The 229,038-nt window shown below is 38.6% G+C and overlaps 11 protein-coding genes across 23 annotated transcripts; 6 read left to right on the forward strand and 5 right to left on the reverse strand.

Moving 5' to 3' along the window:
- Positions 1 to 9,319: 9,319 nt before the first annotated feature.
- On the reverse strand, positions 9,320 to 22,154 carry LOC143730997 (transmembrane protein ZNF593OS). Of its 4 annotated transcripts, none has more exons than XR_013200684.1 (4): positions 21,897 to 22,154; positions 15,230 to 15,351; positions 10,205 to 12,134; positions 9,320 to 10,080 (listed from the first exon to the last, which is right to left on the reverse strand). XR_013200684.1 is itself a non-coding variant. In XM_077221626.1 (4 exons), the coding sequence occupies exons 1-3, from the start codon at positions 17,134 to 17,136 to the stop codon at positions 11,988 to 11,990; spliced, it is 297 nt and encodes a 98-aa protein (XP_077077741.1). In that variant the 5' UTR covers positions 17,137 to 17,153; the 3' UTR covers positions 9,320 to 10,080; positions 10,205 to 11,987. The 4 variants fall into 4 exon arrangements, 1 of the variants encoding a protein (XP_077077741.1); XR_013200683.1 differs by lacking the exon at positions 21,897 to 22,154 and adding an exon at positions 15,965 to 16,202; XR_013200685.1 differs by lacking the exon at positions 21,897 to 22,154 and adding an exon at positions 15,497 to 16,202.
- Positions 22,155 to 24,430: 2,276 nt separating this feature from the next.
- hmgn2 (high mobility group nucleosomal binding domain 2) lies at positions 24,431 to 27,777 on the reverse strand. The gene is made up of 6 exons (XM_077221633.1): positions 27,473 to 27,777; positions 26,312 to 26,347; positions 25,972 to 26,001; positions 25,836 to 25,889; positions 25,331 to 25,393; positions 24,431 to 25,112 (listed from the first exon to the last, which is right to left on the reverse strand). The coding sequence occupies exons 1-6, from the start codon at positions 27,485 to 27,487 to the stop codon at positions 25,077 to 25,079; spliced, it is 234 nt and encodes a 77-aa protein (XP_077077748.1). The 5' UTR covers positions 27,488 to 27,777; the 3' UTR covers positions 24,431 to 25,076.
- A 1,026-nt stretch (positions 27,778 to 28,803) lies between these two features.
- On the reverse strand, positions 28,804 to 39,903 carry dhdds (dehydrodolichyl diphosphate synthase). 3 transcript variants are annotated; one of them, XM_077221632.1, is made up of 9 exons: positions 39,848 to 39,903; positions 39,076 to 39,149; positions 37,941 to 38,057; positions 35,237 to 35,379; positions 35,042 to 35,158; positions 33,280 to 33,381; positions 33,050 to 33,164; positions 31,678 to 31,785; positions 28,804 to 29,185 (listed from the first exon to the last, which is right to left on the reverse strand). In XM_077221632.1, the coding sequence occupies exons 2-9, from the start codon at positions 39,136 to 39,138 to the stop codon at positions 28,943 to 28,945; spliced, it is 1,008 nt and encodes a 335-aa protein (XP_077077747.1). In that variant the 5' UTR covers positions 39,139 to 39,149; positions 39,848 to 39,903; the 3' UTR covers positions 28,804 to 28,942. The 3 variants fall into 3 exon arrangements, with proteins under 3 accessions (XP_077077747.1, XP_077077746.1, XP_077077745.1); XM_077221631.1 differs by having other exon boundaries at positions 39,851 to 39,884; XM_077221630.1 differs by lacking the exon at positions 39,848 to 39,903 and adding an exon at positions 39,596 to 39,659 and having other exon boundaries at positions 39,076 to 39,171.
- Positions 39,904 to 41,568: 1,665 nt separating this feature from the next.
- ago1 (argonaute RISC component 1) lies at positions 41,569 to 72,933 on the forward strand. Of its 2 annotated transcripts, none has more exons than XM_077221587.1 (19): positions 41,569 to 42,250; positions 48,403 to 48,589; positions 50,019 to 50,139; positions 51,310 to 51,491; positions 53,852 to 53,988; positions 54,084 to 54,218; positions 57,657 to 57,768; positions 58,649 to 58,796; positions 58,873 to 58,992; positions 61,940 to 62,062; positions 63,076 to 63,209; positions 63,290 to 63,474; positions 63,551 to 63,710; positions 65,045 to 65,135; positions 68,131 to 68,325; positions 68,810 to 68,944; positions 70,126 to 70,227; positions 70,308 to 70,507; positions 71,664 to 72,933. In XM_077221587.1, exons 1-19 carry the CDS (start codon positions 42,226 to 42,228, stop codon positions 71,770 to 71,772), a joined length of 2,601 nt encoding a protein of 866 aa, XP_077077702.1. In that variant the 5' UTR covers positions 41,569 to 42,225; the 3' UTR covers positions 71,773 to 72,933. The 2 variants fall into 2 exon arrangements, with proteins under 2 accessions (XP_077077702.1, XP_077077703.1); XM_077221588.1 differs by having other exon boundaries at positions 57,681 to 57,768.
- Positions 72,934 to 77,039: 4,106 nt separating this feature from the next.
- On the forward strand, positions 77,040 to 118,332 carry ago3a (argonaute RISC catalytic component 3a). Of its 2 annotated transcripts, none has more exons than XM_077221530.1 (19): positions 77,040 to 77,834; positions 96,505 to 96,676; positions 96,757 to 96,877; positions 97,872 to 98,080; positions 99,016 to 99,152; positions 100,322 to 100,456; positions 101,697 to 101,784; positions 103,044 to 103,191; positions 103,268 to 103,387; positions 105,547 to 105,669; positions 107,043 to 107,176; positions 107,842 to 108,026; positions 108,103 to 108,262; positions 109,104 to 109,194; positions 109,289 to 109,483; positions 109,569 to 109,703; positions 111,808 to 111,909; positions 112,224 to 112,423; positions 113,530 to 118,332. In XM_077221530.1, the coding sequence occupies exons 1-19, from the start codon at positions 77,816 to 77,818 to the stop codon at positions 113,636 to 113,638; spliced, it is 2,583 nt and encodes an 860-aa protein (XP_077077645.1). In that variant the 5' UTR covers positions 77,040 to 77,815; the 3' UTR covers positions 113,639 to 118,332. The 2 variants fall into 2 exon arrangements, with proteins under 2 accessions (XP_077077645.1, XP_077077644.1); XM_077221529.1 differs by having other exon boundaries at positions 77,098 to 77,834; positions 105,547 to 105,690.
- LOC143730944 (uncharacterized) lies at positions 93,303 to 129,309 on the reverse strand. 2 transcript variants are annotated; one of them, XM_077221532.1, is made up of 7 exons: positions 129,123 to 129,163; positions 128,975 to 129,034; positions 127,387 to 127,728; positions 126,372 to 126,608; positions 125,640 to 125,739; positions 123,405 to 123,487; positions 93,303 to 93,313 (listed from the first exon to the last, which is right to left on the reverse strand). In XM_077221532.1, exons 1-6 carry the CDS (start codon positions 129,127 to 129,129, stop codon positions 123,424 to 123,426), a joined length of 810 nt encoding a protein of 269 aa, XP_077077647.1. In that variant the 5' UTR covers positions 129,130 to 129,163; the 3' UTR covers positions 93,303 to 93,313; positions 123,405 to 123,423. The 2 variants fall into 2 exon arrangements, with proteins under 2 accessions (XP_077077647.1, XP_077077648.1); XM_077221533.1 differs by lacking the exon at positions 93,303 to 93,313 and having other exon boundaries at positions 123,169 to 123,487; positions 129,123 to 129,309.
- On the reverse strand, positions 129,308 to 137,266 carry LOC143730945 (uncharacterized). Its single transcript, XM_077221534.1, has 6 exons — positions 137,124 to 137,266; positions 136,963 to 137,019; positions 136,112 to 136,435; positions 135,708 to 135,935; positions 131,257 to 131,326; positions 129,308 to 129,929 (listed from the first exon to the last, which is right to left on the reverse strand). Exons 2-6 carry the CDS (start codon positions 137,009 to 137,011, stop codon positions 129,899 to 129,901), a joined length of 702 nt encoding a protein of 233 aa, XP_077077649.1. The 5' UTR covers positions 137,012 to 137,019; positions 137,124 to 137,266; the 3' UTR covers positions 129,308 to 129,898.
- Positions 137,267 to 137,557: 291 nt separating this feature from the next.
- LOC143730940 (uncharacterized) lies at positions 137,558 to 152,850 on the forward strand. Of its 2 annotated transcripts, none has more exons than XM_077221527.1 (9): positions 137,558 to 137,673; positions 137,904 to 137,961; positions 138,830 to 139,177; positions 140,567 to 140,833; positions 146,563 to 146,847; positions 147,849 to 147,953; positions 148,038 to 148,099; positions 149,310 to 150,851; positions 152,085 to 152,850. In XM_077221527.1, exons 2-9 carry the CDS (start codon positions 137,919 to 137,921, stop codon positions 152,109 to 152,111), a joined length of 2,679 nt encoding a protein of 892 aa, XP_077077642.1. In that variant the 5' UTR covers positions 137,558 to 137,673; positions 137,904 to 137,918; the 3' UTR covers positions 152,112 to 152,850. The 2 variants fall into 2 exon arrangements, with proteins under 2 accessions (XP_077077642.1, XP_077077643.1); XM_077221528.1 differs by having other exon boundaries at positions 137,572 to 137,798.
- A 304-nt stretch (positions 152,851 to 153,154) lies between these two features.
- Positions 153,155 to 160,079, forward strand: LOC143730943 (free fatty acid receptor 3-like). Its single transcript, XM_077221531.1, has 2 exons — positions 153,155 to 153,250; positions 158,702 to 160,079. Exon 2 carries the CDS (start codon positions 158,730 to 158,732, stop codon positions 159,711 to 159,713), a length of 984 nt encoding a protein of 327 aa, XP_077077646.1. The 5' UTR covers positions 153,155 to 153,250; positions 158,702 to 158,729; the 3' UTR covers positions 159,714 to 160,079.
- A 33,421-nt stretch (positions 160,080 to 193,500) lies between these two features.
- On the forward strand, positions 193,501 to 218,829 carry LOC143730927 (free fatty acid receptor 2-like). Of its 3 annotated transcripts, XM_077221504.1 has the most exons (3): positions 193,501 to 193,551; positions 193,642 to 193,672; positions 216,631 to 218,829. In XM_077221504.1, the coding sequence occupies exons 1-3, from the start codon at positions 193,536 to 193,538 to the stop codon at positions 217,640 to 217,642; spliced, it is 1,059 nt and encodes a 352-aa protein (XP_077077619.1). In that variant the 5' UTR covers positions 193,501 to 193,535; the 3' UTR covers positions 217,643 to 218,829. The 3 variants fall into 3 exon arrangements, with proteins under 3 accessions (XP_077077619.1, XP_077077618.1, XP_077077620.1); XM_077221503.1 differs by having other exon boundaries at positions 193,521 to 193,672; XM_077221505.1 differs by lacking the exons at positions 193,501 to 193,551; positions 193,642 to 193,672 and adding an exon at positions 195,893 to 195,974.
- Positions 218,830 to 221,593: 2,764 nt separating this feature from the next.
- Positions 221,594 to 227,677, forward strand: LOC143731000 (free fatty acid receptor 3). 2 transcript variants are annotated; one of them, XM_077221628.1, is made up of 2 exons: positions 221,594 to 221,760; positions 226,040 to 227,677. In XM_077221628.1, exon 2 carries the CDS (start codon positions 226,105 to 226,107, stop codon positions 227,080 to 227,082), a length of 978 nt encoding a protein of 325 aa, XP_077077743.1. In that variant the 5' UTR covers positions 221,594 to 221,760; positions 226,040 to 226,104; the 3' UTR covers positions 227,083 to 227,677. The 2 variants fall into 2 exon arrangements, with proteins under 2 accessions (XP_077077743.1, XP_077077742.1); XM_077221627.1 differs by lacking the exon at positions 221,594 to 221,760 and adding an exon at positions 223,253 to 223,406.
- The last annotated feature ends 1,361 nt before the right edge of the window (positions 227,678 to 229,038 follow it).

Genomic DNA, 229,038 nt, shown 5'->3' on the forward strand with positions numbered 1-229,038 from the left:
ACTCCCGTGTCATCCTCTATTTCCAATATCAACTGTGTTTCTCAGAAATCACTTACTGAACCTTTAATACCAAGATAAACACACAACAAAATGACAATGATGAGAAAACAGCAGTTAAGAAAGCATCTGATCATAATGATGTGAATATGTTTGCACCAGCTCTGCAATTCAGCACAGTCGAGTCACGTCACATTCATTTACATACCACTTTATACAATGCATTGTTTTAAAGGGGTGATGAACTGAGAAATCAAATTTTCCTTGAGCTTTTGACATCTAAGAGGTCACCATATTATAAGAATATCCTGTAAGTTTCAGAACTGAAAACGTCCTTGTTAGTCCAATAAATGCTTTTATTGACACCAGTCTCAGCAAACGACTCGTTTTTCAAACTGGGGAACTATGACGTCAAAGAGGATAAAACACCACCCCCGCAGAAGAAGATCAACGCCTACTTCAACACGGCCGGTTTAGCCCCGCCCACCGATTCGCGCATTACACGCATAGCTAAATAACATAGGCCTACCTCGTGATGACAAACCGGATCGAGCTACCGAGCAGTAAACATGCCGTTTACTAAATATTGTGCACTGCCTGGTTGTGGAAGAAGACAGTCGCTGCATAAGCTTCCTCTGGATTCCAATAGGAATGCATGGTTAAAATTTATTTTTAATGAGGTTCCAGCTGATGTGGGTAAAACATTGTCCGTTTGTTCGCTTCATTTCGCCGAAGACTGTTTTGCAAACAAGACACAGGTCGAGACAGGATTTGCAGACCGGTTAAGATTGAAAAACGGTGCTGTGCCTTCTATATTGGATACGACAGGAATGGTGCAACACACGTATGTGAGTAAAATTTCTATAAAAACATTAAAGATAGCCTACATTAGAAGTAGCATAAACAATTAACAATAACTTACCACGCTGTCACAGGCTGAATTATCCGTTGTATTTGAGGTGTTGTTGGTTCATTGTCCTGCGATTCGGGATCGGACTCTGGGTCGAACATTTATGGGCGAATCATTCCGATTGCCATTTTACAACATTGGAAGTTTTCAAAACAATTTCCCCACGTGCACTGACGAGTGAGTTGAAACTCATTATTATGCAAAACTGTTATCCACTCACAGCAGTGGGCGTTTACTTCCAAGTCTTCAATGCGAGACGCCCATAAAAACCAAGCGTTTTTGAGCTAGGCTCAAAACTAGGGTAGAAAATAGCCTAATACTTATTCATTTTGATGTTTTTGAATGTAAAAACCAAGCGAACGTCATAAGTTGACCTCAGACAACAATATAATTTTTTTTAAAAGCCAGTTCATGACCCCTTTAACGCAGCAGCTTTACAGTATAAAAAATGAAAAACAGTGTCAGTGTCTCTTTCGTTTAGAAGTACAATTTCGTTTTCTACTATAAAGCGGCAATCCAGCGTGTTCGGGTTTGCACTCGTAGAAGTTTGAACGCGACAGACTGAACAGAAGAAATCAACTGGAGACGATTTCCACATCAAAGAAGGCGGAGCCTCTGAGCCACACCCACCTGTTACATCATCGCCATGGACCAATGGTAGTTCGAAGGTGAGAACTTTTCTGGAAAGTTTGGCAAGCTGTTTCAAACTCCCGAAACCAACTTAATTTTGGCTTGTTTCAACTTAATTTTGTTTGAAATTACATCACACTTGTTTGTTTTTCAACTTGGCTTGAAGTATATTGGGGCTTATGCTTTTGTACATGTATTCAAAAACAACTGGGCAAACTGGAACAGAACTCAGATTTTTAAAAATGTGTTTAAAGACCATTGATAATAGGGGTGACATCCACATTACCAAACCTGCTGTTTATTTGTCAGAGATTTCATAAATCAGAGGTCCTCTGTTACGCAAGCACCGTTTGACCTCTGCCCCTCCTGTAACGTATGGTTATCTGACTCAGTATGAGGCTCGCGGCGGTCACCAGAATACCCCCCCCCCAACCTATACATGAACATTGAGCCGTCTTTGTCCTGCATGTAAGGAATGCGGTGATCCTACAAAAAGCCCCAGCAATCGTCTCTATGTCCTCGAGGAATTTCACAGGACTTTAGGAAAATCTTTGCAACTAACTTAAAAATGCAACTAATAATATAAAATGTTAAATTTTACGTGCATTTTTATTTTAATCCTGAATGCACTGTTTTGGATTATTTTAAGTTGCTTTTAACATTCATGTTACTGCAGAAAAAAAAATATATATATATTTTGCTCACCAAGGCCACATTTGTTTGAATAACAATAACAGTAATACTGTGAACAATTAATAGAATTCAAAATAACTTTTTCAATGTGAATATATTGTAACAAGTAATTTATTCCTCTGATCAAAGCTGAATGTTCAGCATAATTACTCCAGTCTTCAGTGTCACATGATCCTTCAGAAATCATTCTAATATGATGTTTGCTGCTAAAGAAACATTTCTGATTATTATCAATGTTGGAACACGTTGTGCTGCTTCATATTTTGATGGAAAACATAATGCATTTTGTTCCAGTTTTCTTTGATGAATAGAAAGATTAAAAGAATCGGCATTTATTTGAAACAGAAATCTTTTGTAACTTTATAAATGTCACTTTTAATCAATTTCACGCATCTTTGTTGAATATAAGAGTTATTGTTTTATTTTTTATTGTTTTTTAGTTTGAGAGGCAGTGAACTTGACCTTAAAGGGATAGTTCACCCAAAAATGAAAATTCTGTCAGTAATTACTCTCCCTCATGTTGTTCAACCCCGTAAGACCTTCGTTCGAGAATTCTTTTTGTGGGCAAAAAAAACAAAAATAACGTCTTTATTTCAATTATTAATTTCCTTCTCTGTGGGCCTCGAGGGAGTTCACTAGTGTAATAGCGTAAGTGTTTCTATGTTGTACATCACACGCATCACACACATGACCAGCGTCGGCCAATAGTGAGCCTGCGTGTGACGTACAACACAGAAACACTACGCTATAACACTAGTGAACTGACTCGAGACCCACAGAGAAGGAAATGAAAAGTTGAAATATAGTTGTTATTTTTGTTTGTTTTTTGAGCACAAAAAGTATTCTCGTCGCTTGATAAACTTAAGATTGAGTCACTGTAGTCACTTGGACTATTTTAACGATGTCTTTAATAACTTTTCGGGGAACAAGTTTCAATCCCTTAGAAGCCTATAGAGGAGTGATCCAGCTCTCAGATTTAATCTAAAATATCTTAATTCGTGTCCCGAAGATGAATGAAGGTCTGACGGGGTTGAACAACATGAGGGAGAGTAAATACTGACAGTATTTACATTTTTGAGTGAACTATCCCTTTAATGTAATATTACATTTAACATTATTGGCATATGTGTTCATCCAAAGTGATTCACAATACATTCAGATATGCCTTTGACCTGTATATTTATTACCTGGCAATCAAAGCATGACCCTGTAGGGAAGCCAGTGGATCTCGACACATACTAACACTCTTCTCAGAACTGCTGCTAAAATGCCACAGGCTAAACCTTCCCAAAGACACATTTCTGAAACTCCAGTGTTGTGTTTCTCCGCCTGAGATCTGGTTCTGTTTGTATTGCCCCCACCCGTCTCTGCCGCTCATGCTAACTGGTTCAAACTGGTTGCAGTGCAGTTATTCAGCAGGTTTTCCTGCATGTTTGAACTCACTTCTTATTCAAAGGCCTCCAGTGAGATGAGCTGTCCTGCTACACACAAACACACAGATTCATTCTTACATATCTGCCATAAAATTATAGCTGTAACGTTGAAATGGGACCACGGGGCCACATGTGCACAGAGTAAGTGACCAAAATATAATGTGGCACTGAACTGCAGCAAAAATGGCCCCTAGAGGTTCATTGAGTTCTATAGGAAGAATGTCACAACAGTACACAACCCAACATGCTAAAAGTTTCCTTTCCTACACAGCAACAATGGCTGACAGAAAATAAGAACTAAGAATGAAGCATTTAGTGATTAAAACAAGTGCTTACAAATCTGCCAATGAAACAAAACAAAATGATGCAAAAGTGCTTCTTAACCCTGCAGTGTTTCAAAGATTATTGTATGTTTTACAAGAAAATATTTCAGTCTTTCTACTTCAAAATTTCATGTTTAATTCAAAGTGTTGCAGTTTCTTTGTAATTATTTTTTGTAACTTCTTTGTAATTATTAATAGCAATGTCTGAGTAAAAACTCTTTCTTGACCATTTTTTTTGTGTGTGTGTATATATATATATATATATATATATATATATATATATATATATATATATATATATATATATAAACCTAATATAAAAGAATAAATATTAAACAAAATCTAAGCAAAAGTTTGCATATGTTAAGTATCATCAGGCGGCTCATATCGTATGAGATAGTGAGAATATGCAGGAGGAAAAAACAGCTCAGTTTTTTTTTTCAGAAGCCCAAACTGAGCAAAAATATGCAATTTGGTGCAGATACTGATATTTATATGTACAAAAATATAAAAACTCGTAAAGCAATGAGATTTTTTTAACATTATAACAGACTACTCACATAAAATTCATATAAATATCAGCCGTCACTCTAAATCTGCCAATGATATTTCTTATTAAGATGATATTTAAATGCTTACTTTTATGATCAAAGCTCTGTAGTTTCAAAACATATAATGATGATTGAGAGATGAAAAAATAAACGTTCCTCAAAAGCCTGATGGATCATATTTGAACATGATTTTTCAACAACAAAAAAAAGAAAAGACAAAGATGTATGGATAATAAAGTAAACCATTGCTTCAGTTCAGTAAATGTTCATCTTGAAATATTACAAATAACATATAAGTTCTTATGCTTACCTTATAGAAAAGATTTCACAGCAAAAAGACACTGAAGCTGAAGGTGTGCATTTTTAATATAACTAATATAACTATCAATCAGACGACAGAAGGCCTGTAGTAGATTGTGTGCAACAGGTTTTTCAGCAAAGTTTTGCTGGTTGATTATACAGAGGCCAGAAATATGCGTTTCAAATGATATGATACAGTAGGCTTTATAAATTTTTACATACATTTTTACCAACAATTCGAACAATTTAAATGCATTGTAAGTAGTTTTGGATCAAATGAATCTGCCGAAGCAATCAATTTAAATGGGGGAGAAGTTTGTTTACATCAGAATGTAGGGCAGTTTCATGTACTTTTTATGTAACTCAGTCATGTGATGTGAGCCAGCCAATCACAGAGCACATGCCACATTCAGCTGTCGTCACTATGATGAATCTCACACAACATTTGTGACGGACACATCTGTTGACCAATAGGGCAAAATGGCAGCTGATGAGGGACTTTTTGGAAACCTCTCCTCCTGTCAAACACACTTTGTCTCTCCACATTCCAGGCCTATGTTTCCACCTGAACCACTCCGATGTCTCCCAGCACCTGTTCCCTGAAATTATCAAGCCCTCACGTCAGTGTTTAGATGAGGTGATCTACACACGTCTTTCAATAGTGCAGTGTGAGTGTTGCAATAACTATGAGACTGTCAGTGATCACCTTTGAGCAAAACTGCACTCAAGGTTCAATGAAGGTCCTTGAGTTTGAGCTCTCGCTCCAGCACCTGTGTTTCAATCTGAGCTGGAATTATTTTATCATGTGAGAAGAAAGATACATAGATCATGAATTCTCATGAATTCTCATGAGAATTCATGAATTCTCATAAATCACACTCTATGACCATTTTATTTGCATTTCATTTTCATTTTCTCATATAACACTCAGGTTCAAAATGCTTCTGTGCAAAATGAATTTGCAGTGTAATTTAATTAAGCGTTCAGTCTTTTACTAAAACATGCTTTGTGTGATTTAAATACATGCTGATCTCAAGATGCTTCAGGGAAAAGATGTTCTCGTTTACAAATGAAGCCAAGCTCTTCACACATAAATGAAAAGATATAAACTAACCTTCAATCGTTTTGTTTTTTGAAAGAAATTAAAACTTATATTCAGCATGGATGCATTAAATTGATCAAAAGTTACATTAAATACTTTTATAATGTTGCAAAATGCTGTTCATTGAACTTTCTATTCATCAAAGAATCCTGAAAAAAAAGTGTATCAAGGTTCCCACAAAAATATGAAGCAACTGTTTTCAGCATTGATAATCAATAAATCATCATATTAGAATGATTTCTGAAGGATCATGTGACTCTGAAGACTGGAGTAATGATGCTGAAAATTCAGCTTTGATCACATAAATTACATTTTAAATTCCTTATAGAAAACACATATTTTATATTGTAATAAAACGTAATTGCTTTTACCACAAAAATGTTGTGTATTTTATACTTCATACATACTATACAGTGAGTACTTAAGGTGTTATTTCGAAATAACAATGCAGTTTTATTGAAGTGATATATACTTTTAATTAAATATTCAATGGTTGAAAATATATAGAACACTAAAGTTTCCTTCTGACTGCATCAGGTTAAAATTTAAGCATATCACATTAATCTAAATATTAATCAGCATGTTTTCAGAGCACTAAAGAACGTGCTAACAGATGGGAGAGTGTACATATCTTCAGATTTCAATAAGCTGATGAAAAAATTATACGATTATGTTATGGTCCTCATTTCCTTGAGTCATCATTTTAACTTCTCTAATTTGCAACAGGGCTCAAATACTGTATATAATCTTTCCAAAGCTGCATTCCCCAAAATGGCCATGTCCATCTGGCTGATCATCAGACCGAACAGGTTTGCCTTTCAAGGGTATTTGACTAAAATACATGTGCTTTTATTATAGCAACCACTGCAATCACATGCAGAGGGACGGTTTTACTGTATGATTCTGCATCAAACACACCAACACTGATAAATACACATGATGCACAGTTATAACTGATTAAGAATGAACATGTTTACTTCTCAGAATTAAAACACGTTAGATATAATAGAGTTGGAATATGAATGCAGATGATCAGCATCATTTGATCTGGGAAGAATCTGATGAGAAGTGTGAGATCTGTGACAAATCTGATCAAATCTGCAGAGAAACATCTGAGCAGCAAGAGACCTCTGCAAAAGCTGTGTAGCATGAAACATTCAAATATGAAAAATGAAACTGTTAAATATATATTCGTGTTTGTTCGTATAGGGATCTTTTAATTCGCCAACAGCTAAAACTAAATCTGACAAAGTCGATGAGAAACACTCTTTGCAGCCTATTTTACCTCCACAATCTGATGTATTTTATCAATTACATGGTGAAAGTGGGTTTTACATGCCATAATGGAGTCTGATGCAAAAAAGGGAAAAGGTATTTGTGATTTTAGCTGAAAAACCCCCATAGATATTAAGATATATTTTGTATATCTTTTAATAAAAATATATTTTTTAAAACGATTGAACACAAATATATTACAAAAATATAAAAAAAAAAGTTTTAGAATTTAAATAACATGTAAGTGAATATTTAAGTAGTAAATAGTATATATTTTAATTTCATATTGGCTTTGCCTTTTGGCCAAATACAGTAGGGGGATATTATATTTTATATAAGAATAAACACTAAACTTGGTTAAGGTATTTGTCTAACAAAATTATTTGGCAAAAAAACAGCTACAGGTTTTATTTTACTATGCAAAAGAAAATGCATAGAAAACCAAAAAGCTCACAGAAAAAAGCATACATTGACTACAACATAATCAGTTATAAATATTTAGTTGGTTCTCTCTTGTTTTTGCGTGTGTTCACAATTTCTTTGTATGCCAAAAATTATGTCCGCACAATTTGTCATGTTTCATTGTGTTATCACAAATAAAACTGTTGGTTCCAAGCACAACCATGCAATATGCGCAAATATTTAATAATATTGAAATAAAGGGTGAAGATGTGAATTTTCCTAGACCAAACATCACTTTTGGCCACTACTGTATATCAAATCTAAACTACGGGAAATAACCACAAGTCAGGTTTATAGGCAGGATTATCCAGCATTGCTGCAGTGATGAACTGTATCCTACAAACCCTGATGAAAGAGAGAGAAGGACAAACACGCGGATGAGGACATGATGGTGTATTTTCACTGAGTGAAAAATGCCTCGACACACAGTGATCTTTGTCACGGTCCAGACAGAACATCAGACTCGTGGGCATCGGAGACGGACCGGCACGTCAACCAAGACATCATGTCATTCACCTGTCTATGTGTGTGTGTGTGCTTGTTGTGGGATAAAAACAGAGATTTGAGTGTCTGGATGTACTACATAAAGATTGAATGACATGATTTAAGTCCATGTTCAGTCACAACTGGTTTTCATAGACCCAGATTTTAAATTCACATTGTTGCCTGGATCTGTAGAAATACTGTAGATTATGATTAGATGACCTATGACCTTTGATAAGAAAATGCACTGCTGTTCAAAAGTTTGTGGTCGTTAAGCTTTTTTGAAAGTCCCTTATACATACCAAAGCTGCATTTATTTGATCAGAAATACAGCAAAAAAGAAATATTGTGAAATATTATTACAATTTAAAATAGTTTTCTATGTGAATATAATTTAAACTAATTTGTTCCTGACCAAAGCTGAATTTTCAGCATCATTACTCCAGACTTAAGTGTCACATGATCTTTCAGAAATCAGTATAATATGATGATTTGTTGATTATCAATGCTGAAAACAGTTGCTTCATATCTTTGTGGAAACAGTGATAAAAAAATTCAGGATTCTTTGATGAATAAAGTTCAATGAACAGCCTTAATTTTAAATATAAAAATAAAGAATTGACATTCTTTTGCAACATTATAAATGTATTTAATGTAACTTTTAAACAATTTAATGCATCCATAAAAGCTGAATAAAAGTTATTTCTTTCAAAAAACAAAACAATTGAAGGTTATCTTTTCATATAAGTTCAATTAAGTGGTTATTTGTGGAGAGCTTGACTTCATTTGTAAACGAGCAAATCTTTTCCCTGGTCAATGACGACATTTTTTTTTCACTGTACTGAAAATAAATACAGTTTTTAGTATTCGTTAATGAATAAAACATTAAGAACCGCATTTTGATCAATTTAATGCATCCTTGCTGAATTAAAGTATTTATTTATTTCCAAAAAAAATCTTACTTGCACCAAACTTTTGAATGGTAGTGTATGAGAAAATGCATTGTCCATTTATTTTGTTTTCCAAACCAAGTTGCATTTTATTATTTGTAACTTGCATGGTTTTTTTCCCTGCCGTCTGCAAAAAAAATACCTGCTTCGCACCAGTTGAAAGCACGGATTTAGGACAAATGTGTGAAGAAATGAAAACAACAACTGAAATTAGACGTATGATTGAAATGAATTTAATGAAACATAGCAACATGACATGAGCAACAAAACAAGTCGCTTAATGATCTATACGGACATACAGACAGCATCACATCTGTGGTTCAATTCACATTTCAGTGTCATTCATTAATACAAATCAATCAATCAATCATATAGAAAACATGATTCTCACCATATTTCAATCTCAAAGTGCTTCTTACACATACAAATCACCATTAAAACAAGAAACAGAAAAGGCCTCTGCTACCTCATATTAAAGGTATTTCTTTATCCATCCCTTTTAGAGCATTTTTATAAAGTAACCATGTGCATTACGCTGCCGCCATCGTGATCCCCATCCTTTTGTTTCACTGCAAAGACACTGATGATGCATCACCAGACAGCCAATGGGACGAGCGTGTCGAGGTTCATGTCCTAAGCTAGCATGTCAGAACATGTTTTTTTTTTTTTTGGGCAAATTTGCCCAGTGATCAGAGAGCCGAGCGGAAAGAGGAGGAGCTAAAGACGATTGGCGGAATAAAACGTGTCATGCAATGTGGTCTCAGCCTGTCACAAGACATCACATCTGCCCGGAGCATCCGAGCGAACGCTTAAAAACACATCCGCTCCCCCATCCACACTGCAATGGTGTGTTAACTGATTGGTAATAATGGAAAAATTATAGGGTCAAAGGAATATTTGGTGGTAGTTGGGTAAATTGGACGCAATTCACCATTGGTTTTTAACCAAAATCGGGAAGGGGTTCTATTATGCTATTTTCTTTCTTTTCTTTAGTGTGTGATGTTGGGGTCAAAGGAATATTTGGTGGTAGTTGGGTAAATTGGACGCAATTCACCATTGGTTTTTAACCAAAATCGGGAAGGGGTTCTATTATGCTATTTTCTTTCTTTTCTTTAGTGTGTGATGTTGCTGTTTGCGCACGAAAAAGCGCTGCAAATTTCCAAAGCACAAAATCCCTCCAGTGGGAGTTATTCTCTATATCAGTGTCACTGTTTCTGAAACGCCTCCATTGCAGTCTTGAGTTTTCTTCTGGGAACTTTGCATGTGTCCGTACTATGAAGTAGGGGAAAAACAGCCTGTGACAAATTACCTCCAAATTAACATTACTCAAAAGAAAAGACAAAAAGTGCCCGGACGACCAACTAATTCATACGCCTAATAAAGGGGCGGGGCCTGGTTGAGTTAGTAGTGTGTTAAACTGGTGGTTATGGTAAGGGGCGGGACATTTCCCAAACATGCTCGAAGCGCTCAACCAATCACAACGCACTGCTCCAGCCAACCAATCAGAGCGCAGTGTGCTTTACAGAAGGAGTGGCTTCAAAGAATCAGGAACTAAACACAGCGTTACTGACAGACTGGGAAGAGAGGAGCCGCAACAATGGAGAATAATGGGAAAATAATGTGTCTTGGTAGACGGATCTGTGTTCCTGTATGTGTATAAGTACGACTCAGGCCTAAACTGCTTAGCATTTGAGGGGAGTGATGGAGCAGATGCACCTTATGTTACAAGGGTGTGCAAAATGTTGGGTTTAACCGACATCTATTGAATGTGGTAAGTGAGCCAGACTTCAAGCCAGAAGCAACAGGCAGGATGGTAGACAAATATTGCGTGCAGATAGAGGAAGTTGTTGCCTGAGGCTTTGCCCACTTCCTGTTCAACAGCACGCTTCAGTCGACACAAAAACCCTTCATATGGTTTCGGTCTAGAACTCGACTCAGCAGGAATGGCAATTTCTGAGAATTATTTAATAACATTCTTCTAAACCTTCTTGAGTCATGACTTGCTTCCCATTACTTGATCGTGTTCAAATTATTCACAGCTTTATTTGTTCATTGTGTCTTAAAAATATAACATACAGTACATTTGTCAGCATCATAATCACATTATCATAAAAAGGTATTAGAAACAACATGTGGATTGGTTTCACTAAAAAAAAAAAAAAAAAAAACTGCTTTAAGCTCATGCAATTGCACATAGAAAGTCGGCTTTAACAATCTAAAGATTAAAGCCATGACAAACAAGATGATATGAAGATGTTTGTAATGATGAAAGAAAGAGAAGTAACTTAAACAAGGTCCTCAAACAGTCTCTGTAGTACTGCAATAATTTTCCTAAAGTGTCTAAAACAAGTGTAGTATTGTGGAACAGTACCTCCGCTAGAAGTCCTCAAGTCTCTGACGTTCTTCAATAGCATCTTTTGAGGGAAATCTGAAATAAATCCAGCATTTCACCCTTGTGCAGTGGCCGTGCTTTCAATAGTTGCTTGGTACATCTCAAATGCAGAAGTCCTTCCCTTTAAAAGACATTATGGCTCAGAGTTGAGCTCCATATCTAGACATGCGCTGATGGAGCTCGAGTTTTTTCCCAGTAAACCTACAGCAGAATTGACTGACTCTCTGATATGCATGTACCACGGCAGCTATCGAAACTCAGGCCACAACATTCAACCCCTTCCAGATCCCATTGAGAGCGAAACTAAAGCAAGAGAACCCCTAAGCCGAAGCCCCATGGTGTGTGTGATCCCTGGAAATCCAACAGTTATTGAAAGGAGTAGTGTGACAGAGTCTGAACATCTTCAACATCTAAATATCCAACTGCATCTTCCGTCTGGCTTCGTCTTCTCCGGATGCCGTCACTCCGAAGGACAGGAGCGCATCTTCACGGGGCGGGCTCATGCTGAACCTTCTCGGTCATCTGTTTGGCACTGTAGTAGGACATGCTAAGGCCCATGATGGCCAGCATCATGGCGATCTGGTTGACGGAGCGATCGTGAGCCGGGGCCTGAACCTCTCCTGCTACCTGCCTCTGCGAAAAAAAGAAAAAAAAAGGATCGTAAACAGGGCTCACAAAATTTCAAAGTCGCTGGTAGCCCTTCGGGCAGGCACTTTTCAGATTTTGGTACCCCGAAATGAATTTTACTAGCCCAAATAAAAAGAAAATTTTTAAATGTAGAAAATTGGTTAGGAGTCAAAACAATCAAAAACTTTTTCAAAACACAAATAATAAATCAACAAGTGCGCAGCTTCGTTGTTTTGAAGTCTGGCAATGCTAAAAGTGTTAATTTTCTGATGGAATAATTCACATATTGAAGTGTAGCAATAAATAATAATAATAATAATAACAACAACAACAGACTTTGAGGCAAGTAAATGGTGCTCTAATTATTTTATGCTGTTTATAGCAGAATATATGATGGCCAAGTCACCTTTATTTATGTAGCGCTTTTTACCATACGGATTTGTTTTATTCAAAGTAGCTTTACAGTGATGGTGTTTTAGCACATGAATTCAAACATTCTGACACGCAAAGTAAAGCATTTATGTCAAAGTGGAGCTTTCATTTTTATTGCGCATAGGCGTAATTTATGGGTGGAACATGTCCCCACCACTTTGTCTCAAGGTCGATATTGTCCCCCACCACTTTGTGAAACATTTCGAGGCACGGATGTGCCTAATACAAATAAACAAAACTAGCAGAGCATTCATTTAGTTCGTTATTAAATAAGAGACAAATGTGTTGTTTTTCAACTTAAGCAGAGTGCTCGTTGCCGCGGCGATCAGTTGAATGGATACGGTGTTCTCTTGTGGCTGCTTGATATATACTGTAACCACTGATGAACATATTTGGTTTGGATGAGAACCCTTCCCCCCCCAAAAAAAAATAAAATCTATACGTGTGCGGATTAGAACCTCTGACACGCTTGGCAAAGTTTTAACCAAAAGACCATTAAGGTACAGAAGCAATATCGCTGATCTATGGCTTTATTGACTGGAATACACAATAGCCCCGGGACGTCGGCCTAGCGATTTTGCGAGCCCTGGGCCATCATCTTGTAAATGCTTTAAAATTTTGTACAATCATCTTGCTTCCTCATAAAGACCACAATGTCCTGTTCATTTGTGTTGGATACATGGCATAATTAAATATTTATTGCCAATAAAGTAACAGCATGAGAGGAACATCATTCTGCCTGTTTGCGATCAAAAGCATTTGATGGCAAAAAAGGACTCAATAACAACTTGAATGAAAGCTACACCATGTAACTTTCTTTAGTGTGTAATGTTGCCGTTTGAGCATGAAAAAGCTCTGGAAAGTCCATCCAGCGGGAGTTATTCTCTATATCAGTTTCACCGTTTCTGAACTCCCCGAAACGTCTCCATTGTAGTCTTGAGTTTACTTCCGGGAACAAACGTCACAATATTCCTCATTTAAATAATTCCCGCCCAAGGCACACGCGAAAAAGTTTAGTTGCGTTAGTAGTGTTTTGAAACTTGTGGTTATGGTAAGGGGCGGGACATTTCCCAAAAACGTTTGAAGCGCTCGACTAATCACAACACACTGCTCCAGCCGACCAATCAGAGCACAGTGTGCTTTTCAGAAGGAGGAGCTTCAAAGAGACAGGAAGTAAACAGAGCGTTACTGACAGACTGGGAAGAGAGGAGCCGCAACAATGGAGAATATGAGGAAAATAATGTTTTTGAACATTCAATCATGAAAACCTCTAGAGCGCAAAAAACAAAATCGGCATAATAGGTCTTTAATAAGAGAGAGCAAAAAGTATCCACATTTATCCAACCACAGGTGCAAAGCCAAAGCCAAAGCCCAGCCAAACCAACGTTATGAATATGGATCATAACAGTATTTGTCATAAGTGGAGTCAATAAAAGCTCATTGAATGATGCCACACTCCAGTTTAACTACCGCAAACCTCAAGGTGACGACATTAAAATAGTTTAACAAATCTCAAGTAGGTTTAGAAGGGTCTAAAAAAAGTAAGATGATAATCTTTTCAAGATTAAAAAGATTAAGCATTTAATCATTAGGGCAGGGCTTGACAAAAAGGTTGCCTAATGGTATCATTTTAGGCCAGATTTGTATGCATTGCAAACTTAATGATTCAGATTTTAGTGATGTATGGAAAATTGTCGAATTAAAAACTTAGGACTGGTTATTAAACTGACTAACAGGAGGATTTGTTCAAACTGCAAGAACAATTTTTAAAAAGTTCTTAGGTTTTAATATCAGTATTTTAAGTAATAAGCTTGACATTTCAAAGTAGTTTGATTAGCTCGTCTGAATCTACATGCACAATACATTTACATACTTGTTGGAAAAAGCAGCTCAATACTGTAAAAATCTGAACTATTCTGACACGATGGAAAAAGTAGTGTTGTTATACCGCAATATTAGTCCAATAATTAAATTTGCTATTCAAGCTGGAGGATTGAAAATGTTTTGAATGTTAAAACTTTACAATGAATGCCTGTCAAAAATGAATCAAGATAGTTGCTTGTTTACTACCATTCCCCCCTGCGGCTTTCACGCTATTTTTATATTCCAAGTCGTGAGAATTACATCAAGCTCATGAGAGATGAATTTAAACTGGCATTTCCCATGTGTACACAGCCTTCATTCAGCCCTTCACGGCCATTGTTCATATAATTAGTTCAGTCGCTTTTAGCCATGAGGAATGCAGTGTAAAAGCCAGACCGGCACCAGTCTGATCTTTCCAATGGACATCTACACGTCCCAAACTAACCAATATTACTTGCTCCTAGCAAAAGCCATTATGTAAGTCTCACACATGCATGCATTTTAAAGGGGTCATACCATACTTAATCATTTTCTTTATTCTCTGATGCACTTTTTTTTTGGTGAATACCGAATAGGTTGACGTTTTAATGTGAGCAATCATATTAATGATGGGTCTCAGATTTAGGCTTAGTTTAAATAAATTAAAAGAATTGGAGTTCTGAAAGCTACAGTATGTTTTCACAGTACAATTAACAATAGATTTTGGAAAATCTGGTTCCTCGTGAGATGACCCATTTATACATGCAAGCCAAAAAGGTTCACTTTTCACAGATTTAACCAAGTTAAAGATTTTAACAAATACCCACTTGCAGAAGGCGGAAGTATCCAGGAGTCAGTCTGCCGAGTCTGATGATCATCACTGCAGTTTTTGTGCACCACACGACTGAAACGAACTTCCCGAACAGTTGTCCAATGCCGAGATGTGAACCTGTAGACCAGAGAGGACGAGTCAATAAAAAAAAAAAACAGAATGCACTCTAATGAGACCATTTAAATAATGAGTGTGCCAAAAAGGACCACTTAATCAGCCATTCTGACTGAAGAATCATTAGAAGAAAGAATGATATTAAAACCTTGAAATGGTCCTTGGAAAGTTCAAAATTAGGGTTAAAACAAACAAAAAAAAGTGTTTGTTTTGCCATAAACCAAATATGGCTGACGCAAGAGCAAGGGAACACTTCACGCCATAGGCAACAATCCCGAACAAATGCAGAGAATCACGTCTGGGTGACAGTAATCTGTTGTCTGAAAATACATACTGTGCTGGTTTGAACCAGACCTACTCTGACTTAAATACGAAACAGAAGAATAAACTCATCCAAAGCCTGCAAGGCACCATTACCCAGAACCGATCACAAAACAACGATTTGAATTCATCTGAGTTTAGAACGGCTAGACGTTTTAGACTAACGACTGCAAATTTGGTACTCAACATGTGATATACAAGTGGATAAAAGGAACTAGAACTACATTAACCACTTTACAATTGGCAAGTAGTGAGAAGGCAATGGTAGATACATGTCTTTGATGCATCTACCAACCTTGCTGAAATTGCACGCTTGTTCAGGGAAAGGAAAGATGAATCCGTCGTTGTTGCTCCAAGGCAAACTCCAAAAACAGCTGGAATGGAAAAACCAATGAGACCCTTAAAGGTAAGTCACAAAACTGCATTTATAGCAGCCGAAGCTGGACTTTAAATGCCAGAGACCTCTGCCAGTCAGTCTGCAAACAGCATGAGCGATCAGCAAATGAAGAAGCTGCTCCAAGAGGAAGTTTTCTCAGGAGCTCCACCCTTTTATACAACCTGATCTCTTGCCGTCAGATTGGCGGATTCTCTCTCTCTCTCTCTCTCTCTCTCTCTCTCTCTCTCTCTCTCTCTCTCTCTCTCTCTCTCTCTCTCTCTCTCTCTCTCTCTTCTCTCTCTCTCTCTCTCTCTCTCTCTCTCTCTCTCTCTCTCTCTCTCTCTCTCTCTCTTCTCTCTCTCTCTCTCTCTCTCTCTCTCTCTCTCTCTCTCTCTCTCTCTCTCTCTCTCTCTCTCTCTCTCTCTCTCTCTCTCTCTCTCTCTCTCTCTCTCTCTCTCTCTCTCTCTCTCTCTCTCTCTCTCTCTCTCTCTCTCTCTCTCTCTCTCTCTCTCTCTCTCTCTCTCTCTCTCTCTCCTCTCTCTCTCTCTCTCTCTCTCTCTCTCTCTCTCTCTCTCTCTCTCTCTCTCTCTCTCTCTCTCTCTCTCTCTCTCTCTCTCTCTCTTCTCTCTCTCTCTCTCTCTCTCTCTCTCTCTCTCTCTCTCTCTCTCTCTCTCTCTCTCTCTCTCTCTCTCTCTCTCTCTCTCTCTCTCTCTCTCTCTCTCTCTCTCTCTCTCTCTCTCTCTCTCTCTCTCTCTCTCTCTCTCTCTCTCTCTCTCTCTCTCTCTCTCTCTCTCTCTCTCTCTCTCTCTCTCTCTCTCTCTCTCTCTCTCTCTCTCTCTCTCTCTCTCTCTCTCCTCTCTCTCTCTCTCATGCACAGCTGTCAGAATGCATCATAAGCTTTCTGACTTGCACATGTACCCACCCATTGTGCCAACCACCACAATACTCCGAACTTGTCAAATACAATTCTCTCACTTACTAACTACAACAATCTGGAGAACCAAGAATGACTTAAATAGCCATGTGAACAAAAAGAGCATACTTTGCGTTTATGACATCGTACTCAACGTGTTGTCAAGATCATCCTCCATTATCCTGCCTCCAAGTGAGGACGGAGTAACCGCATTCACACAACATTATCCTTCTCCGCCACATTATCCTTCTATGCCACAGACCACATGGCCGTGCGAAGTGTTTTCGTTATGCAAGTCTATTCCACTTCACTAGTCTGATTTACAGAATGCATCACTGCAGATTTTCCAAAGAGTGATGTAACAAAAGATCATCTCAATGACCTAATTCGGTAGGGGGCTTTATAACATCCATTTGTGAATAACCTAACATTTAAGGCCAAGAAAACAGCTTTAAGGAAAGATTAAATAGACAATGTGTCTTGACAGTCATGTGAACCCTAGTTTCTCTCAATTAAAAAGAAGCTTGACACAAAAAAATAAGAATAGATTCCAGCAGAAGAGGAAATTCCACAGCCTTTGCATGTGGGCCTTCAAATATTGACAATGGAGGACCTTGCAGTTACAGAGACTGGAAAGCATTACTCCATTTCTGTTATTGTCTTTTTGGAGCATGGTGTGGTAAGGGGAATAGATTTATTCTCTTCAGTGAGAAAATCTGTTTCCAGTGTAAATGTATCGATCATGATGGGATTTAATTAAGCTCCATAAAAAGACAGACAATGAAAGTCTCATTTATTCAAGCACAAGTTATTTATAAAGACAAATGACCTGACATATCAAACTGTAAACCATAAAGACCATTAACAGACCTTTAGACTATCCTTTTCAAGTTCTAGAGCGAGTACCTGTTTACACCTGCTGTTTTAACCCGTCTCTTTTGTCCACTTTTAACCACTTCTGTCCTGATTTCTTCTAGAGGGTAAATATATATTTTTTCAGATCTTTCGATCAATTGAACAAAGTAACCTCACGCAACTTACATATGAACGTCGGAGATGACGGAAAAACATACGGAGCAAGAGCTTTCGTTTCTGCTCTGACAGTCCCAAGACCAGTCGAACACTATGGGTCTCATTCACGAAACACGAGCAGAACGAATTTGTGTAAATCGTGTGTAAAGTGGTTCTGGCGTAAATTTTCGGATTCATTAAAATGTTCGTATTTTCCAAATGTTAGTTGGTACGCAAGAAATCTACACCTGCTCCCAGCCACGCAAAAATAGTGTGCTTAACACCCGAACGTTTTGCTCATTAATAAGGCTGCATTTTAATTCGCCTTAATCGGGTACATATTTACACAGCATTTTGAAAAAATATTATATATAGTAGCTAATTACATATGTTTTTTCTTATTATGAGAGCCAGTAATAGCATCTGCGATGGTGGTCCTTCTCCAGTTTTAATACGATTTTTCCGAAGTGAACTAATTAGTTTTTTGCTCTCAAGCTTAATGTCGAACCATTTTCTTCTCACTTCTGGGAATGTTCGATTAACAGATGAAACTCCATTGACTGCATCTGTAATATGCTGCCAAGCATCCTTTTTTTTTAGGACCCGATACACCCCTATGTACGCTTGAAAATAAAATGTGGCGTTTTGATTGAACTTCTGATAATAAAACTTCAATTTCTGTATCTGAGAAATTTTTCTTTTTCATTCGCATTCATGTCATAATATGATGCTCATATATAGTTGTCAGTCGGATTTAATGGGCGGGATTTATGGTAATTGAGAATGAACGTGCATGCGCATCCCATTTACGATTGATTGGAATTCATTAACACACACACACATTTCACTATCACATCTGACGTTTATGAAGTATTTGTGAATCAGGAGAAGAGTTTTCGGGAAGGTCTCTTTACGCGCAAATCACTCGCATATTTACTCGTATATTTACGAATGTTTCATGAATGAGACCCTATGAGTGCGTGTTAGAAATCGGGGACGGTGAGAGAACATTGTGCCTAGTACGTTTTTCATCTTCAAAACAAACTTGGGTCTCTAGCCGACAAAGTTTAAAAACCCGCCTGGTTAAAGCACTTCCCATAATGTTTACGCATTTGGTCAGTATTTGGAGAGTAGACGGTCTTTTGTGGCTGTTTGAACACATTCGATCACATGAGCGTTTACACTACGAAAGCAATTCCATCTGATGCGTTTTCAACTATCTCTAGAAGTGGTCGAAAGTGGACAAGCGACGACTAGTGACCCGATCGACCAAAAAAAGGGCATTAGTCACCCTTCAACATTTTGGTTGTATTGCAAGTAATTTTAAATCTAATTCATAAGTGCGTACACATTTAAAATGATGTAAATCCCTGAGGCTGGTCTTGTTCACACTTGCCATAAAAATCCAGCCATACCTACAATAAAATAAAACCTATTAACCAAATAGTAGAACAATGCCCTTAAATCATTTTTACAACAAGATCTTTTAACTCTTGATCAGTTATGGTTTAGTTACTAAAAGTACATAAAACCTGTCAAGAACATTTCATCCCCAAAACCAAAGAGAAATGAGAACTTCGGCTATATTTGTATATATTTTGTGACATTGTCAAGAATTTTGTGCACTATAGGAGTATTAAAAGAGTTAAATTCTGTTAAATTATTTCAAACCTGTATGATTTTTTTTCCCTTCTGAACACAAAAGATTATCTGGGTAACTAAACAGTTGTGGGGCCCCATTACTTCCACAGTGTGGAGAATAAAAACACTACAGTCAATGGGGCCCGACAACGGTTTAGTTACCCATATAATCTTTTGTGTTCAGCAGAAGAAAGAAATTCAAACAGGTTTGGAACAACTTGATGGTGAGTAAATGACGATTAAAATTTTTGGGTGAACTATCCCATGGGAGAACAATATATTATGTATATAACCATAAAACTAAAACTTTTGGGTAGTAAATGTTTCTTAATTTAAAAACAAGAAATGCAAAAAGGGTTTTTTATGACCCCGAAAACAGGACTCATTATCATGGAGCAAAATATAACCGTTTTTGTTATTTTGGTTTGGAGGGTTTGAATGTGAAATCCTCATGCTTTGTTGTGCATCAAGCAATCTTAGTGCAACCCCTCCTTTCACTCTTTAACAAACCCTCCTCCTCCTCCTCATCCCACCACCCACGCGCCCTTCTCTAACTCCACCCTCACGTCTGAAATGAGTCTGGGGGCTTCCCTCCATTCTCATTCAATGAGACCAAAGCAGACGTTCACAGCATCCCTCGCTTTACATTTGCTTGAGTGTCAGTGATGCTGCACAGCATTACATCACGGCCCAATCGGAGTGATTTCCAGCCATAAGCATCATTCCCATTCCTACTAAAGCTTAAGCTCTGCCCTCATGCTAACCTCTCATGTTAGTGGCATGTGCACAGCATCATCTAGGTTTATGATGAGGGATCATGGTTCAAACAGGGAGCAAAACATCAATCATCCACTGCGCAAGAGTTACCATAACCAGTTACATGCAAATATAACGGCACAAGCGCACAAACATATAGGCTAGATGCACAAAACGTAAGAACATCTACAATATGCCTGATATGAACACAAGATGATGTGAAGCACATCCTCATTTTAGTTAATGTACAAACATGGCATCACAAAATTACTTCACATTTAATCGCACAAAATTGACTTTTTTGCCCTGTACCAACATGCCAATGTAGTAAGTTGTCTATGCAATAATGAAATCAGAAAGTCCGTACTGGACCCAAATTGTCAAAAGAGATGCATTTGATTTGAGACCATGTGTAAAGGTCAAGCGGTTTCTGCTATTTGTGATTGATTACTTGAAACAGATAGCAACTGTAAACAGCATCTGGATATTCAGCCCCTAGAGACATGAATATCAACAGTCTAAACCAAACGGCTACCATTCACACTTCTACATTAATGACAAGAAAATACAATTACATTTGATCTGCAAGCTGACACTCAATCAGCTGAAATACCCTCATCTGAGGACAAAAAGTCCCTTCCAAATGTCCCACCCACAGGTTTGGGTGAATTTAAAAAGTAATAATTGTTGTAGGAGTACATTTCAAATAAATCACAGTGTAGACACTGATCTGAAACAGCTACTTATCTTGTCTATAAACAAAGATCAAATCAAAAATGTGAATATTAACATAACGAACAAATGGAACATGCCATCAAAAGTTAACTTCCAACAATGTTATTGAGACACTTTACAATAGTAAACTATCATGAAATATTACAGAAACAACCTGGATTTTACACTTATTCAAATCTACATTCAATAGGTCTTCAAATTAATACATTCTCCCTTTTCATTATGAACAACTAAATTGCCAGTTGTGGTTAAGACGTCTTTTAAATGCCAAACCTGGGACCAAACAATATTGTATTCAGTAGATCCATAATGAGGTTTACAAAAAAGTAGTTTTGATAATCTTTCCATGTTGGCCAACATGAATTTAAAAAAACTTGCTCATATGAAACTATTAAAAAAATAAATAATTATGCTAAAGACTTAGGGGTGATTGGGACACGTTTTGCCATTGAGAGAACTTGGAAAAAGTGTCCCAATCAACCGCACATTTTCAATGCGTTTTCAAAATACTGCAATGTTTTAACAAACAAACGAAAAATTAACCGAAACACCCATAAATTCACTTATTCCATTTACGGAAGAATGTGTTGTTTTAGGGAACTACAGGAATATATCCTAGGCTACTGTTATTTACAACCAGTATCAGAATTTGGCAATCAGAAAAGTAATTTTACAACCGGGGTAGAATAAATACCACATTGCGTTGAAACATTTTTGCGGTTTTTGCGCAAACGTGACTGTCATCAAACGTGACTGTCATGAAACTCATTCATCTTGTGTTTATTTTGTGCTTACCTGATGATACGGACCGCCGTGAGTTGAGACTGAAGGCAAACGGTGTTCCTCCACATTATATATGAAGCGCGTCCGCCTATAGATTCAGGAGGAGGTGTGGCTGAACTACACATGGACGTGCAGACCCTCAGTGTTGATTAATGATTGTGTTCAGAAGAACACTACTTGCACGTTTCCCTCGTCACAACAGTCGTGTTTGAGTTTCTGAAGTTGGAACATCTGTGACATCATCTGATTGATTTCTTACCAATAATTGACAGCTACGTGTTGGAATATATTTGTTTTGTCAATAAACCGTGATTTAGGCTACTCATCTTGTTATATTCTGGCATTCACATGGCTTTAGCTTTCATTTATTTGTTAATGTTTGCTGTTATTAGCGAATTCCGCTCAGCAAACACCGGGAAAAGGTCTTGCTTCTTTAATGGAGTAAAATTCTGTCTCTTCACAGATCTAATATATAATTTAGACCATAAACGATTGAATTTCCATTTACCAACTCATGTAAGTTAGTCAAACAACAATTAATCCGTCCAAAATGTTGACTATCCATTTGTCATATCCGCGTTGTAACAAATTAGCAGGTCAACCAGTTAGCCTAAGTTACATGACAGACCAACAAATTATCAAGTTAACCAGTAGGCTACATGATCATCAAGAGACCAACAAATTATCAAGTTAACCAGTTACATGATCATCTAGAAACCTGCGACTATGTTCAACACAATTTAAGATAACTTTCCAGCAGTTTTTTTTATTCTCATTCATTCATAAACGATCACAAAATCTTTGGCTTTTACAAGGACAATGTAGTAGAATCGGTCTGATATTACTACAAGATCTTTGTTCTCTCCAGTCTTAACAAGAAATACAAGTCTTTAAATGGTTTTAGATTTTGTCAACATTTCTTTCGGGCGTGTAAAGTTAGGCCGCTTGTGATGAGTCAGGGGCGTTTTCCAGGGAACACAATCCAACTCCCACAGAAAATATTCTCACAAAAGAAAGTAAAACTGATTTTACACCACCCGTGTCACAAAATCAGATGTTGCTGAGATTGAAATGTTTATTTGATCCAATCCCGCTGAGGAAAGCGAGCGATATATTTTCGTTAACAAATAGAGCCGCCTGCTGGACAGTGAATGAATTACCGTTTGAATCATTTTCTCTCGTTTATTAAACGGCAGCGACATCTAGCGAGAAACGAATGTAACTACAACACCCTGTATGTTCCTGGATCAACATATTTTGTTGCTCCTAGAACGACATTCCTATACGATAACAGTCCGATCCCTAACAATAAGTTATCCCCAAAATCAGACCGAAATGAGAGGTGAATAACACCGACGTAGAAGCACCTAATACTGGGTTTAAGCCTAAACTTGACAGGACTGTACAATTAACTCAAATTTGAATGACGTTTACAGTTTCTGTTCCCCATATTCATACTATAGTATTACAATAGTTACTAACCCTGAACCAACCCCTAAACCTTTGTAGTTAGGCTACCCTATATTAGCCAGTAATTTATTAGGTAAGTACACTGATAAAGTGCAAGCCAAATCTGAAATCATATTCACTCTGCGTGCACTATTTGTTAGATTATTCATATAAGAAATATGCATTCTCAGTTACTTATTCTGGTAATCGCCCTTTAACTGCCATTTGCCTTTTAGAAAGCAAATTTATCCAAACACAATGTAATCTGCTATAGTGAGATGTTCATTTGATGATAATGCGAAGGATACTAATAAATTGTTTATATATCTGTTTATATGCAATGGTGGCCAAAATAATAATCAGAACAGTAAAGTTTTTTAATGTTTTAAAAGAATCTCACCAAGGCTTCATTTACTTGATCCAAAAAACAACAATTTAAAATAACTTTTCTATTTGAATATATTTTAAAATGCAATTTATTTCTGTGTTGTTAAAGCTGAATTTTCAGCATCATTACTTCAATGTCACATGATCCCTCAGAATTTATTTATTTATTATCAATGTTGAAAACATTGTGTACAATTTTATTCAGGATTATTTGATGAATAGAAAGTTAAAAAGAACAGCATTTATCTGTAATAGAATTGATCAAAAGTGACAGTATAGACATTGATTATGTTGCAAAACTATTCTATTACGGATAAATGCTGTTCTTTTAAACTTTCTATTCATCAAATAATCCTGAATAAAATTGTACACAACTGCTTTCAACATTGATAATGTTTCTTGAGCAGTAAATCATCATATTATACTGATTTCTGAAGGATCATGTGACTGAAGAATGGAGTAATGATGCTGAACATTCAGCTTTTATCACAGGAATAAATTAAACTCAATAGAAGTTATTTTAAATTGTACAAATATTTCACAATATTAGTGTTTGCTGTACTTTGGATCACATAAATGAAGCCTTGGTGAGCAGAAGAGGCATTTAAAACAGTAAAAAATATCGTACCGTTCTGGCCTCTACTGTATATACAATTGTATTTATTTTTAGCTCACCATCACATGCAAAATATGACAAAGATGATGTACAATTTCTGGACATTTTTTTTATTCAAAACCATTTAAAACAAAGCATTTTAAGAGTCACTGAATATCCTTCCACTGTTTCAGAACATAACTTAATAAAAATAAAAAAGAGACAAGTTCAGAACACAGCTCTAAAGAAATTGAAGGTTCACATTGTAAATTTATTTAACATTGTTGTCTTAATCATTTTTTTTCTTGTGACAATTTCATTGTAATCTCCCTAAAAAAAGAAAACACAGTATTTCTACGTTTAAATGCTAACAACATGGTGAAAACCCTCCTGAAAACATTTTAGAAACACTCTTAAGCTGCCTTTTGAGAATGTTTGGTGTTTAAAATCCAAAGATAAACCAAGAAAGAAAGAAAGAAAGAGACAGATAGAGAAGCAATAAACAAACTTTAGGACAATATTCTTGCGTTTCGCCAACAGATTTAGCAAGGGCAAACCGTTTTGGCAAGATATAGACGCTTGATTAAAAAATGGGATACAAATGGATATGAATGAAATATAGTAACTCCTGTCAAATCAATCAATACATCAAAAACAAGTCAACTATAAATGTTATTCTTAATATAAAACTTGGTAAAAAATAGTTATTTCAAACTGTACAGTCACCAAGTACATAGAAGGATCAGACACTCATTAGCTTCTCATTTGGCATCACCAGCAGCGTCGACCTTCTGTGCCTAGAGGAAAAGGATCAAAACGGTAAGAAAAAGTCAGTTAAACAGTGATTTGGCGGAGCAATTATCTTACATGCTCCAGTAATTAGTTGGTGTGTTATCTATGCTACTGAACGAAAAGCAGAGGCACCCGAGGGTCTCATTTATGCATCTCTCTTCTAAGTGTCATCTGTGTTGATGGCTCACAATAAAGATTTAAGCAAAGAAGTTTTCAGACAGACCTGGTCTGCCTTGGCGTCTCCGTTTTCAGCAGGGTTGCTGCCCTTCTTCCCCTTGGCTGCCTTCTGTGTGACCAATGACACAAAATATGATTGCAGAAATAATAATACACACCGAACCGCTGGGTTAGGATGTATTCACACTCTACGGTTTGAGGGTTAACAAGTAGGCAAGGCATTTTTTTCATCAATGGAACAAAAATCAATTGCTAAATGGTCATACATACATGCATTTATAAATATACATACACAGTAGTCAACATTTGAAGTGGATCAAAAAGTTAATCAAAGTTGTCCTAAGACAAGAACGGTATTGTTCAAAATTCATGTATAACTTTGGTGAAAGGTTTTGATCCACTTCAAATGTGTAGTCAATTTTCAGTAGTTCAGTACAGTAGTCAATACTGTATATATATATATATATATATATATATATATATATATATATATATATATATATATATATATATATAAATAATATATACACACACACACACAACATCCTTACCTTAGGGGCAGCGGCTTTTTTGGCCTTTGGTTCTGCTTTAGGAGGAGCTGGTTTCTGTAAATCAATTCAGAAATGAATTAGACGAGAAATCAGACAAAGATCCATTTATTGAATGGATCCTAAAGATGATACTTACAGCAGACAACCTCGCGGAGCGTCTTGTTGGCTGCAAAAATAAATAAATAATACAAAATCAATCATGTAACCAAATAATCAAGAGCGAGGGAGCTAATATAAAATGTAAATTATTATATTTACTGAAAAAATAAAAACTTATTATTTGGCAATTATAGTAAATTTATCTTATGGTTGATGTAACTAATATAGGCATACACTAATAATAAGGTCGTTATTCATCAAGCAAAAGCAGGACAAATTTATGCAAAAAACGTTCTTGTGTAATTTTAATGCAGTAATTTATTAAAATTAATTTTAAAAAATATATATACAAATACTATATATTTAAATGGACAAACCTCCTCCTTGCCTTTGGCGGCCTTCTCACCATCAATCTGTAAAATAACAAAACACAAAAACGTTATAGATATAAAATATAAATATATTATTATACATAAACGCATTCGTCGAAATACACAAAATAGAACGTTCTCTGTGACAGTTACAAGGCGTTACGTCACAGGCGATGAGGCGCAGTTATTTTCCATAACGGATGACTTTATTTCTGCTCTGTCTTCCCGCGCATATTCAAATTCAAATCCGGGCTGTCAGTGCGCGCGGGCAAGACGGCTTCCTTTTGTTTGGCCGCATCACTACGCGCCTTTTAAACGATTGAGGGGCGATTCTCAGTGTATAGTTCCTTTGTTTTCGCCACGAAAACACTGTAACTCGCACAAAAGCACATTGAATACTTTAGTGCAATTTTAAAAATTACATTAACAGTCAAAACGGGTATAACTAGTAAGGCACCGTCTTCTAAAGACACAGGTGCTGTAAAGATGGCAGCTTGACGTTTCGGGTAGGCGTTGTGCACATCAACATTGACAGGAGCAGTTTAAACGACACGAAAGAACAGTACAACACATTATTTTAAAAAGATTGACTTGAGGACCGAAAATACACGTTCGCAATCTGATATCAATGCAAAATATTAACTGAGAACAATTTTTTCATGTAAAATTCCAACACAAACACTTATCTGCAGTGTGAAAATGCTAATATCTTAGTTAATGTAAAACCTTATGTTAAGTAATACTAGTAACGTTAATAGTTGGCAGTGGGAGTTCGAGCAGCATCGATAAGACATATGCAAGTTCCCTCCATTTACATTCTCAAGTGATCAGGCGGATCTTACAGGATGTTACAGAATTTGTTTTGCTCGGATAATTAAAGATATAATAATGCACATATAGAGGCTACAGTATTTGTCGTTTTTAAAATGCCCTTCTGGTTTATTTTAAGTTAAACGTCGAGTTTTGTGGTCATGTTTTCGTCATTGCGCGGCAAGACTGACAGTCTGACAGTGAATATGTAAAATCGACTGTCCGCCATTATAAAACAACTACACGATCACAGACCATAACAGCAACAAGAAAATATAAAAATATAGGCACATATGTACAAAATAACAAAATTCGTGATTTTTTTCAGAAATAGAAAATATTGCTGTGCATCCTTACCTTTCTTTTGGGCATCTTGACTGCAGAAAAACCCCGAAAAAATGTCAAAAATCAGAATATTTGTCAAAATAATGTGCTCGCGAGCAACGGAACCGTGCACGCCTCACAGCGTCTCGTGTAAAATACAATAACGGCTGTATATGTTTTATTAAGTTTTTATATTGAAATTTAAGATAGAAACCGGTTTAAACCAGATTTAGCATATTCCGTTCAGCGATTGGCTGCTAGAACTATCACGTATCGTTGGGCGTCGCTTATCTCTTAAAGCAACAATGACAGAATTCCCCGCTCAAGTTTCAGAGCTCAGACTGATGATGATGATGCTTGTCTTGGTGTGAACGGCGCCTCTGCTGGACAGAGTGGAATTACACCGGAAATTTAAAAACCGAATAAAGAGGGAAAAACTGCTAGTCATAACTTCATACACACATACTCATCTCATTTAATTACATTCTTTATACATTTTTATACATTACATTTATATGTATATACTGCCGTACAAAGCAAAGTTTTTTATGTTTTTGAAAGAAGTCTCTTATGCACAACAAAGCTGCATTCATTTAGTTTTAAATAACTGTTTTCTATTTGATTGTATTGTAAAATGTTATTTATTCCTGTGATCAAAGCTGAACGTTCAGCATCATTACTCCAGTCTTCAGTGTCACATGATCCTTCAGAAATCATTATAATATGATGATTTGATGCTCAAGAAACATTTATTATTATTATCAATGTTGAAAACAGTTGTGTAATTTTTTTCAGGATTCTTAGATGAATAAAAAGCTTAAAAATATAGTTTTTTTCTTAAATAAAAATATTTTGTAACATTATACACTACCGTTCAAAAGTTTGGGGTCAGTACGAATTTTGTTGTTGTTGAAGAAATTAATGTTTATTCAGTAAGGACCAAAAGTGACATTAAGACATTTATAATGTAACAAAAGATTCTATTTCAAATAATGCTGTTCTCTTTCACTTTCTGTTCATCAAAGAATCCTGAAAAAAATTGTGCACAACTGTTCAAATGTTGCTAATTATCAGAAATATTTATTGAGCATTAAATCATCATATTAGAATGATTTCTGAAGGATCATGTGACACTGAAGACTGGAGTAATGATGCTGAACATTTAGCTTTGATCCCAGGAATAAATTAGTTTAAAATATATTCAAACAGAAAACAGTTTTTAAATTGTAATATTTCACAGTATTACATTTTTACTGTATTTTGGATCAAATAAATGCAGCCTTGGTGAGCAGAATTAAAAACCTTACCGGTCCCTAACTTTTGAACGACGGTGTATATTTCTAATCCATAAAAGAAGCCCTGTGGTCAATCAAAGTGAATTTATTTGAAGATTTAAGATCAGTTCTATTCACAAACATACATAGACACTGCCCCATAAAACGGGGTGAAACATCCTTCCAGATGTTAAGTATTTACAGATCAGTGAATAAAAGAAGTTCAGAGCTAAGCCACGACAGCCTGGCTGCTTAAATCGTTGAAGAAAGTGTCTCTCTTGTGCTGAAGGGCGTTCAGAAAGCAGCGCACCCTCTCCTCTCGGCTGGCGGTGTAGTTCAGCAGTGCAGTCTGTCGACTCTGGACATCCATGGGCTTTCCATTCCCACGATGCTGCAGGATCTCAGCCACACAGGTGCGATCCGCTTCCATCTGCTGGAGCGCCTGGCTTTCTCTGTGCAGCTGCTGCGCTTTCTACAACACACCAAATATGTGCAGCAAATGAGAATATGAACAACTGCACATGTGTAACATTCATCAAATGTATGCCTTTGCATCCTTACTCAACTTTTCTGTACTTCCTAGAATGATGTCATCAGGAAACCGTTTAGGGAAACATTCATAGTTATGGTTTACAAAAACATAAGCAACAACTGCACATGGTGTAATACAATATCCTGTGTCTTCATGCTGGTCAAAAGGTTCTTAATCATAGAAAGTTGTATTTTTTTTTTTAAATTTATTTACAATATACTAATCTACGAATATAAGTGAGCTAAATACATGAATGGTCCATTCAAAACAATGGGTGTCATTCAGTAATAATTGCGTTGATTATTTCTTATTTGTATGCACAGGAGAACTTCTCACAAAATAAAGTCTGCATAATTCACAACACATGCATACAAATTTGTTATTAACCTTGTTCAAATGTTAATACTTTGAGTATTTTAAATGAGCGACTGCCCGCCCAAACCGTGTCCATTTAAAGGAGAACTCCGGGCAATTTTTAAGTTAATCTTGATCGTTAGACCTTTGTGAGTACTGACTATAGAAAAAAAAACGAACCGGATTGGTGATTGCTACGCGGAGCTGCGACCGCGAATGCCCAGAGCTCCCACCCAGCTAAAACGGCAGCTATGGGGGCATGGACATAAAGAGCGTTTTTGAACCTCTTAACAGACACAAAATGCAATTAAAATGTCTGTCCAACATGAACAGGGACCCTACATGTGAACAATATGCGTTACAACTTAGCCATTGTTTCAACTCACCTAAATAGTCTTTTAGACGGCAAGCTGTAGTCTCGCGCTGCAGTCCCATGCTGTAGCCGGAAAAGGTCAACAATGTCCAGGTGGGAGGAGCGTTGATCATGTGCGACGAGTTATGATCAGAGTTGCTTACAAGTGAAGAAGAAATGGTTCGTGTTTGTGCCTTTCCGAATTGTGACAACAGAATGCGAAAATATAAGAGCTTATATTTTCATCGTCTTCCTTTCCATGACCTCGAGATTCTGCAGTTTGTGGCTAGTTGTATTTCAACTTGATGTGCAAACTCCCGTAGAAGTACTACGCGCTAAAGATTACCGCATTTGCAGTGAACACTTTGACAAGGATGACTACACACACTCAACACAGCGGGGCCGTTTGAAGAAAAATGCCATTCCATGTACGAAGACTCGTCGCACATGATCAACGCTCCTCCCACCTGGACATTGTTGACCTTTTCCGGCTACAGCATGGGACTGCAGCGCGAGACTACAGCTTGCCGTCTAAAAGACTATTTAGGTGAGTTGAAACAATGGCTAAGTTGCTAAACGCATCTTGTTCACATGTAGGGTCCCTGTTCATGTTGGACAGACATTTTAATTGCATTTTGTGTCTGTTAAGAGGCTCAAAAACGCTCTTTATGTCCATGCCCCCATAGCTGCCGTTTAGCTGGGTGGAGCTCTGGGCATTCGCGGTCGCAGCTCCGCGTAGCAAGCACCAATCCGGTTCGTTTTTTTTCTATAGTCAGTACTCACAAAGGTCTGACGATCAAGATTAACTTAAAAATTGCCCGGAGTTCTCCTTTAAGGGATTTCTGCAGAACGTTTCCTTTGCAGCCTGTCATCACTCTCAGCAAACATATAACGCTCTCTATAGACACGCAGCAAGATCTGAGCAATGCCAAATGAGTGATAAAATATCGATGTGGAAAATTAATCTTAACACAATTATAAGGCCACTCAGTGTATATGATTTTTGCATGCATGAAAATTAAAACTGACAGCAGTATTTATTATAAATGATTTATCAGTGCACATCATTATATGTTTTATTCATGTGCCTCACTATCTTGAATCAAGATAACTTCCCCTCTCTCTTGTAGCATCTCTTCGCTTCTCTGATGATGTGTTTACTGGCGTGAGATCCACCAATAGCAAACCACAACCATCCAATCAAACCCCCTATGGACAAAATCAAGCCCCGCACATTTCTTCTCGTCCGAAAAGTCATTTTTTATTCAGATATACGTCACAGTAGAGAAGAAAAGACTATCGCAATTCCTGTTTCATGCCTTAAATTTGAATAAATTCTAATGTGACAGTTATTGGTGAATCATGATTTGTTTGTGAAAACATTAGTACCCAGATTTCACTCACAAATTTGTGTGTATGCACACTTTGTGAATGAGACCCAATGTTTCAAGGAGATAACACAGCAGTTACCCAAGTCAGTGGTTCTCAAACCTGTCCTACGGATGCCTCACCACTGCACATTTTATATGTCTCCCTCATCAGACACACCTAATTCAAGACTTGCAGTCTGTACTAATGAGCTAATAAGTTGAATCAGGTGTGTTAGGTGAGGGAGACATGCAGAATGTGCAGTGGCGAGGGGTCCCTAGGACAGGTTTGAGGACCACTGACCTATGTAATCAATAAATCACCATAAAAACAGGACAACAAAAGAGATCTAGCATACCTGGAGAGATCGATGACTCAGCTGGTACTGCAAAACAGCCTCACACAGATTCCAGAAAGAATATTCTGGCCACAAGACAGACTGGAACACTAGACACGAATATGAGGTCTGTGGAGAATAAGATAATGAAGAAATATGAAAAACATTCATCACTTCAAAGTTGCAGGGGAAGGTGAATATTGAGAACAATATGAGCTTGATGCACAATGGACAAGGCAAATAGATATCCATGAGACCGGTGCCAGACTTTTAGCTGCCATTAGTGTGTTTTGATGGGAAATCTCCTCATTTGCAAAAGCAGTGATGGGAATACTCCGCTCTTTACAGCCTGACTTTATCATACTCGTAGGTAAAAAGAACCAGGGGCATCGCTAGTCACCAGTAAAATAATACTGATTCCTTATGTGTCATTTGAGAAACATGAGTATAATTTCCTCTGATAATATTTCAGCAATCATGTAATGTGTTTATAATCAGAATTAGAGAGGGAAACATCCTAATCTAACCTGTCAAACAGGTTTGCTTTCAGGTCTGAAATTGTTCACAATTCTGTTTGATTCAGTAGGACAGTTCACGCATGCGCTGAAACGTTTGCAGAGGTTTCTCACACTGAAATAGTACGGGATATTTATTCTAATAAAGAAAACAGCGCTGGATGAAGTGGATATTTAAGTATAATACAATGTAGGAAACAAAACTTGCAAACGTTTTCAGTAACACTTTACAATAAGGTTCATTAGATAACAGTTAACTACAGTACATTAGTTAACATGAACTAATAATGAACTTCACTTATACAGCATTTATTAATCTTTGTTAATGTTAATTTGAACATTTACTAATACTTTTTTAAAATCTGGTTAACATTAGTTAATGCACTTTGAACTAACATGAACAAACAATGAACAGCTGTATTTTTATTAACTAACATTAACAAAGATGAACAAATGCAGTAACACATGTATTACTCATGGTTAGTTCATGTTAGTAAAAACGTTAATTAATGTTAACTAATGAACCTTATTGTAAAGTGTTACCATGTATCATTTGTCATCGCCGAAGCAGCTCTTTATTGCGTGTGTAGTTTGTGAATGACTATACTGTGTATATAATGGTAAAGATAATTTGTGACAAAACAGTATTTAAAAAGAAAATTAAAATGTGGGCACACTTTTTCAATGGGGGACCTGTGCCCAGTACTGATGAACGACTAGAAACACCTCTGGAAAGAACCACTGTGATTGTATCTGAATCAAGATTGTTCCAATGTGAATCTATGAAACTATGAATAGCAGCTGAACTCAAATCTTGTATGTTGGTGCAAGTGGCGCATTTGTACGGCACGGCATTGACTAATGCGAATCTCTATTACCTGCCACAGTAGGAAGTCACTCAGGCGCACTTCTCCAGACGTACGGATGAGCAGATCGGGGTTTGGAGAATTACTGCTATACAGACACTCACTGAGAAGCACCTCAGACACATCACTGACAAATCACAGAGAGAAGAAAACAATTACTAACAGTGCTTTACAGGTAATAAAACATGTTTTTTGTTTCCTCACACTTATTTCAAGAAAACTAAGTGAAAAGCATAGTTTACCTGGATTTGATCAGGCCCTGCTCTACTCCCCATGCCATTTCCTTCACAGCATTTGCGATTTCATGTCTTGAGGTGTACGCAAAGCACACATTCAGAAAACACCTGTATAATCAAACAGAGCACCGTCAGCAACAGATGAGATGAATGCAAATGCGTCAGATTCATATCATGCTCTAAAAACACAATGGATGTCTTGTTAACTTTTACACTACCATGCAACAGAGTTTATCTATACTTGTTAGGGGTTGTACGACTTCAGATTTTTAAAAGTGACATTTATGTGATTAAAGTCGCTGTTGACGTCATTCACGATTAAATAAGCTTGAACCTCAAGCTGAGACTCGAACGCGTTTTGCCTTGTGCACGGCATGACACATGACACAAGGCTATTGCTCATACACATCAGCTTATTTTTATTAGTTCTTTAGTCTTTGGGTCTATCGCTATCTTTCTCACAGATTTCTGCTCGTTCTAAATCAGATACAGATAAAGTCGCACAGTAAAGATGACATTTATATGAATGCATTAGTGAGACAGTGATTGTGTGTGAATTAATTCTACCTATCAGCGTCTCTCTACTAATAGTGAAGCTGTGGGTTTTAGTTACTAAGAAGTAAATGCTAAAACTTTTCAGTTTCTAAGCTACTTTATTAATCAATCACAGAACAATGTTGACTACATTTCTGCGATGCTGAATGTTTGTGTGCTTGTGATCTGCATGTGATGCGGAAGCTACTGTCTGTATGTGTGTGTGTGTGTGTGTGTGTGTTACAATGCAGCAGCGCATAAGTTAACAGCGATTAACTTGTGTACACAATAAGCTGTTTAAAACGTGCATTCACCTGATCAATTTTGAGCATCCACATAACCAAACATATCTTGTGGAGCGCTCTCAGGTTATGCATTTATTTGTCATTTTAACTGTTGGAAATTCAGCGTTAAAGTGGACTTCAAAGATTTCTTATCCTGTTGTGCCCTCTATAGGCCATGATCACTAACTAGTTGACGTCAAGCTGAAAGCGTCACGGCAGAGCATTGAAGTCGACTAGTCTGTGCAACACCTAGTACTTGTTTATTGAGTACAGCCGGGGACAGCTAAAATGTATATATATTTTGATACTTGAAGATCTCAAGTTTCAAGTTCATTTTAATTATACAGTACATGTTAAAACAGCAAGCACAGCTGATCAAAGTGCTGAACAACATAAAAAATGAAGAAACACAGACCAAAACAGACATTTATGACAGAAGCTCACAGTGAATTGAAAGCCAAGGAAAAGTGTAATAAAGTGTAATAAAAGTGTAATAAATCTTTTAAGAGATGATTTAAAAATAGTTAAGGACTGTGCTGATCTGATACGCCGGAAGGCTGTTCCACAGCCTAGGGCCGGCAATAGCAAAGGCTCTATCTCCTCTATGCCTTAATCGCGATCTGGGGACAGAGAGAAGTCTCTTATCACCAGACCTCAGATTTCATGTGGTATTGTGTAGATAGAGTAGCTCAGACAAATAGCTCGGTGGCAGATTGTTTAAGGATTTAAAAACATAAAGAAGAATTTTAAACTCAATTGTAAAAAGCACAGGTAGCCAATGCAGACATTTTAAGATTGGAGTAACGTGATCAAATTTACGTTTCCCTTTGAGGAATTTGGAAGCAGCATTTTGCACTAATTGGAGACGAGCGATAGGAGATCTGTATCAAGGTCAAAAGTTATAAGGAAAGCTTCCCTGTCACAAAAAGGAAATAGTATGCAGTGCTTACTTGTTGTGTGCTCTAGTTGACACCACAGATTTGGCAATAACCTGCTGCAGATCTTCAGGAAGTAGAGTCAGGTCTCCCAGCACACGAATACACACACCATGCTTCTCAAGATTCTCCCTAGAAATTACATATGCATTGTACCGATTTTATTTATCCAACCGATAGAAGAATAGATCTTGTGCAGGAGTAACTTACTGCTCATCCAGCAAGCGGCTGAACTTCTGTCTGGCCAGCTCCATCAAGCCATCCACCTCTTGTTTGGCACGCTTGAAGTTCTCAATACTGAATGCATATACTGTCACCTCATGAATACCCAGGTTCAGGCACCAGCGGAGCGTCTATGAGTGGAAACAATGCATATTAAGAGAAAAAGAACACAAGAAATTTCAAAATGAGAGCGTCAAATAAAGGATCAAAGCACAGTTTGTTTTGTTTTTACATGATGTATATGGGATTCAGATATGGTGCATTTGGTGGGAGCTTGTTGCCAGTTTTGTGTCCAATATGCATGATGGTTAGTGTATTGATGGTCTAGAGATTGATTAAAGGTGCAGTAAGCGATTTCTGTGAAATGCTGTTGAAAGTGTATCGGACCGAGCACCAAAACACGCTTGTAGGCAATCAGCAGTAGGGGGTGTGTCCACTCATGATGGCGGAGGAAAGAGAGAGCCAATAAGCAATAGGGGGCATGTCTACCCATGATGGAGGAAAGAGAGCCAATCAGCAGTGGGGGGCGTGTCCACCATGGAGGAGGAAAGAGAGAGAGCCAATCAGCAGTAGGGGGCCTGTCCACTCATGATGGAGGAGGAAAGAGAGAGAGCCAATCAGCAGTAGGGGCGTGTCCACTCATGATGGAGGAAAGAGAGAGAGCCAATCAGCAGTAGGGGGCGTGTCCACCCATGATGGAGGAGGAAAGAGAGAGCCAATCAGCAGTAGGGGGCGTGTCCACCCATGATGGAGGAAAGAGAGAGAGCCAATCAGCAGTGGGGGGCGTGTCCACTCATGATGGAAGAGGAAAGAGAGAGAGCCAATCAGCAGTAGGGGCGTGTCCACTCATGATGGAGGAAAGAGAGAGCGCCAATCAGCAGTAGGGGGCGTGTCCACCCATGATGGAGGAGGAAAGTGAGAGAGCCAATCAGCAGTAGGGGGCGTGTCCACATGATGGAGGAGGAAAGAGAGAGCCAATCAGCAGTAGGGGGCGTGTCCACCCATGATGGAGGAGGAAAGAGAGAGAGACAATCAGCAGTAGGGGGCGTGTCCACCCATGATGGAGGAGGAAAGAGAGAGCCAATCAGCAGTAGGGGGCGTGTCCACCCATGGTGGAGGAGGAAAGAGAGAGAGCCAATCAGCAGTAGGGGGCGTGTCTACCCATGATGGAGGAGGAAAGAGAGAGCCAATCAGTAGTAGGGGGCGTGTCCACCCATGATGGAGGAGGAAAGAGAGAGAGCCAATCAGCAGTAGGGGGCGTGTCCACCCATGATGGAGGAAAGAGAGAGCCAATCAGCAGTAGGGGGCGTGTCCACCCATGATGGAGGAAAGAGCAAATCAGCAGTAGGGGGCGTGTCCACTCATGATGGGGAGGAGAGAGAGAGAGAGAGAGAGAGAGAGAGAGAGAGCAAGAGGGAGATCTGAAGAAAGACTGTAGAAAGAGAGAAGGCTGAGAGACTTTACAAAAGAGACAAGATTAGCGGAATATCTGGAAAAAGAAGGGTTATGATCAGGCAAGAGCTTCAGGACCCGCGTTGATATTAGAAAAGCTTTCCAGCACTGAAGAAACCTTAACGGGAAGGCCTGAAACCGGACGCAGATGTTGCGTTGTTTCTACTCCATACATGAGTAACATTTTGCTGAACCAAGATCTGCTGTTGTTGTAATGTTAGCTCTAGTAACAGGACAGTTTTGAGTGTCAGTGTTTGTCTGGAGCTGCTGGCGACTAACAACACACTCTTGCTTATATATACTCTTGTGTACTGTATGTTCATTTTTTGTTCTTCCTTGTTGTTCGTTTGTCATCTTCATTTTATTTTTCACAAAGCATTAGTTTGCTTTGCTTCAGCTATGATGAAGAGACATCCAATCTTGCATTGTGTGTTTGTGCATTTTGGGAGCGGAGCAATGAAGGGAGGGGTGTGTTTGTTTGGGTTGATTTAAAATATCAAGTGTTTATCAGAAATCGCTCACTTTTCTAACTTTAGTTAGTGTGTAATGTTGCTGTTTGCGCATAAACAACATCAGCAAAATTACAATGCTCAAAGTTCAAAGCAAAGGAAGATTTTTCTTTTTTCTTTTAAAGAAATCGTTTTTTAAGGACTACAACAAACGGCTGGTAGGGAATACACGACATTCCTCTTGGGTTAGTGACATCACCGTTTCTGACATTTTAGTGTTTGTGTGTGAGGTAATTGGAGCTGTTAACACACACACACACACACACACACACACACACACACACACACACACACGCTCTTGAAGCTCCGCCTTCTGTGCCGGGAGCAGAAGCTCATTTGCAATTAAAGGGGCACACACGAAACAACGCGTTTTTACTGACCCTCAAAAAGGGAAAGTTTTAACATGCTTTAAAAAATTATCTGTGGGGTATTTTGAGCTAAAAATTCACATACACATTCTGGGGATATCAGAGACTTATTTTACATCTTGTGAAAAGGGGCATTATACCACCCCTTTAATATGTATTTTATAATGCCTGATGTCAGCCGGTGTTTACAGATATATATAAAGTACAATTAAATGGCCAAAATTTCTGAATTCAAATAATAATAATGTAGATTGTGTAACTGACAGAAGGGGGAGGTAAGATGTCTGTTAATCGCTCAAGCAGTCAAAATGGCCAAATATTTCCTAATAAATCCATGTAGTTTGTCAGTATCTGCAAACTTACCTCCGCCAGTTTCTCAAAGCCCTGTGAGTGGCCCTCCTGCCGCTCCACATGCGTCTTCTGGGCGTAACGCCTATTACCGTCCATGATAAAGGCCACATGTTTGGGCATAGGCCCTGCCTAAGAAACAAAAAGAGTTTAGGGTCATTAGGGAATTAGATGACTATTTCAGAGCAATTCACTGTACAGGCCACAGGGTGATCCTCTGAAACAGGGGTTTTCGATCTTTCAGCGTGTTTACACATGTAGTCTGGTTCGCTTGTTTCGAACCAAAAAATAAAACATTTAGTCCTGGTCCACTTAGCGTTAACATTGGCATTTTAACACCAAACCTAAAGATATAGGGATGTGTTCACAACATGATTGGTCGGGTTTTATTACGTAGCCTATATTTTGTGACAGAACTTACCGAACATCCAAAACAATGCTGTGTTCTGGACTAAAGTTGCTCGTTGTATGTGCGTAGCTAGATATGATGGTATTTTGACCAGCTGAGAACTCGTGAAGAGCTTATAAAGTGTTTAAAGGAGTCAAAACAGCGTCAGGAATCCCTCCGTCACACACACACACACACACACGAAGATCTGCAGTGAGGAGACGTGGTTCTGACGCCTCTACTGAACTGTGATGGGCAACATCACGACTATGATGAGAAAAAACAGGTATGATTGAGTATTCTGTCCTGTTTAGGGCCGCATCTTCTGACATCATGTCCTGTTTTTTGTTCTTTTACATGTTTTTGCTCCGTGTTGCGTTCATATTTCAATCGAACCACACCACAATTCATTTGGAAGCGGACCGAGACTCATCTTTTCAGCGTCTCGTCCGCTTGTTTGGTGTACCAGGGGTCGCTTTAATCCAATCAAACATGACAAGTGTGAACACACCCTAAGATGCCACAGGACCGCAAATATGATCATCCTCATGTGAGGGACACCCATCTTAATATTTAAAAGACATCTATATTTAATAAACACCAAATATATACACTGAAAAAATTATATTAATCTAAAATTAGTTTCTATTAAGTTACATTATTATATATTTTTGTACTCACTATATATACACACACACATATAATTTTTTTTTACAGTTTTTCTCTAGACTTTTCCACGAACTTCCCTTCTCTGATACACACCCTCAGGATGTTGGCAGTGAGCCTTTCTATAAGGGATAATTCCCGCTCTCGAATCCACGACATTGCAGTTGTTTCTGTGAAGAAAAAAAGAAGAGAGTTACTGTCACAATATGTACAATAGTGTGGGAGACCAAACAAGATCAAAAGAAACGGTTAAAAACACATCTTGTGCATGAGTCATAAACAGGCATTTATTATAACCAAACTGACTTATGCACTGCAATTGTACCAATCTAGCTAAATCTTCAACCATTTATATGATTACATAAATGATGTTGATGTCTCAGAATCACGTGCTGGATAGCCAATGCAAACACATATATATTTTCAAAAAACTGAAATAAACAACTGTCTCTATTTCTGAAATGGTCCTCATAGGATAAATAATGTATTAAAATATAAAGTCTTTCATATTTGTCAGCATGAATAAGAAAATATATTGCACACAATACACAACCGTTTTCTCCAAGTAAACATTGCCAATCTGAAACCAATAACACCTTTAACTGTCAGTAAAAAGCGACTCATTTAAATCAACAGAATGAAACGTTAATGAAATCAATATTATTATGATGACTTAAAACTGGTTCCTGGATTTATAGAGACAACAGCGCGCTAACTACCCTAAATATCACGTCATTACAATGTTAAATTAGTACTGTCACTGTCAACACTTTCATTAAAAAAAGGCTTTCATTCAAAGAATGCAAAATCAGCTTGATTTCATGAGTTAATTCGGGGTTTCTAAAGAAATCGTAAAGCTCCAACTCACAACCTGTTTGTGATGACGTCCTCTTCCACTGACAGGAAGTGACGCCACAGAAACGCGACAAGCAAAGCAATCGCCAAAATAAAATTCGAAACGTCTCAGCACAATAAACAATTTTTTTTCGTCCCTTAAAACGTTGCAATTAATACATATAAAATACGTTCGACTTATCTTTGTTGTTGTATTATTTTTTTAAATACTTTTTATTAAATGTAAAAAAGTGCTAGGGGTATAGAAAACAAAACACAAAGGCACACAAATGGGGCAATGAGAAATGATCAAATAAATGTTATACATTTGTGTATGAAAATGCGTTACATTTATTTATTTATTTATTTATTTTAAAATAATTCCGTACTATTAGTGGGGACAATTAAACTAAAATATATTGTGGCAACAGAAAGTCATAAATAAAAACAATCATATATTAACATACCTGTACTTTATACAAGATATAACAAAATCATTGGTTTACAGAAATAAAGTGTGACTTGACCTATTTAGATGACTCTACAAAATAATTATCTAAATGTAGACCATTGTCTAATATTTTGCACATATATTGTAGTCTAAATTAGGAGCACTTTGCATTTTTTAAATTGTATAGAATTATACAGTTCTATTCATCTGAAGCATTAAACGTAGACCTATTTAAGTCACTTTACATTTCATACATTTGCAAACAATCACTTGGAAAATTTTTGGAAATTCATACTAAATTGAAGTGATGAGCTATTTTATTATTATTATTATTTTTTTTTTTACAAAATGTGTAACTAGTTTGCACGTTATTCAATGACTTTCAGTGCTTTGACATTTTACAAGGATTTTGTGTTAGTAATTTGGATAAATTACTTATGTTAAAAATAGTAAAACTATTGTTGAGTTCATCTTACAGAATTATGGTAGCCCATTTCTTAATGCCATAATTTTGACTCTTTATGTCATAATTATGACTTTTTAAGTCATAAGTTTGGCTTAGTGTCATCAATAAACATGAGTATTTCATAATAAAAATCTTATGTGGAGGAAATGGTGTTCCATACGCAACCCATATAATGCACTAATTAGGATTAGCAAGTAATTTCGTACACCGCTAGACTTAAAGGCCCACTGAAGTGCCTTGAAAGGTGCAGCATTATTCAATGTGTCGACATAATTTCCACTGAAACAGGAAGACAGGGCGGGACATACTGAACAGCTCCGCCCCTATTTAAAAATAGCCAATAGCGTTTTGTTTATATCAAGACTCGACCAGTGCCGTTGAGCTAATGCCGTTTCCTCCTAATCTCCTCCATATCGCTTTAAAATACAGCATTCTGTGCAGAATTCAAATGGGTCCGATACATTTTCTGGTTTTGCGAAAAGCGCAGACGATCCTCTCTGTACTGTCGTGTCTCTGGACCGAAGCTGCAGCGGTTCGGGTAACGTATAACCAGACTTCATTCTTCCCAATGGAAATAATCGTTCCCTATCCCCTTTATAGTGCACCATGCCATTCAATTTTACTATGTGCACATTCACAGAAAATAGTAAATGTGTGAACAAGTGACTGATTTCAGCTGCAGCTTCAGCATCTATTTATAATGTAGGGGGCGGAGCTTCTGATTCTAGAAAGCATTTGATTGGACAGAAAATCTGATAAGAAGCTGAGTGATGTTATCAAAATCACTGATCCTGAGCGCTTATATCTTCTTAATGCGAGTTCTGTCACTGTTTTGAAGCACATTAGCTTATAGATAACAGTAAGGCTAACATATTCATACTAAAAGCCAAAAAACTTCCATTTTGATTTCATGGGGACTTTAAATAAAAGAGGGTCAGTATGTAGTATAGTGCGTAGATGTACTGTAGTATGCAGTAAGTATGCCTGCATTCCTTTCTGTTCTAAATGAATTGATTGGGATTCATTTTTGGGATTGGGAAGCGTACACTAGAGGGCGAGCACAAAACAGACTAACAGACAGCCAAGAATCTCGGCAGTGGGAGGAGAAGGAGAAGGAGAAGAAGAAGAACGGGCTCTCGGGCTGTGGGGGGGTGACGGACGGACGGACGGGGCGAGCGTTTTTGTTCCGCTGGTGGATCCAGCTTGAACGGTGAACAGGAGGAACAACACCCCGAAGGAGAGCAGCCCGACCCGCACCAGCAGCCTCGGACGGACAGAGCCCGGAGGAGGAGAGGCTCATTCGGGATCCGAAATAAGGAGCTTTTGTTTCTCTTTCAACTCCTGCGGGTTTGGGGCTCCAGCAGCGGCGGAGGAGACGATCCCTCTCGCCCAGGGAAGAGGCTGGAAGTCGGGGACGCTTCCAGCCTGAAGGGCCGGGCGCCGTGGAGATTGAGCGTCGGGACTTTGGTGAACCCTTTGTGGCTCAGTGGATGGGATGGAGCCGGGACCATCTGGCGCTGGTGGGTTCGGATCTTTTAAGTTGTTTGTGAAGCTTTTAAAATGATACAATGTTTACCCGTGATATTATTGCTAAAAAGATTGTATCACTCTATAATGATGCATTCTAAGGTTCCACATTGTTTCCTTATGGAATGATACATTGCAACGTTCCATTTAGAATGTGCATTGCTAGATGATACCTGGAAATGGATGTATTTGTTGCAGTGTAGGATAACTGATCTGTGCATAAGTGGAAAATGATGAGAGATTGTCCCAGGTCAGGGGTCGTGGGAAGACATGAGGTTGAAGCCCGCCTTCAGCAGATGCAGAAGGGGAAAGTGACCCCAGGGGTCTTTATTGATCCTGCTAAAATGTGGCTCAGGCCAATGTTACCAATTTCACTTCCATTAACAGTATAAATGCACAAGACTGTACGGCATATGACCAGATAAATGATTTTTTATTAGGAGGGATAAAAGCTGCATGGCAGCTGCAGTGGGTTTTAGGAATATGATTTGATTATTATTTTTTCAGAAACATTCGGTTGATTAATTATTCCCAGTTTCGAAGAAAGGCATTTTGAAAGGCAGATGAAGGAAGTTGTCAATTTGACTCACAAGATGTTGCATTGGATGTGTGCAAACTGGTGTTTTATTTCCGAGTTTTTGGTGAATGTGGAAAATTGGGAAATGTTTCAGGTCATAGTTTTCATAGTTTCTTTTTACAGTTCTTTATGTTAAAGAGTTTACTTGGAGATCAAACTTTCTTAAATCTGCCTAGCAGCATGTACAAATCAACTTTTTTTCCTTTTTTTTATTAATTTGAAAAGATTTTTTTCAGGAATGGATTTAATAGCTAACTTGATAATCTTCTTCTTTTTTTCCTCTGCCAATTTTTGCAGTATTTAATACATTAAAGCTGAGTCTGTAATTGTTCTGTGTTGAAATACATACTTCTAGCCCAGTTTAATATACAGAGGCATTTGTATGTTGAAACAGTGTGACTTTGTGACACTTTTAGAACATTGTTTTTTCTTTTTCTTTTGATAATCATGGTCCATTCAAGTCCTCCTGGGAAGTTCGTATTTTAGACTTTAGAGTCACTTTCGTCAGAGCAAGCAAGGTTTTTAAACTCTACTTATAGAAAATCAAGAACAAAGAATGTCCATCAGGTGTGTTTTGCTTTAGGTTAATTTATGAAGCCAAAAAAGCTTCCAGAGCTTCCCACTCATATTTACGTCTTTGTGTTGGCGCTCATGAGCGTTCAAATCGTAAATACGATATTTCTGACATGACTTGACTGCACCACACAATACTGTTTAATTGACTCAACCAATAGTGTGGGACTATCTTTTGTCTGACCAATGGCAGGTGGGCAGGAGTAGGCTTGTTTGAAAACAAACATTATTTTTGCAATTTTATTTTAGTGATGCTAGTGAAACACATCAGTTTTATCCCTTACAATGAATGGACGTTTGTCATTGCAATATCTTTTCAGTAACTCATTTTAAAATGATAGCTTTGGTCTAATGGCATCAGCCATTGAAAAGCCCAGATTGCAAGATTTTGTAGTTTTTCTGACACGGAGAGTGGCCTGTATTAATGAGCGGCTGGGGAAGGGTCACATGGCCTGTGCACTGGCCAGGTGGCGTCTCTGTGGATCTTACACACTTCAGTGCATTATGATCTTGAGCCCTCAACAGCAGGACATCTGGAACTCCAGACCAGCGCTAACCCAGTCAGCACCATGCCAAAACATCGCTTCTGTTTCTCTGTCACGTTTCTGCTCACATCTGCTTGATTTGCTATGCTATTTTTTTATTTTTTTTTATTTTTTGCCTTTAGACAATATTCAATATATGGGGACACTTTTCAATAAAGTTCCAGTGGTTAACATGAACTTAGAATTTATTAATCTTAATGTAAACATTTAACTGATACATTATTATATTCAAAAGCTATATCTGTTTATATTATTTTGTAGACTTGAGACAACATGAACTAACAACAAAAATGAACAAATAGTGTAACAGATGTCTTGCTCATTGTTAGTTTAGTTAATGCATTAACTAACATTAACAAATGGGAACGTATTGTAAAGTGTTACCATCTTTATATTCATGTATTTGCTCTGAAATGGCTTTAAAAAGTTTATTTTTCAGTGAGAAGAACCATCATTTAGTTAAAAATCAATGTCTTCCACTGCTTCAACATTTTCAACATCAACATTTTGTAAAAAAAAATAGGTAAATAAAAAATGCCATGCAGAAACAAAATAAGTGGTCAATCAATAGTTTTGAATTTTGATTCATTGAAATGATCTGATGCACACACATGAATCAAAATTTCCAACTCCAAGTTTATATTGCATTAAAATAGTTGCAATATTCTTGTTAATGTTATATTCCCAGCAGAATAATTGTGAATAATATAGTAATTACATTGCTTTTATTAAATATAATGGGTAAATATAAATGCACATTATTCATAATGATGCTTAGATTTATATTAGCAGCAAGTATATCATCTATCTATATCTATATATATCCATCCCTAATAGAGAGCTGCCATTGTTTACTGTTTTCTTGAGATCTGGCTCCATTTCTAGCCATCTGCTGCTGCTTGCGTTTGCACTGGTGTAGGAACATGCTCAGCAACTTTGATCAAGACTTTAGCAGAGTATATACATCCTCAACAAGAAAAAAGCGTGTGAGAGTTTTCCGAAGCGCTCTTAAATCATAGGCGAGCTATAAAGTTGGCCGTGTAGGATAAGATTGATGACCTTGTCTCGGTGTAATGTTTAGGTGCTCGCTGACACTACGGTGAATAAGGCGAAGGTCCGGCTCTCCTCAAACCCCCACGTATCCGAGGGTCTCCTGATCTCCATGACAATGAGCGTTGCTCCTCTGTTGCTATGGTGAGGCTGGGAATGTTTTGGGGCCCCTGTGTTTGTGTGTGCTGATGTGGCTCCTCTCCTCTCCTTCCCCCCGGTGTGAAGAGGAGGGCAGCTGGGGTCTTTGTTATGATGGAGGGAGTGTTCGTCATGGACAGAGAGGTTAAAGGCCTCAACTCATTAGACTAGAGCTAGTTTTGTTTCGGGATGCAGATTTGGACTTTGGACATCAACATGCTAACAAAACTGTTTATCATACGCAAGTACACAAAGTGTTGGCGTGCGTAATTTCTGTGCCAATATAGCATCACCAAACTGAAGTGTTTTGAAGCAGGTTTCCCAAATATTCCCTTCACTGCCATTGGTTGGTTCAATGTTGTGTCGAGTGTGCTCAAACAGATCAAAGTTGTGAAAGCGACAAGCTATAGAGTGACTTATTATTGTCTGTCTCAACACAACTCTCAAAATGGGATAGATGATAGTATCTTAACATGAAGAAATACCCATGCCAATTTTAAAATCAAACATTGAAATGCTTGAAAAGTTGAAAAGTTACCATGCATGCAGTTTTTGTTATTACAAAGCTATTAAAAATTCTTCATGTTTATTGAAATATGAAATAAAATGTAAATATTAGATGGGAAACTTAGAAAACGTTACTTTGGCAATTAACTGAAATTAAATTCATTTAAGTAGAATTACTGAAACTAAAACTTAAAAAAAAATATTTAAATGAGAAGAAAGATAAATGAAAAGGATGAAAGCACATAGCAAGATTACTAAACAAAAAAATTACATTTAAACTGAAAATATAGAAATAAAAGCTAATTAAAAATATTAACAAATACTACAATAGTATTACTAAAATCACACCAGACCCAACAATATTCAAAATTATTAACATGACACAGACTCAACAATTTTGAAACGTCTATTTGATTTTGAATGTTTCATGCTCTCAGCAGCCAGTAATTTACCTTTGGAACAAACTGTGTTTATTCTCATTGTAAATGTATTATCTTTGATCTTGTGTAGATGTTTATAGTTTTTAAGGGTGAGGGCGGGTGACACAACCGTTGACATCTGTCCAATTGGACTTGCAAAGTGACAAATAAATTTCCAGCAAAACAAAGTAGAGTTTGATTGGACACAGACCTTTGACAACAGCAACAACAACAGATTTTCTTCTCCATTTTAAGCATTGATCAGTATTTTTGGTTATATGGTTAGTTGTATGCAGGGCTTGACATTAACTCTTTTGCTCACCAGCCACTGTGGTTAGTGGTCACTCAGCATTTTCACTGGTCACACTTTTGACATCAATACCACGGGAAAAACTGCCATATAGATATTTTAATATTATCTCATAATTTGGCAGCAGGTATATTAGGCTGCTGTCATTTAAAGACCTGAAACACAGATCCATTGTACTGTTACACATGTGTTTTCTTTCTCAACACGTTCACTTAAAACATACGTGAATACTCGCCAAGACCTGCATTTTGACATTATTTTGTGTGTATTTGACTGTTTAAGCACAATAAGCAGCACAAAAGAACTGAATTTAGTACTGAGAGGTGACTTTATGTGCGCTCACATTGGGTGTGAGCACGAAATATGCAGGAATGAGTCAAATTACGCGCAATACGCACAATACCACGGAAAAAATTCAAGCCCTGTAACACCAACAATATTGAGTGAGTGAGGAGAGGCGGGTTTGTGTGTATCTCGCTGTCGGAGAGAGATGAGAGAGCGAGTTTCACATATTTCAGATATTTATCGAAAAAGTGATATTTTTGACAACACTAGATTGCACTTAGTTTATTATTTCAGCCTTTTTAAAAGACTGCAATTGAAAAATGTATATATTATAAATACAATTCAACCCACCAATTGGCTAGTGACTGCGCAACACGCCACTGCTGAAATCCACTCGCGTTTGGTGGGTGTTAATGTCAAGCCCTGGTTGTATGTTATTATTTACTCTGAGTGTTGTTTATTACTCTGTCAACTCTTTCTCTATGTCCTAAAGCACACAACATCACTGCAGGAGTCGCTTCTAGTTTAACATTTCACAGACACGACTGATGAAACAGTGATAGATACACAACTGCGTTACAGGGAAGCAGGTTTGCTTTGGGCTGCGCTGTTTTCAAGCTTTAATAAACACCAAGCCACTCAATATTGGAACAGGCCTCTTATATTAGTGGGCGACTGATGTGGGTTCTTCATACAACTGGGTCCAAAAGTCTGTTAGTATTAATCTGATGTGCTTCTTTACAATCTCATACAATCAGAAGTTAAAGTCTAAACTGAACCATTTTAAAATAGTAGTTTGAAACACAATGTACTTATCAATGATCACATCTTTCGGTTACAAATCACATTCTTAGTGAAATATAAACCATTTTTTCCAGCAAAAATAAATATATTGTGATATACACTTCTAATGCGTTTGTGGTCATATATATATATATATATATATATAAGCCTTTAATTTACAGCACATTGTTTGTAGGACAAGGTGTGAAAGTCCTGGAAAACTTTCTATCATTATTTAATGAGTAATGATTGTCAAGATTGCTGTGGATTGCAGCACTAGTATTGAGTTCACTCTTAAGTTTACTTTTACCCCCATCCTCCCATCTTTCTTTTATTCGTTTTTTCCTCATATTGCCTTCCCACCCCCTTCCCGTTTTGGTCACCATCCTCTTTGTTCATTTTCTCTGCTTTTGTCCCGTTTCCATACACACGCCTGTCACCATATTTCTAGTCCCATAATCCCCCAAACTCCCCCTGAACTCCCTCCTTTCAACATATCCCGCTCTTATAACCTTCTATCTCTCTCTCTCTCTCTCTCTCTCTCTCTCTCTCTCTCTCTCTCTCTCTCTCTCTCTCTCTCTCTCTCTCTCTCTCTCTCTCTCTCTCGCTCATGACATGACACAGCATGACTGTAAATAATACAATATTGCCAAAGCTTGGAATACATAGAACAATAATAAAGACAAAAAATATTATGACATAACTTTAATTGAAATGAACAGTGGAACAAATTAGAACATGTGTGAACATTTGACACCACAATGTTTTAACACACACACACACACACACACACACACTCACACATATCTGGCAGCCAGTGCTGCGGTCTGTCCCTCTCCTAGAATGATCTTTATCTGTTCTATTTTAGTCATCGCTGTAAAGTTCTTTAGGCACTGTAGTCGAGGTCTCTGATTGAAATGTAAATGTCTCTCTCTCTCTCTCTCTCTCTCTCTCTCAGTGCCCGTCGGGCCGTACCCCCCGCCCCTGCAGCAGGTGTTCCAGGCGCCCCGCAGGCCGGGCATGGGCACCGTCGGCAAACCCATCAAACTGCTTGCCAACTACTTTGAGGTGGAGATCCCAAAAATGGATGTGTTCCACTATGAAGTGGATATCAAACCTGATAAGTGTCCTCGACGGGTCAACAGGTAAACGCCCCGTCACCTCAAACGTACACAGTCATTCCTGAGGAATTTTCACCAGCATTTTGACTTAATTTTAAATGTCATATAAGTATAATATAAAATAATTAGTGCTGTCAAATAGATTAATCGCGATTAATCGCATCTAACATAGAAGTTTGTAAATATATAATATATGTGTGTATACAGTGTATATAGTATTTACGGAATATTTATATATATATATATATATATATATATATATATAAACATACATACATATACTGTACACACACAGACAGGCACGCACACACACATTCACATATATAAAATATAATATATATATATATACACATATTATACGTACACATATATTTTATAAACACAAACTTAGTTTTACAATCAATCAATCGCGATTAATCAATTTGACAGCAGTAATAATATATATGTGTATATATACATAAAATGTATACAATATATTGTGTATATAAAAAATATATATATACAGACACATATATTATATATTCACAAACTGTTAGATGCGATTAATCACGAATAATCAATTTGACAGCGCTAAAAAGAATATAACATAATAGTTATTTTTCTAAATTGAATTTGGAATTAGGTAGAATGACATGAAGTAAATATAAATTAAAATAGAAATATTAAATAAAACTGACTAAAGAACCTAACAAAATGATTAAATATTAAACAAAATTTTAAATGGTAACTGAAAATGTGAAAAATAAAAGCTAGCTTTTTTCCTAGTCTTTCCTCAATATGAAGGTTCCCCTATTATAAGCTGTTTCTCTAAAAACATTTGGATCAGTAGAGTTAAACCCTGCAGATTTGCACGGTTCGGTGTGGCGAGGGCCAAAATTTAGTTACCGCACTTACGTGCAGTGTGACCTGAAACCTGTTCTCCCCTGAAAAGGTTTTAAGATAAAATGTTCTCATACACGTGCACAGACAACGGTTGAATTTTGTTCATCCCAAACTGTATTTCAGTTCAGCTAAGCCTTCTGCATGCTAAGTTAAGTACAACTTAAGCCTGGTTTATTCTTGACGCGTCTGCACAAGTGTGAGGATGAGTGTGAAAAGTGACGTCTTTGTGCCGTCACCACTGCATGAGCGTGAATGAGCCAAGATAGTGCACTTCTGCAATGAAATGCAATGCTTTTGGACCCACTTTTTGAGGCAGAAAGGATGCAAATAATCTGAAAGCATGTTTTCACTTACATTGCCTGTTACAGCTCATCAGTTGTTTTTGATTAAAGGATTTATACTAAGTATTGATTTATATATTAAGTATTTGTCCACTACTTAAGGCATTTTTCTTAACCAGTATTTGAATGCAATTTAATATTGTTTAACAATTTAACACAAAAAAAAAAAAAATGTTTTGATCAGGTTTTCTGAAAGACGAGTAATCACAGTTAAATGTGACTCTTCACAGGGAGGTTGTGGAATACATGGTCCAACATTTCAAACCGCAGCTCTTTGGTGACCGAAAGCCAGTGTACGATGGGAAGAAGAATATCTACACTGTTTTAGCATTACCTATAGGCAGCGAAAAGGTATGTAAAGGATTTAATTGATGAGATGTTGACAATGCGATTGAGATTGCGAAATATATTCATGATGATTGCTGGTGAAATTTAATTTATTTATTTTTATTTGGCTATTAAAGGTACACTATGTAACTTATTTTGTTAAAAATTGACAATTTAAAGCTGCATTCCGTAACTTTTTTGGGTTAAAAATTATCTAAAATAAATATTTGAGCAAGTACATAACCAGCCGGTGTGCAAAACTACCTTCTTGCTTTAGCTCGATTCAAAACTGTAAGCGTGTAATAATGTTTTTAATTCCAGTGGTACTGGTGGATTTCCGCGGGAAATTCGAGCATGTGTTTGCGCGATTACGTCACATCTGTACACATAAAGGAGGAGTCTCGGCTAGTAGGCAATGAGTGTGAGGATGTTGGAGGTGGAGATTTATAGCCTTTTCTCACAGCTCTTGATATAATTAAACTTATCAATTTAATGGCGGATCCAGAAAGGTTCAAACGACAATCGCCAGTGACAACTGGACATTCAACCGCTGTAAAATGCAAAAGACTTCGGAGTGGCTACTGACAGCCGCACAAACATTGGATTCATCCGCGCTGTGCCGTGCCGAGGCACAACCCACGTAAAGTTGATAATTCTGCGAGCAGTTTTCGAACAGAGATGGCGACAAAGAGGAAAAACTACAGACTGCAGCTTTAAATAATGAGTCAATATACATCACTCGTGTTTTTGTCTAAACCTGATTCACTATGGTAAGCCTATTAAGTGTTTTTATTTTAGACCTGACGGGATGGTTTTCGTGGACAGTTGCGTACATGCGTCAATCGCCCATGCTTGAGACTTTTCCATCTAAACTGGTTATATCTCTTAAGCCTAGTAGGGAATGTTTTATGCACAGTAGGATAAGCATATTCATCACGCAGTGCCCAAGCACAACCAAAACAATGTTCTTCTGCAAAATACATGCAGTTTTGTTTTTTAAACACTAGAGGGCGTAGTGTACCTTTTAAATTTCCAATACATTCCTTTCATTAAACTAGTTTCAAACAGCCTGTTTCAATGAATCAGTTAAAACTCCTTGATCAGTTTCAAAGCAACATGACATGAATATCGCCAAGTCTTCTCTAGCCTTAATTTCCTACTATTCTGATCCTGGGCCTTAATTTCATGTCGTAGGTTGACTTCGAGGTGACCATCCCTGGAGAGGGGAAAGATCGCATCTTTAAAGTGTCCATTCGTTGGCTGGCGAAGGTGTCGTGGAGGCTGTTGCAGGAGACGCTGGTCAGTGGACGTCTGCAGGTCCCGCTGGAATCTGTCCAAGCCCTCGACGTGGCCATGAGACACCTGGCCTCCATGAGGTACGCTGGCCATGTGCTTACAAGCCACAGGCAACCTGGCCCTATGATTTAAGCGATTCAGAAAAAAGCCGACATAATCACAGAATCCAGTCGTAAAAAATGGAATTTACATGGAATACAGTAATAGAATGCAGTAATGGAATGTCACGAAATTTGACAAAATTAAAAAAATTCATTAAACGTAGCGCTGTATAATTAATCGAATCACAAAATGTACTGGTGTCCGGGAATTTTGAAGTGCAAAATTATTATTATTAATATTAATAATTATAATATATTTTTTTAACTTTTTGTTCCAAGGAATAGCAAAAAAAAAATTCTACAATGTTTTAGTGTTACCAGTAAGCATTTCAGTTACATTTTAAAATATTAATTAAATAGTTTTAAAAAATTGTCTTGATTGCTGTTTTAATGATACATTTGTATTAAAGTATTAAATCATAAATTCAAACAAATTAAAACAGAAAAAATTTATTCTGGAAAAATAAAATCTTTCATAGGGCCCTATTATTATTATTTTTTTAAATGCAAATATTCTCTTATTTTAAAGGTTCCTTATTTTTTTTGAGTGTCCTACAATAAGTTTACATGCATCCAAGGGCACTTTAAAACACTTACATTTTCTGCAGCATCAGCTCTTTTTTCACAGTGTCTGAAACGGTTCGATAAAGGATTCGGCCTCTCTAAACTCCTCCGTTCAACAAGCTGCTCTGCTCTGATTGGTCAGACGGCCCAATCTGTTGTGATACAGTGCTTACAGTGCATGTCGGAAACAAAATTCTATTACCATTTCTAAAGTCAAGCTGCGGAGGCTTCCTAAGTAGTAGTACTTGATACACAGTGTTATAAACCGTAATGACGGCGTCGGTTTTACCATATCAATTCGAGCCAGAGTTTCATTCTTTGGAAAGTGCATCAAAATGGATTTGCAGAGCAGACAACAGCGTCTTCTCGACTTTTTCCTGTCTCAGCTACAACTAGTGTTTGAGGGTCAAAGTAGAGGTTGTTCGCAGGCAGCCAATGAAGACCATAGTCTGGCATTATGCAAACCTACGTAGGTTCTTAGAGGAATTGGTGACGACTCGTTTTTTTAGGCAATTCAGGGTCCCACTTTATATTAAGTGGCTTTAACTACTATGTACTAACATTGACATTAATAATTTGATACAATTTACTTATTGTGTACAGACATGTTTTTACATTGTACTTCTATTTTGAAAATACCTGCATGTAATTACAGCTGTAATTAATGTATGTAATTCCCTTCCCTTACACCTTAACCAACCCTTAAACCGACCCATACCACCACACCTGACCCTAACCTTACCCGTATCACACACACCTGACCCTAACCTTGCCCGTATCACACACACCTGACCCTAACCTTGCCCGTATCACACACACCTGACCCTAATCTTACCAGTATCACACACACCTGACCCTAACCTTGCCCGTATCACACACACCTGACCCTAACCTTGCCCGTATCACACACACCTGACCCTAACCTTGCCCGTATCACACACACCTGACCCTAACCTTGCCCGTATCACACACACCTGACCCTAATCTTACCAGTATCCCATCTCAATAGCAGCTAAAGTGTTTTACAATACAACATGAAGACAATAAATTCATTGTACTTATTTTTCGATGCAAGTACATAGTACTTAAAGCCACTTAATATAAAGTGGGACCCAATTCAGAATCGCTTCTTTCTTTTGGGAGACAATGACTCTATTTGTCATGCATTTTGATCTTTAAAACTTAGTTTTTTACAGTCACAAACAGCCATATTACACACTACAGTAAAGCCCCTTTCACACAGCGCGTTGATCTCGGGAAACTGCTGGGAAATTGCCAGAACACCTTCTGTGTGAATGCAAACACGACCCGGGATTGATGCCGGGATCGATGCCGGGTTGGGGATCTAGCAACATTGCCGTGTTCAGTCCCGGAACGCGCGCTGTGTGAACAAAAGCCGCATTCAATGCCGTGTCGTAATGATGGCGCTGAAGCCGGGATCGTTCGCAGCTTGAAACGGTACGTAATGCACTAGTTTATGATCGAATCAGAGAAAGAAATGCACAAGCGTGGTTTCTCGAGAGAGAAATTGCAGCTCATAAGCAAACTTAAGACGCTAGTGAGACATTACGTCACATCGATGTCACGTGTCTTTACGGGATTTTTACGGGTTGTGTGTGAACGCACTCTCTGATTCCGGAAAATCACTGGCAGTGTGAATGAACCAAAGTCAAACGAACCCGGGTCAAATCCCGGGTCACTTTATCTGTGTATTTTCCGGAATCTCTGTGTGAAAGGGGCTTAAGATTTGGAGCATCCGTCTCTCTCTTTTGCAGGTACACTCCAGTGGGACGGTCCTTCTTTTCCCCTCCTGAAGGATATTACCATCCTCTGGGTGGAGGCAGGGAGGTGTGGTTCGGCTTCCATCAGTCTGTTCGGCCAGCCATGTGGAAGATGATGCTCAACATCGACGGTGACGTCTTTTTTTCTCTTGATTGCTCTCTTATTGAATGTCAAGAAACGTCAATGTTTTGTGCTTAAATATACAAACTCCGTTTTTGTTTTCAGTATCTGCAACGGCCTTTTATAAAGCTCAGCCTGTCATAGAGTTCATGTGTGAAGTTCTGGATATCCGCAACATTGATGAGCAACCCAAGACACTTACTGACTCGCAAAGGGTCCGTTTCACCAAGGAGATCAAAGGTGGGGTTCTCCTTCATTCTGAACACCTTAGCAACTGCCTAGCAACGTTCTAACAATCACACAAAATAACCTGGCAACACCATAGCACCTGCATGATAACAGCCATCAGAAAAATGTCTAGTGGTTCGGTGTGTGCAGGTTCCAGTCACGGTTCGATATGTTTTCGGTAAGGCGAAGGCAGGGCTGGACTGGGACTAAAAATGGGGCCGGGCATTTTGGCCCAGACTGGCCCACTACATATAATCATAAACACAACAGATCTTTTCACGCCCCTGAATATGTATACTAACTCCTATTAAAACCACTAATGCCATGTAGCCTAATGAGTGAGTAGGAATGAGTAAGAGTTAATAGATGAAATAACTACTAATTGTAAAATACAATCGAACTACCCCACAATGATGAATCCTAAAACAAGCTATAAGCTGCATTGGCATAGCAATATCAGTGTTTGACGAAGGATTTTTGGTAAATCTGTGGTGGGTGGACCTCTGTCCTTTTAGGGGGGTTCGGGGGAGCTCCCCTGTAAGAAAAATTTGTGCCTTTTAATGTTAAATTCATCAATCTGGTGCACTTTGAGAGTTAAAAATTAAGAGCTCCAACCCATAATCAGTGTGCAAATTGAACAAAGAAAAACTCAAAACTCTTTTAGCTGTGATATAGTGTCTGTCTGCATTACGCTACTACATAATAGTAGTTCCATGACAGTAATAGCCATATATTGTAAAACAAATGCACTGAAAAATAAAAGGAACTTTCATAATTAGTTTTGTACTAATTTCCATGCTTGAAAGAGATAAACATATGATCTTTTATTTTGGCGGAAAACATGGTTTACAAACGCGTCTCATTACAATTCTAGTAAAATGCGTAATCATCAACTATGCAGATGTGTAAATAATGCGTAACTGGGTAATGGGTTCCTACACTCATCGCCTCGGTGTTCTTCTGAAAGTAGCCTATAGTTCTGCTTAGCACAGTTCTCTACACTCACTCATTCTCTCCTGATCCTCCTCAATATCATCATCAGACACTTGAAGGGCTCACTTCTTTTTTTCACGCTATTTCTCTGCACATTCCTTGCGTTTCTTCTCCATCTCTGACTATTTTGACAGATACACACTGACACTGCACGCTCGCTCAGAGCCCAAAGGGGGAGGAGTTTAAAGATGTGATTGGACTAGCCCAGTGCCAATCAAGAAAAGAACCAATGGGCCGCTGATCTACGTGTTTCATGGGCCGGTCTGTTAAAAAAAAAAAAAAAAATTTTTTTGTTCAATGCATTACACCGGCACAAAGATCCCAGCGCCGCCAATTAAGCAAAACTAAACGAATGGGCCGCCGATGTACGAGTATTATGGGCCGTTTAGACAAAAAAAAATTTATTAATTTTTTTTTTTTAAAGAATGATCTGTATCGGCCCAAAAAGCACGTCGGCACACCGGGAAAATGCCCGGTATGCCCGATGGCCAGTCCAGCCCTGGGCGAAGGGAAAAACAATTTATTTTTTATTAAACAGTGGTTTACTTAAAAAAAAATATGGCTCTGTCTTTAAATAAAAAGGTCTGTCAATACTGCTGCATCCAATGCAACACACTCCTCATACTACAGTTTATGGTGCTTTTGTAAATAAGGGAAGAGATTTAAAGTGATTCCACTTTTGGAGGCATAATATGTTGAGGAGGCAAAATGTATATTATTAATGCACTCTGTCTGTTATTTGTGCGCCTGCGTTCATTCAGTGAAGTTTATGGGAGATTCGCTTGAAATAACTTTTATGCAAAATGGAAATACTAACATTAACAGATAAAAGATAAAACCGTAAGATATGAGTTATTCACTGAGGAAAACGAGTGCGTCACCAAGAAATCAATAATGACAATTCTTTCTTTTTTTTATGGAATACTTTAGTATTTATGAATGATTTATCCATGCACATAATTTTTTTGTTAAATTTATGTTCCTGGTAATCTTGAATCAGAAAAACTCCCCCCTCCCTCTTGCAGCTCTCCTCTTCTCTGATGCCGAGGGCGGGGCAACCTGTCAATCACATGAGATCATCCAATAGCAAACCACAACCATCCAATCAATTCCCCATGGACATAATTAAGCCCCGCCCTACATTTGTTCTTGTTCCAGAAGCAGTTTCACTCCGATATACAGTCACAATAGAGAAGAAAAGACTAGCCCAGCTTCCGTTTCATGCTGACTTTAATCACTAAACCGCACACACATCTGACAGGAGGGCGAGCCGCTGTAAACTGTATGGTTATGAGTGAGTTTGATGTACATAATATAAAGCACATCTTATGTTTAGGATAACTTGGATCATGCACTTCTCACACAGCAGTTCACTCTGTATCCTTTATTGTTTTTCAGATGTATTCGCCTCAAAGTATATCCATATAAACGGTATTATCCCATCCACGTTTTACATTTTTACTCTGCATACACAGAAGTTCTGCATGTGCAGTGGTTAAAACAATGCTGCATTCGTGAAACATTCGTGTGCTTTTGCACCCCTAATAGTTTGAGATGAAGTATCAGGTGAGGTCATTGGATGATCTCAGCATCCTGCCACGCCTTTGCCTTGTCATTTATTTGTTAAATTGAATTGGATGAGTCATTTTGATATCATGCTTTTATACAGAAATCGATTTAAAGTGGTACTATAATGCTTTTATACATGTTCATCTTTCTTCAGTGTGTGTCATGTTGCTGTTGCATGAAAAAGCTCTGCAAAGTTCCTTCAGCAGGAGCTATTCTCTATATCAGTGTCACTGTTTCTGAACTCTCTGAAACGCCTCCATTGTAGTCTTGAGTTTCTTCGGGGAACAAACATGTCACAATATTCCTCATTTAAATAATTCATATACAGAATAAAGAGGCGGGGCCTGGTTGAGTTAGTTAGTAGTGTGTTGAAACTGGCGGTTATGGTAAGGGGCGGAACATTTCCCAAACACACTCGAAGCGCTCGACCAATCACAACACGCTGCTCCAGCCGACCAATCAGAGCGCAGTGTGCTTTTCGGAAGGAGGGGCTTCATAGGGACAGGAAGTAAACAGAGCGTTACTGACAGACTGGGAAGAGAGGAGCTGCAACAATGGAGGATATGGGGAAAATAATGTGTTTTTTAACATTCAAGCATGAAAACCTATTCTAGTAGAGTCCAAAAACAAAATAAAGCATTCTAAAGGCAATTATTAGTTTCTAACACTGGTGAAATGCTGAAATTACTCTGGTTCTGGTGCAGGGAACTGTAAAATTAATTGGCTAGAGGAGCAGCATGACAAAAACAGAAGCAAGGTGTCCGTCAATTTATAATGCAATTTATAATCATTTATAATGCATGAATTTTAGTTTTGCAGTTTGAGCTGCTGTTGTTTTGAAAACCTCAAATAACAATAGCCATAACAAGCTTCTTAATGCTGCTTAAGTTTTTCCCCGGTGGACATTTCCAGGTCTGAAGGTGGAGGTCACGCACTGTGGTCAAATGAAACGAAAGTACCGCGTCTGTAACGTCACGCGTCGGCCTGCTAGTCACCAAACGTGAGTATAGTTCTGGGAACAGAGCAATAGTGTCATTTTCATATGGGAGTTCACACTTGTTCCATTTTTAATAATGTTCATTCTTTGAGTTAGTTTTGATATTTTATTAGAGATATGATATTTGATTATATTAGAGTTCTGACACATAGTGATGCAACTGAAAATATTTGTCAGAAAATGAATTTACGGTGGTGGCCAAAACAGTTTAAAGGGACGAAATCATAACCTGAAATGGTGACGTTTAATTGCCAGATGGTCTCAGATGGTGCATTTTTAACTGCATTCCAGTGTTATCAGTGTCTCTTTAAATATCTCTTGGAGCATTTTGCTAAATATAAGCTCTATTCATTATATTTAACTTAAAGTCCCCTTGTGATGAAAAGCAAGCTTTTAATGTTGTTTAAATGTCTATTTGGTGTTTTTAATATGCTTTAAAAATCATAAGTCAAGTCCATTGCTGAGTACTTGTTACTTAAAACTGCATTGAACCAAAGAGTTGTATATTGATTATCTATATATCTATATATCAACAACAAACTGGAGTTCATATCACTAAAAAGTTGATATAAAAATTGACTTGTGTGCAATTTAAATGTTTATATGCAACAGTTTTATTTGAGCATTGATAAATGTGATTAAATGAATATTATTTGGTTTTTGACTAAATTAAATCTTTAGAAAATTCGGTGCATCGCTAATTTCACATTATGCACGAGTAAACCCTGGGTTAACATGGTTATTTGCGTGTTTAACATTGATGTGTGACATAAACGTGCATGTGTATCCAAATGAAGCGCATCTTTGTTCTATGCCGTCAAATAGTTTGTAAAATAACTGCCAATTTGGATTTAAGTCTTGATCCTGTCAATCATGTCTCCAGGTTTCCCCTGCAGCTTGAAAGCGGACAGACGGTAGAATGTACCGTGGCTCAATACTTCAAGCAGAAGTACAACCTGCAGCTGAAATACCCGCACCTGCCCTGTCTACAGGTGGGCCAGGAGCAGAAACACACCTACCTGCCCCTGGAGGTGAGTCCTGTCATCCTCACGCTGTGATGGCTATAGACCGCAGTCTCTGTTCTTATACGCTTTGCTGTTCTCGTAGGTGTGCAACATTGTAGCAGGGCAGCGGTGCATCAAGAAACTGACAGATAATCAAACCTCCACCATGATCAAAGCCACAGCAAGATCAGCACCAGACCGACAGGAGGAGATCAGCAGACTGGTGAGTGCATGTGGGAAACATGACCAGGTTTACATATAGCCAACACTGGCTAGTGGTGCTTTAAGTGCATTATTGTCATTGTTACATATCCAGAGTATTTTTACCCATAGGATAATATAGGGCTGGACAATATCACGATCTTTATTTTTCAGCCTCAACAAGATGTACAGTAGTGGCCAAAAGTGATGTCCGGAAGGGATATTTGGTTTTTATAATCCTACAAGTTCGATTAATATGAGGAAAATATTAATTTCTTTTTAAATATGCAACAAACAAAAATATTCAGCAAAAAATGGCAAACCGCAGCTACAGGATTTATTTTACTAAGCAACAAAAATGCATAGAAAAATAAAAAGCTCATGTTCAGTTATTAATATTTCCTCGGTTCTCTCTTGTTTTTGCATGTGTTCATCATAGTTTCTTTGTATGTCAGCCTGGATAAAAATGATTCCCGCACAATTTGGCGTGTTTCATTGCGATTTCAAGAACAACTACGCAATCTGTTTACAATATCAAATGTTGAATAATATTTGGATGAAGGGTGAAAGATGTCGGTCGTCACTTTTGGCCACTGCTGTACTACCCCTTTGATGGGAGCCAGTGATTTCTCCTTGGACTTCCATTTTGTGTTGACAAACACATGCAATTATCCAATTGTTTTTAGGTTTGATTATACAAATTGAGAGTCAAGAATATATTATTTTCTCTGATAACTTGCATTTAATTCAGAATCCTCCTAATGTAACGGTTTGCTGCTTTTGGGTGATCTCAGATTTGTGGTCACAGAATGAGCCTTTAGTCATCTGTTTTCCTCATTTGATTGCGGCTGTAAGGATCAATAAAGTTGTCGTGCACTAGCCATGTTTCCATCCAAAGTTGCGAATTTAACTTGAATATTGAAGCAAAACTGGAATATCACATACTGTAACACATTTGCGAATAAAGCAGCATTTCCATTCCGTGAGTCGAAGAAAACAAAATCGTCACTTCCTGGTATTAAAAGTTGGAGAAGCAACTGTATATAATAATGTTCATATAGTATAATAAATTACTTGTGTCTCAGAGTGTGCAGTCGAAACGCAATAAACGCGTTATTGGAGGATGATGCCTGGTGTTTGGGAAATGTAAAGGATTTCTATATTTTATTCATTCAAAAACATAGCACAGTAAAAAATATATAATAAATGCAGTGTTGTATTCTACATTTGATTGTGCAGACGCAGTCGGCGTGTGTGATTGGTTGAAGCCAATGGGAATGCTTTATCTCTATCAGTGCGCGTTCCCGCCAAAACGATCGTCAGAACAAATTACTTCAGGAAAATAACTGAAATTTTAGACTAAAATCTGAATAGAAACCGTTACTTTAATAGACTTTTTAAAATTTGATATGGATAAAACAGCGTTTACATATCTGAAATTATCCATGTTTAATCAGATGTAAAGCCAACTCATGACTAATAATGATGTCTAGCCCGAAAAGAGACTGCGTTTCTGTTATGAGACACATAGCTCAATTAATTATTAAAAGTTTAAACATCGACGGTATTTTATTCCCAAATGACAATTATTCGTATGTTAAAGCTTTGAGTACAATCACAGTGAACATTGAGATCTGCGTCGGCGCCGCCGCCGAGAGCACTTGCCATGAAACCACTTCACAAACTGTCTTTTCAACCACACAGTATCGTTATTTCTGTGTTACAAATATTCATATCATCACAGAAGTACTGAGATAAAAGTTAATATTTCAGATATAAACACTGATGTCTACGGTATAGCGATCAAAATAGAGCAAATCACCTTTTGAAAGTAACTTGATGCTTCAAATAGATTGAATCAATTGCAATGTTATGCCAGAAGGTGGCGACAAGTGACTATTAAAATTATATTTGTCATGGAATCATTCATTCAAGAGATTCCATCAAGTTCAAAATCACTGAAACAAGAGAAGTTTAAAATACTTAATTATAGACTGCAGCAATTAACATTTTGTCAGAACCTCTAGTAAATTACATTACTTAAATTGTGTTATTTTCTTTACTTGTCTATTCCTAGTCGTGGGAGAATTGTGATCTCAGTTTAAAAACAAAAAAGTTGTGATTCTCAATTTCCACAATTATGCATGCTTATTGAATAAAAATAGTATCATAACCTCATGTGATGAAGCAGGTTGTAAGAAGGAGGGGGAGAACAACTCATTAATACTCTTTAAATTATTCTTCTACAAAAAAACAAATATCGTTCAATATTATTATGCATTCTAGATACATTATTCAAATTATGTTTTTTTAATAATGCACATTAACTTCCCTTTCCCTTAAAACTGGATTCCATAATCCCAATTCAGATGTCTTTATCGTCTTTTATATTTTTACTCGCAATATGGTTATTTTACTTTTGATTGTTCAATTTCTGTTACCTAAAAATATAAAGCACTATTTGTTCTATAATTGTATTTAGCAAAAATGTGTTTATTATGCAGATTCTCTCGCCCACAGAATCACCCCAATCATTCTAGAATGATTAATAATTATTTTATAAATAGAGCTATTCAAGTCATCTGGAGAAATTATTTTCATATTGCAATATATATCACAGAAAAGACAAATTTTCAATGTAGATTTTTACAGAAAATGTTTACTTTCCTATTTATTTTCTTAATGCACATTTTTGGTCTTATTGTTTGCAGTTCATCACCGCAAGTTAGTATAATATTTTGTAATAATGCCGTAACTTGCTCTGCAATTATTTTCTAATGTCATATTGTAACGTTTCTAATCAATTCCTGATGGACGAAATTATTAAATTATATTTCCCTCATTCTCGACTATCCGGTTTTAGTCAATAATGGATCACATTACACAAGTGAAATGGGTTGTGAATGCAGATTCATATTGCCTGAATGACAGACATTTTCATAATCTTTTTGTAAAATTTTTTTGCTCAGATGAAGAACGCTAACTTTAATCTGGATCCCTACATTCAAGAGTTTGGAATCAAAGTGAAGGACGACATGGCCGAGGTGACCGGCCGAGTCCTTCCCGCTCCTATCCTGCAGTACGGTGGTCGGGTAAGAGCCTTTAGACCGTCTCTGAAGCTCAAACTGCTCCCGTTCCACTTCTGTTCTGTAGCTTAAACAGGAGATCATGGCGCTTGCAACACCAGTGTTATGGGTTCGATTCTCAGTGAATGCATGAACGTATAAAAAAATACACTACCGGTCAAAAGTTTGGAATAATTATGATTTTGAAAGTCTCTTCTGCTCTCCAAGGCTGATTTATTTAATCAAAATACTGTAAAAACTATAATATCGTGACTTATTTCTATTTTATTTTGATTTATTTATTGTTATATATTGTAAATTGTAATTTATTCCTGTGATCAAAGCTGAATTTTCAGCATCATTACTCCAGTCTTCAGTGTCACATGATCCTTCAGAAATCATTCTAATATAGTGATTTGCTGCTCAAGAAACATTTCTGTGTATTGCTTTTTGATATATTTTTGGAAAATGTGATAAACTACCATTCAAAAGACATGTAATAAATACTGTCATTCAGCAAGGATGCATTAAATTGTTCAAAAGTGATAATAATGTTACAAAAGATCCCATTTTAATTAAATGCCGTTCTTTTGAACTTCTGATTCATTAGAGAATCCTAAAAAATGTGTCATCATTAATAATAATCAGAAATGTTTCTTGAGCAGCAAATCATCATATTAAAATGATTTCTGAAGGATCATGTGACACTGAAGACTGGAGTAATGATGCTGAAAATTCAGGTTCAATCAGAGGAAAAATTTGTATTTTACAAAATATTCGCATAGAAAACAGTTATTTTAATTGCAATCATATTTCACAATATTACTGATTTCACTGTATTTTTAATTAAATAAAATGCAGCCTTGATGAGCAGAAGAAACATAAAAATATTTTCTATTCATCAAAAACTTTCAATGCAAAGTCACTTTGGATAAAAGCATCTGCCAAATGCATAACGGTCGACGTGCAGAATTGACACTTCCAGTGTAAAGAGACTATCATCTCCTCCAGTGTGACATTTCTACATTCTCTCTGAACAGAACCGTGCCATCGCGACTCCCAACCAGGGTGTGTGGGATATGAGGGGAAAGCAGTTCTACAACGGCATTGAGATCAAAGTTTGGGCCATCGCTTGCTTCGCCCCACAGAAACAGTGTCGGGAAGAGGTGCTCAAGTAAGGACGCCCACATACATCGCAGAATAATACAGCTATAAATAGTTCAGTGGTAATGTTTGTGACGATCTCTTCCTCAGGAACTTCACCGACCAGCTGCGTAAGATCTCAAAGGATGCTGGGATGCCCATCCAGGGTCAGCCGTGTTTCTGTAAGTACGCACAGGGAGCCGACAGCGTGGAGCCCATGTTCAGGCACCTGAAGAACACCTACTCTGGACTGCAGCTCATCATCGTCATCCTGCCGGGAAAAACACCCGTCTACGGTAAGAGCGTCACACACAGAGCCGAACCTCCTGCCAAATGCCTTCAGACTAACCGACTCGCGCTCGATCTGTGCAGCGGAAGTGAAGCGTGTTGGAGACACTCTTCTAGGAATGGCCACTCAGTGTGTGCAGGTGAAGAACGTGGTGAAAACCTCCCCTCAGACGCTCTCCAACCTCTGCCTCAAAATCAACGTCAAACTCGGCGGCATCAACAACATCCTGGTCCCGCATCAGCGGTGAGAGTGTTACTGGAGTATCTCTGCCTGGATGTGTTTAGATTTAACTTGTCATCTGTAAGCATTCACACTAGGGCTCCACGATTAGTTGAAACCGCGATATGGCTTTAAGGATGCATTCATATTAAATGCATACAGTATATTATGTGCTGTGTGTTTCTGAGTAAAGCATGGGTACACTGTTCTTACCTCCCCGCAGTTTTCCGTCAAAATAAAACGTTAATGGTTTAATGTTTGAAAATGAAGAAATTACGAAAGCCATAAATATTCGTATTGTAATTTTAAAGTTGTAGTGTAAGATAAAAGAATAATAATAGTTATTATATTATTAATTACTAATTAATTTTCTTAAATTCTAAGAAAAAAATCTTGATTAAAAAACTTTTAATGAAAGTAATTATTAGTAATAATAAGTATAAATTACATATAAAAGTACTAAATAAAAACAAAAGAACTTTTGTATGAAATATTTGTAATACTTTGTTTTTGTAATACTTTTGTAATATTTCGTTTTTTTCATATTTTATATTATATTTATTATTTTTGTTATAATAATAACTAAAAACAAAATAAGAAATATTGGTACTGTAATATTTTGTTCATATTTTTGTTTGTTTTATTATTAAAAAATAAATAAAAAATAAAAACAAATAACTATTACTTTTGTTATATTTTATAATATTTTTATATTGTATTTATTATTATTAGTAATAGTTAATAAAATGTAAAATAAAATATACTAAATAAAACGAAATAAGAAATAAAGTACTGTAATATTTTGTTTTTTGTTGTTTAGATTTATTGTTTGTTATTATTTTATTTGTAATAAAAAACAAAAGAAATTACTTTTTTAATGTTTTCATATTTTTATATTGTATTTATTATTATTAATAATAATAAGTATTATATATAAAATATTAAACACACTAAATAAAACAAAACAAGAAAATTACTATTTTAATATTTTGTCTTTATTATTTTTATTTGTTTTATTTTTATTAGTAGTAGTTTTAATAAATAAATAAATAAAGTATAAAATAAAAATAAAAACTAATTAAGAAATATTACTATTGTACTTTTTGTTTTTGTTTAGTATTTTTGTATTTATTAATAATAATAATAATAATAATAATAATAATGAAAATGTTTAATAGCCATATTGATATATAATCTCAAAATTTGGGCCAAATTGTGCTGCCCTACAAACAACCACATGCAAACCGAGCAAACCTTATTTTAAATCGCATTTTAAATTGCAATTGCATTTTTTATCAGAAACATTTTTCCATAAATCGTGCAGCCTGAATCAACAGTGTATTTGAACCTTTGCACAGATCTGCAGTGTTCCAGCAGCCGGTGATCTTCCTCGGAGCAGACGTTACACACCCGCCGGCTGGTGATGGGAAGAAGCCGTCTATCACTGCTGTGAGCATGTCACACACACATTCTTATGTTCTTATGAATTCTCTTTTGCACTTTGAATGAAATTTTAAACCCAAGTAGGGCTGAGAAACTGTTGAAGCTAGAATCAGCCGTCATCACATGAATAAACATTTAAATTGTGCAACTATCACACTGTTTTATAAGTGTAACCATAGTCATGTAGACAAAACAACTAAACAGTTTTTGAGTGCTGTTTAGATGCAGGTTTATCTGAAATAGATCATGCAACAATAATAGCATTGATAATAAACATTTGGTGGTTGTTGGGTAGATTGGTAGTTTGGATGAATTTTACCATTGGGTTTTAACCAATGTCAGGAAGGCAACTACACAGTTAAATGGGTCCTATTGTGCTTTTTTTGTGCATTTATTAATGTGTAATGTTGCTGTTTGAGCATGAAAAAGGTTTGCAATCAGTGTCACTGTTTCTGAACCCCTTGAAACGCCTCCATCGTAGTCTTTTGTAGTTTCTTTCGGAAACGAACACGTCACAATATTCCTCATTTAAATAATTCATACGCAGAATAAAGGGGCGGGGCCTGGTTGAGTTAGTTAGTAGTGTGTTGAAATTTCCCAAACACGCTCAAACCGCTTGACCAATCACAACACACTGATCCCGCCGACCAATCAGAGCACAGTGTGTTTTTCAGAAGGAGGGGCCTCATAGAGACACTAAACAGAGCGTTACTGACAGACTGGGAAGAGAGGAGCCGCTGACTTGGTGCTGGAAACCCAATGAACAGGACAATAGTGAGACCAGAATACAAATATTCATGATTCTGAAGCTGAAAATACAGAATTATTTTAGACGAATATGACTCTCTGTCACTGACTAGATATACTTAAAATAATATAGGCCACTTTTACTGGTAACATCAGACATTTGGCATTATCCGGGCTCACAAATATTCCCCCATTGCATTATTATACATTATATTCAACATTATATATAGTAGTTTAATGCAGTACTGACACTAAACACAGTAATTTTTATTTTGGGTGAATTATACACAATACATATTGTCACTATCCACGGTACATAGTTGCATTTTTGTATTGCAATATATATTACAATATATTGTTACACCCCTATGAGATACACAAAGCCTGAAAAAAATTCAAGAAAGCTGCTTGACTAAACCATCCAAAATTATCATGCATTAACCTGTCATCAAATATATTATATAACAAGAGGAGCTATTATTGATCTGGGACATAATGAAGTTATATAAATGTAACACAACTCTGAGCCGAAAGGCACTTAATTTTAGGCATAGTCTTATATAGAGGGCTGTACTTTACACCCCAGTGCTCATTGTGGCGGGGAGCCGCCCAGTTTGCAGTACTTAATGGTGCTGACACCCCTGGAAGTGTCTCAGAACACATGCGGGAGTGAAAGGGAGGTGGACAGGACCGGATGGGAGCTTTGAAAAGGGAAAATAGCTCGTCGGTGACTCACAGACGAGGAGGAAATGATGTCACCTTCCTCCCTGCGCATGCAACCACTTGTAAGCGTGTTCTCGTTTGCCGGTTGCTAAGCGATGGTGACAAAGGCCTGAGTCACGCAGACGGATGGAGAGAACGTGTATGTGGAGGGAGTGGCGACTGGCCGCTTTCTGTAGGGAACATGAAGTAAACTGCTGACGACAACCAATTTTGGTTTCTCACTTTTTCTGCAACGAGGGGCGGCGGATTTCCTCCACAGGCCGTCCGCTGCCACTGCGCCTGTCTCGCATTATTTCCTTTTTTTTTAGTGATGCTGACATGCATTGCTCTGGTGTATGCAGTTTTATTTAACACAGCTGTTCATGTTCTTTCTGGTCTTTTAGCACTTTTTGTTAGGCGGTTGCTTACTAGACAGAAACAGACTACACACATTTGCATTGTCAAAAAAAAAATTTGTCATTCGTTTAGTGCCACTTTTGAAATGTAGTTTTTCATCTAATACATACAGTACCCTAGTGAAAAATACCTATACCAAAATACATTTGTTTCATACGAAGTATACTACAAAGCCATTAACATATTTACAGACATATTACTTGAGATTACTGGTATAAATATTATAATTAAACTTTATTTGGAGTACTTCTTTATTGCACAATGCACATTTCTTAATATTAAGCCTAAATGTGTTTTAATATTAGTAAGGATAGTATGATCTCTGTATAATATCAGTCTTTAAATGCAAGATATTCAAAGTGTACCTAAAGTGTACTTGCAATAATTCCACTGTAGCACAATATCTTTAGCACTATTTCTGGAAAACTAAAGTGCATAAAGTACAAAATTAGTATTCCAATATTCCAATTTAGCAGACTTTAAGTATATCAATTTAGTATAGCAAAAGTACAATTCCAGGGTACTTATATTAAGTGCATAAATATGTAAATGTATTTGTAGTATACTTGGCATTAAAATAAATGCATTTTAAATACATTTTAGTATAAATTTCACTAGGTTCCAACATCAGTAAGATTCTTTTATAACAGCAAAGATGCTTCAAAGGGACAGTAAAGACATTTATAATGTTACAAAATATTTACATTTCAAATAAATGCTGTTCTTTTGAACTTTCTATTCATTAAAGAATCCTGAAAAAACTGTATCACGGTTTCCACAAAAATATTATACAATTTTCAACATTATAATCAGAAATCTTCAGCAAATCAGCATATTAAAATGATTTCTGAAAGATCATGTGACACTGAAGACTGGAGTAATGATGCTGAAAATCCAGCTTTGATCATATAAATTACATTTTATAATATATTCACATAGAAAACACATTTTAATTTTTAATAATTTTTCAGAATTGTACTGTATTTTTGATCAAATAAATGCCACATCCTATTGTTATATTATATTATATTATATTATATTATATTATATTATATTATATTATATTATATTATATTATATTATATTATATTATATTATATTATATTATAACATCCTCTGACATTGCTCTCTGCAGGTTGTGGGAAGTATGGACGCTCATCCCAGCAGATACTGCGCTACAGTGCGAGTACAGCGACCCAGACAGGAGATTATTGAAGATCTCTCATACATGGTGCGAGAATTACTCATCCAGTTCTACAAGTCAACCCGCTTCAAACCCACCAGAATCATCTTCTACAGGGACGGCGTTCCAGAAGGACAGTTGCCACAGGTAGAGCCCTGTTATCATTCATCCACACAATCGAGTACAATACAGTTCAACAGATTGGGCTCTGTAAGATTGTTTTTGATTTTCAATAAGGCATTTATTTGATCAGAAATACAGTATAAACAGGATTATTGTGAAATATTATTACAATTTAAAATTCTATGTGGATATATTTTAAAATGTAATTTATTCCTGTGATGCAAAGCTGAATTACTCCGGTATTCAGTGTCACATGATCCTTCAGAAATTATTCTGATATGTGATTTGCTGCTCAAGAAACATTTCTGATTATCATAAATATAGAAAACTGGTTAATATTTTTGTGGAAAGCTGGAAACTTTTTTTAGGATTCTTTGATGTATAGAAAGTACAAACACAGCATTTATTAGAAATAGAAATCTTTTGTAACATTATAAATGTCTTTACTGTCACTTTTGGTCACTTGAATGCATCTGATGATGATTTGTCCCGTGTTTTCCTCGTGTAGATCCTGCACTACGAGCTGTTGGCCATCAGAGACGCCTGCATCAAGCTGGAGAAAGACTACCAGCCGGGAATCACATACATAGTCGTGCAAAAACGCCACCACACACGCCTCTTCTGCGCTGATAAATCTGAACGAGTGTGTTTCTCAAAAACAGCATTTTAAAGTTGACATTTAAACTTGTGTTTTATTTTAGTTTAATTGATATACTATACTATATAATAGTTTTTTGTTATTATTTTGAATTAGATTTTATACTTTAGGGAGCGGTTTCCCTGACAGGTCTTAGGTTAAGAAAGGAGTAGACATTAAAGGGATAGTTCACCCAAAAAATGAAAATTCTGTCATCATTTACTCTCCCACAAGTTGTTCCAAACCTGTATGAATTTCTTTCTTCTGCTGAACACAAAATAAGATATTTTGAAGAATATGGGTAACCAGACATTTAATGGGCCCCATTGACTTCCATACTATGGAAAACAATACTACAGTCAATGGGGTCCATCAACTGACATTCTTCAAAATATCTTTGTGTTCAGCAGAAGTAAGAAATTCATACAGGAAACAATGGCAGCAGAAAAAAAACTTTACTGAACAAGAGAAAACTATTTTAAAGCAAATGGCATAGAAAAACTCCACACATCAGCAAAGAAAATGAATACCTGGAAATCTATTTGTAATGATTTCAATGAAATTGAACACACATAAACAACTTCAGGTAAGATTAAGTGTGTGTGTGTCTGTGTGTGTGTGTCTGTGTGTGTGTGTCTGTGTGTGTGAGAGAGAGAGAGAGAGAGAGAGAGAGAGAGAGAGAGGGAGAGAGAGAGAGAGAGAGAGAGAGAGAGTGTGTGTGTGTCTGAGAGAGAGAGAGAGAGAGAGAGAGAGTGTGTGTGTGTGAGAGAGAGAGAGAGAGAGAGAGAGAGAGAGAGAGAGAGAGAGAGAGAGAGAGAGAGAGAGTGTGCAAGAGTAATCCATGTGTCTTCTTTTAGCAACATTAATCTGAAGTTAAATCTGCCTCCTCGTAGGTTTAGTTTAAGACTCAGTTTAGTGCTGGAGTAGCTCTAGTCTTCCTCCAGGAAATCAGCTTATTCAATTCTGGACTAGACTAAGTCCAGGACTATTTAAAACCATGAGAGAGAAAGCTGATTTCTGTTAATCTGGTTTAAAAGGTTATTTTATTCTAGGACTAAACTTAATCTCTGTCTGGGAAACCGCCCCATTAAAATGTAATAAAATATAATTATTTTTATTGAAATTAATGTTTTTTTTGGTTTTAGTTAACGATAATAATTCATTCTAATTCCTGTGGTTTTGCTCAGATCGGGAAGAGTGGGAACATTCCAGCGGGAACTACGGTTGACACCAGCATCACGCATCCGTTCGAGTTTGATTTCTACCTGTGCAGTCATGCAGGTATTCAGGTAAGCGCACAGACTTGGTGCAAACATTCATGGTTGTGTGCTTGTGAATGTGGTTTGATCTCCTGCTGTCCCGGTATCAGGGCACCAGCCGGCCCTCACACTACTACGTCCTGTGGGACGACAATCGCTTCACGGCTGACGAGCTGCAGATCCTCACGTACCAGCTGTGCCACACGTATGTGCGCTGTACCCGCTCCGTGTCCATTCCAGCGCCTGCGTACTACGCCCGGCTCGTGGCTTTCCGAGCACGCTACCATCTGGTGGATAAGGAGCATGACAGGTGAGGGCAGATGAGCATCTGTAGCTTTGATGCCGTTAAACTGCATTAGAAATGCATTTCATTTGGGTGGAGCCTCAAAAGTGACGCATGTGTTCATAATTTCTTTGTATGTCAGGCTGGCCAGAAATAATGTTGGCACAGTTTGTCATGTTTCATGTTACACATAAAACAATCGACTCCAAGCACAACTATGCAATATGCTTACAAAATCTTTAATAATATTCTAATAAAGGGTGAAGATGTCAATTTTCCTATAAGCAGGACATCACTTTTGCCCACTACTGTACAAATATTTGAAAAAATAGTCTATATTTAATGTTTCATCACATATTTTCAGTATTAAATTAATAATTGTTTAAATCAACATTTCTCTCACTTTACATGGCGTTATGCATTTATTTTATTTATTGAGCTCTTTACAATTAATTCTGTGATTGCCTTTTCTAAAAGGATGCATGTTTTACAAAAATATATATATTTTTTGGAATAGCCTTTGATTCTAGAACTGGCCTACATGAATGACTACATGCTTAAAGTTTATTTATATAGCACATTTCATACACAATGGTAATTAAAAGCTCTTTACATAAAAAGGATAAAACATGCATAATAAATAAATACAATTTAAAATGTATTAATTACAAATAATAAGAGAAGAATGCATAAATAAGATAATATGGTTAATAAATAAGATAAAACAGTTTTTAAATACTTCTTATTCTTGTCTCCTTTGCATTATTTTTTAGATAAAAAAAGACATGATACTGTGAAATATTGTTACAATTTCAAATAACTGTTCCCTATCTGAATATATTGTAAAATGTAATATATTCCTGTGATCAAAGCTTAATTTTCAGCATCATTCTTCAGTGTCACATGATCCTTCAGAAATCATTCGAATATGATGATTTGCTGCTCAAGAAACTTTCCTGATTATTATCATCAATGTTGAAAACAGTTGTTGCTGCTTCATATTTCTGTGGAAATCTGACTCTTTAATGAATACAACGTTCAAAAGAACAACACTCATTTGAGATAGAAATCTTTTTTTAACATTATAGGCCTTTACTGTTTCTAATTTTGACAGTAAAAGTAAGTAGGTTTTTGCCTCATTCTCAGTTGTGAAATCTTCCTCTATCTCTTCTCTCGTCTGTAGCGGGGAGGGCAGCCACGTCTCCGGGCAGAGCAACGGCCGGGATCCCCAAGCGCTGGCCAAAGCGGTGCAGATTCACCACGACACCCTGAGGACCATGTACTTTGCCTGAGCCAAGCTTCCCTGCCACACCTCCTCAGGCCGGAGGGCTTCGGACCGACACACACTCCTCGAGCCAGTTCACCTGGTGCTACCAGTGCAGTGAAGCCCACAGAGCTGAACATGGAGTCTCACTCTTTGCGTTTTGTTGAGTCTGGCTGAACTATGCTCTTTTTTTATTTAATTGTGTATTATTGTATACTACCTTCGCACTCCCACATGTACGTATGTATGCAATACGGAGGGAAGGAACGCAGACGAACTTGTCGTTTTGTACGTCACCACAAAGCTGCCTCTTAACCTGTCCGTCTGGGCGATGCCAGAGTTCAAACGCCCTAAGTGGAGGAATTGTTACTTCCATTGGCATTATTTTTATTGTTGTGAGATTTTCTTTTAAAATGTTTATTTTTTTGAAAGACATGGTACATTAGCACTTAGTTTTAGTTGTAAAGCACCGCGAGTCCAGCGTTCACGTGTTGTCTGTGAAGCAGAAGTGATCAACTGTAGCAGATGCAGGTGTCTCTCCGGCGGTGTCCGCTTATCGGATTTAGACTCGCCTCGTTAGTTAAAGAGTGGCTGTATTAGCGTAACGATAGATGGACCACTGCAAATGCACTCTCACATCAGCATAACACCCAAACCAGCATTATGCACCAGCCTAACATGATGCCAACCGTTCAAAAGAGCCCTCGTCTGTAAGATGTGCGTTTTTCTGCACTTGATTCCTCTTTGCTCTTCTGGAAGAGTTTGATTTTGCTCAGTTTTTTTCACTTCCAGTGCACATAAATCTTCTTGAACTTACAGGAATAGTTCACCTAACAATGACAATTTTTTCCATCATTTACTCACCCTCGAGTCAAACCCTGGATTATTTCCATTCTTCCATGAAACACAGTACGTGCTCTTTTTAATACAACACTAGTAGAGGGTGATTTATACGGTAAAGGACAAAAAGCACCATTCAAGTATCATAAAACTAGTCTGCATGACTTGCATGCTATAGTCCAGGTGTTCTGAAGTCATATTTTAGTTATGCGTAAGAAAAAAAACCAGATTGAAATTATTAATCACTGTTTTTCAACTTTTGTTCCTGAGTTTCATGTGGCCATTTAAAACGTGACTGCAAGTGAGATTTGAGAGCTACAAATGAAGACGTTAGTCGGTTAATAATTAATTATTTTGTCTGTTTCTCACATACATCTACCATGTGAATTCAGAAGACTTGGAATACAGTACACAAATCGTATGGATACAGTATCTCACGAAAGTCAGTCCACCCCTCACATATCAGCAAACATTTTAGTATATCTTCTCAAGGGACAATACTATAGAAATGAAACTTGGATATATTTGAGAGTAGTCAATGTGCTGCTTGTAAAGCAGTTGATATTTACTGTCCTCTGAAAATAACTCAACATACAGCCATTATTGTCAAAATATGTCAGAACTGTGCTCAAAGTGTCAATATTTTGTGTGAGCACCATTGTTATCTAGCACTGCCTTAATCCTCCTAGGCATGGAGTTCACCAGAGATGCACAGGTTATTGCTGGGATCCTCTTCCACTCCTCGATAATGACATCATGATCACGGAGCTGCTGGATGTTAGTCACATGGTGTCTCTCCACCTTCAGCTTGAGGATCACCACAGCTGCTCAATAGGGTTCAGGTCTGGAGACATACTTGGTCACTCCATCACATTCAGCTTCAGCTTCCTCAGCAAGTAAGTTGTCATCTTGGCGGTGTGTTTGGTGTCGTTATCATGCCGTTCGGCACAGTTTCTGAAGGGAGTGCATCAGGTTCTGCTTCTGAATGTCTCAGTACATGTATGAATCCATGTTTCCCTCAATGAAGCGCAGCTCCCCAGTACCAGCAGCCCCAGACCATGATGCCACCACCACCATGCTCGACTGTAGGCAGGGGCGACACTAAGGGGGGAAAGTTAGGACGATCCTAAGGGCCCACACACTTTTGGGGCCCCCAGAGATCAATTTTATTAATGGAATGGGTGCGGTAGGGGGCCCAACCTCATATTCTTTCATAGGGCCCAAAATTTCTAGTGGCGCCCCTGTTTGTAGGCAAGACACAATGTTCTTGGTACTCCTCACCAGGGCGTCACCACACATGCTGGACACAATCTGATCTCATCAGGCCACAGGACATAGTTCCAGTAATTCATGCTCTTGGACAGGTTCCATTCAGCAAACTGTTTGCGGACTTTCTTGTGATCCGGCTTCGGAAGATGCAAACCAGCTTGTTGCAGTGTGTGGCGCGTGGTCTGAGCACTGACAAGCTGACCTTCCACTTCTGCAACCTCTAAAGCAATGCCGGCACGATCATGCGTCTGTGTTTTGAAGCCAGCGTCTGCACCTGACGCACAGCACGAGGACTCAACTTCTTTGATTGACCCTCGCGAGGCCTGTTACGAGTGGAACCCGTTTTGGAAAACCTCTGCATGACCCAGGCCTGTAGTATAAGGGCGTTTTCAATCTTCTTATAGCCTAAGCCATCTTTGTGGAGAGCAACAATTCTAATTCTCAAATCTTTAGAGAGTTCTTTGCCATGAGGTGCCAAGTTGAACATCCAGTGGTCAGTATGAGAAAATTGTACTCAAAGGACACATTTTAACTGCTCTAATACAGAGATACACAAATTTGTATGGTCCTGTCAAGCAGACAAAAACATGAAAATGATGAATAAGACGTGGCTTTACATGGTTAAACGACATATTATCACTTGTTTGGTACTCATTTTCGTTGCCAGCTATTTTGACAATAATGGCTGTATTTTCAGTTATTTTCAGAGGACAGTAAATATAAACTGCTATACAAGCAGCACATTGACTACTCTAAAATATATCCAAGTTTCATTTCTATAGTATTGTCCCTTGAGAAGATATACTAAAATGTTTGTTGAACTGTGAGGGGTGGACTCACTTTTGTGAGATACTGTATGTGTGTGTATTTTATATATATTTATATATATATATATATATATATATATATATATATATATATATATATATATATATCACACAGTAGTCAACATTCAAAGTGGATCAAAACCTTTCATCAAAGTTATACATGAATTTTGAACAATACCGTTCTTGTCTTAGGACAACTTTGATTAACTTTTTTAATCCACTTCAAATGTTGACTACTGTATATGCATGTATGTGTGTGTTCATATATATATATATATACGTATACAGTATACACACACACACACACACACACACACACACACAACCACAGACTAACCCTGTTATAATGTAAATAATAAGGGTTTGGTATGACACGCTTGTGTACATGTTTATTGTTGGGTGAACTTTTCCTTTAAAACGTTTCTTCCACTGACCTCTGTTAACAAAGCAATACAAGCTCACCGAGTTCAGTCAGATAGAAAAACACACGGCACGTTTAAGATGCTAGAAGAGAATGAGATGAGTTTGTATCCACCAAGAAATCGAACAATGCAGGAATACCTGTTTGTATATAGTGACCCACTGCTCTCGTGAAGGCTGGTGGGTCACATGACCACACACTCCCACCCGCCATAGTCGGTAACACTGCCACAATCCCTACCCAGCAAGCACATTAAACTCATTCACACACAACACACTTGCCAGTATCATTGCACCTTTTACCCTCGCCTGATGCCCGTTGGTGCAGTGAGCATGCAGGTAAACGCAGGTTAGGGGAACATCATGCCATGTAATCATGTCATATGGTGGATGTATGAAATGTATGTTTAATCTGAGTTTGTGTTGTAACCGGAGCCTTTTAGTAATTATCGTGCCCGTACTAACATTTGATGCCATACTTTCTCACCTGTTGTGAAAGGAATAGTTCGGCCTAAAATGAAAAATCTGTCATTACTCACACTTATGTCATTCCAAATCTAGATACTTGCATTTTTTCCATGGCTCCGTATAAGAACAGATCATAGGGTGAATAAATTATGACAGAATTTACATTTTTCGGTGAACTGTCTCTTTAAGGAGACCTAAAAAGTGGCATAGAGTCTCCACAAGGTGGCGTTGTTGGAAGACGCCTTAAAGCACCTAAAATTGTGTTGAAAAAGGGATTTTTAGATGACCATGTTTTATTTTTAACTCATGTTTATGAAATGTATACAAAGACATGCCTTTATATATTAGGTTTTACCAACCCAACGAGGTGATTTTTATTGATCCCCCACTGTATAAAGTTGATCTGGTCTGTCCTAGACTAAATATTCTGATGCAGTACTTGACTCTCAAAAGCCACAGACACCTTGTGGGTGAAGAACAAGATTGAGGTGTGTAACGGCATAATTGGAGAGTGAACTTCACCCGACCTCAATGTCTAAGCAATATTAAGCCATTGATAAAGAACAGTCCGTATCATAGCACTTCCCAATAGATTCAGTGAATGGAGACATAAAATCAAGTCATTTTGGCTCTGTATGTAATAGTGAGAAGACTTTGTTCAGGATGCTTATTTTTTAAAGAAAATAAAAGTTGTTTTTTACTAAACACTGTGTTGAGGTGTGTATCAGATGTGAGGTCTTCTGGGGATTGAACTACACAATAGCATGTCAATAATATTTACTGCTTTTTTCAGTCTTCCCCATCACTGGCTGAATCCTGGGCTCAGCATTTGTAATTCATGTTTATTGAAATAGCATGCATTTGCAGGCGACTTTACTTCCAAAATGTGATATTTCCAAGAAAAACCAAGATATTCATTGGGGTAAAAAACAAGTTTTTAAATTTTGATAAATGATGACGGTGACAAAGTATTTCTTAGGAATAACATGCATAAATGAATCATGCTCCAAAAGACAGAGAACGTGAATGTGGTCAAATTTGATTTCATATTGACTTTAATAATTGTCGTTTTTGCATCCTTTTCCAACCAGAACTAAGTACAACCATATTAATTAACATCATAATTCATGTTATCAGTATTTTGATTCAAGAGAATTCATAGTAAAATGAGTCAGTAGATGGATATGGATAGATTTTTACAATTTTTTAATGAATGAGGCCTAATAAGTTGTTTGCACAAGCTAATGATAATGTAGGCAATGATGATAGATAGATAGATAGATAGATAGATAGATAGATAGATAGATAGATAGATAGATAGATAGATAGATAGATAGATAGATAGATTTTAACAAGTTGAATGAGGCCTAATGAGTTCGCACAAGCATTATGATGATGATGATGATGATGATGGTCACTCGGAGACTGCCTCAAACCCCGCCCCTTCCCTCGCGGACTCGCGCTTCCCCTCGCAGCCAATCAGCGCGCGGCTCTCGCGCCAGGTCCGTGCGTCGCGCTCGCGGACCATCAGACGCTCCATATTTAGCCGTAGCGAGTCTCGCAGAGGCTGTCCAGAGAAATTCTGAGAGAGAGTTCAACTCTCAACTTATTTAATGTCATCACTGGCGTAAAACGAAAGGAATATACGCTTTTGGAAGGCCGCTAGCTTCAACCGTGGAAGCCAGTGATGATCGGGTACTTTAAGCTAAGAGAAGACGGCGTTTGACGGGATTTTTTCTCCTCTCAGATGGGAATGTAGCTTAGCTGGTTAGCCTGGCCACTAGCAGTAGCAGGCTAGCGCTGTCGAAGAGAGGAGGCGACATAAGTGGACTTTTACTCGCTATAACGTCATAACACCTCAACAAACCGCCTCAGTCTTTCCAAAGACGCGTTTCTGAAGGCGTCGCGGTCACAGAAACAGCGATTCGGGACTGTATTTGAGCAGGCTGAGGGGAACTTTTCGTTTTAGCTGTCTAGCTAGCTGGCCGTAACGTCAATCTGTCAACCGAACCTGAAATCCCGAACAGATTGTTCGAGCCAGGTTCTGTGGCACCGAACCTCTCTCCTCTCTCTCGGCCTCCGTTGATATACGAGCTTCTGAGGAAGGTTGATTAGGAGCTCGAAACACGGAAGGAGACGCTCGCATTGGTTTAACGGAACCGGTTCGGGGGGCCGTCGGGATCCAAGAAGAGTTTCTGAAGTTCGTCTACTGCGAGCCGGGGACGGAACCGGACAGAGACCTCATGAATGGAAATCGGAACTACAGGTGTGTATGATGTGGGGTCTTTTGCGCACATCTGGATGTTTACAACGTCATGACGATGGCTTGAAGGGAACTTTGACTAGTTAACCTTATATATATATATGTGTGTGTGTGTGTGTGTGTGTGTGTGTGTGTGTGTGTGTGTGTGCTGAGCATCGTTATGGTTGAGCAGGTGTCTGTAGTGTTTTGACAGTTCTTGTGACAGTATGAACTTATTCATTGAGACGTCTACAAGAAAATTATTATTTTTAGAAGTCGTTGTGTGTGTGTCGTTCATGACATTAACTATGAATGGGCCATTAACAAATAAAGATTGAAAAAAGGTGTTTTTCAAAAAAATCTTTACAAAACTGATTTAATGCATAAGTCATGAATTTATCAAATTATTTTAAAAGTAAAGAATGCACTTGGACACAAAAATATGCACGTCGTATCATTGACCCGAATGTGTTTGACTGATGATTGACAGTTACTTGATGGTCGAAATGATTAATAAATTGGTCTAGGTCATTTGCTGTGAATGTGAATGATTTTAAATAACAACACATTTTTCCAAATATTTAGAGACTCTCTTAAACCAGGGGTAAGACTGATTGGCTTGACTAGTGTTTTTACTTTTAACCTAACACAAGAAGCTAATTAATGTACTTTTTATTAAATGGCCATTGTTTCTCAAATAAATGTTAATTAAGTACTATAGCTTTGACGGCCATTTAGAGAAAAAAAAAATTACTTTGCGACCAAATTAACTGCAAAGCAACTGTGCACAATTATAATATCATGACTCATAACAACAATGCTACTACTTCAATTATCTTATGAATTTTTATCAGCATTTTTTTTTGTACTAATTAACTTATTATATTAGTTATATCGTTTTTGTTTTAATTTGTATGACCTAATGAACATTTTGCCATAATTGTGTAAAAAAGCTATACAAAATAAATTTAATTGAATAAGGTTGTCAGACACTTAATACTATTGGTCATAAAAAGCCAGTATGGGTCATTTTCTACTTTTAAGTGTTCTAAAAAGATTTCCCACTTATCGAGTTCTCGTTAGATCCTAAGATTCTTCTATTGAAAAACAATATTACTGAGTAGTGTGTGTAGTGTGGTTTAGATCATAGCAATTATCTCATTGTGCCTCATCGTGGGCATTTTAAAGGCTGACTATGAGAGTATGAGTCATTTTGTGATGTGAAGAAGTTCTGCTCAGACATGATGTAACGAGCTGTAAGAGGGTTGGAGTCAGGTCAGGTGAGTGACCTTTCGTAGCCTCACTGACCACAAGGTCAGAAGTTCATTACTGGCAGAGTAACATTTCCCTACCAGCAACATTTCCCTTTTTAAGGCACGTATTCCTGTTTGCTTGGCTGTTTTCTGGAATGATACTTGTTCTGTGTTGACTAAGTCTATATGTCAGAAGTCTGCTTTGGCTCCGGTGGTCCCCATTGTCTCGTCACCTGTGAAATACCCCCATGTTAAGGGGCTTTGTGAGCTTGAGCATTGGATTTTCCCTTGGTTGGGCGATGTCTACTAATTGGGGGGAAGGGGGGGGGGGTTAATTTAAAATCAATAAAAAAAGTAATTGATTTTGACATGCTCTACTGCAGCTGACCACTAAGGAGCGAATGTACAGTGACATAACTGCCGGATTCAAACTGTCCTTATTCAGTGTTTTAACCACATAATGTTTATTTTAGGTTTCAGACATTTAAATGAATATAATTTTTAGCAAAGCAATACATTTATAGTTTGTAAAATACACACTGGTGTCTATGGAAGCAGCAATAACAATCCATTCGAATATTTTTGCCGATGTGTTTTATTCATATCAGATGCACAGTCTAAATAACTATAAAGTTTACTCTGTTCATCTCTCAGTTCACCGGCCACTTACTTTCATTTATTTCCGGAGAAACTGATGAATTCACCTGATGTTATAAATCCAACAGACAGCAGGGCTCCAGACTAACTTTTCCACTGGTTGCACTTGTGCTACCAACTTTCTCAGTTGGTCGCACCAGCATATGATTTGGTCGCACCTTTTTTTTTTTTTTTGCTACATGCCATGGGATTAATTAATGCATGCTGATGAATAGTGGTTTTAATGGACCAAGGCTAGCAAAGGCTTTCTGGGTTGCAGCAGAAATACCTGTAATATATTAATTATCATTGCCAAATTTCAGGATTTTCATGGATTTTGGACAGTAATTTTAATCTGTAATTTTAAGCATTTTATATTTGAATTATATACAGTCTATCTATTTACATTTGAATAATATTCTATCTATCTATCTATCTATCTATCTATCTATCTATCTATCTATCTGTCTATTATCATCTTTCTATCTTTTAAAAATCATTGAACATTCAAATTTTTGCATTACATTTTAAAATATTAGAGTATTATAATAAACTGATACAGATTTTTCGTTAACAAAGTTTATAGTTGTGACAAAAAGCAGAAATCTCACACTCCTTACCTTCTGCATTTTATAATAATTTTCTTTTCCTCTGTCGAGCGATCATGAGAGTAATCACTCGACAGAGGAAAATATAACCGCTGAAAAGACGTAGGAGGAAGGGGCTCTGTGTTTCGTGAGACCATTTTTATAGCCTTAATTCGTGAATTCTTAATTGGCGCGTTTCACCATCAGTGTGCAATGCGCGTGACGTCTACGTTCGTCAATAAATAAACTGCACGTGTCTTGCGGAAGAACATTGTAGACGGAACTTCTCTCCGTTAATGTCTATGGCGAGTCACGCAGGCACTGGGCTACTCCGCAGCCGAGAAGACCCCGGGATAAAATAGTCTGAATATAAACACTTATTATAGGTGTACCGTAGTGATTCAGGACAAGTCAAAAACACTGTTTGGAAATGGATTCATGATGTAGCCTACTCGTTCATTTTGAACATAAGTTACGGACTGCAGCAGCTGATACAACGGCGTTCTGTTGCTCAAGTGTCCACTCGCACAAATGCGACCACATTACATTTTAACTCGCACATTCTCAAAAAATGGTTGCATATGCGACCAATTTGGTCGCAGTCTGGAACCCTGGACAGGAATCTCTGAACTGCGTCCCAAACAAACATGACAGCGCCCATCTCACGTTACAGATCAAGATCATTTATAAAGGTTTTTAAACGACAAAATAACTCGCGCGTATTTTAGAATCGGACTAGAAGCTAGTTGATAACATGGTAAGCAGTTGTTAATATTTAGAAATAAAAGCGCTACAACTGTCATACAGCGCTAGGGGAGGGGGGAACCGCGATGCCGGCTCAACATCGTGATGTCTGTCAGCCAACCCGACGGTCGATGGCATCGTCCATCAGCCCAACCCTATTAGAACACATTCATTGGTTCTATAGACTTATGAGCCAGAGAAACAAGTGCACTGTCATCTTTAGGATATTGTCTTTGAACTTCAGTTTTTGCGGTCGCTCTATATCTCTATGGCATCACTGTCGAAGAGTTATTAGCTGGTGAATGAATCTACTTATTGTAGAGTTAACGAAAGTTATCACAAGCAATGTAATGTTTAAAGCAGATGTCTTAAAAAATGTCAGTAGACCGGGAAGATTTTAAAACGGGCAGTTCATTCATAAATACGCAAGATCGCTGTAGAAATACAAACCGGACGACAAAAGACAACAAGCACAGCGCTGCAAAGGGGCGTGGCTACATAAGCTCTATACTGATGGTGAGAAATCATGCTTTTCAAGATTGTATAAAAAAAATAGTGGTTTGTGCAACATAATTGGCAGCCTAAAAAATGCATGATTGTTTTCCTGTGAAGTCTGTGCATCGTTGCTGGTGGGAACTACGCGTCCAGTGACCGTGAGGAGACCTAACCGGTGCGGTTTTATTAGGTTTGATGCTTAATATGGCATGGCTCGAGGTGGTAATCATACCAGATGTTTCCTGCTGCCAGCGTGTAAAGGGCCACTGCCGAGGGGAAGCCCCGGTCGTGTCTCATTTCGAGGTAATGCTACAGGTGGGTGGGTACAGGACAAAATGATGTTTTCCCGCACAGGATGCATAACCATTTATTCGAACTTTTATGAGAACATGATGTCACGATTGCTTCAGCGCTTAATGATTAAAGTCTCTGGCTTTTCCCACTGGTTTGCGCGGTTGTGCCCCAGAGCGCTGTATTGAGTTTTGATTGTCCCTGTTTGTTTGATGCCAGTGCCAAAGCAGGGGAAGAGTTACGTCCTTCGCTCTTCATCTCATTCTGAGAGTGTTCAACAATAGCCCCTTTCTCTCCTCCAATCACCTTAAGCGGATGACATACTATGGGTGGTTTCTATGGTGAGTGCAGTTTGACTTGCACTGGTATTGTGGATGAGGGTGGCAGACTGCTAGTAAAGTGAAGGTTATTTTGGGTGATGGTAAAATAGTCCGGGTGTTGCCTGTCACTGTCAAGATCTATTTGCTTTGACATGACTTAAAAAGAGTGATTTTGAACCATAATTTCAACCTAGTTTCACTGTCATTGTACACTGAATGTTTTAAGATCCAGTCAGCATTGAATCAAAGACTGAACCCATTTAAGGCAATTTTGTGTAGGATTTATTTTAAAACAATTTTCAGTCTGAAATGGCTAGCTTTGAATTCAACATGAAATTTTGGAGTTAGAGTGAAATAGTGTTTTTTTGTAAAACTTACCCCAATAATTTCTGTTTTGTTTACCACATCGAAAAGTGTAGCTAATTGCATTATGGATCATTTATGTAAAACACAGTTAAACTTCTAGATGACAATAATCAAAGCAAGTTTTAAATGTTCCTCTAAATTAACATTTAGTTATCATTTCTTAAAAGTAACTTAATATTCAAACAGGCATCTTGCATTTATTATTTTACTTTTTTATTAATAATAAAAAATATTTTTTATTTAATATTTATTACTCTAAATTTATTATTTTACTCATTCTATGCAGTATTATGAGCTGTTCACCTTCAGAAGTTATTGATGAATGATTGAAATGTTATTGTGGAAAGAAGCATAAATAAGACAATAAATACATTATGGTTATTAATTTGTTATTGCTCTGTTTATGCTTTCGGTTATCTCTGAATTAGGGCTGCTCTATTATGGAAAAAATCATAATCATATTGAAAAAATGAAAAATCATATTGAAATCACGATTATGTAACACGATTATTTTACACGACTTTGGGAACGTGTTGCATTTATTAAAAGACACCTTTCAACAACTCTTAAAAAAAATCTAAATGTGAACATTTATTGTACTTTTTGAACTATTAAACAGACCTGCAAACTCACAAGTGGTGAAAAAGGTGACATGTTTACAAATTAATTTGTTGTAGGGGTCACCAGGGCGTTTTTTGCCTTTATAAAGGAAAATTTATTAAACCTTACTAAATATATGTGTTATGTCAAATTCTTACATTTGGTCAAATTCAGTTGTAATAAAAAGGGCTGGTATCCATTCAATTAATTTACACTGCAAAATTACAACTGTAAAAATATTATGAGATTAAAACAAATAATAAAATAAAAAATAAAATCAATGATACCTTTAAACAATAGGTGGCGACAAGTGAACGTCTTAATAAATGAATCATTGAGTCATTCATTAAAACGATTCGTTCAAAATAATGAATCATTCAGTAACAAAACACAGCGCTTAGTGATGCTTTTCTTTTGTAACTATTTTCGTCTGTGAAATAGAACAAAACCAGTCAATATTGCGTCTAAAATGTAAGTTACTACATATAAATTAGGCTACTTGTTTATGAAACTATAAATTCAATGTAACATTTGCAATCGTGATATAGAACAGCCCTTAGTCGTGTTATGTTACTTAACTACATATGTTAAAAAAAACTCAACATTTCTACCTCAGTATGTTTCTTCTGTGAGTTTTTGTGTGAGCTGTTAGGCTCATTTGTTTTTGATTTCTCCACTAATGTCCCTTTCACAAATAGACAGGCAGCGTAGCTTCCAGAAACTATCCATTACCAATCTCAGTTTACACTGACTGTATAAGATCAAAACCATCTCGCGTTTCGATCGGTCGGGCAAGTAAAACTCTTTTACTTGAAACTTAAAAATCCCCTTTTCCCGGACAAGCAGACAAGTGTTGATGTCGCTCCCTGTGTTCATTCTCGATTTGTTTCGTGCTGTAAAGCGGAACAGATGATCAGGTCATGTGCGCTCGCGCTGCCGTTCGCTTTAACTGAGGCGCTACAGTGATCGAGCAGAGATCTGCGACAGCTCGAGATACATCTATGGTCTCTCTCCAGTCTATATTAAATTAGCCAATTGTTATTGTCAAGTTTATTCTGCTTGCAGTTTATGACTGTATAGGCTGAGAGAGTTTATGGCTTCGGGAGAGAACACAGGACAAAATAATCGTTTTTAGTCGATTGTACTATTTTGGAGATCGTTGGGAGCCAAAATCGAAATCGAAATTCGATTAATTGCACAACCCTACTCTGAATATTGGTCATTAAGCCATGAAAAATGATCAGTACATCTAATTTTTAGGAAATGCAATAGCCAAATAAAGAGCACTTAAAATCATTGAATATGGAGGATATTGCTTGATTTAATATTGCCCAGCCCTGTTCACCACGTGCACTGCACAGTCACTATGACCCATCACAGCTCAAGAATGTGATCCCTTTCATTTTCAGTACTGAGACACAGCAACACATTGTCTTCCGCAGCACGGGTGAATATGCTGCTTGAAAATGTGTAAGCCATAAATTGTCTAAAGTAAAAAAGGTGGAGGAGGTTTTCGGACCCTCTGGAGTGGGATGTCGGCCTGGGGAATGTTTTCATGGTAGTTACATCTGGCTTAGCAATCGCTCTGTGTACATGGGGCCCTGTTTGACTTTTTGGCCCTTTTTTTCTTTGAAGGTTAGTTGGGGGAAGGCAAAGGGGATCTGTGGAGGGAATTTAAACTATGAGAGGTAGACACGGGGGAAAGAGCTTGACCTATAGGTTACGTCTCCGAGTCCCTCTCTAAACTATGACTTTTCGCTTTTAATTGCAACTTTTCTGCTTGCTTAGTTTTCTCACTTTGCTCGTAACAAATTAGCCTGTTAACTACACAGAGCTCCTTTCACCTAGGCTAGCTGTGGTGGAATCTCAACCCAGAATGGATCTTATTCATCAGCCACACTCAGGGTTCAGGCTGTTTTCCTCTGCCATGTAGGCCTACCTCGGCAAAAGCCAACCTCTGTCCCTGCAGACCCCGGACCCCCTTCATATACTGGAGCTTAAAGTACCCTAGATGTTGGCTTATGAGTCTGTTTTTGTGTGTGAACCAAATCATTTGTAAAGCAGTCGGAGCAGTTACTGAGTTCATTGGACTTGCTTGCTGAACTGCAGGTTATTGCCTTCATCTTTTTGATTTAAAATAGCTGTTATTGTGTTATGTGATGCTTAAATCAGTGTAGTAAGTCTCTATGAAATCCGTTTCCCAAATAGGGATGCTAACCGATGACCGTTTGACCGATGGTTGACCGTCTCAACGTTAACGGATCAAAGTTGTCGGTAGTCGGTAAAAAAAAAAAAAAAGTGATCTCTAAATTAGGCTATTATAGACAGTGGACTAAACGCTACTACAGTTAGCCATCTCATTCCAAGATATTTTTGTGTGAAATGAATAGTGGTCGACCGATATGGGTTTTTTGATGGCCGATGCCGATATCTTAGAGAGCAGGGTGGCCGATGGCCGATATAACGCCGATATTTATATTTATATATCAAAAAAAAAAAAAAAAAAAAACCTTTTTAGATGGCCCTATACTTTAGATGGCAACTTCTTGAATCTGCAATCCTATTACAGTATTTTTCACAAATAAAGTAATTGTTTAAAAATATATGAATATGTGAATAAAAAGGAAGTAAACACTGTAACAGGGAACTCAGTAATCTGGTAATTAATCAGTAATCACTGATAATCATATTTTTTTCACTTTGACTTTTGACAAGGTAACGCTAATTTTACATACAGCTCACAGTGAAAACGACATGAATATGACACAGTGGGCAACTGGATATAGCACACCATGTTTTAAAATGAAGGATTTAAAGTTTTTCGATCACGTCTCTCTCCTGTGAAGCTGATCTTCTGTTCACATTCACTCACTGCGCACGGACCGTCACTCGCAGGAACACGTTTATGCAGGCTACAAATGCACACTTCACAAGATATCACTGCTGGATTCGATTAAATCTGCAAGGTTTGTGAAATTAAATGTTTATTAGATATTCATAGATTTGTTTAAATTATGTAGATGCGCATTTGCTGAATGTTGACGGTAAATGAGAAAGTATTCTAGCCTGATTGCTTGCCTAATAATATAAAAGAAAACGCATTACTTTTTCGCATACCATTTACTTTCTTTGATTATCGGTTCTGTCTAACAAAGTATTCGATATGACTGACAGAGAGGCGGAGAATGTGAGTGAGCGCTGTGTGATCAGATTCAGGCGCTGCCGTTCTCTTCTCAGGTGCTGGTGTTCTCAGCGCTGCCCGTCAAAATAAAAGTCAGCAGCGCCGTCAAAATAAAAGTCCCGCTTCCAACACATTGGCCAATCAGAAAAACTTATTGGCTGATGCCGATATTTAAAAAAAGCCAAATATCGGCCGATATATCGGTCGACCACTAGAAGTGAACAAATCCCTCGCACTCAATTTTTCATAACTCGCCTGTTTGTCTTAATAAACCAATAAAAACATTTGGCGCGAGGTCACAGCGTTTCGGTTCGCGCGCTCACAAGGTCTGCAAAAAATAAAGGCTACAGGCTAAAACACTCGAGGTTAGAGCGAGGGCAGACGACAGGATGAAGCGTGCAAAGAAACGTAGTGTGTGGGACCATTTCACCAAAAAGAATGACACAGAAAGTTGCAACTTGTGTGATACAGTGCTTAAATACAGTAGTAATACTGTAGAAATACATTACATCTACATTTCAGTGGTAACTGAATATTTTATTGTTATAAGGTGATGATGATCATCATCTTTCTTTATTATTGTTAGCACTACCTCAAACTAAAGCGGCGTCTCTTCGGAGCTGTCATTTTCTTAAATGAGCCGCGCCAATGTTTCAAATGAGCTTCTGACGCTAGACTAACGATTGAAAAAAAGTGACGTGAGTGGAAGTGCGGCGCCGGGGCAGTGTGTGTGTGTGTGTGTGTGTGTGTGTGTGTGTGTGAGAGCGGGAGGCAGAGAGAGATGCGACAGAGTTGAGAAATTGCAGACGCTGCTCGAAATGGCTGTTATTTCAAATAGCGTAGCATATTTTAAACTAATCGGTTAACCGGTTTCAATCGGCTAATGAGGCTTGGTGGTTGGTCAAGAAAATTTTTAGTTTTCGCCATCCCTATTCCCAAATTCTTTTTTTCTCAATTCTGTATTATTGATTAAATAAATTGTATTAATCAAAACGCATGCCTAATCAATTGAGTATTTTATACTATTTTCTTCATACTTTAAACTATATCAATTTAATGTGTTGTCTGCGTTCATGCGTTTATCGTTTAAAAATGGTAGTAGTCAAATTAGTTAATTACTTTACCAATTTAATCAAACATTGCATAGGCTACCTTTGATTTATTAATCCAAAGTTTGCCAAATTCTGTGACATTGCACAGCTGTGCAGTTCAGAAAAACCCTGGCAAAATGTTCTGACCTTGTCCTAATCTCTGGATTACTGTATCTTTCAAAGGTTACATCTTTACCCTAGCAAGTGTTGAGAGCTGTTAGCTGACAGTTAATCTGTCGACCGGTTTGCCAACTGGACACACGTGAAGACATACACACTTCCCATCGTGTTCTGTCACTCGGTGCGTCTGAACCCGGTGCCGTGACTGACGCCATTGTGTCCTGCCGCTGAGCACTCGGCCTTTTCCCACAACCCAAGCCTCTGTGGATTAGGGCCACAACAGCTGTATTGTGTGTGTGTCTGTGTGTGTGTGTTTCTGTAGTTTGCTAAAGAGGTAGAGAGCTCAGAATACAGTAGTGCATTTATCACTGGACATCTGGAAACTGACCTGGTTGGCTAGTCAGCAGTTAGTGTCGTGTAGTTGTGAATTTCTGCTGGCAACCTTTGCTCAGCCTTTATTTTTTTTTCAAAACCAAAGCAAAACAGTTCAGATTTCTCATTATTGGGGTTAGTGTTTTTTTTTGTATTTATATACTATTTTAGTATTCATGAATTATTTTAATTAGTTATTATTTTAAAAGAATCAGTTTTATTTTTTAGTTATTTCACTTTGTGCTTTTGTCATTTTTATTTGGTAAATATATATACATGCGTAGCTTTCATATATTTTTAGTAGTAACTTGACAGATTTATTTAAATTCCACAAAAAAAAAATTTTCCACTCAAGATTTATTTATTTTTCATTTTGTTGTGACAATTTTGCTTTGGTTAATGCTTGAAACTTCTTTAATAAGGGTGCATTTGAGGCTTATACAAATAACCAATATTTTAACACCGTGATCAGCTAATATTAATACGAATTCTGTTACTTTTAATGAACATTTAATCAAAAAGATTCACCAATGGTATCATTGAATAGTTATGCATGGAAACACTGTCAGATTATTATAGAGCGGTGCTCTGAATCTGAATTGATCAAAGAATGCGTGTTACAGAATTGGATTTAATAGGATAATATTGTGTTTTTTTTTTTTCCATAATCTTGCTTTAATTCCATAATGATTTTATTTTCAGCGAATTTTTTTTGCTAAAGTTTTGCCTTGAGCTCACAGCTGATTCGTCTGGCTATTGGACGTTGAGATGACGTGCTTCCAACCACAGCTAACCCACACGCCGCCGCCGCCGCTTCTTGTGTAGAGTCAGCCACTGTTGCTGTCCCTGCTCACAGTGTGAATGAGCTCTTGCATTAATGATTCAGAGGACCGCCTGCACAGAGCAGCTCAGCTGAATGATGAATTGCTCTTAATCACTCTTACGCTTTCCTTTTAGAGGTATTCATCATTTTCTGTCGTTGCTTGTTGGATGGCTGTCCTTCTAATATTACAGGCTGTATCTGATGCTGTACTCACTGTAAATGTCCGTCTCCATGGTCACCACATGGTCACTTCTTGCCCGCTTTAGTCTCTGTTTATGGGTCACCTGAGGACAGCGATGGTTGTGCCAGTAAGGAGCCGAGATTGGAGTAATCTAATGGCTCTGTGGCAGCTTTCTCCTCTCTCATTAGGATGTTGTGAGTTTCTGTATTGTTACATCAAGTGTTTTTGGCCAGTCAATCGAGGCATCAAGCTTTTTGGATTTTTAACATGCCAAAAGCAGGCTGTCTCTGCCACAATTTTACAGGCATTTGGATTGCAGGATGTTGAAATTACAGAGTAATTTCCGACAAACTCGTGTTTTTAGAGCATAATGACCTGACACGATAGTGATCGGCAAATATTTTGTTTAAGCTGATATTTTGTTATTGGAGATGTAAAACAGTATGAAGTTTTCAAGTAAACATACAGAAATCTAATTAAGTACAAAGGTAATAGAGCTGTACAAACATCGCGATTTCGATTCAAACACCCACGCAATCTCATTCCTTAATGACAAAGATTCACTTGTGTCTATTAAACTTTTGACAAAAAATCATACCATAACATTCAAATCTGTTTTTGCTGCCGCTGAGCCAGAGCAGAGTCTTGTATAGGTATGAAACGGCTTCACAAACAGTCTTTTAAACCACACAGTATCATTATTTCTGTTACAAATATTCATATTATCACAGAAGAACTGGGAAAAAGTTTATAGTTTGTATATAAACACTGATCTCTACGGTAGTGATTAAAATAGAGTAAATCACCATCAGAAAGTAACATGACGCTTCAAATAGTGATTTAATCCATTACATTGTTACATTGAATTGGCATTGAATCCATTCATTCATTCATTCAAGAGAAGAGACTGAAACAAGAGAAGTGGTTCTCTTATGATTGAGTCAAGTCATCCATTTTTTGAATGCGCTGCAATTCATTCAGAGTAATTAGGCCTAAACATTTTAAATAGACTGCAGCAAATAACATTTAGTCAGAATCTCTAGTAAAATACATTTTATGGTGTTTAGTTGTCTGTTTTGAATCATTGGAGAATCGTGATCTCCGCTTGAAACTTAAATCATGATTCTCAATTTATCCAGAATCGTGTAGCTCTAAGATGCAGCAACTACTTCAATTTTTTTACATTTTAAAGTTAAATGCATCAATCTTTCAGAGCAAAATTTAGAGCTCCAACCCATTTTCTGTGACCAAATTGAACAGAGTAAATAAATGTCTTTGCATCATCTACTAGTAAATGGACTTGTAACATCCATTGTGCACAAGCATATTTGAGTGATGATTTCTTATGCCAGGCTTATTCTGATCTCTACACATTTCATTCTTGCTTTCTCTCCCTCCTTTATCTGAGCGGCCTTGGCGCTTGATTATGTTTCCCTTACAAACGGAGATGACGCTGTAGCCGTGAGCGAGAGAGTGGTGCTCGTGAGAGAGAGAGTGGTGCACGTAGGCTCGTGAGTGGGCGGCGGTGGGAAAATAAGTTCAGCCCTGAGACCAGAGTCGAGGAAGTGTGGCGTACTGACTCATTGGTAGAGTACAGTGTGTGGTTGCATGTGCGGAGGATGAAAAGCGTCGTCCTCTGGCCTCGCTGCCTCCTCTTCCACCCACTCCGAGCGTGGCTCAGACATTTCCCAAGATCCCCGTCACTCCCTCAGGCCTCGGTCTGAATCCAGATGTCCGGTAGAGGGTGTGTATAGACATCCACGAGTCTGTGTTCGGCGTAGAATCAAATGGTTATCAGTCTAATGGAGGCAGAGGGTGATTTCCATGACAAAGACACAATGGTCTGGAGTTTCAGACCCCCCTGTTGGTCTGGCTGCGTGTGAAAGCCTGGGGTCTCTCGGTGTGGTCTGTGTCTGCTGGAAGAGGCCCACCAGGTGAAAAGGGGGAACCAGATTCCTGACAGAACAGTGAGCGCACACTTTTAGCTGCCTCGCTTCTGAAAGTATTTTTCCTATTTATGTGCAGTTGAACCTAACCAACCAGATCTGAGATGAAACGCATTCAGTTCAAAGCTAAAAATGTATTTGTCAGAAAATAAGACTAAGGTACTTTATTTATTTTATTATCAATATCAATTTTATGTAATAGAATAAAAACAATTTAGTATAGACGTCTTTTCAGTTCGTAAACATGACGTTTTTTGTGGGCGGAGCTTAGGTGGAGGAGTCTTATTAACTAGCGTTAGAGAAGCGGCCAATGGTACTTTATTTATTTTATTAATCGCTATCAATATAAATTAAGTAATTTAATAAAAACAATTGTTCAGTATACAGTACATTCACTATATAAATTTTATTGATTGCATTTAGGGCTGGGACTGTTACCGCATTACCGTGAAAATTTTTCGTTTTAAATTTTGTTTAAAAGTAGACATTTCAAGCTTTCTATTTGTTTCTCATGTCTGTGAGGCAAGTAGCCTATACGCTGAGTTTCGGTTCATTTATGAGACGAGCTCCAGTTCACGTGCAAGAGATCGCACCGGCGCCTCCACGTCCTGATTATATGTCTGCTATATTTGCTTCTTATTTATTAATTCCAGGCAATTGGTTGATGAAACGGTGATTAAAATTAAGATACAATTTATACAAAACGAAATTCAATTTAAAGAAAGGCTTTCTACAAAACAAAACTTAATAAAGTTGTCGAAATCATGTCTGACACATCTTATGATCCTATCTTACTCATGCTGTTCACTTTTCATATAATCAACATAGATTAAATTAAAAAATAACATTATAGTATGTAAACATAAATATTTAAAGCGGTTTACCGCTATACCGCGGGAATTTCTTGCTTTTCAACCGTGGCTAGAAAAAATCCATATCGTCCCAGCCCTGATTGCATTACACAATGTACTTAGTCAATTCATTGTATGATTGAAACATTTGACTTTTCAAATCAAATGGTTTTAAGTTTCACCAAACTTGCTAATTAATTTATTTAGGAGATCTACATGTAAATGCATTTTTAATGATTGATGTTTGAGTTGGGTATATCAAGACGAAATGTACACGAATGTTGGAAAGTTTGCGGTCTGTGGGATTTATGAAAATAATGCTGAATTTATTTGATACAAAATTCATTAAAAATAGTGAAACAGTGAAATATTATTACAATTTAAAATAACTGTTTTCTTTGTGAATGTATTGTAGAGTGTAATTTATTTCTCTGTTTAAAGCTGACTTTTCAGCATCATTACTCCAGTCTTATGTGTCACATGGTCCTTCAGAAATCATTCTAATATAGTGATTTGCTGACTATAGACCCCTTTTCAGTTATTAAACATGGTGACGTTTTTTTGTGGGCGGAGCTTAGGTGGATGCAGAACGATCCCTCTGGCCGCTTCACTAACGTTAGTTTGCAAATTTTGTTAGCTCTTTTTTAAACAATGACTGGAGAAAATCTGATTTTATTTTAATGTGCAAGGTCACTCACTGTCCAGGACCGCGATTGTTATTTGCAAATGTTAATTTTAACGGACGGAACCAGATTGGCTGGCCCGTACACGCTCACTCAATGATGGACGATCTGACAGGATTAAAGTTACCTCGGTTGAGTGGCCTGACTTCTACACCTATCCGCTAGAGAAACAGAACGTAAAGAGAAACTGAGGGCATATAAATCTTTAGATGCCTATAACTATGTGCTGAATGGTCATGTACAAGACTTGTGTGGTACGATCCGCAGTTCTGCCTAGCCAGCGCCAAGAAGACGACAATGTAAAGAGTGACATTACAGTGCAATTTTAATGATGTGAATATTTTCTAGAAATAAAAATTCCAGATACAGCATATTCATTTTTCATTGATTCTAGCACCCAACACAACAAGATGACATTTAATATTAATACTACTAATTTAAGCTCATTATTATGTAGCCAAATCTGTGCTGGTTTGTATTTGCCGCCTCCAGTTTCCCCTTTGTTTTGCTTCCCAGCTAGCGCCGTGACATAACTGTGAAAAGGGGTCTTTTATTTATTTGAAATAGAGATCTGACTTTATAAATGTTTTTACTGTCACTTTTAATTGATTGAATGCATCCTTGCGCAATAAAAGTATTAATTTCTTTAAAAACAACTTTCTGACCTCAAACTTTTGAATGGTAGAGTACATGCATATGTATAATTTTTAAGGAAAATAAAAAATGACAGGGCAACATAAAACAAGATGAGTAATGGTTATTTTGTAGCAAACCTCTTCATGTTAGGTTTGTTGTGAAGGCTTTATACGTTATCGCTAAAAATCTATTTCTCTCAAGTTTTTGTCCCGGAAGCCGAAGGTTGCTCTCTATTACACACACCAGCTAATGATTCATTCTGACCCTCGCCAGCTTCTGTGAGTGATTCTTGTTTTTTTTAAACGTGACTCTGCTCTCTCAGCTTTGAAGCCTGGCCTCTTGAGCCGCGGTTATGAGTCAAACCCGGATGAATCACTTTCGTTTAGCACAGACGGATCTCAGAGGCCATTTGATGGGTAATGCCGGCCTGAAGCTTCGGTAAACTTCTGCTGTCTCGTTACCAGAATCTTGTTAGATGTGCAGAAGCCAGACTGCTTGTGTTTTGACACACTGGGTTGTCGTCTTAAAGGCGAAGCGTATAATATCTGCTAGTGGTATCAAATGGAATTTGCGAAATTATTGATTTTTTCCATTCAGGTTTACCAAAAACTCACTTTTTGTGGACAAACAGGTAGTCTTGCTCCAAATTTACACCATTTGTTGAACCAGAACATGTTGGACCATTTAGCCAATAACGCGGTGTTATTGTATTTTTTAAATTTTGTTTATAGCTATATTCATATAAATATTTTACTATTTTATTTTCAGTTTGCACTTTATTTGTGTATTGTTTTTTTATTCTCTCATTCGTTTTAATATGTTTTAAATCAATTTATTGTTCTTTTTATTTCTTGCCTCTTGTGATTATTTTTGATCACTTATGTGAAGTACATACAATGACTGTTGTGTGTGAAATATGATATATAAATAAACTTGTCTGCCTTTTAATTGAGCTTTCATTACTTTTCGATTGTTTGACTTTTCCCGCGCTTCACAATATGTTTGTTGTGGAATTTTTGGAGAATATATTTGGAATTTTTTTTTTTTTTTTTGCATTGATAACTTATCTTATCCTTGGTCTTATCTGCCTGAACATGACAGATTACATGCGTATCAAAAAGGAATTGGTAAATGGTCTCATTACGTGATATGCAAATTTATCATGCATATTCAATATTCTGCCTATAGTCTGTTTGTATCAAGGTTTTGATTTAGTATTGAGGTACCAGAGTTTGTATCTCATCACATTTGATTTATTGGTATTGTGCTAATCTGTCTTTGCACATTGAATCTGGCAAAGGGAGAAATAAGGTCCACGCATGACCTATAACTTATTTAAATTTGATGAAATTGAATCACTGCCCATGCAGGTGAGCGATGTATTTGAAACAGAAGTATGTATGGCCGGATGTGTGGGCCATCAGGATCAGTTTAATACAGCTTGATGTTACTGCACAAAAGTGACTTGTGGGTCAGAAATCCCATTTTTGAGAACGGCAACATTTGATTCATTGAGCATCACCATCACTTCTGCTTATTGTGTTTTTTCCCCTTTCCTCTGCAAAGTTGCTGAACTCTGTTTTTCTTCTCGCAAGCCCCACGAGTGGAAGTTGTGTGCTGATGAATCTGCTAGTGTGCCCTGGGCGTCTCACAGTCAGGGAACCATTAACTGCCATCACTGTCAAACTCAGTCATGAAGCTGGTATTAAATTTTCAGCATCTCTCTGTAAGCATCAGCCGGCTGTTCAGGGCAATGGCTTCATCTTTGTCACTAGCAGACAGCCTTCAGACCTAGTCTCTTTCCCAGTTTATACTGAAATGGTGCTCAGCCAGGGGATCTGTGAAACTCAGAACCGAACGTTTCCTTTCACTCGAGAGCTGACCGATGTAGATGTAACTGACTGTAGTCTGTCCCTAAATTAACATAATTTATCTCTTACTCATTGTTTTGAGAACTTACTTTAACATAGAATGTGATTTGATTCAGCATCTTTTTACCATTACAAGCTAGCTTTGAAAATATATTATTGTTGTTGATATTATTGTAATAATAAAAATTCTCATTATTATTATTATCGGTATTAAAATATTTGAATTGGTATTGTTTTTACTACTATTATTATAATTTAATAATATTATTTACTAAAATGTATAATAATAATAATAATTATTATTATTATTATTATTACTAGTATTATTGTTAAATGTATTTATTATTAAACTTTTTTATTATTTAAATATATAAATGCAATTATTCAACTATTTAAGTGTAATTTAAAAACAGTCAATTCACACACATTTATATTATATTTACTAATTTATATTGAATATTTAAATATTTAGTATTCATTTATAATAATTTCTAATTATTTTATTAAAGACCAGATTTTAAGTTGAAGTAGCAATGCAAACAAAAATAGAAACGGTGTGTCCATCAGCTGAACGTGTGTTTCATCAGACGCTTGAATTGTTGACACATTTGTTCATTATATGTTGGCTGGGATTTGGCTTTGGACTATCTAGTTTTAATTTGCTTTGTTGTTTTGAACGCTGTTCTTGATTGAGGACTTATCTACCTCCCCTGGCCAGTAGGGCTGCACAATTAATCGAATTTCTTATTGCGATTACGATTACGGATGCCACGATTACGTAATCGTTCAAGGCCGCGATTACAAAAGAAAATCCACTCTGCGTGTGTGTTTAGAGCATTTATGTTATGGGAGGCGAATCACAACTACTTCAGAAAACCCAGCACAATATGACATACCAGGCAGTGACGTAGGTGTACGCTGAAATAAAAAGTCTTTCACCTCAGAAAGACGGACTTCACTGTCCTGTCAGCCGTTATACTGTGCTCGTAGCGCGCACTCTTCAATTGCACGCGCAAATGCGCCGGCGCGCGCTGTGTATCGCTTCATTGTATAAAGTGCAAAAGAAACTACGAGCAACGTCGTTTTCAATGTAAATTAGTAAGTCACGAAATAAAAGTAAAATACCAATAAATCACGTGTTAGCTGAGAAGGATTTACATGCAGGTATGATTTTCATTCTATTCACCAGGAGCTGTTTCATTAACAGTTCTTGTTAGTATTGTGTATTTACCATGGTAACTGTCGTTTCCATACCCCAAAAATCCCACTTTATTTTCACTTTGTGTTATTTTTTTATATAATTAAATGACTGTGGTGGCTCATATCAACATTTTATTAACAAAACCTAGTTTGGGACTGCTATTTAATTGCTTTAGCATAGTCCTAATGTTTTTTTAGTCTTTAATATGAGTCATACAATTTATGTGAATGTTAAGTAAAGGGGGACAGTACTTGTGTGTGTTAACAATTTTTGTGTAAACATGTATTATAATATGCCTATATATATTCAATGTAAATTGTGATAATCGTAATTAATGATCGCAATTACAATTTCAAGGGAATAATCGGCAATTATGATTTTTGTCATAACCGTGCAGCTCTACTGGCCAGTTATTTAACAGTCTTATTCTGTCCTCCTCACTTCAGGAGCCGTTGGGGCCCAGTCCCTGTTCTCCGTGCCACGGAGGCCCGGCTATGGCACCATGGGGAAACCCATCAAGCTGCTGGCCAACTGCTTCCAGGTGGAGATCCCCAAGATGGACGTCTACCTGTATGAGGTCGACATCAAGCCTGAGAAGTGTCCACGCCGTGTGAACAGGTAGGGTGTGTGAGGAATTGCTCAAAGTTTATGACTGACTCTTGTGGACGCCCTCCTGATGAGTGATGTTGTCTCTACAGGGAGGTTGTGGACTCCATGGTGCAGCACTTTAAAGTCACCATCTTTGGGGATCGAAGGCCAGTTTATGATGGGAAGAAAAGTCTCTACACCGCCAATCCACTACCTGTGGCGCCGGCTGGGGTAAAGAAACACCCGCTCTGTTCAAAAGCATAGTGAGCGACCCACTTAGGCATCATGGGTGCACTCTGTTTGGATGCACAAATTAATCAATGACATGTTCTGTAGGAAATTTGCACATTAAAATCATCATGATATTCTAGGGGTGCACGATTAATCAAAATAAAACCGAAATCTTGATATGGCATGGCTTAGGGTGATCATCCATCTCTGCATCTGCTCTAAACGAACCATCTTCCCAAACTTGTGATGAGAAGCACTTATTAACATAAGAGAAGCTTTAAAAGTTAGTTCACCCAAAAATTTAAATTCTAAGCCATCCTTGGTGTCGGTTCAGAGGTGACTTTTCCGCAAGAATTCGACTTGTGTACGGCCGTTACCAGAAGCAAGAGATTATAGTTTATAAAGTTATAAATATGGAGCCATGTGGATTACTTTTATGATGGATGGATGAGCTTTTTTGGGCTTCAAAATCGCAGGTTCACTCCCATATTAAAGAGCCAGGATATTTTTTAATATAACTTTGTGTTCGGCTGAAAGAAGGAAGTAATGTACACGTAGGATGGCTTGAGGGCGAGTAAATTATGGGATAATTTTTGGGTGAACTAACCCTTTAATGGACTTTCCGTCTAAATAAAAATTTGATGGTTTAACGTTTGAAAATGAAGAAATTGCCATAAACAATTATTAAGCAATAAATATTAGTATTGTAATTTTATTGTTGTAATTTAAAATAAAATTATATTATGTTTAATTTTTTTTATTTTACAGTGAAATCTTACTGTAATTTCATTTATACTGCCTATTATTATTATTATTTAATGGTCATATTTATATAGAATCACATAGTTTGGGGCAAATTGTGCACTCCTACTACAGATAACTAGGATAGCAAATCCTTAGCAAATAGCAATGATTTTTTTTTTAAGTTTAAATCGCAATTTTATTCAAATACTTAATAATAAAAACTGCATTAATACTTGTTATGTGTCCACAGGTGGATCTGGATGTTACGCTGCCAGGGGAAGGAGGCAAAGACCGACCCTTTAAAGTCAGTATTAAGTTTGTGTCCCTGGTGAGCTGGCACCTGTTGCACGAGGTACTAACTGGTCGCAGTATGTCAGAGCCCTTGGAGCTGGACAAGCCAATCAGCACCAACCCAGTTCACGCTGTGGATGTGGTTCTACGCCATCTACCCTCCATGAAGTGAGTGCACGTGCAGCCATATCTCAGATTTTCTCACACACAGATAATCATTAGCTGGTCACCCTAATCCTCCTACACACTTATAGTTCATATAATATATTTTATTGTTAAACTGTGACCCCTGAGCTATTTTAACACAGTTTGCATATGTCAATGCATTAGATATCCAAATATCAAGTTGCAAATAAGAAAGAGGATTCTGCTAACAAAAGGTACTTAAAATTGGCATGAAATTGAAGTTGTGATAGACTCTATGGTATCAAAAGCGACAAAGACATTTTACAGTGTTACAAAGATTTGTTTTAAAAAATGCTGTTTATTTGATCTTAATATTCATCAAAGAATCCTGAAAAACAATTAAGCTGTACTGTTATCAACATTGATAATAATAAGAAATGTTTCTCAAGCAGCAAATCATCATATTAGAATGATTTCTGAAGGATCATGTGACACTGAAGACTGGAGTAATGATGTTGACCACAGGAATAAACTACATTTCATGATATCACTGCATTTTTCCCAAGTTTATTTTTCTCATAAGATAGACCACTTTTGAACGGTAGTATATTTTCTAGTGAAACGGCTAGTGAACAACAAAAAAATGTGGGTCTACTTGATTGTATCTGTGGGTTGTTGATTGCAAGGACTTGCATATGTCATAGACGTCAAGTGAACATATCCAAGGAAAAGCAAGTCCTGACATTTTTATTAAAGATTACAGTCTATATATAAATATGCATGGATACATCTTTCACAGTAACATTTAAGCATTAACTAAGAAAACTAATAGGGTCAGTTTTGATTTCATGCCAACTTGAACGTTTTCTCCGAAGTTTTTTTTTTTCTATACCTTTATCAACTGGTGGGTTTAGTGGATACATGAAGTCCCTTCAAGTTCAATAAAATATATAACATTCTGTGATTGTTTCTCTCAGGTACACACCCGTGGGCCGCTCATTCTTTTCTGCTCCGGAGGGCTATGACCATCCTCTGGGTGGAGGCAGGGAGGTGTGGTTCGGCTTCCACCAGTCTGTTCGGCCAGCCATGTGGAAGATGATGCTCAACATCGACGGTGTGTTTCCTGACGAGGCTTAGCATGTGTGTTCGCACAGAGTGTGGGAACTGTTCACACTGTTGCCCTGGGGACGAAGGCCTGAAAGATGGCGGGTGGGGGTTTGTTTGATTGAAGGGGGGCGTTAAATGAGTCCCTCTCTCTCTCTCCCTCCAAGTTCACCAGTTCTGTCTCTCAGTCTGCATGTTTTCCCGCTCTCTCAGTCTCCCATAAGTCAGTTGGTTGCATCGCCTACTCCTCCCCCTCCCCACTAAAAGGCAGGGAAAAGTCTAACCGTCTGAGATCGTCTCTCCTTTCACTGGCTCATTGTAACACTTATAATGGAGTGAATAGGCTCAGAAAGAGCGCGAAAGATGGGCTTTGAGTTCACATTAACATTTGTGTTTGTTTTCTCAAAGGACTAATAAAGAGCAACATCTTAACTGGACCAGATATTTTAGTATGCTGAAAGTTTAGTGAAGTCAAATTTGAAATGGGGGGGGGGGGGCATAGATAACCTATAGCTAAACACCAAATACAGGTCTATAGCTAAACACCAAATACAGGTCTTTACACTTACTTTTTTTCCCCAAGGAGCACATGTTTAAAGAACTTTAGGGGTGCAGTGAAATTTATCAAATCATTTGTTTTTCCTTAATAAAGGGATACAAGGAGATATTTACAAGCAAAATGATTTAATTTAAAGCATTGAATTAAATAGCAGGTACAATTTATTGTATAACCGAAATATGAATAATAATATGACATTTTTTTTAGATTTGGAATTTTTAATTTTAAACAAGCTCATTATAAACCCAGGACTCTTATCTTGAAATGTCTTTACATCAAGTTGCTCTGTCAAAAAGAAGCAGGAAAATAAAATATGCACTCTTACAACCATCTGAAACATATTACAATGCAAACACCATAAAGTAAATATTGTCGTAATTCATCAAGTAGATCATAAGCAATCACTTGGCACAAAGCCCTGCAATAGGGATCACTGCCAAAAAACAAGCCACTTCTCCTCTGTTACAACTTGATTTTCTAATATTTTCAGGGAAAAATATTTTTTTTTATATATATTTTAAAAATATTAAAAACACTGCAGAGGATGGATTCCTCATGACCTCTTCTAAATGATGATTTCAACTGCATTTTTATCAGTTTTCATCTCTTTTGTCTCGCAGTGTCAGCCACGGCTTTCTACAAAGCACAGCCAGTTATTCAGTTCATGTGTGAGGTACTGGACATCCACAACATTGATGAGCAGCCTCGCCCCCTCACAGACTCCCACAGAGTCAAATTCACCAAAGAAATCAAAGGTATGTGTGTTCCTGTGTGTTTGTGCTTAGGGGTTGGAAAATGAATCTGAAACACCTGGTCTTAGTCCACAATAATTTATTAGTTTGGTGTAGGGCCTCCTTTTGCGGCCAATACAGCATCAATTTGTCTTGGGAATAACAGATACAAGTCCTTCACAGCGGCCAGAGGGATTTTGAGCCATTTCTCTCAGAACAGTGACCAGGTCAACATGTGATGGTAGAGGAAAACGTTTTCTGAATTGCTCCTCCAAAACACCCCAAAGTGGCTCAATAATATTCAGATCTGGTGACTGTGCAGGCCACGGGAGATGTTCAACTTCACTTTCATGTTCATCAAACAATTCAGTCTCCAGTCTTGCTGTGTATTGGTGCATTATCATGCTGATACAGGGCACATGGGCCTCCGGAATGGCTCGGTAGTCCTTGGCAGTGACACGTCTATCAAACACAGTCAGGGTTGTCATGATATTGCAGCTCAAACCATCACTGATCCACCGTTGGCTTCACTCTGGGCAACGGGCGTTCAGTCTCTTTAGGGTTTCTCCACACCGTAACTCACACGGATGTGGCAAAGACAGTGAAGGTAGACTCATCAGGGAACAAGACATGTTTCACATTGTCCACAGCCCAAGATTTCCACTGTTGCACCAATGAAACCAGCATTTGGCATTGGCATGAGTGACCAAAGGGTTGGTTATAGCATGAGCCATGAACATTGACTCTGGAGCTCCTGACGAACAGTTTTGGTGGAAACAGTAGAGTCAAGGTGCGCATTTAATTCTGCAGTGAGTTGGGCAGCTGTGGTTTTGTTTTTTATTACCTGGACATCCCTTTCAGACAGGTTTCTCATCTGTCGACAGCTACTCCTGTTGGATGTGGTTCGTCTTACGTGGTGGTCCACATTACCCTGCATACCATAGCTCTCGATACACCACAAAGACTTGGTCACAGATGAGCGAGCGAGACGTGCACCAACAATTGGTCCTCTTTTGAACTCTCATATGTCTCCCATTATGTTGTGTGGATTGCAAAAGTCCATGTACAGCTGTGCTAGTGGCTCTGCTAATTCATCATTTACACTCTGCTCTTACTGATGGAATTTAAAATCAGTTTAGATTGGCGATCAAGCCGCGCATTTATAGGAGTGAAAGCTCCAACACTATATTGCCCAGTGTTTCAGTTTCATTATCCAACCCCCTGTATGTGCTTGTCTCTTTCTCATTGGCTGGTTTCTGTACAGGTCTGAAAGTGGAGGTGACCCACTGCGGAACCATGCGGAGGAAGTACCGGGTCTGCAATGTGACCCGCCGCCCCGCCAGCCACCAAACGTTAGTCAAACCGTCGCCGGAACTGAAGCATATTGCATTCCATCCATCCATCCATCCAATCCAATCCATCCAATCCATCCATCCATCCATCCATCCAATCCATCCATCCATCCCAATCCATCCAATCCATCCATCCAATCCATCCATCCAATCATCCATCCATCCATCCCAATCCATCCCAATCCATCCATCCATCCATCCATCCATCCATCCATCCATCCATCCCAATCCAACAATCCATCCATCCATCCAATCCATCCAATCCATCCATCCATCCCATCCATCCAATCCATCCATCCATCCAATCCATCCATCCATCCCAATCCATCCATCCATCCAATCCATCCATCCAATCCATCCATCCAATCATCCATCCATCCATCCATCCCAATCCATCCCAATCCATCCATCCATCCATCCCAATCCATCCAATCCATCCATCCATCCATCCCAATCCATCCATCCATCCATCCAATCCATCCAATCCATCCATCCATCCAATCCATCCCAATCCATCCATCCAATCATCCATCCAATCCATCCCAATCCATCCATCCATCCCAATCCATCCATCCATCCCAATCCATCCATCCAATCCATCCCAATCCATCCATCCATCCCAATCCATCCATCCATCCAATCATCCATCCAATCCATCCCAATCCATCCCAATCCATCCAATCCATCCATCCCAATCCATCCATCCCAATCCATCCATCCAATCCATCCAATCCATCCATCCATCCATCCATCCATCCATCTTTCTTTCTTTCTTTCTTTCGATAAATAAAATGAAATGATGTTTTGGGCCATTAAAATACTTTATTCTGATAAATAAAATGAAATGATGTTTTGGGCCATTAAAATGGTTAGAATTTTTTTCATATAATACATTTTCCTCATAATTATTATTAAAGCATTTTGTTTTTACAGGTCCTAATATTTTAAATGATGATTCTTATTACTGTAATACTATTATTAAGTATTATAATAATTACAAGAAAATAGTGTATTATGTAAAACTGCATTGTCATGTATATTTCAAGCAGTAGTATATTGTATTGTTGCCACATGACGTCATCACATTGCATGCAGGATATTTGCACACTTCACACAGTATGCAATTTAGAAATTGTAAAAGTCGCATGTTATTCCAAACATAGCCCAAATGTTTAGACTGAAGGAAGCAGTTTAGCTCTGGTTTTTGATGCCCTCTAGTGGTGGTGTGTTGTTTGATCAAGTTTCCTGATTTCTTCCAGGTTCCCTTTGCAGTTGGAGAATGGCCAAACTGTAGAACGAACAGTAGCTCAGTATTTCAGAGAAAAGTACAACTTGCAGCTAAAATACCCGCACCTGCCCTGTCTACAGGTGGGCCAGGAGCAGAAACACACCTACCTGCCCCTGGAGGTGAGTCCTGTCATCCTCACGCTGTGATGGCCATAGACCGCAGTCTCTGTTCTTATACGCTTTGCTGTTCTCGTAGGTGTGCAACATTGTAGCAGGGCAGCGGTGCATCAAGAAACTGACAGATAATCAAACCTCCACCATGATCAAAGCCACAGCAAGATCAGCACCAGACCGACAGGAGGAGATCAGCAGACTGGTGAGTGTGCACCAGCATTATTTTAGTGTCAATGAGAAACTATTATAGTTTGTAATATTTTGAAATAGTTTTTATATTTTTTTCAAATTGTATACTAAAGTTTATTTATTTATTTATTTATTGTCTTTTTTTTATATATATGTATATATTTATAGTTTTTATTAATTTTTTGTTTGTTTTAGTTCTCATCAATTTACAGGGTTCCTACACAGTATGGAATTTAATTTTTTAGTTATTTCCAGGTATGGAAAAACATGTTTCCATACTATTGCCCTTATTTTGTTTTCTAAAATATAGTTAGTGGAATATTTACAGATTACTGTACTATATACGGATTCATACTGAAAATAATGCTATATGGTTTTATACTTTATGGGTGAGGACTTGGATGGAGTGAGAATGCCTGATTATAAATTATTTTAGCAGTGCATTTCTAGTATAGCAAACATTATTATACTGGATGCCATATCCTGCTATTATTTTGAAAATAATATTTTCTAAATAAATGTAATCAGACACAATATAATTTTAAAATGTATAATATAAATTTAAAATTGTATCAAACATAATCCTGTATTTTAACTTTATAGATTTAATAAAATACTGCATAAAATAAAATGCATTGAACGTGTCTGTGTTTGGTGTTAATTGATTTGTATCAGCTACAGTACCTAGATAACATTCTGTAAATTATTTGGCAACATAATAGCATACATAGTCAAAATGTAACATGCATGTTAACAGTTTGATTTTAAAACCATTTATCAAATGTTAAATGCATATTTGTCTGAAAAATCTGCAGAGAAGTCTGGAAAAGTATGGATTTTTGAACTGGAAGACAAGTAGGGACCCTGAAGTTAAACTAAATGAACATTTGAAACGTTGAAACTAGCTGAAATAAAACAAGGTTTCTTTTATATAATTTGTCTCAAGTAACAATTCTTTTTACAGTTTTAGATTACTATAATAATGCAGATGTGCACTTAATTTGGTTGCATAATAATCCAGATGCACACTTCTGAGGAGGAGTGTATTAAAACCTGTTCCTGCAGTCCGTGTGGTGGATCTGAATGCCGTCTGCATTAATAGAGGTCAGCGATTTCAGAGCACTGACTACATAGTGAGCTGATTAGCCGTGATCTGAACTCTTTACCTCACTCCCTGCAGATTTACAGTCTGCCTGCTGCCGCTACCGTCGGGTTTGAGCTGTTAACGTGTAATTGAAGCACTGCTGCTCTTTATACCTTATTAAAATGACAGCCAATCAGGCGCTGAATCCTAGCAGCTGACTGAGTGTTGCCGTGGTTGATTTCTCATTTAGATCTCCAAACAAGAGCGGAGAGACCGTGTTGGTGGAATACAACTGACGAGACCAATGAAATGTACCAAATGAAAAAGTCTAGCTTTGAGACAGAGCTAAAATACCCCGGTTGAGAGTATTTTCACACTCTGAAGTACTGCAGGATCTGAGCCTGGATTTATCAGCTCATAGCAAGAAATGTTTCTGACAAACTGTGTGTGTGTGTGTACGTTCAGTCAGTCTCAGGAAAGTTTTTTTTTGTATTTTAGTAACTTATTTTAGTTAGTTGCCATGGCAGCATTTTAAAGTTTATTTTTTTAATAGAATATATGTATCTTTTTATGTATTTGTATTTTCTGCCTTAAAAACAATTTGCAAAACTTTTAGTTGACAATAACAACCCTGCTAATCAATAAAAGTGCTAAATATAAACCTTATTATTGGTGCTTGTTAAGGTAAATGTCTGTTTTACTGTTGTTCGTACTTTCGTAACTAATTGTTACTAATTGGTTTAGGAATTTGAACAAATTCCTGAGTATTAAACTAAGATGTGTAAATTGACCCGCACTGTTTGCACTGCATGCATTTCTTCAGAAAATTTAAGAATTGCATAATATTGTCACTAGCATTATTGAGAACAGTACTGGAGAACCGCTGTAACATTACAGGCAACTTTAAACACACTTTACTTCCATAATTTTGTGTATTTCTAAGTGAAGTTGTTTTATTTAGATGCATTAAAACCGATTGCACTACATATTTAAAAAAATATTTGAAAGCAAATTAAATATTTACTAGAGAAAAAAAATCATTTTAATTTATTGACGGGCCTTAATGATCTTTGTCTGTGTATTTCCAGGTGCGCAGTGCTAACTATGAAGCAGACCCGTTTGTTCAGGAGTTTCAGTTTAAGGTGCGAGACGAGATGGCCCACGTGACGGGGCGCGTGTTACCTGCGCCCATGCTGCAGTACGGGGGCAGGGTGAGCACAGAGCACTTTATGGTACCCTTCTTTTCAATCACCCACATCTCTCTGTGTCTGTCTGTCTGAATGAATGAATAGCCTCTCCTGGAGGAACTAACAGCTCCTAATCACTGCCGTGATGTGTGAAGTGTGCAATAACGGCTAAAGTAAAGCTTGCAGTAATTTTTCTTAGTTAGATAGAATGTTTATTGTTGTCAGTTCATTTAGGCTGTCTATATTGTCTGAGAATGAATTATGGTTTTGTATGATTTAGTACATTTAGATGCTTTTATAAGTGACAGGAGATCGTAGGCAATGGTAACTCATGATGTAAAATTGGTTTGAGGCATTTTTAACACTTTTTTTATAACTTTTACATTTATGCATTTGGCAGAAAGTTACTTGCATTGCATCAAAGGTTACTTTAGACCGCAGAAGAAGAGAAAATACTGGACATCCCAAAAAAAAAGTGAATTTAATCCTTTTGTAGATTATTTTATTTTAATTAGTCTGAAATTAGGTTAGGCTTAAGGTCTATTAACAACCACAATTATCATTAATATATTATAACTGTTTTTAAGCTACACATATATTTGATCAGAATTACAATTGTATGATGTTTTAGGGGCTTAAATGGGGCTTTTCACACTGTGCTTAGTTCAGGGTTATCATCTTTTTAAACCCCGATTTTAAGGATAAACTTGATTAGTACAGTCGACAATATTTAATATGAGGATGTGCACACTAAAGCCTTTATGTAAACATATCATTGTTCTGCATTCGCCCAATCAGTGACAACGACTTAAACCCAGTGTTTAGAAATGTGCAGTGTGATACGTAAGGTTATAAAAACTCAGGATTAATTGGTGAATTATGAGCAATATGAAACGTGAAGCAAGATAACTCATTAACCCGGGGTTTAGAATGACCCAGGGTTAACTAGTTTAAGTGTGAAAAGCCCTAAAGATTCATTAGGCACAGATTACTAGAAATCTGTGCATGCAGTTAATGAATTTAATTACAAACTGCAATACTGAGGCTACAAATCTTAGCATACTGATTGAAAAACTTGCAAATTTGATATTCACAGATCTTTTGATTTAAAGAAAATGTATATAAATCTAGTGAACGTGCTCAATATGTGTCATCTTACTAGCTTTGCTAGCATGATTGAATAATTTTATTTGTGTGTTATAATTGCCTCTGTTCTTCCCTATGTAGAGGCCTGTTTTGCGAAATGTACTTGTAAAGTTACACTCTTAATTGCATTTTTTCTTCAGTTCAGTCTAGTAATGATTTAAGTGTTCCAGTATCAGTGGTATATCTGTGCGCCCTGTGTTTTTGCTCACACACGTCTTGTGCAGCAGATCAACCTTGAGCTGTCGTTGCAGAATCGCACTGTGGCCACACCCAGTCATGGAGTTTGGGACATGAGAGGGAAACAGTTTCACACCGGGGTGGAGATCAAGATGTGGGCCATCGCCTGCTTCGCCACGCAGAGACAGTGCAGGGAAGAGATTCTCAAGTAAGAGCCTACGCCATACTGACTTGCTTAAAAGTTCATTCCTTTTCATCACCAGTAGGGCTGTGCGATTTGGAGAAAAAAAATTGTTAATCATTTTAATACTGCAATAATTATTGTTAATCATTATTAAAAGTATTATTATAGTTATTAATAATACTATCTATTATTATCTATAAATAAATCTTTAAATAAAATCAAAATAAGTGATATTCCTATTGTAATTGCGATTTATCTGATTAAAATGTAATTTAAAAACAGATTTCAGGCTTGCTGTTTGTTTTTGGGGCTGCACATTTAGTCAAAATTATGTTTATATCAATATCAATTATACATCAATATAGATAAAAGTAGTAATAATAATAATACTATTATTATTAAATAAAATTATTAGCATTTCTAAATAAAAGAAAAATAAGAAATATTACAATTGTAGTATTTCTCTGTAAAATAAGAAAATCAAGTATCTAAGAAAAATAACAGTAATAATTAAATTTTACCTTACAACTCTTATTTGTTGTCAGCGCATGCATTAGAATTATATTTGATAATCACGCTAAGCCATATGACAATTTCGGTTTGATTTCTTTTAATCGTGCAGCCCTAATCACCAGTGCATTATGTACTTTCCATACTTCGAAGTGTCTGAATTATGTTTGTCCCCACAGGGGTTTCACCGACCAGCTGCGTAAGATCTCAAAGGATGCTGGGATGCCCATCCAGGGTCAGCCGTGTTTCTGTAAGTACGCTCAGGGAGCCGACAGCGTGGAGCCCATGTTCAGGCACCTGAAGAACACCTACTCTGGACTGCAGCTCATCATCGTCATCCTGCCGGGAAAAACACCCGTCTACGGTAAGAGCGTCACACACAGAGCCGAACCTCCTGCCAAATGCCTTCAGACTAACCGACTCGCGCTCGATCTGTGCAGCGGAAGTGAAGCGTGTTGGAGACACTCTTCTAGGAATGGCCACTCAGTGTGTGCAGGTGAAGAACGTGGTGAAAACCTCCCCTCAGACGCTCTCCAACCTCTGCCTCAAAATCAACGTCAAACTCGGCGGCATCAACAACATCCTGGTCCCGCATCAGCGGTGTGTAACCATTTTCCCCAGCTGTATTTTGATTAACAGAACATAATCGGCTCTGCTCATTGGCTGTTTTTAAACAGGCTGCTAATTATTCCCAAATGTTTTTGTCACCCGAACCCCTCTGACATACTATCAAAGATAATGGTTAATGGTCACATGACATGCAAGTGAACAGAAAAATATTTCTTCTTTTGTTAAGTGTTTTATTTTGAAAGTTTTTTTTAATGATTTCTATATCTTGGCAAAAAAAAAATTGCAACTATTTTGTTAGACATTTCATAACATATAAAACTACTATATAATAATAATAACAACAATAATACTTTTTTTTTATATGTAATTATATGAAAAGAAGACAGAAATATAGGATGTTACGGTTTCAATTTTTTTGTCAGATATTTTTTAACATAACAATAATAGTAATAATAATAATACATTTATTACTATTATAACTCTTATTATTATATAGTAGTTTAATCTCTAATTAAAAAAAATGAAAACAGAAATAAAGGCTATTACTGTTGGAATTTTATATATATTTATATAAAATATACACAATGATACTAATATGTACCTTAAATTCTTATCTTCCAAATGTTCAAATCCTCTAGCTTTTACTTCGGTGGAATACTGGTTTACTTTAACATTCCATTTAATTAATTATTTGCTTGTCATCAAATCAAATCAATAACCCCTGATTGGGAAACCACAATTTATTGACTATATTGCATGCAGGCAAAGCTGATTTGTAGACAGTATCAAATGCATTTTTCATGCTTACAGCTGGTTTCTGATGATGTTAAATATGGTGGACTCGTTAACATTTACGTCTTCTGTTTCTCAGGCCTTCAGTGTTCCAGCAGCCAGTCATCTTTCTTGGGGCGGATGTCACGCATCCACCAGCAGGAGATGGGAAGAAACCATCCATTGCAGCAGTCAGTACATTTTATATATTTGTTAAATCATCCAGCTATAAGCTATACTATCAAATTAAGCAACATCATCACTATAAAATGTACTTTTCTATAGGTTGTGGGGAGTATGGACGCTCATCCCAGCAGGTATTGTGCCACAGTGCGTGTCCAGAGACCCAGACAGGAGGTGATTCAGGATTTGGCCTCTATGGTGCGAGAGCTACTCATTCAGTTCTACAAGTCCACTCGCTACAAACCCACCAGAATCATCTTCTACAGGGACGGTGTATCTGAGGGCCAGTTTAGACAGGTGTGGATTCATTTGTCTTGCTGACATAACGGCCTATCAGTAGTTTCATGTTCATTTGAAAATGTTTTTTTTTTTCTGCTCACAGGTGTTGTACTACGAGCTGCTGGCCATTCGAGAAGCCTGTATCAGTCTGGAGAAGGAGTACCAGCCCGGCATCACGTACATCGTGGTGCAGAAACGGCACCACACACGCCTCTTCTGTGCCGATCGCAATGAGAGGGTGAGACTTTGAGCAATCTCTCGCTGTCCACTTCATTAAACCGCAGGTTGCTCTTGCACTGAACACACATGGTGAATTGCGGCCTGGAACAGCGACAGTGGCAAACACACAGGACTTATATTTGCCATTGTTTTTTTAGTATTATATATAAATGTATTTTAGAAGCTTGAGGGTTTGAACTCTTGAAAGTTAAGAATTTAGGATGTAAATATTATTATTGAGATGTAGTGTAAAACCTTTTTTATATATATATATATACACATATTTTTTATATATATATATAATTTCCAACAGTAATAGCCAATATTTCGGTCTTAATTAGTTATAATTAGATATAACACTACAATATAAAAATAATAATGTGTAAATTGTTATTGTGTGTATATACTATGTGGGTTGTTATACTATTTATTAATAGTTTGAATTAGCTTTTATTTTGCTTTCAGTTTTCTTTGTGCTTTTGTCATTTTCTTTTTTTTTTTGTTATTTTAGTATTAAGAGATTATTACAGTTTTTTAAAATATTTTTTTATTTTAATTTCAGTTAAAGTCTATTTTACTAATTTTGTTCTGTTTTTGTCATACATCACGTCTATATAGTTTTGTAAATTTTTGTTTTAGTTATTTTAGTACAAGTTAAACTATAAAATAGCTATAAAAGAAATGAGAAATATTGCCTTATCAACTAGCTAAAATAAAACTAGTTTAAGTAATTGAATATTTTTTAAGTTACGGGAATGTTTTTGTTTAAGATTTAGTTAAATATAATAACCATTGTTTTTTATTTAGCTAAAAGTAAATTTTGTTTTAGGTTGTTTTTTTTAGTTAGTAATTTTAGTACTTAAACTTGATGTAAAAAATGAGTACTTTAACTTAAAATTAAAAATGTAGCATTGGCAACTAAGTTAAATAAAATAACAGTTTTTTATGTACATTTTTTCAGCTTTATTTTAATTTAAAAAATTGTTTTAGGCAACAATAACAAGGAATACTTGCTTTAACACAAGTAGACCAAGAACAGAGCGTCTCAAAATGCTTTAAAAAAACCAAACATTTTTAATATGTTTATTCTGATACACAATGCTTTTATCAGTAAGTTGCTTTATCTGTCCAGTATGAGTTATTAACTATATTCAAGTCAACAGAAAACCCGGGTCAGATTAAGGGTCGGAAGCAGAGTTTATTAAGACCTCAGGAATGAATATCATCTGGTGACTTGTCTTCAGGGGCGATTATGGGACAAACCTGAAGGCTACACATGTTGATTGTGTTTTTTAAAGGGGTCATGACATGGTTTTTTGTTTTGTTTTATTATGTTCCCTTAGGTGCAATTATAGTATTACTATAGTTTTTTGTACAAAAAACTTTAAAAATATAGTGATTCATGACCTTTTCCCACCCTGTTTCTCACCTCTGATTCAAACAGTCTGTTTTGGAGGTGTTTCCCCTTTAAGAGTTCAGTGTTAACGCCCACTGTTATGATTGGCTAAAGTCAGTGCTGCTTAGAGAGAGAGAGAGAGAATTGGCTAAAGTCAGTGCTGCTTAGAGAGAGAGAGAGAGAGAGAGAGAGAGAGAGAGAGAGAGAGAGAGAGAGAGAGAGAGAGAGAGAGAGAGAGAGAGAGAGAGAGAGAGAGAGAGAGAGAGAGAGCACACTCATCTGATCACTCACCGTTCAAATTAAGCTTTGGCGGGCTGCATATGCTGCAAATAAACTGCATCCGACTGTTTTCCCTGACGTCTGGATCGTTCGGCAGCGTATTCAAAGACTCATCGCAGTCATCTTGTAAACAGACCCACTCGCTGCACGACAACACATGCGATGATGCGAAATGAGGGCGTAGTTGTCTTGCGCTTGAGGCGGTCATATGCAAATGACTGGTACGTCACTTCGCACCGTGACGTCACTTCATACCATGGATCTAGAACGAGCTGTATTCAGAGCTTGATTAAATAAATGCTTCGTTTATAATGGGGAGGACGTCTTAAGCTATGAAACTTGCAGGAAGTTTTAATAGTACATAGATCTCTTATATGCCAAAAGATCAAGGCAAATTTGGTTTCTCATGTCATGACCCCTTTAATGACTCTGTTTATTTCCCGCACAGGTGGGTCGCAGCGGAAACATTCCTGCTGGTACGACAGTAGACACGGATATCACGCACCCCTACGAGTTTGACTTTTACCTCTGCAGTCATGCTGGAATACAGGTACAGACAAACACATTCTCATTGCCTGAAATGCCACCTCCTCCTGTCTTTAAGCTGCTCCTTGTTTACTTGACAAATGATTTTGCACGCAGATTTGGATTTATCAGGTCAAAGAACTGTTATTTAATCCAGAACACACATCCAGTCTGTATATAAAAAGGCTGAATATCACATGATTATCAGAAAAGTGTCACTCTAAATTGTCAGGGCTGTTGCACTAGGATGATTTAAAGACCTCATCAAACTACAGTATTGTATAAGATGTTTTTGAAGGCATTCGGCATGAGTTTGCCTCTTCTTCCCACTCGTCTCAGGGCACTAGCCGACCCTCCCATTACCATGTCCTGTGGGACGACAACTGCTTCACTGCTGATGAGTTCCAGCTGCTCACTTACCAGTTGTGCCACACGTACGTGCGCTGTACCCGCTCCGTCTCCATCCCCGCGCCAGCCTACTACGCCCACCTGGTGGCCTTCCGTGCCCGCTACCACTTGGTGGACAAAGAACACGACAGGTGTGTGTGCCATTCTTTCAGCATTGCACTATTACTGGTGATATAGCAGAAAAATTATGTATTGGAATGTGAATTTTCAGTATATTGCTCCAGTCCCACCAGGATTTGTTTTATTTTTTGCAATCAAAATAACTGATTTTATGGCTGTAATTTCCAAACATTTGTGATGTTTGTTTTTTATATATATATGTAATAGGATACCACATTTACCATATTTATGACGTTATATGTATAGTTGTATGTACAAAACAAGAAAATGCAGAAAGCTTGTTTATTTTTGTGCTGTCCAAGTGAGAAATACTACAGAAAACGAATAATTAAATGTAAAATAAAACTCTGCATAATCTTCTCTGTATGAATTAAATGTATTCAGTAAAGAGCAGTGAGGGATTTTCTCTTACGGTTGCACAAAATTAAATTGAGTAAAATTAATTGTTGCCATGTAGTTAAATCAAATGTAGCATTAAACATAATTAAATGTAGCACTTTAGTGTGTGATGGATGTAGTAATGTGATTCTCTTGTAATAAAATTGCTCCTGCAATAAGCATTGTAGTCGGGCATTGAGAAACATTTGCTGTCTTTCAGTAAAGCAGTGATTTCTCACATTTAGTGTCTGGTTTTTTTTCATATTTAGAGTTTGTGGCCTTTTATGCATTTTTGTCTAGTAAAATTAAAAACCCATTTTTGATTGTAATAAATTGTACTTTTGTTTTCACCCTAAATTGCTAGTGTTTCTGTGGGTCTTAAAAAAAAAGTTTTTGTCCTTTTACCCAATGCAAATGTATAAAACATCCATACATTTACTTGAGATGCAAATGCAAAATTAACTTTTCTCACTTCATTTTGATCGATTTTACAGAAAAAAAAAAGTCATTTTTCATTATGTTTCTCCTTAGACGTTTACATTTAGAGACCATTTTGATATGTTGTGTTTCCATTGTTTTTACTTCTTAAAAAGGTCTTAAAGTCTCATATTTACCTTCTTAAAACCTGCAGAAACCCCTTGCAAATAATGCAGGATTGCAAAAAAATTTGTCATTTTGTTCATTTGTTTTGTGTTCTGCGAACTGCCTTCTGTAACGGTCTCCCTCTTTTGTTTTCCAGTGCCGAGGGCAGCCACGTCTCCGGACAGAGCAACGGCCGGGATCCCCAAGCGCTGGCCAAAGCTGTGCAGATTCACCACGACACCCTGAGGACCATGTACTTTGCCTGAGCCAGCTCACACCAAGCCCACGTTTGACTGGTCATGCACACGAACCGGACAACCCCATACACACGCAGTCACACCTCCCAAAAGCCTGTGCGTCCCGAAGGGTCGATCTCTGTGGCGATGGAAGCACGGCTCACCCGACACTGTGCAGCAGGATGAGGAAGGCCTGCTTTAATTCCACACGTGGACCTCGGCACTATTATGCAATATTAAACCAGCCAACTGAGGCCGTTCTGTCATATCCCCTCCAAACCCTCGACAACAACCAAAAGGGAAGCCCGTTTATATCCCCGCTCCTCTTCCTGTCTGTAGACGTAACGTTTAATTACTTTCCCTGCCCGTCACGCCTTGTACCTCAACGTTTTCTAACAGCACTTTTCCCCTATTGTCCTCCCCCTTCCCCCAAAATGAGATTAGAAAGGAAGCTGATGGAAAGACTGAGTTGGGAAGAAAGAAAGTTTTGGGGATAGAGGCGTCACACGCTCTTACTAGCAATTTTCTCAATGTACTTTTCTCCCGCTCTCAATTATTTTTGTAGCCAATGGTGACTTAACTACGTGTTAAAGTGTCAGTCGTGAAGAACCAATTGTGCGTTAGCATTTTAAAACAGAAAAAGAAGCTTTTATTGTTAGAAAAGTGCCATTGCCGAGCGTAAAGTCCTTTATGACGTACCCCGCCAGGGGGGGCAGAAAACTGACCGTTGATTTTAAAGCAAATGTTCCCATTTTACGCTCAGTAATATCTACCTGGCCTGTGAGCTTTCATGTAGTACAATGCAAAGTGATCATGTTTTGATATGCTTTTTCTTTTTTTAACGCTTAAATTCCCTCCAGTATTTGTGTTTCGATCAATCGCAGCTCCTCGCAGATTTGTCTTGTTCACTTCCCTTCTGCACTTTGTCTCAATTTAAAATGCATAGTCCGTGTTAAGTGACCGATCATAGTTTAGTGCAATAATTCATTCGCGGATGAGAATACCTCCTGTGCAAAGACTCCGTAGAGGTGAAAAAGGCAGCATGTGATGAGCATTGCGCTTGGTTTTTAAGATGGAGGTGTGCATGTTTGGCACTTTTATAGAACTTTTCTGAAAGTAGAGGCGACGATTGACCGTAGTGTGTTAACAAGTGCCTGCTAGAAACGTTTGATGTTGGGAATGTCGAACAGAAATGGATGGATGTTGTTGGAATTAACAAACACACCTCATCTAGTCCAACCAAGGGCACAGTTGCGATCACACTCGACTGTACGGCCTTAACAAAATCTCTTAAAATGCGAGCCAGAGTGGTTTCAACTCACCGTTAACGTCTTGATTTTCACTGCCCTGCCTGTTCAAAGGATTTCGCTGCTATTGTACTTGTTAAAGTCAGACTGGCGGGTTCATGCTTCGGTTTCGCCTAAGCACGAGGGACTGACCGGCAGCTGGTGTGCACGGGTGTTCAAGGAGAAGCTCTCGCAGCACCTGATGTGTGCTCGTTCAGTGGAGGGCCACTAGGGGTCAGTATAGTGTTTTACTTGAAGAGTGCATCTCGGTGCAGTGAGCGTTGGGTGCCTTACCGTCTCTCTGTGCGCCATCTGAAGCATGTCCAGCTGTTTAAAGGTGATAATCTGCACTAAACAATGCGTAATGCATGGTGCTATTAGGTGCGGCCCATGGCGGCATCAGGAATTGGCAGAGACTTAATGTGTAAGATGGGAACATGGGATGCATAAATGGTGCTGGTTGCATATATTTCTCTCACTCCGAGGAGACATTTCTCATCAGGACAGACATTTGGTCGTTCTGTGTGTTTGTTGTTGTTTGATTGTTAGATTTGCATTCGATTTTATTGCTAAGAATGGTACAGCACTGTGGCCAGTCAGATTACGATTACGGTCAACTGCACGAAGCGCTAGAAAGTGTAACATTTTAATGCATAATTATGACTTTTCAATAACAATTTCAGCCCTTTTAAAATCCAGAACTATTTATGCAATCAGATGTTTGCTTTTTAGATTCTAATGTATGAATGATAAATAATTGCCTGTTAAGAATGAAACTAACGCAGTTAGCTGTTATATAGAGGGTTTTCTGCTATTTTATTTTTTTGAAGTGTGCATTAGAGGACCTGTAGAGGAAGGTACATCATGTTTTCTGCTCATCAGGCCTGTCAAAAGTGGTTTAAGTGAAGCTGTAAGCATCAAAATAGCAGCTACTGAAATTGCGCCCTTTTTTATTTCACCTTCCCGAATGAAACCACTATTGGTGCTTCAGAGCCTTGGAAGTGAAACCGCCTGTGTGCGGATGCCAAACAGCTAGCAGTTTAAGAAGCAATCTTGATGAGGTGTCATGCAATTTTATTTTTGTGTAGTTTTAACTTCAAATATATATATATATTACTAACCCTTGCCTCTTATTTTGGCAAGAAGTGTCTCTTTAAAGGGATAGTTCTGTTATAAGTGACTCCTGATTTACTCGCCCACACGTTGCATGACTCTATCGCTGAACGTGGTGTTGAATGAATGTGTGAGCTGCTGTTTTCCATGCAACAAAAGCGAACGGGACTGTTTTTACATTCGTTTTGGGGCTTGCTAGTAAAAATCAGTCCATTTTTGTTGCAACAGCTTAAGACTGCGTTCTGCACAATTGCTTCTTATGAAAGAAGTGAATTCTCGAACGACATGAGGGTGAGAAAATAATTATTTAATTTTTTCATTTTCAGCTGAACGATCCTTTAAAGCTACAACACGTTTTAACCGAAGATTGTCCAGTGTTTGTCTTGTATCGGCAGTGGAGGGAGTAACTGTGGTAGCAGATGTTGTTGCAGGGAATGCGATGGGTTCGTAGCAGAGTTTCAGTTCGTGAGTTTGTTGCCCATAAACCTAGAGGCGAAGTCAAACGGCCCCTTTTCTCCTCTCCTCACGTCTTTTAATTTCGAGGTTTTTTGGAGGGTCTTCTTTTAGGGTCTAAAACGTAACACGAGTTCAGAGTTCATAGAAAGTGCCTTTCCTCATGATGGTGCTGAATAATCTGAGACTAAAGTGAGAAATCAAAGAGCATATTAGTCTTATTCTTACCTTGAAGAAGGTGTTGCACACATGCAAACACACACGAACACATTTTTATCTCGATCGGGAGGCTCTTTGTATATTCAGATATTATATTGACGATGATATATGCCAAGTATACGAGCGAACGTTTGAGTTCTGTATCATACTGTATTAGGAGTCCGGACCAATGCAATGGAAGCGTTCTTATAGGTGAATGTGCTATCTTTAGATAGGGGGCAGAGCGGACACTCATATGACACGGCCTGACCCTGGACAGAAAAGCCTAGCACAGCACTTTAAAGACTGCCACCTAAACAAGGAAACAAAGTCACAGTGCTTTGCTCTCCTTTTACCCTCATAAGCCCCTTTTTTCATGTACTCCAGCAAAAGTCTCTAGCTCTTGAAATCTTTGCTGAGGGAAACTCGAGCGAGATTAATTGAGGTTTACACAAGGCTCCGGTGACGTCTTTTTGGACTGTAAAATGTCTTTTTTTTTTCTTGCCGTGGCTGATCGATCCCTCTCAATGTGCAATGGCCCATATAAACCTACAGTAAATACATACAGTATATGTTTTAAACATGAGATTGACCCCCATGGCCTGTATTTTGTCACATGGGTGCCCGTTGGCCCAGGAGGATATACCTCGATGTAGATCTCAAAACACTGCACCTCACTTACCTTGGTATGCTGCAAATGTTATAGTGAATGGGTGAATCTCACGAAAGAACATGTCCTGCTCACATTTCATGGCGAAACTAAGAAACTACATTTTGCATGACAAAAATTAAGCCTTTTTTTTGCGTTGTGATAACTAAACAAATTCCCCCTCCCCAAATTCTGGATCAATTGTGATGCATTTGTACACACACTAATATCAGCTGCATTGCTTTTCCTTTATGCTGATTTAATGTCATACAGCAAATATCATTCGATCACTATTGAGATTGATGGGAATTACAAAACAGCTCAACTTTGGGAGAAATGTGCTTAATTGTTACGAAAATAAAACAAGTAACGTAACCATTGTATTAGTTGCTATAATATGCTTCATTTTTGTCATGCAAAATGTGATTTCTGTTTAATCACAAAACAAGAAACAAGCATTTATTTCTTTGCATAAAGAAAATAAAGCCTATTTTTGGAACTGTGATTTTATTTTTATGACAATTAAATGCATTCCCCCGCTCTAAATACTCATTATGCAAAAATTTTAATATTAAAATATTAAAATGCATTCAGGCATCATGGTAGGATTTGTTGCATTGCCTTTCATTTATGCTGATTTAATGTGCCACTGAGAATGATGGGAATTACAAAACAGCTCTAAACTTTGGGGAAAATGTGCTTAATTGTCGTGAAAATAATGCAAGATAAATTAAAATGGGCTTAATTTTCCCTGTGCGAAATCTATATATGAGATGGTTATGTTTGTCTTGAGATTCAGCCAGATATTACTTTGATTACAGTATATTGCTTGACTAATGCCTGACAACAATATCCGTAACTATTTTAGAGCAAGAATTGTCTAATTGTCAGAAAACGAGTTGTTTTTAAATCATAACACGTATCTTTTTCTTCTTTTTATTGAGCCAACTTTTATTTTGTTGTCCTATTTAAATGTGTTTTGTTTTTCTTTTAATATATTGGAAATATATATGGGAAATATTTAACGGTGTATTTATTGAGGGAGTGCTTTCGCGGCTGGAGTCTCCGCATTGTTGGCCAGAGTCACGGGGGTCAGGGGTCAGACGCCCTCGACATCCTCTCACAAGCACAACCACAGAGTGGGCGGGGCCGGCACAAGCCCGAAGTGTTCCATGACATCACTTCCTCCTTGCCCTTTTGACTAGATGGTCCACCTCATTCTTCAGCTCTCCAGGCTCGTTGCATCTCATCTCTTTATGGGACGGAGAACCACACTGACTTTGTTATTCCAAAAAGATAAAAAGCTGATTGTTTTCATCCAGAGCTGCTAAACTCTTAGCCATACACGTTTCCCTTGAAGGATGTTTGATGCGTCCGGTGCTTTAAGTGGAGTCGAGAAGCAGATAATGCTATTTGTCCTTCATCATTTGCTTGAGTTCAATTGTCTTCGTGCCAGAGAGGGGTCCCATTCCACTCAGATATATATATATGAGCCTCAGCCTTAACTGTACTCTTTTGTTTTCCCCATTCGATTGAGACATCTGTCGAGCGCCTTAGTTGTGCGTAGAGAAGCATACTAACTCCCTATGTGGCATCTCGGTTCTCTTTTAAACCACTTAACTGCGGCGACGGAAACGTGATCTCGTTGCAAGCATCGCTTCGAGATTCGGAGTCTGTATTTCAAACAGTCATGCTGTCATTTTCCAGGAGGACGGAGACACCGAGATCCGGACGAAGTTGCTCTGAAATCACTGAATGGCGCGTGTCGATTTCCTAAAAAAAAAAAAATGTTTACAAAACGGTTTACTGCAACGCAAAGCTCCAGCATTCCAAACAAAGACTGTGAACCATCCGATGCAAACGTACGGCGAGTCTGTCCATCCTCCGTCTCTGTCGTTTCACGTCCCGTGTCTCTTGGTACTAGAGGTCGGCGATTTCCATTGCTTACGAAAGAGCCAAAGTTCTGCCGTTCCTTTCCGTGCGAGTCGGGATGTGGCGTGTAATTCCCTGTGTGTCTCCGGGATCTCGGTGTCTCTGTCCTCCCGTCTCTCCTCTCTCTCTCCGTGTTTGCAAAGAGTCTCTCTAATGTACCAAGGGATCTTTCTTTTACTTTGAAATGTCTTTCTTTGTTTAATAATACTCTCTTTGTAGATCAATGGCCTTTTAGTGTTGCTTTGCTTCAGTTTGGAGTGTATCTTTCACTAATACTTGCAATAAAAAGCTTTGCTTTTGAAACACATTGGCTTTGTCCATTTCATCCGTGCACTGGAGATTAAATCACCACATTGATTTTGTGTTATAATCCTAAATCGACTGACATTACATCCAAAATATATTAGAGCTTCACCTCTTCTACATCAACACAATGGACCAAATTAAACACTTAAGCATTAAGACAACCATGATGTCCACTCAGCTTAGACTTAAAAATGGCTGTTTTGCATTTTTTTTTTAAACTGAGTTTAAAATGTCTTAACTCTTGGCTGTATATTGCATTAAATCTTACATTTTCTGTGTGTAAAACAGTGCAGATTATGCAACAAATGTTTTTTAAAAAGTAGCATGCAACATCACGATCTCACTTTGTGCATGTTTAATTCAGTAAGTGTTTCGACTTATTTTTCATATTTTATCCAGTTTTGCCAGATGTATCCTCTGGATATCACATCGAATATTGATGCATTAAAATAAAAATAGGTTGGGTCAAGTGCATAGCATTGTGAAATACAGAGAATTTATTTGAGAAAATAATCAGTGCATGTTTTTTTAGAATCATTTTAATAGTTTATATGTGTGTGTGTGTTTTTCACCTATTATTTATATTTTATTTTATTTCAGCTTTATTTTTAATTACCGAAAGTTATTTTTTTAAATGGTTTTAGTTATTAAGAACAACACCGATGATAACAGTACAAAATAAAACTATTGTGAAATGAAAACTGTATAAATCACGTAAATACTGAGAAATAGTCTGACCTTAAACGGCAGATATTAAAATCCGTTGCAGTGATGGATACAGTGTTCATTCAGTCCATCATATCTCACTAGTACGGTTTAAGGTCAGTGAAGGGCCTGTTGTGTGATGAATCGCGATGCTCTATTATCGGTTCTGTGACAGATGAAGCTCACACGGATCTCATCACATCAGACTGAAGCTCCTTGACTGACTGGGTCAGTGTGTCGACGTGAAAACAGGGATTTCTGTATCAGATTCTATAGTGCTAACTGGGTAAATGCAAATTTCCAGCGGTGCTTTCGTCTCTCTGGAAGAATCTCAAAGCGGGATTAACGTTAACGCTCCTCCGAGACTGTTTGACATTTTAAGCTCTTTATGTTAGCAGTAAGCTATTGAGCAGTAGAAAAGACCTGTGAATATGCAAGTATTCCATATCCACAGGTCCACTTTCCATAGAACATAAACAGAAGCAAACTTAGATTAACGATACGGAACAGGAGATTCAATACAAACTGAAATTAAAGGAATTATTCACCCAAAAATGAAAATAATCCCATGATTTACTCGCCCTCAGGTCATCCTAGGTGTACAGTATATGACTTTCTTCTTTCAGCCGAAAACAATCTTAAGTTTTATTTAAGAATATCCTGGCTCTTCCAAGCTTTATAATGGCATTGAGTAGTGCAATAGAGACTGAAGGGTTTTTGTAAGAACAATATCCATATTTCAAAGTTTATAAACTAATCACTGGCTTCGACTGTACACATGTTCACGAAAGACGTCTTCTCTCACCTAAGCTTACGCTACATCCTACGTCGGTTCAGAGGTCACTGGTCATGCGTCGGGTCAGAGGTCACTGGTCATGCCTCGGGTCAGAGGTCACTGGTCATGCGTCGGGTCAGAGGTCACTGGTCATGCGTTGGGTCAGAGGTCACTGGTCATGCGTTGGGTCAGAGGTCACTGGTCATGCGTTGGGTCAGAGGTCACTGGTCATGCGTCGGGTCAGAGGTCACTGGTCATGGGTCGGGTCAGAGGTCACTGGTCATGCGTTGGGTCAGAGGTGTTGGGTCAGAGGTCACTGGTCATGCATCGGGTCAAAGTGGTCACTGGTCATGCGTCGGGTCAAAGTGGTCACTGGTCATGCGTCGGGTCAGAGGTCACTGGTCATGCCTCGGGTCAGAGGTCACTGGTCATGCCTCGGGTCAGAGGTCACTGGTCATGCCTCGGGTCAGAGGTCACTGGTCATGCCTCGGGTCAGAGGTCACATGCGTCGGGTCAGAGGTCACTGGTCATGCGTCGGGTCAGAGGTCACTGGTCATGCGTCGGGTCAGAGGTCACTGGTCATGCCTCGGGTCAGAGGTCACTGGTCATGCCTCGGATCAGAGGTCACCGGTCATGCGTTGGGTCAGAGGTCACTGGTCATGCGTTGGGTCAGAGGTCACTGGTCATGCGTTGGGTCAGAGGTCACTGGTCATGCGTCGGGTCAGAGGTCACTGGTCATGCGTCGGGTCAGAGGTCACTGGTCATGCGTCGGGTCAGAGGTCACTGGCCATGCGTCGGGTCAAAGTGGCACTGGTCATGCGTTGGGTCACTGGTCATGTACTGGGTAAGAGGTCACTGGTCATGCGTCGGGTCAGAGGTCACTGGTCATGCGTCGGGTCAGGGGTCACTGGTCATGCGTCGGGTCAGAGGTCACTGGTCATGTGTTGGGACAGAGGCGTTGGGTCAGAGGTCACTGGTCATGCGTCGGGTCAGAGGTCACTGGTCATGCGTCGGGTCAGAGGTCACTGGTCATGCGTCGGGTCAGAGGTCACTGGTCATGCGTTGGGACAGAGGCGTTGGGTCAGAGGTCACTGGTCATGCGTCGGGTCAGAGGTCACTGGTCATGCGTCGGGTCAGAGGTCACTCTTCTGCCGAAACTCGACTCACATACAGCCGTTACCGGAAGCCAGTGATTACAGTTAATTAAGTTATATGGATATTTTTCTTACATAAACGCATTGCTTCACTTCAGAAGGCCTTTATTAATACCTGGACTCGTATGGATTACTTTAATGATGGATGGATGCAGTTTTTTGGGCTTCAAAATCAAAACCATTCTCCCCCGTTATAAAGCTTGGAAGAGCCAGGATATTTTTTTTATATAACTCTGATTGTGTTCGGATGAAAGAAGAAAGTCATATACAACTAGGATGGCTTGAGGGTGAGTAAATTATGGGATCATTTTTGGGTGAACTATGCAGGAATGAGAGAAAACGATGATACTTAAATCACCATTCTTTACACGTCTTTCCCATTGGTAAAATTTTGAAATTTTGACTTCATAATTATGGAATACAAAAGAGCTCATTATGCAAATGTCTGACATGCTGATGTAGTTTATACTGATTACTGTCCAGAAGAACTCACCCTCTTGTCATCTGTAATGAAATATCAAGGTTAAAGTCATCTAGTCTTCAGTGTCCACTTTTGACTTATAAATTATAGTCCAAAATGCAGATTATTGTGGTTAAAACTGTCAGTTTAAGATCACATCTGAAATATCTGATATCCAGCACAGACATAAATATACGAGACAAAACTGGGAACCGAAAACAGAAATCTGTGTAAACAGTTTTTTGTGTGGCTACCAATTGAATAATGTATATATAAAAATTCATTCAAATGACTAAAATAATAATAAAAAATTATACACATATATATATATATATATATATATATATATATATATATATATATATATAAACAATTATAACTCAAAATGTGTTTTATTTATTATTTTATCAGAATGTCTTTCATCATGATAACTATTTATCACATTTACCATATTATACAATATTTAATATTAAGATGGACTTTGTATAAAAAGTGTGGATGTTTAGCTATGGATTTAGGCTTAAAAATATAAAGTGTATAAAAATCAATTTTATTTAAATGGTATATATTTGTATTTCAAGCATAATATTAAGAATACATATAAAGTATTTCAGGAAAGAGCGTTTTAACGAAACCTCCTGGTGATGCTAGTATAAATTGGTTATATAAACATGTTTGTCAATAAATATCTAATATTATACAAAAGCATCTCTCAAGCATGGATCGATAAAGTATAAAAATGTATTATGAAAGCTTCAAGTGACTGTCAGTGTTTGTACGAGTCTCACAGATCCTCTTCATACGGCTCTGTCAGTCTCTGCCTTCTGTTGTGTCCATGCCAGTGTCTCCTGTGTTGGAGAAAATGGGACATTTGTGAGAAAACTGACTAGAAAAGTCAAGAAACTCTAAAATCTGATTGATAACGGGGTTCAAGCGCTTTAAGGCCTTAAACATGCAAGGCAAGTTTATTTATATAGCACATTTCAAACACAGTGGTAATTCAAAGTGCTTTACATAGAAGACATTAAAATAAAAGAAATCAGAATAATCAAAAGAAATCAGAATAATTAAAACAAAAAGGTATTTTAAATGCGTTAAAAGGTATTTTGTTTTATTTAGTATTTAACCACCTCGATTATAGATGGAAAAGACCATTTACAGCCAAAATAGGCAATTTACTAAGGAAATACAGTTATCGAGATAGAGTTAGAAACCTAGGACTAGTTCGCAGAAGTAGGTTTTTGAAATAATCTCCAATATTTAACGAACGAATGGATTGACGGCGGCGATAGAGGCAAAGTTGCTCAGAATGAGGACTTCTACCATACGGTATGAATGTCGTGGGCGTGTGCGAAAAATTGTGAAATATGAGATCCTTTACGCAGGTGAAAAACGCGAAGGCGCCCCCGGTGGTCGATTTCTTTCGAATTTCGTCAAACAGTCCCAGCGAGTTTCGTTCCGTTGGGCCTCCATTAACCTTGTCTGACAGCCGCTCAAACTTTAAAGCCCGACGGCGGACATGTTTTTCGAGATTACGCTAATGTCCTCGTAGACAATCGCAGCAACTTGGACAAAGACACCGCATGCCAGTTTTCAAGTCAATCAGACTGAACGCTGCGTAGCTATAGCCGTTTTCATGTTTTTTATTTTATAGCGCCACCAAGTGGCCAGTCGCCACATCCTTTTTCACACGACCACAGACCGAGCCCGTACATAGATGTAATGATCTCATTCCTTCAAGAGAGATAGCCGTTTTAGTGAAAGTGGCCATGCCACTTCAAACATTTTTGTGTCCAGTCACGAATTTCAACTTTTCAATAATTACTGACAATCAGACGCCAGAGAATCTTTCTGCACTGGGGCCGGTTTCACAAAGATAGACTTTGACTATGGCTTATATATAGTAGATAGTCAGACTTCAGATAGACATCTAAATCAGACCGTTACACAAAGCACTTAAGACTCTGACTATCTCAAGTAGGACTACACTGCAATGCATTCTGGGTAAAATAAGACACTTCAACAGTTACAAGGACATTTTACTTGGGAAATTTAGCGTAGAGTGTGGTAACAAGAAGAAATGTTTAATTTGGAAAAAGATTGCTATGATAGTTAAGAGCGTTAATCCGACCGTTGAGCGAACCGTTAAAGACGTACAGAAAAGATAAAAAAACAAGGTTACAAGATGCCAAAAAATTAATATTTAAGTGGAAATATCCAAAAACCCTTTCCCTTCTCATAGCTCTCTCCATAACGCCATCAGCAAACCACAAATTAAGAGCCATTTTCCCTTTTCTATTGGCTGTTTGTACTGAAACTAATTGTTACTGCTGGTTGCCAAGGTAACAGAGTCTTAGACCCGAGTTAGCCTGGGGGAAAGGGGTCTAATTTTTTTAGTCTAAATTAAGTCAGACTTTATTTTTGTGAAACAGTCTAACTTGCATTAGACTAGTCTATGAACAAATTTTAGACTAGTCTAACACTATAGACCGGTCTAAAATAGCTTTGTGAAACCGGCCCCTGGTCTCGTCTGGTTCCGACCCGGCGGGAAACATAGGACTAGTACGTTTTTTTGAAAAATCCAAAATACTTGAAAACTTCGCCAGGGTGACGATCAAACCCAAGACGTGCGTTTTGTTCGTCTTGAGCCAAGGATACCAGTGATTTAAGACACTTGTGACAAACGATACTTTAGACCGCTGTAGCGCCACCATCAGGCCGATTGGGGTGAGACTTGGTGAAGTTGTAGATGGCGTGAGTTCTACCAGCCCTCAATGTTTCAAGTCTCTACGACTTACGGTTTGGTCTGTCCGATCACGTTTAGGGGAGAACGCTGATCCTAGATTCTAACAATAGTGACATTAAAGCTTTAGCAAACTCAAGCTTCATATTTCTGCTTTTAAGCCTCACAGATGTCGTTGTAAGTGTGTTACTGTGACCGTGATGTTTAATAAAAACTTAAATTGTAACTAAAACAACACGTGACTTGTTTAAATGCACCTCCACAGTAGAAAGGCCAGAGAAGCGGCTACGAGCGCCAGCAACAGCAGCAGAAACACAATGACAGCGCTCGTGCTCCTGTTTGTGCTTTCACACGGCTCTGAAACACACACACACACATCAGACGGTCAACCTTACAGATGTAACAGTCAAACCAAAATTTATTCAGACACCTTCAACGCTTCTCACATTATCAGAGTTTATTCACAACAGTTCAGAAAATGTTAATAAAATATGACAAGAACTCAGTTATGAATTATGAGTTGATATTTCACTGGTTTTGTACGTCCTTCTGTTAGACTCTCAGACATGAATTATGTTGATTATCTGTCAGCTGTTAAATTTAACTACACAATTAGATAATACCAGTTTAGCTCAAACAATTACCAAGCAATGCTTCATTTTGTTCAGTCTGTGGTTTAAAAAGGTGAATTAGTTATTAAAGAAAAAACACTTAGTCACAGGTCAAAGTGTCTGAATCATTTTTGGTCCCAAATTTTTATAAATCTTACTTGTAGACAACTGTCTGTATGAAGAATTTTTGGGTATAATATGTCACAGTTTACTTTATTTTGCTATTCTCACTTACATAAATGAACCTGTCCTGCTCCCACTTGTAAAAATATATCAAAAATGATATCTGATTTCTGGATAATTTTTGGTTTGACTGTACATGCTCGAAACACAGTAGCATTTTCCCATCATGAATGACCCCGCCGCTGAGTGGCGTACCTGCGGTGTATGTGGCCGAACTGTGTCCCAGTTTGTTCCTCACGACGCAGGTGAAGTGTCCGCAGAAGGTCCCGGAGACGACCAGAGACGTTCCGTCGGCCGAAACATGGCCCACTTTCCCCGTCACCACCACTTTCTCATACAGCCACGTGAAGGAGGGATCAGTTCCCCAGGCCTCCATACAGTGAAGAACAGAGTGAGACACGTTCACCATCACTGACACGTGATTCACTGCCACTGAAACACACACACACACACCAAACCGTCTCAATTACTGGAGAAAAGTGCAAGGACATAATGAAGAAAGTCCTGTTATGGAGTGCATTTGTAGAAACCACTTTATAGAATATCACAATTTGTGATATAAAGTGCTGCTTAAAAGTTTGTGAACCCCTTGCAGAATCTGTGAAAATGTCCATTTTAACAAAATAAGAGAGATTATACAAAATGTTTTTTGTTTCTAGGCAATCTCTAGGTATGGTGAAGGATATGTGATGTTGTGGGGCTATTTTCTTCAAATAATAATAATATATAATATTATTAATTATTAATATATTACATATATAATAATATAATTCCAAAGGCCAAGGGAACTTTATCAGGATGCATAGTTTCCTGGATTCATGAAATAACTGGCCTTTAAAAATAAAAATCTGCTGTCTCTATGGGAATTTAACATCGGGGTGTCCTGACTTACGCAAGTCAGGTATTTTAATGAAGAACATTTATTTATTTACGATACATTATTCATTCATAAAGAAAATTGGTGTCCTTAAAGGTTGGATTTTTCCTCATATTTTTTTTTTAATTAAGGCATTAAGATCAATTTACAAACTGATTTTTTATTCCTCTTTGTAGTCAACTTTAGCATGGGTGTGTTCACTCATGATAAGCACTGTACATATATATATATATAAGTGTGAATAGAGTCTGTATGTTTAGTGGCTCAGGTGGAAGTACAACAGTGTTTGAGGAGCATCATCAGAGCTCGTGTGAATGAATGGGAAGATCTTACGATACTCCTCAACGTTTCTCTGAGCAGAACGTCTGTGTCCTGATTGGTCTGTCACTGTGACCGTATAAACGCCACCGTCCGATGCTTGATAACCCCTGATCTTCAGTGTGTATCCCTGTTGCTCCACGGTCACTCTCCCATCAGAGGGAACTCTATGAGGAAACTCAGCTACTGTTGAACTCTTCCCAGAAGTCTTTGCGCTGCGTTCCCATGTCACTTTAGACACGCGTTCGCCCTCCAGAAGCTTGATTTGTGCCTGTAGGATCAAATCCTGGCCTTTGACTACATACACAGACTGCGGGTTTGAGAAGTGGACGGACAAACACTGGCCGCTCCAGAGCCCTGCGGTTACAGGATATATTATAAAACATACTTATATCTGCAAATTATGATTACATGAGCTTGATGCAAAAGCCTTTAACTGGAAATTCTCAAACACATGGCTGCGAGTTATTTACATTATAAAACAGCAACATCAAAATTTAAGTTACTTTTTTTAAAATTACTTTTTTTATATAATAATTATTAAAATAATTTAGTTCATTAATCTAACAGTAGACGATTAAGGTTGCCAAAAAATGCAAATGTAAAAAAAAAAAATTATATTAAAAAAATGTGTATAAAAAATAATATACAAAATATATAATTTGTTTTTAATAAATAAATAAATGTATTTATTTAAAACAATGGTTGACTACTAATCTGAATATTGGTCATGTGTTGTGTGAGAAACATTTATAATTATCATCATCAATGTTGAAAACAGTTGTGCTGCTTCATATTTTTGTGGAAACTGATAAAAACAAATTCAGGATTCTTTGATGAATAAAAAGTATAAAAGAACAGAATTTATTTGAAATAGACAATTACACAAGACACCACCATTCATTAATACTTTTATATAATAATCATTGAAATAACATAGTTCAATAATAACTGTAGACTGTTTACTGAATTGTAAATGTTGAAAAAGGGAAAACGTTAATTGTTTTTTTAAAAACAAAAACAATAATAATCTAAATATTGGAGGCGTTACGTCTACAATAATATAAAAAATAAACATTTCTCATTGTTATTAATTTTGAATGAAGCTGTGCAGCTTAGTATTTTTGTTTTCTTGATACATAGAAAGTTAGAAAATAACAGAATTTATTTGAAATAGAATTAAAAAGTATACATTTAAAAATACACCAACATTCAATAAACGTTATTTTTTTTATATACATAATAAATAAATAATAGTATAGTTAATTAATCCAAATGTATTTATGGTGTTTAAATGCCAGGAAATGTAAATGTTAAAAAGGAAAAATTATCGATCTAAATATTGTTGTCATTATGTCCCCCATAATATAGTAATTTGCTGATCAAGAAACATTATAATCATTATTATTAGCAATTTTAAATAAAGCTGTACTACTTTTTGTGAAAAACATGATTTTTTGGGGTGGATTCTTTCTGAAGAACAGCATTTATTTGAAGCTGAAATAAAAGTAACATCAAGAATGCTGTAATTGGCCAATCAAATTCAAGTGTTCCCATATAAACTCTATATAAACACATAAAGACATCACAGATAATAACTCACAGCAGACTTGCAAAAGCAGGACGGTCCGGGTGAATGTCTGTAGTCGAGGCTTCATGTCTCCTGTGTGAAGAAGAGAACCAGAAACATGCGAGCACAAGTCAACATTACAGGCGGAGTCTGAAACTTTATGATGCTTTTCATAACTCACGTCTCATAACTTCCTGAACGAGACGCTTGTGTCCACAAACTTCGGTGTTGTCAGTGAGTACGGGACTGTGTGGAGTTCAGCAGGTCATAGGTCAGAGGCGTCACCGTGTTTGCAAAGCCAGTTTCCTTTTTCCCTTTCCTGTGGAGTAAAGCCACTATTCTCTGTTTCAACAAGCAGATCTTTCATACGCTCAAAGCTTATTTATTCACTGAACAAACTTCTTATTCTCATACATTCACAATAATGAGAACAAATGAGGTAGATGGCTTATGAAGAGTGATATACATTTTTTTTAAACAAAACGCATAGATCCATATAGGCACTTTAGGAACTGTCATTTTTAAAGGTTTAGCCAAGTGAACAATAAACGCAAGCACATTAATCTGTCATAAATAAATAAAACATAGCCTATACAAATCTACAATTTGAGCAAACAGAAAAACTGCACAGAATCGAGTCAAAAACGTTTCCGTGAGGCGTAAGAAAACATGACTTTCCCGAGAACATCTAAACCTGGAAGCTGAGAACTGTTTGAGAGTTACATATATTCAGAGTGAACAATCATTTACAACAACAACAACAACAAACATTGCATTTATATGCATTTCTAATAAATGCTTATGTTTTGAAAAAAGAAAAAGAGAGGAAAAGGATGTATATCAACAAAGGAAGGTAAAATAAATTAAATCAAAATAATCACAATCTTTAAATGCTTAAACGTAAATAAATTAAATAAAAAGCTGTGTTTGAGTGACTGCTCATTCCCTGGCTGGATGCTAGCGGTTTTCCCAGTATTTCTTCATGAACCTGGAATAAAAAAGTGTACAGTATGTGACAATAATGAAGTAAACAGGCTACGGCTGAGCTAAAAAGATTGCATTTAAATTACGAGAATAAGTTGACATCTCAAAATTTATATTTATTTTATATTTATCATTTTTATTTACATGCAAAACTATTTAAGTTTATTTAAAAAAAGTTGTAAAACTATTTTACTATTTAACGTTGAGTTAATATGGGCTGAAGGCATACCTTAAGAAAAAGTTTTTCTATACCCATAGTGTATGATTGCAGAAAAAATATATATGTCTGTATTAAACATTGATGAAGCAACGGATTTTGTGTGAAAATAAATCATTAAAGTGGTTTGTTTGTTTAAAAATCATATAAATGTATATGTAGGTGGTGCGGTATTTTACCCCACCGACACATGGGGTAAAACACAAGTTTTTATACAAATAATATATATTTTTAATAATGCCTAAGTTAATACTTGTTCAAAACAATCATACTATTTTAAATAAAACAATTCCCTTTTCTTTCAAACTTCCCAATTCCCCCTCAATAAATATACTGTCATTAAAATATGTTAATAATAAATATATTTTAAAAATACAGAGACAAAATTATTTTAAAAAAAAGTTAAGATTCTGAAAGCATTGAATGAGATCCCAAAATAATTAATTTCATATATTACCACAATAGTACCAAAAAATTATATTTTATTATATAATATGATTAATATCATATTTTTAATATGGTTGTTTCATTATTAATATGGTGATTATCACTAAAATGGACACCCAACTTAATATATGATATTTAACTGTCATGTCAACAAAATCACCCCAAATATCATACTTTTACATATTCTTACGTTATTGAAAAACTGTTGCTTTAATTAAAATCATTAACAAGATCTTTGTCTCAAAATATGTCAATAATTTTATCAATTCTCATTTGCTACTAAAATCTACAATATTTTTTTTTTAAAAACATTAAATATTAGATTAAATTAGCGCAGATGCATCTTGAAAAGCAGATGTTTAGGAACGTTTTTGTGCCATCGAGTGGTTTAGAGGAAAATAAAATCAAAGGAGCCTTTAGTCCTGTTGTACCGTATATATAGCCCAGCCCTAAAACTGACATATACTGTCTATTTTATATATACAGAGGACAGTAAATATAAACTGCAATACAAGCAGCACATTGACTACTCTAAAATATATCCAAGTTTCATTTCTATAGTATTGTCCCTTGAGAAGATATACTAAAATGTTTGCTGAAATGTGAGGGATGTACTGACTTTCGTGAGATACTGTAAATATATAGCAGAAGAGAGAAGAGGTCTTACCCGGCCACACAGAGAGCTGTTATTATCAGCACTCCGACTGCAATCAATCCCGTCCAACAGGACCGACATTCTGAAGAGTCAAACACAACACATTAAAACCAGCTTAGACGAGCTGACGGACATTACTATAGAAACCATGTGCATGAATCGATATACAGCCACAAGCAGCAGTTTTGGGGCCCAAAAGCACAGCAATGATTACAAGTGCACTGCATTGAGCAAGCTTTAAAAATCAGAGGGTTTGAGAAAGAGACCCTGAACTTCGAGCAAACACAAAATAAGAGAACCTCACAGATCTAGTTTTCTTGTTTGACAGTAAAAAGTGCTGAGGACCGTTTCCACAGATATATTATATTTGAGAGAATTATATATTATGGGTATAATATATATTACAGGTTATGGGTATAATATATATGGGTATGGGTTATGGGTATAATATATATTACAGGTTATGGGTATAATATATATTACAGGTTATGGGTATAATATATATGGGTATGGGTTATGGGTATAATATATATGGGTATGGGTTATGGGTATAATATATATTACAGGTTATGGGTATAATATATATGGGTATGGGTTATGGGTATAATATATATGGGTATGGGTTATGGGTATAATATATATTACAGGTTATGGGTATAATATATATGGGTATGGGTTATGGGTATAATATATATGGGTATGGGTTATGGGTATAATATATATTACAGGTTATGGGTATAATATATATGGGTATGGGTTATGGGTATAATATATATTACAGGTTATGGGTATAATATATATGGGTATGGGTTATGGGTATAATATATATTACAGGTTATGGGTATAATATATATTACAGGTTATGGGTATAATATATATGGGTATGGGTTATGGGTATAATATATATTACAGGTTATGGGTATAATATATATTATAGGTTATGGGTATAATATATATGGGTATGGGTTATGGGTATAATATATATTACAGGTTATGGGTATAATATATATGGGTATGGGTTATGGGTATAATATATATTACAGGTTATGGGTATAATATATATTATAGGTTATGGGTATAATATATATGGGTATGGGTTATGGGTATAATATATATTACAGGTTATGGGTATAATATATATTACAGGTTATGGGTATAATATATATGGGTATGGGTTATGGGTATAATATATATTACAGGTTATGGGTATAATATATATGGGTATGGGTTATGGGTATAATACATATTACAGGTTATGGGTATAATATATATGGGTATGGGTTATGGGTATAATATATATATGGGTATAATATATATGGGTATGGGTTATGGGTATAATATATATTACAGGTTATGGGTATAATATATATGGGTATGGGTTATGGGTATAATACATATTACAGGATATGATGTAATGAAATAAAGGCTCGTCTTATTAATATGAACTATATTATGCACAAATTTCACAAAAGTTTTGATGAATAACTGCCCTTGAAAAAAAAACGTATATGTAAAATATTTGGTAACACTCCACAATAAAATGTTTGATTTGTCAACATTATTCAACTAAATTAGCTAGTTTAGTTTAGTTAATTAGTTTATAATGACGTGGACAGTCCCTTTTGATAAAAAGAGCAGCTTTGGCCTATACGGCTAATTTCCGGCTGTAGTCCCCGGCAAGTTATCAATAGGCATACATCAAATAAATACATTACAATTATATTTACAACAGGACTAAGCAACAGAAAATAGACATACTAAGCATGTGGCACACAATTGAGACAAACGCACACAAACGTGCACAGATTGCAAAGACATAAAAAAAATACATATAAATTAAACAATACAAATCGACAGAATGTTACTATATGTTCCCTGGCGTGACTTTTGTTATACTTCCTGTTTCCTGTCCTGGTGGCCATATTTGTAGTTCCTTGTAGTCTTTATTGCCTGTGTATTAATATCTCTTGTGTTTCCCTTCTTGCTAGGTCAGTCTTTGAATGTTTCTGCCATGTTCGTGTTCTCAGTGTTTCCCTGTTTTGGTTTTGTTTTCATTAAACTATGTCTGCCTTCCCTTGTTCTCAGTATTACAATTTAACATGACCAAAACATTTCTAAATACTTTGAAAGCATTTTTGGTAACACTTTAAAAATAAGGTCTCATTTGTTAACGCATCAGCCAACGTGAACTAACGAGCAGTATATATTTACAGCATTTATTAACCTTTGTCAGAGTTAATAAAATCATTCACGTTCATATTAGTTCACAGTACATTAACTAACGTTAACTGATACAACATTTGATCTTGAAAATGTTTTAGTAATGTTGAGAATAACATGAACTAAGATTGGTAAATGCTGTAGAAGTATTTTTTATTGTTAACTAATGTGGTCAAATAATTGTAAAGTTTTACCGCATTTTTTAATCTTTGTTCATTTCAATACTTACAAATGCATCATTAATATAAAAAGTTATATCTGTTAACATTATTTTTGGACCTGAGCTATCATGAACTAACAATGAACAGTTGTATTTTTGTAAAGCGTTACCATTTTTTCTTTATCATTTGAATGTGTAAATTAAAAGATCAGATTTGATGCATCAAAGCTAAATCTAGATACTGTCAAACCACCCAGTCCTACATTACGATTGATTAGGAGACATGACGGACATAACGTTAACTACCCACAGAGTTTCTGGGACATTTACTCTGTTAATGAAGATGATTATTTGCAATTACTCTGTCTTGATTAATGTCTGTTTTGCTTTGTAGTACTTTTATGTAAGCCAAATTGTAATGCTGCATGAAAATGTATTGGAAATTATATACAAAAATTAATACCAATTATGCATGTATACTTGACCTTATAAAAGTAGTAGATGTTTATATTAAGTAACTTAGAGTAGAGCATGTATGTATAAGATAAGAATTGCTTTTAAGAAAAATGTAATGCTGTAGATAAGGTATATTTTACAGACGAAGAAACGGAGAACCAAGAGAAAAAGAGCCAAGAAGAGAGCGGGCAGGCTACGTCGGAAACACCTTAAAAGTGTCATGGAAGACTCGGCAGCTCTCCAGCTGATGACAACAGGAGAGAGTTTGACTTCGGCAGTGAACTGTTTGAGTATAAAAGACTGAGGAGAAGACTGAACAAGCAGATACTGATTTAGCGGTATCTCTCGACGCCAGAAAACCAGCTGATTGTACCTTTGATTTAGACCTTGCTTTATATTGTAACTTTGCTATTAGTTTTGGTTTAACTTTTATTTTTGGAATATTAATAAATAACTATTATACTAATTGCAATCAATTGTCTAGCAGTATTGTTGTTTATAAACCTTGAGCAAGAACTAAACCACAGAGGAGTCTTCTGAACAAGTTGTAAGTACCTTTTGAACGCTTATGATTTAGGTCAGATTTGACTTGCTCTACCTAACCTGAGGTAGTAATATAGTAACTATAATAAATAATAAGGTTAAAGGTGTAAGGTTAAAGCACACACCGTAAAATAACTCATAAAATATTAAAAAAGGCCACACGTAGGGTCGGGTGTCGAGAACCGGTTCCATTTTAGAACCGGTTCCAAATTTCCAAGAACCGTGGATTCGATAAGACAGGAGCATTTCCATTCCGTATGTCGATTCCAGTGTGTGCATTTTAAACCATTTAAGCGCAAGAAGAGCTGTTTTCTGTGCTGTGCACACATCCAAATCTCTTCCGCATCTTTTTGCATTTGAACAGGCAAATACACACAAAAAACTCCTCGTAAACACAGTCGGTTATGTGTCTCACGTGAACGTTAACAGTTGAGAAAGAAAACGCGCCTGTAACAGTATATTGGATCCGTGCAGCTCTTAAAGTGACAGGAGCCTATTATTCCCGCTGCTGTCTCTACAATAACGTTAACTAAACAACAAAAGACAAAGAGAAAATTCACTTGCTGTTCTTGACTGAATACATTTTGTAACTATATTTGTAATGTATATTTTATTTTTAAAGTGCATGGTTATTTTACATACAATTACAGTTTCTGTACCCGAATACATGAAAATCTTAAAATACTTTTTTATTTAAATCATATCTTTGTTCTATTGTATTTGTTTGTGTGATTGCTCATTTTTTACGTGTTCTATTTTAATTACTGAGTGTTTACTTTTCTTTAATAATGCTTGAAATGGATATTAGTTAAGCTAGTTGTTTTTGCTATGGTATTTTTAAGCCACAGGCAAACGTGAGTGTTCTTTAGCCTGTATATTTTTCTTTATGGGATTCAGCTACAATGAAATGTTTTGCAACAAGGCTTAGAATAAATGTAAATGATATCCAAGTTTGGTTTTTTTACCTTCTTGGAATCGAAATTAGCAATCGATAAGAATTGGAATCGGGAATGTTAAATTTCAAACGATACCAAACACTAGCCATACATTCTTGGCATGTACATTCTTGACATTGAAAAAATACCTTTTGGTGCTTCATAATGCGTCGTGAGTGTTATGTTGAGGCCGTTCTTGATGACGCATGTGTAGTTAACTCCCTGAAACTCTGAGATATTGAGTCTGCTGCCGGTTTGATTGGTTACTGGAACGCCATCAACAAGCCATGAGAACTGAGGACTGTCCCACTGCGTCTTGTCATGTTTGTCCACCACACACTCCAGCACACGTGCAATCCCCGCCTTAGGAGGTTCCTCTGAAACGAGAGAAAGAAGTACGGAAAAACAACTTGTTCAACTGGTTTTTGTGTGAGTACGTTCTGCAAGACATGCCTTTGAACTTAAATAGCTGTGCAAGAAAAGAAAATATTCAAAACAGCCGGTGCAAAGGTCAGTCCGATAATGGTTAAACTGAAACTATGGTCATATTTACCTATCTTTCGCACTTCTACAGAGTCATGCTCCTGATATCCATTACTGTCTGTAACGGTGACCTTGTAGATCCCAAAGTCTTCTTCTGCAACATCAGTGATCCGCAGAAGTGCATCGTCTTTCTCGAAAGATATTCTGCTTCCATGAGCACCTGAGAGTCTGGTATTGTCCTTCCCTCTCGCTCTGTCCCACGTCACCATGTCTATCACGTCGTCTGGATTTTTCTTGAAATCAGCTTCCAAAACAAGAGTTTGACCAAGCGCAACATAGAGAGGTCGTCCAGTCTTAAAATGTACTGATATTGATCCATGAAGACACACAGGCACTGGGGACAGTTATTCAAAAATAATGAATATATTATAATATCACATAATAGGGTTTGCAGACTGACTGGTCCCTATGAGTTTTATATTTTCACCACTTTTTTGGAGAAATGCATGCATACTAATTGTAAAGCAATAGTTTTAGGATGCAAAACTTTCACTCTTCCAAACTTACAAGCATGAAAATTATTTAGAAATTGATTGTGTCACTCCAAATGACTCAGTAATTGGTGAAAAAAATAGACATTTGTTTTTATTGTAATAAAAGTTTTTATAAATGCATTCTAATTTTTAAATAACATTCTTATTGACAGTGTTTGGATTTTTTCTGTATTTATGTAATTTCCATGTTTTACTTTAACAATTTTAATTAGATGAATGTTTGTGGATAAAACTGTTCTTTGCTGCTGAGAACAATGGTTAAAAAAAACACAGAGATTATACTTCTTTGAAGTAATATGACATGCCCAAACAGGTTTTTATAGTTTAATAATTAACTATTTCATTCAATAACACCAGACTCACTCACTCAGAATGACTGTGGTACACAGAGTCCAAACCAACATCCAAGATCCCATGATGACACCTGACAAATCATTAGAGAGACTGAAATTATTTCTGCCTTTCTTTTTTCTTTCCTGTCCAGATGAGACTGACTGGTTGGCCAGGTCTAAAAAAAAACAATCTTACCTTGACTTTCGAAGCTTAAACTCCGTGTTTACTGTCTTTCCGTTTTATTGAGATCGTATTGCGGTTATTTCAATGAACGAAATGAGTTTTCAGGAAAATTATCTGTTTACCCTCCTGAGCACGTGAGCAGATTTACATGTCATACGTCAATCATTAACTGGACTGCCGACGCCCACAACGTCAGCTTTGATGATTTTTTAAAAAAATGAAATCCTATTAAATGTTTGCTGTATCGAAAGTTGGCTTTTATGATGAATATGCTAGAGCATATTGTAATAATGAAAAAAAAAGGGTTGGTAATTAATAAGTAGGAAAACGTATCCTATATAAAATGTGTACAAATATGAATCAGAGACTTTTTAAATAATTAATTTATTTATTTATTATTAAATTTCCAATGTATATTTTTCCTCCTAACGATGATTGATGATCTCAGTGATGATGCTGTGAGGCGTCGACAGGTAATCAGGAAGTAAGTGCGTCGCGTCTGTTGCCGAAACCAAACACGGACTTAAAGACACGAAAATGAAAACCAAACGAAGACTGCTTAGTGAGTCTATATAACAGATTTAATTTTTCATTTTAGTGCTATAATAATCGCAGGCTCTATCGTCGTGCTTCAGCACTGAATTCCAGCTTGTTGTTAAAGCAATCCCTTATGAAACAGTGATTGATGTCAGTATCTCTTTTAATTTGACAGAATGTCTCTTATTATGATGTATATGCTTTAATGTGTGATTGAATGAAACATCTGGAAACTAATTTAATGTTTTTGCTCAGGCCCTCCAGACTGACATGAACATACTGCTGCATCCTGTTGTCATTTTCTCATTGATAAGTGAGTTTTGAGTCTTCAATATGTCACGATTGCCAGATGTGATGTTGTAGAAGATACACCCGTTTATTTGACAGTACCCCGTTTAAATTAGACAACAACTATAATACACTTCACTTGTAAAACACTTTATTTTTCACCGAAAATACATCTGGTTGATATAGCCTACATCAACAAACCTGAAAAAATACAGCATTAACAAAAGCAACTTGCAATAGATAACTGATGCAAAATAATAATAAAAGATAAATCATTTGACTAGAGGTATCAGCACAAACTCAGTTTTAATATAAATAATTAAGAAAATAATGTGAAAACAATTAGTTCATATAATAATGAAGACTTTAGTGTTAGGAACTTCTGGATTATATCAGGCGATCACTTCAAAACACTGAATCGCAGACAGATGCAAGACATTTTTAAAGCTCTGATGTACAAGTACTGAAGTTTGTGTCACACATAGTTGAGTTGCACCTGTTTTACAGCATTCTGCGTTTTGTTTGAGCTTTTACGTCCATCATTTGCATTTCTCTTCATGCCACACCTATATGAATTCATTTCTTTCAGATGCACTCGAATCTTTCTTTCTTAGTGTTTGTATTGTGTTTGTAATACATTCCCATTGTTAATGTGATGAACTAAGCCTGTCTACTTTGCAAGGGCATCTGTGTGAAATGAAGGAGAAGAACTGACTTTATGCATCCAATTAAAATCCATTTAAAATCATATTTATATTAAAATAAATGCAAATTATACATTAGAAGATTTTAAAAAAAAAATTGCAAATACATTTGTAAGCCTGTAAGTGAACAGTTACTTGTTAGGACCTCTGTATAGCTTTCACTAACTTTCCATCACTAACTCTCCATAGGTTTGCCTTTGGTCGCTGTGTGTCTGGACCCTGTTCCAGTTCAGTTTGAGAAGACACCGGTGTTGGTGGCATCAGGGAGAGATGCTATCTTTACAGTACAGACAGTGTCTAATGTGCCTCTTATCAGATGGACAGATAGTGGAGGGATTACACTGGCGATGTGGGTAAACGGTAACCCTACTGTACTGCCCGTCCAACAGTATCAGAACAGAATCTCAGTCACTCCCACTCAGCTCAAAATCAGTAACAGCCAGCTCAGTGATTCTGGAAACTACAGCGTCTCTGTCGAACCATCGTCTACCTCTGGACTCGGTGTGAACACCCGTACGGTGCAGCTCAAGGTGTTTGGTATGATGATACACATGACTTACAAGAATAGAAAACAATGTTTACTCGCCTGTTATTGAAACAATTAGTTCTGCCACAGAATAAAAAAAAAAGGTAACTGCAACGTTTTATGTCACAATTCAGACTTTTCCTCTCAGAATTGCGAGATATAAACTCGCAATTGATCATATGCACGGTTGCTTTCCATGTTGGTTGACTTTTTAATGTAATGCAGTTATCACACTTACCTAATTTGCTAATAAACCATTGCCAGTGACTTGAAGCCAATGGGAACGTTGCAATAAGAAACACGGATGTCTGTAATTGGACACACACAACATTTTTTTCACATTTTTAATGTGATGAACAAAAACATTATTTGTTCATTCTTCTAAGATTGTCCCCATTTATAAAACCGAACATCTCAAGATCTAGGAAATCCAACATTTGATAGAAAACACTTTTATTTAAAAAATACATTAATTATGACTATAACCAGTAGATGGCGGCAGAGAAACATTTGTCTCATATTAGCCATTTCCTATAAAAAAAATGTTTCGCACATTTAGCTTTTTATCAAATATTAAACATTATAAAATCACTAAGTTTTGAAATAAATTTTGTCAAGGTTTAGCACTGTTTTGTAGTTAATATGACATCAAGAAGTCTCATGAAAAACAACTTTTTTTTTTAAACTGAATGGATTACACAGAAAGCATATACTCCCTTTATAATCACAGAAGCTGTCAGTCAGTGCAGCCCAAGCTCACTGATTTCAGCACACTTGTGAAAACTCCCATGTTGTTCAATGAATTTGAATAAAGTGCACAATAAAACTTTAATTTGCACTGCTGAGGCTTTTTTTTCACAAGAAAGTGTGAAAACTAATGGTAGTATTGAATTTTGCTGAGAAGAAAGACCGGGACGTGCCTTTTTTTATGTGGATAACTAAATGAATGCTAAGCCTCACTATTTAAGAGACCATATTCTGATTATAAACCTACAAGTGACATTTCACCGGAAGTTTTCCAGCTGGCTAGTATTATTGCGGATGTTCTTAAGAACGTTCTGTGCATATGGTCAATTCTGAAAAGAAAAGTCTGTGAGATAAAAAGTTGCAATTACCTAATTTTGTTATTCTGTGGTACAAAACAAAACAGAATTACAAGAAAAAATTTCAGAATTGCGAGATGTAAACTCCAAATTGCAATATATAATCTTGCAATTCTTAGGAAGAAAAGTTTCTCTCAATTGCAGGATTATAATTTGCAGTTGTGTGATACAACCTCGCAAAAAAGTTGGAACTGGATTTTACAAAGTTGCAGTTGTGCGAAAAATAGTGAGAATTGTGAGATAAGCCGTCGTGGCATAAACAAGCTTCCATACCTTGTCCTTGTTCTCCATCTTCAGATGCTGTGAACGGAGTGAGTTTGTCTCTGCCTCCTCTTCCTCTGGAAGGTGCGAATGTGTCTCTGAGTTGCAGCTGGTCTGCGGGTTCAGAGGTCAGTGTGGTTTGGGGTAAAGGAGGCGCTGCTCTGTCCTCTGACAGCCGCTTTACTATCAGCGCTGGATCTCTGATCATCACGCCAGCCAGGAGAGATGATGCCGGGGAGTATTCATGTACCGTCAGCAACGCCGTCAGCGCACAAACAGCCAAGGCCAGCCTCAGCGTCTACTGTGAGTCATTCACCATTAATGTTGTGTCATTGTTGCAGAAACTAGTCACCGTTTAGTGAATTTCTATATTATGAATTTTACAGTAACTGTTAATATCGCTGTACATGTTTTTTTTTTTACAGTAACTGTATATATTACAGTTTTTGGCTGGAAATGTAACTTCATGGTATATATGGTACATAATCGTGGTAAAACATATATTAAAATAATTTAAAACTCTCTTTTTATGACCAATGAATTTGTATCAATGAACTTGAACAATGAACTACTAGATAGTTTTTTTTTTTAAGCATTTTCTCGAATTCCAAAATTTATAGAAATTCCCATTACTTAATTTTCCAATTCCCTTTACTCTAAAACTGAAATAAAAATGTATAAAAAACAATTGCAAAATATTAATAAAAATTATAATAGTATCTCAATGATACTAGGTTTTCCAAGACTGTGGAAAGCTTTTTTCTTAAAGGGATAGTTCACCCAAAAATGATAATTCTGTCAGTAATTACTCTCCCTCATGTTGTTCCAACCCCGTAAGACCTTCGTTCATCTTCACAACACAAATTAAGATATTTTTGATTAAATCTGAGAGCTGGATCACTCCTCCATAGGCTTCTAAGGGATTGACACTTGCCAGCCCCGAAAAGTTATTACAGACATCGTTAAAATAGTCCAAGTGACTACAGTGGCTCAATCTTAAGTTTATCAAGTGACGAGAATACTTTTTGTGCGCAAAAACAAACAAAAATAACGACTTTATTTCAACTGTTCATTTCCTTCTCTGTGGGTCTCGAGTCAGTTAGCGAGTGTAATAGCGTAGAGCTACGTCACACGCAGGCTCACTATTGGCCGACGCTGGTCATGTGTGTGATGTGTGTGACGTACAACACAGAAGCGCTGCGCTGTTACACTAGTGAACTCACTCGAGCCCACAGAGAAGGAAATGAATAGTTGAAAAAGTCTTTTTTGGGGGGGGTTTTGCGTACAAAAAGTATTCTCGTCGCTTGATAAACTTAAGATTGAGCCACTGTAGTCACTTGGACTATTTTAACGATGTCTTTAATAACTTTTCGGGGAACAAGTGTCAATTCCCTAGAAGCCTATGGAGGAGTGATCCAGCTCTCAGATTTAATCAAAAATATCTTAATTCGTGTTTCCGAAGATGAACGAAGGTCTTACGGGGTTTGAACAACATGAGGGTGAGTAATTACTGACAGAATTTACATTTTTGGGTGAACTATCCCTTTAAATGTAAAAAGACTGTTAAATACACGATATCAGAAACATGAATGAAACAAATTCAAATGAGAAATCTGTCAGTTTACATAGCTGTTTAGCTAACTATAATGTTTGATTTGTCATATGTTAAATCATTGTAACATATTGATCTATCAATAATATATTCAAGAAATCTTGCAGCTCCCTAGTGGGTCACAACCGCCTGGTTGAGAACTACTGATCTAGAAAATTAATATTATTAATGCATCAAATTTGTAATGTGCAAATTGGACATCTGTCCAACAAGACGTCAAAAGAGTTTATATTCTTAGCACGTCAACCTTGTGTGAAAATGTCTTGCGTTTTCTCTGGTGACTGCATGTTTTACATCAACAGCATGCGTTCAGAGACAGTGCAGACATATGACATAAAATTAACCAAAGAGCTTATAATGTTCCAGTTTGTTGGACAACCATAACCATGACATATAATACATAATTTAGGAATAATTTCTGCCCCACTAGTGACAAATTGGAATACAATTTTTTTTTTTTTTTGAGGAACATGACAACACTAGCTCAACCAATAGGCCAGCCTATGACTACAGAAACCAAACTCATTAGGGCCCGAGCACCGATGGTGAGTGGACCCTATTGTTTTTGCTCCGTTTATTATTATTCCGCTTCTTCTTCTCCTAAATGAATCGCTTTTTAGAGGGCCTAAACATGCTCAAAAACTCATGAAACTTTGCACACGCTTCAGAAGTGGTGAACATTTACGTGTGATATGGTTTTCAAAATTGGATGGGGCAAATTCTGTAAATTATTGCCCCCACATTTTGCCCCGGCTCTACGTTTCACGTACAGGTATGAAATTTGGTACATGATCCAGTACCTACAAAAAAGTATCTTGGAGCATAGCTCTAAACACAACAGGAAGTCAGCTATTTTGAACTTCCTCGTAGATTTTGTGCATTTTTCGTAATTTCCTGATGTTGTACTTTAACGAACTCCTCCTACAGTTTTGATCTGATCCTCTTCAAATTTGGTGAGTGTAATCTTAAGGCCTTTGCGACGTTAAATTGCGAAGATCTTGAGTTTTCGTCGAAGGGTGTGCTCTCGGCGAACTGACAAATGTGTGGGGTAAAATGGCTCAATAGCTCCCCTTACATTATTCCCCCGGCTCTACGTTTGACGTACAGGTGTGAAATTCGGTACATGCATGTAATGACACAATACCTACAAAAAAGTCTCTTGGAGCATAGCCCTAAACACAACAGGAAGTCAGCTATTTTGAATTTCCTCTCAGATTTTGTGTAGTTTTTGCCATTTCCAGACGTTGTACTTTAACGAACTCCTCCTACAGTTTTGATCTGATCCTCTTCAAATTTGGTGAGTGTAATCTTAAGGCCTTTGCGACGTTAAATTGCGAAGATCTTGAGTTTTTTGTCGAAGGGTGTGGCCTTGGCGGCCTGACAAATGTACACCCAATGTCAGCCATTTGGTGATTTGAGCATGAATACGTCATATTCATAGATGCCCCCTACGTCACTAGAAATAGAAACGCCGCCATATTGACGACCGATCTCGCCGGCGCCGCCCAAACTGCCCATTTGAATGAGTGAGAAAGACAGAGATAAATGGATAAAATTTTAATTTTAGGCTCCGATCCTTATTTGTTACCCCCAGTTTTCTTTTGTCCTTTATCTTCTGCCCCAGACTTGCCCTAATTTGCCTTCCATGATATATATATATTTACCTTGTGCATAACCCCTTCATACCGTGGGGATCGCTTGAAGGCTTTCAAAGAGTACAGACGCGTATCAATATGCTGTGGCTGGATGGGTTACAAACGTAAAAGTGCGGCACCTGGCCACCAAGGATTTATATTTAATAATGGGAAATGTTGGTATTATAAAAAAAATCAAATGTATGATTTTGGTGGTAGTTTGCTCTGACTAGGTATCGAGTTGTTAGCTAGCAAAGTGGCTCAGCTGGTAGCTTACCAGCTGTTAGCCACGGCTCACGGCTAGCTGTCATTAATCTGGATTAGGCCAGTCGTGATAGTCAATAAATCAATTAATCGCACGATAAAAAAATGAGCTCGATAATTTTTCCGGCCGCGATAATTTCCATTTGCATGTTTTGTTTTCCTCGTCTCTCTCTCTCTCTCTCTCTCTCTCTCTCTTTCTCTCTCTCTCTACCAAAGAGACTGGATGACAACCCTGTTTAAGACATAACCGACATATTTTACGTGAATACTCTCCAAAACGGACATTTATACATAATTTTGTGTGTATTTGTCCATTCAGACACGAAACAGAGCTCAATTCATTACTCACGCGCTGTATAGGAGTCTATGGCTGCACGCTTCGGCTCGGGTGTGTGCGCACAGAGAGATGAGACATGATACAATATTAGACATTCATACAATATGAGACATTTCTTCTATCCTTTTCTTTTGGTATAGAATAAAATACCAGTTCGGGGTTCCTCTTTCGGCTGTTGTTGCAGTCAACTGTACAACATATTGCAGGCATTACTGAGACCGCCGGTCGTCAAGATGGCGGCGCAAAGCTACAGTGACGTCATGTGAACCGAACGAATAGTTCAATATTGCTTTCAGTTCCGATGTTGCTAGGCAACAGACAGCCTGCAGTAACTCAGCCATACAATGTCCGATCTGCCCCAAACTTCACATGTTTGATAAGAGTCCTGTCCTGAACACATGACCATGCTCATATTTGGTTATAGCTATAGCGCCACTTGCTGGTAGCAGGAAGTGTGCAAATACAAATCCTTTGACATAGTCCTCCTATATCTATTATCATTATATACTGCCCACCGTGCTCTGTTTTCCTAAAACCGCCTGGTGGTGGTGGCACGGGTGCGAAATTTACATCTGATATGGGTTTCAGAATTGGGTGGGGCAAATGGGCAAAAAGTTGGGCAAACAAATATTTCGACTAATTGCCCCTGGCGCTACGTTTCACGTACGTATAAATTCGGTACATACATTTAATAACCCAATACCTACTAAAACCCAATACCTACTAAAAAGTATCTTGGACCATAGCCCTCAACACAACTGGAAGTCTGCCATTTTGTATTTTCCTCTCTGATTTTTGTGAAGTTTGTGCCATTTTCAGGCTTCGTACTTTAACAAACTCCTCCTACAGTTTTTACATGATCCTCTTCAAATTTGTCCTGTCCTGTCCTGAACACATGACCATGCTCATATTCGGTTATAGTAATAGCGCCACCTGCTGGTAGCAGGAAGTGTGCTAAAAATAAATGACTTTGACATAGTCCTCCGGCTTAAACATGCTCGAAAACTCATGAAACTTTGCACACGCTTCAGAAGTGGTGAAAATTTACATGTGATGTGGGTTTCTGCATTGGGCGGGGCAAATTACTTTAAAATATTCTCCCTGTATTTACATACTGCCCACCGTGCTCTGTTTTCCTAAAGGCGCCGGGTGGCGGTGTTTGATAAAAATCCCGCCCTGAATACATTTACATGACAATATTCAGTTATATATAGAAACGGGAAGTAGGAAGTGACGTGTTTCAACACTGTGATTCAATCCCAGCAACATATTAAATTAGGTCATGAAGTACCAAAGACTTGAATATAATTTATAGATTTTATGAATCTAATGAAAAATATATTACTTTTTAGGTAGATGCTACAAAAAACAAGGGCATTGTAGGGAATCGAACCCCATCCCAGTAAACCAGGGGATTTACTGGGATGGGGGTTCACGGGTTACAGGTTGCCTGGAACGCGGCATAACTCAGGCATACAATGTCCGATCTGCCCCAAACTTCACATGTTTGATAAGAGTCCTGTCCTGAACACATGACCATGCTCATATTTGGTTATAGCAATAGCGCCACCTGCTGGTAGCAGGAAGTGTGGCAAATACAAATACTTTGACATAGTCCTCCCCTATTTATTATAATTACATACTGCCCAATGTGATCGATCTGTCTTCCTAAAACCGCCGGGTGGCGGCGGCACGGGTGTGAGGGCGCTTTTCATCGCTGCTTGCATCTTTAATTATTTTTGCTTTTCTGTTTGGTTGAGTTTTATTGTTTCCAGTGTTTCATAATGTGAAGCAAATTTTGCACTGATCTCATTCTTATTCATGCGTCATAAATAATCAGACTTTTGCTTTGTGTCCAGAAAGTTACAAATAAAAAGAAAACAATCAAATTAGATGAAGCACCTTTTATTTGTATTGTTGTATAACACTTTTTAAAATTTGTATTTCCGTTTTATTTATTAGATTATCAAAAATAGACATTACCACATTGCAATGTAATGCATAAGCATTTTTTTTTATTGAATTTCCATTAAAAATAAATACATTGTGACCTATACAATTATAGTGATATAAAAGGACTCGTATGTTGATACAAGATTTTGTTCATACTGACCAGCTTTACAGTTCGACAAGCCTGGTAAATTGCCATTAAGCATTTTAATCTTTAAAATTGTTGGTTCCTCAGATGGTCCAGACGCCCCACTGTTGACTAAGACCTCGAGTGAATGTGTTGGTGGTGGAGATGCAACGGTGGGCCAGACGGTGCGTCTCACATGTACATCTACCTCTCTACCTCCTGCCTCCCTCTCATGGGTACTCAACGGCCAGCCGGTGACCGCCGGCCAATCAGGGAGTGGCGTGCTAAGTCTGCAGATCTTCTCCACCAATCAGGGTGGCACTTATACCTGCACCGCACGGAATGACATCACAGGAGGAGCATCAAAGCAGCAGATAGACCTGGCCATTGTGGGTGAGTTAATGGCTCTCTGTGGCACTACAGTGACGGATGCATCTGTCAGTACATTCTTCAGCCTGACATTAATTTTCTTGACCGGAGAGGGAGTAATCAACTACAGGATTGATAAATTCATGTGTCACTATACTGGAAGGAGTCATAATTTCCATCCGCCTACAGTGCATTTCCTCTGCAGGATACTTTCTCCTATTTGCTAGCTCCATTATTGATGATTCTGTGATGTGTTTTTCTCTCCATTTATATCTTCTGTTTTTAGGGGTGCTTGCTAATCTAACGCCCGTTTCACACATACTCCGTTTGCAGTGCATATTTTTTTACGTACCCATGTTAATAGGTTAGAGCTTTAACACTGCACGCGGGTGCGGTCCGGCGATCCGTTCCAGGTGCGGTGCGTATACAGCAGTGCAGCGATCGTTTCCGAGTCTATTTTTGCTGTGCTGCACTGCACTGAATTAAAGTAGCAGCGTATTGTTCACATTAAAATAGACATAGATTGACAAGAAACTGTATTAATTTCATCATATACGCAGAATTACAGTTAATGTGTTCTACAGTTACTAAATTACAGAGTCAAGAAAAACAAAAAAGTATGATTATAGTCCCAAAAGTTGCAAAATGCCATCATATATGATTTTTCCCCCCTAAAAAAATACTTTATATATTTTGGGGTGGGGGGAACAATGTAAATTTTACATGTAAAACAAAGAATCACAATGATTAAAATTAATTTTCATACTGTTTCAAATTTCTTAAACAATGTCAAAGTTAATTTTTGGATTTAAAATCAAAATTACTTAGCCATTTTTGATTTTGTGGCACACAGAAACTGCGGATCAGTAGCGCACTGCAAACGCAGCATATGTGAAAGCACTATAGCGCGTGCTGCTTCTGTACCGTATACGCACCGCAACACGCACTGCACACGGAGTATGTGTGAAACGGGCGTAAGTCTTCAAATGAATAAAATCTAAAAATCATGTTCTCCTGCTTCATAGGTACGTGTCTCAGTGGAGGGGCCGTAGCAGGGATTGTTGTTGCATGTGTTGTTGCACTCATCATTATTATTATTGTCATTATTGTGCTCCTGCGACAAAGAAATGGTATGTCCCTCCTCAATGCTTCTGTCTGCTGTTTTGCTTTTTGATGCTAAAGGCTCTGACATGCCCATATGCTCATATTCACAGTTGATCAGAGACTCAGAGATGCTATTGGACCTCAGAAGACAAACCAGATTGAAACCACCACAGTACGACAGTTCCACTTTCTACTATTGTGTTTTGTGTTAAGTAGATTAACACCTTTTAAGCAGTAAAATATTTATATAAATTTTTTAGATATTGTGAACTTTCTTCTTTTTTTCTTCTTTTTTTTACAGATGGCATAAATCATTTAGTTTTGAATTGTTTTATAAATTTAGAAAATTTGATTTTTTTTAATTATTTCGAAAAAACTCCTTAAAGGATTAGTTCACCTCAAAATGAAAATTTCCTAATAATTTACTCACCCCAATCCCATCCACGATATCCATGTCTTTCTTTCCTCAGTGGAAGAAAAAATAATTTTTTTGAGGAAAACATTTCTGGATTTTTCTTTGAATAATGGACTTCAATGACAACCAGCGTTTTGAAGCCCAAATCAATGCAGTTTCAAAGGTCTTCGAAGTGCTTCAACAGTCTGTGCACGATCGCAGCTGAGGAGGAGGGGATTATCTAGCGGAAAAAATATAAATATATACTTTTTAACTACAATTGTTCGGATTGAGCTGATCTGCAACGCGCCGGGAACTACTTCATCACGAGGTCACTGTCGATGTTGCGGGCGCCGGTGGAAGTACTTCTGCTGGCGACATCGACAGTGACCTTTCAACGTGATGAAGTAGTTCCCGGCGCGTTGCAGATCAGCTCAATCCGAACAATTGTAGTTAAAAAGTTTATATTATATTATTATTAATATTATTATTATTATTATTATTATTATTTATTCTTTTTTTTTTTTTAATTGACCTATCGTTTCGCCAGATAAGACTCTCTTTCCTCAGCTGCGATTGTGCACAGACTGTTGAAGCACTTCAAAAACCTTTGAAACTGCATTGATTTGGACTTCAAAACGCTGGTTGTCATTGAAGTCCATTATTCAAAGAAAAATCCAGAAATGTTTTCCTCAAAAAACTTAATTTCTCTTCCACAGAGGAAAGAAAGACATTGATATCTTGGATGGCATCAGAGTGAGTAAATTATTAGGATATTTTCATTTTGAGGTGAACTAATCCTTTAAGATGCACGTTTTGATGTCTTATTAAAGGTCTCGTTTTCAAGGGAGTCCTAGATTACACTTACCAACTCTAGCGCTGTTTTTGCATAACATAATGGCCACATAAAAGTACTTTGTTATCAAAGTTCATGATGTTGCCCAGCCTTGACATCTTTTCAATTGAACAATAATACTGCTTTTTTCAGATTGCAAACAGAGCCCTTGTCAATGGAAACCACCCTGATCCAACATTACACAACTCACTGCCACAGAACTTCACCACTTTTCCCAATAACAACAATGGGAACATCAACACAATGCCAGAAAACATTCCCAGCAGCTCCAACCCACTCCATCATAATAGCCACATGAACACAGATGTATTTCACCACAACTTCAGTGCATTCCCAGACAATGGGCATCAAAACAACAATTCATATCCAAACAATGACCCTCAGAGGTCGTTCCCACAGCCTGTCCAGCACAATCCTAATATTCTCATACAAACGGGTAGTTCTCAGCCTGGTGCACTTGCTCATACAGTTCATGTAAACCTCAACACGTTGCCACACACTGACCAGCTTAACAATGCACAACCTCAATCAGTGCATGTGAACTTGAACACATACCCTCCAGAAGCAAACCAACCAGGTCAGGCAATCCGGCAACATGCAGACCTGAGAGAAAGTGCACTACAGAGTCAGCATACAAACAGCAACCGTCAAAATATTTCTCAGACTCGTTTGTTAAACTCTGAGCCTTTGAGTTTGGGTAATCAAACACAGACGAATGCTTCAACAAATGGATTTCGCCAACCCAACGCCCTCATTCAGACGGGCCACTCGCACCCTACCAGCCAAACCAATGCAAACCGTCAAACTACCAACTCACGATCTTCAGCAGAGGTTCGACATTCAAACCCTGTTCGGACCAACAACCAGATAAACGACACTCGCACCAACACGCAACTCCAGCAGCCTTGGGACCGTTTGCAGGGAACACCAGCGTACCCCAACCGTGACGTCGACAGCTCAGACAGCAGTGGATCCTCAGATTGGCGGTCTAGATCTCCACAACGAAATGCACGGCAAGGTCGTTCTGGTCGGAGATACCAGGGGACTGAACCTACAGGCAGGATAACCCAAGATCCTTCTGCTTCCCAAAGAGCAGACCTCCAAAGACCAATCGCTCACAACGTGCTCAGCCAGTCTCAAATGGACCCAAATGTGCAGAGGCAAGTTATACAACAGAGCATCAGCACACAGCCGCAAATACAGACTACAGTACCTCAAATCCAAACCTCTCATGGTCAGAATCCAATCCAAGTTGGATTGACTACATCTCAAACACATCCTCAGACACAAACTACCTCCAGACCAAATCAGGGCGTGGTTCAGCCATCCATTCCTCTTACTCAGGCTGCACTACGCCAACACACCGCCCAGACCGATAACCCATCTGACAACCGGATCCAGCAGAGTCAAGCTGCCCTGCAGAACCCTGGACCTTCTCAACCCATTCAGCAGCTCAACAGAGCGGGTCAGAAGCCTCCTACTCCACCTCCAGTGTTGAGTCCGGATCAGTTCCAGATGCTTCCACGTGAACGCATGCAACAGGCGCGCAACATCCAGCCTGTGAACGTGCAACGCAGACACAGACCTCCAAATGTGACTCGAGTGCGGCATACAAGTCCTCAACGATTGCCAGGAATGCATCCCATGGGTGGAAACCCAATGCACATGCAACAGGTTAGTAATATTAAACGAGCGAAATGCACGAGCTAGTCATGATCCTTGGGTGCTACACTGTAAAAAAATATGACTTCATCCATGTTTTAGTGACAAAACCCAGTCAGCGTTTGATGTAAAGATTCAAAATGCATTTTATTTTTATGTTACCTACCTTAAGATATCTTTAGTCATTACTTCATGGTATCCTATATGATGCATGCAATCCCACCATGCAATGCACTGAGCAAAGTGAGTAAATTAATCCAAGATGGCTGAGAAATCAAGAGGAATGCACATTTATTTAAGTATTTTACTCAGTATTTGAATGTGCCATGTATGCAAATTCATATTAAAATATCACCCTGTCAGCTCAGCTGTATGCTATTTGTGTTTGACCAATGTAGTGCGTTCCAAAATAGTCACTTAAAAGGGATGTGAATATGTTAAGACTCTTTCACATGACTCACGTCAAGACGTAAGTGCACGTAAGTGATCTCCATGTGAAAAGCACTGCAGATAGCATCAAAGAAAAGCAATTTTAGGAGGTCGCTAGCTATGAAAGAGGGCGGTGGGCACGGTAAATGGTTAAAGCCTGGTACAGAATCTGCTGTGATTGTTTTGATGCATTATAGAAACAAAAAATGAAATACTTGTGTTCACTAAGGTTTACAGTTTCTGCATGCTCTTGGTGAGATACATAAGTGCTAACACTTTACAATAAGGTCTCAATGGTTAACTATTATGTTATGCATTAGCTGAAATGACCTAACAACATTAATTAATATTAGTTGATAAAAATAGTTCATTGTTTGTTCATTTTAGTTCACAGTGCATTAACTAATGTTGCCAGATTTTAAACATGTATTTAATGTTGAAATTAGCATTAACTTAGATTAACTGTTAACTAATGTTTACCAATGAGACCTTTGTGGTACATTATGATGCATTCAAGATCTCTTCATAAAGTTTGACTTTTAAATTATTTGGTGTCTTTTACTCTAAATGATTAATAACTTGTGTGCAAAGTTGGACTTGTCATTGACTTTTTAGTTTTACACATCATGCAAATTGTCTACTAATCATTAGAGGCAAATAGTCAAAGTTGAAATTGAACTTTAAACTGAAGTAAAACTGATGCTGAGTTCAGTTCATTGGGCAACGCTGACTCGGGTGATGTAAAAGGCCCTTTACACATGATATATATCAAATGCAGCATTTTGTTCTTTCTTTTCTCCTTCTTCTCTCCGACAGGTCCACAGAGGCAGACCCAGACGCTGAGAAAATGCAGTGCTCATCTAGATCGACACTATTTGCACTGCAAAAAACTTTTCTTACAAAGCACAATGTCTCTGGTGGGAAGAAACAAACGCTCAGCCATTCCTCTGGCCCTCCGCTTATTGTCCCATACAAATCTTTGTATTTTGTCAGAGCGACCACATTATTGATAAAAAGACTGATCTTTTTGTTTCTCCTGCACAACTGTCACGTAGGCATGTGAAAGCCATGGGTGTTGAATAGGACACTGTGAATTTTATCCATCGGAACAATGTTGCTATGGGATTTTTCTTGCGCTCAAGTGTCTGAAAATAAAACACAATACAGTGTTTTTCCACAGACAGGAAGACTCGAACACAATCCAAATGAATTAGGATGGCTGGCAGAGCTGAACTACTAAATGATAAATAATGGACTGCCACTATTTGTCCTCTCACATCTATTTATTCAGCTCTCTGCTCACAGATGCTTCCTGTAACGCCGCTCAATTACTGCGATCCGCTACGGTGCTTTTGTGGATGGATTGCGCATTTGAGTATGAAGGAGACCCACCTAACGGACGTGCAATTAATTAAGCTTTTTAATTTTCATGTTAATGATGTGGAAAATGCTAATGACTTTAAGTAAAATAGGTTGTTGACAGGCCTAACAAAAAACATGATGAAAAGCAAATGTTTGATCAGATGTTTCATGTACTTTAAGCACACAGGAAGTTGTTACAAATAAATTCTCCCCAATTTTATTCGCTTTGTTTTTCATTTAATGCCAAAAAATTTCAGTCATACTCGGGAATCAATTTGAATTGTACTCATTCAATCTCACGTTCTTCTATTTGTAACACTTTGTGTGCATGCGTGTGTTTGTGTGTGTGAATTCGAAGAAACAACTTCCCTCAACAAGTTTCAAGCACTGAGTAAAATAAAACATGCATATATAAGTGTCTACAATGTACATAAAAAGCATTCTGTGGTTTTGTATTTGAAAGATACTCATCTCTTTCAGTGAAATGAAAAATGTGTTGCTTCTTTCCTGTTTTGTCATCATAGATGCAGCATGTGTCAAAATGACATAATGAGACAAAGCTCTAAAGACTGGAGGAGCATCACATTGTCACGTCTGTGATACTGGACTGATTTAGTAAGGTATAAAATATTTTGATTCTATATACAGTATATATATATATATATATATATATATATATATATATATATTCCAGATTGGTTTGTGATGATTCTTTTGAATGTTCTAATGCTTCAACTGGTAATTTTTTTGGTTGTTGCAGTTTTGGTCAGAAAATGACAATCACAATGACTGCATGTGGAACCCATATTTCTAAATGTAATTTTCTGTAATAAGGATTATTATAATGCAATACTATACATACACAAACATATATCGTATTTCATTCTAATAATTCATTATTACATAAACTCAGTAAAGAACATCACATATAGAAATATGGTTTTCCTAAATACCAGATAATATATGTTGTGATATTTCTTTAAATTTACTGTTGCACTTATCTAAAATGTAAATTGTTCTGAAACATAGTTGTTTCTAAAGTTGCTATATATATATATATATATATATATATATATATATAGTATATGTATTTGTTTCTGGCTTGAAAATGTTAGTGCTGGTTAATTTTCTAATAATGTTTATATTTTAACTGTCATAAATGTCAGTCACTTATATTTTCCATTGCACGGTCTGGTATTTCCCTTTAACAAGTTTCTCATCTTTGACTGATAATGCAAACTGAAAATTAAAACATTGATTTATAGATCAGTCATAATGCAGCTAAAATCTGCAGTTGACCAGTTTGGAAGTGTTCTAGGAAATGCATTTTAAGTAATAATATTTTGCTGGTAACTTGTACTTTATTAGTTGCTGTGTAAATAATCCAAATACCTAGGTGTGAAAATGCATCACCTAATCATGCATTTTGATCTCTGTATGTGCATTGCAGAATTTTTTTTTTTTCCACAGTAATATGAATGTGTTTTATGTGTAAATACATTTCCTGAGATGAGTATACTGTATATTAAGGCTTTATTTGATAATATCCTAAATATACAGCATGTTTATTTATTATTGCAGGCAGCACAGATGTTAAGTTTAGTCAGTCCTATCTGTGTTGAACTCTTTTATTGCCATTAATAAGTGATCTACTTGCCAAAAATAGGATTCTTTCCTACCCTAAAACTCCATTGTGTGGTCAAATACTGTAATGAGATAGGTTTAGATATGTAAGACATTTGCTTGCTCTGTCACCTGATGGAGTTTGGGTTCCTTGCCACTGTCGCCTCTGGCTCGCTTAGTTGGGAACTCTTAATATTCAACAATATTATTGATTGACTGTACTGACACTGTTGAACTGTATTCAACAGTGCAGAACTGCTTTAAAGATGAAATTAACTAATTTAATTATTTTCGATCTTTACAACGGAACTGAATGAACAATGACACTGACTTCAGCTGAACAATGACACTGACTTCAGCTGAACAATGACACTGACTTCCGCTGGACAATGACGTTGAACAATGACACTGACTTGCGCTGGACAATGACACTTCTTTTAGAGCTGCTGTACAGACCCAAATCTGTTTGCAGCATTAAATCATTCTCCAGTTCATCTCTGTAAAACTGCTTTGAAATAATCTGAATTTTTTTAGTATTGAGGAGATTATGGAAGTAAAATAATATTTTTGAAACAAAAAAACTTGTTGAATTGCACTACTTGAAAAAAATAGGGGTTAGGATTAGGCAATCAGAGACTGATTTCAACGAGGGGGGTGATAATTTGGCAGGGAGTCGAAATTCGGCACAACACCGGGAACAGCAGGAATATCAGTAGATTGCCGATTGATAATCTCCATAGGTGTTAGTCGAGTTCGCCAGCAGGGGGTGCAAGCGGCTGTTGATGGAGAAAACTATTGAGCAACGGGTGAGAGAGTCATTCATAAAAACGGATTTACAGAAATGGAGCAAGCGGTAAGAATTTGTGATGATTATCAGGGCCAGTATAATATGGAAAAACTGATGAAGACACAAATGCTGTGTTTATATTTAAGTCTTCACAGTTAGTTTTGCACATGTAAGCAGATTTTTCTACTGTGAACGAGATTATCATGAAAACTGAAGCCTGATTAGAGCAAGGGGGTAATCCATCAGCCGGAAGTTGAAGCTGCCTCCGGGAGCCGCCATTGTAGCTGGCTATCACCTGCTGTTAGCATCCCATTGACTCCCATTCATTTTGGCGTCACTTTGACAGCGAATAACTTTACATCTGAGGCGTCCAAAGACTCCATTTGTCCATTATTTATTTCTAAAGAAACACGACAATGTATAAAAGGCTCCATTACTTTGTATCTTACGTTATGGCCCCGTAGAAGCCATTCTTGTAAAAATAGGCTAAAAATTGCGTCATAACCACGCGACTTTATGTCGCACAATAGAGACATTACCGTATAGACAGGAGAAGCTCGCAGGCAATCTTTTACTGTCTAAAGTCAGCCCATGGCATAGATAGAGTCCATAAAAGCAACGCGACAAAATAATTAATCAGAATACTTACCAAAAGTTGCTGCAGGTCGCGGTTGGGTGACTGTCTACGGGTGATTAAGATTTGTCTTGGCACAGCTACTAGAAGATTTACAACTCCCAGTCAGGTTGCTCACGTGACATCTACGTCATCAAGCTCAGTTTGAGCCTGCGCAGAACGCTTGGCTATCAGGAAGTGAGTACCCATGTTTGGCTTCAACTCTCTCCGTTGAAATCAACGGGGTCGCTCTGTCCATTTCTTTTACTGTCTATGGATTAGAGCACTCACTTCCTGATGGCTGAGCGACTGCACAGGCTCAAACTGAGCTTGACGACAGTCTGACAGTTGTAAATCTTCTAGTAGCTGTGCCAAGACAAATCTGACTTACCTAATTGCTCAAAAACGCTGTTTTAAATATTTTTTCCTGTTGCTTTTATGGACTCTCTTTCTATGGGCTTCTCCCTTGACTTCATGCCTTTATGTCCCTACGATTCCCTCATAGACAGTAAAAGATTGCCTGCGAGCTTCTCCTCCTGTCTATATGGTAATTTCTCTATTGTGCGACAGAAAGTCACGTGGTTTAGATGCAATCTTTTGCCTATTTCTACAAAAACGGCTTCTCCGGGTTATAACGTAAGATATAAAGTAATGGAGCCTTTTATACATCGTTGTGTTTCTTTAGAAATAAATAATGGACAAATGAAGTCTTTGGACGCCTCAGATGTAAAGTTATTCGCTGTCAAAGTGACGCCAAAATGAATGGGAGTCAATGGGATGCTAACAGCAGGTGAAGTTCTGCTACAATGGCGGCTCCCGCGAGGCTTCAGTTTCCGGCTGATGGATTACCGCCTTAGGAAAGATTCGTGGACGCTCTGATGCTCTGATGTAGATCGAATGTTTGGTCTTTTTTAAAACTTTATTTAAAGGGGCCGCAAAACAAACAAGCATGTCGATCGTTATTTTTGCAGAAAATTGATAGATGGAAAGAACTTAACAATTATACATGACATGTTTGCTAACGAAATAAACCAATTAAAAGTAATTTGTGTGGTGTGGCTTTTGTGTTCATGGTTAAGTGCTATTCTAATTTGCATTCCCACTGAAAAACAAGTGTTCTAGCGTGAAAATCTTGCCTATAAATAGTGTTGCGCGCCTTCTTATCAAATTCAAATGATCAACCTCTCCTCTATTTTGCTTGGGAACCAAATTGGTCGGAACCAAAGTTTACAGGACTGCGTTCTCTGGGATCCTCTCAAACGGAGCACTTCTACATACAGATTGGTTGCCGCCGGTTGCTGCCGAACCGCGTCATAGCTCATTACCATAAAGTTGACCAGATTTCAACTCTCCTCGCGCTCTCACCGTCCAAGATGTGCCGCGCCGCCCTCGCCGGAGCTCGCCGCCGGCTCTCATTGAAAATTAATGACTTCCGCCCACTTTGGCGCTCTCGCCGGCGGCGGTGTGAACGCACAGTAAGCGATGTTGGGTAATGTCCCTTCTTGTTGACGTTCGAATACGTGACATCACTTAGAGCACCTTTAAAGCTTGCTCCATTTCTGTAAATCTGTTTTTATGAATGACTCTCTCACCCGTTGCTCAACAGTTTTCTCCGTCAACAGCGGCTTGCACCCCCTGCTGGCGAGCTCGACTAACAGCAGATGGAGATTATCAATCGGCAATCTACTGATATTCCTGCTGTTCCCGGATGTCAAATGTTGAATTTTCTGTCGAATTTGAACCACTGAATTTGTGGAAGCGAATTTGTAAAGCAAAATAAAATGGACCGAAAATGACCTGTCGAGTATTATAGGTTGTATTTTAAACAGAATTTTAAAATACAACCTAAAATTTTTGTTCCAAATTTTGGAAGTGAAATCTGAAAGGTGAATAAGGATTATTTCATTTTTAATAATGAAAACGTGTGTGAAATGTTTTGAATTGAAATATTCACAACTTAAATATACGGTTACACTTTATTTCGATAGTCACTTTAGACATTCTACTAACTATAAGTAACTTTTCAACTACATTTCAACTAACTGTCAATAGAGTATTAGTAGGCTGTAGTAAACTGTCACTGGACTGTTAGGTTATGGTTAGGTGTTAGGGTTCGGGGTTAGGAGAATAAGTTGACTTGTAGTTGCTAAGTTACTTATAGTCAGAAGAATGTCTGTTGGGGGACCAAATAAATAAAGTGTTAACAGATATGAAGCAGACAGTCTACTAATACTCTAATGATAGTTAGTTGACATTTAGCTGCAAAGTTACTTAGTATAGTATAGTTAGTAGAATGTCTAAAGTGGACTATCGAAATAAAGTGTTACCAAATATACAACCATGTTGAATTTCAGCCCATAAAAATGAAAGCCCTAAAAATATAATCCATTAAAATGGAAGCCCTTCTTCATTTTTTCATAAAATGCATTTCCCTTCTGAACAGTTAACATATCTCCCAAGGCATATGCCTGTAAGTGCAATACTCCCACTGTTTATTGCAATATCTTAAAAATTCAGGTGATATTTATATTTATTTATATTTATTCATACTATTCAAAATACTGTAAATATGTGCATAATCTGTAAATGTTTATTCTGACAAAACCCAACTGTGAACATATATTTTTATAGTTTTTTCATATTTTTTTTAAATAATTTTATTTGTAGAATTTGTATTACTATTTCTTGTTGTATCTGTATTTGTATATGTGCACTGGAAGCTTCAGTACCAAGGAAAATTCCTTGTAATGCAATGCCTATTTTTTTCGAGTAGTGCAATTCAACAAGCTTTTTTGTTTCAAAATAATTTGTCATTATTTTACTTCCATATGAGATACTTATCAACTTCATGTCATGTGTAAATGATGTTGTTATTTGATAAATAGCAAAGGGTGAGAATCTTAACATGGCCTACACCGGTTAAGTGTTTAACCGTGAGCCAGTTTGATTTCTGCGTTGTGTGTATATTGCTCTTGCTTGAAGTCAAAAATATGAAACAAGGTTAAAATGCTTATCTTAAATTAAATCTTTTTTATTTTTCTCGTACAGGTTTGCATACTTGACATCTACAGTGACGATGGCGTGGACGGTGCGTCTCAGTAACCTGGTGTTAGCGGTCTACGGATTCACGTTGATCATAGGCCTTCCAGCCAACATCTTGGCTCTTTACGCCTTCTTCCAGAAGGTGCGCCAGCGCTCCACCCCGATGGACGTGCTGTTACTCAGTTTAACAATCTCTGACCTGATCTTCCTCTTTTTCCTGCCGTTTCGAATGGTGGAGGCGGCCAACATGAAATGGACGATGCCGTACTTCCTCTGCCCGCTGTCGGGATTCATCTTCTACTCCGTCATCGCCAACAGCACCTTACACCTGATGGCCATCAGCGTGGAGCGATACCTGGGTGTAGCTTTCCCCATTAAATACAAGCTGAAACGCAACCCTCGAAATGCTGTGATGGCCAGCGTCATATTTTGGTTGATTTCCATGGCTCACTGCAGCGTTGTCTACATCATGCAATACCACAACTATTTGAACCCCAACTTCACCGATCCATCCAAGCGTAACACCTGTTATGAAGATTTCACCCCCGAACAGCTCAAGATCCTCCTGCCGGTTCGCCTGCAGCTTTTTTTTGTTTTCTTCCTCATTCCTTTCCTCATCTGCTGCTTCTGTTACATCAATTGCATCTGCATACTTTCCCGTCTATCCAAAGTTCACGCCAAGAAACGGTATAGAGCCATCGGGATGGCATTGGGAACGCTTCTGGTCTTTGTCATTTGTTTCATGCCCTTCAACATCACACATGTGGAGGGATTTGTCAACGGCTATAGCAGTGAATGGAGAAATTATGCTCTGCTCACCAGCACGCTGAATGCATGTCTCGACCCTTTCATATTCTACTTCTCTTCTTCAGCACTCAGAGAGACGTTCAAGAAGGTGTTTCAGGAGCTGGTGAGGCGGCTGCTCCCTCCCTGCTGCCGCTCGACTCTCTCCTGCCCTTTATTCAACCGTGGGAAATCAGATGAGAGAACCCAGAGCTCTGATGACAGCATCCGCTAACATATCAAGCCAGGTTTTGCATCGGTTGATGTGCTTTGCCTGCATATGCATCTTCAATGCATGTCATTCTATTACGCCACCGTGACCCAATGCTTTATGGATGGACAGAAGAGGAGCAGCTTAAAAATGGGAAAATCAAGCATGATTGCACTGATATTTGACTTAATTATTCTCAGCAGCGCAATTTTATTCGCAAGCTTGACTAGTTTCTGATAAAAAATGACAGTGTAAAATCGAACATTTGAACTAATATGCAGTATTTACTTACAGCAAATGATATAAACGTCAATTAAACAAAGATATTTTGACACAACTTTGTAAAACAAGCTATTTGTTACAAATTTTTAAATAAAATTTGTGATTATGCTTCTGTTCTTTATTTCTCCATTCTGAACCATTAACTCATTTGGAATGAATAGTGTTTATTTATTTTCTACACAACATTCGAATATGAATTGCTTGTTTTTAACTTGCCATCTCTTTAGATAGACCAACACAAATCTGTTCCTGTGATGTCACTTCCTGTCCGTGTTTGGAGTTATACAGCGTGTGGAGGTAGTTTGATTTCTAATTTCCTAATATTTATTTAATTATTTTCTAATATTTATTTAATCTTTATATATATATATATATACATATATATAATCTGTTGGCTAATGAATGAAGCAGATTTTGAACTGTGTCATATAGTTCAGATTTTGGTTTTCCCTTTGGTTCAAGTCACAGTTTTATTTTTCACCTAATTGTATCTGTGTCAACCTTATTGCTGCTGCATTTGCAAGATGAATGGAAAAGGTAACAAATAGACCTGCATTTAAATTAAAGGTACGCAATGTAACGTTCAATATAGTCAATATACATCAATCCTTCTTCCAAATCATGTTATTGTCTTACTCTGATAAGCCTATTTTATGCTTTTATTTTAGGCGTGACGGGATGGTTTTTGTGGGAGACTGCGTACATACGTCACTCGCCCATGCCATGCATGTATCATCACATCCGTAAATGGAGAAAAATTGCTCCTTTGACAGGAGCTCCTTTGTGGGACTGGCACAGGTTAGTTGTCACAACGAGCGAGAAAGGTTCACATGGAGCCGCTAAATCTCCAACCTCCGGAGAATCACCCGTTTTAAACAAACGCCGAACAGAGGAGAGTCTGCTGGCGCAACTCAGCTCGTAATAAAACAAGAATCAACATTAGCTTGGCTTTTCAGCAATGGCGAGAACTGAGGGATTTGAAATGTTGTAAAAGCGGTGCAGAGATGATGATGGCGATTTTATTAATCAAAAAGTGAGTATGGTATTTAATTGAACAGATTAATTGCCATATGTAGCTTGCTAACATTCATTGTAAAGCAAGATCTGTTGTGAAGGGTCATTTCATTTTGGTTGTTTTAGCGCTTTGCTGGAATTTATTTTTTAAAGAAGTACCGTGTCTATTACTGGATATAGCTAAAGCAAGTTAAGTTTTAATGTTTTTTTATTTGGTATTTCAGCAGAAGAGCATTTGGTAACTACACTTTTTTTAATGCAAACAAATAAAACTTACATCCTAACAAATATGCATGAAAGAAAAAATTAAAGAAAGAAAAAACCCACCCAAAAACTCAACCCAAAAGTGCTATCCAGTGGTAAAAGCCGTTGATCAAGCCACAGTAAACATTAATCACTAGCTTGCAGAAAAGAAATACATTTTCTTAAAAGGGGACCAAATTTATTCAAATAACAAAATCTTGTTTTTTAGAGCACACCTAATACTTTCTAAATTTAGTGAACCAGTCTTATTCCAGAAACTTTGTAATTTTGGACACATAACATAGCAATAAGACAGGCTGGCAACTTAATATTTTGCTCAGTTTACACTTGGAATAATGACTATGAAGCACTTTGAACTGTATAAGAGTCTTGCATTAATGGAACACCTGTGGACAAGTTCAAGACTGCGTTCCCACATTTCACTAGGAGTTTCTACTGCAAGTTCCTCTTCTTAGGCAGATTTAATTTTCTCCATCGAAGGACTTTCACCTGTTCTAAAGCCTTGTAAAGGAGATGGTATTACCATCTCTATGACGTCTTTCCAAGAATGCATCCAGTTACATAGGTGTGGCAGTGACGTAATTAGTAATGCAAGACTTCACAAAGTCTTATATTTAATTATATTTCTTACACAGCTGTTGAAAATTTTCCATTAATATATAAATCCCCTATATATCGTAACCCTAAATTTGTCCATATCTCAGATGCATGGTCTAGCTCCGAAGGGCAAGAGGGGTTAGCTGAGATAGAGAGCAAAAACGACATCTGGATGAATTTAAAATGCGTCTTTAACTGTTTCCAAATATGAATAGAATTATGAATAACAGGGTTGTGATTATAAAGTGACTACTATACCTGTGGGTGATAGAAGTATTGCGTTAATGGAATAAGGGAGGCATTCCTCCTGCTCTAGCATCAGCCAGTTCTCCCCATCATATCTATCCATGAAGTCAGAACCCGCAGGTTTGCCGCCCAATAGAAATAAATAAAATTAGGTAGGGCGAGTCCACACTGTATTTGGGGTTTACATAGGTGCTGCTTAGAAATCATATGGGCTTTATAGTCCCAGACAAAAGGAACCAGTATAGAGTCCAATAAAATTAAAAAAATATTTGGCCAGAAATACGGATTTGTTCTGCACCATGTACCAAAAGTTGGGATAAATTTCTTCTTAATTGCATTTATCCTTGCCAGAAGAGAAATAGGAATCATTATCCAGAACTTGATCATGGATTTAAGTTTAATCAACAGGGGTTGAAAATTAGCCGTTTACATGGCATACATATGCACAACTACTTACTTTTTGCACATTGTTATTTATGTCTCTTTGTCATCTATGTCAATTGTTATTTATGTTGTTAGGAGTTTAATTGATGTCACAGAATATTGTTCACAGAATAAGAATTTCATTGTACTGTGTGACGACTGTTTTCTGTGCATATGACAATACAAGTTTGAGTTTAGTCTGTGAACCCCGTTTTGTTTTCAGACAGTTTTATAACTTTCAAAAAACTCTATTACAAACGCTACTGTCGCTCATCAATGGCAGCTGTCATCACAGTTGCTAATAATTGTTTCACAACTGACGCTATGGAGAAACTCCCTTTCTCAGAAAATGCTGAAGTGTGTGTGTGTGTGTGTGTGTGTGTGTGTGTGTGTGTGTGTGTGTGTGTGTGTGTGTGTGTGTGTGTGTGTGTGTGTGTGTGTGTGTGTGTGTGTGTGTGTCTGCCTGTCTCTATGCTCAGACTGTGTTCACTGAGTCTGTACATGCTCAGTGTGTGTGTGTGTGTGTGTGTGTGTGTGTGTGTGTGTGTGTGTGTGTGTGTGTGTGTGTGTGTGTGTGTGTGTGTGTGTGTGTGTGTGTGTGTGTGTGTGTGTGTGTGTGTGTGTGTGTGTGTGTGTGTGTGTGTGTGTGTCTGCCTGTCTCTATGCTCAGACTGTGTTCACTGAGTCTGTACATGCTCAGTGTGTGTGTGTGTGTGTGTGTGTGTGTGTGTGTGTGTGTGTGTGTGTGTGTGTGTGTGAGAGCAGGAAGCATCACTGAAGTTCTCATTAAGATGTTTGTAGAAGAAACTTTCCTCTTAGACTTTCAACAACAATCCATCTTGTAGTTTTAAGCGCTGAGTAAAATTAATATTAGTTCAAAGTACATGCGTTTAGAGATGTCTGCAATGTACAGAAAAAGTATTCTGTGAATACCTCTTTCAGTGAAATAACAAATGTTTTTCTTTTTTCCTGTGTCAAAATGACATAATGAGACAAAGCTCTAAAGACTGGAGGAGCATCACATTCACTTCTGTGATACTCGACTAAGGTATAAATCATTTTGCTTCTATACCTTTTTTCCAGATTGGTTTGTGATTAATATATTTAGTTTTTTTTGTTTTGTTTTGCGGTTTTGGTCAGAAAATGACAAATCTTCTCTGATCTACAGGCTATAGAAAAATACATACGTATGTGGAACCCATATTTCTAAATGTAATTTTCTCTACTGAGTGTTATGTAATAATGATTATTATAATGCTATAAGTACACAAACATACAGCTTATTGTATTTCAAATACCCTCATATCACGATACTGAACTCATGATACGATATTATTGCGGTACTCCAAGACATGATAAAAGGTTAACAAAAAATGAACTGTGAAAAATGAAAATGAACTGACTAAAATGCTAAATTTGATGTTACAGTGTGTGTGTGTGTGTGTGTGTGTGTGTGTGTGTGTGTGTGTGTGTGTGTGTGTGTGTGTGTGTGTGTGTGTGTGTGTGTGTGTGTGTGTGTGTGTGTGTGTGTGTGTGTGTGTGTGTGTGTGTGTGTGTGTGTGTGAATGAATAGGCTCGGACTTGGTGCTGATAACCTAATGCACAGGACAATGGTGACAAAAGAATAAAAATATTCATGATTCTGAAGCTGAAAATACAGAACTATTTTAGACGAGTATGCTTGCACTCTGTCACTGACTAGATATATTTAAAATAATATTAGGCCACTTTTTACTGGTAACATAAGACATTTGACATTATCAGGAACCATAAAAATTCCCCGAATTGCATTATTATACGTTATATTCAACATTATATATAGTAGTTTAATGTAGTACTGACCCTAAAACTCTGAAGTTTTTTCTCACACAGTAATTTTTATTTTAGGTGAACTATACACGATACATATTGTCACTATCCACGACACATATTTTTGCATTTTTGTATTGCAATATATTGTGACACGATATATTGTTACACCCCTACATCCTAATAATTCATTATTACATAAACTCAGTAAAGAAAATTACATTTAGAAATATTGGTTTCTCATATACCAGATAATATGTTGTGATATTTACAGTATGGACATGGAATGATAAAAGTATTTTAAAGGCGTATTTTTCCTTTGCTGGTTAGAAGGAAATATTTCTTTAAATTTAGTAATTAAACTTTACATTTACATATCTAAAATGTAAATTGTTCTGAAACATAGTTGTTGCTAAAGTTGCTAAATATAGTATATATGTATTTGTTTCTGTCATGAAAATGTTAGTGCTGGTTAATGTTCTAATAATGTTTATATTTTAACTGTCATAAATGTCAGTCACTTACATTTTCTTGTATTTCCCTTTAACAAGTTTCTCATCTTTGACTGGTAATGCAAATGGGGCCGGTTTCACAAAGCTATTTTAGACCGGTCTATAGTGTTAGACTAGAAGTCTAAAATTTGCTCATAGACTAGTCTTATGCACGTTAGACTGTTTCACAAAAATAAAGTCTGACTTAATTTAGACTAAAAAAATTAGACCCCTTTCCCCCAGGCTAACTCAGACTCTGTTACCTTGGCAACCAGCAGTAACAATCAGTTACAGTACAAACAGCCAAAAGAAAAGGGAAAATGGCTCTTAATTTGTGGTTTGCTGATGGCGTTATGGAGAGAGCTATGAGAAGGGAAAGGGTTTTTAGAATATTTCCTCTTAAATATTTCTTTTTTGGCATCTTGTACCATGTTTTTGTATATTTGTCTGTACGTCTTTAACGCTCCGCTCAACGGTCGGATTAACACTGTTAACTGTTAAGTAAAATGTTCTTGTAACTGTTATACTCCTCCAACAAACACATGTTTTCCGCTGGGGTAAACTGCACTGAGCACTTGAATGCGCTTACTCGATCCGCCATGTTTTTTGTTTTGAAAAGTATCTTATTTTACCCAGAATGCATTGCAGTGTAGTCCTACTTAAGATAGTCAGAGTCTTAAGTGCTTTGTGAAACGGTCTGATTTAGATGTCTATCTGATGTCTGATTATCAACTATATCTAAGCCATAATCAAAGTCTATCTTTGTGAAACCGGCCCCTGAAAATTAAAACATTGAGTAATACATATAGACCATATATACAGTCTTCATGATGCAGCTGAAATATTTGACAGCTGAAATCTGCAGCTGACCAGTTTGGAAGTGTTCTAGAAAATATTGTGTTAATACCTTGTGTTGATTGTTACCACTTCATCGGTTGTTGTATATTACAAATACCCCTAGTGGTGTGAAAATGTATCACCTAATAATGCATTTTGATCTCTGCATGTGCATAAGTAATAACACCTGAACAGTGAAATGTTATGGTTAGTTCAGCCATAAATGAAAATGATGTCATTAATGACTCACCCTCATGTCGCTCCAAGCCCGTAAGACCTCCGTTCATCTTCAGAACACAGTTTAAGATATTTTAGATTCAGTCCGAGAGCTTTCTGTCCCTCCATTGAAAATCTATGAACGGTATACTGTCCTTGTCCAGAAATGCAATAAAGACATCATCAAAGTAGTCCACGGGACCTCAGGGGGTTAGTTAGAATTTTTTGAAGCATCTAAAATACATTTTGTTCCAAAAATAACAAAAACGACGACTTTATTCAGCATTGTATTGTCTTCCGGTTCTGTTGTCAATCCGCGTTCACGAGGCCAGTGACGCTGATGACGAAAGACGCTGCTGACGTGTGTCTGGTGCGTCCGTGTATTCGGGTTCAAATAAATATGTCTGGTTAAAAAAAATGCAAGTCTTCCCCTGTGTGGAAATCCTTAGACATGTTTGCAAAGATTGTTTTGTTTCCAGCGTGCGTCTCCCTCAGACTGTAAACGAAGCTCGGGCGCACCAGATACACGTCAGCTTGTCTTACGTCAGCGGACTCATGAACGCGGATTGACAACAGAACCGGAAGAGAATACAATGCTGAATAATGTCGTCGTTTTTGTTATTTTTGGAACAAAATGTATTTTCGATGCTTCAAAAAATTCTAACTAACCCCCTGAGGTCACGTGGACTACTTTGATGATGTCTTTATTGCCTTTCTGGACAAGGACAGTATACCGTTCATAGATTTTCAATGGAGGGACAAAAAGCTCTCGGACTGAATCTAAAATATCTTAAACTGTGTTCTGATCTTACGGGCTTGGAACGACATGAGGGTGAGTCATTAATGACATCATTTTCATTTTTGGGTGAACTATCCCTTTAAATGCATTTCCTGAGATGCGTTGTTGTATATTTATAATTTATTTGATAATATCCTAAATATACTACATGTTCATTTATTATTGCAAGCATAGATGCATATTTAGCACAGATGTTTGGTTTAGTCAGTCCTATCTCTGTTGAAAAGTTTTTATTGCCACTGTAAGACTGGAGAAACTGGAAGAACTGGAAGAGAGGGCTACTCTCTGAGAAAACAAAGGAAATTAACATTTGAACTCTCTTGCTATATTACCATCCCCATTCGAGACACGGTCACACTTGAGTTGATCACCTCCCAATTTACACATCATTCCCTTCACCCATCCCTACCTGAATTCACTCAAAAACTGGCCGGCCCCCGAAAAGTTATTAAAGACATTGTTAAAATAGTCCAAGTGACTACAGTGGCTCAATCCCTAAGTTTATCAAGCGACGAGAATACTTTTTGTGCGCAAAAAAACACAAAAACGACTTTATTTCAACTATTTAACGACTTTATTTCAACTATTAATTTCCTTCTCTGTGGGCCTCGAGTCAGTTCACTAGTGCGATCTCTGTAGTGTTTCTGTGTTCGTCACATGTAGGCTCACTATTGGCCGACGCTGGTCATGTGTGTGATGCGTGTGACGTACAACACAGAAGCGCTGCGCTATTACACTAGTGAACTGACTCGAGCCCACAGAGAAGGAAATGAATAGTTGAAATAAAGTCGCTATTTTTGTGGGGGTTTTTGTGCACAAAAAGTATTCTCGTCGCTTCATAAACTTAAGATTGAGCCACTCTAGTCACTTGGACTATTTTAACGGTGTCTTTAATAACTTTTCGGGGTTGGCAAGTGTCAATCCGTTAGAAGCCTATGGAGGAGTGATCCAGCTCTCAGATTTAATCAAAAATATCTCAATTTGTGTTCTGAAGATGAACGAAGGTCTGACGGGGTTGAACAACATGAGGGCGAGTAATTACTGACAGAATTTACATTTTTGGGTGAACTATCCCTTTAATATGAACAATTATCATACAGTATACATGTTTGGTATCATTTGAAATGGTACAAAGGTCTCATTCCCACAGAAGTAAACCAGAAAGGTAATAAGGTGTGGAGAGTTTTCAGATATCTTGTTAACAGCTGTGGCTGTGCCCCCATGTAAATAAACTCCTGTCCCCAGTAAGTCTGGGATGGTGATTAATGCAAATTCCCACAGTGAACTCATGTTTACATTTGAAAAGAGTTTTGTACCTTGATCTGAGTGTTTAGGGAGATGCTGAAGAAGGCTTGTGGCCTGTGATGTGGAGTGTATGCAGGCACTCCGTATATCATGTATTTTATAATGTCAGGTTCGCATCTTCTCTCTCTATTCCAGAGCATTTGATGTTTTGTATTTATTACCTTTGAACTGCTGATGAAATTGGCATGATACATTTACCTGACATAATTAATTGTTACATTTGATTTTATTCTGACTGACTCTGAAATTGTTTTCCCAAGTAGATTAAACGGATTCGTATGTTACCGCAAGTTTCTCGTCAGATTAGTGACGACTAATATTTTGCACTAATTCAAGTGTACTTGGTTTTGCAAAGACAAGAGGTGAATTTCCGTTTAGGGCAGCAAAAGTTCTGCTTGACCAACCTAAATCTGGGTGTGTTTTACCTCTGTTTTAATTTAATGTTACTTTAGATAAGTTTACGGGGGAAACCACGGCATGGCCAATCCAAAACTATTATAAGAGAAGTAAAGTTGATTGACTCATATCTGTAGTAGGCCTAGTGGCCATTAGGGCTGTGCTCAGAATGTGGATACGACGATACATCGTCATGAACTCCTGACGATGCGCGTATCGATACAGATACTGTCGTGCTTTTGAATGTAGCCAATTCAGGGCTCGAATTTCAGCACAGGATTGCGAGTATTACGCATTATTCTAATCATTCCCGCAAGTCTCCCACTTATAATGCGGGAAATTCCCTCAAACATTGATTGACTGTCTCTCTGTCTCTCAAAATGGGTTGCTCAAGGCAAGCGTCAAACGCGCTGAAGGCGGTGATACTACACTCTCGCTTTTAGGAGTTGGGACATGACAGAATATTCACTTGCATATTCGGGCGAGCATTGCATTATCACTTAAGTTAACCATTCGCTCGTCTTTTTAAGTCTTACCACGCTAAACATTCAAGCGATTTTAAATTATTCAGTACTCGCGCGCTTTCTGAGAGATGGTTTTCTCTGCATAGAGTAAAGCCGCCTCACAAACAGCCTGTGAGTAACAAAAGTTATTTTTCACGGATTATATCGCTTTTACAGCCAAAAACAAGCAAAATGATGTCAAAAATGTCGGTCTTGGTGAGTATCCAACACAGTCGGTTATGTCTTAAATAAGCATAAAATGCATGTGATGTGACAGTATAATGAAAACAGGATCTTAAATCTTAAAGTGACAGCAGCCATATGTGTCTGCATTAATAATGTTGTCAAAACAACAAAAGATAGCTTTAATTATAAGGAATCTGGATTTATAGTCGATGTATTTAATTTAGTCAGGACTAAAATACTACCCAATGTTATTTTACATTTAATTACTTTATTAAGTTCTTAATACTAGTGCTAGACCTATTCAAAAACGTTTCTCTTTATTGGTATTTAATTTAACTCTCATTGTTTTTCAATGACAAAATCTAAATAGTTTTTCAGTTATCACAACTGTTATAACACTGTTTATTCAATAAAGATATTACTGTTACTAAACTCTGCTCAAAAGAAATTTAAATTCCAAATTGATCCATATCGTGATACGTATCGTATCGTGGCTTTAGTATCGTGATGCGTATCGTATTGTGACATTGTTGGTGATACACAGCCCTAGTGGACATACCTCTACTGAAGTAAATGATACGTCAAATTCAAGTGTACGCAATTCCATGGGGGCTATACCAAAGTATCTTTGATTGTGTAAGCGTGAATGCAACCGATCTCAGGTTTAGCAATTACCTCTGTTTTGTGACCTAAGCTGGCGAGTTTGTGATCGTGAGACCCGCGTTAAACAAGGCGTGAGGACCTCTGAGCGACATAGCTTCCTAATATGAACAGGTAAAATATAAGTAAAGAGTTAAAAAGAACTATCAAATGTAGGCCTATTGCTAAACTATTTGACCAATAACCAATTAACCCAAAATTCGAGATTGTGATAAAATTGAATTAGATATAAAATGGAGTCAGATAAAAGCTTCAATGGAATTAAATTACTTTGCCACACAATAGCCAGTTACACAGGGTACTAAGGCCCAGGCGTCCGAGTTTGCTTACCAGATTCTGGGGAATGATCGTGTTGAATGACGAGCTAAAGTCTGTTATGATTTAGTATGTCATCATTTTGACTTTTTATGTAATTATGACTATCTCGTAATTGGGGGTGTAAATCAGACAGTTCATCACGATACGATACGATATCGATTCTCTCAGCCAGCGATACAATATTTGCCGATACCTCAAAGAATTCTGCGATACGATTACAATTCGATTAAATTCAGGGCTATATTGATTGATTTATCGATATTTAGATATTATGTGCCAAGTTTACACAACCAGTTACGTTTATTAACTCACAAATGCAACCAAAATATATAACATGAACATTTAATTAAACTCTTTGAAAATTGCACACCCTCTCCCATTTGGGACATTTACAACAGAAGAGTTAATTTGCAAAAACAGATAACATAACATTCTTGTTCATTTTTTTATTTATTTTTTTATTATTATTGTGCATTCCAAGTAATATCAATCAAACTGCGGCTGGGTTGTTTTGATTAAGTAATAATAACTTACAAAATTAAAGTTCATTAAAAGTATGTTTTTTTATAAAAGTTTTTTATTTTTTTTTTAGCAAAATCAGATCACTCCAATCGTTTTTTTTTTTTGGCAAAAGCAAATAACTCCACATTTCATGTTTCAGAGTTAAACAAAACCAAGTAATTGCTATGATACATAATAAAACACTCAGTTAATCTTTGTAACGGTAATCTCCTCAACTGACATAGATGCCTGACAAACTTTTTGTTGTGATTACACGCAAAACAGAGAGCTTTTCCCTCAACACTAACGCGATGATTAAGCAAGTTTCTGTGAAAAAGTTTCAGCTTTTATTTTACTTTTACGTCCAGAAGAAGATATCACGGGTTCATCAAGCTCGATCATCACTTTTAGTCCGCTTTGACACGGAACTCTTCTTAGCTAGCGCGTCTTTTTGAAGTGATTAACAGCCTTGTCACCTGACCTGAATACTGCGCTCTGATTCGCTAAAACTGACTTTTTGGGTTGTGTTCACAAACAACAAGGGTGCTGCTTGACGGTTTCTGCTGTAAAGCATGAACTCGCGATGCCTTGACTGTGGACAATACCGGCTTTTGTGACAAAACGTGTTTAGGGTTCAGTCAATTTTGCGTCTATTTCAGCTGAGAAAAGTTAAGTGAGGAGAGTGTCAAAATAAAGGTACCGTAATATATTGATATTTTATGCGTGGCATCAAATCGTTAGACGTTTGATCGATTCATCGATCCATATCGATGTATTGTTACACCCTTAACGTTACTCGTAGTTATGAATTAGTATGTTGTAATTTTCTACTTTTTATCTCATAATTGATTTATGTCATAAGACTTCTTGTTTCATAATTGACTTTTTATGTCATAAAACTTTTTTCTCATAATTATTTATGACTAATATGACATAATTTTGACACTGATCTCACAATTGACTGTCAATTTATTTTATAATCGATATTTTATCTCATAATTGAACGTTAATTTTTTTGTTAATAAAACATCCTAAAGTTAGAAATGGAGCCGCTATATTTCCAACCTCAAGGGAATCACCCGAAACGCAGAACAGAGGAGAGTCTGCTTGCAAAAAGAGAAAGTGACAGAGCTCATAATAAACAAGAATCAACATTGGCAAGGGCGAAATTGTCAATCACACATTGGGGGGGACAGCTGTTGGACTTTTTGTGTTGGTGCATGCACACATTTTTTTAATCAAAATAAAATAAAAGTCAGAGTCCGAATGTTTGTAATTGTATAACACAACAAGAAATTTTATTACATCTGATCGTCAAACCAACGTATACTCACCCTGTAATGATTACAGCATCGGCATCAATTACAAGCCTGAATTGACAACAGAGTGGCCAGTGATCTCTCTCTTATATTCTTCTATAAACATAGTGGCTATAAACATTTAGTAACGTTAATTAGCTGTTGGCTAGCTTGTCAATAGTCCCTCCCATTCATACAAGCTGTATAGTATTACAGTCGAAATTCACAAATTCTACTATTCGAAATTCTAGTGAAATTCACCTGGTTGTTATCTAACGGATTATGTCAGCCAAATACAGGATATTTACCATTCATAGATATGTGCCAAATGTCTGTCAGATTTCACGCTCCTTCTTCTGTTTGGTTTTTCCTAACTCACTGACGGTGCACGAGCTACTAAAGGTATAGGGAAAACATGACATGGATTTCAGGAGAAATAGGTTTTGTTAATGTATAGTGTAAGGAAAGCCGAATGGATTTGGAAAATGGACCGGCCGGGATTTTATATTTTCGGAGCTGGAAAGAAAGTTGTATTTGCAATCACATCGATATTGCCCGCATCATACAGTATGATCAAATATTGGGGTGGACAAATTGTCCTTCTTTGAATATTGGGGGGGACCTGTCCTCCTGTCCCCCCATAGAATTACGCCTATGATTTGGCATGGCTTTTCAGAGATGGTGAGAACTGAGGGATTTTAAATGTTGTATTGACAGGAAGATGATGGCGTTTTATTACTCAACAGGTGAGTAAAGTATTTTATTGAACAGATAAATTGCCATATGTAGCTCTCTAACAGAGTTCATTGTAAAGCATGATCTGTTGTGAAAGTGACATGTGAAGGCCTTTCCTCAGAATATTCCTCTGCGTTTAACCCATCCAAGTTTGTGGACACATAAGGAGTAGTGAGTAGTGCACACACACACCTGAGCAGTGGGCCCGGGGAGTAATTTGGGGTTAGGTGCCTTGCTCAAGGGCACCTCAGTCATGTCCTGCTGGTATTGAGAATCAAACCCACAACCTTTGTGTTACCAGGCTTACTCATTAACCATTAGGGCATGACTGCCCCCGTGGGCAGCAAGTACCGTGTCTATTAATGGGTAAAGCTACAGTAACATCTTCAGCTACTAAGTTGGAGCACCTTTAAATCTAAAATGGTTATATCTTTTAAGAAGTAGTGAATTTTTTATGAGCAGTAGGAAAACGTCTCGGGTTAAAATAACCATGAAGTAACCAACCTCAGTAACCATGGCTTCCTTAGAGGAAGTGGGCACAATCTACATTGTTAAAAGCGCTATATAAATGAGGATGACTTGACTTGACTAGAGGAGGGTACGAGACATTGCCTCACAGCTGACGCTATGGGGAAACTCCCTTTCTTCAAAAATGCTGAAGCCTGATTGAATAGTGCTATTGCATTGCAATAGCCAATGGCGCTAGGGGCGGTGCCGTGCTAATCTTTAGACCGAGCAAGAGAATTCACGTAAAGACTCAGAGGGAATGTTTGGAACACTTGAGGAATCGCCAATGTATGGAGGACAGATGCTATGTGTCCGGCCACCCAGTAGGCCTTCTCAGAGATGTGGGCACTAGTCCTACATGGCTTTGAAGGAAGAGACGGGGTGGATTTCCATGCACAGGACGGGCACAGGTGAGCTGCGATGGCCTCTTTGAAAGCAGGCGACTGGGCATAACCCCACTTGTCCACCCCCTCGACCAAGAAGAGGAGGTTGTTTCCCTGGGCATGGGCTCGGGCTGAGGGAGGGGAGCATGGCCGTGTGAACTCCTCATGGACTTCAGGGAAGAATGGCAGCGGTCTTTGAGGGGCTTCTGACTGGTGGCCTTCAAACAGATAAGAACCATCCATCCCTTTTCTTAAAAGCTGCTCTTGGGCTGACCCGAAGTTTTCCTGAAGTTGACCCGAAGGTTACTGAAGTGGCACCCGCCTCGTCCATTGGGGCTTCCAACCAAGCACCTGGGTCGGAGGCTTTAGTTCATCATCCTCTCCAGAACCGAAGAAGACCAGGTCCCACGCTTCAGGAGAAGGCTGTCCACCGTATAGGAGGGCTGGTGTCAGCTCATCAAGGGAGCCTCCAGAGTAAGCAAAATGCAAAATGCATGCAGATTTGTTTTTTAACCACTACAGGGCCAAAAGTTACATTAGTGTATCTTTAACCAGTTTAAAGATCGTACACAGTTTTCCTTAAATGCTATTGTATTATCCTGAGTGCCACTGTCAACTTTAAACGGGAGTTTGTGTCTTTTCTGCCCCTACTTCCACTTCAGCAATACTGTAGCTGCATCTCTTTTTAGCCTGCGTGCTCTTTTTCACAGAATCTATAAAGAGCTCATCTGTCTTTCCTGTGGTAGAGGCGTCTGAAACAACACACTTTCCTGTTATATGATATAGGGGGAATCCACATATGTGGGACACTTACTGATAAGCTTTTATTGGCATTTGAAAGTATGTTCCAGAGGCATAAAGATAAAGATCTCCACTGCACAATACAGATATTACACTTAAATACTTCCTCAAACACATATACACCTTAAAACAGAAATTTCCTGGAGTGACTGATAAACTGGGACATATAGTTATTTTAAATACATTTATTTTTAATTTATTTATCCTATCTGATAAAGTAAGTTGATCCTATTACCTTTATCCTATTACTCAGATGTTTTTAAATCTTTGGATGTCAATGTTGTTGGATGTTCTTAAAAATATATGTTGTGTATGCATTTAAGAGAAAAATTGCATGTTTTTATTACCTTCTGATATGAATCAAAAGAGGCCACAAGATGGTGCCATGTGCCATATATAAGTTATTGTAAATAAAATAGTGCAAGAAACCTTTACATTTACCACACAATATTAGATGGAATTTTGACACTTTGCATTCAGACCACAAGAGTTTAGGGTTAGTAGATATGCATCTTTTTCAGTAGATGTAATATTGTGTCCTCTAACAGCTCAGCATGAGTTCAATTGCATATCTACTCATCACTAGATAAAAAAAACAATGGTTTTGTTTTGAAAAAGTAACCAAAAACAAATGAAAACTTTAGCGTAAGTTCTTCCGGGAAGACTCAATTTTTATGTCACTTATTACCTTCTCATCTATCCAATCGTGTTCTAATACTTGTAGTATAAAAGATCTGTACTTAACACATGTCTGAGTTTGCAGATTTTAACACCTACATTCAACTCCATCCTCCCCACCACCACCAGGATGGTTTATTATTAGCCAGGTTGCTAAGACATATAAGGTGGTATTTGCTATGCAGTTGCTATGTTGTTTTGAGTGGTTGCAAGAGCATCACTATGCAGTTGCAATGGGTGTTTGTTAAGATGTTTCTTGGTGGTTGTGGATTGCTAGAGCGTTCCAAGCGGTTGCTAGGGTGTTCTGGGTGGTAGAGTATCTGCTTTAATGCAGGCATGGTAACTAATATAGTTATCATTGTTTTGAACAGCCCTCAACTATAACAAAGATCTAAATGTCGTTTCTAAATGTAAAAGAATATGAGTCCACACTACAACGATAACAGCATAGAGGAACAATATCGCTTGGAATCACTTTCAGAGCGTTTTTTTTTTCAGCTGATGAACGATAAAAACATTGAGAGCCAATTAATACACCAGAATCCATCCTGCTTTAAATGGCTCGAGCATTTAAAGTGGCAGCATGTGCTTGGAATAGAGAGTCTAATCCCTCCCCTCCCTTTCTGGCTCACTGGACCTTATTTCGGAAAAAATATGTATGGTAGTCAATGGCGAGAGACAACTTATCTTTTTATTCCGTCTGAACTGTGCCCTGAATTACACATATGATTTTTGTCAATTTAAAAGATAATTATGAAAGTCAAGAAAGTCAGTTTGTCATAAAACAGAAGAGTAACATTTAGTTTTATGTGAAAATCGCTCAATGAACTACATCTCTCGTCTCGCACTATGTACATCACCAAGCTTGTGTGTGTGCAGTCTGGTACAAAACACACAGGCATGACCGCGTAACGTTACGAGTATAACGTAAGAGTATAGAAATGACAGACGTTAGCTTCAGTAAAGTTAGCTTCATTCATTGAGAGAAAAGGTATGACGTCACATGCGTGCCTTTTTGTAGTCTTTGTAATTAAGTATTTTCACAGTCTTATACCTCAACAGTTTTACATCAAACTGAGACTTTCTTGACTTTAAAATGTATCTTTTAAATTGACAAACATCATATGTGTCATTCAGGGTAAAATTCAAACGGGATACAAATATTTGTTGTCCCTTGCCATTGACTACCATACAATATTTTTCCGAAATAAGGTCCCATGGTCCACCGGAAGGGGAGGGATTTAGGCTCTCTATGAACAGAAAATTGTCATGCGGATGCTAATATACTTATTGTATATTACACTGAATATACCTATGTTTCTAAATTAAACTTGGCTAGAAGACAGCTGCACTGCAACAGTTCTCAATGAAACATCCCAACCTAACTTTACTTTTTTGAGTGTCTGCAGAGCTGTTAGATGTGGGGGTGTAGCTGCTCTTTTTAAAGATGTCTATCAATGTAAGCAAATATCATTTGGGAATTACCCGTCTTTCGAATATCTAGGTATTGTGTTAATAGGTGCTCAAAGGATTTTACTTATTTTTTACAGGCCTCTCCAGCCTTTGCTGGGGGCTTTACAGAACTGATATCAACAATTTCCTCAGACTTTGACTGTTTTGCCATTGCTGGAGATTTTAACATTCACATAGATAATGCAGAAACCAATATTGCAAATTAAATCAACATTGTTTTAAAAACTTTTGATCAGACTCACCATGTACATGGACCCACTAGGGTTGGGTACCGAAACGCGGTGCCAATAGGGAACCGGTTCCGACGTAAACGGTAGTAACCAGACCGAATAAGAACGAAAATTTCGGTGCCTGATTTCGGTGCCTGACTCTGTGTCATGTGGTGCACACATGCAAGGTCTCTCGCTCTCTCCCTCTCCGCCGTGCCCGCACTATACGGTTTGGAGCACAGTCTCTTCTGTCTCGCATGCGCGCTATCGCTCGCTCTAGATTGCGGGAGATTTTAACTAATTTGCGGGCATCAGGGAGCAGTTATCAATATGCGGGAGACTCCCGGAACGTCTGCTGATAGCGAGGGGGATTAATGAAGATGCTGAAGACAAAAGGCTCCAAGGTTTGGCTGCATTTCATGTGTAAAATTACGCGTCAGAACGCCCTCTGGGTGTGCCGATTGTCTGAAGCCCATATAGAATCACGCCAATCCATTGGCTGATGGCGCGGGCGCCGCCTCGACGCTCTTACGTCGTCATATTATATTAGGGCGTGCATCATCTGCTACTCAGATTTCGCAGCGTCTCGTTCCCTATTCAGAGTACATAGGTTACACCAGTAACCAGAGACGTTCTCTTTCACAGGTGTAGCTAAGACGCAGCGGGAACGAAATACCAAACTCTCCAAGCTAAGCGCTGCTAGTACAATGACCAGATAACTTACATGACTGGTTCAAGCAGACAAAACATGGGAACCTGGAGCCATGTCGACATTAGATTACCCTGGTTGTAATCTATTAATCTCCAGTATTATTACATTGTTTGATACAATATTTGTTTTATTTGATATTATGTAAATGTGAATTTTTATTTTATATTGGTTTATTTATTATTACCTTATGCTACTAGCATTTATATTGTTTAAAGATTTAAGTTAATATTGTGTCCAGTGTCCCTTTAAATAAAAGGGTATTATTTTTTGACAAAGTGTGTGCGGTTTCGTTTTCTTAAGTACCGTTTCAAGAACCGTTTAAGCACTGGAACCATTTAAAAAATACAGAGTAGGTACTGGTATCGGATAAAACCCAACCGATACCCAACCCTAGGACCCACACATAATCGTGGAAACACTCTAGATTTACTTTTCATCAAAACATTTCATCGATTGTTATTAAGGATGTAGCACTGTCTGATCATTTCTGTATTTTCTTTGATATATTGATCTCTCCTGCCATTGAAGCTAGATCTGTGTCTGTCAAGAAGAGATGCTTAAATGAGAACACTAGTGTACTATTTATGAAGGCTATATCTTTAACACCAAGCATATCTGCTGACTCTGTTGATTTTCTCTTTGATTCTTTTAACTCAAAAATTAAGAGTGTAATTGATGATATTGCTCCTGTGAAAGTCAGGAAGAAGAGTTACAGACAAAAAGCACCTTGGAGAAACTCAACAGCAGTGCAAAATATAACAAGACAATGCAGAAAAGCAGAGCGCATGTGGCGGAAGACAAAACTTGTAGTCCATTATAACATCTACAGAGACAGCATCCATGCTTTCAATATGGAACAAGGCAAAACTAGACAGACTTTCTTCTCGAATATTATAAACAGTAACTTAAACAACACACGCACTCTTTTTGCTACTGTAGAGAGACTGACAAACCCCCCAAAGTCAAATTCCCAGTGAAATGTTCTCAGACAGCAAGTGCAGTGAGTTTGCTTCCTTCTTCTAAGAGAAAGGAAGGTCTAAATGTAAAAGAATGGCAGAGTCCACAACCAGGGCCGTACGCAGGGTTTTATAATCACAAGGTCCTAAATTTGAGGCAGTCATGGGGGGTTCGGGGGCTCCCCAGAGAAAATGTCTATTTCTCTGATCTACATATGTGCATTTCAAGACATTTGAATATCAATAAATAGATGAAAATATGGAAAGAAATAGCTTTAAAACAATGTCAGTGGGCAGTAGATTATTTGTCAATACCTGCTCTCTCCTCATCTCATTCGCTCTTTCTTTTTCTCAGTCTTCTTATCTTCCCGCATCTCTTCCCCTCTAGAGCTGAGCTTTGACTGACAGTCTTTTCATTTTCGTGTCAGTAAAGAAAGTAGTAAACATAGGATCAACTGGTATTTGGCCTATATGTTTTAGTAATCATTTTCTTAGACAAGTTTACAGAAGGATACAAATGCAACAACTTTATCAAATTCATTCACAATAATGTAACGTTAGGCCTACACATTCATAAGTAATCTGAATCCTATAATCTGATGAAAACGGCTTCGTTAATGTTTCTTGTCCCCTCCCCACGTTAAGGCCTACACCAGCTGTCAAATATGAAATGTTTAGTTTAGCTAACGTTAACTTACTTACATCTCGTACTTTATGACCGTTAACTTGACCGTCGAGACCTATGGTCGAGACATCTAGAACATAAAGCCCGCCTACTTTGATTTGATTGGTAATTTCAAATATTTTGACGTTGACGAGTGGTGTGACAGACCAATGAGGCAGCTCAGATGAGAAGATCTTGGTGCTGTACAATATCCTTGCAGCACTAAAGTAGTGTTAATACTTATTAGGCAATTATTTTACAATATTTATTACACCTCAGAAAAATACACAGGTCTGGACATGGCCATGTCCACACCACAACCAATGTTCACTCTAATTTTTTTTCTTGCTGAGCAAAACTTTTTTTCTATTGGGCGGACATATTTCGCCACCTGAGCAAAAATATTCTTTATACCTGACCTGTACAGCATACGTAGGAACACAATGGTTTCAACATTCAGTTGTAACTTTTAACTTGAATGTGGCATTTCTATTTTATTTGACCCTTGATGTAACTTATTGGTATTAAATCATATTTTTGAAAAACAAGCAGTTAATTAAGAAGTCACTAAATGAAGCACATTTTAGGTTACCTGATATTTTTTTCACAGTGCTGTTAACTGTACAGTCTTTACCAAGAAATCCTACGAAAAATAATTTACAAAATCTTCTGCAGGACAGTTCAATTCTTTACAATAATAGAATATAGTATGAAAGAAAAGTAAGCTGTTACACTGAGATGGTTTGGGAAAAACATGTACGTGTTTTTGTACAGTAAATTAATTGTGTACAGGAAGCATTAAACCATCAAAGTTAAATGATTGTTTATTTCTTATGAATTTCCAATAATGGCAATGAGCCCGTGAGATTCTTTATTTAGGCTTATAATATAATAAAATATAGGCCTAATATAATATAATATAAAAAAAAAGAATTGAAGTATTTGAAGTGATATAATATATCAGTTTAAATGCTTCAATTTGTTTACATATTACATTATTATAATGTATAACAAACTGAAGCATTTAAATAGATCGAATAGCTAAATATTTTCAAGAAACTTGAATATGTGAACTCTTTTATAGTAATCTAACCATGCCTGAACCACCCATAGGACATAGGTGTCGTTCTTGGTTTGAACATGCCTTAAAGGGACAGTTAATCCCCAAAATTAAAATTGTCTGTCATTGTTTACTCACCCTAAAGTTGTTCCAAACCTGTATGAGTTTCTTTCCTCTGCTGGACACAAAAGATGATATTTTGAACAATATGGGTTACCAAACAGTTTATGGACCCCCTTGACTTCCATAGTATGGGAAAAAAATACAAGGGAAGTCAATGTTGCACCACAACTGTTTGGTTACTTTAATTTTTCAAAATATCATCTTTTGTGTTCAGCAGAGGAAAGAAATTCATTCATATTTGGGTGAACTATCCCTTTATGTTTAATTTAAAAAAGTTGTAGCCTATCACATTTTATCCATTTGTGTACAGTGCTCATTTAAATCAGTAATCCTGAATCCAGTAATCCAGTGATCCTTAAACTTGAGCAAACATCACTAAAAATACAAACATGCCTAATGAGACGGTCGTTGCACAGTATTGGTGATGTCCTGATTGATGAGGCGGTTTTGCTGATGCACAATCATGATGGGATCAATCAGCAGTCCACTCGGTGCGCAGGTAAATGCCATTCAGAAGTGTCTTTTGATAAACATGGTCCTGTTAATTCAGACACAGCAGATCTCCGGGTAATTATAGGGCGAGATGCAGAACAGGACAGTCTAATTATCACATAGATTCATCTTTCAGCACACGGGACAGAGCGTATCTGCTGAAATGTCAGAGGAGGCGGTGCTGATTGCCACCATCTCTGATTAAACAGCAGCCATATATTCATTGTGACATGATGAGCCTGTCACATTTAACTTCCTCTCACCTTCACCTTCGTTTAAGAGGCTCTCGGTGGCTTTTTCTAGTCTACGTGGCATGGCATCAAGTGCTTCTGGATCTCTTTCTCAACACTAGGCTACACTTCAGAGAAGTTCTGTGGGAGTTTGTAGGATTGGCGATGAAAATTCTGATATTTCAAACCATAGACTGTAAAAAAAGATGGACAACGCACCTTCGCTCTCTTCCATTGGTGAGAAGTGAAGCCGCCAGTGTCCCGATATGGCGCTGACATCTTGGGACTTGAGTCTGTGCAGTTGCGATCTCGGGACCAGGTCTGCGCAGTAGTGAGCAGGAAGTAAAGCCGCAAAATTGACGCCTTGCCCTCACTCTCGCCGAATGCACTCTCCCAGTCCCTGCACTTTTTTTTAAGTGGCCTATGTCTGCTCCGTTCCTCCGTTCTGCTCCAAATTTGATGTCTGTTGATTGCAGTACAACAAGAGGCTTGTTAAAATAAAGTAAATACAATCTCCTCAGTCCTCCGAAGATCCTGAAGTCTTTTGGTGCTTCAGTGACTACTTCGCTCAGAGAACCTGTCAATCATGACGTCACACCACCGTTTTTATAGAGGGTTTGCACCTACGTCACGATTTGGTCAGTTACCCGGATGTGCGGCCAATTGGAGATACTCGGATGTAAACAACAGCATGGATTGCACTGTTTATGTACTACTGAACACATTGTTACACTAATTTATGATGTCTAAACTACAGAAAAAACACATGGAAGCTGCAAAATCATATAGAGAAGGCCTTAGTAAGGAGGAAAGAGCGCAGAATTTTGACGCACTAAAGTTATTGGTAAAGATCCGAACGAGCTCCTCTAGCCCTTACCGCTATTCTTCCTTTTATTTCTTATCCCGACATAGGCTACGTTCAGATTGTCAGTCCAAAAAAAAGGACATGAAATCCGTTTCAGGTTACATCCATGTAGCTTGAAATCCTATTCAAATAACATATCAGGAAATCCGCTTCAGAACGCTGTGATCGGATTTCGCGTGGTATGTGACTTTTGCACGCTGCGTGAAAACGTCAGACGTTGTTTTTGGGAACATGCTGAAAGTTGCTGCCGAAACAAAGCTGTGCTGTTGCAAATTGCCGGACAAGTAGACAATTATTATTTTTGAAACCGGCGCAGATAAGAGCGCGGAAACAAATTTACATATTGCCAAATTGACATATTGCCAAAGAGCTGCATCATCACACAAATCGGATCTGAACAGTTGCGATACACAGTGTGGACATCATTTTAGATCAGATTCCAATCGGTGTAGCAAATCAGCTCAATTAACTGTTAATAATTAATAATATCTGGTTATAATTGATTATAAATATCTGGATCAGTTAATATGATTAATTTGAGGTAGCTAAATTAACATTACAATCAATTAAGCAGTTCGTCCAACAAACTCTTTTGATTATTCTGAGGAAAAGGACCCAAGGTCTAGCTAGGACCAAGGAGCAGGACCGGAGCACAGAAAGTTTTTAATATATTTATTAGTACAGAATGACTAATGTTTCGACGCCATGCGTCTTCTTCAGAGTCAAACAGTCAATGGCAACAATATACAGAATTTAAAGAATCCAACTTTAAGGTATTGGCCACTGGCGGAGACGCGCATTAAGACGCAAGTCGATTTAGAGACCTTCGACACTATCACCAATAAGATTGCCATCCCTCTTAAATCCTTTTCAAAAAGATCTACAAAGTTATAAAATGAAGAAGTACGAGCGAGACACTAAGGATTATGTAGATGTATCAGTTTTTCATTGGGCAGACGAACAAAGACGACTTCGTAAACCCCCCCCTGCGTGTCAACATAACATCAGAAACTGGCCTTCCACTTCTGCCAGCGAATGGGATTCTCCGCAAACCAGTGACGCCGAAAGCCAACATGATACTAGAATTTTTTTTTCCAATGCCAAGCCTCCTCGTTTAAACGGACAAGGAGGGTTTTGAGAGGGTCGAGGAGGCAGGGGTCGCAGAACTTACCCAGCAAACCAACACACCGCTCCCCACGCAACCCACGCAACCCACGCAACCCACGCTCCCCACGCAACCCACGCTCCCCACGCAACCCACGCAGCCTGAACAGACTGTGATTAACATCTCGGGACTGAATCTAACTGAGGGAGAGACGGAAGTGCTAAGTAAAGGTTTATCTTTTTGTCCCACCAATGCTGTTAATCCATTCAAACTCAAGGTAGATACTTTTAAATTATTCCGATCACTCCAACTTAAACATTTCTTCTCCCCCAAATCTAGTCTATTGAGGCCTATTATTGGTAGCTCTGTGCGGTCAATTCCCACAGTTGATAACACAGAGTCACTTATCAGAGAAAATACACCTTTCAGAAAGAAATCTACTTTTGTTCCCTACTCGAATCTGAATCCTTCCAGTACTACATACAAGAATTTAGTGGAAAACGAGTTTAATAAGATATGCAAAAAAGCACGGCAAAAGAGATCGAATTTGTCACAATCCAAATTAAAGAGTTTGAATGAATTAGAAAAGAGATCAGATATTCTTATTCGCCCTGCCGATAAAGGGGGTTCGATTGTTGTAATGGATACTGAAAAATACAACTTGAGCATCATGTCCCAACTAAATGACAAATAATGTTACACTCTATAAACTCGTAATCCCCTAGAACATCATAAATCGGAGATTGTTCACGTGTTGGAGAAGGCATTACAAAGGGGTTGGATCCCTGAAAAAGAAAAATTCTTTTTGACTTTTAAACATCCTTTATGTCCCGTATTTTATGGACTTCCCAAAATACATAAACCCCTGATTGATCCACCACTCAGGCCCATTGTGTCTAGTATTGGCTGTCTAACTGAACCTCTGTCACAAAATCTTGATTTCTTTTTAAAGAAATATGTTTATGAACTACCATCTTATTTAGGTGATACATCCGACATATTGAGACTTTTAAATTCGTTTGAATGTGACCACGACTTCATGCTGGTAACTTGTGACGTGCAAAGTTTGTATAATGCATTCCTCCTGAAGCAGGGACTGCTTCTGCTGCTATGGTTCGCTACTACATTTCTTTGCAAGACGGGCCACTGATATAGCTCCTCCCAATTAATTCTTACTGACATAGTCGGAAGTTGTTTTAACAATGAATTATTTTCAGTATGCGGGCGACTACTACCTGCAGAAGCGTGGGGTCAGTATGGGTAGTTGTTTTGCACCATCGTACGCATGCCTAGTAATGGGTTTATGGGAAGCGAAATTTATTGATAACTCTGTGAACAACTTATTCCTCCCTAAAATTCCTCTTTGGAAGAGATATATTGATGATGTTTTCTTCATTTGGATGGGAACTTCGGTTGAATTGGATAAATTCATGGCCTATATTAACTCTACCACACCCTTCCTGAGATTTACAGTAGACCACTCCACAGACAATATTAACTTTCTGGATCTGACTATTTACAAAAATTCTCAGGGAGGTTTAGAGACATCGATTTATCGTAAACCTCTTAGTAGGAATACCCTCCTCAGAGCGGACAGCCACCATCCCAAGCAACTGATTAATAATATTCCTATTGACCAATTTTTACGGCTTAGAACGAACTGTAGTAGTGATAAACTGAGTTTGAGCGCGGGGCAGTAGAAATGACAGAGCGCTTTATTCAGAGTCGGCGCCAGAGCAGATCTACTTGAGGGGCATTGGGTCATCCGCGGGGGGGCACTGCCGTTTGAGAATTTTTTTTTTCTGTTAACACAGCAGAAATGCTTTAAAAAACTAAACACGTTTTTTATTTATTATTATTATTTGTTAATTGCGAATTTGTGGCTACTTTACAAATAAATAATTTTACACACAAAAAAAATATTAATTTATAGAAGTTTGATTTAAAAACGATCGTATTGCTTCCGCGTGAACATAACTGTGTCCATGGCATGCTCTGTTTTTAATGGCAACGGTGTGCTATACTTAGCAGCGGTCTGTTATCAAGAAATTATACATTAGAATTCAACCAAGCCATTATTTCATTTAAGTTAAATTTTGTACATTTAATATTGAAAAAAATAACTAAAAGGGATATTTCTTTTGGACACGCCATTCAAAGTGCTCGTTTACTGCGATCTGTGGTGCTGATAGTGTTCTCTTGTGGCTCGCGCTACCACAAGAAACATCTTCACACGGACGCCCGCTTGATCGGTTGCGGAGAAATCTCTATTTGTACCGGTGAAATCACAAAGTAAAATGCACTCAAACAGGTCCCTGACAACCACTGATAAACATAATCGGTTTTAATGAGGAAAAAAAAAAAAATTATGCGAGTGTGGGTTAGAACCCAATCTTTTGCACGCTAGTCTAAAATTCCACTACTGGACCATTCAAGCACTTACAAATAAAAGTCGGATTGAATATATCTAACGTTATTTCTTCACGTGAAAATTCTTGGCACTAACACAAATTAGATCTCATTAGACGACAAATTAAACACAATGTACTATTTAAATAGATTGCTGGACATTTGGAGTTGTATAGCCTACATCTGATTTATGATTTAGCATTGTATTAGAAACTCTGGTAGGAGGGGGACCAATGAGCGCTGGGGGGGCACGGCCCTCGAATGCCCCACCATAGCGCCGACCCTGGCTTTATTAACAGGGGCTATGCTATAAGTGACATCTCTGCAGCCTTTGTACGCGCTAGACTGACACAACGAGCACATCTCTTAGTTAAAACCAAACACGCCTCAGATCAAAGACTCTGCTTCTCCACAGATTTCTCCCATATTGGCAGAGAAATAAAACGCGCCATTAAGAAACATTGGCACATTTTGCAGAGTGACCCAGCTCTTAAAGTTATATGCGCAGAATCGCCACGTATTACTTTTAAGCGCCCTCGCTCACTGAGAGACAGGTTGGTTCACACGACCATGAGCCCGCCACCAAAACCAACGTGGTTACCGGCTCCTCCCTTGGGTTTTTACAGATGTGGGTACTGCACCCATTGCTCTACCTCAAATGATACAAAGCAATTTTTCCATCCCCAGTCAGGTCAAAAGTACAAGATCAATTCTTTCATTAATTGTAACACCACCCACGTGATTTACATGTTGAAATGTCCATGTGGGTTGGTGTACGTAGATCAGACTAAACGCCCCCTCAAGCTACGAATTGCAGAACACAAAGCAGCAATTCGTAACAGAAATATGGACTATGCAATTGCGAGGCACTATGTAGAAGCTAATCATGGTTCCAACGCGTCCTTAAAATTTTGGGGTATAGAAAAAATTCTACCCTCCCAGCGAGGAGGTGACATAGTGAAGTCCCTACTGCAACGGGAGGCTTTCTGGATTTTGACTCTTAACACAGTAGAAACAAATGGCCTTAATGAGGAACTGGGCCTTTCATGCTTTCTATAATTCACTTTATTAGTTAATTATAGACATGTTGCTAGCGTTTCTGCATGTACCTTTGTGTTTTTTGTTTTGTTTTGGTATGTATGTCTCTGTAGATGTATGTGTTTTTATGTATGTATATGTATGTTTTTATATGTGTATGTGTGTATATATATATATATATATATATATATATATATAATTAATTAATTAATTTATTATTATTATTTTATTTTTATTTTTTTAGGCTTGAGTGCTTGTATAGGATTGGTTAATTGTTGCACCACACCCATCTAGGCCAGTGGCCAATACCTTGAAGTTGGATTCTTTAAATTCTGTATATTGTTGCCATTGACTGTTTGACTCTGAAGAAGACGCATGGCGTCGAAACGTTAGTCATTCTGTACTAATAAATATATTAAAAACTTTCTGTGCTCCGGTCCTGCTCCTTGGTCCTAGCTAGACCTTGGGTCCTTTTCCTCAGATTTTTGTGCCCTGTTCTGTGAGCACTAACTAGGCTCAAGCGCAAGTGACTCCTTCTTCTTTTGATTACTCATTTATTCTAAGAAAAGGGTATCTTTAATTTCCACAGAAAAATAAGTCTTTCCTAGCATGTACAGCGCTTAGAGCATGTAACAGGGTCAAGATCGTAAATTAAACTTTGTATGCAAGCAGGGAATCAGAACCAAATACATATTGTGCACAAGTTTTATAAACAAAAACACAAAAAGATAACTAACATACAAACAATTACACATTCATTCATGCATTAAAAGGGAGATGGTTAAAGTGACAGAATGAAACCAGATGTAGGAAATGGAACTATGGAAAAGATCCATTTAACTATGAAAAGAACCATCAGTTTATCATTTTCAATGCACCTCATTAAAAGTATACTTGCAATTTGCCTTTTTGCAGTGGACACAATTCTTGAAGTTGTTGAAAATTTAAGTTGTTGATGATTCCATGAGTGTCAAATGTTGAAGTTGCAACTGTTTCTTCTGAACTGGATTGAAGAAGATATGATGAGCTTGCGTGCAGTTCGACTCTGTTCTCGTGGCCGGAGTGCAGCTTGTGGCCTGCCGGCCCAGGCACTGGGAGGACATGCAGAGCAGATGGTGGGAGTTGAGATGGATGACTTTTTCTGCGTTGAATGAAGACGTTTTGACCAACTCCTGAGGTTGTCCTCAATTTTGCTGCTTGAGAGAATCCACTCTCTCCTGAATGAACACATGGCCTGTTTGGTCAAGGCCTGGGGTCCTGGGGCCCTGGTGAGGCCAAGCAGGACAGCACAACACCCCGGACGTTCTGAGAAACCAAGAGAGTCAATGGTGGAAGTCGATGCAATTTAAAGCTTTAGAAAGGCCCCACCTTTCAGGGTTGGCTCGACCAATAAGAAAGGTGGAATTTCCAAGCGGGAGAGTTTGATTTATGGGTCTTTGTTCCAAGGGTGCTCATTTGCATGTGCACGCTGGTGGGTGGTTTAGCAGAGAAGAAACTATGAAAGATTCTTGTAATACTAATATGTTGTTGTTATCGACATATCATGTACCCAGTCATTTTGATCTTCAAAGTACCAAGTTATAGAGACCAAACCCTCTATGGGTGAGGCTACATTGACCGTTGGTTCAATCAAAAATAATCCACAGCATCAAAACAATAAAAGTTAATAGTATTAACACAGATCCTTCTTGCCCTTGTTGGGGGATGGGACCACATGTCCCAGAGTGAGTTTTAAATATTATTTGTTACCTAAAAAAAATAATTGTGTCTGATTTGTCTCAGTCATTACACGGATACAAAGATAATCGGATTTGGACTGACAGTGAATGTAGCCATAATTAACTACTTTACGTCAACATTTTAGCCATAGTCAACGCTTCAATTACACATGTGGCTAATGCTGTAAATCAGGGGTGCCCAACCCTACTCCTGCCGATCGACTGTCCTGCACAGTTTATCTCCAACCCTAATTAAACACACCTGAAGCAACCAATTAAGGTCTTCAGGATCTGAAGCAACCAATAAAGGTCTTCAGGATCACTTGAACATTAAAGGCAGGTGTGTTTAATTAGGGTTGGAGATAAACTGTGCAGGACAGTCGATCGGCAGGAGCTGGGTTGGGCACCCCTGCTGTAAATGAAATGTTCTTTCATCCGTTTTTTCCACTCTTCTCTTTAACGTTTGGCAGTCTATAGAACTCGAAATGTTTTTTCACGGTGCGACCGATTAGTACAGACCAAAACACGACCATTTTTCAGCAGCAATAATCAGCCAAATATGCAAGTCCGTTCAGTTCAGTGGCATTGTTTACGTTCAGTGCCTCCAAAATGGCCGACTTCCGGATTGATGACATGTAGTGAAAACTCTCTATAGCAGTGGTTCGCAACTCCAGTCCTCAGGACCCACTGCTCTGCACATTTTGTATGTCTCTCTTATCTGACACACTCAGTTCAGGGCCCGTATCCCTAAAGATTCTGAGAATCCTCTCAGAGAGCTCCTAACTTAACCTAAAAATTCCTTGCCAGGAGTTTTAGCTTAGAAGTGATTCCAGAACATTTTCAGTGAACTCTGAGCAAGGAATGGATGGAAAATCCTATCTTAGTGAGGAGGTGTGGTTGACCCCGTTGCTAGATATGAGTCATCATTTCAAAAGCCGTTATTGGTTGATCCTACAAGTTTGATGAAAATGAACTTTTGGTGATAATGAGCAAAGGATGTACCCTCAAATCAATAAACATAATTATACACTCTAATCTCATGCAGACTGTAATTGTAAATAATATTTCACATTCAAGGAAATATCTGGAAAATGAATAGTAAGCTGTAGGGGTTATAGCCTAACATTAGAATCTAAAATATGTGAAAACTTAAGCTCATTACACCCTGTTCAAATAATGATTTGTGTCTTATTTGCTCATATTAATATCCTAGCTGGCATATTTTGTACTTTCACTCCCATATGGACCCCATTGAAAACAAGATGGCCTATCTCAAGGGGCTGTCCTTAATGAAGTAGAAATTGCAACGCTACAACTCAGTGTGGTCTTAACGAGGGTAACACGGCTCAGCTTTTATCAATGTCTGTAGCGTCTCAATAATTCCCTGTCATCCAGTGTTTGCAGGACATCTCTCCTGCCTCTGTTGGCCAATTTGTGCAGCTGCTTAGGGGAACTCCTAAGCCACTAAAAGTCCTCTTCCCTGCTCTTAGCAGATCTCGCCTTAGGAGCCCTTTTAAGCACTAGGAATCTTGAGGAATAGCTTTTATATTAACTGGGATTTTCGTGTCACTTTTAGGGGAAATTCTAAGAAAACGTCATGACTCTGAGAATTTTCTTAGAATTCGGCCACTAGGAGCCACTTTTTGCACAAAAATTCTTTAGGGATATGGGCCCAGATCAAGGAGTCTCTCCTAACGAGCTGGTGATCTGAATCAGGTGTGTTAAATATGGAGACATAAAAAATGTGCAGAGCAGTGGGTCCCGAGGACTGGAGTTGAGAACCACTGCTCTATAGCATCACGTAACTAACTAAAAATAAACTTAGACAGACAGATAATAAACAGACACTTCAACTTACATCAGCGTGATAAAAACTAAAGTAAATGACAGAAACTACATTTGGAAAAAATATATATTTAAAGTGTAATTTATTTGTTTAGTTGGTCTCACGTCCCATTGCATAACATGGGGAGGCGGGGTTTATGAGCTATACTAGGACCAGTCACCGGGGGGCGATCGAGACGCTTTGGCTTCACTTTTCAGGGCTTGTTTCAAACCTGTGTGATTTTAATTTCTTCTAGAACACAAAAGAAGACATTTTGAAGACAAGCTCTTTCTCGTACAATAAATCATACAGTGACTATGGCTATCCACTTTAATCATTCTACTAACTATAAGTAACTTTGCAAGTCCATGTCAAATAGCAGTCAGAGTATTAGTACTGTGCGTTTAAAATCTGCTAACACTTATTTTGATGCTTCCCAACAAACAGACTATAAGTAACTTTGCAGCAACTATATACATTTATTGAACTTATACAATGTCAAAGTAGACCATCAAAATAAAGTGTAAAAAAATTAATAATAATTCAAAACAACATGTGTGCTTTTTCTGAGCTATTTGAAGCCTTGTGTTAGAAAAATAACCCGGAATTAAAAATGAAAACTGTCTATTTATTGCTGTGGTTATTGATTAATCGTCTGATCATGGTTATTCCAGCTAATCTCAATATCGTCTGATCGTGGTTATTCCAGCTAATCTAAATTTTTTTAAGAAAACCGAATTAATGATGTTGTTTAAATTTCAATCACATTTTGACATCCAAATAAGCGCTTAGAAATGCCCTAAATATTATTTAAGAAATACACAAAGATAGTCCTTCATTTGAAATGAAGACATTGTGGGTTTAATAAAACTGCATTATTGTATTATATTACATTATATTATATAATTTATTGTAAAAATATTAATTTTCCCAGCATTAAAACATACATCATACTGGAATATTATATTAGCCTATATGTTGTTATGTTATATCATATAATATATTGTTATATTATATTGTATCATTAAAACGTAAATCACAGGCCTATTATATTATTATACACAGCCTGGCAAAAAAAAGTCTATGATAGGATCATTATTCATTTCTCTAGCATGTTAGATGTTTGGTAACAGTTCTTCTAAACCTAATTGATGGAGGTTATAGCTTTTCATTTCTTAAACAACCATGTAGGAAGACAGATCATTGCCATATTCCAGGATGACTATGTCAAAACAACTTTACAGAGTGTGTGACTCTTGATTTGTCAATACATGTTTGATGTTATTTCCATCAAGAGGTGCATCATTTTATGCTCAAGATCTTGGATTGACAATGCAGGAGTCCAGCACTCTGTAAAGTCTCCTCCAGCACATCCCAAACACTTTCAATAAATGTAAGGTCTAAACTCAAATGAGCCAATTTATGTGTGAAAATGTCTCATGCCGTACATTCACAAAACAACAGCAGTTATACTCTACGCAGGTCACTAAGCTATACGTCATCATGTCAGGCTGAATGATTCTGATTGGTTAATACACAGATAAACATTTCCAAAAATGGTTGTCTGTCAGAAGAATCTCTCCATTGATTATCTGGACGGACGCACGCACGCACGCACGCACACACACACACACACACACACACACACACACACACACACACACACACACACACACACACACACACACACACACACACACACACAGGCTGTCAGACTCAGCTGGAAGAGTAAATTTAGGTTTTTGTTAGGTGCTTTCCTCACTAGTAAATCTCAAAAGCTTGAAGAAGTTATTCAAATCATTTGATATTTTAAAAAGGATAAATATTGCTTAATAACTAATTAAAAATCACTCAAAGGATACTCATTGATATGGCTCATTGAATGATTGATGTTATCATTAAGGGTTTTCTGTTATAACAGTGTCGTGTTAGCGACCCCTAAGTTAATAACTAATGATCGTTGTGACGGAAGTGAATCAATCTAAACTAACTTTAGCTGGACAATAACTTTATTCTAGAGCTGCTGTAAAGCCTAAACAATCTCTGTTACTTTAATTTTCTATTATCACTGTAAAGCTGCTTTGAAACTGTCCATATTGTTAAAAGCGCTTTATAAATGAAGGTGACTTGACTTGACTTGACTTGGCAGTGGATTTCTGAATCCAACCCTTCAATGTTATGTTATGTAATGTTAAGTAAAATTATATATTATATTATATTGTATTATATTATATTATATTATATTATATACAACAGAACACAGACAAACAAAACTGAATTAAATCTTTAATCATAATTTTTTATGACAATTAATCATCAACACAAAATTCATGATTCTAATTTAAGGGATAAATATACAGTTTTTGATGGAGTTTTGGGGACCTTTCTGATCGTTCTTAAAGGGGTGGTTGATTATGATTTCACTTTTCTAACTTTAGTTAGTGTGTATTATTGCTATTTAAGCATAAACAACATCTGCACAGTTACAACGCTCAAAGTTCAAAGCATATTTGCTTTTAATGAAATCGTTTTTTTAAGGACTACAACAAAGTGGTAAGGAGTACACGACATTCTTCCCGGGTTAGTGACATCACCAACCCTAAGATTTACATAAGCCCCGCCCCCGGGAACACAGTCTGTGTTGAGAAGAGGAAGAGTTGTTGTAATAGAAGATATTTGTCAGTTCCCACACAAGTGATTTATAAGATTATCATGATACAATATGCTAATCAAAGACTTGAAGATAGTTAACTCCACATCAGCAACATAAATTCATCAACTAACCATTCAGAAACATCCCGTTGCTTCTACATGTTGTCACTTCTTCTTGAGTCTCTCCATCATTGTCCGACTCCAGTTTAAACGTAAAAGGCAGAACAGTTTCTGACATTTTATTTCCTCTGTGTGAGGTAATCGGAGTTGCTAACACACACACACACACACACACACACACACACACACACACACACACACACACACACACACACACACACACACACACACACACACACACACACACACACACACACACACACACACACACACACACACACACACACACACACACACACACGCTCTTGAAGCTCCGCCCTCTGTGCCGGGAGCAGCAGCTCATTTGTATTTAAAGGGACACACACGAAACAACACGTTTTTACTGACTCTCAAAAAGGGACAACTTCAACATGCTTGTAAAAAAAAATATCTGTGTTTTTTGTTGATTTTTTTAAAAATGTTTTATGTTACATGGTAAAGTATATGTTACATACTATATGTGTATAGTTAAAATGTAATAAAATAATAATAATAAATCATGATCATGACAGGCCTATAATATACTCTTATTTACCCATACATACCCTTTACAACACATCGTTTTTTTTATTTAAGGAACCAGTGCTATTTTAGTATTATTTCTATTTTATTTATAAAAAATTGTATTGGCTTTTGTTTTTATATTTTCTCATTTCAAATTCTAATAATTGTATTTTTATAGTTTTTTCATCATTTTTAGATTTACTTTATATTTATTTCAGTTTTATTTAAAATAACACAAGTGCAAAGGAACAAAAATCTTCACACTTGCACAATTTGATTATGTGCATGCAGGAATGAGATTGGCCGGCAGGAATGATTTGAAGTTAATATTAACTGTTACTCACATAAAGCTAAATGATTATGAGATATACCAAGGAGACTTGGAATGTAGAGCACGAGTCATATGAAGCACTTTTATGGTTCGTTTATGATGTTTTGTTGTCCAGATTCAATCCTAATTTCATTGTACCGAAGACATTTAGCCAAACTCTTTCTTTTGTTTCACACAGAATCGTTGTACGGGTTTGGAACGACATTAGGGTGAGTAAATAACGATCTATCTAACATTTTTTTTGATTGTGAATCGCTTCACTTTTATAGCACAATATATTCAAAACACCAGCATAATCTCTAGGAGGTCTGGGAAAAAATACTGGTTTGACTAAAATAATTTCGGTGGTTTAGTTTAGTTAAAAGTGAAAGTTAAAGTCATATATATTAAAAATGTTAGATATTTCATTGTACAGTATTGCACAATCCCGAGTTGTCCTCTCTTGTAAATTCCTGAGTTTTGCAAAAGAGGAAATGTGTCAAGAGTGTCCTTTCACGTCTCAAAAGCTTTCTCACTACATTAGGTAACTGCACAGTCATATTTGAGAACTTCAGACATCTTTTATTGTTATTTATTAGTTTGGCAGATAAATGAAACCTAAAAATAGCCTTAAAATAATACAGCACTACTATAGGCATAAATAATATACTGTCTTTAGCATTAAACTTTGGTGCATCATAGAGACACTCTTCACTCCTTTGCGAGTAAACAGCCAACCAAAACACTTTAGCAACAGCATAGCAACCGAACTAACAACACTCAAAACAACAGAAAACAGTAAATTTACACACACGCATACATATACAGTGCTTAGCATAAGTGAACACACCCATGCTAAAGTTGACTAAAAAGAGGAATAAAAAATCACCTTTTGGAAATTGATCTTAATGCCTTAATTAAAAACATGAGGAAAAACCCAAACTTTAAGGACACCAATTTTTTTGTGTGAATGAATAATAATATATCGTAAATAAATAAATGTTCTTCCTGAAAATACAGGGTGCATAAGTCAGGACACCCCGATGTTAAATTCCCATAGAGACAACAGATTTTTATTTTTAAAGGCCAGTTATTTCATGGATCCGGGATAATATGGATCCTGATAAAGTTCCCTTGGCCTTTGTAATTAAAATATCCCATATCATCACACACACTTCACCATACCTAGAGATTGGCATGGGGTACCTTCCATAAGATCATCTCTCAATGCAAATCAAACCAGCTATTAGCCTAACTGAAATAACACCATAGCAATCTCTAGGTATGGTTAAGGGAATGTGATGATGTGTAAAGGGAACTTTATCAGGATGCATATTATCCTGGATCCATGAAATAACTGGACTTTAAAAATAAAAATCTGCCTGTCTCTATGGGAATTTAACATAGGGGTGTACTTACTTACGCAACCTGTATATGAATGAAGAACATTTATTTATTTACGATACATTATTCATTCACAAAGAAAACTGGTGTCCTTAAAGGTTGGATTTTTCCTCATGTTTTTAATTAAGGCATTAAGATCAATTTCCAAAAGATGATTTTTTTTATTCCTCTTTTTAGTCAACTTTAGTGTTCACTTATGCTCAGCACTGAATACCTTATGTAGCCCCGGCCCTTTTCAGCGCTGCACTCGTTTTCTGGTTTGTATTTCCACAGCATAAAGGTGAGATCTTACAGATTTAATGAACCACTTGTTTTAAAATCTTCCTGGTCTACTGGCATTTGAAATGAGATCCGCTTCAGACATTGGAGCCCGTTCTCATCCTTTGGCGGCATATGTGACGCCATATGACAAAACGGCGAAATACTACGCACATGGCACCCTTTATCGTCAATATAACACGCGAACCCAAGGCATCATAAAGTTGACTGGCATCCTTTAGCGTGAATATGAGACGCAGACCCTACCCCACACCTAAACCTACCCATCACAGTGCGTGTTATATTGACGATAAAGGGTGCCATGTGCGTAGTGTTTCGCCGTTTTGTCATATGGCGTCACATATGACGCCAAAGGATGAGAATGCGTTAGACATTGCAATGCTCATGATAACTTTCATTAACTCTACATATAAGTAAATCCACTTCACCAGCAAATTACTCTTAGTCTGCGATGCCAAAATAAAAGTACAGATCTACCACAAAAATGTTCAGAGATAATATTCTAAAGATGCCTGTGTGCTTATTTCTCTGATGTATAAGGTCTATACTCATTTTTTTATAGTACATTATTATTAATTATTAGTTTATTACTATATTACTGATATTTGAATAAGCAAACGTGAGTGTATAATGATTACACTTGCTCGGAGTAAAACAGGAAGTATTGCTTATTTCCTGTTGTGTCATTATACGTGTGTGTGTGTGTGTGTGTGTGTGTGTGTGTGTGTGTGTGTGTGTGTGTGTGTGTGTGTGTGTGTGTGTGTGTGTGTCATAATGACCTCATTATAAGAAGCATTTTGTGAGTGAGAAGGGGACATTGTCACTTCAGTGGTACTGGACTGAATTAAGGTATGACATTAACATTAATTTCTTTCGTTTTGTGTAGTTTGAGATTGTAGTTTGTCATTAACCACCTTTAAAATGGTACCATTATACTTCTGAAATTAATCAACAGAAATCATTTTCTAAGGCTAACACAAACATTTTTAATTTCGGGATTCTCTGGGGTCATATAAATCATGAGAAAGATAAAATGCATAGATAAATCATCAGTTAAACACCTAATCTGCTGATGCATAAATGTTAAAAGCCTGTTTGTCTGCTTGTCTAATACGAAATTGCACATGTCCATTTTTTCCTGACCATAATCATCTTAACACCGTTATGGTCACATCGTAATTATGACTTTCAAAATTGTTAGATATTTATTTTGTGGTACAGAATTTTGACCAGTTAAGAGTCTGTCTCGGTTTAGTGTGGAAGTTAGAGTTAGGTTAATAATAGTATCACTTATAACACCTTCACAACTACATTAAATTAGATTTGTATATTTGATCTGCATGATATTGGGGGGTAAAATGATATGCAGTATCAGTGGAAATAATGAATAATTCTAGAATGATTCAGGTGATTTTGAAGAGAGGTGAATCTGCATACAAACATTAAAATTAATTTAAAAAAAATTTTTTGCTGAACTTTTAGGGAAAAACTTGAAAATGTCATAATTGTGTTTAATCTTCAAAATGACTTTCTCAAACCTCTCTCAGTAACCATAAATTAAACCGAGTTCAGAGTTCAAAACGTAACAGAGAATGAGAGACATAGGCCACATTCTTACTTTTTTCACCCTTTCAATCTGACCATAAAATAATAATAATAATTAAACAAGAATTATATATTGCAATAAGTGTTCGTGAAAGTTATGCTTTACAATATTGTGTTACTCCAGACATCAACATAGTGTCGGCCCAGATCCGGCCCACATCTGGTACACGTGGATTTGGGCTGACACTTTGCTGTCTGGGTAAAACGTAACTAATTGCATTACTCAGGTAGCCTACTTTTTATGGAAAATAATGCATTGTGTTACTTTTCTTTTTCTTTTTCTTTTTCTCACATAGTCTGGACTTGTTTGTCTGTTTAAAAAAAAACATAAGTTCTATTTTTGGCAAATGTAAAGGCCCTTTAACACCAAAAGTAAAATGAATAACTCTTAGGCTGGAGGAAATGCAAATTCACGCCTGTAGAGTAGAGGGCGCAGCTCAAACAAACCTTTGGTTGAAACACAAAGGTTTAATTGGATCATCGAAGGTCTGCAGCAAAAACATTGGTTAATAAAATGAAATTAAACACATAGGCCTGTTTAATTATCGCAGGTTTGCGTAATAATCTGAGTTTGCATTTCACTGTTTTTATTCATTCTGATGAATACTCAATCGGTCTTTGTGCAAGTGAGATTAGTAAAAGACTGCTCACGTTAGTCTAGTAGTACAATAAGCATCATGTTCACCAGCACACACAACACTTCTCAACATAAGGACAGAAGAGATATCAGTCAATAAATGGGAAACAAAGTAACTTTTGTAACTTATTTGAAAAGGTAACTTTATTGTAAATTTCAAAGTAATGTTACTTTACCAGTTACTTCAAAAAAGTAAAAAAAACAACTCGCATTACCCCCAACCCTGAATGTAATAATATTAATGCATTGCTAAAAAATTTGTTATAGTACAGTATTTTGCCAGTTTGCCCTGAAATTTAATTTCAATATATCATACAGCCCTAATGTTAAAGTATTTATACCTAATGTATGGCTGTTTAATATTTCTGTTATTTTGAAAGAAGACATATTCACCAAACATTTACAGTATATGTTAATTTATTGATCAACAATGACCAGAAGTACCTTATTACTCATTTCTTGTTTTGCAGGTTATTGTATTTAGCGACACAGTCTTATATCTCTTGAGGTTCCATGATGCATTTCCTGTGCTGCCTTATAAAAGTTCAAATTTGACCCCTGAACCAGTACTGCATACTGAATGTGTCACACACAGTTGGTTTAATCAGACTCATATGTTTTGTACTACAGTATATTTTTATTGGATTTATTATATTACCTTATCTTTAACTACCCTAATGTTTTTATTAGCTGTCAAAATAACAGTGTCTGTACAGGAAAGTTGGATAAACAAAGCTTGCTTCTTCAAAAACAACATTTTACTATAATTAAAGACTTATCACTTGTATCAACACAATGCATTAACTTGTGTGAGATGGCGAGAGCCGTAATAGGTTCTAGTGAGCACGCAATAGTTTCTACTAAGCACGTAGTAGTTTCTCATGAGCACGCAATGGTTTCTTGTGTTTCTCGCGAGTACACAATAATTTCTCGTGAGCACGCAATACTTTCTCGTGAGCGCGCAATAGTTTCTTGTGTTTCTCGCGAGCACACAATAATTTCTCGTGAGCATGCAATACTTTCTCGTGAGCGCGCAATAGTTTCTCGTGAGCACGCAATTCTTTCTCGTTAGCACGCAATACTTTCTCGTGAGCACGCAATAGTTTCTCGTGAGCACGCAATAGTTTCTCGTGAGCACGCAATAGTTTCTCGTGAGCATGCAATAGTTTCTCGTGAGCACGTAATAGTTTCTCGCGAGCACGCAATAGTTTCTCGTGAGCACGCAATAGTTTCTCGTGAGCACACAATAGTTTCTCGTGAGCACACAATAGTTTCTCCTGAGCACGTAATAGTTTCTCAGGAGCAAGCAATAGTTTTCTCGTGAGCACGCAAGTATCTCACAAGCACCTAATACTGTAGTTCCTCGAGAGCATGCAATAGTTTCTCGGGAGCACACAGTAGTTTCTCACGAGCACGCAATCATTTCTCGTGAGCACGCAATAGTTTGTTGTGAGCATGTAAAAGTTTCTTGTGTTTCTCATGAGCACACAACAGTTTCTCATGAGCATGCAATAGTTTCTCGTATTTCTTGTGAGTACGCAATAGTTTCTCGCGAGCATGCAAATTTTTTTCACGAGCAACTAATACTGTAGTTTCTCGTGAGCACGCAATAGTTTCTCGTGAGCACGCAGCGAGCACGCAATAGTTTCTCGCGAGCACTCAATAGATTTTTGTGAGCACGCATTAGTTTCTCGTGAGCAGTTTCTCCTGAACAGTTTCTCCTGAGTACGCAGTAGTTTCTCCTGAGCATGCAATAGTTTCTTGTGAGCACGCAATAGTTTCTCGTGTTTCTCGTAAGCACGCAAACGTTTCTAGTGAGCACGCAATAGTTTCTTGTGAGCACGCAATAGTTTCTTGTGAGCACGCTATAGTTTCTTGTGAGCACTCAATAGTTTCTCGTGTTTCTCGTAAGCACGCAAAAGTTTCTAGTGAGCAGGCAATAGTTTCTTGTGAGCACGCAATAGTTTCTTGTGAGCACGCAATAGTTTCTCGTGAGCATGCAATAGTTTCTCGTGAGCACGTAATAGTTTCTCGCGAGCACGCAATTCTTTCTCGTTAGCACGCAATAGTTTCTCGTGAGCACGCAATAGTTTCTCGTGAGCACGCAATAGTTTCTCGTGAGCACGCAATAGTTTCTCGTGAGCATGCAATAGTTTCTCGTGAGCACGTAATAGTTTCTCGCGAGCACGCAATAGTTTCTCGTGAGCACACAATAGTTTCTCGTGAGCACGCAATAGTTTCTCGTGAGCACGCAATAGTTTCTCGTGAGCACACAATAGTTTCTCGTGAGCACATAATAGTTTCTCGTGAGCACGTAATAGTTTCTCAGGAGCAAGCAATAGTTTTCTCGTGAGCATGCAAGTATCTCACAAGCACCTAATACTGTAGTTCCTCGAGAGCATGCAATAGTTTCTCGGGAGCACACAGTAGTTTCTCACGAGCACGCAATCATTTCTCGTGAGCACGCAATAGTTTATTGTGAGCATGTAAAAGTTTCTTGTGTTTCTCATGAGCACACAACAGTTTCTCATGAGCATGCAATAGTTTCTCGTGTTTCTTGTGAGTACGCAATAGTTTCTCGCGAGCATGCAAATTTTTTTCACGAGCAACTAATACTGTAGTTTCTCGTGAGCACGCAATAGTTTCTCGTGAGCACGCAGCGAGCACGCAATAGTTTCTCGCGAGCACTCAATAGATTTTTGTGAGCACGCATTAGTTTCTCGTGAGCAGTTTCTCCTGAACAGTTTCTCCTGAGTACGCAGTAGTTTCTCCTGAGCATGCAATAGTTCCCTTTCGTTGTCACTCCGAGTTACGTCGGATGACGACGAATGGGGTTTCGCTTAGAACACCTATCAACTTCGAGTATTACAAAACGAGCCAATGGCAAAGAAATGCCATGGGTCTGCGGAATTTGCATGACGTAACTCCGCCCCACCTCGTGGGTATAAAAGGAGGACGCCAGCAACAGGCAGATATGTTTTCGCTTCGGAGCCAAGAGCATTTCTTCACTCCACAGTCATCTCTGACTTCGCTCTACGAGACGAGCTTCTCTCTCCGGTGTTGGTGTGACGGCGATCTGCAGCGAGCTCACAGTGCCTGCTGATCTGTGCAGTAATCTGCCAGTGTGTGTGTGTCTCCCTGTGCGCTTCAACATCGCGGAGTTTTTTCTCTCCTCTCATAAAAGAGCTCGCACGCGGCACGTCTTTTTAAAGACGGCTCGCCCGTGCATTTCTGGTTGCAGCGGACTGGTATCGGACTCTGATGGGCACGAGCGCTGTCTAGTGTGTTTGATCATGCTTGAACAGCGCTCGTGGGTGACTCATGTTCTCGCAAGGGAACGTGATCATCGCGTCATAAATAGGTCGAGACTCGGTGAACTCGCAAGAGTGAGAGTCCCCTCATCCACCCCCCGATCTCGGCGGGTGGCCAGGGTGACCTGAGGGTTACGGTCTGGAACAAGGCGCCGACTATGTGTCCGTGACCCCAGCCCCCCTCTTCAATGACGGTGCCCGCTAGTGAACTGCTGATTCCCGCGAGTCTACCCTCTGGTGGCCCGCGTGTTTCAGTTGAAGCTACAGAGGAAGATGCCATGTCTGTTGCAGCATCACTAGGTGGGCTTGAGTCTTCTGGAAGTGAGGGCTCGTCACAGCTGCCACCTTCCGGTGTGCATACGGCTGTGCCTGAGTCTGATCCGGAGATGACGGCCATGCTTTCCTGGGACGATTGGTTTTGGGTAAGGCCGCCGACCCTCGTCCGTGGCAAACCCCAATACCTCTCTTCCCGGACGTGCATGATGAGATCTCGAAGTCCTAGAAGACCCCCTTGTCTTCTCAGGACCGCTCGCTGATCTCATCCGCCTTTCCTCCCCTCGATGGGGCCGCTGCCCTTGGGTACACTGGGGTTCCCCCGGCTGAACGCTCTGTTGCGATGCTATGTGTCCTCAGAGTGCTTCTTCTCGGCGCAATCCTAAGCACCCGCCCGTGGCCTGTAGGTTTTCGTCTACGATTGTGGCGAGATCCTATAGCGCCACGGGACTGGCAGCCGCCTCACTGCATGCCATGGTCATTCTGCTGGTCCACCTGACCCAGATGCTCATGGACCTGCACGAGGGCGGGACTGACCCAGGGCTGTTCACTGAGCTGCGCGCCGCCACTGACCTTGCTCTCTGAGCGACGAAAGTGGCCGTACGCTCCCTGGGTCAGGTGATGCTCACCAGTCTGTGGCTGAACCTGTCTGATGTGCTGGATGTCGCGCGGACCCGTCTGTCCGACATTCCCATATCCCAGGTCGGCCTCTTCGGCGGTGCGGTTGAGGGCTTGCCCAACAGCTCTCAGCCGCCCATGAGCAGAGTGAGGTTGATTCTGTCCCGACGGCCCCGCCGTCCGCTCAGATCCCTCGTCTGCCCACCGCCGAAGGCGCCCTCCCGCGGCTCCCACCCCGCCCGTTCACGGGCCGGCTCTGGGGGCCGCGGGCGGACGCCACAGCCCTCTCCAGCCCCGCCCCCCGCTACACGCCGGGTTAAGCGGCGCTCGTGAGACGGGCACCTCGGCGATGGAGCAGACTGAGGTTGATTCTGTCCCGACGGCCCCGCCGTCCGCTCAGATCCCTCGGTCTGCCCACCGCCGAGGGCGCCCCCCCGCGGCTCCCACCCCGCCCGTTCACACGGGTCGGCTCTGGAGGCCGCGGCCGGACGCCACAGTCCTCTCCAGCCCCGCACCCCGCTACACGCCGGGTTAAGCGGCGCTCTTGAGTTGGGCTCCTCAGAGATGGGACTCAGTTCTTTCCAGGAGTTGGTAGCAGGACCACTCCTTTCCCCGGGGAGGGCCGGGGAAGAATCCTTATTCTCCAAAGAGCTGATTCTCCCGTCTCTGAGCACAGAGTTCTCGGACGTCACAGAGCGCCGCCCACAAGCCGTGCTCTCCTCGTCCCCCTCTGTCCCAGAGGTGGTTGACATGGCGTGCCGTCCACGGACCGCTTCGCCCCTGTCCCCCTCTGTCGCCAGACCCCTGGCAGAGCAGGCCCCCGCGGGACGACCAGCCTGGTCCTCCCCTGGCCCCTCTGCCAGGGCGCGGTTGCTAACTGTGCCCCCACATCGGGCCGCTATGCCGTCCACGTCTGGGCCAGTTACTCCGCTTCGCTGCCCCTCCGGGGGGACGCCTGTGGTCGCATGATCCCGCTGGTTCAGTTCCTGGGAGCCTGGTTAGAGCTTCCCCGTCTGTCCCGCTGGGTCGCGCGGACCATCAGGCTCGGCTATGCGATTCAGTTCGCACGGTCTCCTCCCCACTTGGGGAGTCCGCTCCACTTTTGTTGGTGGCTATGCCCCCATCAGGAGAGCAGAGATTGCCACCCTGCTGGCGAAGGGCGCAATCGAGACTGTCCCTCCAGCCGAGATGAGGTCAGCCGGCTTCTCAGCCCCTACTTCATTGTCCCTAATAAAACCGGTGGGTTACGGCCAATCCTGGACTTGCGCGTGCTGAACCGCTCCCTTCACAGGATGCCGTTCAAGATGCTCAAACGCGTTTTCGAATGCATACGGCCTAGGATTGGTTTGCAGCGATCGACCTGAAGGACGCCTACTTCATGTCTCTATTCTCCTTGACACAGACCGTTCCTTCGGTTTTCTTTCAGGGGCAGGCATCCAGTACGCGGTTTTCCCTTTCGGGCTAGCCCTGTCTCCTCGCATCTTCACGAAGGTCGTCGAGGCTGCCCTTGTTCCCCTTCGGGAACACGGGGTTCGCATCCTGAGTTATATCGACGACTGGCTGATCATAGCTCACTCTCGAGTTCAGGTTGCGAACACAGGGACCTAGTGCTTCGGCACCTAGCTCGTCTGGGCCTTCGGGTCAACTGGGGGAAGAGCAAACTTTGCCCCGTGCAGAGGATCTCTTTTCTCGGTATGGATATCGACTCGGTCGCCATGTCCGCGCAGCTTACGAGCTAGCGCGCGCGCAGTCACTGCTGACTTGCCTGAAAGATAGAACAGTTCGAGGGCAAGAGTGCGGTTCCACTGAAACTTTTTCAGAGGCTCCTGGGCATATGGCTTCTGCAGCCGCGGCAACGCCGCTCGGATTGCTTCATATGAGACCGCTTCAGCTTTGGCTTCGCGACCGAGTCCCGAGGTGGGCATGGCAACACGGCACCCTCCGAGTAACAGTTACTCCGACCTGCCGTCAGACCTTCACCCCGTGGTCGAACCTCAGTTTTCTACGGGCCGGAGTGCCCCTGGAACGAGCTTCGCGGCATGTTGTTGTAACGACAGATGCCTCCTCCACGGGCTGGGGTGCCATGTGCAATGGACGTGCTGCCGCGGGCTCCTGGACAGGACCCCGTCGCCTCTGGCACACCAATTGCCTCGAGTTGCTGGCCGTACGTCTTGCTCTGCGCCGCTTCCGGGCCGTGCTCAAGAACCAACACGTACTAGTCCGTTCAGACAATACCGCCACTGTAGCGTACATCAACCATCAAGGTGGTCTACGCTCCCGCCGTATGTCGCAACTCGCCCGCCACCTCCTCATATGGAGTCAGAAGCATCTGAGGTCGCTTCATGCCATTTACATCCCCGGAGCCCTGAACTGTGCAGCCGACGAGCTCTCACGGCTTCAGCCCCTCCCGGGAGATTGGCGACTCCATCCCCAGTCGGTTCAGCTGATTTGGGACCAGTTCGGGGACGCACAGATAGATCTGTTTGCCTCTCACGACTCGACCCATTGCGCCCTGTGCTATTCCCTGACCGAGGGCACGCTCGGCACGGATGCACTGGCGCACAGCTAGCCGCGGGGCCGCAAATATGCGTTTCCCCCAGTGAGCCTTCTTGCGCAGACCCTGCGCAAGGTCAGGGAGGACGAGGAGCAGGTCATTGTGGTCGCGCCATACTGGCCCGCCCGGACCGGGTTCTCCGAACTAGTACTCCTCGCGACAGCACGTCCCTGGCCGATTCCCCTGAGGAAGGACCTCCTTTCTCAGGGACGGGGCACCCTATGGCACCCTCGTCCCGATCTTTGGAACCTCCACGTGTGGCTCCTGGACGGGACGAAGCAGGTTTGAGTACCCTTCCACCTACGGTGGCGGCTACCATCACTTCCGCTAGAGCGTCGTCCACGAGACACGTCTACGCGTTGAAGTGGAACCTCTTCGTCAACTGGTGCTCTTCTCTTCAAGAAGACCCCCGGAGATGTTCGATTAGTGTCGTGCTTTCCTTCCTTCAAGATAGGCTGGAGCGAAGGCTGTCGCCCTCCACCCTGAAAGTCTATGTTGCCGCTATTGCCGCACACCATGACCCAGTCGAAGGTAAGTCTGTTGGAAGGCACAACCTGATCATCAGGTTCCTGAGAGGAGCGAGGAGACTGAATCCTCCTCGTCCTCCTCTCGTTCCCTCTTGGGACCTCTCAGTGGTTCTAACTGCCCTGCGGAGTGCTCCCTTTGAGCCTTTGCAATCAGTGGAGCTTAAGTTCCTGTCTATGAAGACAGCGCTCCTGGTTGCATTGGCCTCCATCAAGAGGGTGGGGGACTTGCATGCATTCTCCGTTGACGAAGCGTGCCTGGAATTTGGGCCGGCTTACTCTCACGTGTTCCTGAGACCCCGGCCTGGATATGTGCCCAAGGTTCCTACCACTCCCTTCCGGGACCAGGTGGTGAACCTGCAAGCGCTGCCCCCGGAGGAGGCAGACCCAGCCTTGGCACTGCTCTGTCCAGTACGCGCCCTCCGCGCCTATGTAGACAGGACGCAGTGTTTCAGGACCTCAGACCAGCTCTTTGTCTGTTATGGTGGGAAGCTGAAGGGAAAGGCTCTCTCCAAGCAAAGGTTGTCTCACTGGATAGTGGACGCCATTGCCTTGGCATACCAGCAGCAAGGTCGACCGTGCCCCCTTGGTGTGACCGCCCACTCCACCCGGAGTGTGGCATCCTCTTGGGCTCTAGCGCATGGCGCCTCGCTAACAGACATCTGCAGAGCTGCAGGCTGGGCGACACCTAACACATTCGCCAGATTCTACAATCTCCGAGTGGAGCCAGTGTCCTCTCATGTACTCGCTTCAACCAGCTAGTACTGGACCCGCTCAGGTGTCTTCGCTTGCTCGCCATTCCACTCCACGGACTGGATACGTGCGATATTCTCCTCAGGTGAGCTTCCCCGAAAAGCCCTGAGTTCCTCCAGCACTCCTGACGTTGGCGCCAGTGTCTATTGCCTGTGCGTCGGCTAGGTGCCTCCCGTGTGCATGGTCCCTCCTCTGAGCGACCCCCACATGTGTATTTCCACTGTAAGCCTCTCTGAGCGTGTGTCTTTCCCTTGGCAAGCCACCTTGCCACCCCTGGGGTTGAAATATTCCACCTGCGGCTGGACACCATATGTTCTCCATATGTCTCCTTCGGGTCATATGTGTATTCTCTAAGTCCCCCCCCTCTGGGTTGGCAGTAATTGCATATTTCCCCAAAACTTTGGGATATGCTCCCCAGTGTACCTTGGTATTCCTGTGCTAAATAGGAGTCCTTCGTCCATGCCAGTCTCACGACAGGGATCTCAGATTTACGCAGGGCACTGGAAGACAGCTGAGAAGGTGGCGTGATTAGACTGGTAACCCCATTCGTCGTCATCCGACGTAACTCGGAGTGACAACGAAAGGGAACGTCTCGGTTACGTATGTAACCCTCGTTCCCTGAGTAGGGAACGGAGACGTTACGTCTGCCTGCCACTTTCCGCTGTACCGCGGGGATCGCCTGAGCTCAGTCTTGGCTCCTCAGCGAAGAAACATATCTGCCTGTTGCTGGCGTCCTCCTTTTATACCCACGAGGTGGGGCGGAGTTACGTCATGCAAATTCCGCAGACCCATGGCATTTCTTTGCCATTGGCTCGTTTTGTAATACTCGAAGTTGATAGGTGTTCTAAGCGAAACCCCATTCGTCGTCATCCGACGTAACGTCTCCGTTCCCTACTCAGGGAACGAGGGTTACATACGTAACCGAGACGTTTCTTGTGAGCACGCAATAGTTTCTCGTGTTTCTCGTAAGCACGCAAACGTTTCTAGTGAGCACGCAATAGTTTCTTGTGAGCACGCAATAGTTTCTTGTGAGCACGCTATAGTTTCTTGTGAGCACGCAATAGTTTCTCGTGTTTCTCGTAAGCACGCAAAAGTTTCTAGTGAGCACGCAATAGTTTCTTGTGAGCACGCAATAGTTTCTTGTGAGCACGCAATAGTTTCTCGTGAGCACGCAATAGTTTCTTGCGAGCACCTAATACTGTAGTTTTCTTGTGAGCACGCAATAGTTCCTTTCGAGCGCGCAAGTTTCTCATGAGCATCTAATACTGTAGTTTCTCCTGTGCATGCAATAGTTTCTCACGAGCACGCAATAGTTTCTCGCGAGCATGCCAGAGTTTCTCGTGAGCAGGCAATAGATTCTCCTGAGCACGCAATAGTTTCTCGCGAACACCTAATACTGTAGTTTTTTCCAGAGCATGCAATAGTTTCTCGTGAGCACGCAAAAGTTACTCATGAGCACGCAAAAGTTTCTCGTGAGCACGCAAAAGTTTCTCCTGAGCACACAATAGTTTCTCCTGAGCACGCAATAGTTTCTCGTAAGCACGCAATAGTTTCTCACGAGCACGCAATAGTTTCTCCTGAGCACGAAATAGTTTCTCCTGAGCACGCAATAGTTTCTTGCGAGTACGCAATAGTTTCTCACGAGCACGCAAGTTTCTCACGAGCACCTAATACTGTAGTTTCTCCTGTTCACGCAATAGTTTCTCGTGAGCACAGAATAGTTTCTAGCAAGCACTCAATAGTTTTTTGTGAGCACACAATAGTTTATCGTGAGTACGCAGTAGTTTCTCGTGAGCACGTAAGTTTCTCACGAGCACCTAATACTGTAGTTTTTTCCTGAGTACGCAATAGTTTCTCGTGAGCACGCAAAAGTTTCTTGTGAGCACGCAATAATTTCTTGTGAGCACGCAATAGTTTCTTGTGAGCACGCAATAGTTTCTCGTGAGCACGCAATAGTTTCTCGCCAGTACGCAAGTTTCTCACGAGCACCTTATAATGTAGTTTCTCCTGACCAGTTTCTCCTGAGTACGCAGTAGTTTCTCCTGAGCACGCAATAGTTTCTTGTGAGCACGCAATAGTTTCTCGTGTTTCTCGTAAGCACGCAAAAGTTTCTAGTGAGCACGCAATAGTTTCTTGCGAGCACCTAATACTGTAGTTTTCTTGTGAGCACGCAATAGCTACTTTCGAGCGCGCAAGTTTCTCATGAGCATCTAATACTGTAGTTTCTCCTGAGCATGCAATAGTTTCTCGCGAGCACGCAATTGTTTCTCGTGAGCAGGCAATAGTTTCTCCTGAGCACGCAATTGTTTCTCCTGAGCAGGCAATAGTTTCTCCTGAGCACGCAATAGTTTCTCGCGAGCACACAATAGTTTCTCGTGAGCACTCAGTTTTTTGTGAGCACACAATAGTTTCTTGTGAGCACGCAGTAGTTTCTCGTTAGTACGTAAGTTTCTCACGAACACCTAATACTGTAGTTTTTTCCTGAGCATGCAATAGTTTCTCGTGAGCATAGAAAAGTTTCTCGTGAGCACGCAATAGTTTCTTGTGAGCAGGCAATAGTTTCTCGTGAGCGGGCAATAGTTTCTCGCCAGCATGCAAGTCTCTCACGTGCACCTAATACTGTAGATTCTTGCGAGCACGCAACAGTTTCTCGCGAGCACGCAATAGTTTCTCCTGAGCACGCAATAGTTTCTCCTGAGCACGCAATAGTTTCTCCTGAGCACGCAGTAGTTTCTTGTGAGCAAGCAATAGTTTCTCATGTTTTTCGTAAGCACGCAATAGTTTCTCACGAGCACGCAATAGTTTCTTGTGAGCACGCAATAGTTTCTCGTGTTTCTCGAAAGCACGGGTGGGGACACACATCAGCTTTGTGTTGCTTGTTTGGGAGTGGAGCATGCCCAGTCAGTCCTCGAGGGGGCTGATTGTGTGCATTGTATGAGTCTATCTATGAAGACGCTCCGCTCTCGCCGATCGTTCTTTGATCGTTCTTGAATGGTTCGGTTCGCGCTACCCGCGCGGGTCCCGCTGTTGCCTAGACACGGCGGCGACTCGCATTTTGGGGTTCGCAAACGGATCTGACAGCGTGGGTTGGGACGGGCTCCGCCCTATCTTAGCTTTCACCTGCAGATCCAGTGTGCTGCGATTTCCAGTTCCGAGGGATTGGTATCGTTAGTGTTTTGTTAAGAAAAAGTGAACAAAACAAATAAAAGTATTAAGAAAAAGGCAGATGTTTGATTTTTCAATAAATGGGCAGCTCATAACTCTGTTTAGTAAAGATGAGCTTTTTAAAGGAGGTTTTTCTAATGCTGTTGCTAGTTAAATATTTCTGGACAGCTGAACATTATGAGAGTGAAAATAAAAAGAGTTTATTAGATGAAATGTATCTAAAAAAACAGGAAAACTCTGTATCTCAGCCTCCTCGTCGGGGACTACTGGTTTTTCCCTATCTCCACACTGAGGTGTCGAGATCGTGGAATAAACCGGTTTCTATGTTATGTGTTTAATACCCAAACGTCTTAACTAGAGTAAGGTTATGGGTATTAAGTATCATGGTATGACAGTGCCTTGGATTATAGAGACGCTTGCGAGCTTTCTCTCTCCCGAGTTGGCGTCATCATTTTTAACCCCGACGTTACCCACCAGCCATCTTTAATAATAAATCAATTTTATGAGGCAGTACTGGTGGGTAAAGTATTTAAGGACATAGATGAATGTGAGGATGTCAGCATTGACTCTATTCGAGAATATATTCGAGAATATATATATATATATGTTTATATGTATACGTTTTTCTGATATAAAAATAAAGAAAAAGAAAGATAAAAATGTCTGTTCTTCTGGACGCTCCGCTTTCAAGAAAACTAAACCTTTCAGCGGCGTTCCAGAGGTTTCTTCCTCACCAATCTATGTTCCTTAAACTGGCATAGAGTGCAAAGAAGAAGACCTGATGCTGAGGCTATCAGGCTTCTAAGGGTGGTCCCCTCCGGGGTAGGGACGGTTTTGAGAAATCGTTTCTCCTCGGCGCCCTCTGGGGTGCGACTCTCTGAGGAGGGTCGCAGCGCTGCCAGTTCGATTGTTCCCTGCCGGTTCGCCATTCAGGGCACCGAGGTGTCAGCGTCCCCATACGATCCTCCGAGGAGGGTCGTAGAGCAGTCAGTTCGGTCTCCCTGCCGGTTCGCCGTTTCAGGGTGCCGAGGTGCCTGCTTTTTCCTCCGATCCTCCGAGGAGGGTCGTAGGAACTAAGCTGTTAGAGGTAGGCAAGATCTAAATAAAAAGAGGACTGTCGTCATCTCTAATAAAGCTTAGACAAGAAGTCCTGTCGAAAAAATAAAAGGAGGGACGGTTTTGAGAAATCGTTTCTCCCCGGCTCCCACTGGGGTGCGACTCTCTGAGGAGGGTCGCAGCGCTGCCAGTTCGGGTGTTCCCTGCCGGTCGGCGCTTCAGGGCGCCGAGGTGTCAGCGTCCCCGTCTAATCCTCCGAGGAGGGTTGTAGAACGGTCGGTTCGGTTGTTCCCTGCCGGTTCGCCGCTTCAGGGCACCGAAATGATTGTTCAAGCAAATCCAGAGGCCAGTCGAGAGACTGGTTCCCCTTATCTGAATTTCTGGCAGCGTGGAAACTTCTGCCAAATATTTCTCTATGGGTCCTGCACATAATAGAAAAGGGTTACAGCGGTTCTCGTCCGCCCAGATTTCAGGGGGTCCTCCCTACGGTAGTGGACTCACAGCAGGCTCTGGTTATGGAGCAGGAAGTGCTTACACTCAAACAGATTGTATCACAGATTCAGTCCGAGGACTGGTTTGTCACAATAGACTTGAAGGACGCGTACTTCCAAGTATCTATTCATCAAAGGAAGTTCCTGAGGTTCGCTTTAAAAATGGGGCGAAGCATACCAGTATCGGGTTCTTCCATTTGGCCTAGGTTTATCACCCCGCACCTTTACAAAATGCGTGGATGCAGCTCTGGCTCCTTTGAGATTCCAGGGCATTCGCGTATTGTATTATATCGACGATTGGTTGATCCTAGCTCAATTTGAGCATATGGCAGTTCGGCATCGAGATGTCGTTCTGTCTCATTTAAAGATGTTGGGGTTGCCACTCAACGCCAAAAGAGTGTGATCCTCCCAGCTCAGAGGACCACTTTTCTAGGTGTAATATGGGTTTATCTAGGCCAGTCACTCACTGTGAAGCAGTTTCAGACTGTGGGTCTCATGTCAGCTGCGTTCAACGTAATTACCTTTGGCCTTCTGTACATGAGACCCCTGCAGTGGTGGCTCAGGACCAAGGGGTTTTCTCCGAGGGGAAATCCGTTTTCACATGATCAAGGTCACGCGGCTATGCCTATGTGCCTCGGTCATGTGGAAGAACCTTGGTTCCTCGCCCAGGCCCAGTGTTGGGGGTTTCTTGTCGACGCATTATGCTATCGACGGATGCTTCCCTCACAAGTCGGAAGTGATCATGAGTGGTCGCTCGGCGGAGGGTCCGGACAACACACTGACGATCTCGTAAATCAGAGCAGATATCCTGTTGAGGCAGGGGCTGAGGCCCGGGGAATGGAGACTTCACCCCGTGGTGGTGGAGCTCCTATGGGACATCTTTGGTCAAGCTCAGGTCGATCTTTTCGCTATGGTTTTCCCTCACATATCCAGCTCCTCTCGGACTGGACGCTATGGTGCAGGTGTGGCCGAGGCTGCACCTGTACACATTCCCCCCGTTATCAATGCTCCCGGGAGTTCTGCTGGGGTGCGACTCTCTGAGGAGGGTCGCAGCGCTGCCACTTCGGTTGTTCCCTGCCGGTTCGCCGCTTCAGGGCGCCGAGGTGTCAGCATCCCCGTGCAATCCTCTGAGGAGGGTTGTAGAATGGTCAGTTCGGTTGTTCCCTGCCGGTTCGCCGCTTCAGGGCGCCGAAATGATTGTTCAATCAAATCCAGAGGCCAGTCTCGAGAGACTGGTTCCCTTATCGGAATTTCTGGCAGGGTGGAAACTTCTGCCAAATATTTCTCTATGGGTCCTGCACATAATAGAAAAGGGTTAAACGGAGTTGTGGAAACGGTGGGCTTGGCCTCTGAGGGGGCCCAGCTCATAGAATCCGGTCTCTCGACTGAGGTCGTTGAGACCGTCCTTCAATCCAGAGCTCCTTCCACGAGAAAACTATGTGCATTGAAATGGAAACTGTTCTCTACATGGCGTGGAGAACGTTTTTTAAATCTTGTTAACTGCCCGGTTGGTACAGTTCTCGATTTCCTCAAGACCGTTTCTCTGCTGGATTATCTCCCTCCACCTTAAAGGTGTTCGTAGCGGCTATATCTGCTTATCACCCCTCTCGGGGCTTTTTCTCTTGGGAGAGATCCTCTTATTATTTGTTTTCTCCGTGGTACATTGAGGCTCAGGCCTGCACTGCAATCTAGATCACCGGCTTGGTTTTGGCCATTGTACTTGAGGGTCTGGCCTTGGCTCCCTTCGAGCCCTTAGAGGAGGTTTCAGAAAAATTCCTCACTCTAAAGATTATATCTCTCCTTGCTATTTCGTCTATCAAGATAATTGGTGATTTACATGCTCTGTCGGTTGCTCCTTCATGTCTGGAATTTGCACCTAGTATGGTGAAAGCATTCCTCTACCCTAGACCGGGTTATATTCCTAAGGTCCCACTAAATGTTGGGGGCCCAATAGTGCGGCAGGCCTTTTATCCTCCTCCCTTTAATACCCCAGATCAGGAACAGCTTAACCTGTTATGTCCAGTCCGGGCTTTAGATGCCTACATTCACAGAGCTTCTCTGTGGCGTAAATCTGAGCAATCATTTGTTTGTTTTGGGTCACTCAAGAGAGGATGCCCTGCATCTAAACAGGTGATGAGTAAATGGATAGTCAAGGCTATTCATTGGCTTATGAAGCCTTCACCTATGGCTGTGCGGGCTGTGCCGGCCCATTCTACTCGGAGTATGGCGGCCTCTATGGCCTTAATTTCGGGAGTTTCCCTTCTTGACGTGTGTAATGCGGCAGGATGGTCCTCTCCGCATACATTTGTCAGGTTTTATGACCTTGACCTCTCCACTCCTGGGGCGAGGTTGCTTGCTTCTTAGTGTGCGTAGGACTTCACACAGAACGGGCATTTGTCACTATGGCGTAGTGGGTATGGGGTTCCCATCGCGTCTCAAACGCAGCTCGAGTTCCCTTGAAAGGGAACGTCTCAGGTTACGTATGTAACCCTGGTTCCCTGATAGGGAACGAGACGCTGCGTTTGCCTGCCATACTTCCTGCATGCCCTGATCGACTTGCTTCAGGTTTTTCAGAAGCTGTCGCGGTCTGATTTCAGGGCTGCTATATAGTTTCCTGGTCTATGACGTCACCTATGTCGTAGTGGGCTTCCATTGGACTGATTTTACACGTGCTTCACGGCGTAATCACGCAGAGCGTTCCCATCGCGTCTCAAACGCAGCGTCTCGTTCCCTATCAGGGAACCAGGGTTACATACGTAACCTGAGACGTTTCTCCTGTGCACACAATAGTTTCTCGTGAGCACACAATAGTTTCTCGCGAGCACTCAATAGTTTTTTGTGAGCACACAATAGTTTCTCGTGAGTATGCAGTAGTTTCTCGTGAGCACGTAAGTCTCTCACGAGCACCTAATACTGTAGTTTTTTCCTGAGCACGCAGTAGTTTCCTGGAGCACGCAAAAGTTTCTTGTGAGCACGCAATAGTTTCTTGTGAGCACGCAATAGTTTCTTGTGAACACGCAATAGTTTCTCGTGAGCACGCAATAGTTTCTCGCCAGCACGCAAGTTTCTCACGAGCACCTAATACTGTAGTTTCTCGTGAGCACGCAATAGTTTCTCTCGAGCTCGCAAGTTTCTCATGAGCACCTAATACTGTAGTTTCTCCTGAGCACGCAATAGTTTCTCGAGATCACGCAATAGTTTCTCGCGAGCACGCAATAGATTCACGCGAGCACGCAAGTTTCTCACGAGCACCTAATACTGTAGTTTCTCCTGAGCACGCAATAGTTTCACCTGAGCCAGCAATAGTTTCTCGCAAGCACTCAATAGTTTTTTGTGAGCACACAATAGTTTCTCGTGAGCATGCAGTAGTTTCTTGTGAGCACGTAATAGTTTCTTGTGAGCACGAAGTAGTTTCTCGTGTTTCTCGTGAGCATGCAAAAGTTTCCTGTGAGCATGTAAATGTTTCTTGTGTTTCTCGTGAGCACGCAACTGTTTCACGTGAGCATGCAATAGTTTCTCATGAGCATGCAATAGTGTCTCGTGAGCGCGCAATAGTTTCTCGAAAGCACGCAATAGTTTCTCGTGAACACTTAACAGTTTCTTGAGAATGCGCAATAGTTTCTCTTGAGCACGCAATAGTTTCTTGTGTTTCTCGTGAGCACTCAATAGTTTCTCGTGAGCACGCAATAGTTTCTCGAGAGCGTGCAAGTTTCTCATGAGCACCTAATACTGTAGTTTCTCCTTAGCACGCAATAGTTTCTCTTGAGCACGCAATAGTATCTCGTGTTTCTGGTGAGCACTCAATAGTTTCTCGTGAGCACTCAAGAGTTTCTCGTCTTTCTCGTAAGCACGCAATAGTTTCTCGCGAGCACGCAATAGTTTCCCCGTGAGCACGCAATAGTTTCTACAGAGCACGCAATAGTTTCTCGCTAGCACGCAATAGTTTCTTTTGAGCGCGCAAAAGTTTCTCGCGAGCACCTTATACTGTAGTTTCTCCTGAGCACGCAATAGTTTCACCTGAGCACGCAATAGTTTCTCGCGAGCACTCAATCGTTTTTTGGTGAGCACACAATAGTTTCTCGTGAGCACGCAGTAGTTTTTTGTGAGCACGTAATAGTTTCTTGTGAGCACGAATAGTTTCTCGTGTTTCTAGTGAGCACGCAAAAGTTTCTTGTGTTTCTCATGAGCACGCAACAGTTTCTCGTGAGCATGCAATAGTTTCTCATGAGCACGCAATAGTGTCTAGTGAGCACGCAATAGTTTCTCGAGAGCACGCAATAGTTTCTCGTGAACACGCAATAGTTTCTTGAGAATGCGCAATAGTTTCTCTTGAGCATGCAATAGTTTCTCATGTTTCTCGTGAGCACCCAATAGTTTCTCGTGAGCCCGCAATAGTTTCTCAAGAGCGCGCAAGTTTCTCATGAGCACCTAATACTGTAGTTTCTCCTGAGCACACAATAGTTTCTCTTTAGCACGCAATAGTTTCTCGTGTTTCTCATGAGCACTCAGTAGTTTCTCGTGAGCATGCAATAGTTTCTCATGAGCACGCAATAGTGTCTCGTGAGCACGCAATAGTTTCTTGAGAGCACGCAATAGTTTCTCGTGAACACGCAATAGTTTCTTGAGAATGCGCAATAGTTTCTCTTGAGCACGCAATAGTTTCTCGTGTTTCTCGTGAACACTCAATAGTTTCTCGTGAGCACTCAATAGTTCCTTGTGAGCATGCAACAGTTTCTCGAGAGCGCGCAAGTTTCTCATGAGCACCTTATACTGTAGTTTCTCCTGAGCACGCAATAGTTTCTTTTGAGCACGCAATCGTTTCTCGTGTTTCTCGTGAGCACTAACTAGTTTCTCCTGAGCACGCAATAGTTTCTCGTGTTTCTCGCAAGCACGCAATAGTTCCTCGCGAGCACAAAATAGTTTCTTGTGAGCACGCAATAGTTTCTCGTGAGCACACAATAGTTTCTCGCGAGCACGCAATAGTCTCTTGTGAGCATGCAATAGTTTCTCCTGAGCACGCAAGTTTCTCACGAGCACCTAATACTGTAGTTTCTCCTGTGCACGCAATAGTTTCTCGTGAGCGCGTAATAGTTTCTCGTGAGCACTCAATAGTTTTTTGTGAGCACACAATAGTTTCTCGTGAGCACGCAGTAGTTTCTCGTTTGCACGTCAGTTTCTCACGAGCACCTAATACTGTAGTTTTTTCCTGAGCAGGCAATAGTTTCTCGTGAGCACGCAAAAGTTTCTCGTGAGCACGCAATAGTTTCTTGTGAGCACGCAATAGTTTCTCATGAGCACGCAAGTTTCTCACGAGCACCTAATACTGTTGTTTCTCCTGAGCATGCAATAGTTTCACCTGAGCACGCAATAGTTTCTCGCGAGCACTCAATAGTTTTTTGTGAGCACACAATAGTTTCTCATGAGCACGCAGTAGTTTCTCGTGAACACGTAATAATTTCTTGTAAGCACAAAGTAGTTTCTCGTGTTTCTCGTGAGCACGCTAAAGTTTCTTATGAGCATGTAAAAGTTTCTTGTGTTTCTCATGAGCACGCAACAGTTTCTTGTGAGCATGCAATAGTTTCTCATGAGCACGCAATAGTGTCTCGTGAGCACGCAATAGTTTCTCGAGAGCACGCAATACTTTTTCGTGAACACGCAATAGTTTCTCGAGAACGCACAATAGTTTCTCGAGAACGCGCAATAGTTTCTCCCGAGCATGCAATAGTTTCTCCCGAGCGCGCAATAGTTTCCTTTTAGCACACAATAGTTTCTCGTGAGCATCAATAGTTTCTCGAGAGCACGCAATAGTTTCTCGAGAGCACGCAATAGTTTCTCGAGAGCACGCAATAGTTTCTCGTGAGCACGCAATAGTTGCTCCCGAGCGCGCAATAGTTTCTCAAAATTCCGCAATAGTTTCTCAAAATTGCGCAATAGTTTATTCCGAGCACGCAATAGTTTCTCGCGAGCGCGCAATAGTTTCTCGTGAGCAGCCAATAGTTTCTCGTGAGCACACGATAGTTTCTCGTGAGCACGCAGTAGATTCTCGAAAGCACGCAATAGTTTCTCGTGAGCACGCAATTGATTCTCGAAAGCACTCAATAGTTTCTCGTGAGCACGCAATAGATTCTCGAGAGCACTTAATACTTTCTTGAAAGCATGCAATAGTTTCCCGCGAGCACACAATAGTTTCTCGTGAACACGCAATAGTTTATTTTCAGCACAGAATAGTTTCTCGTGAGTACGCAATAGTTTCTCGAGAGCACGCAATAGTTTCTCGAGAGCATGCAACAGTTTCTCGAGAGCACGCAATAGTTTATAATGAGCACGCAATAGTTTCTCTTGAGCACCCAATAGTTTCTCCTGAGCACGCAATAGTTTATTTGGGTATTTCGCCGGAGTCTGTATCTTGCAATTATGTAGTTAAAACTGTTGACATGCTTTTCATGTAGTGCGCTTTTGATATTGCATGCAAGGTTAAAATGCTTATCTTGAATTAAATCTTTCTTTTTCTCTTACAGGTTTGCATACTTGGCATCTACAGTGAAAATGACGTGGACGGTGGGTCTCAGTAACCTGGTGTTAGCGGTCTACGGATTTACGCTGATCACAGGCCTTCCAGCCAACATTTTGGCTTTGTACACCTTCTTCCAGAAGGTGCGCCAGCGCTCCACCCCGATGGACGTACTGTTACTCAGTTTAACAATCTCTGACTTGATCTTCCTCTTTTTCCTGCCTTTTCGCATGGTGGAGGCGGCCAACATGAAATGGACATTGCCGTACTTCCTCTGCCCGCTGTCGGGATTCATCTTCTACTCCACCATCTACAACAGCACCTTCCACCTGACGGCCATCAGCGTGGAGCGATACCTGGGTGTAGCTTTCCCCATTAAATACAAACTCAAACGCAACCCTCGAAATGCCGTGATAGCCAGCGTCATATTCTGGGTGGTTTCCATGGCGCACTGTAGCATCGTCTACATCATGCAATATCATGACCATTCGAACCCCAACTTCACCGATCCATCAATGCGTAACACTTGTTATGAAGAATTCAGCGTCGAACAGCTCAAGATCCTCCTGCCGGTTCGCATGGAGCTTTTTGCAGTGCTCTTCCTCACGCCGTTCATCATCAGCTGCTTCTGCTACATCCGATTCATCCACATCCTCTCCAATCTGCCCAACATCAACGCCAAGAGGAGATATAGAGCCATTGGGATGGCGTTGGGAACACTTCTGGTCTTCATTATCTGTTTCATGCCTTACAACATCTCACATGTGGTTGGATACGTGGGCAACTACAGCCCCGACTGGCGGGTGTACGCTCTGCTCACCAGCACGTTTAATGCATCCCTCGACCCTTTCATATTCTACTTCTCGTCCTCGGCACTCAGAGGAACATTTAAGAACGTCTTGCAGGAGTTGACGAGGCGGCTGCTAATGCCCTGTTGCCGCTCGATTCTCTACTGCCCTCTCTTGAACTGTTCGAGTACTGAGGAGAAAACTCAGAGCACGACCGACAGCTCACTGTAACACCATAAGCTAGATTGCATGAATGCAATTAATATGAGACTCAATGAGACTCAATCTTTGAGGTATCTACTGAAGAAGAGCACCACATGAGCCAGTATTTTTCTGTATTTTCTTCAGACTGCAGTCAAGCGATGTCAGCACATGCTGATCAGTTCAAAGCAATTGACTGTAATTCTGATGTGCCATTTGATGGCATCAGCTTAATGGACCTGTATAATGGAATACTATCACTATAGAGTGCATTAGTACCCTCCCATTTTTTATACTTCCGGAAGTATTTTTTCCATGCATGTTTTCCATAGGGATTTTTAAAAAATGTCTTTGTTAAAGTAGTAAATGGCATGAATTAAGCTGTGAGGTGAATCACAGCATTACAAACTTTGATTTAAAGCAAATATATCTAAAAAAATCGGACAAAAAGACAAAGATACAAGAAACTTTGAAGCATTACAAATGACAGTCGAATTAAAGGCAATGGAAAAATACAAAACTATTAACTTAAAGTGGTTGATTATATTTATTAAAACCATATATTTTAAGTGTAATGCAAAAAATGCATATATTATATGTACTGCAAGCTCTTTTGGCACCATTTACTTGCTGCGATTCTGATGTATTTTTCTGTAAAGCATCATGGGTAATGTAGTTTTTCACCACCAGTCTAGCTGTTAAACACAATTATTTAATAAATATGCTGAAATAATGTGAATGGATGGTTTCAACAAAATCATATGCCACTGATTAACAACCTTGTATCTCACAGCAGGTCTGTCTTTAAAGGTTGTCTCCCTATGGAGAAAATGAATGGATTTTATCGCACTATTGCATTGTATCGACTTGTATTATAATATTACTTTTGCATCTATTTGTGTTCAACGTGCCCTCAACTTGGACTTTCAAGTAAAGCTGGTTGACCTTGGTAGTATTCCTGGTGAAGCAGCCTAGTACGGGCATCATGTTTTTTTTTAATGCACTGTTCGATATTGATCCACACGGTGTCCTCTATACGCGATGCGATAAGATTTCAGTGGTTTGTGACATTGATCAAATATCACTGCCAATCAGAAGAGCATGGGGGGAAAGTATCTTTGTAAGCTCACTGCACTCGCTATATGGACATAAGTACATAATCAAATTCATAAATATTATAACTTTTTAACATTATTAAAAATAAATTAATGATACAATTTTGTCATTGAATACATTTGTTGGTTCACAGTTCACACAGAGTTCACAGTTTGAATACTTGCTTCCTTTCATTTATTTTCAAGATCTGAGGTAAATTATCCATTTTTGCTTTCATGCAAAATAATGTTCAAACTCACATTAGACCCTTTTAACATTAAATAAAGCACATAATCAGTACCTGATAGTCACTGTCATGGCTGGTTAGGATAAAACACTTTGACAGTTCAAACAACCAGACTTTAAGCCAACTGAATGTTTTAACATTTTTCTTGAACACAATTTTTAAAGATCAGTTCTGGATAAACTTCACTGTATGAATAAATTGCTGAAAAGTTCAGTGAATGCTAATAAAATAAATTATATTAACTTTTCTCCTGACACTATATAATAACAATAAAAAATTTCTAATATTTTGTTTTTTTCTGTACAATTTTATAGATATTTTTTTTCTTTTTATGATCATACCTTGAATGATTTAATAAGGAGAATACTTTTTTTGCATGTAAAGATTTAAATGTGTGTTCTTTTTAAGAAATTAAATATTTTTGATGCTTATATAAGTATTATTTTGCATGTAAATATGTAACTATTCAGTTGTTCTTTATTTTATGCAAGAACAGATAACACAAGCTTCCTTTTTCCTTCATGCCTTCATGTGTCATTTCTACTGAATAAAAATATGCAAACAAGCTTGTTTTTTACACATCAATCAATCAATCAATCAATCAATCAATCAATCAATCAATCAATCAATCGTTTATTTATAGAGCACGTTTAAGACACAACCGAGGTTGACCAAAGTGCATTAGCCTAAATAGATAAAAGAAACACAAAAATAAAACTAATATACATACAGGTACGTAAATACCAGACAGCCAAAATAAGCAATCAATAGAATAAAAGAGAAATCCAGGAAGACAAAATATAGAGTGTTAAGAGCCAAGGTGAAAAAGTAAGTCTTAAGATGAGATTTAAAAGTACAGATAGATGGGGCATGCCTAATAAAGGGAGGAAGGCTGTTCCACAGTTTCGGTCCAGCAGCGGCGAAAGCACGATCACCACGTTTTACTTTAGGAACTGTGAGACGGTGCTTTATTCGGGGCTTTGTAGACAAATAATAACATTTTAAACTCAATCCTATATATACTTGACAGGAAGCCAGTGCAGGGACATTAAAATAGGTGTTATGTGGGAGTAATTTCGCTTTCCTTCAAGCAGTCTAGCGGCTGCATTTTGAACCAATTGCAGACGAGAGATGGAAGCCTGGGAAATGCCCTAATACAAAGAATTACAGTAATCAAGTCTAGATGTAACAAATGCATGAGTAGCTGTTTCCAAACTACTCTTTGATAAAATGGACTTCACTTTAATATAAATTCACTTTCTGTGCAAGAGAATTTCAGAATTCACTTTCTGTATACATTACTGGACTATTGTTGTTTCAACTTAAAAAAATAAGGGTCCCACTTTATATTAAATGGCTTTAAGTATTATGTACTTACATTGAAATTAATAATTTGATACAATGGACTTATTGTGTACATACATGTTTTTACATTGTATTTATATTTTGAAAATACCTGCATGTAATTACAGCTGTAATTAATGTATGTAATTACATTTGTAATTACACAGTTGACCCTTCCCTTACACCTTAACCCAACCTTAAACCGACCCATACCACACAAACCTGTCTGAAACCTTACCCGTATCACACACACCTGTACCAAACCTTACCCGTATCACACCTCAATAGCAGCTAAAGTGTTTTACAATACAACCTGAAAACAATGAGTACATTGTACTTATTTTTTGATGTAAGTACATAGTACTTAAAGCCACTTAATATAAAGTGGGACCAAAATAAGTGTTCCTTAATTTTAAGTTTAGTCAACTCAAATATCCAAGTTGTCACTACAACTTCATATTTCAGTTAACTAAACTTTGAAGGGAGCACAAACACTTTTTTTAGTTGAAACAACAAATGTTTTTACTGTGTGTGTCTACATTAAAGGTGCTGTAAGTGATGTTAGACATATTGCTGACTTCCAGATTAAATAGTCCAAATCTGTCCCTCATAAGCAAACCCGAAAATGACTGACTGGCAGAAAGTGCCTCAAAGTCCTCTGATTGGCCAAACAATAATGACACATCACCATCTCTTTCAGTCAAGTTCCTGATTTCTCAAGACACCCGTTTCACTGACCCATGCAACACATTTAACCAAACCGTCAAGTTAAAATATAAATATTTAAGAAAAAAGACATCTAACATGACTGAGCTATTCTGTTTAATATGAAGTCTGAACAGATGTACTAACTCTGGAATTATAAAAAAAAAAAAAAGTCAGTGCATGCTGTGTTTACATCGTTCCAGTTTGAAGGACAGAAAAATTCATGGCATTGTTAGACATGCATATGTGTAACCCTAAATCATGATAAATGTTTAATGTAATATTTAAGCCTTGCTAGAAAATAAATGATCAGCAAGTGGTTGTTACAAAAGACATTATCACTCGGCTGCTCGCTGGTATATGTTATTGTCAGTGGATGTATATCAGGCATGTGCAGGCCGTCGCTATAATCAAAGTCATAGTCTCTGCTATAATTCATGAGTCAGCTTTAGCGGGCCGCCCTCGTCACACCATTCCTGGTCTCTTTCCAATGACGATAATTGCTATTTTAATACATGATTTACTTGATTTGAATTGTACAGTAAACTTAACATCCATCTCTCTATTTTTTTGCCATGCATCACTTTTTTTTGGATAGGCAGACCACTTATTCTTTGGTGCTGAAGTGAGAGGGGGAAACAGAGTAAAGCACAAGGAGCTTCCCGAGGAGAAGGAGAGCAGTCGCAATCCCGTGAAACATGCCAAAAACTGGAGTGTGTATGTGATGTGTGGAGCCAGCGTCCCGGGGTTCACGACGGTATGTTTACAAAAGAATTTTAAGTAATTTTTGTCCATTATCCAGCAGTTAAAAATGTAGAAATGTATCTGTTTCAGGCCTTTTGTGTTTAAATAAATTAATGATAATCTGATGAATGATGACATTTCTGTGTCTAATCAAATGATGTTTTTCTGATGATTTAATCAATGCATTGGGGATGAATGATGATGCATTATCATCTCTTCTCTATCTGAACTCTGACCAGCTGGGATGAGCTATATTTAATTTAGTGTTCAAGTTTGCTGACTCAGTTTAGCTCATTCTTTCCCAATATAGCTAACAATGAATGAGGGAACTAGTGGGTGTTTTTAGATCCAGCTCTAAATGAATCACTTATTGTTATGCAATCACTTTTTTGCTATATATTAAAATGTATTACACATGATTGTGAAAGGACTGAATTTACTTCTTCAGGGGGATTCCATGCTGACAACTGGGATTTTCCATGATTTTAGCTACTGAACAGAGGATAGACCTAAAAGACCTGTTGATAGTAAACTTCTGCTGTATTCCATTCAACCTGGACAATTGCGATTTCCACGTTCCTATGACAGTTTAATTGAACGCAGAAAAGGCTGATTTCACCAAGATGGCAAAGTATAACGTCACGCAAACATGGTGGCACTCAGGGAGATCGTTATAGTCGAAGTATTTGAATCATTAAAACTACCCCGAGAGCTGATTGCAAACTGTAAACGTTTGCAGAGCCAGGAGTGAAAAACACAACGATCCTCTGTTGATAATCATAAACCTGTAGAATAAATGCTTGCATTGAACAGCGTTGTTTATCCATCACAGTTTGGTTGCTAGGAGACATCTTTGTTGACAATCGATCACCTGCAAAACTAACATCACCTGTATTGCTGATTTGAAGCAACATACACTCTTAGGTAAAAAAAGGTTCTAAATAGAACACAAGGATTTTTGACTTTTGGAACGTTTATTTTTAAGAGTGTAGAAGAGCCATTGTAGAACCTTTCAGTGAACAAATTCTTAAAAATAACTGTTTTCTTAGTGTGAAGAACATTCTAGTAATCTGAAGAACTTTTTCAAAGAACCTTTTGTGAATCAGAAAGGTTCCATGAATGTTGAAGGTTCTTTATGGAACCAATAAAACATTTCAGACAGGAATATCCCACATCCAACCTTAGATAGAATATAGCATTATTCCCAGCCTTATCTTTTTTAAAACGCATTCGATTTCTGAGGATGTTTTGGGATTGTAAATGCAGTCTAATGTTAGCTTTGAGAGGCTCTAGCCTCGATGCCTAGCGTTAAAGTAAAGGAGAGGCCAGATTGATTCATTACTCCCAGTGACACTCACATATGCAAGCGCACACCCATCATCTTTAAACACATCTCCCACACACCCTGGAGGAGTATAAATCCCAACATAACTGCATAGACTTGCTCACATGTACACATAGAGCGCCAGAGACTGCGTGAGAAGCACGCCGGGTTGGACCCAGTCCTCAAATATTAATTTTCCCTTATCAGTGTACAACATTGAAAATGGAAAGCAAACAGCTGGTGCGGAAGTTGTCAGCATACAGACCGTAGTCACTATTGAAAAGCAAGAGAGAGTCGATACAGAAGCACAGTTGAGAGGTCTACTTAGCTCTGCGGTGAGTTCGTCTTTTTGTCTAAACTTAAAAGCCGGGATCATTTTAAGTTGTTCCCTTATTGCGTGATTGTCACTTTTTGACGCTTGTGTAACTATTTTTTCTTCTTCATGAACTATGTTTTAACACTTCCTGCAGACATATTTCAGTAATAACTGCTATTTCTTGTAGCAGTGTGTCATTATTTGTGAGGATAATCTCGAGGAAATCTGCAATGCAATGTAATTTAAACATAGGAAAACATGTTAAACTGAGCCAAGAGTGCTTCTAAATCATCATATTCAACTAAATATTTATGCAAGGAATAGGGGGTTTGTTGATCTTTCGACTGAGTTTTCTGTGGGTGCAGATTCCTTTTGGGCCTGATCATCATATCCAATAGTTTTATAGAGTCTAGTTATTGTTTTACAGTTCTTATACTGACACAGTGAGCTCTGTTTTATCTACGTCCGGGTGTCAAATCTTGCTCCTGGAGGTCTACTGTTTTGTGATCCTAATTAAACACACCTGAACCTGCCAATAAAAGTTTTCAGGATTCCTGGAAACTTGCAGGCAAGTGTGTTGGAGCTAAACTGTGCAGGATATTGGTCATACAGAATACGGTCCAACCCCTGATCTAAGTTACCGACTGGTTAATTTACACTGCATTGACCCACAGATCTTTATATAAAGTTGGATATATTACTGTATATCCAACTTTATCCACATACATACAGTAAACTCACGCTAAGCACTAGATACTGCATAGTAGCCTAAATCTCAACTGCCTGGATTATGATATTCTCACTGAGCACTTTATATACAGTATATATTAGTGGTGTAACGGGACACAGAAGTCACGGTTCGGTACTTACCTCGGTTTTGGGGTCATGGTTCGATATGAGTTCGGTACATTTACATGTCTGGCCCTCCAAGATTCCTGATTGCTTAAAATTAAAATTAAGGAATTGTTGATTTGTTACTCTAATTGATAGATTGACCAATGTTGCACGAGAAAATGCAATGGGGGTTTGTAAACTTATTGGTTTGCTTAATGTGTTGTGCATAGCCAACACTGTCATTTTCTTTGCGCGTGAGAGTTCATTAATATGTGGTGACAATGACGAATGCACAAAGTTTAATATTACGCTTGAGCAAGAAGGAGAAAAAGAGCCTACTTCACCTTTCCACGAGGAGACAGTGAGTGAAGCGGCACCTGAGGCTTCACATTTCCAGGAGACGCATATTTCTGAAACTGGACTGCAGTAGTGAGACTTCCACGACAAAAATCGGCACAATGCCAAAAGATTTTGTCTCATTATAACAGCGGAAACAACTTATTTATGGTCATTTATAGTCATACAGATAAGAGTAAGACGTCATTCGAAACTGTAAAAGGTCTGTTTTTATTTGTGCACAATCACTTCAATCAGTAAAATAAAGAAAACAAAAAGGATGACGTTTTCTACAGTCCCGTGAAGAGCGCATCACAAAAATGACCGAAACTCAGTGTATAGGCTACTATCAAGACCTTGCAACTCTTGTTTTGGGTTGGTGCATAGATCGTCTCTTCTTCTTCTGTTTTTTTTCCTGTTGTGGCGGTAAGCAAACAGCATTGCATTACAGCATGCCCCCTTCTGGATTGGAATGTGGATCACCTGTGACTGACTGTATTCATCATCTAACTGTATGCACTGAACCGTGACGTCTGTAATATGATGGTTCGGGAGGACATCATGTACCCTTACACCTCATATATACACAGTATATTCATGTAGGGTGATATACAATATAGTAAATCTCAATTTCGGTGATATAGAGCAAGTCTCAACTGCTTGATTGTTAATTTAGTCGCAAAATATATCAGCCATATATATATATAGTACACTTTATTTTACTACAATATACTTACGTAGGGCGATATATACTAGGCTATATAGCAAATCTCAACTGCTTGATTGATTATCTCATCGGAAATTGTAACTATATAAAGTTGGATATATAAGTATGACCAAATGTATCAGCATACATACAGTATACGTGCGTAGGGCGATATATACTTTATATCAAATCTCAGCTGCTTGATTGCTTGCATCGTAGATGTAAACTATATTATCGCCCAGCTCTGATCTGTTCAATGTGACTCTACGACAGAACTTGTTCAGATTTTTGCCTTTGATTTTCTTGTAGTTTTAGAGTCCAACATGTTTTGAAAATTTATATTTTATATAAAATATGAATAATAAAATTTTTACTTTGTACATTTTCATAAACTCAAACTTCTATAACTTTTTTCTGTTCAACTTTCTTAATTTATTTCACTTCTACAAAAATCTGCCAAATGTCTTTAAAACAAGACCAATCTTACATCTATATTCAAAAGCATTCTATTCAAGAATATTATGCCCTAATATTAAGCCCCTCTATAACCATTTAAGTTCAGAATGTGCATTTTCATGTCTATTCAAAAAAAAAAAAAAAAAAAAAAGGTGTGTGTGTGTATGGGGGGTGATACTTAAAGGGTTAAGATATTAAGATACTATAATCATTAACATCATGATTTTCTGCTGCTTTGAAACAATGCATATAGTGAAAAGCACTATACATATAAGTTTGACTTCAAACTTCACATTTTTAATTACACTTCCAATTTCCAGGACTGAAACATCCAGCTCTACACTGAGGCCTCCTTCTCCTGGGGACCGTATGGAACAGAGCAATCATGCAAGTCTGTGATTATCATCTGTGTCTCACCGTCTACATATTCACCTTCATCACCGGGTTCCCGGCCAACGTCTTGGCCTTCTACACACTGAGCCGCAAAGTTTGGAGGAAACCGGCTCCCATCGACATCCTCCTCCTCAACCTCATCATCTCAGACTTGCTCTTCCTCATCTTCTTGCCCTTTAAAATGCAAGAAGTGGCCAATAAAATGGAATGGAATATTGACTACTTTCTGTGTCCACTGTCTGGCTTTGTCTTCTACATGACCATCTACAACAGTACCTTTTTCTTGACCGCGGTGAGCTTGGAGCGTTATCTTGGCGTGGCGTTCCCGATCCAGCACTCTCTAAGAAGAAGACCCATATACGCCGTGTTCGCCAGCATCTTCATTTGGGGGTTTTCCATCCTTCACCTCAGCATCGTCTACATCGTGCCCTACTACAACCCATCCGGGACGGTCCCACCATCCCGTAACGTCTGCTACGAGGGATTCACCGACGCTCAGTTGGAGATCCTCCTGCCTGTGCGTTTGGAGTTGTGCATCGTTCTCTTCTGCGTTCCCTTCCTTATTTGCAGCTTCTGCTACATAAACTTCATCCGCATCCTCTCAAGACTGCCGAACATTGGCCGGCGGAGAAAGTTGAGAGCGATCGGATTGGCTTTGGGGACGTTGTTGGTGTTTGCGCTCTGTTTTGGACCCTACAATGTCTCCCATGTTGTTGGCTTCATAACCAAGAAAAACCCAGTGTGGAGAGACAAAACCCTTCTTCTTAGCACGTTTAATGCCTGCTTGGACCCGTTTATTTTTTACTTCACCTCCACAGCCGTTAGAAACACACTTAATGCAATGGTGAGGGGCATTTGGGGTAGAAGTTGGTGCCAATGCCCACGAATCCTATGGAGCTTCAAGAAAGAACCTCCTGAAAGTGAGAAAAACAGCCTCCCGAAACCACAGGAGCTCACAAACGCACTTTGACCAACAGTTTTATTTAGGCCAGTGGAATTATTTTTGTAAACAAATAGATGCTGGGTAAACATTGCTCTACTTCCTTGTAAAATGATGGAGGCGACGTAGAATGCGAAAACAACACAACTCACATGTAGAGTGTTATCTTAGTCGGAAAAGGAAAACACGGTGGCGAAACTTGTGTCTACATAAAGGGACTAAATTGAGTGTTGGCAAACAGAGGATAAACTTCCTTTTGTATATAGTGTTTATTCATCCATTGTGTGAGTTCATCCTAATATTAAACGTGTCATCATTGACTTTATTCAATATAAACAGAATGCAGTATGAGGACATTAATCACTGGGATAAAGGAGCCACGTTCACCAGCCATATGAAGGTCAATAGAAGAGCAGCTCTCAAACACTGTCACGGAAATATCTGAAAGGGTTTTCACTTCTGAGGAAGATGCTTGTCTGGGAACTGACAATGTGGTTTTTCTGATGGTTTGTAATACGTGTTAGATCACAGGTGCACAATTTTGAGTGTCTAGGAAGTGTCAAAATGTACACCACGGACATGAATGATGAAATAAGTGATGGACTCTTGTTCAAGGTTCAGTGTGGTTACTTGACTCAATTTTAAAGAACCTTTGGTTCGATATAAGGAGAAATTATTGTTTCATGTTTAATGTGTTATTGTAATCCCTTGCCCCCCACCCCCCTAGTGATAAAGTATGTTTACGAGCTGATTAATTCATTTCAATTTAATGATCTCACTAAAATGTATTCATTTTAAATTTAATCAAAATTAGAAATTAATTAAAACTAAAGTCATTAATTAAAATTAAATCCATAAAATGCACTTCTAAAAGGTTCTATGAAGCGTGAAGAGTGTAGAAATGAAGAAATCAAGCTCCGTAGTTATTCCCGATTGATTTAAATGTGAAGTGTGTCTTTATTCTGTTGGAAAACTGTGGTTACACTTTCGATAGTCCACTTTAGACATTCTCCTAACTATCAGTAACTTTGCAAGTATGTCACCTAACTCTCAATATGAGTATTAGTAGACTGTTATAATACTCTAATGACAGCTAGTTGACATGTACTTGCAAAGTTACTTATAGTTAGTAAAATGTCTAAAGTGGAGCATCTGAATTAAGTTGTTTGAGTACTAATAGACTGTCTGTTTAATATCTGCTAACACAATATTTTGATGCTCCTCAACAGACATTCTACTGACTATAAGTAACTTTACAACTACATGTCAACTTATTCTACTAACCTGAACCCTAACCTAACAGTCTAGTAATAGTCTAATGAGAGTTAGGTGACATGTAGTTGCAAAGTTACTTAGTATAATGTCTAAAGTGGACCATCTAAATTAAGTTGTTTGTTTGAATGCATTTTTATTATTTTTGCAATTCCCCTTGTCGACACTACTTAAATTTAATTTGTTGAATTGAATTTGTTCTTTATTTGTCATTGTTATAAATAACAGAGAAATAACATCAGAGAATCCTACAATATAAGTGCAATTCTAGTGGCACAAAATTCACACATATCACCTTTAAATGCATTATTTATATATGTAAATAAAAATGTAAATGTATTATTGTACATATTGATGAAAAGCAGGTTCTCTTAAGAGCCTGTAAGAAGTGTCATTAAATAAAACATTGTTTGTAAGATCAGAACACGACTGCCAGAAGGCTGGAATCATCTGGAGTATTTCTTCATCCTGGCTTATGCCATAAAAAGTTTATGGCATATTTCCTCTCGGTCCATAATAACTATTAACCACTAATCTTGCTTCACTGTTATAAAGCCGACAAATATTTACAGAAAGGTTATTGTCTTTGACTACCGAGCCAGGCAGGAGTGTATATGTACAGATGCAGGAGCACATGTGGGAAACGCTTGGCTTAGTTCCTTATAATCATCATTCAGGAAACGTGTTGATATAAACAGTTGTTGCTCTAATTTG

The sequence above is a fragment of the Siphateles boraxobius genome, unplaced genomic scaffold (assembly GCF_051911475.1).
Source record: "Siphateles boraxobius isolate OS27281-9 unplaced genomic scaffold, OSU_SipBor_1 84, whole genome shotgun sequence".
Lineage (NCBI taxonomy): Eukaryota > Metazoa > Chordata > Actinopteri > Cypriniformes > Leuciscidae > Siphateles > Siphateles boraxobius.

Bases quoted from the DNA above. Each gene is read 5' to 3' on its own strand.
- LOC143730997 (XM_077221626.1), bottom strand. From the start codon at position 17,136: ATGGAGGATGATCTTGACAACACGTTGA. The intron at 15,352-17,108 runs GTACGATGTCAT...TCTGGTCTACAG, and splicing joins TGATCTTGACAACACGTTGA to GTTCACATCTCGGCATTGGA. The intron at 12,135-15,229 runs GTGGGTATTTGT...TTTTTTTCGCAG, and splicing joins GATACTTCCGCCTTCTGCAA to AGGCAGGTAGCAGGAGAGGT.
- LOC143730943 (XM_077221531.1), top strand. From the start codon at position 158,730: ATGGCGTGGACGGTGCGTCTCAGTAACCTGGTGTTAGCGGTCTACGGA.
- ago3a (XM_077221529.1), top strand. The intron at 100,457-101,696 runs GTATGTGTGTTC...GTTTCTGTACAG, and splicing joins ATTCACCAAAGAAATCAAAG to GTCTGAAAGTGGAGGTGACC. The intron at 105,691-107,042 runs GTACCCTTCTTT...CTGTCGTTGCAG, and splicing joins TGAGCACAGAGCACTTTATG to AATCGCACTGTGGCCACACC.
- dhdds (XM_077221632.1), bottom strand. From the start codon at position 39,138: ATGTCGTGGATTCGAGAGCGGGAATTATCCCTTATAGAAAGGCTCACT. The intron at 35,380-37,940 runs GTAAGTTTGCAG...TTCCACTCATAG, and splicing joins GCTTTGAGAAACTGGCGGAG to ACGCTCCGCTGGTGCCTGAA. The intron at 31,786-33,049 runs GTAATAGAGATT...TATTCTCCACAG, and splicing joins GTGACTTCCTACTGTGGCAG to ACCTCATATTCGTGTCTAGT.
- LOC143730927 (XM_077221503.1), top strand. From the start codon at position 193,536: ATGAAGCACTTTTATGGTTCGTTTATGATGTTTTGTTGTCCAGATTCA. The intron at 193,673-216,630 runs GTGAGTAAATAA...TTTCTCTTACAG, and splicing joins GGGTTTGGAACGACATTAGG to GTTTGCATACTTGGCATCTA.
- hmgn2 (XM_077221633.1), bottom strand. The intron at 25,890-25,971 runs GTAAGTATCATC...ATTGATTTACAG, and splicing joins GCTCCGCGAGGTTGTCTGCT to AAACCAGCTCCTCCTAAAGC. The intron at 25,394-25,835 runs GTAAGGATGTTG...TTGGTCACACAG, and splicing joins AAAAAGCCGCTGCCCCTAAG to AAGGCAGCCAAGGGGAAGAA.
- LOC143730940 (XM_077221527.1), top strand. From the start codon at position 137,919: ATGAACATACTGCTGCATCCTGTTGTCATTTTCTCATTGATAA. The intron at 140,834-146,562 runs GTGAGTCATTCA...TTGGTTCCTCAG, and splicing joins GGCCAGCCTCAGCGTCTACT to ATGGTCCAGACGCCCCACTG. The intron at 147,954-148,037 runs GTATGTCCCTCC...TCATATTCACAG, and splicing joins GCTCCTGCGACAAAGAAATG to TTGATCAGAGACTCAGAGAT.
- ago1 (XM_077221587.1), top strand. From the start codon at position 42,226: ATGGAGCCGGGACCATCTGGCGCTG. The intron at 54,219-57,656 runs GTGGGGTTCTCC...ATGCTGCTTAAG, and splicing joins TTTCACCAAGGAGATCAAAG to TTTTTCCCCGGTGGACATTT. The intron at 70,508-71,663 runs GTGAGGGCAGAT...TCTCGTCTGTAG, and splicing joins GTGGATAAGGAGCATGACAG to CGGGGAGGGCAGCCACGTCT.
- LOC143731000 (XM_077221628.1), top strand. From the start codon at position 226,105: ATGCAAGTCTGTGATTATCATCTGTGTCTCACCGTCTACATATTCACC.
- LOC143730944 (XM_077221532.1), bottom strand. The intron at 126,609-127,386 runs GTAAGATCTTCC...TGTGTGTTTCAG, and splicing joins GAGAAACGTTGAGGAGTATC to TGGCAGTGAATCACGTGTCA. The intron at 123,488-125,639 runs GTGCATTTAAAC...TCTCCAACACAG, and splicing joins CTGGCCTTTCTACTGTGGAG to GAGACACTGGCATGGACACA.
- LOC143730945 (XM_077221534.1), bottom strand. From the start codon at position 137,011: ATGGGATCTTGGATGTTGGTTTGGACTCTGTGTACCACAGTCATTCTG. The intron at 136,436-136,962 runs GTGAGTGAGTCT...AACTGTCCCCAG, and splicing joins GTGTACCACAGTCATTCTGA to TGCCTGTGTGTCTTCATGGA. The intron at 131,327-135,707 runs GTATTTTTTCAA...TTGACTCTTCAG, and splicing joins GCATTATGAAGCACCAAAAG to AATGTCGGTCCTGTTGGACG.